The 288358-nt window shown below is 45.0% G+C and overlaps 3 protein-coding genes and 1 long non-coding RNA gene across 13 annotated transcripts; all 4 read right to left on the bottom strand.

Moving 5' to 3' along the window:
* Window positions 1–94009: 94009 nt before the first annotated feature.
* ANKRD46 (ankyrin repeat domain 46) lies at window positions 94010–118911 on the bottom strand. 5 transcript variants are annotated; one of them, XM_075920274.2, is made up of 4 exons: window positions 118759–118911; window positions 101144–101486; window positions 99062–99220; window positions 94010–95578 (listed from the first exon to the last, which is right to left on the bottom strand). In XM_075920274.2, exons 2-4 carry the CDS (start codon window positions 101452–101454, stop codon window positions 95362–95364), a joined length of 687 nt encoding a protein of 228 aa, XP_075776389.1. In that variant the 5' UTR covers window positions 101455–101486; window positions 118759–118911; the 3' UTR covers window positions 94010–95361. The 5 variants fall into 5 exon arrangements, with proteins under 5 accessions (XP_075776389.1, XP_075776388.1, XP_006122478.1 ...); XM_075920273.2 differs by having other exon boundaries at window positions 118730–118873; XM_006122416.5 differs by lacking the exon at window positions 118759–118911 and adding an exon at window positions 118427–118723.
* Window positions 118912–125624: 6713 nt separating this feature from the next.
* Window positions 125625–204572, bottom strand: SNX31 (sorting nexin 31). Of its 5 annotated transcripts, none has more exons than XM_089776194.1 (14): window positions 204256–204569; window positions 203821–203895; window positions 194447–194561; window positions 190243–190307; window positions 167806–167916; window positions 163154–163244; window positions 151773–151980; window positions 149386–149455; window positions 143313–143405; window positions 141838–142041; window positions 140590–140697; window positions 137075–137152; window positions 133520–133576; window positions 125625–125793 (listed from the first exon to the last, which is right to left on the bottom strand). In XM_089776194.1, the coding sequence occupies exons 1-14, from the start codon at window positions 204319–204321 to the stop codon at window positions 125698–125700; spliced, it is 1437 nt and encodes a 478-aa protein (XP_089632320.1). In that variant the 5' UTR covers window positions 204322–204569; the 3' UTR covers window positions 125625–125697. The 5 variants fall into 5 exon arrangements, with proteins under 5 accessions (XP_089632320.1, XP_089632321.1, XP_014428780.3 ...); XM_089776195.1 differs by having other exon boundaries at window positions 133520–133573; XM_014573294.4 differs by lacking the exon at window positions 151773–151980 and adding an exon at window positions 160339–160426 and having other exon boundaries at window positions 204256–204563.
* On the bottom strand, window positions 191777–194437 carry LOC142826978 (uncharacterized). Its single transcript, XR_012901290.2, has 2 exons — window positions 193133–194437; window positions 191777–192283 (listed from the first exon to the last, which is right to left on the bottom strand). It is a non-coding gene; the product is annotated as an uncharacterized LOC142826978 (long non-coding RNA).
* Window positions 204573–231621: 27049 nt separating the features above from the next.
* Window positions 231622–261014, bottom strand: PABPC1 (poly(A) binding protein cytoplasmic 1). 2 transcript variants are annotated; one of them, XM_006122414.3, is made up of 15 exons: window positions 260370–261014; window positions 253650–253843; window positions 253436–253551; window positions 251690–251820; window positions 249174–249268; window positions 244741–244878; window positions 244553–244648; window positions 243337–243609; window positions 242950–243040; window positions 242392–242502; window positions 240855–241009; window positions 240052–240136; window positions 239678–239808; window positions 239464–239559; window positions 231622–232059 (listed from the first exon to the last, which is right to left on the bottom strand). In XM_006122414.3, exons 1-14 carry the CDS (start codon window positions 260560–260562, stop codon window positions 239467–239469), a joined length of 1902 nt encoding a protein of 633 aa, XP_006122476.1. In that variant the 5' UTR covers window positions 260563–261014; the 3' UTR covers window positions 231622–232059; window positions 239464–239466. The 2 variants fall into 2 exon arrangements, with proteins under 2 accessions (XP_006122476.1, XP_006122475.1); XM_006122413.3 differs by having other exon boundaries at window positions 251681–251820; window positions 260370–261013.
* Window positions 261015–288358: the final 27344 nt, after the last annotated feature.

Genomic DNA, 288358 nt, shown 5'->3' with positions numbered 1-288358 from the left:
GAAACTGCCCCCTTTTGCCCCCCCCTTCACTAGACTCTGCAGCGCTCTTAACTTCCCCGCCCCCACTAGATGCAGCAGGGGAAAATTGACCGGACTGTCTGGAGATGCCGGGGAGACACAAATGCAAGACAAAAAACAGATCCAGCTGCAACCCCCCTGTAAGTTGCTTGTGACACCCCTGGGGCTCGTGACCCACAGTTTGAGAAATGCTGGAGTAGGACGTTGTCTTAACGTCCATGAGAACGTCACTTTGGATTTGGGATAATACTGCATAAAGCCGCTGTCCTCAGGTACAATCTCCCACCACCTGGCCACTCCTCTCTATGCTATTGTACTCTACATAGGTTTTTTTTACCATGCTCATCAAAGTAGTATCTGGGTGCCTATCTTAGTATGTGTGGGAGGGGAAGTTTTTGTGGATTCAAGGAGATGATGAGTGAGAAAAAAATGCTACCAAGTTGAGGGTTTGTTTTTTTCCCCTTTCTCCTCTATTGAACAGTTTTACAGTCATAGGAGTGAAACTTCCATGCTTGTCCTGTACCTATAGCGGGAAGGCTGATGTGGCCCCTATATTTTCCACAATGAGCCATGCTATTTTCCCTTGTCACTATTATAAAAAAAGGTAATTTTAATATATGGCCTGTTCTTTAAGCCACAGTTGTTAAATTCTAGAACTGGCACGTGATCTTTGGGGGTTAGCGTCTATTTTCTTTTATATTGGAATTTGCATTTTATCCCAAAATAATCAGTAGAGGAGCCAGTGGATTTGGCATCACTAAGTACTGTTTATGTCTCTTTGAACAATTCTGGAGGAGGTGCTTTATGAGCGTGTGTGTGTGTGTATGTGTGTGGTGGTTTGGTTTTGCACTGCATCACCCCCATGCTGCATACTGAGAACATTCATGTCTCTTTTTTTCCTCAAGCCGGACTAAGACACATGGATAGCGAATTCCTTTCACTCTAAGATAATGACTCACAAAATCTGGAATGACACAAGGAAGGTACTCAGCTTTCAGTGATCTCTTAAGCCAGAGATTTTCAAACTTTTTTTCTCATGACCCAGTTGAAGAAAATTGTTGATTCCCGTAACCCAACATAATTTGACTAATAATTTGACCCAGAGTGTGGGCTCTGGGGTAAGGCTGAGGATAAGAGCTTTGGGCTGCAGAAGGGAGGGTCTGGCTTTGCGGGGGAAACTCAGGGCTGGGGCAGGCGGGGCTTACTTTGAGCAGCTCCTGGTCAGTTGTTCAGTGGGGGTGCTAAGGCAGACTTCCTGCCTCGCCTGGCACTGCAGACCAAGCTGCACCCCAAAAGCAACCGGCAGCACATTCCCAGCCAATGGGAATGCTGAGCTGACACTCAGGGCAGGGGCAGTGCATGGAACCTCTGTGTGTTCTCCTCCCCACCTAGGAGCCAGGCCTGCTGCTTGCTGCTTCTGGGGCACAGCACAGTCTTTGGTGCCAGAACAGTAAGGTAGCTGCCTCAGCACCCCCACTGGTCACCTGATCCCCCTGCAGCAACGAGATGCCGTACCTGACATTTCATAACCCAGTACTGGGTTGTGACCCATAGTTTGAAAACCACTGTCTTAGGCTCTTATATTTTTCCTCAATTCCCATTCTTACTGCTTTTTACTTCACTTCCTAGGAGATGCTTATACTCACCTTCTCCGTAACACATATTTTGCCCACAAGCCTGAACATAGGCTTAAATCTGGATCTTACCTGGCTCTTTTTTGTTTGTTTGAATACAAGTTTAACTATGGGGCAGCCCTAGTTTATGGCTTAATAAACACAAGGGCTAGCACGGCTCAGCAGGCAAATATCCACTGATGTCACTGTAAGTAAGTGTGAAGAAGGACTTGGTAAAAATGGAGGGCCAAATTCTGCCCTGCTTTCCTCTCTTTGCCATATCTTTAGCTGTGATGGGTGCCAGGGATGTACATCAGGACAGAATCTGGGCCTAGCCCTTCTAGTGTTGATGTGTCTATAGTCATGTCATAACTATTTCACCTTACTTGTTATGTGTGGATATTTCTTACTTACAGTTAGGATCAATTTCTGAGATCCTTCTTCAACTTCGACTTATTCTTTTCCTTCAATGGGAGTGTTGGCTGAGTAAAAACTAAGTGTAAGCGGGGGAATGATCCCGCTATTGTGGGGAACTTTCCTGGCTTCTATACACCCCGGTGAAATGAACCAGCGAAAGGATCTGAGTCCCCGCTCCCACTTCCTTTACCCCACGGCTCCCTGATCCTGAGGGCTCCCCCTCCACTCTCCGGAGTAGCAGAGCTCTTGAAACCCCAACAAGGCTGGGCCCAGGTTTCCTGGGGCTTAATCCCTGACCTTGTAGTCACTAGGGGCAGGAGTTATGGTGTCCCCACTCCAAGGTGCTCTCTTTACACTGCAGGCCTTCTTGGCCCAGTGATCATTTCATAAGGTTCAAAGCAAATACAATTTATTAAACAACAACGGATTAAAGAGAAAAGAATAAGACAAAATGAGAATGGTTAAATGAGAACACCCAGCCCTGCTCTGTAGCACAGGGACATCAAAACAGCAGTCTGCAGAGTGTAAGGACAGTCCACAGTCTCTTTCTTAGAGGCCTTGGATATGCTGCAGGGGGGGCTACAGGCTGGACACGCTAGCTCTGGTAGTGACCACACAGTCTCAAGCTCGAAGTGGCCAGACCCCTCTCCCAGTCCAGAGCCTTTCCCCACACTTTGCTGGTCCCAGGTGCTCACCACATCCAGCTGCAGGCTGTGCTGCTTGGCCAGTTCCAGCTCCTTGTGTTGCTTCTCTGTTCCTTTTGGCTCTCTGAGCACTGCCAGTCTGCTGCTCAACACAGGGTCTGCTCTCCTTGAGTTGTGTATGCCTGGCTCTGCTGCTGCAAAAACTGCCCCTCAGCACAGCTTGCTCCTCTTAGCAGTCTCTCAGCTCTCTGTTTTTGCAGGACTTCTTCACACAGCTTGTACTCCTATTTCAGCTCTCTGTCTTTGCAGGACCTCTTCTGCACACAGCTTGTTTGTTCAGAGAGAGAGCCAGAACAATCCCAGCTCACAGGGAGGACGGGGCCTGGCCTCTCCCCTTCCTCACTGGCCTGTCCAACCTGTCAATCAGGCTGAGCTGGAGTGTTGGCTGCTTTCCATTGTCTCTGGGGTCAATCAGTCTCATGAACTCTTCCCCTTCAGATACTGCAAGCTGGCAAACCAAAAACTTCCACAGAGTTTTAGTAAGGGGTAACAGTCCCCTTACATAAGCAAGGCCCTCAGGATTTGTCCTAGAGTTATTAGTTGCTATAATAACTAGTACCACATGCCAATGTGTTTCTTTCTGTATGTGCGGACAAAGCTTTTTCTGTAAGGAGATACTGCCAAAACCTTGTCTCTCGAGCCCCAATTTATCCTAATTGTACACATATATGGCACTGTGATGGGAACCACAAGCTTAGATTTTAAAGGTTATTTTATAAACTAGTATAATCAGCCACAGGGATTCATTGCCATGGGGCATACAGTCACATACTTTGCTGGAATTTACAAAAGCCTGGATAAGTTTACAATTGATAGTAGCTACTCGCATAACTACAGTTGTTAGGGTAAGGATAATCAAATTGCATGCTTCACAGCATAAGCTGGTCACTACTGGCCAGAGAAGACTTTTCCCCTTGCACATGCAACATTACACAATTGGCTCCATTTGTCCATATTTGAGTGGGGAGGATTGTCTGCCAGGGACAGGGCTCAATGGACTGTGATCTGACTCGCAGTGTCAAAAAGCATTGATGCCATTGATTTCAAACCTTGTCATGCAGTATTGGGATTTACTTCTTAAAGACAAGAGTTTTTGTGACATACCACTTTACTCTTCAGTTTGGATTCCACACCTTCCCTGCAACATTTTTATTCCTTGTGTATATGAAAAACGTATTATTAAGACATAAGTAGGGGGATGTGCCCTCTGCTTGCTATGCTCACCTACCCGCCTCTCTCTGGCCACTTTCGCTTCGCTGAGAGAGCCTGATTATTCTGATGACGTCATTCTGTCGTCTGGCAGGAACATTCTTTTTATATAGAGAAATAAGGAGATAGGATTAAAATTAACTTACTTTGATGCCATAGGCACTTGACTATGAACTCCCCTTTGGTATTTGTGCTGTTTTTGTTCTCCTGTTCTGGTCTACAAGGCTTTACATTTATTAGGACTAAATCCTCTGATTGCCTGCAACCACCACTGCTTCATGCCATTTTGTAGTTTGTTACTGTCCTCCTCTGTGTTATTGTGCATTTAATTTGATTTCACCTGTAAATTTTGATCAAGTTTGAGCTTACACCAAAGAAATACCCAGCACAGAAAGAGACATAAGGCACCTGTGAAAAGTGCTGGGAGATGCTTGTTAATTTTTAGTTGACCAAGAGGAAAAAAAGAGAAGTATCCAGGATGCCTGTGTGTCCTAGACTGAGCTACTTAAAAAAAGTGTAGCCCCCTGACTTTTTCTGGGAGGATCCTTTTGTGCTGCAATCTAGCCCTAGAGACTACAACTCCCATCAGCCCTTGGGAAAAAGGGGGAACAGTGTCTCTTTCAGGTTATGCAAACAGAGAGTTAGGAGTCTCCATTTTGGGAGAGAGGAGACAGGCTGCTTTGGAGGATCCTTATCCAGTCCAGGAGCTGTTGTGTTGCAGCTAGAGCCTGGGACTTAAAGCCTGCGGGGCTTGGATCTAGCAGGCTGCTTCAGAGGCTGCTGATTGTCCCTAGAGGGGAGAGACTGGCTGTGCCTGTGGCTGAGAGGAGCCTACATAAACTTGCAGGAGGTAACTGTGAGTAATTGGACTATTTGGGAAAGTGCTGCTTGGGACAGAGCACAGAAGCCAAACTGACTCTAGGTCGATTGAGCAGGGCTCAACAAATAATGCAGTCTACTCACCCGTGGTGAGTAGATTGCATCCCGGAAGAGCCGGGTTCGGGCGATCTGTGCATGCGCAGAACAATCTGCGCATGTGCAGATCGCCGGACAGCGCGGCTGGCGAGTGGGGCTCGCCGTGGTTCGGCAAGCCCTGCCAATGAGAGCCAGAGTGATCTGCCCAGTGAACCAGAGCTGCTGGCATTTGGTGGGGCCCTGCTCCAGTGGCAGAGAGATTTTGCAGCTGGCTTCCTGCCTGGACTGACACACACAGAACCTGCACAGTGCTGTCTCCACTCCAGCTGCAGACTTTCAAGCGTGCCCATGCAAGCAGGTGTCTGGGACTCTGAATCCAGAGGACTACATGCTCTGGGTGGGATAAATGGTGGCAGTATAAATGCCAAATAGATGTGTTTCCTTTCTTTCTGTGTACTTTTTTAATTGATTTTGTTCACTTTTAATCTGTTCAACCCTGTTTCTTTAAGTTGTTAAGTAAAGGTGTGTTAATTCTAACATAATCAATTAGATACATCTTACTTATAATTGTTGTCTTCAAGTTAGTTCCAGGATATTACTGGAATAATTTTATTCCCGAAGGCTCCCACGGCACACCATAAGGCTTTATCTGCACTGCAGGGTTTTTGTGCAAGAAGCCTTTTGCAGAAGAGTTCTTGCACAAAAACCTTGTAGTGTAAACATAGCCTAAGTGTGTACAGGGCCCTCCAGGTGGAGGCACTGCCATTGTATATTCTTTAGGAGCAAGGGACTGTAGCAGGGGGTGGATAGGGAATCCCCAACTAAACACCACCACCACTGGGGTACTCAGGATCTCCTTTTATGTTTGAAACATCAGGTGCTCAGGCACACCTGTGAGTGTGACCTGCTCCCAAGTAACCCAGGGAGGAAAAGGAGGGTTACAAAAGAAAAAAGAGAAACAAACTGCAGTCTCCGGTAGCTAACCGCCCAGTCTTAGGCAGGCAAATACACACACAGACCCCCCTGTTACTTTCCAGGACACAAGAATCAAATCATCACCTTAAAAAAGTAATTTCAGGATACAGGTTGGACCTCCAGGGTCAGGCATTCTCAGGACTTGACTGGTCCCAGATGAGGGATTTTTCTATACTAGGGAGGTCATTTCTGGCCTTCCTGCAGCTGGCCCCCCTCTGCCCTGCCCCTCCCACAAGCTTCCTGGATCCCTCTGCAGCCTAGCTGAGCCACACGCCAGCTCCCAGACTCCAGAGCCCAAATGAGCTGCATGCTGGCTCCTGTCCCCCCTCAGCCCAGCTGAGCCACATGCTGAGCTTCCCAGCTCCTGCCCCCCTGCAGTCCAGCTGGGCCGTGCATCACCTCCCCCTGACATGTAGAGCCCGGCTCCTGACTCCCCACAATGTGCTGGGAATGTCTGATCCTGGAATATCCATGGTCCGTCTGGACCACTGAGCAGAGAGTTCCGGTTTATACAGGTGCAACCTGTACTACCATCGAGCAATATCAATGCATGAAGCCTAAGACTTTTCATCGCTGTGAATGAAACAGCTCTGTGGACTAACTGCATGAGGCACAGGGAGCATGATTTGAGAACTAATCTAAAGAATAGGCATATTGCATATAACTTAAATTGTGATGCCTACATCACGGGTTAAATCATATGCTTTATTGCAAAGCCAGGGAAGATTGTTTTTCCTATGGCATCACATGACTTTTTGTCAACTCTTAGTAATCTAAAAAGAGGTTGCATAGAAGCTTTCATATATATGTTCACAACATTTACATTTTGCATTAGTTTTCAAATCCTAGCTTCTTTCCTTTCCCCCACATGCAGCTAAAAATCAAGATGATGATTTTGATAGACTTGCTGAGTACTTGCTTGTGATCTACAGAGAACTGGCTGATCATCGGTTCCTGGTTTGTCCTCATTTCTAGTTGCTAAACTGCAATAAATGCTGGGGGGGAGGGGATACTTTTCCATACAGGCCCACTGACAGCAATTCTGGGCACTAGGACAGAACACTCAGTCTGCCCCTGCTCCACTCCCTCAGTTAGAACCACCAGTCCCCACTCACCCAGAGAAAACCTGATTACCCACCCTTGACCAGAGGACCCCCTGGCTGGTTGCATTCCAGTCCCCACCTGGCCAGAGGACCCCAGGGCTGGCTTCAGCCCTGTCCCCCAGTTGCCTGGGACAACAACAGCGACAGCTACGCCTCCCCTCCCTTCCCCGAGCAGTATTTGCTATTCAGCTGCCCCAGAACCTGCATAGAGCATATCAAAAGCATCTTTGAAGAGGTGCTTTTCCCCAGACCAGGATGGGTCTGCTTTGAACTCCGGGGGGGGGGGGGGGGGGGGGGAGAGGGGAGGCTCAGTGCTTCTCTGGACAGATGTTTGTGGCTTTGGTCAAGGGAGAGAGGCAGAGAAGAGTCTCATGGCTCTGGCCAGGTGGGGTGGTGCTGGTGGAAGGAGTGGCGTGCTGGGAGCTAGCTGTTCCAGGTGATTTCAAGTGGGCCTAGCAGGTGATTTCCAGGTGATTTCAAAGGGCCTAGCAAAGTTCTCAGCTGCTGCTACCATGGCCCCTGGATCCTTTTAAATAATCCATGCCCCTTGGCAATTGCCCCCTCTGCTTTCCCCCCTCCCCTTCCCTGTCAACAGGGCTGTTTCCTTATAAATAAATTATAAGCTGGGAAGGGGCATTATGTGAGCATGATGATGAGTAAGAGAAGAGATGGTCTGCAGAACCCTGAAGGGGGGGGGGGCATGTTGGCAAGTCAATCCATTAAAACATGCTTCTCCATAGGAAAAAGTTGGACAACTGAACTGGGCCCTTTCACTCCATGCTAGATTAGCAGCTAACCTTCCTCCTCTTCTTCCCTAAGGAAGTTACAATATACTGCCAAACATAATCCTGCACAGTATATGAACACTACCTTTAAATTGTAGAATAATAGAAGCCAGAAATGGAAAACGTCTATTTAGATTCTCTAGTCCATTTGCCAGCTAGTGCAGGACTTTTCGGTGTATTCTAACTTCAAGTGCTTTGTTCAGTGCAGAATTAAATTTCTTAATGTGTGGCAGAAGCTATAGAAAAATCAACGGATTCTAACAGATCTCTAAGTTATCTAAATAATTTAGGCCAAATAGGAGTTTTCCCTAAGAGCCGCAGGATTTAGCCATAATGAACATTCAGTTTGGATGTCTGGCCCATATGAATTAGAAGTTTTTAATGACTGAAGAAACATATTATATATATTTTTGCCTTGAGTGTTTAAAATCCCCTCACTAAGGTATTTTATAATGCAACTATTCCAGATGATTTCAATGTAGCCTCTTTAAAGAACATCTTTAGTTAAAGGAAACATGCCAAATGAAAAATCTTCAGCTAAAAGACAAATTCATTCTAACTATAAAGAACCAGGAACACTAATTTTAATACAGGAGTTGGCCAAACTCTTGCAAGTTTTATAGCTTATCTTAGTGCTGAAGCCTGGGATAATGTTAATCCACATTGTTCACAACTACAGCTGTTTGAGAGGCTAGTCATCACTGTCCATACTCAAAGCCCCCTGTATTCTGCCAACATTTTCCACAAAATGTATTGTCTCTCTGCCACTGAATTAGGGCCCCGATTTGCTGTTAAATCCAATGTTGTTGTTTTGCTCGCTTCTTTTGTGCAATTCTCTCTAGACTAGATTCTCTTTTTATGTGGGGCTTTGCTGTAGCATTTCTTGAAAACTAAAAAGGATTTGTTATCAATTAATGAAACTGATCCAGCAGATAAGGTAGATTGTACTACTACTGGATCAGAAAATAGCTTTTTAATACAAAAGCTAGTCTCACTGTGCAACAAACCAATGATGTTGTAAAAATCTGAATGAGTTCACACTCAACAGTGCACTTAATACTATCACTTAATCAACTAATACTTGTTACTGTAGCCCAGCACTTCTATGCTGATTCATTACTATCCAGCTTTCAAATAGGTTCTTGCAAGGTCAGGGGTAGCCTTAAGATTAAAATAGGCAGCTATTTACAGCACTATATTTCTAAAGAGGCACTTGAATAATATCATGGTTGTTGTGGTCACTCCCAGGCAAATCCCAAGCTGCTCCCACGAGCGGTGGTGTTTCCGCACACATACCTCTCATTTTCCAAAAAGGTGCCCCTATTTCTCTTTTCATCGTGGGAAACATAAGCCTTTGAATGTTACATGCGATCCGGAATACTTCATATCAGTTGTTCTGGGAATCTCTTTGAAGCAACACCATAGCAAATGCAAAGGATTCCAAGGCATGTTTGGCAACTAAATGTTCCCATTGCAGATTCCTGATCAGAAACAGGAGCACCCTACTGGAAAGAGAAATGAAGCCAACAAAGTGCACTGCTGGCAGATGCTCAGATACTACAGTGATAGTTGTGATACAAAAACGTATGCAGAACCCAATCCAAAACTGTGGAAGAGAGGAAACAGCACAAGGAGTAAGATTTTGAGACGGCCGTCTCTTTCCCCAACTGTACATACAAAATTGTATCAGTAGCAGAACAGTTATTTCAGGCTCTTTGCAGCCACGGGGGATACATCACCGCATCAGGTTGCTTTCAGTTCACCTTTACAGTTTTTCCACAAACATAAGAGTTCAAGATTTAATTGTGTTAAAAATGAAAGAGAATTGTTCAGCAATTTATGGGTCCACATAACAGCATTATACCAGAGACCCTGAGTGCAATCCGTGTTTCACTACATCTAAATTTGAATTATTACTAAAGGAAAAAAGAGGAGATGAGACACAAAAAAAACCTTCATTTACTTTAAATCAGGGGCAACTGGTGAGGGGGAATGGGAGGGCCCACCGGACATATGACCCCACCCCAGTTTGGGGAAGAGCCAGGATATACCGCACTCCAGGACCTGCTCCACTCCTGCCCTGCCTCCTCCCCACCTTTGCTCCATCCAGCTCTTCCCCCTCTCCCAAATGATGAGGGCCAGGGGACTAGGAGGACTGGGGGCTGGCACTGGCAGCAGAGGTCTGCTCCCACCCCCAGCTGCATTGCTCCACTTCCCACTGGTGATCCCACCCTCCCCTCAAGCCACACAGCCAAAGGAGCTCAGTGAGCTGGGACTGATGCTCTGCTTGTTCTGTCAGTGAGTGTGGGGTGGGGGGACCCCTGTTACAGGCACCAGACCTTCCTCGTTAGTATCCCTGCCAGCCCCTCTCACCCACAGTGTTTGGGCACACATGACCCTCCCATGTATTGCCTGTGCTTTTAATGACTGCTGTCCAATAGTATCAACCCACAATTTAGCTTTTGAAAGGAGCATATTTTACAAGGCAAAAGCAAACCAGGTTGACTTTTAAACATCTTACCACAATAACATTGATAATAAGAGCAATTTGGATAATTACATAGGGATGTGACCAGGATTCACCAGAAATGTGCAAGAACCTTGCAAATGTTCACAGATGCAAGATTTCTGACATCTTACTATGCCATGTATACCGAGTACAAACTCCTCACTATATGTCAGTAAAAACATGGAGTTATGTTAATGAGTCTGTAAAAAGTTTATAATGAACTTGCAGTGTAACCATCCAAGTAATTAAGAAACCCCCCTGTTTGAGCACAATCTGGGTTATTAAACTTAACAGTCAGGATCTCATTACTGAATCTGTGTCAATATTAATAATAAAGGTGCTAGAGGACATGCAAAACCAAATTTCAATATGTGAGAGTGGGGAGGAGAAGGAATCCGTATATGTTATATTACCATTCTGTTTAGTATTGCGTCACAATAGTCATTTCAATGTGGTGAGAAGAACAAGAGAAAAGCTCATCAGAGATTTTAGAAAATGATTTATATTGTATTCCTACTGAGATTAGATTCCAGAGAAAGGGGAAGAATATTAATTGATCCGTAGGAGGAGACAGACAGTCTCACCAATAAAAAGTGTTATCACAAGCAGTTGGATTTTCTTTTTAAAACTCTGTGATGCAAGGCCAAAGAGAAGCTGAAACAAGCCGTCCAAACAGCACAAAATCAAATGCCAATACCAAAAACTCAAATTCCATTGATCCCAGATATGATTGCGAGAGACATTCACTGAACAGTTTTCAGTGGTCAGAACAGATTGTTTTTTCATCAATATGAACATTTTTTGTTTGTGTTTAGTGCTCTACAAAGGGAGGGAAAGAAATGACAGAGGGACTATTGGCAAATGTTGAGGTGAAATGGAGGCGCTACTGAGATTCTCCCCACCCTTTCATGAGCTGTATAAATATTCTTTGTTTAAACAAACACTCCCTGTGATAGGTTCCCAGTGGAATGCTCAGAATAACGGCTGCATGTGATCTCACTACTCTTATAAGCCACAACAAACAGACAGGAGAGTTTCGGTATAGGAAAAATCCACCTCCTGTTAATTACCACTGTGAACTTCCTCTGCAAAAATCTCCCATGTTCCAGCTGCTCTTAAAATAAATATGATGAACTTTATTAATGTTAATGTTTTAAGTAAAAAGTAGCAATACCAAGGAAAGTCTGCTATAACCATGCTGGTCAGCCCTCAGAGAGAGGACGCTCTCATTAATTAAAATCACTTTTCTAATATTCAGTGTTTTAGTTGGATATAGTATTCTTCCTGCCAATATTGTTCCAATCTGTGTTTTACTTTATTTTTTAGTCTCTCCATTATTTTTTTCCATTGAATTTTACTGCTCCATTGTAGCTGCTCTTAGAAGTGGAAACAGAGGGTCTAGTTCTGGAAAGTCTTAAGTGTTCTCATCTACCATTGACTTCAACAGGAGTTAAAAAAGGCTCTATTCTATTCTATTCTATTCTATTCTATTCTATTCTATTCTATTCAGGTTCTTATACCATGCTTGTCAGTGTAGTAGCTGAATGCCTTCCAGCAGTGCATTAAACATCTGCCATCTGTTTATTCTCCCAGTCTCTCTGCAGAGAGAGAAGTGTGTGCAGTGAAGTACTTTGCTCTGGATTATTTAAAATATATAAATATATACTCACTGCTATGTGTTTATTTTAGAGACAGCAGATTAAAAAATGCATCTTACACTTGGATCAGACAGTGATGATGGTCCCTGGTTTTGGGGGCATTTATTCTGCAGCATTTGAATTTTCTTGGGGGCTGATCCATCTCCCACTCAGATGAGTTTTATCCTTACTGTGGAGAATTCCATTGTGCCAGAGGAGCAAAGGGGTTGATCATGGTCATTCTGGACCTAGAGCTTTGGGGTGGGCAATGTTTTTTGATGGGGCGGGATTAGTCCAAGAATTTGGTAAGTGGTCAAGGACCACATTCTTCCATGCTATTAATGGAGGAGATGTGGGGTCTGGAATGGAGGTTGGGTGCAGAGGAGAGCCTGGGGTAAAAGACTGGGCTGTAGGAGGGGCTATGGGATCTGGGAGGGAGTTTGGGTGAAGGAGGAGGTTGTAACCTGGAGCAGGGTGCTGGAATGCAGGAGGGGGTGCAGGGTCTAGGAGGGAGTATGGGTGCAAGAGAGGATTCTGACCTGGAGGAGAGGTATAGAAGGAGGTGTGGGGTCTGGGAGAGGATTCTGACCTGGGGCAGGGATGGAGGAGAAGCTGCAGGTGTTTGGGTTGGCACCTGGGGAAAGGGATTGTGGTGCAGGATCTGGGAGGGGTTATGGGTGCAGGAGAGGATTCTGACCAGGAGGAAGAGTGCAGGGTCTGGGAGGGGGTTGTGACCTAGGGCAGGGTGCAGAAGAGAGGGCAGAGGGTTGGAGGGAAGAGGGGCTGGGGTGCCAGAAACAGGATCTAGCTGGGAGGTGCTTACTTGGGTGGTTGCTGGCCTGCAGCACAGCAGGTCCCTCATCCAGGCCCCGTCTTCCACACACTGCTCAGAGCAGCTTGCTGTAGGGGCCATGTGCTTATCTTTGTATCTCTGAACCCTGCTAGCCCTGGGGAAGGGGAGGAGGTACTCTGCATGCTGCTTGACATACAAATAGGCAGCTCCCATTGGCTGGTTTCCCCCATTGGGGGAAGGGCAGGCAGAAAACCTGTTTCATGCTCCCACTGGGCCATGGGCCAGATCCAGCAGTTCCCAGGCCATATTTTGCCCATGCCTGAGATAAGGTCATGGAGTGTTTGCAGATAAGGATCAAGGCTGAACTTGCTGCGATATGCCATGGAAAGCCAATGTTCATCATGTGACATTTTTCTCAGGAAGTCCAGAAATGTTAGCACCGTGTTACCTCTGCTGCAAGAGAAAGCTTTGCTGGAGCTCAAACTGGGCAAGAATTCCTAGCCACACGTTCTCTCTGCTAACCAGAAAATTGCTCTTGATACTGACAATCTAAACCAGGGCTACTCAAGGTTGGAAGCCTGGCGGCCACAATGATACTCTCAATACATGCCAAGGGCCGCAACTTAAATGTGGTTGCACGTCCATGCAAATAGCTTCTTTCACACTGACGGGCATGAATACAAAGACTAAGGCAAGACTACACAACACACAGGCTCCATTTAAGTCAGTTCTGCTGATATTAATAAAATGCAATATTTACCCAATTTCTACCCATATGACAGCACTTTTATCGAGCAATGCCAGTCCAGGAATTTAACTACTAAGACGCATATCAACAGAAGACCATTATATTGACTCACCGTTGTGGAGCATGTTTCCAGTGGAGGCCTTGTTCAAGGATCCCACCCGCAGGCAGCGTACAGGCAATCCCCGACTTGTAACATGATTGGTTCCTGGAGAAGCATCACAAGTTGGGGGTGTCGTAACTCGAACCCTCATTTATGATAGGCCTTGTAAATGTGGGCCGAGGATGTAAATCGAGGGTTTTCAGCCCCTTCCACACTTAAAAAATGGCTATAAGTGCGGGGGGTTGCAACTCGGGGGTTTCCTGTATTGAGTCCCGCGTAAACCCGGACCACACCGTGGGCTACAACAAACAGGCCGCATGTTGAGTAACCCTGGTCTAAACCTTGCCTTGCAGGGAAAATTCAGTGAACTCCAGTTCCCACGTTTCCCAAGAGACATCTTCTGTATTATTCAATCCCTCAGAAATTAAGTCTGCTGTCTCCAAAGAGACAATGTGCACACATGCTACCCTATAAGCCCAGCTGAGGACACATTCTTTACCTTAAAACAAAAACAGACTGAACAAAATTAATCTATTTACAGTTATAAGCTATGCCTGAGTAGCTTGCTCATATCGAATTATCACTATCTCCAAAACCTGAGGCAGGAGACGTCACCATTTACCCAAGAAGTTGTTATCTTTGTCCCTTAAGTGATGGATAATGAAGGGATCCTCTCCCCTTCTTTATTATAGTCCAGGAAACCTTTGAAATGTATGCCCCCAATAGGGTACTTCTCTGCTGGTGTGGATATGCCATGCTGTCTGCCTCATCCTCTGGTCAGTCTGCTTTTTTGATTGGCTTAATCACTTTGTTTACCTTAGATGGAATTGTACTTTTGTTGTCCTGACTTGTAATCCAGTCATGCAGACAGGTAAATCCATATCCTTCGTCTAGGGCAGACTTGTTTATTAACTGCCTCCAAAACATAATTTAAGACCATAGTTCAACAACACCTACAAAACTCTTTACACATAATCCATCCATATATTCCTTACCAACCCATCACCATTTGTTAGGATACCTTACAAGACACTGTGTGGCTAAATATTCTGGCAACAGTGTGTTGGATATTCCCTTTGGCGGTTGGCAAAAAAGGGCTCTTAGCTCACAGAATAGAGGCTGAGACCATGGTAGATTGTGATACTGAGGAGATGCCCTGCAGGAATCTGTGTCAAATGGATTTTCCTTCATGCCCACGTGTATCACACTTCTGTGTTTCTGCTGAAAGGTAATAACGGCATGAATAACCAAGGCCAGGCCATGGGCTGCCAGGATGAAACTGAGCCTGCCATACAACTGGAGATGGTAGGAAGCATTACAAGCAGATGCTGCTAAGTGAGAGTTTGGCATCAGAATTTGAGATTTAGGAAATCCAGGAGAATTCAACAGAGTGAAGTGCTGCAGAGATGTCATGAGGATGAGAATGGATGTCTGCCCTCTACCATCAGTACCACTGAGGCGGTTTAAGCTCTGTGTCCTGGACTGAGCCCAGACTGTGCTGGGTCTAGACATTAGCTTCAGTTAGATGAGCTTGGCTAATTTTTCTGAGGACTTCAGGGTGTATGCAGCTGCTACTAAAGTCCACGGTCTGCAGTAGTGGCAGTGGAGTGGCTGCAACAAACTGCTGGATCGGTGGGGAAGAATCCTCGGCTACGTCTAGACTGGCATGATTTTCTGCAAATGCTTTGAACGGAAAAGTTTTCCGTTCAAAGCATTTGCGGAAAAGAGCGTCTAGATTGGCACGGACGCTTTTCCGCAAAAGCACTTTTGAGCAAAAGCATCCGTGGCCAATCTAGACGCGCTTTTGCGCAAAAAAGCCCCGATTGCCATTTTCGCGATTGGGGCTTTTTTGCGCAAAACAAAACTGAACTGTCTACACTGGCCCTTTTGCCCGAACGGGAGCAGCATAGTATTTCCGCAAGAAGCACTGATTTCTTACATGAGATTGTCAGTGTTCATGCGGAAATTCAAGCAGCCAGTGTAGACAGCTGGCAAGTTTTTCCGCAAAAGCAGTTACTTTTGCAGAAAAACTTGCCAGTCTAGACTCAGCCCTCCTGTTTACTCTTGCTATGTGTAAGAGAAGGGAGGTCCAATGGGAGAGAGAAAACAGGTAAAAATTCTTTGGAGTAAATGGATTTTTAGCAGAATCCCTTAAATATCTTAAAATAGGACCTCTCCATCCTAACAAGGTATAATTGGCTTCAATGGGCAAGTCTTGCTATCAGCTACCTCCACTGGAAGACAACAAATGCAGCCCAGAACTCTCAGGAAAACAGTACTAGAGTCATGTGAGAAAACACTGTCTCAGATATGGGAGTTGCTAGCATGTCAATGGATCCTCAGAAGAAGTAATAAATTAAATTTACCTGACCCGGAAAAAGTGGGTGTTTCAATTGGTAGATCAAAACAACAATAGCAGCAGCAACAACAAAAAATGCTCTTAACTTCAATTTTTAAGGAAGAGGCTCAAGAACCAACTCCAAACCAATCTCTTTCCCCAATGCCATTAGGATTCTACAGATTATCTAAAAGGCTGTGCAAGTAGAAACAAACATGCAAACTGAGAACTAGGCAGTTTCCATAAATTGCAAGATTGATTAACAACAGTGTTTGCTTCAGCCTATCTCCAGACTTACTCAATCTAAAAGCTAATAGATGCAAAATAAGATTTTAAAAGGGTTTTCCTACTCTCTATAGCATGGGTAGAGGAGGTACCACATTGAGAGAGGAGGTAGTCAAACTTTCGATCGAGGTCATATTCACAATCTCAGAGGTTCCCCCTTTTTTTTCTGTACATATAGAAGAACTTATCTCCTCAATTCATCACCCAATCAGTTTCCTTACATTCAAAAGTAATTCTCCTTTTACATACTCATTCAGAATGGGTCCCCAGTAACAGTCTAGGTCTTTAATCATCACTATAATACAAATAAACTATATATAAGAGCAGTATTTCTCTCTGTGCTCACGATGAGACTGGGGATTCCATAGTTTTAAACCTACAGATAATAAATGTACAAAACATGTCTGCAAAGTTCTATAGTCTTTATGAAAGTTCAGAAACTATGTTGTGGAATGTATTTTTAAGCTAGTCTATCTCTGTGGACCTAATTCTGATTTTGCTGCACACCAGCGTGACGTGGGTCTATGTGCTGAATTCAGTCAAGTTATTCCTTATTTACACTGGTGTACATGAATACAGAATCAGGGTCAGAGTGTGCAAAGGACTACATGAAAGCAGAATAGTCTTCTCTTTGAAGACACTATAAACAAATGAGCTTTTGTCTTGAATTGAGGCTGCAACATAAGTCAACATTTAGACAGTTTGAATTGTAAATTTGTACAGTAAAATCAGGCATTTGATAAAGCAGAAAAATGTTCCTGTTGGTTTCTTTGTTTCCTTCACAATTCATCTTACTTGTAAATCTTGAGAATGATTTTATTGCAGATCAATTAAAATAGGTGATTGTACAGTGCAATAAACAAAATAAAATTAAATACCAGGTGCAAACCACAATAAAAATTATGAATACTGGCATTCAAAACTCTATGGACAATTACCAGCAATAGTGACACAAGGAAACGTGGGTATCACAGGAACAGCTCACAGCCCTTCACAGAAAATGCCCATTAAAATATGAATAAAGGACCCAGTGTCATTTGTATCTAAATATTCATATATAATAACTAATGACAAGCATTTGTATAGGTCCTTTCATCCATAGATCTAAAAAATCATATAAAAATCAAATAAATAATAGTCATAACTACTAGCTTTTATACCAGTGAAAGGCAACCTAGGCTAGTGAGTGGGCCACGAGTGTCCCTCCTTCATCTCAGTGGGCTGGAAGATTGCCGTAACCAAGATGGTCTCCCAGGATAGGATAGTTTTGCTAACCATGCTTGTTTACCTAGAACGTGTGGGGTGTGTCGAATGAACCATAGCAGCCCTTTGATTGGATGCAGAGGGAGCACATGGCTGTCACAATGTTGTATGCAATCAGCATGCACCTCACTTCATATGCCCTTGCTTTAAGTGAGTGTCACTTTTGTAATAATTGTAAAAAAACTATGCGGATGAAAACCAACAGAATCTGGCAGCCCTGTGACTGGGCAACGGTAAACAAAATGCCTTTTGAACCATACATAGAATCTCAATGGGCCACATGCAGCTCTCAGGTTGCCCACCACTATTTGTACAATGCTTTTCTCCAAGATCAGAAAGCCATTCGCCCAACTGGGTAAATACTATTATCTTCATTTTATAGATGGGAAAACTTAGGCACACATATGTTAAGTCAAATGCTTGCTCAAAATGTAGCAACTCAGTGACAGAACCAGGGATAGAACATAGAGCTTCTTATTCCCAATCTGGTGTCCCATCATTGGACCACACTATGTGCATATGGATATACATGTATGCGATAGTGTTCACAAACTTTTATACATGCACACCTGTATGTACATGATAACTAAAGGTACCGTATATTCCGGCGTATAAGACGACTTTTGATGTTAAAAAACATCCCCCCAAAATCGGGGGTCGTCTTATACGCTGGGTATACAGCTTTGCGGCTTTGCAAAGCCTTGGGGGAAGCCGGTGGCGGGGCAGCCCAGGCGCACCTGGGATGCCCCGCCACTGGGACGTCCTCAGAGGCTTTGCTCCCGGTGTTCCTGGTCTGCTGGAAACGGTCCCCAGCAGACCAGAGGCACCGGGAGCAAAGCCAAAGCGGCGGCGGGGTGCCGCGCTTCTGAGGCTTTGCTCTGGCAAAGCCTCAGAGGCGCGGGACCCCGCCGCTGCTGCAGCTTTGCTCCCGGTGCCTCTGGTCTGCTGGGGACCGTCTCCAGCAGACCAGGGACACCGGGAGCAAAGCCGGGAGGCGGAGGGGCGCTGGGGTATAAGACGAAACCCTATCTTTTAACTAAAAAATTAGGGGGTCGTCTTATACGCCCAGTCGCCTTATACGCCGGAAAATACGGTAGTCAGAAAATCAGAAGGGTTTTGGTCAGAAAGTTTTGATTATTTTTGTTAAAAAAAAATGTTTTCCAGTTCTGGCAACCAAATACCCAGAAAATTTCACCCAAACACTGCTGCAGACTGAACATTTTCACCTGAAAAAGAGAAACCAGTTTTTGGCCTGCAAGGTTGGGATTTGGACTTCTGATGAAAAATCAAAAGTGTTCTAAGAAATCAGACATGTCCCGTTTAAAAATTTTTTGTCAGAAACCCAATTTCCCACTACAAGTCCCAGTAGGAAATTTTTGAGCACCCTTAATTACAACTCTAATTTCTTCACATTTCAGAATGGTTTCTGCTCAGTTGTGTCACTTCTTTTTCCAGACTTCACTTATACACAGGGGCAGCCTAGAGGCAGGGGAGCTGATCGCGCATTCCGCCTGGGGTGCCAGCTGCCAACAGTCCGCCTCAGGCAACCCCTGCTTACGCAGGTAACACCTTCCATGACCAGACATGCAAAGGTGCCTTCTACTATTTCAGAACCCTTCCCATGGCCCTCTTGTGCTGCAACAATTACATGAAAGCCTGCCAATGTATGACAGCAAGACTGAAGAGCAGTTGGGAAACGTCAACTCATAATTCCAAATAGTTATATAAAAGTTGTACATGTCTAATGGTATCTCTTTCCCCCAGCCTTTGTATATCTCTTGTCTTTTAAGACTGTATGCTTTTCAGAGCAGGATCTGTTTTCCACTATGTTTATTCTTCATCTGCCACAATGGAAGCTGATTGGGACTTCTTGAATGTCACTGTACTAAAAATATCAAATCAGACACAAAAAGCTGATTTAGAAGCGCACTGCTGATGTTGCAAAGTCAAGCACTCGGAAGCTAGGCAAAGCCAGAATTAAGGTTGCCTGTACATTCAGTGCCCTTGTGCATATGTGCTGTCATACAGTCTTTAATCACATGACCACATCCTATTTTTCCACAGAACCCCTGCATCAGTCAGGGCACAGAATGGACAGTGCTCACTGACTCAGCAGGCATTTAACACTTTGTTTTATCCTCTTTGTTCAGTGTGTGGCCCTACATCTTATTTACAGCACACTAGTCAAACAGTGCTCACAAGACACAATTATTCATTTCCTCATGGGCTTTTCTAAGGTGTCATTACTATTACACCTGAGGCCCAGATTCTCAAAGCTATGTAAATGAGAGTGAGGCACCTAAATATCTTTAAAGATCTGGGCATGAGAGCTTCACAAACATCAATTAATTTTCACAATGCCCCTCTGAGGCAGGTTACCCCATTTTACAGAGAAGTAGCTGAGGCCCAAGTCCTAACTGCTCCTGAAGGCTCCAAACTGCCATTGACATCAATGGAAGTTTGAAGGCTAAATTTTTTTTGGCTCTGTGCCAGAGAGATGAAGATCAAAAGTTTTCACTATGTTGGGGTGCCTAATATGGAATGTCTATGACCTGATTTTTCTGAGCACTTAGTGTTATGCAGCACTTACTACAGCCGTGGCCAACCCGCGACTCACAAGCCACATGTGGCTCTTGCCCTCCAAAAGAGCGGCTCGTGAAGCTGCTCCTGCACCCGCCCCCAAATGCCCCTCCGCTGGCGCTCGGATTCCCTGTGCTTACTGCAGGGCCGGCCTTAGGCCAATTTGCCCGATTCCCATGCCTAAAGGGGCCCCACGCCCTGAACCCGGAAGTGGGCCGGGCGCCATGGGCGGCAAGTTAATATTCAGAGCCAAGGCCCTCCTCCAGCAATACGTGGAGCAGGGTATCTCCCCTGGTTCGGAGCCCGGGGCCCGAGCGCAGACTCTAGCCCCGCAAAGTGGAAGGCAGAAGGTAGGGGAGGGGGAAAACTAGGGGGAAGGGGTTTATGCGGAGGGAGGAGGGGGGAGAGGAAGGGGCTTGTGTGGAGGGGGAGGGAGGAGAGGAAGGGGCTTGTGCGAAGGAGGAGGGGGGAGAGGAAAGAGCTTGTGCGGAGGGGGAGGGGGAGGAGAGGAAGGAGCTTGTGCAGAGGGGGAAGAAAGAGGAAGGCACCAAGAGACAGGGTGGAGGAGAGACAAATGCCCGGGGGCCAAGTACAGACAATGAGGAAAAGGGCAGGAGGGGAGGTGTCAATGGGAGGGGGGACAGGGTGATGCTGGGAGAGGAGAGGAGAGGAGAGGGGAAGAGCATTGGGAGCTAGAGGGAGGAGGTGGAGGTGCTGGGAGAAGGCTTGAAAGAAGGGGTGGGCATGAGAAAGGTGGGGATAAAGCAAGTCATGTGTGAGGGCACAGAGGGGCAGGAGGGGAACTGGACAGAGAGTGGTGAGGGGGTGAGCATCAGGGAAAAAGAGGGCAAAGGGGGCAGGGGCAGTAAGGGAAGGTGCAGGTGCCAGGGGATTCTGGGGTGAAGCAGAAAGGCAGACAACTGCAGGGGAGGGACCAGCACCAGAGGAGAGAGGCAGGGCAGGTGTGTAGAGAGAGGTGTTGGGCGAGGCGATGAGGAGGGGTAGCTCACATGATCAGAGTGGGGCTACTGGAGGAGTGGGCACAGGGAGGAGAGAGGGGCTGGTGGAGGGGGGCAGGTCGCAGCAGGGCTGAGGGCAGTGAGAAGGGCAGGAGTCAGGACAGCAGAGGAGGGTGAGGAGTTGGGGGGCAGCAGGCACCAGGGGAGCTGATGGAGCAAGGGGAGAAGACATGGCAGCAGAGAGAAAAGATAAAGGTTTATAAAATATTTACTAATAACTTGGGTGTCACAGTGGCACATCCAAACAAGCTACATGAACTCAGTACAGATGCACAACACAAAATCCATTTTGCTCATGGGAGGAAACTCTTAGGCTATGTCTACACTGTCGGTTTCTTGTGCAAGAAGTCTCGCGCAAGAACACGTCCACACTGCCATGTGCGAGCTGTGCTTTTGCGCAAGAGCATCCATGGCAGTGTGGACGCTCTCTTGAACAAGAAAGCTCCAATGGCCATTTTAGCCATAGGGGTTTCTTGCGCAAGAAATCCCTGCCAAGCATTCACAGAGCCCTCTTGCGCAAGAGAGCTTACACCTATAAGAAAAGAGCGTAGCTCTTGCGCAAGACACCCTCTCTTACCACGCCGTACTGTAAATTTCCTTGCGCAAGAGCAGGTGGGCAGTGTGGCTGCTCTGTGGGTTCTTGCGCAAGAACGGCTGTACTTGAGTAAGAAGCCGCGAGTGTAGACAGCCTTAGAGGGAACACTTCCCCCAGTCTCTCTGCTCTCGACTTAATGTCACACACATTGGGTTAATGCAATGTCAGGATAGTTGCATAAGGGGGGTTTGGTGGGGGCCAAACTAATCCCTGTTGGTAGGAGGATGGTGGGAAAAGTCCTTCGAGAGGGGTGACATGACACCTTTTACTTCTGGTCATGTGTCCATCTTGCCCCGAGTGTGTTACCTCCAGAGGCCTGGTTAATGGCAGTCAGGGGGTGTGGCTAATGGAGGTCAGGGGGTGGTTAATGGAGATCAGGGGGTGGTTAACGGGGGTCAGGGGGTGTGGCTAATGGGGCACCACCAAAAATTATACACAGGAGGTGTGAGTTTAGCACAGGGTTTTTTTGCTAACCAAAATTGCCGTGGGATCTAATCGAAATTGTTCAAATTGGGCCCCGCACTTCCTAAAGCTGGCCCTGGCTTACCGGGTCGGAGCTGTGGGGTTTTCAAATGGCCCCCAAGATGGCAGCTGTCTTAAAGTGGCAATTTCCTTTTTTTGTTTTTGCTCGACAATTCTGGTCTGGTTTGGTTTTTTTTCTTTTTTTGCTTGACAGTTTTAGTGCATCTCTTTGAATTTTTTCTGCCGCTGTTTTGGCTCTCTTTGTTAAATGGGTTGGCCACCCCTGACTTCTTATGTTCAAGATACAGATCTCACTGACCTCTTTTCCCACTAGGAGCACTCAGCACTTCTACAGACCAGACCACAGAGTATCAAGCTAGGCACCTAGAAAAAAAGGAACACACAATTAGTAACCAGCTGTGAGAAATCTGGCTTAGGTGATTTGCCAACGTCACATGAATTCAATGGCAGAGGCAAGGATAAAATCCAGTTTCCCAGAACAACATTCAAATACCTTAACCAAGAGATCCATCCTCTCTTTCTGCAGTACCTTGTTTCTCTTACTCCTACAATAAATGAAGCAGGCTTCTTGCACCTCGCTTCACTCCGAAAACCTGCTCCTCTCCCAGTGCATATCCACTTAATACACTGAATTAGGCAGGGTCCTGTGGCAAAAAGAACTAGCGCAACATTGTGCCAAAGCTGCGCCAAAGCACCACCCTGCAGATTGTAGGGGAGTAAATCAGATAAAAAACAATTCTGAGAAATGTTTTCCAAGCAAAATGTTTGTATCAAAAATGAAAAGCTCTAATGAGAGATAAATGCAGACTGATGCTGGCTGGTAATGAGAGTGTTTGTCAGTTGTATGTCAAGGGATTTGGAACTCACTGCCTTAGAGCATTAGGCCAGCCAATTATACCAATGGCTAAGAGCAGACTAAGAGAGAAATAGAGCAACACCAAAATCCTATATACAAATATCCCTGACCTTAGAACAAGTTCAGATTCAGAATAAAAACCCATGTACTGTATACAGCATGACCACTTTTAATTGAGCAGTGAGAGTCACTGCCTGAGGACAGGGCTTTTTGTGGTGCATATAATGGGCAGGATTGTACACGCAACCCTCCGAGTAATGAGAGCGGGAATGCTGGATGTGCAAAGAATACAGCACTTGTACGCCTGTATATTTTCAACCTATCAATAAATGCAGTAAAATTTTAAACAACTCATCAAGACTGCTGTACTCTTATGATGTGATTCACCTACATTCTGCAACAAGGAAGCTGGATTCTGTGGTATTCCAGGGCAGCAGACTGGAAATCCGGTGGCAGCTTTAGATAAATTTACCGAATGGAGGAAGCTTTAATTAATTAAATCTGAAAATAAGTAACACTCATAGTACAGCATTCCTGGTGCTTGAGAGTATATTTAATTTTACACTTCTCCTAAATATTTAAATTGATTATGCCCTGGAATTTTAGGGAAAACACATGACTACCTCATGGAAATTGTCCAGGGAGAAGAATAAGGTTCTAGCAGCCAGGAAGGGGGACAGCTGGAGCTTTTGGCATTTGGGAAGATATGGGAGGCTTTTTAGGACTGTGGAAGAAACATATCGATTGGATATTTCTGCTACAGCTATCAGCAGTGAAATGGTAATCAATGTTGACACTGATATCATTTTAGGATTAGCCAACATTCCATGGAGATGTATGAAACAGTCCACACCTCGCTCAGAACTATTGCTTGGAGAAGTCTGTGTGACTTGCAGCTGTTTACATAACCATGTCTCTTTGTACTTGGTTCATGTCTGGAAAAGTTTCTTCACAACTATAAGGTCTAGAAACAGGTAGGCTTTTTGTTTTGTTTTTGAAGCTAGACATTCTATGGCCCAGGGCTTCATAGTACGTGTTATTTTTTTAAGGAATTTGTGCCCCTGCTACATATATGCTTTATCTTTTCAAGCCCATGGAATGACTTTTTCTCCACTCATTCCTTGTTTCTACTGTTGTCTTCTCAAGACATAGTTAGATCTTTTCCCTTGATCAACTGGCAAAGCTGGTGTTTTGGCATGATTCCAAATATTCCTTGTGCTCTTTCCCTTCCTTAAATGCATAAACACATGTTATTTTACTAGGATACTGTGTGGGCTGCCTGCTCTGATCAATAGTGCTTCATGCTGCAACAAAATGCATTTGATCTATCCTACCATCAGCTGAAGAAGACCATTAAAACAGTTTTAATTCTTTTACCGTACACTGTTTGCCTCTCTCCTGGGAAGAGCACAAATAACTCAATCTATTTCTACAAATTTCCCTTGTAGGGAACATTTGGTCTTATATCACAGTATGTAAGGAGGCAAAGAGAATCATACTCAGCTGCCATAGTGATCATTTGCTTTTATATTTCATTGTGCACTTGTCAGAACCGAAAGCAAAACATTCTCTTAATGTGCCCTGAAGCTTAAGATCTCAAAAACACAAATGTTATGACATTCAGAGTTATCTATCTTAGAGTTTTGTACTGCCACCCGTCCCCATAGTATCTAGGCACATTATGGTTAGCACCAAGGGGGCCATTTGTGGGGATTTAGGGAGGACTGTAGCCCCCCTTCCTTAGTTTGAACCACCTGGTTTTCATCCTTGCGGTCTGATTAAAGCTGCATGCCCTGACTCCAGAGACAGTTCATAAATGTACCAGAGTTTGAGCTGCTTGCAGCTGTGCCTTTGGGACAAGGAGTTTGTTATAAAAAGATGAAGTCAGGACGATTAAGAATAACAAAAGACTGGGAATTCCAGTAATTGAAGGATCATTAGAGCATCATGAAAACATTGCTAGGTACACCACTTAAAAGATAAGAGGGGAAAAGTAGGAATGAGTGTTGTGCTGCTGGGATTTGCATATTCCAAATGCAAATCCCAGCAGCACAATACTTCATTAAACTTACAAATGTTCTTGAAAAAAGGAGGAACAGGGGCTAATCCAAAGCTGAATGCAAAGAGCTACAAAAGGATTTCACAAAACTGGGTGACTGGGCAACACAAAGGCAGATGGAATTCACTGTTGGTAAATGCAAAGCAATGGAAAAATATAATCCTAATTATAGATTAAAAAATAGCTGTTACTACTCAAGAAAGAGATCTTGGAATCATTGTGGATAGTTTCCTGAAAACATCTGCTCAATGTGCAGAGGCAGTCTGAAAACTAAAGAGCTAACAGAATATTGGGAATCATTAGGAAAGGAATATATAATAAGACCAAATACTATATTGCCTCTACATAAAGTCATTGTATGCCCAAATCTTGAATATTGTATGCAGCTCTGGTCAACCCATCTAAAAAAAAGATATATTGTATTTGAAAAAGGTACAGAAAAGGCAACAGAAATGATTGGGGTAAGGAGCAGCTTCCATACCAGGAGAGATTAACAAGACTGGGACTTTTCTGCTTGGAAAAGAAATGATTAAATGGTGAGGGAATATGTTAGATGCCTAGAAAATCATGAAAGGTGTGGGAAAATAGAATAAGGAAATGTTATTTATTCCTTCACTAACACAACACAAGAAGCTGAGCCAATTACATTTATAGGCAGCAGATTTAAAACAAACCAAATAATGTGTGGCACTCTTTGCCAGGAGATAGTGGAAAGGCCCAAACTGTAACAGGGTACCAATAAGAACAAAATAAGTTCAAGGAGGATAGGTCCATCAATGGCTATTACTTTAGCCAGGATGGGTAGGAATGGTGTTCCTACCTTCTGTTTGCCAAAAGCTGGGAATGGATCATGAAGATTGCCTCCTCTATTTATTCCTTCTGAAGCACCTGGCATTGGCCACTGTTGGAAGACAGAATATTGCTAGAAGGACCTTTGGTCTGACCCAGTATGGCCATTCTGATGTTCATATATACAGCTGAAATGTATCTGCCCCCTTGATGTGACCCACTAGACCCCACTCCTCTTCCAGAGCTGAGTTAGAGCCCAGGAGTCCTGATGGGGCCTCTCTCTCTCCATGGAGCTTGTAACAAAGAAAGAATATACATTACAATTTTAAGGCTAACCAGTGTCCCTTAAGTGACTTGCCACAAGATGTGAGAATGTTAGTGTTAGAGATGAGTGGGTCTAATATTTATTTAATTTTCTTTCTTTTGTATAGGAATTGGATACAGTGCTCATGTCAGCTAACTGCTAAGTTGACTGCCAAAAAAAGTAGAGTTTTCCAGTGCCTTGGTAGCCCCTGGATAGAGATGAAGATGGAAGGGATTGATTCTCCCCCTCCCCACTTGGTTGTGCTGAGCATGCTCAGTAACACTGCTGAAGCTTCTGTCTTCAGTCCACCCCCCCCCCCATGCTTTCATTCTCTACCTGCCCTGCCATCATGGCAAGGGTTGCCTCACTACCACCTGAAATGGTGCCCTTGGTTATCACAGCAGCCATTAGAATCACTTTGAGACTAGGGTTCTGAAATAGATGGCACATATGTTCTCCACCAGCTCTGTATTCTTGGGAACCAGGGCATAGTCTGATTCATGAAAGACCTCTCCCTCCCCAGCCTCTGCTTGAAACAAAGCTGATCAGAAGAAAAACTTATGAAAAGCAATGAAAAGGCAGGGGAACACCTCATACCCCCTCTGGAAACTCCTCCCTCCATTTACATAAAAAAAGATGAGACAGGAAAGCATTGCTATCAGCATGCAAAATGGAGAACAGCAGTTCCAAGGCAAGAACCACACTAAACTCTGGGACACAGAAAATAGGAAAGCATTGCCTGATGGGAAACCTCTGTTCCAGATACTAATGAACCCAGGCCTGCCCACACCCAGATCAGTAATTATCAGACCAATTCTAGTAATAAATCCTCTACTGGGAGCCAAAATACTGAAACTGCCTAATTGCATTATCAGCTTCATGGAAGGAACAGCTAGGAAAGAACTCCACCTATATGAGCTCTGCCCATGGCCAGGAATAAGCATTTCCTATTGTCTAGCCTAAACAAAACAACTTTGGAATACTCCTTGGAACAATCTATTTACCAACAAACAAATCTAGTGTTTTCCCCTACCCATGCTCAGGTAAAGGGCTCTGATGCCTGGATCTAAATTCTGCATCAGTTCCATTGGGAATTCATCTTCTACTGACTGATCATGCTGGGGGCTCTGCTCTGCCTACCTACCATCATCACCTGGGAACCCCGATCAGTGTGAGCTTCACCAAGCAGTGACCTCTCTCACTCTAGGAATAGCCTCCTAACCCTGCCTTATGTGATCAGTTATGGTTTGCTAGCCCTAACTTTTGTAATAAAATTTAAGTTAGATTTAATATTGTAAACGTTTTGTTTGGCTCTCCTTGTATGATTACTATTTGGCAGGGCTGGCTCTAGGCACCAGCAAATCAAGCACATGCTTGGGGTGGCACATTTCCAGGGGTGGCATTTCCAGGTAAGCAGCTGCCCCCAGCAATGCCCGGCCCCGCCAATTTTAAAGGGCTCCGGGAGCTCAGCTCTGGCTGCAGAGTGCAGCTCCCCAGGAGCTGGCTGCAGAGTGCAATGCGGCCAGGCTTTGCCCCGCCCTACCAGCTCCAGTCCTGCCACTGCTCCAGCCCCCTTCACTGGCAAGAGACCGCTCCCTGCCAGTCACTCAGCTCGCTGTGTCCACCCCGCCCCGCCCCCTCCTCCCCTGCACCCTGCTCTTCCTATTCCCTGCGACTCTCTGGCTCTGCGCCACCCTTGACCCCGCACCCTGCTCCCTGCGCCTCTCTGGTTCTGCACCTCCCGTTCCCTGTGCCACCCCTGTACACCCCCCACTGTTCCCTGCACCCTATGGTTCTGCGCACCCCAGTCCCCCGCTTCCCCTTGTCCCCATGCCCCTCTGGCTCTGCACCTCCCATTCCCCATGGTGAACCCTGCTCCCCCTGTTCCCCATGCCTCTCTAGCTCTGCACTGTCCTGCACCTTGCTCCCCCTGTGGGTCGGGAATGAGGGGTGCTTGTCCATAGGGAGGGGCTGGACAGGGCAGGGAAAAGGCTGTTGTGACCCAGAAGCGAGTGAAAGGGGAGGGGGAGTTTATTTGAAGCACCTTTGCCTTTATGGAAAAAAAAATTAAAATTATATTTGCTATTTATAGGGCAAAAATGCTGGAACAAAAACGAAAATGAAAACAAAAAAAATTGCAAAGTGCAAACATGTGTAAAAGCCAACAAAAAAAGAGGGGGGCGGTCAAACATTTTTTTGATCGGGGTGGCAAAAAACTAAGAGCCGGCCCTGCTACTTGGACATGAATAACTTTCATGGTTAAACTTAAAAAAAGCAACAAATAGTCTTGCAGCACCTTAAAGACTAACAAAACATGTATTTGGTATCATGAGCTTTCGTGGGCACAATAACTCCGCTTATCTGAAGAAATGGGCTGTGCCCACGAAAGGTCATGATACCAAATACGTGTTTTGTTAGTCTTTAAGGTGCAAGACTATTTGGTGTTTAAGTTTTTCCAGTTACAGATTAACTCGGCTACCCCCTGAAGCTTTCATGGTTAAGTTAAGCTGATTGTCTCTTTTACTCCCTTTCTCTCCATATGAGAATATAAGTGGCACAAGCAGCACATTGATAGAATTATTGATACCCACCCCCTCCCAGAAGAGTAACCCTAATAACTGAGCAGACCCCAAAGTCACGGGGATGCAAACCTGGCAATACAGGGTATATCATGATCAGCGAGTTGGAGGATGGGCGGCACATGAACCACAGGCTGGGGGATGCTAGCCCCCGGCCTCACCTCTTCCACACACTCCCAGCCTCTGGAGCCCAGAGCCCCCCTCCTGCAGCCCCACGTTTTTTCTTGCCCAACACTGGAGCACCAGGACGGCAAACAACCCCACCCCATCCTGAGCCGCTGCACTGCTGTACACAGTGCAGGTGGGAAGCAGGAGCGGGGTTCTGTGGGAGTGCATGACTGGTTGTTTGGGGAGGCATTGCCTCCCCCAGTCTATGCTATCCACTGCCCACAAACTGGAGTCAGAGGGCCAGTGTTTCCAGGAGCGACTATTCTTGACAAGCTGCCAGGGGAATGGGAAACATGAGGAATTAGGCTGGAAGCAATGTCATCCCATGGACACAGCAGTGCTCTGGGGTTAATAAAGTTTCACTTGTTCTGTTTAACCTGCATTTAGCTTCACTCTTTGCTAATGAAACATGATAGCAGCATCCGAGCTGAGTTCTCTGCAATGCAGCTGCTGGCAGCATGAGTCATGGACTTGATGTGAAACCCACCAGGGGCCTGGGTTTTGTGAATACTAACCCAGCTTGGCAATGGACCTGGGCAAAGGAGGAGTGGGAGCTGTGCACAGACCTGGCCATGCAGAGGACGACAATAAGTGGAAAGTAAAACTGCTATTCTATCTCACTGGGGGGCACAGCAGAGAGATCTGCACCACTTCAAAGCTCACCATTGCCTCTAGCCTCACAGCAGTCCTGGGAGCCCTGGGACCTATTGCTCACCAAAGCAGAATGATACTCTGTGGAGCAAGCAATGCAGGATCTCACTAGCAATCAGTCCAAAGGGGACTGTAGACCTGTGTTACTGTCTGATGCACTCTGTCTGCTTTGTGCAATTTTAGGGACTTGATGGGCTCCTGGAATCAGGGCAGGATATTCCTATGGCATTTGGAATCACCATCTGCAAGAGCAGACACTCCAGGAAGGTGATCTCACATTAGGCAAAACTTAAAAAACAACAAATACTTCTGAATCACCTACACAGCACTGTCACTCAAAATAAGATACGCAATTTGAGCTATGCAAATTGCGAATCTTATTGCGATGCTATTTTGAAATAGCGTATTTCGTTACACAGTGCCAAATTTCAGAATGAAGAGCTATTCTGAAACGTCCCTTACTCCTCATAAAATGAGGTTTACAGGGACGTCGGAATAGTGGGCCCAAAATAACGGGCTTGCTGTGAAGACATGGGATAGCTATTTTGGGATACTCCGGTATCCCGAAATAGCGAGCAGTGTAGACCAACAAAACATGTAGATAGTATCATAAGCTTGAGCTTTCGTGGGCACAAGCCACTTCTTCAAATGAATGGAGTAAGGGGCCTAGACATGGGATGTGCAGCAGAAGCCTTCAGAGATAAAACCGAAGCCCTAGGAGGCACAATACCCCCAGAAGTATATGCAGTGGGACAACAGTATAGGAGAGCTGGTGGCCATGGTTCCATGCTCCTAGAGAGATGCATTTACGGGGGGGGGGGGGGGGGGAAGCAGGAGCAGGCAAAAGAAAAGTACAAAGTCCAGGGAGTGAGCTGGAGCTGAGAGCCAGGAATCAGGAGCTGAGAATCAGAGCTGGAGTATCAGCCGAAGAGAGGCAGGAGCCAGGGGAGGAATCCAGGGTCGGGAAGCTGTGCCAGAAACACAGCTGCCGGTGTGGAACCCTATTGTGCATGCAGACCTAGCACTGCTGCAGGATTTAAGAATGTGCCTGCTGGAAGCCACACTCATTAGCTCAATCAGTTGAGGGCAATGAATGGGGGCTGGGTTCAGTTGTGGGTCTCTGACACACCCCTGGTTGAAGTAACAACCATATGTCATCTCACAAGGCAGGATGTTGAGAGGGACTGGGCAGGTCACCAACAGTGAGCATTTGACATGCTGAAACATGTGACACAGGAAGTCCTTGTCCTGTAATACACCTCAAGCCACCCAACCCATGCAGACAATCATAACAAAGCCCCGCCCTAGTGCTACAGATTGCAGCTCACATTGATGCACCTTCACCACTATCAGGAGCAGATCAAATATTGGCCTGGATGGCTACTGATGCTGGCTGATACCATGAGCAGGGCATCTATATTCAGCATCAGCAAGGCAGGAGAATGGTGTTGCATATTCGTTCCTAGCCAATAAGCACACTCCTGAGTCCGTCTAAGACAGCTGCCAATGCTTAGGTGTGTGTTTACTGGTCAATGGGATCTGTGATGGTTGTGCTGGGGCTCGGGCAGTGCACAAAGTCCTCTCCCCGCCCACGGGATGCATTGTGCAAAGTGGCACATGGCCCCAGCAGCTGGATACTTTGAGTGGCCTGGGGCTGCAGCAGGCAGGGAGCTCCCAGAGGGTCCCGCTGGGCTGCTGGCTGGGAGCACCTATATAAGTGTCTCCTGGCCAGAGCCTGCACCTGACACTCCACCCCCTCCCGCAACTCAGCTCCCTGCTCCAGGTCACCACCAAATCCTCTGCACGTCGGGAAAAAAACCCCTCTTTTGCAAGACCCTGTAAACCTCGATTTATGACGAATAAGGGGTCTTGCAAAAGAGGGGGGTTTCTGACATGTGGCCCCATCTACATGGGGCCAAATATCGGAAAAACCTCTTCCGCAAAAAAGAATCAGAAGAAGATATGCAAATGCAAGTGCAATTTGCATATCTTCTAAAAAAAACCCAGCAGTGTAGCCATAGCCTCAGACCCTGCAACCATTCTACTCTTTTCTCCCAGGGTAAAATTGTCTCCTGCACCCCTATCTCCTCCTGGACTCCATGCTACCCCATTTCCCTGCCCCAGGCCACAACCCCTCCTTCACTCAAACTCCCTCTCAGACCCCTCACCTTCTCCTGCACCCCAGTTCCTCATCCCAAACTCCCTCCTGCACCCAACCTCCATCCCAGACCCCACATTCCCTCCATAGAAAAGTGCAGTCCTTGGCCACTTATCAAAACCTTGTAGTGGCCCACCCATCGAAAATTATTTCCCACCCCTGCTGTAGCACACGACAGCTCCGCCAAGGATCTGTTGTTTCAGAAAACAGGTACACCTGGGAAGCTCCAGCTATTAAAGCAGGGGTGGGGAACCTTTTTTGGGTCAGGGGCTGCTGACCCACGGGAAAAAACCCCAGTTAGGGGCTGCACACATGTGAGAAGCCAACCCCCCCCCAAACCCTCACTGATGTGGCTCCTGACTGAGGAGAAAGACACTCCCCACATTCCCCTTACACACCAGAGCCCAGCGGGGCTCAGGCTAGTAGATTTTATGTGCTCCAGTCCTTCAGTATGCATGGACTCCCCAATGCTAGGACGGGAGCCCTGAGCCTGGATTCAGGCATGCTGGGGGCTGCATTGGGTACCTGGCCCTGAGGTTCCCCACCCCTGTATTAAAGTGATAACACAAGGAGTGGATGTGAGGAGTGCAGTGATACCCAGGTCTATGCTGAAGGAACAGGAGGAGACACATGCAAGCCAGCAGAAACAAGATTCAGAAGTAGTCTACAGACATCACTGCAGTGCAGAGAGACAGCGAACCCCCAGGGAGGGAGGCGACTTTGCAGAGAGACAGTTTGTTAGACTTGGTGATTGGGAGAGACCTCTTTCTCTGTCTCCTGTCAGGTTGCCTGTTGAGAAGACCAAACTATGTCACAAGGTGAGTCTGTGGTAAAAACAGGACTCCAGCTCGGCTATGTGCTAACCACCAGTTGGGAGACTGGGTAAGAACCATACCTACTAGGCATGTGGGTTGCATAATGTGGTTCACATGGGCACTGATTATTTGGTTTTAACGTTCACTAAGCGGCTGAGCCCCATGCTCATTATATTCACCAACTCCCTCTGTCTGGCAACTTTCCTGAGAGCCTGATGACATCATTCTGTCACACAGGCAGGAAAAACTTTTATATATGTATAGAGAAAGAGAAAGAGAGATTTAAATGTTTGTAAAACAGGGAAGACATATCATGGTCAGTGGCGCTGGAGTCAGTGGGCCCATGCTCCCTGGTAGATTGTTATTGAAAATAGGGATGTAAGAGTTAACTGTTTAAATGGGTAACCAGTAACCATGAGCTCATCAGTTACCCAAACAGTTACTCACCGCTTCTAGTCTGGGTCTGGGGGAGTTGGCTGCCACCCTGTACTGCTGACACTGTACCAGAGGCAGCAGCGTTGGGTGGTAGGTGGGAACTGATACATGCAGGAAGCTGGCTTAAAAGCCTCTGTATGAGAGTTTGCTATGTGGAGTGGGAGCTGGCTCCCTGGGAGTGGGACTAGCTGCTGGGAGTGCATTGGCTGCTGGCCCCGCCCCCAGGGAACCAGCTGTGTAACTGCTAAAATTTTAGCAGCTACATGGTTACAATAATAAACATTTTGTAACATCCCTAACTGAAAGGGAGCCAGTGGAACAGGGAAGGTGGGAAATTAGGTTGGAAGCAACTCAGCCACATGGACAGGGCATTCCATGAGGTTTAATAAAGTTTCACTTGTTCGACCGAACCTGCATTCACTGACTGTCACTTTATTCTTTGCAAATGGAACACAGGAGACCACAGAAGCAGGCCAGAAGAGCTTCTATGCCCTTCCCCATGTGTGTTTGGGGGAGGAAGCATCTGTTTTCTCCTTTATCATGTGCCTTTCTGTTACTGACTCCTTTTTATTGTTAGTTGCAGACTCAGCACTGCCAATAAGACACCAAGTCCTGCTCTGACTGAAAATAGCAAAACTCCCATTGGTTTTAATAGGAGCAGGAAATGACCCAGGAATTTGGTGAAATTCCAATGCTATGTAATATGGATTTATGTAGGATGGCCATATTTCTCTATGTTGCATATGAGACACCTGGTAAAATTACTTATATTCAATGGCAATCAATCAGAACTGTGCAGTATAAACATTCAAATTATCAAGTTGACTAAATACCTATTACAAAGAAATAGTGTGTGGCTGGAAGCTTCAGAGGGTAGCCGAGTTAGTCTGTACAGAAAAAAACAACAAATGGTCTGGTAGCACTTCATAGACTAAAAAAAAACCATGTAGATGGTATCATGAGCTTTCGTGGGCACAGCCCACTTCAGAAGTGGGCTGTGCCCACGAAAGCTCATGATACCATCTACATGATTTGTGTAGCTGAAATCTGTATTTTCCTTAGGGTATGTCTAGACTACATAGTTCTGTCGACAGAGCCATGTAAACTAGTTTACCCGACATAGTCAATGAAGCGGGGATTTAAGTAATCCCCGCTTCATTAAAATAAAAATGGCCGCTGCACTGTGCCAACAATCAGCTGATCCAGCACAGCGCAGGAGTCTGGATGTGGATCGGTCAACAACGAGGTTTACAGGAGTGGTCGACAAAGGCTTCCCTTCTCAACCAATCCGTATCTAGACTTCCACGTTGTGCCGGCTCAGCTGATTGTCAGCACAGCACGGCGGCCATTTTTATTTTAATGAAGCGGGGATTATTTAAATTCCTGCTTCATTGACTTTGTCAGGTAAACTAGTTTACATGGCTCTGTCGACAGAGCCATGTAGTCTAGAAATACGCTTAGGCTACGTCTACACTGGCATGATTTTCCGGAAATGCTTTTAACGGAAAAGGTTTCCGTTAAAAGTATTTTCAGAAGAGTGCGTCTAGATTGGCAGGACGCTTTTCCGGAAAAGCACTTTTTCCAGAAAAGCGTTTGTGGCCAATCTAGACGCGCTTTTCCGCAAAAAAGCCCCGATCGCCATTTTCGCGATCGGGGCTTTTTTGCGGAAAACAGAACTATGCTGTCTACACTGGCCCTTTTGGGCAAAAATCTTTTGGAAAAAGACTTTTGCCCGAATGGGAGCAGCATAGTTTTTCCGGAAAAGCACTTATGATTTTACATTAGATCGTCAGTGCTTTTCCGGAAATTCAAGCGGCCAGTGTAGACAGCTGGCAAGTTTTTCCGGAAAATCATCTGTGTAGACACAGCCTTAAGGTTTGCCTAGGGAGAAGTGACACACACACACTCCCATTCACCTCTTTCACACTGGGTAAGGGGAACTGATCAACCTTTCCTGCCTAGTGCTCACCACCGTCCATGCCTGGCTGGGCCATTGGGACGGACCTGCCTCTCCTGCTACCTGGTGATGCATGTTCTCAAGGCAACGTGTGGTGGGCACAGCCCCCCTCCACAGATTTCTGTCAGGGTTCACACCAGAGCATGGCCAGCAGCCGCCTTTCAGCAAGGTGTGAGAGGGAAGGGATGGGAACTACTTCCAGCTGCAGGGAGGTAGGCAGTAGGGTTGACCTGGCCTGTGTACTGGAGAAGTCATTTCTTCCCTCCCACCCCTTGTCGTGCTTGCCAGTGGCTGGAAGCAGCTCGTCCCTTCCTGCCTGCACAGTGCTGAAAGACAGCTAACATCTCCAAGGTGCTGCTGGCCAGTGACATAACCGCGCTACCTCCTGATGCCTGGCTAAAGTGGAGTCAGGAAGGGGTTAAGCCCTAAGGATGCATTGAGCTCCAGGACCCAGAGAATCTGTCTGCTTGGGCTTCAGTGAACCAGGCCATCGAGGTGGCTCAGCAGGGGAGGGTGCCTAGTGGACAGGGACAGAGCAGCCCCAACTCACCCAGAGGGCAGGGCCTAGGCTGGGGGTAGTATGTGAAGAGGTTGCTATGCCCTTGCCTAGTGGGGGCTGCTGTGGAGCCTGCAGGGTTGGGGCGCAAACAAGCTGGAAGTGGCTTCCTCCCTGCCACTGCAGAGCTTAGCTGAGGGGTGGCGAAGCTTCCTTGTGCCAGCGCCGTGTGGGGCTTTGGCACATGCAGGGCTTGGCTCCTCCTGGCCAGTGTCCAGACTATAAGCTCTTGAGCTTTCGCTGGGTGCCAGCCCATACAGAGGCAGTGGAGGAAGGAGGGAAGAAGCCTGTCAGCCAGGGTGTTAGTGAGCTTATTGAGCCAATCAGAGTCTGGTTCTCTGCATAGCACTGGGACCAGGACACATGCTCCTGGTGGGATATGGAGGAGCAGCAGGGCTGGGGGAGTGTGTGTGTGGGGGGGGGGGGGGGTGAATGGGCACAGCAGGGAGAGGACAGTGAGAGGGGAAGCATGTCAAGGACTGTTGGGTGGGCAGCACAGCTGACATGTCACCAGCCACCACCAGCCCACACTCACCAGCCATCAGAGCAGCAGCCAGTGCTGGCTGGAAACGGGACAGGGAGAGAAGAAGGCCTGCTGGCCAAGAGGAGGCACCACAGCATGGACTTCATTGATGGACCAGCAGGGGGCGTGGCTGGCCCTGCACATTGCAGCTTTGCCCAACCACCAGCCTTGCACTCCCAACCCCATCAGCCTCCACTAGACCCCCCTTCACTCACCATTAGCGGCTGGGCAGCTGGAGAAATTCAGCCAGCAGCAGAACCTACCAGTACTGATGGGAGAGGAGAGACAAAAAAAATGGACCAATTGTCCCATATTTTCTAAAAAAATGTAGGGACACCTGCAGAAAGGGTTAAATCCAGGACCGTCCCTTTAAAACAGGATAGCTGGTCACCCTAGATTTATGTAACACATTAAAGATGAAAAATAAATCAAACTAAATGATCAAATTAAAACACACAACAAAAAGTTAGGACCAACATTTAGAAATCAGGAACTGGTTTAGAATTAATTGATTTGTTTTTACTTAAATGAAAGTGTGGGCTCTGAGAGGTGAGAGGAAATAGCCTTTTAAATGAGTAAAATCTTCCCTTTTCTCCTTCCCTAGTTGCAGTAAACATCACACAAACTCTTCCTCATACACTAAGAAGGGAACTAGAAATCTGTTCAATTGGCGTTAAACAAAATAGTAAAGAAGTGTGACATTTAGGTGCCTGGTCGCTTCAATCTGTGTGCATTAAATCAATGGTGCAAGCAGTGAATTAATTGCTTTTCCCTTTTATGCACTTTAGCTGGCAACAGCTGTTCTAGATACTTTGCAATATCCAAACAACTACAGTACTGTTTGCTAACATTTTCGAAATGCTCTGGTAGGCATCTGGTTGCCTTACTAGTGCCAGCTGTTTTGAGTCACTGGAAACAGCAAGTGGCTCTGCTTTAGGCCCATACAGGTGTTTTGGAAATAGTCAGAAGCAATCTTGGTGCCTCATAAAAGCTGCTGTGTTTATTTAATTGTCTTTACATAGGAGCTTCTAGTCAGAACGGTGTGGAAATTTTCACACATGGAGCAGTCTCAGACAAAAATGTGGCATTGTGCGTAATGCAAGGAAAAATGTCTTTTCACCTGATTTGACAGCATGAAATCTGTTGTAAGTGAAAGTGCATCTGAAAGATTAAATTGGGGAGGAGATGCTAAAATCAAAATGTAGACTTGCCTGCATGAGGGATTAGCCCTAATTTCAGCCACTGATGCCCAGCAACCAACATAGTGGCATTGGCCCAAATCCCTAGCACAGACAAGGAAACAGGTGATTTGTGCTGGTTTCAAACAGAGATGAGTTCAACTAATGCAATTTGCAGCTTACATGCCTACATGGGTGGTAAGTGAAGCAGTAGCCTGTGGCCCCACCCATACTCCACCCCTGCTCTGCCGCTCCCCCACTGCCTCCTTCTTCTCGTCCATTCCCCTCTCATACTCACCCTTTCTAGCCAAATCCCTGAACCCAAATGTAGCAGGGGGAGGGAGTCGCGGTGTGGGAGGAGGCTCCAATGTGGGGCAAGGGGCTGGGGTGCAGGCTTCAGCCAGGTGATGCTTACCTGAAACAGCACCCAGTCAGCAGTGCAGGGGAACTAAGGCAGGCTCTCTGCCTGCCCTGACTCTGAATTTCTCTGGGAAGTGGCTGCCATGTCCAGCCCTTAGGCAGAGTGGCCAGGCAGCTCTGCATGGTGTGCATTGCCCACCTCACAGGCACTGCCCCTGCAGCTCCCATTGGCTGCAGTTCCTAGGCAACGAAAGCTGCAGAGCTGGCCCTGGGAGTGGGGGTCATACATAGAGCTTCCCTGACTTCTCTTTGCCTAGGGGCCCTAAGGACATGCAGGGGCTTCCAACCTGCAGCATGGCAAATTGCCACAGGAAGATCCACCCCTGTCTGAAATAAACAGAAAAGCACTGCTCCATGTCACAAACAGGAAATGCAGGTAGGTGTCAAAGCTGCAAACAAATATACAGGAAAATTCCTGTGGAGTGCAACAGGAACGTATGACACTGGCAGGCCAGATGCCAGCTCTTGTTGTCAAGATTGTCAGTTCTTAGCTAAAGCCTGCAATATCATAGCTGGAGACCAGACCAGTACACTTGTATGTTAGTTTTGCTCAAAACAGGTATTAGTCATAAGAATGCATTTAATGTTTAGACTATGAAATGCTTGTAAATTGCTGCACTAATCTCCCTTGTGTTCTTGTGTGTTGTGTGTTTGTGTTTCATGAAAATATGTAAATTTTGCTTTATAACTTTGAAAATGTTTGTTTTAGACTTGTGAACCCAGACACAAGAATCATCCAAAAGGACTAACAAAATCAGATGGACCATCAAGGAATATCACAATACAAAGGATTGGTTAGTGGTCCTATCGCATTTTCCTGTGAGTTTATTTCTTTCTTTCATCCTGTGGGCTTGGAAGCTGAAAGGAAATAAACTCTCAGGAAAATTTCCCATCACTTTCTTTGCTGTTTGAACTCCAAGGCCAAGATCTCTAAGTGTTGCCCCTTCGTCCATGCTGAAAGACACTTTGAATTGACAGATCACTCCAACGGCGTCACTCTTAGGATTTAGATAACTTATTTGGACCTGTATGTGCACTTACTTTAGCCTGTAAAACACTCGTGTCTTTGTCCTTCTTAATATACTTCTATACTAGTTTATTACAGGAACAGCTAGAGGCATCTGAGACTCCATGGTAAGACTATTATAGTGATCCAGGAGTTTACATTTGTTACTGACATTGTGAAATCTAATTATAGCATTTTCCTCAGTTTGGAGCGTCTGTCCTGATTTTGACAGTCTGGCCTGAGGTAGCAGGAATTCATGGCCATGAGCCGCTGCAGACAGTGTGAAGCCTCTGGTTTCTCTACAAATTACTCTAGAAACCTATTGAATGTAATAGAGTGATGGCTATTCTACAGGGAATTTTAAGCCATGCTATAGAGTACAGTATGCAGCTAACAAATCTACTTCCATACTCCCTTATTTCTCTGTGTGATGAGAGCCTTCTCCCCTGCGCTAAGTTTAGAGAGAGAGAGAGACATACACCCTGGGTTAGGTTTAGAGAGAGAGAGACCATTTTTACAACTGGATTTGCAAGAGGGTCCTCTTCCTCATTAATCATCTCTGATATGCCAATCTCATCAGAGACATTTGTGCTCTGTAGCGCTGTTTAGCCTCAGTCTGTGGGAGAAAAGGAGTCCTTGAACCAGGCTGGGCTGTAATGAGAAACATGTAATAAAAGAGACATCTTCCTTTCTGATCTGTCCCCAGATTCATTAAGAAACTAAGGGACTGTCTCTTACTCCAGGTCTATGGCACAGTGGGGCCCCAATCTCAATAGGGTGCTATTGGAATAGAAATAGCTAATAAAATTTACTTTCATATTTAGTATGAAAAAACAACATTTTCCCTCTTTTCCTGCTTCATCAGCTTGAATCTAAAAATCTATCAAGAATCAGCTCCTTTGATCTGTAGGCACTAACGCCATAGGAAAAAAATTCGTAGGTGCTCAGCACCTACCAGCCAGAGCTGTTTGTTTTGTTGGAGCTGCTGATCAGTTGTTTGGCAGCTGGGGTGGCACTTACATGGGGTGGGGAGGGCAGAGAGCTCGGTAAGAGGGGCTGAGGCAGGAGTGAGGACAGGACTTGAGGAGAGAGGGCAGGAAGAGGCAGAACAAGGTGGAGTGTCAGGGGAGGGAGCAGAGCAGAGATGGAAAGAGATAGAGTGAGGATGGGGTTTCAGGGAAGGGATAGAGAGGGGCTTATTGTACCCTATAGAGCACTGATCTCTTTCATGATTAAAATGCCATCCTCCCGCCCTGCAAAACACACCCATATATGCATAATGTCCCTTGAACATTTATTACATATAGCAAGCAAATGACAGAGATGATGTGGCCCATAGGAACATTTATACAGAGCCCCATACATGTGGCTTCATGTAAGGGACAGAAAAATTGAGGATAGTCAAGGAAGACATGTCAGTGAGATACACAGAGCCAGACCATTGCTTTCTACATCTCTTAGACCAGTGGTTCCCAACCTTTTTCATACCAGATCAGGAAACCCATTCGCAATCTTTTGGCAGACCGGTAACATTATTTGCACATTCATTGTGTTAATTTTAAGAGGTCAAGTGTTATTTTACATTGCATCTGTATGCACACAATACTTGTTGTCATGGATCAGTTTGCAGATATCTACAACGCTAAAAAAAATCTGTTAAAAGAATCCTTTCCTTCCTTATCTTAAGCCTATATATAGTTAACACCTATATAAACTTCATTTGAAATGTAATGCAAATGTCATGAGCTAGGCCTTTTGTTCCAGTATTCAAAAGCAGCCTAAAAGCTTTTAACCTGCCTGACATTTTGGCACTACCCTATACAGCCTGCCCCTCCCATCCCCCCAGCCCAGGAGAGGGTCCTATGTCTGCAGTCCAACCAGGCCAGCTGTGCTAAGACAGACAGTCTGCAGTCCAGGTGGGAGCAAGTTAAGACACCCAAATAAATGCTCCTCTGTCCCCATCTCACGGCATAGATGCCAGCACCCACCATCCCCATGCAATCTGCTCCCCCCCGAACGCAGCCAAGGAGAGAGTCCTAGGGCAGGGGTTCCCAAACTTTTTGACACGGGGACCAGTAAATCCATTCACGAGCTTTTGGAGGACCAGTAACATTCATTTGCATATTCATTAAGCAAATGATGAATATTCAAATAAGTTGTTTCTGGTCCTCCCAAAGCCCCCAGTGCCAGCATTAGCAAAGCTTTTGCTACAGTCACCCATAATATTCTTGCCAGCAAGTTAAGGGAATATGGATTGGATACATGAACTGTAAGATGGATAGAAAGCTGGCTAGACCAGGGGTTCCCAAACTTTTTACTTTAGTTGGAACCGGTTTTTTTTAGTACTGTTTTTTGCAGCTAAAAAATATAAATGCATAAAAAAAAGAATGAAAAATGAATAAATTGTCAGTGTTTCACCCGGCTGCATCCTCCACCCAGCCTGGGCCAGGGCTTAGGGGACCCGGTGCCGCATGAGCACTCCAGGAGGAGATTGGGGGTAGAGTATCTGTCTAGGAGGGAGGGTGCAAGGAAGGGTAGGGCTGCCAGGTGGCCGGTTTTGTACCGGACAGTCTGGTATTTGAAAGTTTTGTCCGGGAAAGAAATTGAGAAATTATCAGACATATAAAATGTCCGGTATTTTCTAATTGGGTAAGTTTAATTATAATTAGGTGGATCAGTCCTTAGCTGCGAACTGCTTGGCTGGTAGATGTGCTCATGCTGCGTAAGTGTGTCTACCTGCCAGGCAGTTCGCAACTACTGGAGGGAGAGTATGGGGGGGGGCAAAATGGAATCCCCGGCCATACTCACTCGTCTGCCAGGGTCTACAGCAGTGGTCCCCAACCTTTTGAGGTTGTCGGGCGCCAGGGGGCGTGGCCGTTTGCCCACCGGGTGCCAGGGGGCGGGGACACTAGCGCGCCCGGGGGCGGGGCCCCCCCATAGCCGAGCGCCCGGGGCAGGGCCCCCTCCAAGAGCCGCGCGCCCGGGGCCAGCACTCCCCCCCTCCTGCCGAGTGCCGCGCGCACGGGGCCGGGACTCCCCCCCCCCCCCGCCGAGTGCCGCGCGCACGGGGCCGGGACTCCCCCCCTCCCGCCGAGTGCCGCGCGCCCGGCGCTCCCCCCCCTCCCGCCGAGTGCCGCGCGCCCGGGGCCGGGACTCCCCCCCTCCCGCCGAGTGCCGCGCGCCCGGCGCTCCTCCCCTCCCGCTGAGTGCCGCGCGCCCGGCGCTCCCCCCGCCAAGCGCACTCCCCCTGCAAGCGCCCGTGCGCCATGTGCCCAGGGCCAGGCCAGCCCCGAGCACCTGGCGGGCGCATTGAAATGCCCCCGCGGGCGCCATGGCACCTGCGGGCACCGTGTTGGGGACCACGGGTCTACAGGGTCTGCATGTGCCCAGGTCAGTCCTGCTCCCCTCCTGATCTCCCCAGTCCAGCCCTGCTGCCCCCGTCCAGCCCTGCTTCCAGTGGCTGGTTCCCTCTGTCCCCCACCAATCTCCCCCGGTCAGCCCCGCTCCCCCGACAACCCCCCCGACCAGCCCCGCTATCCCCATCCAGCCCTGCTTCTGGCAGCTGGTTCTCCTGTCCTTCTCCTTCTGATCTCCTCCAGCCAGCCCCCCCGGCTCCTGTCCAGCCCTGGTTCTGCTACCTCCAACTCTGCTTCCATCAGCTGCCTGCCCAGATCTCCGCGGGACAGCCCCACTGCCCCCAACCCTGTTTTCGCCGGCTGCCCACCCGCCTGCCTGGATCTCCGCGGGACAGCCCCGCTGTCCCCAACCCTGCTTCCTGGTGGCTGGTTCCCCCCCTCCCCCCTTTCCTCCCAGCCTGCCCCACTGTGCTCCCCTCCCGGCAGCCATGCTGAGGACTGGTATTTTTTTCCTGCGGCCCAGTACCAGGCTGCAGCCCATAGTTTGGGAAACTCTGTCCTAGGGCTTCTGTGCTGAGACATACAGGGTTTGACTCTTGCTGCCTGCAGCACAGAGGGAAACAAGTTAAGACACCCCAAACTCCCCTCTCTCCCCACCTCACTGCACAGACACCAGCACTGCCCCCCGCATTTCCCCACCTACCCCATGCAGTCTGCTGCCTCTCTCCCAGACCAGGAAGCTAGGGGAGCATACTGGGTTTCCTCATAGGAAGCTGCAGGCAAACATAGCTGCTGTAATCAAACCTCTCCTCTCCCATACTTACTGCATGTTCCAAACTCCCCTCCCCTCTGGCCCCCTCTGTCCAAGACACATAGGCTATGTCTACACTGGCAGCTTCTTGTGCAAGAACAGCTGTTCTTGTGCAAAAACTTGCCGGCTGTCTACACTGCACGCACGTTCTTGCTCAAGTAAATTTACAGTATAGTCTTGTAAAACAGGGCTTCTTCCAGAAGTGTTATTCCTCTCCCCACGAGGAATAAGCCCTCTTGCGTAAGAGCTCTTCCAGAAGAAGGCAGTGTAGACAGGCAACATGAATTTCTTGTGCAAGAAGCCCCTATGGCTAAAATGGCCATCAGGGCATTCTTGCTCAAGAGAGCATCCACACTGCCATGGATGCACTTGCACAAAAGCACATCTCTTGCGCAAAAGCACATGGCAGCGTGGACACTCTCTTGTGGAAGATTTTTTGCACAAGAACTCTTCCGTAAAAGAGTTCTTGCACAAGAAGCTGCCAGTGTAGACGTAGCCATATAGTACTTCCTCCTTATGTCCCCTTCCTTACCAGCACGCCCAGCTCATTGTCTGGAGCAAGGAGCTTCTGCTGCTGCGTCAGTACCCCTCCCCAGCCAAGAAGCTCTCAACTAGCTGCTGTACAGCTTACAGGGGACTTAGATTCCTGCAGAGCCAATCATCAAGGCATGGGTGTGGCTTGGCAGTGTGCTGGCAGTTGGGAACCGCTGTTCTGACTGTAAACTCTTTGGGGACAAAGAATATGACTTGTTCTGTGTCTTGTAAAAAGCAATGAACATTTATCTGCAATGCTCTTCAAATGGTTAGCTTGACTGGACCATGTCTGAATGCAATTACTCAGGCAAAACCCCGCTGGATTCCATACAGTGTCCAATTCAGAATAAGGACTGGAAAAGGCCTTCAGGATGTAATGCATTAATAGTCATCTTGTAAAATGTAATGGGTCAGAGATTGATTAAAGCATCCACACTCCCTGGCTGGTAAGGTACTCGCATAGCTGTAGTTTGACTGCTATATTTGGGACAGGCCAACCACACTCATTCACATGCATGCTGAAGCCAGTGCCTTTAGCTCTTTCCCCCCCTTCAGTGGTACCAGGCTGGGAAGGGTAATGGGAGCACCCCACCTGCTTCTGGGGACCACTCCAGCACTGACTGCTGCAGCGATGTTCCTGTTCTGGTGCTGCTGCGGTTGCCTCTCTGTGGGGGCTGCTGTTGTCCAGGGAATGCCACATGCTGGGTGTGACATTTTCTGATTATAATAGGACTATACAAAATTACTGATGATATTGTTATAGCTGCAACAAATCCTGTGTCAAGCAGGACACAGGCAGAAAGGGTTAAACCATCCTAGGCCAAATGACCCGAGTCAACCTGTAGAGGTATGTGAGAATGGTAATTAAGGTAATTCAGTGCTAGCTACACTAGAGCTTTGAAATGTAATACTAGTTATATGTATTTACTTATATCATAGATGCTAACCATGTAAAAAGGCATTTCCTGTCTCTCTCTATAGCTGTTGATTCAGAGATCAAAAAGAGAATATTAACATTTAGGTGAATCTTGGGTGAGCTAAAGTCACTCTCAAGATATCTCTTTAAAGTGTGTGATAAACTGCTAAATGGATACATTACCTTATGTTAATTACCTTATGTTTAATGACCATGAGGTAGTATCAAAAGACTATTGTTTTTCCCCAGGCTAAGAGGCTGCTGCAAATGTATGAAGAACCTTGAGTCCTGACCCTTTTTGTCTCCTATCTGCTTGGATGCTCCTGGGGAAAGCTGCAAGCCATAAGAAATGAGATCCCAGGATACGCTAATGCCCCTTTAATGAACATTGACTTAGGTTCTCAGATCTGATGGAGGTTTCATATTAGGGGAAACCTCGGTCATAAGGACTGAGGTCCCAGTTACTAGCAGGAGTCACCCTGGATATGGATTTTGGACCATAACCCTGGATTAAATTCTAAAAGAACTTTTTGAATCTACAAGATCACCATCTCTGTTATGTAACTGAATCTCAAGAACTGAACTTAGGTCTGTATGCACACTGATCTCTCAACCAATGCTCTCTCTTTTTTCATTATTAATACATTTTAGTTTAGGTGCAGGCCCATATGTAGGAATTTCTGGGTGTCTGTGTCCTTTTTTGTAAATGTGGACTGGAAGGGTGTGAACACACCGTCCATGGTCCTGCAAGTAAGCATGCCCCAGATGGCTGGGGAAAGGCAGGGGCTGATGCCCCCACAGCAGGAGCAAGGCCCAGCCCTGTCCCCAGCTTCGCTCCTGGGGGAAAGGAGAGGGGAATCAGCCCCAGACTTCCGCCCACCAGCCAGAGCACACTTACTTGGAGGACCCCATGAGGGGTGCATTTGCACTCTTCGCACCCCTCCCCCCACATATACAGGCCTAGGGAGATCCCCAAACCGCATTCATACTAACACTAGTGTGACCCAAAGAGGTAAATTGTGGAGCTAGGTTCTGCCCAAGGAGCACTGCAGCCAGCTCTGACTCCCTGCAAGGCAAGAGGGGGCTGAAGCACACGCTGGCTGTGTCTAGACTGGCCAGTTTTTCCAGAAAAATCAGCCGCTTTTCCGGAAAAACTTGCCAGCTGTCTACACTGGCTGCTTGAATTTCCACAAAAGCACTGACTTCCTACTGTAAGAAATCAGTGCTTCTTGCGGAAATACTATTCTGCTCCCCTTCAGACAAAAGTCCCTTTTGCGCAAAGCTTTTGCGCAAAAGGGCCAGTGTAGACAGCTCAGATTTATTTTCCTCAAAAAAGCCCCGATCGTGAAAATGGCAATCGGGGCTTTTTTGCGGAAAAGCGCGTCTAGATTGGCACGGACGCTTTTCCGCAAGAAGTGCTTTTGCGGAAAAGCGTCCATGCCAATCTAGATGCTCTGTTCCAAAAATGCTTTTAACGGAAAAGTTTTCTGTTAAAAGCATTTCTGGAAAATCATGCCAATCGAGACGCAGTCGTTGTGTTTGTGTGATTGTTGGCTTCCCAGGTAGCTTGGCAGAGACCCGGAGCACTCATTACACAGGTGGGACTCACTCATTAGAATGCCACACTATCAACAGACAAAGTCCCCTTCCAGGAAGCATGTGAGGTTTAACTGGCTCCCACCTCTCACCTCTTTGGTGAGGGGAACCTGGGATCTCTGGCTGCCCATCAATCTTGGGCTGGTGCCTTGGGGAGAAAGCAGCCCACACAGGCCAGAAATTAGCTTCTGCCAGGCTGGGGACTGTTATAAGCTTGGCTTTTAGTTCAGGCCAGTTTCTAGGAGCTAGCTCAGGCCTTGGGTTGCAGGGTAGGACCATTGTCCTCATTTCAGAGCTGGGACAGCTGAGCCACTGGGGCTGTGGGCCTTGCCCAAGGCCACCAAGGAAGTCAGTGGCAGAGCTGGAAAGAGCCTTTGGGAATCCAGATGTTTCTGTTCTGACTATCAAATCCCATTTCCCTGCCAGAGCTAGGACTAGGACCCAGGAATCCGGCTCCCATCCCCCCTTGCTCTATTTAAACTCCACTCCCCTGGCAGTGCTAGGAATAGGCTCTGGCCATCCTAGCACCTCCTCCTTCCAGCTCTAACCAAAGATACCCTTAAGGTTGGGTAGTGAAGGACGTGGTCCCCTCCTGTTTCAGCATTAGCCAGGGATAGCTGCAGCCCCAGAAGGCCCAGGTAAAAACAGTCCATTAATGTCCCTGCTGGAGGCAGCCCCTCTACCCCAAGGGAGAGAGGGAGGCTTCAGGTACAGAAATTCTGTTGTCCAGCTTCTGAGAATTTGACATGAAAACAGGGTGCTGGAACCAGCAGCAGGCAGCCAGGCTGTGCTGTGTAATGGCGCCTGTGTTGGCGGAGCAAAGCCATGGCCTTTGATTGCATTTCCCTTGTGGGGAGTGACTGGGACCCTGGCCCTTATCCCCTCTGTCAGGCAGCAAGTGTCTAGCGGTCAGAGTAGCGGAGTAGGAGTTGGGCCTCCTTGGCCTACGCGTAACACCAGCACTGTCTTGTTGTCATGGTCTTTAGCAGCTCTCTGCGGACCCAGTTGGCAGACTTCAGCACTCCCATTGGGAGCATTTGAAAAATCAGGCTGTTAGCCTCTGTGTGGCTCAATTTCCCCCTCTTTATAGCGGGGGTTGTGACGGTTCTCTCCCTTGTACAGTGCTTTGTAATCCTTAGGTGGGCACAATTGCTCTTTCCTCTGGTAAGGGATGGGTCCCTGAAATCCCCACAGGTGACAGGGTGCCCTTTTGAAAAAGCAGCGCCCCATGTGCATGGAATTCCCCCACAAGGCACAGACAGGGAATGTCCACATGGGCCACCCTGCCATTTTGGGCACACTAGCATAAGCAGGGGCTGCCGGTGTTTGTCCACCCACATGCAGCAGCTGGAGCCCAGTGGCAGGGAGCCCTACCCAAATCTCCATCCACCCTGCTGTGAGCTTCCTATGGGCCAGGCCTGGACCCCTGGACAATTGCCCTCTTTGCCTCCCCCCACCATTGGCAAGCCTGCCCCCAATCTATACCTACGAAGCTACTCCCTCTGGTTTGAGATAGCGTCGGACCAGTCCATTTGGCATCTGCAGCTCTCGTGCGGTTACAATGAGCTGTACAAGGACAGCCGAAGTAATTATAGACTTGGCAGGAGATGGCCAGCATCAACGCTGCAGTCTCATGTCTCCATAAACCATCCTGGGCAATGGGACCGATGGAATGTGCACGGGAACACATTTGCCATAGGGATGAGACATTTTCTAAAGCAGCAGCATATGGCGAAGCTCCTGCTCTTTTGATCTAGAAAGCAAAGTGTCCTCCTGTCATGTGCTCTTTCTTTTGAAGTTATTTGGCACTGGTGCATGAGTTGGCATCTTGCCTCCAGCAAGGCTTTGAGGAGCTCTCTCTTGGCCACTTTCTCTCTCTCCTCACTTTTTGGTTCCCTTTTCTTTCTATGACCTTTAATTCATAAAAGTTTCACTTGCCTCTGAGTCTTTGCTATCTCATGTGTCTGTGGTGTGCTGGAAAGATCCCCTCTGTGTTTACAACAAGGCCTTAGCAACACAGAGTCCATTCCAGTCTGTACACAGAACAGTGCATGCAGGGATTGTAATGGAAAAAAGAAAGCTTTGAACGGCTTCATCAATGGATCAAATCTAGATCAAGTTGGTACTGAAAGTTGTCACCCTCTCTCAGCTGTCTGGGGAGCACGCCAGCTATCTTTGCTGGTCTCAGTCCAAGTCCCAATAGATAGGCATTGCAGCACACACAAAAAACACCACGACTGCTCAACATTTGGCTGTCACAGCAGAGAAGTTCATGGGAATTGACCCACACTCGCCTTCACAATCAATAGATCATCTCTCCGGACATCGGGGTCCAAGCAGTGTGGGCTGGCTTGCTATTCTTGGATAGGCAGATGACTCTAGCCTCCCTTGCTCTCAGTCTGGTTCCTTTCACTAAGAACCAGTACACACTGGGGCTGTGTCTACATTGGCACCCTTTTCCGGAAAAGGGATGCTAATGAGACAAGTCGGAATTGCAAATGCCGCGGGGGATTTAAATATTTGCGATATTTGCATGAACATGGCTGCCGCTTTTTTCCGGCTCAGGGCTTTGCCGGAGAAAAGCGCCAGTCTAGACGGGATCTTTCGGAAAATAAAGCCTTTTCCGGAAGATCCCTTATTCCTCTTAAAATCAGGAATAAGGGATCTTCCGGAAAAGGCTTTATTTTCAGAAAGATCCCATCTACACTGGCGCTTTTCTCTGGCAAAGCCCCGAGCCGGAAAAAAGCGGCAGCCATGTTCATGCAAATATCGCGGGGGATATTTAAATCCCCCGCGGCATTTGCAATTCTGACTTGTCTCATTAGCATCCCTTTTCCGGAAAAGGGTGCCAATGTAGACACAGCTTGGGAGTGGGACAGAATCCATGAGGTGTCTTAGCTACCGGTGGAAGCAGCTTAGCCTGGCTAGGGAGCCAGTCAGCCTGCTGGCCTTTTATCTTTATCTCAAGCTTTCATGTGTTAATTAAAGGATACCACTCATAAGTTCCATGAGTAACACTCAGGATAGAGGCTGTTTTACGGGCTACTAATCCTGGTGGCCTTTTCACCTCTTTGTTTCCATCCTTCCACCTGTTTCTTTACTGTCTGTTTCCTTGCTGTGCTACTCAGTGACAAACAGTTCAGGCTGACAAACAGTTCAGAGCCATGTTCCTTGTGTGCTGAATATCCCTTCCGCTCCTTCATCAAAAAAGACAGGCCCGGCTTTTGCACCTTGTTTCCTTGGGATGCCAGTTTGTCAGAGCTCTGCAGTCTGCACTCACCACTGGAACAGGGCTGCAACTGGCACCAAGCACTAGTAAAGGGCTGGGCAAGTTACTTAGGACATGGCTACTCTAGATAGTCTACAGCAGCACAGCTGCAGTCATGCAGGTGCACTGCTCTAAGACTATGGGAGAGAGCTCTCTGATCCAGCCCTCTCTTCTATCAGCAACACTGTGCTGTCCAGGCCAGCGCTTATGTTGGTGTAACATCTTATGAATAACTCAACTCCCCACCCCCCAAGTGACACACGTTGTACTGACATTAACTGTAGTGTAGCCATTGCCTTAGTTCCCTTTCAGATAGCACATAACGGAAAATTGCTATTTCTGCCCCCACGCCACAGCTAGTGACAAGAGTGTATATAACATGAGTCCATGCAGGACTAAGCTATAGTATATGGTATTGTCTCTGGAGCATTGCAAAAACAGCCACTTTGCAGCACTTAGGAGTTTTGTAACCCACTTTGCAGCACTTAGGAGTTTTGTAACCATTCATCTCAAGCTGCTCACAAGACAACACTCTAATTCGGCACAGTTTTCCTGTTCTGTCTCTGCCTTACCAGATTCTGTAGCTTAAACCTCTGAAACTATCCCAGACTTCTTCGGGTAGTCTCACTGTGATAGCCGCAGACCACTGGTGAGAATGGCTCAGGAGATTTCTCACCAGAAGCAACCAAAAGAGCAAACTACAAGTTTTTAGGGGTAAGGGCAGGATTTTCCCATTCCCTTTGCTTTCCCAATGGCTCTGGAGTACTCAAAGCAGTACACCCCACAAACTCCTCACATGAGGCCTCTAAGCATCCTTGTGCTTTCTACTGCAAGTTGAAGTGAGAGTTCATCAGCTTCAAGTTTTTTTAGTGCTGTTGATCTCAAGCAGCCATTTGTCTACAAAGGAAGGTGCGAGCAAAAGGACAGGTATGCCTTCATTTGTGATTTTTCTAATTATGCTAATATATATGCAAATTAGATGCAACACTCAAGCATGTAGCAAACAGCAAGACCCTTTGGGTTGCAAAGTTTGTGCAATTCTGCATTAAACTGTGCCAGGCCTCTTTTCCTTCTCTTTCTTTCTTGTGCCACTATCACAACTCCTTCCTTGGGAATGAATCAAACAGCTTTCAATGCTCATTGTCTCTCCTCTGATAAAGGCACTTCAGTACCTACACCTCGCCTCCCATCTGTCAGCACTAGCTTGACCCCTTTCTAGTGCACTTGACACCCATATCACAAAAGCTCTTCTTGTTGGTTATAAGCTTGAATAAAATTATGAGTGCAAGTGCTCGAGTCACAGCCCACAGGGTCCAGACAACAAGGCCCAGCATTATTACTGAAAGACATGACGCTCACATTAAAAATGACTTGCTTTTCAAATCAGCTAACTGGCGATGAGTCAGTCTGAATGCAAGCATGTATAACAGAAGCTTAGGAGTGAATGCTCTGGCTTGAAATGTTCCTCTTTCATAAACTAAGGTGATCAAAGGGTGAAAGTATCAGAGGGGTAGCCGTGTTAGTCTGAATCTGCAAAAGTGACGAGGAGTCCTGTGGCATCTTATAGACTAACCGAAGTGTTGGAACATAAGCTTTTGTGGGCAAAGACCCACTTTGTCAGATGCATGTGACGAAGTGGGTCTTTGCCCACGAAAGCTTATGCTCCAACACTTTGGTTAGTCTACAAGGTGCCACAGGACTCCTTGCCGCTTTTTCAAAGAGTGAAAGTATCGCAGACCTGACAACTGATCAAAGAAAGTGTATGTGTCAAGTTCCTAGAACTGTTCATAAGGAACAGGAAAAGACCATCAGCCCTGAGAGGCCTGCCCATCCTCTGGCTCATTCCTCAATTTTCTCAGAAATTTTGGAAGGTGTGTCGTGATCTGGCCCACAGACTGCATCTGGCTGCCTGTGCTACTGAATTTCCAGGTGGTGGCTCAGGCAGCAGGATCCTATTTAAATGGTTCACGGCTCCCAGTCAAGGTGCTATCCTGGCAGGAGCCAGAGCTGTGGACCTTTTAAATAGCCTCAGCAACCCCAGGAGGCTGCCAGCCAACATGGTAGCAGTGGGGCCAGGAGCCCACGAGCCCTTTGCTGTGTTTTTAATTTGAAGCCTCCAGCCCCACACAATACTAGGGGGCGGCTAGCCCAGCCCCTTTAATCCCAGGCCTTGCTCCTTCCAGGAGTGGAACCAGCCTGCAACCATGTACCAAAATTCAGTAAGTGCCCCCCTGCAAAAATTATTGCCCACCCCTGCTCTAGACCATGTCTCAGTCAGTGCAAGGGCTTATGGCACACAGTGAATGAGGCAGCACAGAGCGTACCAGACACTGAACAAGGCAGATACATTTTGAACGGCCTCATTCACATCCCATTCACTGGACACTGAAGGAAGCCAGCACCATAGGGCTCGTCTAGATTATGGGGAAGATTCGAAAGAGGATATGCAAATTCAGCAGGAATTTGCATATCTCCTTCTGATCTCACTTTTGAAAGCAGAGCTTTTTTGAGGAAAAATGGCTTTTCGGAAAAGGGAGGGCGGTGCTGAAAAAAACCACATCTAGATTACTTTCACTTTTGAAAGCTTTCGAAAGTGAGATAGGAAGAAGATTTGCAAATTTCCACTGAATTTGCATATCCTCTTTCAAATCTTCCCCATAGTCTAGACATAGCCTTACAGTAGTAAGACATGATTGAAGGCTGTGGTTGGCCCAGCCATGAGGGCTTAGGGGACTGGACCTGATGGTCTTTGGAGGTCCCTTCCAGTTTTAGGATTCTACAACTCTGTGGTACAACTACAGTGCAAATAGTGACTGGAGACACATGGCACAGCTACAGTGGAAGTTGGAGATGGAGCTTTTAGTTCAAGGAGGCATCCGCATGCTGGTTTTAACCCAGCTAGGACATTGCACATCGAGTGTAGCTGCAAGCAAGGCTACCACTCAGAAGTTCCGCGAGTAACACTCAAGAAAGAGGCATTTTATGTGCTACTAATCCTGGTGGCCTTTTCATCTCTTTCCCCCCATCCTTCTACCTGGATGGATATATATCAGGGTGGCTAGTCCCTCACCCTTATTTCTGCACGCTAGCTCGATCAAAGCTTGTGAGGCAGGTATGTTTCCTTGAGCTGGAATTCACATCTCCAGCTCAAAGTGCTGACATGTCCAGAGTGCAGGCAATATAACCCAGGTCTGGTTGGGAGTGAGAAGGAAGCAGCTTACCAGTGACTTGTCCAGCCAGTTAAGGAGCATTGAGTTTCCCAGTCCTTTGCAGCTGGGCTGTGCATTCCCTGAAGTGTGTGTGCGTGTGGGTGGGGGGGAAGATAAGAAGTGGATCCTCAAGGATTCTCAGTGGGTGCAGAAGATGCACCCCATAAGGCAGTACACGTTTTATATAATCTTTGCCAGAGTGAGAGCATGCAACTCACAGCACTCACCAGACCCAAGCTGCTTATCACACTCTTTTCTCAATGGGCTGCTTGAAAGAAGACATTAATCTTAAAAAACCCAAAACAACCAGAGAAATTATAACCTAGAAAGGGCAGGGTGCACACTCTAGGAGGAGCATACAGTAATGCTGGGCAGTCACCTGGAATTCACTTGGGAAAATAACATTTAAAGTCATGCCAGTTGGTGTAGTAATCTGAGTAGTGTAGGGTTGATGTGCTCTGTTAGGGCTTGTCTCTACTACAGGGTGGATCAACCTTGCAGTAATTGATTAATCGGTGGTCAATTTAGCAATTACAGTAAAGATCCACTAAACTGATTGCCACTCTTCTGTCGACTCTGGTACTCCAGCAGAACAAGATGAGTAAGGGGAGCCAACAGGAGAGATTTTTCTTTTGACCTCCCACCCACAGTGTGGACCTTGTGGTAAATCAATCTAAAACACATTGATTTGAGTTACATTATTCATTACTTTGATTGACTTTTCCTTGTAGCGTAGACCTGTCTTCAGAGTTTGTGTAGCCACAGAGATGGCCACGTTTCACTGGTGGGTGACATTATCCCCTCATTCCTGACCTACACCACAGCAGGATTGTGATATTTGATTATGGAATGTTTGGAAAGAGCTTTGAGATTTTGGGACAAAAACATCCATAGAGAAAGATACACTAGGAATAAACAAATATTGAAAACTATTGATTTAGCTATTAGTAGGCCAATTTCAAGTGAAACAATCATTTCAGCTGTTAACAGATGGGAGGAAATCTATAATTCAACTAGCTCATTTATAATGATATGGACCCAATAACTTTACTGATGTTTCTATGTAAAGAGCAAGCATCACAATATTATGTATTTTCATGCATAAAATTCAGATGCAAATTCATCTTTATCCTGCAGATCCTAGACTTACTGTTATACAATTATTGCCATAACAAATGTGAAATAATTCAAATTAAGTTATGGAAACTGTTAAATATAGCACTATCTCATCCTCCTCTGATATTTTCATCTATGATAGGTCTTTCTTTTTGGATTTTCATTTTGCACTGTAGTCCACCTTGGGCCTGATCACTTGAGCTGTTACGTATTAGGATGACTTGGCAGAGCTTAGGAAAAAATGTAGTACCAAGATTAGGGTGGCAGGTTTTGAAACTAGTTATTTGAAACTGATAGCTAATTTCATGCCCTTTTACAATCTATTAATAATAGGTTATAGATAATAATTTAAATTTCTGCTGTCAAATATAAAATGCCCATGAGGTGACAAATATTTTTCATCATACTTGGAAAATATGATTCTTAATTGTAACACTATCATGGCTGCCAATTATTTCAACGTTATCCTGACTAGCAATAGCTGATGTATTTTTTCAAGGCTCGGCTCCTGGAGTCTAGTGATTATGAGAATCTGGTTGTGGAGAAAAGCTTTCAAACTTGGCCACCGTGACAGGGAAAGCGTTCCCCGCACTCGCAGCCGCGGCCCAGCAGAGGCACGCAGTGGTGAAGCCAGGGAGGGGCGCCCGGCCGGGGGCAGAGCTGCGGCTGCAAGCCCGCCGTCCAAGGCGGGCATTAGGACCCAGGGAGGTCCAGGTGGCACGCACGCCGCGTGGGGGCGGGGCCGCAACCAGCCTGTTCAAGAGGGTGGCGGCAAGGGCAGAACAGGGGAGAGCCAGGGGAGAGCAGGGGCTGGCTGTGTTCTTCCCCCTTTTGCAGGCAGCCCAGGGGGAGCGGCAGCTGGAGGACACCCGGGGGTGTGGCGGTTCACTCTGGACCCAAACAGGAGCTGGAGGACGAGCCCCGCCGGCAGAGGAACACCTGCAGGAAGCAGAGACACGCCGTCTCGACCAGGGATGCGAGCGGGCAGAGCCTGAACCAGGACATTGAGGCTGCAACAACCCGTGGGGACAATCCGGTAATGGACACTCGCAAGGCCTATAAGCCGGTGGCCCGGGGGTCCGCAGCCGGGTTAGAAGGACGGGAGAGGCGAGGGGTGGTAGTTAACCACCTCGCCACAGCCACTGTGCACCCTGAAAGTTTAAAAACTATAAGTCACTGAAAAACAGCTGAACATTCATTATATTTTTTAAAATCACACAATTTTAAGCCAGTTTCGTGATTTGGGGGCCTGATTCATGATCTTGGAATACTGTACTGTGGATCAGAAAGGCAGTTAGTTAGCTATTTAGCTTTAATACATTACATACTTGCTGTTTGATCTGTTGCTGAAACCCCTTCCTGCTAAGTACACCCTTTGCACTTGCATTCACCATATTTGCATGTGAAAATCTCATATTTGCACATATATACTGGGCCACTGCATGTACAAAAAAGTGTGTATGTGCTCAGATATCCTTTTTGCAAATGCCATTGCACAAAAGTTACAGGTTCAGTTTAGGTGCCTGTCTCTGACAATGTGGATCATAACCTCCTAGGTGAGTCATTTCATACCCTAAGATCAGAGACATCATGAATATGCTTAAGTAGCTCTATCTAGTAATGTTAACAAAAAATCAGAAGAAGAATTAAAAAGGGGGGGAGTGTTTTCCCCCCACAGCTGTCTCAGAAACTAACATTTCACACTAGATGCTGGAGAACTAAGAGATGAGATATGTTTCCTGGAAATATTTTGCCATTATTGAAGATAAGTGGAAATGTCCAGTTAAACCAGTGGTAAGATGTGGGCAGTTGCTGGATTTTATTTTGGTGCGTGCGTTTTCATGGAGAGAGAACTCCACAGGCAACATTCCATCAGAACCCCAACACCTGGACACCACCTCACCCCCACACTTACTCATCTTCCATGGTGGTAACCTTCCATTAGGTGCTCAGCCAGCCAGATGCTGCCTCTTCCGCACATCAAATTTCAGAAGCCCTGGGATGAGGTGTGAATAGGAATGTGCCTTTACGTCACCCCAGTGGGCCCATCCAGCTTTGTCTCGTTAACTCTCTGCAGTAGAAGGTAGAATTGTTGCTAGGATACAATATCTGTGTGACTGTGCTTTTCTGCCTCAAAACAAGACGTAGCTCCAGCTCAAATCAACATCATTAGTGCTCAACCATGCAAAGGAGATGCCACCACTAAAAAAACAGCTAACATTTATACCTTCCAAGTCAAATTCATCTCATAGAAATCGGGAACCTTGCCCAGGTTGAATTTAGCATTTATGATAAAACTGTTTGTATAAATATAAAAAAAGGATTAAAAACTAGCAAAACAACAAAAGTGGCATATTTTAGAACTTATATGGCATTTTGCATTTGAAGGTGTCCAGCGATTTACAAAGGAGGTCAGCATCACTTTCTCCATCTTACATAGGGGAAACTGAGGCACGGGAGGCTAAGAGACTTGCCCCAAGTCACACACCAGAAGCAGAGCATGGCATTGATTCCAGGTCTCCCAAGTCCTTTATTAAGTGGCCTCCCTGCTAGATAATCCTGCCTCTTAGTAAAGGGTAGAATACAGCACAATGGACAGGAAGGACAGGTTTCTGCAGGAAGAGCAGGCATGAGAGTCAGAGACAATGGTGTCTATTCCTGGCCAGGCCAGAGATTCCCTTTGTAACACTGAACTCAGTCCTGCAGAGCCCGCAATGCCATTAGCTTTGTTTGAATTCAGCAGCAATTGAAGGTCATACACTTTGTGGGAGGTGTTCTGCAGCCTGCAGATTGGAGCTCACAACATCTGGGTCTCCATTCTCCCATTTATAAGATGAGGCTAATAAGACTTATCTCTTTTATGGAGCTATTATGAGACTTAATTCATCTATGTTTATAACGAATAGTGAGGCCTTGTAGGGAGAGTGCTGTAAAAGTGGGACATCCTATTACTAATGTGCTAACCACCATCCAGCAGACGGATAAAGGAAAGGTTCAGGGGTCTTTGAGGAAGAGTCAATGCAGCCATCAGGAAAAAAGAGAGCACCTGTCGAACCCAAGCGCATCCCACCCCTGCTAGGGCTGAGGCAGCAGCTCCTACGCACAGAGATCCGGGAGCGGCTCTGCTGGGTTTTGCCATGGATCTGCCCATACTCCCAGTAGCGGCAGCCACTGTAACAAAGAACAAGCGGCCTGGAAGAGGAGAAGGCGGTGTAGGTGGACTGGGGCTCTGTGAGGCAGTCGCAGTCCCATGGAGGGAGGGAAGGAGGTGTGTGAAGTGGGTGTGTGGTGATGGGACACCATGTGGCATGGTGGCTGGAAACTGCACACCACCAGAAGCCAGCCCAGCTGCCCACTGGGAAAGCTCCAATGGAGCTTCCTGCATGCTCTGCTGGGCAGGGGCAAGGAGGCTGCTGTGCTGTGCAAGGAGCAATGGCACGGAGCCATTTCTTGGTCACTTCTTCCCTGCAAGCCAGTGTCCCCATCAAGTAGTGAAATATCCAGTGGGGCTTTCTGGGACTTTTCTTTACTGTAGGGGGCACTGGGACAGAATTTTAAAATTTGGGACTGTCCTGGAAAATTGAGGGTGTATGGTCAGCGTATTTATACCCCAAGCCACATGGTGGGTTCCGGGCTGGAGCACCCATGGGAAAAAATTAGCAGGTACTCAGCATTCACCCTTCTCCTTCCCCCAGTGCCCTGCTGATGTACTTCCCTCCCAGCACCTCCTGCCATTGTAAAAGAGCTGTATTGTAGTGCTCAGAGGTTCTGGGAAGGAGGGTTTGGAGTGCAGATGCAGTGTTCTCGGAAGAGGAGGCAGAAAGAAGCAGAGTGGGGGCAGTGGCTTGGGTGAAGGAGTGTACTGGGAATGGGTGGGGCAGAGCAGAGATGGGAAGAGGTGGGGTGGGTGTTTGGGGAAGGAAGGTGTGGAGTGGGAACAGGGCCTGGGGTGGAGTGGGAGAAGTCAACCCTCCCCTGGCTAGAGCAGAAGTCAGCACCTTTGCCTTGAGCCACCTTGTCATTCAGGCCATGTGCAGGAATTTCTGTGGGGGGCAGGGGATGCTTTTTTTAGTAAATGTGGACCCAAGCCTTACTCTTTGCAGGGGAGGGGAAAATCAGTCCCAGCCTTCTCACAGCCAGCTGGAGCATGGGGGAGGGAAGTTCGGACAACATACTGCTTTTGCCTTCCCCTGACCGTCCAGAGCATGCTTATTTGGGGAAAGATGGGGGCGGGTGTTTGAACCCTTTGCTCCCCTCTGCCACACATGGGCCTGATTTTCCATCTGGGGTGATACCCAGGGGACTTTTCTTGACCCTTCCTCATAGCTTGCATCTACATTAGAGCCAGGGCCAGTTTGGTGCACTACTAACAGAATTATTAGAACTTGGGTCCAATCTAATTCTCAGTTAAATTTATTTTAATCCAGAGCAACTTCATGGAAATTGGTGAACTTACTGATGATTTATACAAGTGGTAATACAGCAAAGTCTGACCTCTTGATGAGAAAATCTGACTCCCAGAAGAGCTGTGTATGTTAATACAAAGTGTATCCACCCTTTTCTCTGGCTTCTTCCTTTTAAATTAACTCAGTTACACAAATTCCTGCTTGCAGTTACCCTTTGTTTTCTGGAGTGAGTTTGCTGTGAGTCACACTTTCTCATTTTGAATTCCCTCAGCACAGTCAGTGAATCCAGAATTATGAAAATCAGAAACAAATGCAATTACTATGACTTGATTGCCAGAGATGTCCGGTATTAATTCACCCTGCTCTGCAGAACCTCTGCGCTGGCATTCAAAAGCAGATTCTCCATGGGAATATTGTTAGCTCTCTCCAATGGTACCAGAACATATGGGTGGGGTTACTTCTTCTGCGGCTTGCTATGGATTCACATTCTGTTCACATGTACTTTCACACACAAATCCTGAAGAAATCATGACACAGATGTAAGCAGGGTCTGAATGAGCTCTTCCTTCGCAGCTAATGGGTGACGGGAAAGGCTTCAAGACCAGACTGCCTTGACATAAACTCACCCACTCTGTCTAGTTACCCAGCAGACAGAGAAGTGTTGCCAAAGGATCAACTTTGGCTGGTGTTGGGTTACAAATCACACCGAATGTTGGGGTAGTTAAATGTTATTACCAAGGGGCTGCGTCTAGACTGGCATGATTTTGCGGAAATACTTTTAATTGAAAAGTTTTTTGATTAAAACTATTTGCGCAAAAGTGCGTCTAGATTGGTGCCGGAGTTATTGTTATAACGATGCGCTTTTGCGCAAAAGCATGTCTACATTGGCGGGACGCTTTTGCACAAAAGCAGAAGCCCGGAACCATTTTGAAGAAGGCAAAAGGGCACCAGCCCTTTCTGGGGGTGGGGGCTGGAGCTCCTCTGAGACACGTGCTTAAAGGGATCTCAGTCGTTTCTCTCCTGCTGCGTGCTATAGGACCTCTTGCAGGGACTGACAGCCGGAGCAGTTTTGGTGGTTGCCCTCTGCCTTTTTGGACACCACTGCCTTTTGACACTTAGTGCCTTTGCTTGGTTTTTTTTCATCTCCCTTGTTTTTTCTGCCATGTGGCCATGTGCCTGCTCTGGCCCCTGCCGGCCATTTTGGAGTGCCTGCAGCTGGTGCTCTAGGCTGCTGCCCTCCTGTTCCAGGACCTGGAGGCACAGATTGCTTCGGACTCACTCACCAGGGAGGCGAGGCCACAGTGGAGATTGGACACCAGTACGGCCTGGTGGGACCGGCTGGTCCTGGGGCAATGGGACGACCAGAATGGCTCCGGAAATTTCACATGTGAAAGCAGACGTTCCTGGAGCTCTGTGCCTGGCTCGCCCCTGTGCTCCAGAGAGCCACCACCCGGCTACGGGCACCCATCTCCGTCGACAAGAGGATTGCCATCGCACTATGGCCACCCCAGACAGCTACCGATTGGTGGCACACCAGTTCAGGGTGGGCAGATCCACCATCGGTGTCATCGTGATGGAGGTAAGTCCCAGGGGGAGTGGGGAATGGGGTGGGGGGAGGATGTTGCACTCCATGCCCAGGGGCAGCCAAGACTCCAGGCTGGGTCACCCAGGGGTTTGGGCCGTCCCTCCCTTGCACAGGCCTGCTGGTGGGAGGGAGGGCGTGGGGCGAGGGGGCCTTGGTGTGTGTGTGTGTGTGTGTGAGAGAGAGAGCACAGAGGGCATCACGGGGTGGGGGGCCAAGGGAGCGCACACTCACCCTGCCTTATGTGATGTGTTCCCCTGTGTTTCTCTGCACCCTTCTGTAGGTCGTCCACACCATCAATGATGTCCTGCTCCCAAGAGTCATCCGCCTGCACGACGTGGACGCTACCATGGCTGACTTCACTGTTCTCGGGTTCCCCAACTGCATGCATGCAACCCGCATCCCCGTCCAGGCCACGGAGCATCGAGCGGCCCATTCTGTGTGCTGCACCCTTGCGGAGGTGGGGGCTCTACCCTGAGTCCCTGGGGTCCTGGCTGGTTCCAGCTGGCATCCACCCTTCCTCCCTGGTCCTGCTGAATGTGTGTGAGCAGCACAGTCCCAGGCGTGCCCTGCAGTTGCCTGCTGCGGCCACATCCCGCTCGGTCACCAGGCTGCATGTGGTTGCACATGCTGCTTCCTGCCTAATGCTACACAGCGTGCAGCTCACGTGGCCTGAGTGATGTGCTCTCCCTCTCCCCCGCCCTTGTGAGTGCAAAGTGCAACACTCACCGGTGGATCCTTCCCCGGTCTCTGAGGATGCACGGGAGACATCGGGGCTGCCAGAGGGGGCCTGCAGGGTGGCAGTGCTGGCCTCATCCTCCGACGCACTGCTGATGTCTCCTTCCCCTGCCTCGGTGGTCCTGGTGACAGGGGGGTGCATGCTGCTGTCCATGGGGACGTCCGGACCCTGTGGTGCTGGCTGGCCCAGGATGGCATGGACCTGTTGGTAATGGGGGCAGGTGTCGGCTCCTGCCCCCTGGCCCTCGCTGGCCCAGACGTAGCCCAGGTGCAGCTCCTTTACTTTAGCCCGGACTTGCTCCAGGGTCTGGGCTGGATGGCTCTGCTGGGTGAGCACCTGGGCCATGCGGGCAAAGATCTCCATGTTCTGGTGCCGGGAACGGGTCTCATTCAGGGCTTCCTCCTCCTGCCACAGGTCCAGCAGGGCCTCCAGTTCCCCTGAGAACCAGGATGGAGCCCTTCTTTTTCTGGCCCTGGAGGCCTCCTGCACTGGAGGTGCGGGTGGCTGATCCCCACCTGGAGCTGCCATCGTGCTTGAGGGTGTCTGCTGGACAGCAGGGGCCACGTGGCAGACCTCTGGCCAGAGGTCAGAGAAGGGCTCCTGCCTTGTGACCTCAGCAGCCTGCGTCTGCTTTAAGGGAACTCGGGTTACCAGGAAGTCCGGGAGCTGATTGCGGCTACGGAGCCTCCAAGTGTCCACTAGGGCTTTTTTCCGTGTAGCCTGCTTTTGTGCAAAACATCTTAGCTTCCAGGCTACACTGGCCCTTTTGCGCAAAAGCATTTGTGCAAGAGGGCTTTTTCCCGAGCGGGAGCGTGAAAGTATTTGCGCAAGAAGCACTGAATTCTTACATTAGAATGTCAGTGCTCTTGTGCAAATTCAAGTGGCCAGAGTAGACAGCTGGCAAGTTTTTGCGGGCAAAATCTTGCCAGTCTAGACGCACCCATGCTGTTTTCATTACTGTGTAAATAAAGGGCACCATCTCAGTGGAGAAGCAAGTGGCCAGCAAGGGTGGCCAGTGGAGAAGCAAGCAGCTGGTGGGGCAGCCAGAAGAGCAGAGTAGTAGCTGGTAGATAGAGCAGTGGTGTCAGAGCAGGTGCTCAGATGACAAAGCAAGCAGGGTAACTTCTCCTCCACCCCTGGGGTGGGAGATGAACTCACTGACCAAGGACAACCCTTGTGAGTGGGATGTGGTTGGGGAGCAGAGAGGGAATGATAAATGAACTTTTGCTTGTAGAACTCAAGAACCTGAGGCAGAAGACTCCCCCTAAGGTGCTCTGGGGTAGGTGTTTTGCTCTCAATTTTATGTCAATGAGTCCTGGTTGTGGGATTTCCCCTAATTAATGTTGGGTGACTTCCTTCCTTTCATTAAAAGTTTCTTTTCCACACTCAGACTCTATGCTTGCAAGCGGGGAAGTATTGTTTCTCAGAGGTACCCAGGAGTGGTGTGTAATTTTCCTCAGTTACTGGGAGGGAGCTCAAGCCGGTTCTGTGTTGTACTGTTGAAAAGGAACCCCTAGATATTGAACCACACCCTGGTTAGAGAGTATCCAAACTGGGAATCCATACTATGAAAAATGTATTTCCTAGCTCACTCAAGCGAAGGGATATGCCTGCATATACCATGTAAAATGGTCAGAAACTACTAAAATGTTCCCAACCCTCTTTAACTTCGAAAGACAAGAAATCATTGCATGCCAGCTCCAAAAACTACTGTTGGTAATATTCTTTAGGTATACTACTCTAGTGGGCAGAGATTTTCTTTGAACACACAGAGCATGTGTCTCACATTTCTTGTGAACGTCCTGAGTCAGCAGGGGCCAATAAAACCTACTGAGAATAAGTTTCAGGGTTCTCTCCATTCCTCATCATCCAAAGTCATTGTGCAAGGCTATTATGGCCAGGGATCTCTGTTCTTCTGTATTTGTTGATTTTGTGAAGCAGGAGTAGGGAACCTTTTTTCTATCAGGGACTATTGACACACAGAAAGAAATCAGTCAGGGGCCACACAGAAGTAAAAAACAAGGCTAGGAAAACGAAGTGGATTCCAGCTTTTGGGTGGGCAAGCAATGACAAGGGAGCCATCTCCCGCAACAGAGAGTACAGTTTCAGGAACCTCCCTATCCTTTCCATCTGTACTTGCCTCTACTTGCTAGGCACTAACTCCTCTCTGCCCGCCCGGTGAGCCTGATGGAAAGCAGGGTCAAGGCAAGGGGGTTTGCTCCATTCTGCCCACCTGGTGATCCTGCCAGCGTACAGCTGGTGATTTTAAGAAAGGGACTAGATCCAACCCATGGGCTGTAGGTTCCTCAACCCTATTGTACTTTGGTGCAGCATTCCCCATATCAGTTTTAGTTTTTTCCATTCCCTCAATAGCAGTTTACTCTCATGGGTAGATGGAATAATTGCAGCAGGGAAGCTAGAGAGGGTACCTGAGACAGGGAAGTGCTGGGGAAGAGTAGGCAGAGCTGGGGAGCTTTGACCAGGCAAACCTCCAGGCTGAGGCCTTGCTCTCAAGCCCCGAGAGGTATTAGGGCTTCAGGAAGGCAGCCAGGATGGAAGAAGGGAGCAGGTCCACACCCTCTTGCCAATGATGAGTGGCCATTTCAGACTGCAGTTTGCCCCTGAGGCAGGCACTAGATGATGACTAGCAGTGGGTCACGGAGACAAGGTGGGTATAGGGGGTTAGAGTTCCCTGGGAGGGGAGGACCTCAGAGTGTGGGGGCACTGCTGCAGGGCAGTACCATGAGGTAAGGGGCACTGTGGGCTGGGAGGGACATTGAGCCTGACAAGTGGTGGAGACACTAACAGGAGGCAGGCAACAGACTGGAAAAGGCAAGCAGAGGGTGTGCCACAGCAGGAGAAGAGCTAATTCCCAGACTGGCCAGCAGGAGGCACTATGGTGGTGAGTCATGACTTGTTACACGTATAAAAAGTAGAAACATGGACAAACTACTTAGGAGATGTACAAAAGAACAGCACAAGCATGTAGGGACAAAATCAACTGGGGTAAGGCATAAAATGAGACATATCTAAGCAGGGACATCAAAAGCAATAAGAGGAGGTTCTTTAACTACAATGATGAAAGAAAGTGTGGGTCCTCTAGTTAGTGGTGAAGGAACGATAACAGCAGATAACATCAAGAAAACTGAGGTGATTATTGACGATTTTGCTTTTGTCCTCACTACAAAGATTAGGGAAAGAACAGGTTATACACTATGTAGATAAATTTAGGGCCTGATAAAAATCTATCCTAGAATACTTTAGGAGCTAACTGAAGCAATCACAGAGCCATTAGCCTTTGAGAAGTTCTGGAGGATGTGTGAGGTCTTGGAGGACCAGGGAAGGGCAACCGTAGTACCTGTCTTTAAAAGGGGGTACAAAGAGAATTGGGGAATTACACACCAGTCAGCCTAATTTTGATACCTGGAAAGAAACGGAAACAAATTATTTAAGAATCCATTTGTAAGCATAATAGGGTTAGCAGGAATGGCCAACATGGATTTGTCAAGAACAAATCATGCCAAATCAAACTAATTTCCTTCTCTGAAATAGCCTAGTGGATGGGGAAAGCAGGAGATGTGATATACTTTGATTTTAGAAAGGTTTTGACATGATCTCATATGGTATTCTCATAAGAAAACTGGTGAAATGCATCTAGATTAAATTACAATAAGGTGGCTGAATAACTGATACAAAGACCTCATTTTAAGAATAGTTATCAATGGTTTACTTCAAACAGGACAGGCACGTTGAATGGGTCCTGTAGGGATCAAGTCCTGGGTCTGGTACTATTTAGTATTTTTTAGTAAAGACTTAGATAATGGAGTGGAGAATATGTGTATAAATTCTGTGGTTAACATCAAGCTGGGAGAGGTTGCAAGCAAGTCAGAGGATAGGGTTAGAATTAAAAAATATTTTGACAAGTGGGAGAATTGGTTTGAATTCAACAAGATGAAATTTATTAAAGACAAGTGCAAATTATTTCATTTAGCAAGGAAAATATAAAAGGCAAAACTGCAAAATGTAGGTTAGATATTAGGTGAAACTTTTGAATTATAAGGATAGTTTAGCCCGAGAGTAGGATTCCAAGGGAATCCTTATAGAATCCATATCATGGAATCCGTGTCATTGGAGACCTTTTAAAAATAGGCTGGCCAAACATACATCAGGGATGGTCTAGGAGGTTTACATGGTCCATCCAGCACAAGGGACTGGACTTGGTGACTTCTTGAGGTCCCTTCCCACTATATTTTTCTGTGAGTCTATGAAAAAAAAGTTAGTTTCTTTAATGTAAACTTTCAATATTCTACCTCTTAATGTAGAAAGTTTTCAGAGTTGTCCAGAAAGTCCTACAGTGAAATCCAAGAAAATAGGTCATGAAAGCAACCTGAAATGAATCTGTGTTCCTTATACATCATGAAGCACAAAATAAGTGCACAAATGCCATTTCTTTTTTTTCCATCAGCAGAACTCTTAACACCACAGCACTACCAAGGCAATTTAGGTTGGCAGATCTTTATACCTCAAGTGAAATTTGGCCATGAAACAGGAACTAGCTAATTGGAACTAACATCTTCCTCTTATGGGAAGTGCCTTGGTATCTTTGCTGACCATATGTGACCAGGACCTTATCTTATATCTCATCTGAAAGCCTCCAGCAGAATAGTAACATTCAAAGCTATACTAGACTTTGTCCCAGTAATGTTGCAGAGGGCAAATAACACTCCCTGCAAAATGCAGGTGTCCTCTGGAGGTCACTCACCCTGGCACTGATCCTCTTTGCCCTGTGAGCTGTGACAGGATCATAGCAGCAATCAGATGCCTGAGGCAGCAAATTCCTCACATTGACTATACAGGATGTAAAAAAGATATTTGGTTGCTCTTTAGTGAGTTTTCATTTCCATCAATCTGCCAGCGGTGGCACCAGGATACGAGTTGAGCAACCCCAAATATATTGGTTGGTGATACTTTCCAATGCTCACTGTGCTCCCTTTGGATTTGCAAACACTTGCTCCTGCTCAGAAGGGGCACAATAGCTCCTAGGTCTGATATCTGTGATATATGACCCCTTATGCTGTACCACCAACAGATTTTGGCACTAAAGCCAGTATAGCTGATCTTAGATGGCTCACTACGGTATACAGAGAGCTGCACTAGCATATCCTATGCCATCCATGTTGTTGCCAGCCTAAGGGGGGTGGCTAAGGAAAGGCAGCATGGCAGGGGCCTCCTCATGCCCCTTAATTTCTGACTACTGCATTGGTCCTTGTAGGCTGCTCTAAGCTACACTAGGAGCCTAGCGTGGCACATAGCTAGCAGGGGATCAGGGGGATGTAAAGGTTACCTCTTCAACCCCTATCCTGAGCTCTGCTGCATATTTCTCCACTATTGCTAAGGATCTGGGTCAGTATTTGTTTTCAGCTGAATTACAGCTAGGTCTGAAATGTAGGTCAGAAGCTCAAGAATTACTATTTAGTATGTAGTTATCTACTACCTATTTGAGAGATCCTGTCTGTTTGTCTGTTTGTTCAAGAACTCCTCCTAAATGGTAAGAGCTAGGACCATCACATTCAGTATACAGCTTCCTCTTACCATAACTTAAAGCGAGATGTGGGTTTGGTTGTGCCAGAAAAATGGGATGTGCCTGGAATGGGATTGCTTCTCAAAAAACCATATGGAAAAGAGACAGAATCACCAGGCAGGTGAAAGGTGCTGTCTGGGGATGCACCTCCATCTCTGTTCAGGACTGCCTCAGCCCCGAGCCTACCATCCCCCAACGTTGTAATGTTTCTCCAAATTAATGTCAAGTGATTTCCCTCTTTTCTTAAAAAATTATTTGCTATACTGAGACTCTCTGTTTCTGAAAGGGATGATATAAAGTTGTCCCAGGGTAATGGGTGGGGGATTGGGCCAATTTTGTACTATATTGTTGAAAAGGAACTCTTAAGTATTGAACCTAGTTCTTTGCTGCCAACTCTGACTGGGAGATGGGTTACAAACAGGTAGAAAAATGCATATGGAGAACATTTAAAAGAAACATAAAAAGTAAAAGTGATGACATTACATTTAGATCCCTCTAGTATTTTAAAAGCTAAAACTGAACATTTCAACCAATATACTTCCTCCAGAGCATACTTAGAAAGCAGGCAGAATCTGTGCAGTAAGCATGCTAATAGCATTAATAGACTCTCTTAACAGCTGTGCAAAAGCTGGTCAGCTTTTTGAAATCATGGCTATGCACTGACAAGACAGGATGATCTGTGCATTTCTTCTCTTTCCATATGTAATATCTCACAGTTCCACATACAAGAGGTGGCAAAATAACAGCCCCTCTCAGCTGTGTGCATTCAAAATCCTGCAATGGCTAAGTTAATGCAGTCTATTGATCATCACTTTGTCAGTACTCAGAATATCATTAATTGCACATCTCCCTCCTGGCTGCAGAATATGGTTGGTGTCATGTGGTGACTCAGCTTTTTGTTTTAAAATATAAATGTGAGTACATGTCCCCAATAGCATACCTCAGCACCTCATATGGTGCCCACCATGGCTCTCCTTGAAATCAGTTGGGCTAAGATTTGGCCACCAATTACTAGGTCCCCAAACCCTGCTCACCCCACAGTAAGAGACCCACATGAGGACTTAATCATATTGATCATTGTTTTATAGAGCTCAGAGTCATGCTCACCTTGTTGTTCTCTGCAAGCTAAACAGCCCTGGATTTTAGATTCTTTCATTCCATATAAAACCATCCCACTACACAACATGGCTAACCAGGGGTGGAATGTGTGACTCATAGGATGGGTGCAACGTAGAGAATGGCTGTTTTGGGAATACGTTTTTATTTCCTAAATCTCATAACAGTTATAGATTAGTGAGAAAATGCTAAACATGTTTATAGCCTTTTAGAGATGTGTAAGAGTTTTGTTTTTAATGTAGAATTTTTCATTGATTTCAGCTTAGCCAGATTTTTATTTGTGAACATTTTAGTCTGCCAATTAAGTATTGCTGAGATTCATTTAGTATAGCTCTTGGAGAGCAAGCACATAGGTCAACAATATTATGATCACATTCTGTTCTACTTAACATGTTAATACTCACTACAGTTACCGAGCAACATTAGAATAATTTTCAAATGATCTTTACAATATAGTCAAGGTTCAACTTGCTATGACATCAAAGTAAGTAGAAGAACAAAGAACACAAACATATACATTAGTCAAAATCAAACCCTATGTACATCAACAGAGAGGGCCACCTGGCATAACCAAATCACCTATCATCAGTGTTTGTCATGACCCAGAATGGGGAAAAAGGACAGAATAATTAACATTAAGATAATGTGTGAGGGGTGGCTGAGTGGATCATGTGGTACTAGGGATGCAGAGCCTTTTTCTTCTACCTCAAAAGCAAATACATTGTTGCTTCTGCTTGCACAGCTGGCTTATTAGTGCTGTCAAGAACAAGTGAAGCAGCGTGAAACTGACCAATACTGGCCAGTTTCATTCTGCTGCTCCTGCTGAGTCGTAGGGGAAAACGTTCTGTGAAGTTGTTCAAGCACAGGAATAATTTTCTAATTGCTGCTGGAGGGGGTACTCTAGTAAGATCATTTACCCTATTTATTTTAATTTTAGGAAAATTACAGACAAAAGACCCTCTGTTACACTCATGAAAACCCATTGACTTAGGTTAGGTGGGGTGTGATGAATGGGAGGAGTACTACACTTTTCTGGACATTCCAGCCATTCAGTTAACTAAATTGCCTGTAAGAGTAAAAACCATAGACAGTGGGTCCTAGAGATTCTCCAGGATTGCTAGGGAAACAGGAAATGAGTTGGTAGGAAGCCAGGACAGCCAATGAAAGCTAGAGTGTAGGTTCTTGAATTAGAAGCAGTGACTTTCCTGTTCCAGTCTTTGTGTGACCAGATGAGACCTAAGAGACATGACATGAGTTAGGGAGCCAGGCCTAGAATATCCAGAGACGTCCATTTCAAGGGAAGGACTAAACTTTGGAACAACAGATATGTAAGTAGAACAGGGAATGTTTAGTCAAACACGATCTGGTTATTTTCTTAATTTTTGGGTTTGTTGGACTTCTCTGTCCTGTATGCCCTTACATTGTAACTCTCCAAACTTGAATACCAGGGAAGCAATTCTCTGTAGTCTAACCTTTCTTTTTTCATGTACTTTGCAACATCTAGCGACCAAGTAATGTTTTAGCAAGTATGTTTTCTTTGTTTTGTTAATAAAAATCACCTTTTAAGTCCATGATCTGATTCCTGTGTCCTAGAAGGCAGGAGATTCTGTGCGCCTAAGATTGCAAAGCCAGCTATTAAGAAAAATTAGTTTTTCAAGCTCTCTTCAGAGAAAGGGTTAAAGAGCTTGAGGGCATCCCACAGGATCAAAAACCCCTAACATCTCTGCCTGAGTTCTCAAGGTTTTTTGTTTGTTTGTTTTGTTTTGTTGCATTTGGGTGGTGGCAGAAATAACAATCCAAGCCCAGAGAATCCGTGACTTTGGGGAGTTTTTAAACAGAAGTGGCAGGGTATTTCAAAGTCCCTTGTGGCCCCCCATCTTCTGCACTCAAAGTGCTAGAATGGAGAACAGCCTTAGGAGAAGGTATAACTAGACTAAAGTACTCATGACTCTATGGGTTAATGGCAAAATCTAAATGTCTTCCGTATGCTTCTCTCTAAGGGTACGTCTAGACTACCGCGTTTTGTCGACGGAAGTTTTGTCGACAGATACTGTCGACAAAACTTCCGTCGACAAAGAGCGTCCAGACACATTGAGTTCTGTCGACAAAGCAAGCTGCTTTGTCGACAGAACTCCGTAGTCTGGACGCAATGTTACAGGCAATAACACCTTCTGTCGACAGTTCTGTCGATAGAAGGTGTTATGCCTTGTAAAATGAGGTATACCAGCGTCGACAAAACTGCTGAGTTCTGTCGACCTTATGTCGACAGAAGTCAGCGGTAGTGTAGACGCTGGTATAGTTTTGTCGACAAAAGTCCACTTTTGTCGACAAAACTAGGTAGTTTAGACACACCCTAAGTCATGGGAGTCAATCAGGGAAGGCAGCTATCCTTGAAGAACACTGAAGTCATGAAAAAGAGTAATTATAGCAGATCATCTCCAGCCATATAGGATGTTCTTGATTAATTTACAGTCAGGAGGAGGATGGTGATAGTTGGTATTAAATATATTCCCATACTTTGGATACACATAAAGGTAGCATTGCATAGCCCCCAGTGGCACAACTTGCTGGAGATCAACGGGAAGGACTTACTCAAGAAGTGCCAATGCAGGTGCAGCCTCTGTGTCTCAGCCCATGTCTGTACTGCCCTTACTCAGTGTACCTTATCCTCTTTCAAAGGAGCAAACACTCCCCCACACACAGTCCCAACTGCCACAGTAACTGAAACTGAAATCACCTGAAATCAGAATCAAAATTCAAACAGTTGAGCAAACTCACTCACACCAAAAGCAAATACCTGGTAGCCTGTTCAGCGGTGGTATTTCTCTCTCTTCCTCTTAAGCTAATGTCTGCAGCCCACTGTCCACTGCTTTACATGGTCTTTTATAAGAACAAGGTCCAGCTGCATCCTCACCCAGCCTTTCTGCTCATGGTTGTCTCCCAGTTCCTTACTGGTCAAGACACTTACTTCCCAGTCCTTTGTCCAAAGACTCATGCAATGGGAAAGGAATGCAGGTTGCATACTCTGGCCATCAGATGGACCCTGGCTTTCTACATAGATTGAACAAAGCCATTCCATAAGTCAACATAGTTGTTCATTGTTGTCGTGGACAGGAGAAAAGGCGACCCAGTGTCTAGCCAAATAATATCATTGTGGATCATAGCCTGCATCTGCTACTGTTCTGACCTAGCAAAGGTGCCCCCAGTAGCATTAGTGACAGCTCACTGAACTAGCACACCATGTTCTCAACAGTCTTCCTCGCTCAGGTGCCGATCCAAGAAATTTGTCAGGCCATTACCTGATCATCTGTACAAACATTCATTTCACATTATAAGCTGACCCAGGAAGCTTGAGATGACACTGGTTGCAGCAGAGCAGTGCTCCAATCTGCAAGTCTATGAACTCCAGGCCCGCCTCCGAGTATTTTGCTTATGTGTCACCCACAATGGAATTGACAGGAGCAAGCACTCGAAGAAGAAAAAACAGTTCCCTACCTTTTTGTCTCTGTCATTCTTCAAGCTGTGTTGCTCATTTCTATTCCGTTACCCACCCTCTTGCCCCTCTGTCAGTTGTTGGCAAGAAGGACCTGTGAGGACATATGGCTGGCAGTGCCTAACACACTGTTGCATGAGTGCAGCACTCCAGAGGGCACCACAGATGGCCCTGAGGATGCTGCCAAGACAAAAATCTCCAACAACCATACACGTGGGCGTATAATGGAATGGACCTGAGCTACACATCTCGAAGAACCACAGTTATGATAGGTAGCTAACCGTTTCTTTTACCAGGAGAGGAAAGAATGGGCCCTTTGTTATTTATTATTAATGTTCTTCATTGACTGGTTGGACTCTGACCTTTCTCCACCACTCATTGTGTCTCTGCCCGTATTCCTCACTCTCAGCTCTGTTCTTGACATTTTCTACTTTTTCCCAGCAACAACATGAACTTTTCAGTCAAAGTAAATACAAGTAATAAACTAATACTTGCACTGCAGTGACTTCAACCCAGGTTAAATGAGAATTTAGATAGCTCTCTACTTGCATGAACTGTTTCCATTTACTTCTGTTTCTCATATATGTGCAATGTGGTCCTTACCTGTGTGTTTATTTTCTCCTAGTTTGTAACATGAGCCCAATTAAACCGGCCATTCCTTTGTGTGGGAAGGACAGCTGCATTCCATTCCCTAGTTTCAGACCCATCAGAGCTGTGAGCAAGAATAACCTGTGACATATTCCAACTGGAATGTCTTTTTTTAAAAGGAGTTTTTGGCAACATTCCCAACACAGCAAGTGCAGGATCAGGATCCAATTTCACTTCTAGTGCTGGAAATATCCACTCTAAAATGTTTCAATGGTTTTTATGGAGCAATGGCAGCAAGAGTTAAGGTTTAACTAATTTTCTGTTATAATTTGATTTTTTCCCTCTCTTGTGAACACACATACACACCCCTATTTGCTAAAGATAAATGAACCAGCCTGAAATTTCTAATCTGTTTTTCTTTACAAGAGGAGAATTTTTTAAGGCTTGAGGGTAGCTAGAGAATGTGCTTATCAGATATGAAAGTTCATGAAAATTCTATGCTTATATTTTAGATTTTTTTTCCTACCACTTTTCTGCCAGTTTCATCACTCCATTATCTCCAGGTTTGTATTGTCCTGCCTGCCTGGGGAATGGAGTTAGTGCAGCAATGGTATTTTGTGCAAGTATGGTAGGAAAATGTTAGATTTGCTTGATTTGATCCAATCTAATGAGAAGCCCAGGCAGTTTGTAAAAGTCTGAAATAGTACTGGAGGCACTTCAGACAGGCAGCCACAGACTGCCTATATCAGAGCTCTAGCAGAACTGGCCAGGTATTTTGGAATCTGACATGTCTGTACATGAAAGCATCACAAAACTGCTGTGGGAATCCTGCTACTGTTGTGGAGCTTGCTACTTGGAATCCCTGGGGAAGTTATAAACCCAGGATGGGCTCCTGAAGAGATTATTTACCTGCTAGGATCCAGTAGGAGGCTTGCACTACATTAATAGTTTGCCAATGTAAAGAGGAATATATTCCAATCCCTTCTTTCTGTGTGCCTAACACAGAAAAGAGTTAGAGGACCATTCATAAAATGGATTTTAAAGAGCCCAAGGAGATTTCCAGATCAAAAAAATCTGAGAAATTGGAATTACATTTGTAAATATGTCTCAACAACTTAGGAGGAAAACTTAAAAGAGTATCATTAAGAAATCAGAAAGGCAGGAAATTCACAGTTAAAGATACACTTAAAATCTCTTGACCCGAAAAGCAAACATTTGGGAATGCAGAAACACACAATCGCTTTAAGCCTGTCCCTTGCCTCACCATGTTCTGAGAACAGTTTGTCTCCCACTAACCCCAGTGTAATACAGGAGGAAGTCCATTGAAGTCAATAGGGTTATACTGGCAAACAACTCATGCAAATGAGAGAAGAATCTGCCCCCACCCCCAGAGCTGTGCAGAGCATGGGGTGTCACACTATGGAAATGATTTAAAGTCTGGGAGCTCCAGCCACAGCCACGGTAGCAGTGACCAGGAGAGTTGGATGCCTTTGAATCACCCAGCCCTGGGGCATTTGCTCCTTTCCTACCTCTTCCCCCAATGGCAAGCTTGATCACAGCGACCAATGGCTGACATCAGACCTGCTGGCAGCAATTCTGGGCCTCGGGGCAGCATAGACAATGGCCTCCCTACATGATATTTGGGTGGTTACTCCTGCACTGCTGGCATGCTCCTACTCAGTTTTTTCATCCATGAGCATTATGTGTTGTTTTGTGCACCAAGGTATGTGCAGATGCACACCACCTAAACAGAAAAACCTAAATATAGTTTATATTTGAATAAGTTCCCATTGGGCTCATTACCCCAGCCTGGCAGTTCAGAACTCACTGCTCAGAGAATTAAATGTAGGTGTAAGAGACATAAATATTACAAATCGCATAGACCAAAACACTAAACTAGCCCAGTGTGAAAGAACACAATTACAGAGAATATCTGTGCTTTGCAGGAAGTGCAAGTAGTAACACCAACAAGAATATCAGTATGTGCTGGGAGTTGGTCTTACGCAGGATGCTGTGTGCGAGTGTGTGTGCGCACGTGTGTGTGAGAGAGACACAGACGGACAGGGGATTCTGTGTGTGTGAGAGAGACATAAAGACAGTGTGTGTGCTGGCTGTTGGGGAAACTTGAGATGCTTGAACTGTATCTGTAAAACACTCACTTAAAGTTCTCCTTCATTCCTGTCTCCTCTCCCCAGCTCTGCAGAGATGGGGTACGTGGCAGGGAAGGGAAGAGGGGGGGGAGAGAGAGAGATTATATGTATTAGCTGCTGGGGAAATCTTAGAAGCAGTGCACTGTCTCTTTAAGAGCCAGGGCATTCACACACTCACCATCCCAAGTAGAATCAAATAGAGGGACCAGAGTTCTCCTAAAGCAGAGCCCCTGCATCCCCTCCCCCCTGCTCTGCACAGCGGGGGGCACAGAAGCAGAGAGACACCCTGACTGTAGTCACATCCCTTGCCCCTGCTCTGCACAGCTAGCAGGAGGATCTCAGGAGCACTGAACTGCAGCAGGACTGAGCAATCTTGTGGTGAGGGGCACCTGCTGCCTCTCAACTGAGAGGCACGTGAATCTCTCCTGTGTGGCAGGGCCGCTTTGGGCCCTTTGAAATCACCTAGGCCCTGGACAATTGTCCCCTTTGCCCTGCCGCACCTCCAGCAGCAAGCCTAGCTGACATCTCAAACATAATAGAGCTCCAGAGGAGTAGCTGCCTTAGTCTGTGACTGAAAAAACAGCAAATGGTCCTATTGCTAGTCTCGAAAGTGCTGCAGGACTATTCGCTGTTTTATAATAGAGCAGCGTTTCCCAAACTATGGGCCGCGGCCCGGTACCGGACTGCAGGAAAAAACTACTGGGCCTCAGCGTGGTTGCTGGGCTGTTCTGCACTCCTGGAGTGCCCGTGTAGCGCTGGGTCCCCCAAGCCCTCTGCCGGCCTGGGCAGAGTCTGCAGCTGGATGTTCCAGCTCCTGGCAGAGTCCTAGCTAGGGAGAGCCGGTCACCGGAAGCAGCACTGGACAGGGGAATCGGGGTGGGATGGGGAGATTGTGGGGCTGGTGGAAGCAAGGATGCTGGGGGGCACGAGGTCAGGGGTAGGGAGCTGGCCGGGGAAGATGGGCGGGGAAGAGGGGGAGAGAAGCGGCCACCGGAAGGAGGGCTGGACCTGAGCAGCGGGGCTGGCCAAGGGAGATTGGAGGAGAAGCAGGGGAGAACTGGCTGTTTGGGAGGGGGTTGGGGGAAGTGGGGAGCGGGGTGAGGGAGTGAATCGGCTGGCAGAGAGCAGGACTGATCTGGCCATATGCAGATCTTGGGGCGCTGCCCCCCTTTCCTCCTCCCCCCCTGCAAAGCATGAGTTAGTCTGGCCCGGGATTCTATTGTTCCCCGCCACACACACACACCCTCAAGTAGTTGCGAACTGTCTGGCTGGTAGACACACTCATGGAGCCTGAGCACATTTGTCAGCCAGGCAGTTCGAAACTACAAACTGATACATCTAGTAATAGTAAAACTTACCTAATGAGAAAATACCAGACATGTTATATGTCTGGTATTTTCTGTTTGTTTTGTATGTGTTTATATTTTTGGGCTGCAAAAAACAGTACAGAAAAAAAAGGGTTCCAACTAAAGTAAAAAGTTTGGGAAACCCTGGTCTAATCAGCTTTCTGTTTGTCTTACAGTCCATTTTATCCAATTCATATTCCTTAACTTGCTGGCAAGAATATTGTGGGTGACCATATCAAAAGCTTTGCTAAAGCTGGCACTGGGGATTTTGGGAGGACCAGAAACAACTTATTTGAATATTCATCATTTGATTAATAAATATGCAAACATGCAAATGAACGTTACCAGTCCTCCAAAAGTTCGTGAATGGATTTACTGGTCCCCGTGTCAAAAAGTTTAGGAACCCCTGTAATAGAGCATAGCAATTTGGAGATTCACCTGACACTTTGGCCATGGACAGTAAGAAGTCCTTGTCCTATAGCTGCAGAAATCTTACTTGGATCATAAACTGGTTTAAGTTGGGATACACAGCTGAATCATGAGAGCATATGGGCTTTTCTATATTCACAAACAGCCCAGTAGGACTTATGCCCAGTGGGCTAAACACTATTTATTAAGATTGAGATCTTAATGAGCAATCACCCTTTTTTACATACCTTGCCATGACCAGTCACAAATCATTCCTTTCTAAATATAAAGATTTATTATAAGTGAAAGAAGCAGCAGCAAAATAGTCAGGAAGGAAAAATGATTATTAAACAAATAAGTGACTGAGTCCAAGAGTTTTATCCAAGGGTACGGCTAGACTGCGGGGGGTTTTCGGGATACCTCCGAGATCCCCAAAAAAACTCCACCACGTCCAGGAACACATTTGCTCTTCTGCTTTATTTTTTTGTGGAAGAGCAAACGCACTCTTTCAGAAGCCCCTGTAGTCCTTGTTTTACAAGGAAGAAGGGGGTTTCTGAAAGAGGTTTTTTTTCCAACATTTGGCCCAGTGTAGATGGGCCAAATGTCGGAAAAGCCTCTTCTGACAAAATAATCGGAAAAAGGTACGCAAAATGCATAGCGCATTTGCATACCTTTTTTCCAACAAAAACTTGTAAAGTCTAGCCGTACCCTGACTATTTGGGGCATTTTAGCACTGACAAAGCATCAAAAGCAAGAACATAAGAATGGCCATACTGGATCAGACCAAAGGTCCATCTTGCCCAATATCCTGTCTGCCAACAGTGGCCAATACCAGAAGGCAAGTAGAACTGGAACAGTTTTCTTTGAGATTATTAACTCTACTATTTGCATATAAACATTAGATAAGCTCTACTCCATTGCAAGACGATTATTTTACTCTGTTCTGCCAGAATCCTTCTGTCTAAACAAATGCATGTAAAGTGCAAATTCAGATGGCATACAATGAAAGCCTGCTTGCCATCGTAACTACACAGTCATGAATCTGGTCCTGTAATAAGGAGCTTGTCATGATTACAAAACTTCATTTTAAATAAGACCTCTTTAAAGGTCCCGGTTGTTGCCCTCAAGCTCAGAGACTTAACAAGCAGGCTTGGCTGACAATGTTAATCAAGATTAGAAGAAAACTGTTTTATGTTGATAGCACACACACCGAAGTTAACTTAAATACTCATGCAAGAAGGCTGCAAAGTAACGCTACTTTTTTTCTTAAAATTCAGAACAATAATGCACAAACACACAAAACAGGTTGCTTCCTAAAACACAGATGCACAACTCAGCTCACTTTACTCTGACTCTCTCTCTCTTTCTCTCGCTCTCTGATTTCAAACTAACTGCTGCTATGCCCAGATTCCTTAGAAAACACCTCGCCTGAAGCAGGACGAGGAAACACCCTGAAATTTAAAGTCATAGATTATAATTTTAGCACAGTTTCTAGTACACCACAATCTACTTCTCCATAGTCTGGATTGAATGATGAGATTCCAGGAACTTCTATATTTTTAGAGATGTAGCTGTGTTAGTCTAGTCTAGCTGAAACAAAAAACAGGACTATGTAGCACTTTAAAGACTAACAAGATGGTTTATTAGGTGATGTTCTTTCGTGGGCCAGTCCCATGATCTGAGGAAGTGGGTCTGGCCCACGAAAGCTCATCACCTAATAAACCATCTTGTTAGTCTTTAAAGTGCTACATAGTCCTGTTTTTTGTTTCTTCTATATTTTTGTTTGTGTGAACTTAGTTCTGGTAAAAGGTGCTGGTCTATGTGAAGTCCACGAAAGCAGTGGAACTCCAAAGGCACCTCCCTCACAACATGGGGAAAGGACCACAAAAACAGGGGGCTCCACTACCTGATAGGGGACAAATATTGAGAAAATAGCTAGCGGAGTGGGGTTGGAGGGTCAAAACACAGGATCCAGAAGGGAGCATCCATGAAAGACCCTAGGACAGTGGCCTATGGCTCCAAGCAAGAATTAAGGCAGGTAAAGTTAAATTGATTCCTCTGCCTCTAGTTTGGATACTGACCAGTTCATGTTCTTGATTAATATCAGCGCACCCTAATGCACTAGAGACCTGAAGTGGTTGGACAGTATCAATAGTGCAATAACCATGCTGCTTACGTTGCAGTTTTGCACCATGTCCTCTCTTCTGCTACACTACACCGTGGAGGTTGCACAGGGCAGCTTTCCCACAGTTTCCAGAACAACTGCAAGGTGGGATGCAGTGGCTTGTGGGAGATTTCAAAAAGCTTTCTGGGAACTCAGCAGAAATGTGGGAGATCAAATTCCCCTGGGCTCCTTGGAAACGTTTCTAAGTCCTCGTGACCAGGACAGAGGCTTTACACAAATTTTGTGCTCCCACAAACCTGGGCCAGCTACTTACCAGTCCAATTGTCCTGTCAATGCCCCTTTCACTCCAGCCCTACACTGTTATGGAAAGGACAGGTGTCACAGGAGCTCTATGCCACTCTAGGACTCTACTTTGGTGGCGAGATCCTCTTATAGTTGGCCATACCAGCTTTAAGCTGCTTTACAAAACAGTGCAATAATTGCTTTAACCACTATGACTAAGGATACAAATTTGTAACAGACGTCATGGGTTCCGTGGCTTTAACAGACCTCCCTGACTTCCTTGGCTTCAGCTGCAGGGATCACTCCCTGGGAATGAGGGCACTGCAGGGAGTCAGTGATGTAGGAGAGCTAGAGCAGGCATGATTTAAACACCACCAGCTTCTTAATGCAGCAGCTGCTTGCTCCAGCCTCAGGCTGCAAGCAAATGAGCAGGTAGAGGGCACATGGCTGGCTGTGCTGCTGGTGCTCAGGACCCAACTTGTATGGGAGAAGGCACATAGCTGAACAGGTGGCTATTAACAGGGGAGACCCAGGTCCCTTTGTTCTCTTTTAAGACAAGCAATCAGGTATTTGAATGATCATGCTGCTTCTTTCCAATTATTGTCTCTGTGCAGTTCCACCTTCTCTTTAATGTGCCATTTCTTCTCAAAAACTTGCTGAATAATGATTATGAGCAACTGTTGGTCTGTCCTCCACCGAAGATACTCCACGCACTGTTGGGAGCCCTGCTAGTCTGTGGAGCCAGAGATGTAACCCAATGGGAATGGAAGGAAACAGCCACCAAAACCAGAGAAATCTGACAATGAGATGCTTCTAATGAACAGCTGTCATAGGGAGATGGAAAGGCTCCAATCTCCATTCCCTCTAACATGGAGAGGCGGGTCCTGGCACTGGAGGTCACTAAAGAGGAAATTAAGTCTATTTCTGGGTGCCATTTGTTCTCCCCGATTTTTGGGGCCTCCAAGGCTCTGAAACATCCTTCTTCTCCTGAGACAGGAGGACATCACAGTGTTGCACCAGCTTCACTCCATCTGACCCTGTCACCAGGTGCCCGAGGCTCTGTAGGAGACATGTCTTTTATGGTGCCTCTGATGGGATGTGGAACCCCACACTGGGCCAAGAGGGGCTAGAAAGGAGGCCTGGGCTGCTGAGTTCCTGCCCCACCACCCCTGCAGAACCTGCTCCAGTTGGAGGAAGAGTTTCAAAGGGAACCTGTCATGGGGTGTACGAGCCCCCACACAAGCTCAGAAACTAAAAGGTTAATCCAGGTACTGCCAGCCACTGCTGACTGGCAGATAAACAGCAGCTGGGAGGATTAAAGGGCAGGGCAGCAGACAGAGTCTGCTAAGGAGGAGGGAGCAGGTAGGAGAAAGAAGCCAGGGACAGCCCCCCAGCAAGGGGCAAAGAGGCCAAACCTCCTGACAAGCCTGAGTACGGAGTGGATTTCCATCCTGTGTATGTAGAGTGGATTGCCAGCCCCACTGAGCTGGGATAGCTGAAGCCACAATCTCTCCCATTTGGCCACATAGGATCCTAGATTTCCTCCACTAGGGCATGAGAGGAGCCTGACTCAGGAACAACCAGCACAATGTGGTATAATACATGTTCTGTCAGGGGGGAAGCCTAGAGCCCCTGCAGATTTCTTATGGGAGAATGTGCTGTAATCTCAGAGCCAGGAGCAGGCTGAGAACAATGGGCCTAAATGTGAGAATTTCAACCCAATGAGAGCATGTGGTGTTGTTGCCAACCTTGAAGTCAAAATTGCTGGCCAAGTGGCAAGGATCATTCAAGGTTATAAACAAGGCAAGGGCAGTAGATGATGAAAACCGCCATCCAGGGCAGAGAAATGAAAAAGAGGCTATACCACACGCACCTGAAGACTTGAAAAGACCAAGGGGGACTCCTCATCGTGCCTTTTTCACCAGAACTTGAACACAGGTTGCCAGAGCCCTTAATTCCTGATGCTGGAAAGAAATGAAACAGCAAATACAATGAATTGCAGACCTCCCCTTGGTGTCCATAGCATTGCCAGAACATTCCAATGGAAACTATCATCGAGTGCAGACCATTATGGGGAAGAAGGTCACTGAGACTCTGACTAAGGCCCTATCAATTTCACAGCTATGAACAATGTGTCACAGACTACGAATTCTGCCCTGAACGGTGAAATCTGATCTCCCCATGGGGCTAAGTCACCCAGCTGCTATTCTGGCCAGGCTGGGGGGAGACAAAAGTTGTCCTTCCCCTACATGGCCACTCTTGGTGGGGAGATCAGAGCCGACTTGAGAGGCAGTGAAGAAATGAGGGTGAAACCTACTCTAGCTCTGCCCTGAAAGCAGAAGATGAAGGTGGCATTCTTGTGACCCCCGCCCCACAACAACTTTGCAAATACCTTCCCCCCCACATACACACACAATATTATTTTGGGTCAGAACCCACACAGTTAGAACATCATGAAATTTCAGACAAACATCTGAAATTGACAAATTTGGAATCGCCTCCGTTCCTTCTGCACTGCACTGTTATGCTGCTGCTGTTGTGGGGATAGGGGTGGTGCAGAGCTGATGCCATTAGTCAGGTGCCTACCTCAGCAGGCAGTGCCACTACCAGCAGCAGAACAAAAGGAAAGTGGCATTGTATTGTATTGCCACTCTTCCCTCTGTACCATTGCTCATGGCAGCTCTACCTTTCAAACTGGTGGAGAAGAAGGGTAGCATGGTGTGGTATTGCCTCACTTTCTTGTGTGCTACTGATGGCAGTGGCACTGCCTTCTAACGGGGTAGCCAGGAAGTGCTGGCAATTGGTGAGGTGCCCAGACTAGATGGCAACCGATCCACCAGCAATAGCGCAGAAAGAAGGCCGCATGGTCTGCTTTGGCCACCCTTGCTTTTGTGCCACTGCTGGGTACAGCACTTGCTTTCCCAGCTGCATAGCTAGAGAGTGACAGCTGCTGGCAGGACACCCAGCTCAGTACTCAATGCAGTTGCCAGCAGCAGTGCAGAATCATTAAATCATAGAATACTAGGACTGGAAGGAACCTTAAGAGGTCATTCAGTCCAGTCCCCTGCCCTCATGGCAGGACCCAGTCCTGTCTAGATCATCCCTGATAGACATTTATCTAAACTACTCTTAAAATATCTCTAGAGATGGAGATTCCACAACCTCCCTATGCAACTTTTTCCAGTGATTAAGCATCCTGACAGTTAGGAACTTTTTCCTAATGTCCAACCTAAACCTCCCTTGCTGCAGTTTAAGCCCATTATTTCTTGTTCTACCCTCAGAGGCCAGGAAGAACAATTTTTTTCCCCTCCTCCTTGAGGCACCCTCCTTGAGACACCTTTTAGATACCCGAAAGCCGCTATCACGTCCCCTCTCAATCTTCCTTTTCCAAACTAAACAAGCCTAATTCTTTCAGTTTTCCTTCATAGGTCATGTTTTCTAGACCTTTAATCATTCTTGTTGCTCTTCTCTGGACCTTCTCCAATTTATCCACATCTTTCTTGGAATGGTGGCGTGGCGTGGTATTGTCACTCTTCCTTTTGTGCCACTACTGGTGGCATCTCTATCTTCCAAGCTGGGGGCTGGAAAGAGCAGGAGCCCAGCTTTACCTCAGTGCCACCACCAGCAGCAGCACAGGAGGAAGTGTAGCAAACTATGGTATTGCCCCCTTCCTGCTGTGTCAGTGAAGTTCTCAACTGCTGCATGGTTCTGCTATGGAACATTAAACACCAGCTGAGTTCCATGGCAGAGGTGGATCAATTTTATTTGCAGTTGAACTGATCCATTTTTATCCCTTAGCCTTCTCCACAGATATGTGAGTCCAGTAGGCAAAGATTATATATCACATTTTTTCAGCAAATGGAGATAATTACTGACATAGACAGCATAGGCTGTTGTTAGGAGAGGAGATGCCAATACACCTGTTTGAGAACTATTTTGAGCCAGCAATGGACAGAGTACCTACACTCTCAGCATCACTCAGTATACTGAAAAGCAGCTTTGGATACCTGGAGAAGGAAGGGTGTTACATACAGATAAAAGCTAGTCTAAAATAGAAGACAGTACAGACTGGGCACAACTCAAACAGAAGACACACTATATTGCAGTGAGGACAGGATAAGAGAGAGAACGAACCATGAATGAAACATGTTAGCACTAGCAGATTGTCGTGAGAGCCACAGGTCCGATGATGCATACTCAAGGGGAGAAGGACAGAACCAGGTGGACCGTTTTAGCAAATAAAAGATATTTATTTACGACAGTGATGAATTTATAGTAGTTAGTCTAAGATTTTTATTTGACCATGTCAGAATGAATTTACAGTATTTATTATATTTATTCTATGGTTTCTAGTTAAATGTGTCAGAAATATAAGGATGGGAATGGTAAGGGGAATAGTCTCTATTCTAAAGATATCCAGCTGCACTAATTAAATAACAGTGATAACTACAAACTCTATGTACTACCAAAACCAACTACAACACTAAGCTTATACAACAAAGAAAATCAAATCATACATACCAACTTACATAGCACACGGAACATTTCAAAGATATCGGTTCAGTTGCGAAGGCCTTGGTTACGCCCGAGAGTCGGGGAGGTGATTGGTTGGTTGATCAGGCTGGCAGTGCTTTGATGTATATGGGAAGGCACATGCACGGTGGTATGTGTGTTACGAAGACCTTCTTGAGCGAACTGTGCGATGGGTATTTATCCCCAAGTCTGCACATCGCTTTCCCACGCTTGCATATTACCATATACGGCCCAACGGTCACCAAGTGGGGGTCTGTGTCCCAGGGGTTGGGCCAAAACTGTGCAGGTTTCATGCGACCAGGTAAGCCCCGCAGTTCTCATGCCAAGGTGATGGGTGGGAGAGTCTGAAGCTATTTTCCCCTTTTCACACCTTCCCTTTTTCTAAAGGCAATGGTATTCAGGAAGGGTGCGGCTGGTTTCTCTCAAGGAGTACTGCAGCCCACTATAGCAAGAGCGGCCTGGCCAAACTTTTTACTGGGGGGGGGGGGGAGTTTTTTTTTCCTAACACAGATGATGTTGCAAGGAGGCTAATTTAATCATCTACGCAGGACAGAATACTTTTAAAAATTCATCAAAACTTTACATTTTGATTCCGGTCCTGCAATGCACCAACTCTTACTCTAGTTCAGCTTTACTACATGCTTCGGCTGAGGCATGTTGTTAAGGTATGTCATGGAGAAGTTTTCCCTTTAAATTAATAGCATTATCATAAGAAAATATATTTTAAAGCCATAAAATATGAGGTAGCATTAAGATCATTTGGGTGAGGCCAAAGGTCCATCTAGTGCAGTACCCTGTCTTCTGACAGTGGCCAATGCCAGATGCCCCAGAATACTCTTAAAATTTTTTAAAAAATTATTATTTAACACATATAATTGCTCATATAGGGTGTTAAAAATGAAAAATAACAGTATTAATAAGCAGCCTTATTGAGAACAAATTCCAAAGGTGCACTACAAATCAGTTTCTGGGACAGAAATCACTTTGCTTGTCAATAAAACATAGCTGCCTTTGGAATGGCAAGTGACAGCTGTCCAAGTGTGTAGAGCAGCACTTCATGGCAGTTTGAGACAGGAAGTGAAGAATACCAACGCCATCCTAAACACAATATGCTTTTTTCCCATTGTATATTTTCTTTAAAAAGCTCCATGATCTATTAGATCCTGATCTAAAACCCTCTAAATCATTCCCCTGGACGACTCCCCTGGACTCCAATGAGCTAAGGACCTCTTCCAGTACATCATTCAGATGTCAGTCAGCAGATCTTTAGCAAAAGTGCCTCTGTTTCCTGTAAAAATAACAGCAACAAAATGGTCTGGTAGCACTTTATAGACTTACAAAACATGTAAATGGTATCATGAGCTTTCATGGGCACAGCCCACTTCTTCAGATTACCGGAGTTATGATTAGGGGATAAGGAAACTCAAAATAAATAGGAGAAGGGGGGGGAGGGGAAGAAAGATGTTCTTTCCCCCCCTACCTCTATGCAAAAAGTATCAGGAGAAAGGGTGCTAAACCTGAGTAGATAAAGATGAAAGTCAGTGGATGGATAAGGCAGGAAGGATACCATTCACAAAGTAGTTAGCACCTTCAATGATAAAGGTTCCATCACTCCAAATCTTGATTGAGTCCATAATTAATTCAATTGAATTTGCATATGAATTGTAATTCCAAGCTTTCCCTGTGGATTTGACTTGAGGAACTGGCCTGTGACAAGACCGCCACCTTCAGATCTGTGAGATTATGGTTAGGTAAACAGAAATGTTTTGCCGCTGGCGTCTGAGTATTTTCTTTACATATATCCGATTTCTATCCATTGATTCTTTCATGAAGAGAATATCCAGTTTGACCAATATATATAGTAGAGGGGCACTGTTGGCATTTGATGGCGTAGATCAAATTACTAGATGAGCAGTCAAATGACCCTTTGATTTTGTGTCTAGTGTTCTTTGCTCCAGTGATGAATTCATTAGTGTAGATATATGGGCAGAGTTGGCATCTTTTCTGGTTGCAGGGTCAGGTTCCTGGACGCTTATGATGTGGTTGTGTGGCATGGTTATCAGAAAGAATACTTTTCAGCTTAGGGGGTTGTCTGTAAGCAAGAATAGGTTTTTCTCTCAAGGCCTCTGAGAGTGGCCTTTCCTGTGTTATACTTCACTTCACACAGATAAAATTATCTGTATTGTTACTGATTCTTGCCATCATCAAGTCCAAGTTGTAGACTACTGTAGTGACTAATGCTGGCAGTAATGTCAATTTTCTACTGAATTTACCAAGAGCATTACCAATATTTCAGAGATCTTGAGGAGCAGTATGTCTCCTTTACCACCAGCATGTGGGATGTCTAGCACAGTGTAAGGCTGATCTCAATCAGAGACTATTTCAATACACATATTAAGGAACAACAACTATAATGCAGCAGAAGTTGGTGTATGAAATACTGTAGGGATAAAAGGACAGGTTGTAGCAGGAAAACAGCTGACAGGAGGATATAAAAAGTGTAAGATAATAGTCTTAAGGCCAAATTCCTCTCCTGGTTACACATGTGTAAGAAATCTGGTGTATCTCCACTGAATTTTTAGTGGTGGTACCCCAGATTTAGCTCTGAGTAAAATGGACTGCTTAGCTGTTCCTGTCATACCCTCTCCTTCCACCCTCTCTGAATATAAATTACCTCAGTTTACACTGATTTACCATTGTGTAATTTAGATGTTGTGGCAGGATCAGGCCAGAGGGCTGCTGCAGAGGGGGAGAAAAGCAGCCCCTAAAAGGTAAAAGACCAGCTAAATAGAAGCAGAGGGCTGCAGGACAATTAGAAGCAACTGGGAAGGAGCTGGCTTGGGCAGATTGGGGACAACTGACTTCACTGCTGGCTTGCTGAAGGCCTTTAAAAGCCTCCACAGTTGAAAATTGTGGGGGAGAGTGAGAGGACAGGTAAAGAAGAGACAGAGAGCAAAAAGTTTGAAAATGAGTCATGCCAGCATTGGAGCAGAAACAGCAGGGGAGGGAGTCCCAGAAGGAGTGGCTGGGCTCCCTCCCACAGACAGCCACTGCGAACCCCAACCCCTGAGGTTTGGAGCGAGAGGCTGGCCCCAGCAGTGGCCTGGGTAAGAGGGGCCCTTGCCACAATGTCTTTTTATATTATCTCTGTATTTGGCCTAGTACTTCTCTTGTAATTATCACAGTTATGCAAAATAAACATGTTTGCATAAATGTTCATGAAAACTCTCTCAAACTCCAGTCTGTATTTCACACATGGCATGCTTTTCAACTTAAACCAGCTTCCTTATGCAAATGTCAGTATCAGTACAAAAGCTCCACACACATTAGCCACACCACCGTCTCCATAGTAACTACTATACTTCAAAAAGGAAAAACCAGAGGGAGATTTTAAAAGGTCAGACCTCAAGGCACAAACAAACTGTGAGCTGGTGTGAGAGGTGCTATAAAGTGGGGGAAAACTTTGGGGCCAGATCCAATGTCCTCTGAAGCCAATGGGGATTTTTCTGTTGATTCTAATGGACACTGGATCACGCTTCTTCTGATCATGGCAACCAAATGGTGGCAACATTGAATTGCATCTCTATACTCATTTGGGTAGAGAAACTTCAAGTGAAAAATGTTCAGTTTCATTATGGATCCAATTAAGTTTTCGGACCATGCAGCAGATCTACTGGTCTTTGGAGTTACTCACTGAAACTAGCATTGCCCAGGAAAAACCAGCAGAGACCAGCTGAAGGATTCTAAAAGAGCTTAGTGGAATTTCCACTAGAATATTCATAGTCATGAATGTCACATATAAATATTTTAACGTCCCCATTTCTTGTGATACAGTATCTATTGTGTTGCATTAACCAGTGACTGCTGGCTTTATGGAATATTGGGTAAACAGTAAAAGACACACAAAGCTCTATTGCCTTCAAATAAAGACATCACTACCTCCTCTCAGTGGTAAAGCATTTGTCTTGTATCTGGAAGACCCGCGTAATAATAGTTCTCAATTATTCTCTGGATATTTGTTAATGGCATAAGATACAGTGGATTACTTTGAGGAGTTTGAGATGGACCTACCTTTCATTTTTACCATAGGCAGGAAGGCATCGGATATAATGTATTTTCCCTTTTAGCATCCATGAAGTTATCAAGGCAGGGTAATATTTCTGTCCCACAAAAAGGCTTTCAGCTTTACTGTTTGTAGTATAAATTGCTATTAAACATAGAAAAAATGAAGCCACTGGAAACATTTATTGGGATGACATTAAAATAGGGTTAAGATGCTGTTAAAATATCAGAATTCTAATTGTGTTTTAAAAATGAATTTGACTTCCTTATTCCTATAATCAGGTTTCCTTACCCGAATCCTATGGCTAGTCAGTCATGCATTCAGTTTTATGTAAAGTATTCCTCATGTACAAGCAGAGCTGGTTATTGGCTAGAAAGAAGTAAAAGTGTAACTGGGGATTTTATTTAGGTCCCTTGGCTTCCATCCAGCTGAGATACTAATTTCCAGTTACAGAGTTTTTTACTATTAATTTCACAATTAAAATTTCATGATACTTTTAAAACAGCATAAATACAAATATCAATATGTATACAGGCTTTAATCACAGGCTGCTGCAATCAACTCCTGGCCAAGCATTTTAATATCTATGACTTTTGTCTCCATGCTGAGCAACTAAATGTTGTGTATTAAGGAAAATGAGCTTGCATCTCTTACTCATGCACATAAGCAATACCGCTGAATTCGGTCAGGAGCAGACACTCAAGTAAAGACTATATGCAGAGTAAGCTGCAAGAGCAGGCTCTGGATCTACAATTTCCATCTACCATAGAAGCTTTTCTAAAAATTGCTTGGGAAATAATGAAAGCTCACTCGACTGTTAAATCTCCCTTTCAAAAAAATACCATTTAGTGCAATTCTCAGTGACATCAAAATAAACAAGGCAGACCTAACAGAAAGGAGCTATTAAGATGTTTCCTTCTTGGAAATGAGCATTGTTCAACCACAGCTCATAAAAGCTGTCATCTAGAGCAGCTAAAACAGGCCCACCAGCTGATCTTAAAAGACTGGTTATAAAACACAGTTCTGAGAAACTAAGAAGTGTGTCTCCACATTGTGCTTTGAAGGCAGGTGATGGGGAACCAAACTGATTGAAAAGCTGCCAGGCTGATGATTTGCAGCTGATAAAAAGTTTGTCAATTTACAAATTGTTGAAAGACTAGGAATTGTTTCTAGTGATTAAGAACAGCAAACCTGGCCTTTAAAGACGGATAAAGATGGATCACAAAAACTTGTAAGATTTTCAAAATGCTCTTGGCCATTATATTGTATTCACAGCATTAAAAACAAAAAACAAAACAAAACCTACAAAACAAAAACCATCTAAAACCCCCCAAGAATTCACCAGATTCAGGAGATGTCTGGCCATTCATATATTCTTCATATATTGCAACTCTATATTTATAATGAAGTAACTACCAAGACAAAAAACTCACTCATAAGCTATCGACTCTGTCAATGCTCACAAATGCTTAATAGGTCAACAGGGAACTCATCTTGGTGACTGCTGTAAAAATATTGCCTTAGTCTGTGAAGCAGTATCCTGCACATTTCACAGCTGGCAAAAGTGCAAGGGACTTTAGCATAGTTTTGCTACATATTTACTAGATATTGGTCTATACAACGATGTGGGAGCATTGTGGGTTCTAATCTCAGTCACATCAGTTAATTTGGGGTAACTGAGGTTAGAACCTGGCATACTGGTGATCACTTATTTTTCATTTTCTCTCAAAGCCAAAACAAAACTGAGCGGATTCTTACTCTCAGTTAACATCACACATTCTGTTCTTGTAAAGAACAAGGAATTTCCAACTTGGAAATCTCCTTGCACTGGCACCATATCCACCTTCATGGAAAGTGTGTGTGCAGCTGCATGGGTCACATTCTGACAGGCCCATCAGCTAGGAACGTCGGGGAAGTTATTCCTTTAAACAGTTAATTTAGCTGAAAGTGCAAAAATATTTTCTGGAGTAATTTTTTTTTAAACTTACTATATATTTTAGAAATGTGTCAATCTGTCTGTCTATGAGCCAAGAACTCCTCCTAAATAGTAAGAGATAGGACACCAACTTTGGTATGTTCCTTTCTATTATCATAACATAAGGTCTCCTGGACAAGGAGCTTGTCTCCATTTTTGGCCCCAGTCCTGTATCAGGACCCATTAGTGTGGACCTGGCACCTGTGCCAAGTCCCATTGAAGACAAGGCAACTCCACATAGGTGCATAGGAATCTAACAGAGGATCAGGGCTTGTCTGCAAACGTCCATACACGTGTGGTGCTGTGATATAGGGGAGCAGCCCTTTCTACTCACCTCCACCATTAAGTCCTGTTTGAAGGAGCATACTCACTCCTCTGTTCCATGAGACACAGGGTTACAGGAGCCTTCCCGCAGGGTCGGCTGCTCCAGCAAATGCACGTGTCCTAAAGGTCACCGCAATAGCAATGGCTGGGGAGATGAAGGGCCTCACTTGACCAGAAGCAGCCGGGTCAGGCTGTCCTCCCTTGAAGACTGGGCTTAGCAGAAGCCAGGGCTACCTTCCGCTCTGCCCAAAGATCATCAGCAGTAGGGCACCTGGCTGCAGGTACTTACTTGAGCGCCTGTATCTGAAGGAGCCTTTTGTGGAGCAGAGCCTTGTGTTGCCAGCAATCTGCACCACATGCTCTCTTCTCCAGCTAATGTCCAGAGCTGGGCATCCCTGGCACAGCTCTGCTGTGTCTTGGGGTTAATCCATCCCTGCTGATGGTTCTGAAGAACAACATAGACGCTTGCCTTGAAGGCAGCCTCTCATCTGCCCTCCCAGCTGGAAATAAACACTGAGAAGGGACAAAGTTCAAGAACTGTACAAGGAAGAAAACAAAAAGCAAGTGGAGAATGAAGAGTTGAATGGCCCCATTTAAATTTGGCTTAAGCAGCTGAAAGCGAGCTTTTGATCCATTTTTTAACAATATACTGGAAGTGGAAATTAAACATCAGGGTACTTATTTATAGAACCTGACTTCTTAAACTCATTCTGTATGTAGCAGTTCAGACCAGAAGATTTTCTACCCTGATTTTCCATCTCAGTAGTTTCATGTTCGGTTTCAGTCAATTCTGTTTAAATGCTGTTACAAGGAAAGTACGCAATAGACTCCTATAAATACTAGCCAAGAACAAATATGATTGTTTAGGTTTCCTGTTACAAAACTGAGCATATTTTGGTTGTCGCAGCTGTACTAGCTCCAGTAAACTGACACTTAAAGGCCTCCATCTGGAAGAATGAAAATGGAAAGATTTCTCAAGAAATTTACTCTTTCCTGCCAGCAACAGGTCTGAGCCTGTCCAGCTTGCTTCTTTGGAATGTCTGTAGTTTTTATGGATGTTGGCTAATCTCTCTTCAGCTCTTTGTTCACCACTTTTTGATCCTGCTCTTGCAAGCATTCTTCTTTTATGTGCCAGAGACACACACTGGAACTCAGATTCTATTATTGCTTTTATCACTGGAAACCACAGGAAATTAATGTATATATAGCACTTTTCAGGCAGAAAATATGCTCTATTTTGTGCATCTATGATACTCAAGCAGTAGTCAGTGATTCACAGACCCCTTGTTGAGGGGTCCCTCAGGGATAATGCAGATTCTGCCTCCTTTCTTACCAGTATTTTCTACATAGGTCAACACTCATCATTACAAGGAAGAACCTGGCTGCCTGTAGAAGATGCCACAGGAATGTTGTATGACTGCAACTGAGAGGGGAAGTGGCTTATAGCAGTGAGAAGAGACCGGTAGGGCTTCCATCAGCAAACCCCCACCTTTGGGAGAGGGGTGTCAAAGCAAAGCCATTTGAGGGGCCTTTTAAAATTATGTAAAAGAGATCAGTGCTTCGGCTTTCTGTTCCAGGTATAATCTTTTCACTGCTAGAGAACCCCACCCTATGTATACAGTATGCTGCTGCTTATACAAGACATGGGAACCCCGGCTGTGATTCACAGTTGTAAATCAGGGCTACTCAACTTTGGAAGCCCTGGGGGCCACAATGATACTCACAGCACATGCCAAGGGCCACCACTTAAGTGCGGTTGCATATACATGCAAATATATATACAAATGTATGCAAATAGCTTCTTTCACACTGACGGGCATGAATACAAAGATTAAGGCAAGACTACACAACACGCAGGCCCCGTTTAAGTCAGTTCTGCTGATATTAATAAAATGCAATATTTACCAGATTTCCACCCATATGACAGCACTTTTAATCATCAATGACAGTCCAGGAATTTAACTACTAAAACACATCTCAACAGAAGACCATTATTGTGACTACTTTTTTGTTTTGGCTCCTTCCCGCGAGCCATGTGGTTAGCCCCGCATAAATCCAAACCACATCATGGGCCACAAACAAATGGGCTGAGGACCGCATTGAGTAAAGAGTTCCAGAGAAGCATTTCAGCAGATGGTACAGATGTATGTTCAAAAACTAAAATAAGGCCAGACAGGTTTTACTGGTTCATTGCTCAGGGCATTTAAAACTACACTGGACAATACACTAGTAAACACACTAGCCCCAAATCTGGCCTCTGCTGTCTGCACCTCTCCAAATTTCTATCTTCATAATATTATCTCTTATGAGGATGCATCTCTAAATTGTAACCTACAAATAGCTTTCTATAGGCGGGGCTTCAGAGGCCCAGCTCTCTGGCCAAGTCACACATAATCAATATGCATGAAAAAACTCCTTCTGGATTAAAAGGCCCAAGGGGGCCTGTTCCTGTGCCCTTGTTAAAGCCTTTAACCCTGATCAGTCCTCAGGCTTTGGAGCTAGCTTTAAGTCCATGCTTGCCCTGGTATACAGCAGTGGTTCAGGACTTCCTCCCTGGAATTTCTTTGCCTTCTCAGTTCTTATTGTTCCAGCTGTCCAACAAGGCCACTCCTTGAAGTTCAGCTTGTCCCTTTCTTGGGGCTTTGACCACTCTGCCATTGGCTGGTGGGAACTTAGGCCCATACATTACTCCAAAACCAAACCCAACAAATAGCAGCCACACACTTCTTCTTTTAACAGTTGCTGCTGCTATTCTAAGTTGCTTCCCATGTAACTGTCTCTTAGTCACTCTTACCTCATGGCTGAAGTTCTTCCTCAATGACAGTGCCAGCAAACCCTGTCTTCTGGTTCTCCCTTGAGCTCCAGCTACAGGCACCTTCAGCGCTTATTCCAGGCTTTCAACTTCTTTTATCTGAGCCTCCTGTGCATTGATTGGCTGTTTCCCTGCAGCCTTTCTAGGTGGGCCTGAAGGACCCACTTTCATTGCTCCTTTTCTGGAGAGTAGTGTGGTAGGCCTCTAGTAGGGGGCCTCAAAGGGCCTGATAAACCCCATCACATACCTCTCCCAACAGAAAGAATTAGGCTGGGGGTACTGTGGAAGGTAATGTCCCCTTCTATCCCGTCTGACCCTGACTTCACAGGGTCTACATTTTGACTTAAAAAAAGTCTGGGAGTGCCCCATTTCCTAGCTACAGATAATGTACAATTGCATTTCTTACAATTGCATTTCTTCCCTTTCATCATAGACCTTTTTGCCTGGAAAGTTTTTCTATCTTTGCCTGTCTTGTCTCTGGGATCTTCACTCTGTTTGCAATCTCTGCCCTGGTTAGCCTACCAGGAGATTTTATAATCTTTGCCCCCTTTAGTCAGGGCTCTTTCCAAGACCTCTGGCTGAAGAGATTTTCCAGTTTCTGTCCTGCTTTGCTCAGGATCTTCTCCTTCAGGCCTCTCAGCCTAGTCAGCACTTCTGCTGACTCGAGTGGCTCTCACTGCTCATCAGCCCTTAGGAATGGGGCTGATAAAACAGGCCCTGCTACCTCTTTCCCCGTCCTGGGGCCCTGTTGTCCTACCCAGACCTCTTATTGGGGGTCTCTCTGTTAGAGCAGTCTTGTCTGAATCCCTACACTAACTTCTTCAATGGGTAGTTTACTCTGGGGGCCCACAGTATCCTGCTGTACCCACGACTCTATCTGGGTCTCCAATCAGTATTCCCTCTCTGACCTTGGGCTGGTTCTTTCTGCAGGGCCCAGCATTGTTTCCTCTGCCTCAGACTTCCACCCAAACCCTGGCTGACTCTTGTTCTACTCTGACAAGCTGGCTGAGGTTCCCCTGTGAGGTGCTTACTTCATACAACTCCTGTTGACACTTCCTAAGATGGTCCCTTGAGCCTTGGGAAAAAACCATGTTCTTCTTCAGCCTCTTTTTGCTGTCTTTACTCTGGTTCTGAGCCTTTTTACTTCCTTTCCCAGTTGGTCCCGTATCCTCACCCCCGATCCTGGGCTGATGATCTAGTCCCTCCTGCATCGGGGCTGAGAAACCCACCTAGTCTCTCCCCAAAAGCATAGGTACTGGAACTAGGGGTTCTGCTACAGCTCCTGGCATAGTGTCCATTATTTAGAGGGTTTACATTTTGATTTAATAGCTCTCAGCACCCCCGTGTGCATAGGAAATATGTACAGGGAGGTATCAGTCCAAGCTATTTAAGCTCACCTAGTTTTCCTGGGCCATGGTGCACCCACAACCTAAATCTACAACACCATTAATTATGGTCCCTCCCACACTATCTGCTACTACCCAGGGTGGGGCCATCCTGATTTTTGGAGTAGATCTGTGGATTTTTTACAGTGCACCTCATTTTCCTATTTCTAGTACAGTGTATTTTTAAATTTCAGATCTTCCTGAGAAATTCCTTTTGCAGACACATTGGCCACTACACTCTCATTTTAACAGGAATTATAGCTTGTTGCCCCTAAATCATGGCACATCAGAGATTCTCAATCTTCTTTGGACACTAAAGGATTATAATACAGCCATCTCATCATACTTATTTGGGGGACTGCTGTCTTTATAGGGAAGGCAGAAGTGTCTTTTTGCCTCATGATTCTTTCTGAGGAACCAAAAACCCAACGTTGCTAGTACTGGGTCTTCCTAAAATTCCTTAGTTGCTTAATTCTTAGTTACTATGGTGATAGACACTCTATTAATATCTAAGATAGCCATTTAAAAAATGTGTGTCTACTGCAAATTTAAAAATTATTTTGATAAGAACATCAGCAGTGGTTCAGTACCTCTGATATCACAGAATATCATTGTCAAGACTATGGGAACTCCTACTTTCTCTCAGATGTCTGCTACATTTTGACTTAAAAAAAGTCTGGGAGTGCCCCATTTCCTAGCTACAGATAACGTACAATTGCATTTCTTACAATTGCATTTCTTCCCTTTCATCATACATTTCTAAGTATCTTTTCATACAGCATCTCTGAGCACTGTACAAAGACAGACACAAAAAACAAATTCCTTTCAAGCACCGGAAAGGTTAAAGACAAGATTTCTTGGACTTAACTATAAGCAGAGATACTGAATTAGCTGCAATGTCATTAGGCAGGGAGTTTCATAACATTTGGGCTCAACCAGCAAATGCTCTTTGCACCATCCATCTCAAATCTGCTAGCTTACTAATAGTGCATCATCCAGGAAACGTACTATACTGGACTATTCTATACTGCCCAGAAACTGTACAGATTCTAAGGAAGTGAGACAATTGATTCTTTCCCATAAAAATGTCCAAAACCCTGGAACCACAGGTTTGAATACAGCAGGTTAAACTTAGCTCTCTATCCTTGCAAAAGTGAAGGTTGAATTCCAAGCAGTTTGCTGTGTGGGAGAATCTGGGGTCTGCTGTTTTGAATGGACCCCAGAAATTGAAGTCCAGCCTGGGATGTGGATACTTAAAAGATATAAATAGCCTCTTTAGTGAAGGGGATTGCTGTTATGTATTTATGCAAAACTTATCCTCCCTGCTCTCTTTGCACAGTGCTGTCCTGATTTCCTCTACTCCACAGATGTCTAAATTTCAGTGGTCATCGGTATATACTGATGCACAAGGAGTGCTTTGTATTCTTTTAGGATGAAACAGGCTAAATTAATCTATAACCTTAGACATTAGAGAAACAAACAACTGACCAAAATAATTCCAATAAGGCCAAAAAACAAGCAAGCCAAAAAATAACCATTCTTCAAAACAACGTATATTAAAGCTAGGTTTGACTAAAGCCCTGCATCATCACAAACCGTCATGTCTCAACCCGTGGGAATGGAGAAATAGACTCTTTTTTTAATACTCAGTGTTTCAATGTGGTCAGTGCAAAATGGAAAGAAATTAGTGCCAATCACTAAAATGAAATAACATCTTTAGTTCTATTCTAAATTAGTAATAAAATCAACATGTTTACTCATACACCTTTATTTCTGGCATTTATCCACATTTAAAATACATTTGCAAATGATACTGAGTGCGCATAATGGAAAACATAATTATTTAATATAGCATATGACACAGTATTCTTAACAGAAATGAACTTACCTATATGAGTGAAAGCAGTTTATATATAATAGCTTATGTTCCTCTATTCAAAAACAGATTAACAACAAACTAAACTTTAGAAGAGAAACTCATTTGGGAGGTTTCCTTCTTTGCTGCATTTGTACCATTTTGAGACAATAGCTTCTAAATGAAAAATAAAACTCAATTCTTCAGAAGCAATTTAGAACAGATATTTAGGGAAGCCTACTATAAACAGAAGAAGTCTCCTCAGTCAATGCCCACAAAATAAAGACAACAGAAACTTATTAACACAATAATAAGATATATTTATATCCACTCGCATTTACTGTAATTTCTGACTTTAAAATGATCCTAAATTATTGCAAAATAATCTGAACGCTTTCAATTAAAAATCATTTTGCTATTATATTAAAGTTTACTGAATTTACTTAGACTGGAATTGTCCAAGCCACCTAAGGAAGCTAGGTACCTAACTGCAACTAAACTGAATGGAAGGTGGGCACCTTTGACAATCCCAACATTACTGCATGCATATTTACCCTCTCTCGATAAAAGAGTATGAAATCAACATATATAATAACCTTAGATTAACTACTACAAAGACCTTGTATTGGGCCAGATTTAAATTTCCATAAGTCCCAAATATTAAGACACTCACTGTAGCACTGAATTATCTTAACTCAAGTGCCCCATCAGTTTTTAGTGACATTTGAAAATAGCTGAAATTGACAGCAATATTACCAAAATTACATTCTAATTAAATCCTCCCACAAAACTACAAATACTGTTTAATGTAGTTTCTAAGAAAGCACAGTTATTCTGCATGAGACAATGTTCCACAACAATACAGGACAAAATGTTTAAATTGCTGAAACATAGGAAAAGAACGTTCACTTTTTTATATGGAAAAGAAGCTGATTTGGTTCTGTACAATGTCACATTTTTCATGCTCAAGAAATTGTTATTTATTTATGAAGGATCTTTTTATAACCATCACATTTGATCAATATAGACTACTATCTATACGTTTTTATTAGAAATCAAGATATGTCAGCGGTAGCCTAGGAATGCTTTAGAATTTAGTGTTGCTGGCAGAAATAATGCAGCTCTCTTCCAAAAGGGTAAGCAGTACATATAAAAGGCAAACAGTATACACAGCTGCATTAAGAATTATAAAAGCTCAAAATACAAATTAGAACTCAGGAAAAGACTGTTGTGCCTCTTTTAATTTGCTTTAATGCACCAATTCAGGCTGATTTTCCACAAAAGGAAGCACCCCACTAACATAGTATGCGATTCCGAGAGAGAGAAGGGCAATGACAATGATCAGGAGTAGCACCCTCCAGAATCCAAGGTCCTCCACAAACTCTTGCCATGTTGTGCGGAAGCTGGAAAGCACCCCTTCACCTTGCTGCAGATTTGGATTAAGGAGGGAATGGCTTTCCATTGCACTGTGAAGGATTAAAGTTATAATTATATCAAGTCAAAGAATGCATCCTTAAAATATAACAGTAATCCTGCTAATACAACTAAAAATACTCCAAATAAAAAATTAAACATTTTTCAAGTTTTCAGTATTTACTCATAATCTCAAAATAGCATATAAGAAAAGAACCCTTCCCTAAATACATCAAATCAACATACAGTAATTGACAAGCAACCCTTCAAGGCAGATGATTCCATAATCTATTTTTTCAAAGTATCTTTGCTTTGGGTACAGAGTAGTATTTAGGAAAGAACAATCAGTTTCACACATACAGAATAGGAAGCGACTGTCTAGAAAGGAGTATGGCAGAAAGGGATCTAGGGGTTATAGTGGACCACAAGCTGAATATGAGTCAGCAGTGTGATGCTGTTGCAAAAAAAGCAAACATGATTCTGGGATACATTAACAGGTATGTTGTGAGCAAGACACGAGAAGTCATTCTTCTGCTCTACTCTGTGCTAGTTAGGCCTCAGTTGGAGTATTGTGTCCAGTTCTGGGTACCACATTTCAAGAAAGATATGGAGAAATTGGAGAGGGTCCAGAGAAGAGCAACGAGAATGATTAAAGGTCTAGAGAACATGACCTGTGAGGGAAGGCTGAAGGAACTGGGTTTGTTTAGTTTAGAAAAGAGAAGATTGAGAGGGGACATGATAGCAGTTTTCAGGTATCTAAAAGGGCATCAAAAGGAGGAGGGAGAAAACTTGTTCATCTTGGCCTCTGAGGATAGAACAAGCAGCAATGGGCTTAAACTGCAGCAAGGGAGGTTGAGGTTGGACATTAGGAAAAAGTTCCTAACCGTCAGGGTGGTCAAACACTGGAATAAATTGCCCAGGGAGGTTGTGGAATCCCTATCTCTGGAGATATTTAAGAACAGGTTAGATAAATGTCTATCAGGGATGGTCTAGACAGTATTTGGTCCTGCCATGAGGCAGGGGACTGGACTCTATGACCTCTAGTCCCTTCCAGTCCTAGTAGTCTATGATTTAAAAAAATCAGCAAAGTTATTTCCTTTACTGATGTATGAAGGAACTACAAAATCAGCAGAACTGGCTAAAGTCTTGCTCACACACTTATGTGTGTCTAACATTACTCCTTTAAGTAGCCCCACGACTTCCCACATGAGCAATGTATGAGCATAAGTGTCTGCGGAATCAGGCTCTTACTGGATACAGTGAAAATAGCTACTTGGGTATAGTGAAAATATACCATGATGTTAAGGCACAAAATAAACAGAGTAAAACCAGATTTCCCCTTTCACCAATACCTCTTCAATTACGGTCATATCCCGTACCAATAATAGGAACAAAATATTTCAGATAAAAGCAAGTTAGCAATATCTGTTTAAATGCTCTTGCTTCTGATACGATTAAGATGACAGAAATACATGCCTAGAAGGAAGAATCATTTGTAAACCTTTTTTCTAAAAATACACTTCTGGTTAACAGTGTTATTCATATGACATTTTTCCTCATTGTGGAGTACAAGCACTGAATAATAATTAGACAAAGCTCCAGTAATTTACTGAAATATTACAGTGCTGTATGCAGAAATTTGCAGGCATTTCCTGTAAAGTAGCTTGTCTTTTTTGTTTTTTAAATATTTACTTGGCTGTAAAGCTATGATGGTTTGCCCACAATTACAGGAGTTAGTCATCTTCCCTGCTTATTATGATTTCTTAACAAAACAACAGGGTTATTTAAAAAATATCTGTTGGCATAATATAGGTCTACTTATTAATTAAGTACCAACTAGATAATACATAATCTCTCCAGGGGTTAAATAAACTTAAAATGCAATCTTTTTTTTTTTTAAAGGTGTTCATTTAAAAAAAAAAACCTACCACATCAAATCATTAAAAAAAAACACCTACCACAACAAAACCAAAGACCTCACTCATCTTAAAGAAGACTCCTGTGGCATTTTTCTATTGCAACCAAATTAAAAGCTACATTAAAAATTCCTGAATAAAACTCTTCTGGGAAAACTGAGAGAAATTCTTCTAACAAAAGCATTCAATGTTGCTTCCTTTTATTGTTACAGGTCACTAAAGCTATGCATACAAGCAAATTTTCTATTTTAAAATAGAGAGGGAGGGTTCTGCCCAGGTGTAGCACAACATGGCATCACACAGGGCACAAAGGAAAAAAGAAGAAATGTGATTTGGGAATCTAGATATGTTCTATGCTTGTGAGTCAGAAGCAACTGAAGGGAATGAGGAGGTGGTGGGATTAAACTCAGCCACGAAGGGAATGAACACTTTTGCACTGATCTCTAGAAACTTCTCCAGTCAGTTCAAGAGTGAACTTCAGTGTTTCCAGAGGGAATAGCAATTATCCTCCTTTGGCTTCATGCATAGATGGGAATGAGGGAGGAGAGAGACAGATGGGGATTGTATTCTGAGAGTCTCTAGAATCAGGAAATATTACCAAGAGCTAGGAGTGAAACTAGAAGTCTGAAAAGCCAACCCTGAATTGTAAATCTATAATTCCAAAATGCAAGTTCCATGTTTCCCTGCTAAATCAAACAAGAGACTATTAATGAAGGTCAGACAAAGGAAAGGAAGTTACAGGTTTTAAAGGGACATTATCAGTTCAAAAATCATAGCTAAAGCCAAGCCCCATTTAAGTCAATGGTAAAACTCCCACATGTAAAACTCCTTTAGGAAACAGGAATTGCCACACTGGATCAGATACATGGCCTGTCTAGTCCAGTGTCCTGTCTCCAACTGTTGCCAGCACTAGACACTTTGGAGGAAGATGCAAGAAATCCCAGAGCAGGTAGATATGAGGATAATATTTCCTCCACATTAGATCTCTCTCCAGTTGTTAGAGATTGGTTTAGCCCCCAAAGCATGAGATAACATTTCTTCCAAAATTGTTAGCAGTAACTATTCTAACTCTGGATAGTCATCTTATCCATATCATTGCCCAAACCCTTTTAAGACTGTAAAATTTTAATGATATTAAATGTAAAGAAAATAGGCTTGTTTTTTAATGGGGTGACTTACGTTTGGGCTCAGGCTGGAGCCCAATATCTGAGACCCTATGAGGGGAAAAGAGTCCTAGAGCTTGGGCTCCAACCTCAATGTCTAGACCACGGTCAACAGCTCCCTAGCACAACAAGCACCATGAACCTGAGTGAGCTGCCATGGGCCAGTTGTGTGTAATTTCAATGTAGACATACCCTTAATTTCTAGTGTATAATGCTGCAGGATATTGAAGGGCCAGCTTATAATCAGTTTCTAGTGAATTTCATTTTCAGATTGTCTTGCACCAACAAAATGGCACTATATTTGGGTGGTAAGGTATTTTTTATATTTTTTTTATTCCGTTTTGAGGAACAAACATGTCAACACACGTATCTAGCAGAAAACAATATGGATCCACCAATAAAGATATACTTTTAATACATGTTTTTATTTTTATAGAAAACATCTGTCTTTTAATACCTTTCACTTTCCGCAGTTTGCATGGTTTCCATCTTAGAGTGAGCTCCTCTGTTAAACCCTTTCACCTCCTGCTCCTCCAAAGACTCCAGCAATCGAATCACATCTTTATTTACTCCTCTTCGTTTTGCCAGAACAAGTGGTGTTGCACCTTGGTGATTGCTAAAATAGCCCCCGCCCCAAAAAAAGGAGGAAATGGGGAAGACAACACATAAAATGAGAATTCTAAGATAGGATGAATCTGCATAAGCATAAGATCAATAAATATCTAGGACTAGTCTCTAGTTTCAGACTAGTAAACTACTCTTAGTTATAAAAAAATCAAAGAAAAACCACACTTGTATGAAAAAATTCAGTACAATTTATTTTTAAAATACACAGCTGTATAATACTCTTGGTACAAAGTCAAAAAACCTAGTGCAATGGAATCTTATCTTGATTGCAGCCTTTGGATGCTATCGTGACAAAAATAAACTAACAACATATTTATACCAGTGTATAAGACTTCATACAATTACCCTTGAAATCTAAGTTGCTTCATGGCTCATTATTGTATATGAGTCACAGAATATTAAGTATTAAATGAAATACAAGATGGATAAATCCTCCTACTGCAAGCTTTGAAAAGAAAAAAAAAAAAAAGCAGGAGTGCATTTGTTGCCTTCAGATTAGAAGCTGCCAGCAAACATGCGCTTGGGATAAAGAAAGAAGGGGAGAAAAAACATAATGACCCCAGGCTGGCCAATTAATACTTCCAGGACCAAAGACCTAACCCACCAATAATTGCTGACTGCCATTTTTTCCTATGCTAGGATGCATGTGCAGAATGTTCTAAGAACAATGTGACCCTGATTAACCTAACTGTACTCAAAATAATAGTTTTTAGGTATTTTGAGTGCCTGTGTCTGGACACTAGCATCTGACAGCTGCTGGGAGGTAGGAAGAAAGAATATACAATATTTAAAAACAATGAAAGGGGGAGCACTGAAAGTCACCACTGTCACCCAAAGAGTACAGAAGAACTGTTACACATTTACAGTTTTCTTTTCAGACAGCTGTCAATTAAAGCATTAGAACTGTGGTACAGAATTTTAAAAAACCCCACAAAACCCTGTTATGCTAAATTATTCTGTGATACCATCCACCCCCTTCTGGTTGTCTGGCCAAACCAGGGTGGCAGAGCCTTAGCTAACTCAGGGGCTAGGCTAGCCCAACATCCCCTCCTTCTATCTGCTTTTCTTATATATATAATTTTTAAAAATTGAACTTTACTGAAAATCATTTGTGTCAGGCAACATATCTGTACAAAATACTTTTGAAAGAATAATTTACTATATACTTGAGAGTTGGTCTATGAGCGTGTCTGCCTGTCTGTTCAAGAACTCCTCCTAAATGGTATGAGCTAGGACCACCAAATTTGGTATGTAGCTTCCTCTTCTCCTAACTTAAACCAAGGTCAGAGTTTGGTTGTGTCAGGACAATGGGATGTGCCTAAAATGTGGCTCTCTCATATCAATGGAAATGGAGGGCTCTGCTAGCAGCAGAGACAGTTATATTTTTTAATGAGAACAGGGGGGCAATAAGGGGCCAGAGATGGGGACCGGGACAGCTATAACCCCATTTGGGCAGCAAGGAGCAGGAGCGGGGAAAGGGACAGCTATCTACTATATATTTCAGAGTTTATCTGTTTGTGTGTCTGTCTGTCCCCCAGTCAGAGGACAAATATCTCTCAGCCATCTATGCTTGCTGCGGAGGCCACGGACAGGCCTCTCTCACCTGGCTCTAAGCTGCTATGGTGAGAGAGAGCTGGGGTTGTCCTCTCTCCCCGGGGCAGCCTGCATCCTGAACCCCTCAGCCCCACCCCAGAGCAATGACTTAAAAGAAGAAAAACAAAAACTGAGTTAAGGACCTGAACAACATTGGATAAATCTTATAGTATGTTCTGGGGGTTTTTTTGTTTTGTTTTTAATTTTAGCAGGCAGTTTCTATTGACTGCAGAAGACACTTATATAACTCAGTTTCCCTTTCTTTTAGAGGATTTTTGGTGATTCTGTAAAGTGGCAAAAAAAGAAAAAACAAACTTACCAAATATCAATCTTGAGTCCATTAGAGACTAGGAACTGGATAGTATCCACGTGCCCACATAGGTGAAGGGCTGTGTTACCTTGGTAATCAGTGGCCAGTAGATCGGCACCAAATTTGTGCAACAGCTGACATATGTCTACATTTCCTCTGGCTGCTGCAAGATGGAGACCAGTTCGGCCACGACTGTCCCGAATATTAGGGTCAAAGCCACTCTCCAGCAGCCGCTTAGAATAGTTAAAATCTCCATCAATGCAAGCCTGTAAGAGGGGTACATTTGTCTGGGAAGAATCATTTACAAAAACATAGGACATTGCTCCACTTCTGTCTGGAATACGTGGCAAACCTGCAGTTAAAAATGACATGAAATGATGGTGAAGCAAAGTAAATAAATACAACACAAATACTTTGCAAATGCTTTCACCAATAAAAATGCAAAGTAGTTTATGAATATAAACTCTGAAATCATCGTGTATTGCTTATTTTAATATGCTGCAGTCTTTTATGATACATAGAGAATGCTCCTTTTATTGCTGTTCACATCTGCTGGAACAGAAATGCATAGCCTTGTTCTTTCAGAGGATTGCAAAAACATTGCCATGACTTGCAAGATACTAGGTAAACCCCTCAGAGAAAGAGAACATATTAGTATATTTTTATATTAAAAAGGAAAAGCTGATGAGTCCAGCCTGTGAGCTAATTCTGTTTGCGGGGAGGCGCAATCACCTTTTATAATTCAGATTACAGGATTGAACAAACACACTTTCAAAGTAACAGATATAGTAACATCAATCGGGGATATTTGCTTACTATAAATAAAATCACTAATGGGATTTCCTCTCATTTATCTGTTCCTTATTTACATCTGAACTTCAATACACAATAGTGACAGCCGCTAAAAATTCATTGTTACTGTGTGCATTAACTCCTTCACTCTCTGCAGGAAATCACATTCTTCTGCCACCTCTGAAGAACATTTTTATACAGTATCATGAGGTGGGGGGGGGGCGCATGGGTTTCACAACAAATTATAAAGATGAGGTCTCTGCCTAGAAGAGCTTTTAGACAAAGAACAAAATGATAAAACAGACAATGTGAAGATAACAAAGGTAAATTAAAGGAAGTTCTAGAAGTGCCGTGGGTGCAATTTTTACATTAGCGCCCCATATCCATCAGAGCAAGAGGTTTTAAAGATAAACATGTGCTTTGCTGTTAGGAGCCTAAAAGTGTGAGGTAGAAATGGTTGCTCCATAGATTTTTTGCTAATTATTATTTGATGAAATATGATTCAACTAGCAGGTGAGTCCTATTGTTGACCGAGCAAAGTCATTTTGCGTAGATTACACTTATAGGAAAGTTCAAGAAATTAAGTACGTGTAATAGATATTTTTAGTAATGTGCTTGCAAAAGAGAAGTAAAAGAACAGTTTTAAATTTGCAGCATTTCAACTTCAAACATTATTCATTTTATTGAATAATTACCATACATAGTAAATTTGAGAAACTCGTAAAGCTTCCATTACTCTTTCTGTAACTAATTGGAATTATTTTGTGATTTGTAACAGTAACATTTTCTTTGCAGTAAAATGATAGTTGAATGAGTGACTTCATTTTAATTTTGTTAGCAAATATTTTTATGAATTCTAATAATAATAGTCGTTCTTTTTTTCAGATGAAAAATAAAAATAATTATTTAAACTTTTCAGTCAGCATATTCCAGTGTAAAAAGTAGTGTGTTTAAGTGACATGATTGTTTATGCAAAATTTGATATCTGTAGGTAATCACGAAGTATGATTTTATTTTGCACAAACAAATCCACTAACAAACTCTTCAAAATATACTAGTGGACTACACCCCAAGCTAGCTACGCCCGCCTTCCACCTCTCTTTGGCAGCTTTTGCTTTAGTGGCCAGAGAGCATGAGAGTGTGATGACGTTATTCTGTTGCCCAGCAGAAAAAACTTTTTTATATATAGACAGAGATAATAGATTGATTGACTAGAGATAATCAGTATTGTGGAAGGAGTGAGTTTTGAGCACAGATCTGAATGAGGGGAGAGTGAATATGTGGCTCACAAGACCATATTCCATACATGATGGAGAATAGGCATGAAGGCAAATATGAGAGAAGAGGAAAAGAATGGTTACACAGGAGGATTCACTCTTGCAAGAATGCATGAGAAAGATAAAAAGTTATGAGGGCTGGAAGGAAGGTAGGAACAGAACTGTTCAGGACCTTACAGAAGAGGACCAAGTACAGTAAAACTCCATTGGTCCGGCATCCAATGCTCCGGCACTTTTGATGGTCCGGCACCATCAGGAACCAGTGCTCTGGCTGCCGGACAATTGGAGCTGCTCTGCGCCCGGCTTCCCTGATTCAGCCGCTGCTGAAACTGACCAGCAGCTGAATCGGGGAAGCCGGGGGCAGAGCAGCTGGGGTGCTGCCGGGTTGGTCCTGTAGTGCTGCCCCTTGGGGCTGCGGGACCAACCCGGCAGCACCCCAGCTGCTCTTGGGGATGCCTGAGGAAGAGCAGCTGGAGTGCTGCCGGGTTGGTCCTGCAGAGCCGAGGGGCGGCGCTGGGACCAATCCAGCAGCACCCCAGCTGCTCTTCCCCAGGCGTCCCCAAGTCAGCCGCTGCTGAAATTGATCAGTGGCTGACTCCAGGAAGCCCGGGGCAAGAGTAGCTCTGCCCCGGGCTTCCTGGAGTCAGCCACTGATCAGTTTCAGCAGCGGCTGACTTGGGGACGCCTGGGGAAGAGCAGCTGGGGTGCTGCTGGATTGGTCCCAGCACCGCCCCTCGGCTCTGCAGGACCAACCCGGCAGCACTCCAGCTGCTCTTCCTCAGGTGTCCCGGATTCAGCCGCTGCTGTAACTGACCAGCAGCGGCTGAATCAGGATGCCTGGAGCAGAGTCCCCACCCCACCCCAGACCCATCATAGCCCCCCCTTCCGATAGTCTGGCATATCTGATAATCCGGCACCCCCTGGGTCCTAAAGATGCTGGATTATCGGAAGTTTACTGTAGTTGAACTTGAAGTGGAAAACAAATAGTAACCAGTGGAGAGCTTTGAACACAGGAGTAATGTAGTCAGGGTAGTGGGCAGGCAAAATGATTTTACCAGACAAATTCTGAATAGACTGGAGTAAGTAGAGAATCACAAAGTCAGAGAGGGGACATTTAAATAAATAAAATGAAAGAGGATTGAGATTGGAATTTTTCTAGTGAGCATGAAGAAGAAATGAAGGATCTTGGACACTCAGTACTCCATGGTCATGACAAATCTCTAGCATATTATAACAGGATTCTGATTAGCTATCTGGACCTTTTTTAATAGCATACTTAAGTACTTACATTCTCTTGCCTATATAAGGCATCCTCCCATCCAAGCACACTCATTTGGCTGGAAGAATGGAAATATGGCCATCAGCCAAAGAATTAGATTTAAGACTTCTGCTTTTGGGGAGTTTACACCATTCATGCTTTATAGCTCTTTTCTAATGCTCCAGATTAATCATTTTACAATACCTATACTACATAAACCTTGATTTTAAATGCTCTTTTGATTATGAGACAATAATATTTTAGTCTAATCAAATTAACAGGTATTATTTACCCCTCACAAATTGGTATTTCTCATCTGGACTAATTCTGCTACAAAAATATAGTTTAATTTGTCTAGGTCAAGAGACAAAACTGACTTATCTCAGGCTTGGAAGAGGGAGAGATGGGAATAAGCTCCTAGCTATTAACAGCTACAAAAATAATGACTTAATTATTCAGCCCCCATGCAGAATACATTCTGAGTCCATAAGTATTATTTTTGTAGGGGATAATTTAGTGCCTACTTGAAAGCACTCTCTTCCACAATCACCTCTAACAACAGAAAGCCATAAGATAGTTCAAACAATATTTTGCTCCTTGAGGGCATTAACTGCTTCCATTTTATCCAAATATGGACAGAGCAATTGAAAGAACACAGAACCTATCTGGTACTTCCAACTGAAATATTACAAGAACTGTGGTGAGTTGCAAGACAAGGACTCTACAGCAATCTAAATTTTCTTGCCTGTTTCCCTTTCAAAATTAAAGTAGCACAACTGTATCTTCTTCAACGCTAACTGTCCCTGAAAGCTGACATGTCCAACCTCCAAAAGATGCAATTTGCAGATTAGAGAGCTGTACATTAGAGATACCTTAAATCACTTTCAAATCTTCAAGTAGCACAAACATATCAACAGTATAAAAAAAACTCACTTGTTCTAAAAAAATAAGATTTTGCTTTCAAAGGTTGGAGGACAGTGCTGGGATCATTAAACTTAGATGGCTGTAAATGTCATTTACATGTATTTATTAGAAGCCTGATATCTGTAATTTTGCTTGTAACACTACTACTATGTCAACACTACTACTACTTTTAATTTTTTGTGCCCCTTTAGGCAAGATACTGCAGAAGCAGCAGGGAGGAATTATCGTTAGCAAGTCAAATCACACTACTAGCACAATTTGTGAAATCTTATACTGCTTGTAAGTTTGGAATTTAACAACTCTGTGTGTAATTTTATTTTGCAGCAAGTGGATATTTTCCTCTTTGTATTTTTCAATATGTAGAAATCAGAACAGCTAAGTAAAGCAGCTCCCAGTCAGTGCCACGGAGACACAAAGAAATGGCTAGATCGTAAATGAGACAGGACCACTCATGGGGACAGGTTCTCCCTTTTTCTCATACTCATCACAAAAATATTAGTTATGATTAGGGATCCACAGAAAAATGCAGAATTTATGTTTTTAGAGAATCTTTAGTATTGTAGAGAAATCATATATTAACTAACTACTATATTCTGAAAGTGTCACTTGTTCAATGTGCAGAATCTTCCCCTTGTTGATTTTTGAATGTGCTTTAAATTTACATACAGTAGAACCCCATTTACCCATCATTCAGCTCTATATGTCATCATTCAGCCTCTATCATTCAACTCTATATGTTAATCAAACAACCAACAGCCTGGGGTTGAAAGTAGCAGGGTTCAGCGACTCCCAGGTAGCTGGTGACTTGGTTAACACAAATATCAAAGGGGTAGCCATGTTAGTCTGGATCTGCAAATGCAACAAGGAGTCTTGTAGCACCTGACAGACTAACAGATGTACTGGAGCATAAGCTTTCGTGGGCAAAGACCCACTTCATCAGATTCATCTGAATAAGTTGGTCTTTGCCCACGAAAGCTTATGCTCCAATACATCTGTTAGTCTATAAGGTGCTACAAGACTCCTTGTCGCTTTTGGTTACAGAGAGAGCTAGATATTGGAGACTCAGAAAAATGGGGTTCTACTGTTTATCAGTAAAAGACTGTGTTCAACTCATACCTACCCACACTGTGGTTAGAGAAAGTAAAGTTTAGTGTTGCAATCTAATCACAGATTTTTATCAGAGATTTTTTAATCACAGAAAAACTAGGATCTCTGGTTAGGATGGGCTAAAATGTACAAATCACCCAATCAGCACCACCTGTAATGTAACAGTTCTGAGAGCTTGTGGGGGGGAACACTCACGCCATCTCTCAGAAAATGAACAAGAGTAACTGATATTACCTTTGCCCTTTTAAAATAGATCAATATTCTGCAACCATATGGTAACCGTCAATGAGACTTTCCAACATTAATGACTACTTCTGACTCCCAGAGTCAAAGTGCCAGTGATTACTGCTGGCAATATTCTGACTAGCAGCAATAGGATATTAATGGTGTGTCCACAAGTCAGTGTACTCTGATGGAAAACATGGGGAGGTTAATGCAAGTGGTACACAGTTTACACATGAGCTATTCATTCATCAATTTCTTAATTGCATATAATCTTCCACTCTTTTGTCATGCACTTCTGCAATATTTAATTGACACTGGCTTATGTAGCCTCTCTTTTTTTAAAAAGTAACTAAGCATCCATCATAAATAGTTTGCTATAGCAGTGTGCCCACATCCTCTGAAAGTGAGGTTTCCTGTTCAACTGGGATCACATATAAAAATACAGTGAGACAAAAACAAGCCCTATTTATATGTGCATGCAAGATAAAAATAAAATTAAAATTATGTAATTTTATCCACGAGACAAAAGCACACGAACACTCTCTCAGTACTTATATGACCTCTCCTTCATCACTGCTGTATATAGTACCTCTTAAATATTTAAAAATAGAAACAAATGGCCCTATCCCCCTTCCTGGTAAACAGGAGAAATTTGGTGAGTTTACAGGATGTGTTTGCATGTGAATTCTATGGTATATAGAAATTAAGGGAAAGTTAAGTTGAACAAATACGTTTTGTATTTAGTTCTGAAAATGGTAAGATCTATTATCATTTTTGTTTAGGGAGAGAATTCCATAGTTTACATTCAGCTCCTCTGAAAATAAGGTCTCCTGCTCTCTCACACCCTCTTCTTTTCTGGATTAGTTTCACTATTCCAGTGAAATAAGAATTGTTGTGGGAAGTAACTTACCAGATAGCCAGAACCAATCCCACAGAGGGCTCCGAATACCTTTCAAAATATACAGATCGCTTCGCTAACCTACAGCACTTGGCATTTTCCCTTCCTTCTGCCTTCACCTATTTTCCCAAGAGTTCCTCTTTCCATGTTGCGGGCATGTCGTACCAAGGGGCAACAGAGATGATCATTTTTAGTGGCCTGCTATCATTTTGTGTTTTTTCAGATGGAATGTATGAGTTGTTGGCAGTGCAAAAGCAGCACTACCTATGTTATTTGCTGCACACTGAAGAGACTCAAGTGTTAAATCCTTTCCACTAACTGGGACTGAAAATCCAGGTTAGAACTGGAATATTCTAGATACCAAACTTAGACATAATCATTCCCATTTTCCAATATTAAACATGGGGGTGTGGGATTTATAATTATACTATCCTAATTTTAATATCAACTGTACCCTAGAGAGATGACTGTATAGCCATTTACATGATCAACCGATGACCCTGGGCTCATCGGTTAATCCTAATGGTTACACACACTCCCCTACTGTTGCCTCTGGGGGGGGGGGGCGGAGACATGCAGGAGCCAGTGTTTCTCCCTGAGCACTGGCTACCACGGAGCCCACTTGCCCCCTCTCCCCCCGCACACACACACTGCTGCCTCTGATACAGCGGGGAGGTGGGGGAGGGAGATGTGCTGGAGCCAGTGCTTGCGGAGAGCCAGTTTAAAAGCAGCTCCCCCAGAACACTGACTCCTGCAGATCTGCCTCCTCCCCCCTGCGTTGTCTCTCACAGAGGCAGCAACTTGGGGGGGCATGCAGGAACTGGTGCTCAGGCCTGCTCTTCTGTGTGTAAACATGTAACCGCTGCAATGTACAGCAGTTACACATTTACAAAATTAAACATTTTAACATCCATACCATGGACTGAGAAAAACTTTTCATCAATTGAGTGGAAAGTACTTTACAAAGGAGGTAAATATAGTTATCCTCATTTTACATGTTGCTAAACAGAAAAACAGCAAGTGGAAGTGTCTTTGTATAGACACTCAGTAAGTCAGTGGCAACAGAACCAAGAACGGAACCCAGATTTCTTATTTCTATCCAGTGCTCTCTCCACTATGCCACACTGCCTCCCAGTACAGTATAATGAATGTGCTGTAAAAAAAAAAAAATCAGATCTTGCTCTGTTGCAGAAAAGAATGTTACTTTGTATCAGAGCTTTACTCACGAGGGAATTCACAAATATTTTCCCTACCAACCACATGCATGAAAATCAGTTGCACCAAAGTCTTTTTACAGACAGAATTTGTTTCAGAATATTTTGCTGTTTAACAGAGGTCTTTAAAAAACATTTCTGAACCTTTCCCATTTTTATCCTTTAGATAGGGAGTGTTCGGTGAGGAGCATAATTTACAGTCATGTTGATTGAATGTGCCTGTTCAAATTATTTACAGTCTTAATTCACTGCTTTTGTCTCACAGAAATTGGATACAATAACTGAGGAAAATGAATATAAACATATATTTCTATATTTAACCTCCATATAAAGGCTGAAATCACTTAAGCCATAAATTCGAATACTTCAGTTTTTACGAGATGTTACTGAATTACACTCTTCATAAGTATAAATATCTTCCTACTTAGAAACCTTTATGCAAATTCTCTTTTCACTAGTATACTGCAGGAATGCTAAACAAGTACTTCCAGCAATTAGTTCAAGGTCATTGCAACATTTTTTTAATAGCTACTGGTAATTATTTTTAGCTCTTGATGATGCATTTCAGCTTGAACTTGCTGCAGCTTCTTATGCAATAGGAGACAAGTGCCAGTGAGCAACTGTCCATCAGAAATCAATTCTTTAATAAGTAAATTATTCTCCAATTGCCTAAATGCTGTTTGTATGTGGATGAATGGCGCCACCATGTGACCTGTTGAGTTCACATGCAGCTGAAGCAAACAGCATGCAACTCCCTTACTATTTCTTATTGCTTGTGTTTGTTGTTTTCTTGAAAGCAAATATATTAGTAAAAGTTTAAATTACTAGGTGGATTAAAGGGGATCCTGAAATCCAAAATCACTCATGGAACAGCTAGAGAGTAACTTTTTGCAGAACAGTTACAAGACTCTTTGATCTGTTTACTTCTAAAACCAGAGTGCGTTGTCCAGTCATACCAAAGCTTTGTACTAAAACATCTCTAATCAAATATGCTAAAAGCGGTTATCCTTCCTGGTCTTTGATCCCATTCTATTGATATTAGAGGCTTGGATTTGGGCCATGGGTTCTCAAGATAAGATTAGTTTCCTTCAAACCAGGGATGTAAACAATTGTGTAAAAATGTAACCGTGTAACCACTAAAAACCGTAACAGTTACATATGCTGCAGGCTCTGCAGTATAACTTTTAGGCTGCAGAGCCCGCAGCACAGGATGACAGCTGGGCCCCACATGTAACTGTAATGGAAACCCATAAGCTGATGCTTATCCATTATCCATTTGAACTGTTACGCTTTTACAACCTTACTTCAAACCACTCAAGATTACTTTTCTCTGTTTACAGAAGAACAGTTTACATATGTCAACAGCTTTAATACCTTGAGATTACTAAAACAGAGCGACATACAGTATTATTGCCTTTCAGCGACAGACCTGAGTGTCATGGGTACCTCTGGCAAAATGTTGCATATTGTGAATTATAAACCAGTCAGACACACAAACTTAGTATTATTATATTGCCCTTTTCTTCTCTTTTTTGTCTATCACTTGCCATACTCTAACTAGGAGGATTCCAATTTGGCATGCACCTCCATTTGAACATTTCTGCTTAAATTTTTCTACCTAAAATCTCTTACCCATACATTTAGTCTCTCTGAGCCACTTCATAAGCTTTAGTGGCCTCACTGGCAATTACAACACTCAGCCCCATTTAATGGCTAAAACAAAATAAACAAAATCAGGTCAGTTTGGAGAAACTCGTAGGTTAGTGAAGCCATCTTAAAAGTGTGCATTATACATCCATAGTTTTTTATACTCTCTAGTAACAACTTTAAAAATATAAGAAATGCACTGCTGTGCTTGTTCACAATAGGTCTTTATTACTAATATGCTTATTTACCAATACTGAAGACCATGAAATTGACACCATCTGATTTATGGCTCTAACTATACAACCGACACACAAATGATAGTTTTGGCAATGTATATTATAGCTAAATATGTGATGGATTGAAATAGAACATCTGTTAAGAAGTGGGTATGTTTCTATAAGTAAAATGTTTTTTTAAATTATTACACAATATCACATTATGCAAGGGCATGCCACATCATGTGGCATAAAATTATATAACGGCAAAACATTTTTAGGCTACATTTCTAATGAGTACATACTGATGCTAAGCACGGACACTTTCCTGTGCCAAAATTTAAAAAACAGAAGCTAAACATACAAATCAATAGCCTAGTGTTTAAATTTCTTTCCCCTCATGTCAATAATTATTGCTGAGGAAATTTAAATGTCTTCTTCATTCAGTAATACTTTTGGTGGTTTTGAATTTTTCTAGAAAAAATATCAGTAAAGAAAAAAAATAAAAGTTAAAAATAATTCCTGTTCTCCAGGCTAAAGGAATTCATCCATAACTTGTTCAACAGGATTATAAGAGACAGCTATTTGCCCAAGTTTCACATCTTAATTGCTTCCAAAAGAATCACCCATCTAGGAAGTTGCTATGGAACACAAAACAAAAAGTTTCCAGTCATCAGGTTACAGCAAGAAGCAGTCTGTAGACACAGACTCAACTAAATTGTTCACTTTAATTTCTGCTATCTAAATTGCATCCTCAAAACCCTTGCAAACCAAAGATCCCAAAATTTATGAAAACTGTTTCAATTACTTTTGTTTTTATTAGAGATTGCCTGTTGCCCTCAGTTCTCCTACCACCACAACAGTATTAATCCTGGCTCTTCTGGTTAACATAGTGCTTATATGTATGTATGGAGAAAATGACCAACTATAACTCCCCCATATGGACATTATTCTAGAATAACTAGCCAATTAGCCCATCATAAGATGGGATTTTCAGGTCTCTCCTCCATGTCGGTCTTCTCTCCTGAGCTTCCGGTCTCTCGCTCCATCTCTCTCGTCCTCCTACTGCATCCCCCTCTCTCTCTCAGCTCTCCTCCACCATCTGCCTCTCTCCGTCTCTCTCTTTCTCTTCTCCCCCTCCTGCCTCTCACTCTCTCTCCGTTCTCCTATGTCTCTGTCAGGGATGCACGCTCGTCCAGGCCCCACCCCCTGGGCATGCACGTCGCTGCTCCGCCCCCCTTCGCCTCCTGCCATGGCACTTGGCTGATTTCTGCGCCACTCAGCCAGGCTGCCGGACGGGAGCAAGTGGCGCAAACGGCCTCTCTCTCTCTTCTCCTCCTCTGTCTGCCTCGCCCTCCCTCCCTCTCAGCTCTCGTCCGCCTCCTGCCTCTCTCTCCGTCTCTATCTCTTTCTCTTCTCCCCCTCCCACCTCTCACTCTGTTTCTCTTTTCTCCTTCTCCTGCTGCGTCTCTCTCTCTCTTGCTGTCGTCTGCCTCCTCCGTGTCCTCTGTGTCTGCTCCGCTTTCCTCCTTTTGAATCCAGCGCCCTTTCCTGATGTCAGAGACGCACGCTCATCCAGGCCCTGCCCCCTGACTGTTCCCTCTGGGCGGCGCTGTTGCCTCCCGCCATGGTGCTCGGCTGACTTCTGAGCTGCTCAGCCAGGCCACCACGCGGGAGTATCCCTGTGCTGCAAAGAGAGCGCGGACCCCAAACGGCCGTTTATGCTGCTTGCTCCTGAGTGCGCAGAAGTCAGCCGAGCACCACTGTGGGAGGCAATAGCGCCGCCCAGAGGGAACAGCCAGCATTTCAGCGTTATAGAGTCACAGACATTGGGCTACTATATATATGATTACTTGCTACAGCTAGGCTAGATTTTTTCCTGAATTTCTAACAAAGTATTCCATCTTTTATAATCATCTGCTGAAGAGGAATGTTCAAATGTGATTAATTATGTAAACGTGTACCCACTCCCTGGGAGCCAAGGTGCATGGGAAGTCTACTTTTAAGCCTGCTCCTCATGCATACCAGAAGCCTGCATGTAACTATGATGGTTAACCAATGAGCCCAGGCTCATGGTTAACCATTACACCTTTACACTTTCACATCCCTCCTGCTGATTAGGGAAGTACCTGAAAAATCTGAAGCTCAACCCTCTATGCTGGAAGTTTGAAGAAATGTCTCCTCCCTTAAATAATCTTTGGGGCTATCAGAAGGTGTCTCTGCTACTCAACCCTTCCCCTACTCGGTCAGTTAGTGTTGGATTTTTTTCCCCTCTCTTCCTCCCTCTCTCTCTTTCATATGACAATATAGCTTTTCCAGGCAGAAGAAATATGCATTTGACACGATGCTTGAGAGTTACACTGCTATTTACAGGATTTTGAATATTAACAACGAAAGTGACCAGTGTCTTAATTCTACTCCACTTCTAGGCAAATTTGTGAAAACTCAGGAAAATACTACAACTATGATTTTACATTCAGTTCACAACTGCAAGAGGTACAAAACTATTTTTTTTATATAAAAAATGAAACAAATTCTAGAAAAATTGGTACCTTTGCACCCCACACTCATCAGCAAAAGTTGTCCCAGTTGCCAGTGGACTGTGAATGCCCAGACTTTCAAATGTTTGTAGTCAATGATGTGTTTTTAAAACACAAATGATACGACTGCATCCTAAGTCGCATCTATTAAAAAGCTAAATAAAAATGTAGACAATTATTTTAAAGGCAGAGCCTTTCTGGAATGGCCTCACCTTTCTTGATTAAACTGAAATCATACTTTCTTCCCTGGGTGTAAGAATATTCAATAAAATAATAGGCATATGAGAAGTAAAATAAAATTATACTTATTTAATTAAGCTGCAACTTATTTAATTAAAATTAACTCAATCCTTAATTAAACAAATGGCCACAAAATAGGGCAGGGGTGGCCAACCTGTGGTTCCAGAGCCACATGCAGCTCTTCAGAAGTTAACATGCGGCTCTTTATATAGGAATCAAATCCGAGGCTGGAGCTACAGTTGCCAACTTTCCACTGGGCCAGAGGGTGCTCACTGTTCAACCCCCAGCTCTGCCCTAAGACCTTTCCCCTAGGATCCTGCCACTTCCTACCCTCTTCACTGAGCCTGTCACACCCATGCTTTCCCCTCAAGTATCTCCCACTGAGAAAGAGCTGATCTCAGTGGGCAGGAGGAAAAGGAGAAGGAGGCACCAACCGGCGGGACTGCCAGTAGGTAGGATGTGCTGAGAGTGGTGGTGGTGGGGAGATCATCAGGGCTGGTGACATAGAACTGTTGCTCTTTGGCAATGTGCATTAGTAAATTCTGGCTCCTTCTCAGGTTTAGGCTTAAATTGGGGCATTTATCCTATTATTTTAAAGTTAGCATTTTTCCCCCTAAAAAGAAAGTTATCCTGTGCATTCATTTGGCTAGCAGTTCTCGTAATTAGTTTTAAATTTAACATTTTGGAGTTTTTTTTTCTGTTAAGTTACTCAACATATTCAGTAAATTACATAAAACCAAAGGTTCAGAAAGCACAGCAAGTCCAGGCAAAACAAAAACACCATTCAACCTGCAATATCTGCTGATGTGCAGTGTTTGCTGCTATCAAAGCACTTCTGTCACAATACCAAAAAGGTTAGGCAAATAATGAGACAGTTAATAAATGGGGGTGTGACGTAGTGGGGGTGCTGTCTGCTCTGTAACCCGGGGTTCCCCTGTGCTGATGTGTGATTCCCACTGACTCACCCACATGTGTACTGGCCCAGATACCTAGTCCCAGATGATAAATCTCTTCCCAAAGGGAGAGACAAAAGAAGGGAGGCGGAGACAGCCACTTGGCTGGGGGGCAGCGTCTGGGAACAAGGCAGTTTCTGGCTGGGAAACATGAAGGGAACAGACTAAGCTGTGTACTGAGGGGGCAATGGACCCCCTAACCCAAGGGGTCTCAGGGATTCTGGCCCTGACTCCTGTAACCACATCACGTTTATGCTGTGCTGTATCCTGGAGAAGCAATAAACCCTCTCTATTCTACTGGCTGGCAGAGTCTGTTCTGGCTGCTACGAGGATGCAGGATCAGGGGGAACCCTGATGTACCATCACAGGGTAACTGATATTTTACCTGATCTTAAATAAATAACTTTAAAAGTGATCAATTGTTTATTATATATTAGAGGTGTAAAATCTAGGGATGTAAGCAAGTAGTCGACTATCTGATAAGCTTAGGCAGAGGCAGCAAGGGGTGGGGGAGGAAGAGCAGGTCCTGGGGGCAGCTGGGTTAAAATCTGCTTGCTCCTGGTCCCAGACCACTGCAGCTCTGCTTTTTAAATATAGTAAGAGCCACCAGGCTCTTACTACTTTTAAAAAACAGACCTGCAGCAAATCATCTTATTGACTACTTGAGTAGTTGATGGAATTTCCATCGATTACTCAATTAGCTTCCTAACTGCTATTTAACTTCCCTAGTAAAATCCCATTTAATCAGTTAACTAGTTATGTTTAACCAATTAATTGCTTAAACAGAAGCAGGGGGAGGGCCGTTCCAGCCTTTCTGGGTTGGAGTGGTCCCCACCCATAGCACACTGCTCCAGCCAGCCCAGACCCATCACAGGCAAGGGCTGCTCCAGTAAGGCTGAAACATACCTCACCCCTCCCACTGCTGGGCTAGAACAGCATCATGCCTGCATCAGGCAAGGGGTCCTTCAGCCTTTGCTGGTTAACTATTCACATCCCACATATAATGAGTGTGTGTGTGTTGTCCTTCTCCCACCACATTTCACATGCAATTTGCCTTTTTAGGCTCAATATGTTTAATTGTACACCAGAGTAGTCCTACTGACAAAGGCATAAAGTTAAGCACCACATAAATGTATGCAGGATTGGTGTATTGGATTATAAAATTTTCAGGATAGGAACGGATATAAATGACAGTTGCTTTAGAAAAATTAAACTTTAAACTAACTAGAACACCCTAAAATTGCTAGTATCCAAAAGAATGAATAACAAACAGATCTCCTAAAAATGCCTTGAGAGGCAATTCATACCAACATGAGAAAGAGTGGTTAGAAAATGTACACAAAATAAAGAATCACAGCACTTACAGCTACTGTGATCACAAAGTCACATTGCATCGGAAGCAGCTTAGTTCTATTTTGGCAGTTCTATACCATTGAAGGAAAAAGCCTTACAGCAGGAGTATTCATTGGTGGGTGGGGCTGCCCTTTATGTTGCTCTGTCAATGTGAAAGGATTGCTGAATACAGCAGAATTTAGCTCACCAAATTTAGAAGTGAAAGTCTCATTCAGTCATCTGGTCATTCCTCTGCCACTGCAGGACCATTCCGTACTTATGTATGAGATTATCAGATTAATAACATTTACAATAACTAGCTTGTAGAGCTAATACAATTTAGACTAGTACAAATATTAAAAATCTAACATTAGTATTGTTAGTTTTCTCCCCCCGACATGCCATTCTCTTGAAGTCACAAAACTTGCATCCAGTCAATTTCACCTTTTGATGCTTACACATTAGCATGATTCCATATTAGTGTTGCAAACACTGCATTACTTTCATAGCATATTAAAAATACAGAACATACGGCCTGATAATAAAACTTATTGGTTTGTATTTAAAAACGAAACAAATCTGAACATGGAACTAAAATTGTCTTAGGTTTGGTCTACATCACAGACTTGTGTCAGTATAACTACATCACTGGAGGATGTGCAAAATCCACACTCTTAGAGCCCTGCAAATTTGCAGATATCCGCTTTGTATCAGCAGATACCTGCAGATACAGATATCTGTGTACCATGTTGATGGATAACGGATAGATGTGGATTCCATTTTTATATCTAGAGCCCTGCAAATCTATGGACAGCCACTTCATATCTGCATCCGTGAATGCGGATATCAACAGACCGGCTACGTCTACACTGGTCCCTTTTCCGAAAGGGGCATGCTAATTTTCAACTTCAGAATAGGGAAATCCGCGGGGGATTTAAATATCCCCCGCGGGATTTAAATAAAGATGTCCGCCGCTTTTTTCCGGCTTGGGGAAAAGCCGGAAAAAAGCGTCTAGACTGGCCCGATCCTCCGGAATAAAGCCCTATTCCGAAGGATCTCTTATTCCTACTTCAAAGGGCTTATCAGTTAATTCTAATGACTACATGCACATACACACCCTTGCTGCCTCTGTGTCGGGAAGAGGGGGAATACAGGTGTTGGTGCCCATAGGGAGCTGGCTCCTTATGCACTCTGGTTCCCATGGAGCTGCCTACCCTCTCCCACAGAGGCAGTAGCATGGGGAGCAGGTGGGAATTCCCCATGAGTACCAGATCCCATGGCGCTACCTGTCCCACCACTGACGCCTCTGATAGAGAGGCAGCAGCATGGAGGGTGAGAAGGCAGGTGGAAGCTGGTACACATGGGAGCTGTTTTCTCCCTATTGCTGCCTCCCACAGAGGCAGGGGGGAGAAGCAGGAGCTGATACGCATGAGGAGCCAGCTTTTCAGCCAGCTCTCCATACGTGACCCCCCACGGATCTGTCTGCTTCTGCTTTGCTACCTGCCAGCGGCAGCAAGGAGAGGAAGGGAGGGAGAGAGAGAGAGAGCGCGTGCGTACGCACAGGTTGGCAGGCAAGAGCTGGTGCTCAGGGAAGTATCTTTTAAAATGAGATCTACCATTTCTCTTCAAAAACTATTTCAGTCTAACAGATCACCTCACTGTTGTTAGTAAGTTGTTCCTGATGAACCACATTTTCTTAATTCTACCCTAATGTCATTAGTTATATTTTTGGTGGAACAAAAAGAAAATTCATCTGTCTCCTTACAATTTACACACTTAATTTTCTTGTACATGTTTACATCTTTCACACTCATTTGGGTATTTAAATTGAGCTGTGCATATTTATAGATTTGCTCATTTTGCTTTGTAAGTCAAAGGTTAACCGTCAGAGAATTTTTTTCTTCACTCATTTTCCTTCTACAGATTGAACCTCTCTAGTCCTTTATACTCTGGTCTGGCAACATCTGTGGTCCAGCATGATTTTAGTTACCCATGATAAGTGAACATCTGGCTGTGGCCAAGTTTCCCACAGTCCCCAAAAGTTTGTTTACAGTCACGAGTCCTGGCTCTTAGTGTTCTGTGCTGTTATTTACCTCTAAATGTATTCTAAGAGCCCAGTAAGCAGTAGAAGGGTTGGTAATGCTGCTAGACAATACTGACCTCCTGTGGGTCAGCAAATTCTCTGGTTCAGCACTGGTCAGGTCCTGAGGTTGCTGGACAAAAGAGGTTCAACCTGTATTACTTCTAGTTTTTTCCCCCTTCATTTTAAAGGTCTCTCTACTCCTGCCACTTTCATAGTGACACTTCAAATATTTGTAGACAGTTACATCACCCAAGCTATGCAAAGTTTGTATTTTAGTCTTCTCACATCCTGACAGTTTTGTGGCTAGGCTCAAATTTGTCAGGGATGTTCCTGACGCGAAGGTACTAAAATTCAGTCAGTTATGCCCCAGTGTAGGCATCAACTCTGCTACCACATCACAGTGGGAACCTACCTAGCCGCCTAGGCAGCATCACAGCTGTTTTTCAACACGTGCATCTGCATAACGCCTTGGGCTCTTCCCCTGTACCTGTAGCGAGGCCTACGCCGTGTACAGGTCTTGGCCCAGGGTGGGTCCGGGGACACACACAAGCCATTACTTGGTCAGGCTTGAGCCCCAAGGCGATTACCTGCGAAAGGGGCAGGCACGTTTCTGGCCGGCATCGCCCGTAACTGCCCCGGCCTGGATGGGAATGGCCGGCTCAGAACACCGCTCGGCGGGCCCGTGCGGCGCCCCGGGCTGGGCAGGGGGTGGCAGCTCCGCAGCAGCGAGCGGCGCCGGGGTCCCCGCCCGGACGGTGGGTGGCGACCGGCTGCCCCCAGATAAGTGCGGGCTCCTAGGCTGCCCCCGCCCCGGCAGCCCCGCGTCCCCAAGCGGCCGGGCGCTCAGAAAGGAGCAGGCCCCGCGCCGGGTCCCCTCCCGCAGGCCTTGCCTGGCTCCCGCCGCCGTCCCGGTACCTGCCTCAGCGCCGCGCGGCCTGTTTCTTGGGGCGCTCGCAGCGGGGCCGGGCCTGAGGCCGCGCCACCTGCTGGCGGGAGGCCGCCTGCTCAGCTCCCTGGGCCGCAGTGCGAGGGGCCTCGGCCCGGCGCTGGCCCTGGGGGGAGGCTGCTGGGCCCCGTGCACAGGGGCGGGTGCTGCCCCCCTGCCTCGACGGGGTTTCCGCGAGAGACGGGCTCACGGGTTGGGCCAGTGGCTCTCAGCGTTCCTGCCCCGGCCCACCAACCCCAGCGCAGCAAAGCCGGGCAGCAGGGGTGGGGTTGGTAGGTGCCAGGCTCTGGGCCAGAATAACCCGTGGAAAAGGGATCCCGGTGCCTCTGGTCAGCATCACTGACTGGGCGGGTAAAAGTCTGCTCCGCGCTGCGGCCGGGCTAGGGCAGGCAGCTCCCACAAGCCACTGGCACGTCCCTCTGCCTCACAGGCGGACACCCCACAAGTACTCTGCTGCCAGGAGCCACCTGAGGCAAGCACTGCCTGGACCCTGCACCCCCAATCCCCTCCTCGACCCCACTCACTTGCCCCAAGCCCCTGCCCCACCCCAGAGCCCCTCCAAACCCGTATCCCAGAGCCTGCACCCTCTCCTGCACCTCAAGCCCTTACCTCAGCCCTGAGTCCCTCCACACCTAACCTCTCTGCCAAACTAGTGATATGAATGACTAGTCAACCATCTGATAAGCAAATGCTTATTACTCCCTCCACTTTGCTGCCCCTCCCCTTTGCTGCCTCTATCAGAAAGAGGCATCAAGGGAGGATGAAAGAACAGGGTACAGTACTTGAAAGTGGCAGTTCCGCATGGAGCTTTGGGTCAGGCTCTTCCCAGTGTTTCAAAGAGGCAGCTGAGTCCCCGGCTCTATTCACTGCTGCCATCTTGAAACACTGGGAGAAGCCTGATATCAGGCTCTCTCAGCAGCATCTCAAAGCTGCAGCGCTGCATGGAGCCTGGGGCCAGCGGGGGAGTTCTCAGCTGATCCTGGGCTCCACACTGCGTTGCCACTTTGAAACGCCATGTGAGCCTGACACTGGGCTCCTGCAGCGTTTCAAAGTGGTAGCACTTCACAGAGCCCAGGGTCAGCACTTCACGGAGCCCTAGGGCTGTTGCTACACTTCAAGGGCAGAGATGCCCTATTGACTAGTAAGCAAAATGCATTGACTATTCGATGAGTTTGTTGCCTGCAATTTAACATCCCTACTCAGAACCCACACCCCTCAGTCCCAGCCCACACCCTGCATAGCTCATCTCTATCCTTATCCCTATCTATCCCAGAGACTGCATCTTTAGGAAGAGCCCACAACCCCCTCCACAACACAACAGCCTGTCCCAGCCTGGAGCCCATCCACAGCCTGAACCCCTCCTTTCTGACCACACCCCAGAACCCACACCCACAGCCCAGAGACTTGATCCCCTCCCATATTCTCTCTCTTTGCCCCAGTCCAGAGTACCTGCCATATTCTGAACCCCTCATTTCTGGCCCACACCTCCAGCCCAGAGCCCATATTTCCCGGATCTCCCTATACCCCTGCCCTAGTCTGCAGCCTCCTCTCACTCTCCAAACCTTCATTTCTGCCCCCAGCCTGGAACCCATGCACATCCCGCTTCCTCTTCCCCCCACTAGGGGCACAGGCAGCTTCTGTGGGCCCCTGGGCAAAGTGTGTGTAGGGAAGGGCTCTGCACTCCCAGAAGGGGTGGAAATTCGGGCAGTTAGGAAGGAGCCAGGGCAGCCACCCCTGCATGCCACCCAGAGAGCACTGCACCCCTCCCAGCCCTCAAAGCTACGTGGAGCACACGGTGCAGCACTCTAATGCAATTTAAAGGATCCAGGGCTCCAGATGCCACCACTGCTGAAGTAGCAGTGGTGGTGGCTGGGAGCCCTGAGGCCTAGCGATTCAGAGGCCTGAGGCAACTTCCCCCTTTGCCCTCCTTCCTATGCCCACTGGCAGGCCTAACCCCTGCCCAGCCTAGTGAAAATTATCATGTGAACAAGGGTAGGGGACACTGAATGATGGGGGGGGGGGGGGAAAAGAGTGATTGTTGGGGGAGGCCTCAAAGAAAGGGTGGGGTAGAAACAGGGCTGCAAGAAGGGGCAGGTAAAGGCAGGGCAATGGTATTCAGTTTTCTGCATTTGGAAAGCTGGCAACCATAGGTGGGGAGTAGGCACCACTCAGGGCTGGGATCAGGGTTGGGGAGGGGGCTAACATGCCTCTTCATTCGCCTTACTCCAATTCACAGCTAGCTCAGGTAGTGTTCTCTGGGCTGCTGCAATCACACTTCCTGTCTGCCTTGTCCATGTACAACTACAGAGCTTCTTGCGCCAGAAATATGTAAATGAAGCTAAGCGTGAAAGATCGCTGAGCCTCATTTGCATAGCTGAGCTGCCATTTTTACAGAAGAGGCTCTTGTGCCAGAAGGAGCTGTCTACACTGCCCCTTCTTGCACAAGAAAAACCCTCTTGCGCAATGCTGTTATTCCTAAAAATAATTGGTGTAAAAGCATTGCACAAGAGGGGTTTTCTTGTGCAAGGGGCAGTGTAGACCACTCCTGTGCAAGAGCCTCTTCTGCAAAAATGGAAGCTCATTAAGCATGCAAATGAGGCTCACCATATTCCACACTTAGCCTCATTTGCATATTTCTGGTGCAAGAAGCCACGAGTGTAGACATAGCCCAGAGGTCCAGGTACCAAAAGGAGTCCTGCCTTAAAATACAGGTTCGACCTCCCTAGTCTGGCTCACTCAGGCCCAGAGTGGTTTCAAACCAGGGAGTTTGCCTAACCAGATACAGAGGCAGCAGGGAAATACAAGTAGCTGACAGATTAATGGATAAACCTAGGCTTATCAGTTAATAATTTGGGGTACTGTAGCCAGACACAAACCCCATCTTGTTTTTCCACAAACCCCATCTTGTTTCCCTCCCCCCCCCCCCCCCAGAGAGCAAGAGAAAGGCAGTCAGCCTTTGATGCCCTGGGAACACAGGTTTGCTGCCTGTCCCTGACTCTACCATAAACAGAAACCAGACAGTAAATGGGCTAGCTGACGACCCGGGGCCTCCCGTCGCCCTGATGGCTAGTACCAGTAATTGACACGCCTGCACTGTCCCAGGAGAGGAATCTTCGCCCATCACATACCAGAGGTGCCCATTGTCTGCATTTTCCCAGGTGTAAATTATGCTTTGCACCCTTCGTGGGAAACTTGGCATTCAAAGCCATTTTTCCTAATTGGCCACTTGAGCCCAGGAAGAAGCCTACATGACCCAAGGGGTATAAAAGAGGTTCAGCAGCCCACCCCATTTGAGCTCCAATCATCTATACCTGCTGGCAGGTATTGATTGTCTCCCGAGGTCTGTGGGACGCCCAACCTCGCCCTACTTCTTCCCGAGGGATTGAGAGAAAGACGCTGGCCACGCCAAGTCTGGAACGCAGGGGTGAGAATATATACCTGCTATGTGTCTATTTTGCATGCATTTAATAAGAGCTCAGAGAACCAAAGGGTTTCATGGTACCTGTAAGTGACTTATTAGTGTAATTTCTGTCCTGTCCTTTGTAGTGGCTGTGTTATCTGTAACACAGCAGTAGCATTTAACAACTAAGTTTACCCTGTAACAATAAAATAGTAACTGTTTAAGCTTTAACCTGACTCCTTCAGTTGCTGTAACAGAACCAAGCACAATTTAAAGAACTTCAGCCGGTAATAAGGGACTCACTGCCCTGACCGTCGGCTGACAGGTACGTCTAGACTACATGCCTCTGGCAACAGAGGCATGTAGATTAGACTACCCGGCATAGGAAAATTAAGCGGCGATTTAAATAATCCCAGGAGGCATACCTGGGAGGTCGACAAATGCCTTTGATGTCGACCACGGAATGTCCAGACTACCGCGCTGAGCCGACAAACAGCTGATCGGCTCAGCGCGGCAGCCATTTAAATTTAAATGAAGTGGTGATTATTTAAATCGCCACTTCATTTTCCTATGCCGGGTAGTCTAATCTACATGACTCTGTCGCCAGAGGTATGTAGTCTAGACGTACCCCTAGTTTATTACTCGTTGACATCACTAATTAACACAAGGTGAAACATGTTTCACCAATATGCTAAAGAGTGACATTGGGACTGTTTAGGGCTGCTGCCAAAGCTACAAACTAGTTTTATAAAAATGTCCATAGTGGATCAGACCAAAGTTCTATCTAGCCCCCTGTCTTCCAACAGTAGCCAGTTCCAGGTGTTTCAGAGGGAATAAACAGAACAGGCAATCATTAAGTGATCCCAGCATTATGCCTGCTTTAATAGTGCCTTATAATTCTTTGTTTTGGGGCCTTAATATACCATAAGATAGTGAGAAATTTGTTGTGTTCTGGTAATTCTCACTTTCCACTCATATTTTTAACAAGACTTTGTATACTTTTATTTTTAAAATAACGATTTTAAGAATGTAATTTTCAGTCATTTAAAAAGTTACTCAGGCCACTTGAAAAAAAAAATGGTGCTGGCAAAGGTGCTACACAGACTGCCCCAGAACTGCAAGTCTTCACTATGTACAGAACAAAGAGGCAGCACAAGGTTCTCACACTCTAAGGCAGTGGTTCCCAAACTTTTCTGCATCACGCCTCCTTTTTGATTTGAGAAACCCTCATGCTCCCCCCCCAAAAAAGCAGCAAAACTTGGGGTGAGATTGACGGAGGGGGCTGGGTCACCTCATGCCCCCCCTGGAATTTCTTCATGCCCCCCCTAGGGGGCACACTCCCCAGTTTGGGAACCCAGGCTCTAAGGCACACACAGTCTATCACTGATACGTTTCATGCATAAGAATAATTGACAGTGACCTTACTGTTTGATTAACCTCCCCCCCTCATCCCCGCTCTGTTCTGAAATTTGATTTGTCCTTTTTATGTGTTCATTTTTTTGACTGTATCCTTTTGGCATATATGGGCATGCCAATTTTCTTCCACAATTTGATCTGAGGAAGTGAGTCTGGCCCACGAAAGCTCATCATCTAATACATGTATTTAGTCTGATCTTCATTTTGTTTTGTATTATTTTTTTCACATTACGTTTTTATTCTCTTCACAAAACTCTGACCATACAATGGAGTAACAATTTGTTCACACCATTTCTGTCACAGACCTAGTGGAGTCTTTTGCATTCTTTTTATAGTCAGCTTTCGCTCAATAAAAGTATGCACCTACAGGTTAGGCTGGTCTCCAAATGCTTTGGGTGGGTAGTAAGAGCAAGTTGTGACTCTTTTGAAATGCTTTCCTCTACAAAGTATACTGGTTAAAGCATATCCAGTCCTAACACACTTCTAAATGTTTACTGTCAGACTACCATGGCTGGTCTTATTTGACAGATACCAGATAGGCATCAGCCATAAGTGAAATACTTGAATCATTTTGAGAATGGCCTAAAATGTGTATTTTTATTCATAATGGAAGGTTGGTGCCAGTGGAAAGCAGTGCTCAGTGGGTCCATGAATGGGGCAATAAAGACTCTTATCCCAGCTAATGGTTATAATATTTAAGGCTGCCCCAGAAGGAACCTGAACATGAAGATAAGAGACTTATAGCAAACAACAGCAGAGTTACTATGCTGATTCTTGATGGTTGTTAAAGCCTATTCCAACAATTTTTCATATTCATTGTTAATATTTTTGGCATTCAAGTGATTTCCCATTGTATACTACTAAAATATGTTTACATTTTTAAAAGTAGCAGCTGTTACTATTAAGACAGTAATGGACTTCAGGCATTTTAAATTATGTTAGCACAGTAATTATTTTTTCCCTCAGAATTACAATATAATGGGTATTATTAATGAAGATAAGTGCTACTGCCGCTAAGAAAACAGTGGCTCTTTTAGTTGTTAGGATTGTTCTACTGTTTATTATAGGCCCGTGTCTTTAGTTTAGTACTAGATACTCCTGAAAACTTTAAATGTTGAAAAAAACATTTCAAGTAGTTAATAGATATTTAGTAATCATTATGCCTCGTTTATATCATGAATAAATCTTTCCCTATTGAAATTTGTCAGCCAATTTTTTATCATGTGAATCGTAACTTTCAACTGTCCAATTATTTACATGTTGAGGTATGTCTATCACAAAGTAGCTTCACACCATACTACAAAGTGTGCACAAGCACAATATATGGTCAGAAAAAATCAATCACCCAGCCTCGCACACTGATTCAGCCCATGACAAGACCTGGAGCTTCCGTGTGCAGCAAGGGGAGCTGGCGCTCATGCTCCAGGCCTCATGCTGGTGGCATTGGCTGAGGGGGCTGGAGTGTAAGTTATTGATTGATTGATTCTTTGCTTTTCACTTGGTGCATGGACCCTGGCTGATTTTTTCAGTCTGTTAGTGGCCCCCATAGGAAGTCCATTTACAGTTGCATTCAGGATCTGTTGCAGTCTCCAGATCAGCATCAAGTGAAGCTCAGATAGAAGCACGGAGGCTCGGTAGTAGGCTGGCTGCTCTTGATAAGGAAGTGCATAAATGATCATAAGGAATGTTTTCAAGGGAAACGAGTGGACCTCCCACATTATCCCAAGATGGCAACACTGTAGCTGCACTCAACCATTGTCACAATATTTAAACCAACACTCTTTAGAATTAATTAATACCTTGCATTTTAATGCAAAATAAAATTTTTCAATTCTTTAACATTTCAATAGACTGTTTTCTATTTTAAAAATGTATGCTTTAAGTTATTAAAAAATACACCTATATAAGAAACAAGATGTTTTTATTTTGCTAATTCTAACTCCAGGGAGTGGTTAACTGAATCTTTAAAAACTACAAAATCAAGAATGTCATAATTATCAAGGAATTAGAAACATTTATAAGGTATTGTTAAATTGAAGACTATTTTATTATAATTGAGACTTTGCAACATATTTTATAGGCAGTTCTAAAGAATCTCACAAATCTTCCTCTCTTATCTTCTCAAACACATTATCCTCTTCATCTGATCTAACCAAAATCCTTTTTCTTGGTATAAAACCAGAGTGAGCTATCTGCAGAGAAACAAATACACAATTAAATACAGTAAGAGCACACAAAGCACAGTAATCAAGAAAGCCAATAGACATTCAGAGATAAATATGAACAGTGCAACTAAAAAAAGTTTAACAAGTATCCTGTTTTATTGATGCAGTGGGTAGCTCTTTAGGTCAGCATTTAGGAGACAGAATTGCTTACTAGAGCAGGAAACTGCTCTAATAATTAAGACATTTACAGCAATGTTTATTTCAAATGTTCTAAATATGACACACATTGGGACATTTGGGGCTGCTTTTTATTGGTGTTATGCCTAAATAACAATGTCTCAATCCAGCAAAGACCTACATAGATGTGCTTAACCTTAGTATGTGACCAGTCCGATTGAAGTCACTGGGAATTTTCACATGCTTAAAAGTCTCAGAGGGGTAGTCATGTTAGTCTGTAACTTTAAAAAAAAAAAGTAGTCCTGTGGCACCTTAGAGACTAACACTAATATATACATAGTATCATGAGCTTTTGTGGGCAAAACCCATTTCTTCAGATGAGATGATCTTAACACTGAGCAAGTGTTTGCAGGCCTGAGGCCCATGTAAAGTGATTATGTCCAAACATTAGAAATGGCCAAACTGGAGTGTGTCTATACAAAAGACTAAATGGATACAAGTCAAACATCAACAACAGTAACATTCAAAAACCAGTAGGAAAGCACTTCAGTCTCCCTGCATACTTAGTAACAGAGTTGAAAGTTGCAATTAAGCAAAAAACAAAACACATTTCAAAAACTTCAGTGTGAAACTGCAGGGCTAGAACTTGTATGCAAACTTGACACGATCAAACTGGGTCTGAATAGAGATTGAGGATGGCTCTCTCATTGCAAAATAATAAATAATAATTTTCTTTCTTGGTATTCATGCCCTCTCATCAACTGTTAGGAAAGGGCCACATCCACCCTGACTGAACTGATCTCGTTAGCACTGGCGCTCGGTATAGTAATGTAACACTCGCATCATTACATGACATGAGTATATCTACCTTCAATACTGAAGTTTCCATTTCATGCATCTGATGAAGTGGGTCTTTTCCCATGAAAGCTTATGCCCAAATAAATGTGTAAGTCTTTAAAGTGACACAGGACTCTGTTGTTTTTGCTTGCATGACTAGGCAAGAAATACATGGCATAATTCTTTAGAGATAGATACTTGGAGAGTAGTTTATTAAGCATCCTCCTGGGCTCAGTGCTTACATTCAACCAGAGATGTCCAGAACAGAGCTCTGGAAAACACTTTCAAACCCCTGGGGCAAAAGCCTGGGGCTCTGGGAAATACGCTGAGGATATAAGCCTGGCCTTGGTAGAAGGAAGATGAGCAAGATCTTTGATCAAGCTGATAGTTGTGAAAGTGAACACAGGCAGTCCAAGCAAATGTCTCTCTCTCCTTCTGAAGTGTTAAAGACTAAATGTTACGTATAGTTTTTCAAGCATCTTAGCAAGTGATAGAAAAGCTTCAAGGAGGGGGATGGAGTAGGGAAGGTTCAAGAACCATAAAATTGAGACATATAGGAGATTTTAAGATGTTCAACTCAATAAGACACAATCAAGTGAAATCTTCACATTTTTGATAATGTAAAAGTGCATTCCAGAGATGTAATGTCCACAATCAACTTCTTTCGCCCTGAGATTATTAAAATTAATTTGAAGATTGAATTTTCTACACAGCAGGTTTGGGGAACCTTTTTTGGGCTGGGGGCCACTGACCCACAGAAAAATCAGTTGAGGGCCACATACAAATGAGAAGCATACAAAATCCCTTCACTGATATGGCTGCCAACCGAGAAGGAAAAAGTCATTTCTTACATTCCCAAGATCCTAGGGAGGCCCAGGGTACTAGATTGTGTGTGCTTCAGCCCTGTGGTAGGGCGGTGGAGGGGCTGGAGCACCAGCACGGGCTCCCAAATGCTGGGGGAGAGTCCTGAGGACTGGATTCAAGCAAGCTGGGGGCCACATCCAGCCCCTTGGACTGAGGTTCCCCACACCTGCTATACAGTCTGGTTTCTTAAAACTAGGTATAATGAAAATTGAAGACCTACCCACTGTTGGTTTTATAGCTTAGGAAAAAGGATTTTGAAGTCTAGACTAGCATTTCATGTAAAGATTCAATAAAAGTGCTAATAGTGTAGAAAAATAGTACTTGCACATAGTATCAGTGAACACATTACTTTTTTAGAATTTGCTATGGATGTCATTCACTGCGGTACAGAATAGGGATGTGAAGGACTAGTCGACTATCCAATAGCAAATGCTTACCAGATAGTCAACAGGATAGTCAACTAGTCACCTAGAGGCAGCAAAAGGGGAGGAAAAAGGGGGTACTTCAAAGCGGGTGTTTCAAAGGGGCAGAACTGTACCATGCTGACCCCGGGCTTGTGCACTGCCCCTTTGAAACACCGCCCCGGCTGCTGAGCTCCGACTGAGCTGGGAGCTTCCCTTCTTATACCTCCAGCCCTAGCTTCCTGTGTCTGGCACCACCCACCAAGGGGTTTTGAGGGGAGTTTTCTTCTCTGGGTCAGCGGGAGGCCATGCTGACTCACTACAGGGCTTCTACACTGTAGTGAATGTCACTGTAAAATGTCAACAAGGCTAATAAAGTGGGATGTTTGAGAAGTAAGTTGGAATCAGAAGAGCGGTCCCTAAAATTGACCATTCCTCACAACTGAAGAAAAAGAAAGAGGTTTTACTTTATTTTAATGATGCACCAGACGCTATTAGGACCATAGGATATGAGCCTTCTCAATCATAAGAAACATTAGGTGAACTATAGACAGTGAACAATCGATTCAGCAAGTTTAATATTCTTTTTCCACTTAAAGTATCTGCAAATGTAGAAATTACATTACAGGCAGTCCCCGGGTTACGTGGATCCGACTTATGTTGGATCCGTACTTACGAACGGGGCTTTTCTCGCCCCGGAGGACGCGGGCAGCGGGACCGCCCAGACGCGCCGCGGTCCCGCCGCCCGCGTCCTCCAGGGCGAGAAAAGCTGCTCCGCGTCTCCCTGGTCTGCTGGGGGCCCCACTAGCTGCGCCCCCCCCAGCAGACCAGGGAGACGCGGGCGTGGGACCCAGGAGACCAGGCTTTTCTCGGGATGCTTGTGGTACAGCAGCTTGGGTGCTGCTGGGATGGTCCAGTAGTGCTGAGGAGCGGTGCTACTGGAGCAACCCAGCAGCACCCCAGCTGCTCTGCCCCAGGCGTCCCCAAGTCAGCCGCTGCTGAAACTGACCAGCGGCTGATTCCAGGAAGCCCGGGGCAGAGCAACTCTGCCCCGGGCTTCCTGTAGTCAGCCGCTGGTCAGTTTCAGCAGCGGCTGACTTGGGGACACCTGGGGCAGAGCAGCTGGGGTGCTGTCGGGTTGGTCCCCGCAGCGCCCCAGCTGCTCTGTCCCAAGCGTCCAGATTCAGCTGCTGTTGAAACTGATCAGCGGCTGATTCCAGGAAGCCCGGGGCAGAGCAACTCTGCCTCGGGCTTCCTGTAGTCAGCCACTGGTCAGTTTCAGCAGCGGCTGAATCTGGACGCCATTTCCGACTTACATACAGATTCAACTTAAGAACAAACCTACAGTCCCTATCTTGTATGTAAGCCGGGGACTGCCTGTACTAGAGCAAACTAGTGGTCCACTTAGTTCAGTAGCCAGCCTCCAGTAGTGCCCAGTACCAGACACCTCAGAGGAAAGGGACAAGAACTCGATAACAGAAAAGTATTGGATAATTTCCTGATGAAGGAAAACTTCTTCCTAATTTCAGCATATTTAGTGGTTGTTTTATACCCTGATGCCTGAGGATTTTTAGCCCTTATATATTTTTTTCTGAATTCTGATAAGCTGTTGGTTTTATTTACTTATGCCACATGATAACTTTGCCTTGTGTAAAAAGTTCTTTATTAGATTTAGATTTGTTTACCTTTCAATTTATACATTTGGATCTTATTCATCTATTGGTTTAAGTAACATATTTTAGCCAGTAGGTGCTCATGAAGTATTAACTAGCAATTGCTACTTGTGATTGGTTATATTCTCTGTGTGACTGTTAAACATATTATCATTTCTATTCACTGATGGAATAACTTGCAATCAAGTAAAGAGATTAAGAAAATTTCACAACTAATGCTAGCGAAAATACTGGTATGAGCTCTGGCAGCATGACGGGGCCGTCAGGAATTCCAGTGGGGCTACTGTAGCTTGCAGGGTCGAGACGCTGGAGGAGAAGAGCCCTCATGGCTGGAGAGAGGAGCCTAATGGAGAGACTGATTCTCCCTCTCCCAGACTTCCCCTGGTCTGGAAAACTCTCTTTTCCGGGACCCATCAGGTTCGGGGGGAGGGGGGGGGGGAGGGCGGGGAGAGAGGCGGACCAGGAAGGTCCAACCTGTATGACCTTTGCTTTCTGCAAACAAAATTTTCAGTAATGCAAATATCTACAACATGCAATGAAAACAGGAGCTGGGGGTCATCAAATCCATCAAAGCAAGCTAGCATTTTTATATAAACCAAATTCAATTCCCCCCCCCCCCCAAATATTTGTCCAACATTGAACTCAATGGGAATCTGCTCAGGTAAGGAAGCCCAATGTCTATTTGAACAGCATTAACAGGCAAAGCTGTTTGCAATTTTGTTTTCGTTACACCATTTCTCACTTTGACATCTTATACCCATGTTCAGGGTTTGTAGAACCGCGGCAAGCCCTGCTCGCCAGCCACGCTGTCCGGCGATCTGCATATGCACAGATCGCCCAAACCCGGCTCTTCCGGGTTACAATCTGCTTGCCACGGGTGAGTAGATTGTATTATTTGTTGAGCCCTGCCCATGTTTATATCCTACATTCTATTGTAATAATGTTTGTACAAGATACATAAGAACATAAGAATGGCCGTACTGGGTCAGACCAAAGGTCCATCTAGCCCAGTATCCTGTCTACCGACAGTGGCCAGCACCAGGTGCCCCAGAGAGGGTGGACCGAAGACAATGATCAAGCGATTTGTCTCCTGCCATCCCTCTCCAGCCTCTGACAGACAGAGGCCAAGGACACCATTTTATCCCCTGGCTAGTAGCCTTTTATGGACCTAACCTCCATGAAATTATCTAGCTTCTCTTTAAACTCTACTATAGTCCTAGCCTTCACAGCCTCCTCTGGCAAGGAGTTCCACAGGTTGACTACACGCTGTGTGAAGAACTTTCTATTATTAGTTTTAAACCTGCTCCCCATTAATTTCATTTGGTGTCCTCTAGTTCTTCTATTTAGGGAACTAATAAATAACTTTTCTTTATCGACCCACTCCACACCACTCATGATTTTATAGACCTCTATCATATCCCCCCTCAGTCTCCTCTTTTCTAAACTGAAAAGTCCCAGTCTCTTTAACCTGTCCTCATATGGGACCCGTTCCAAACCCCTAATCATTTTAGTTGCCCTTTTCTGAACCCTTTCCAAGGCCAAAATATCTTTTTTGAGGTGAGGAGCCCACATCTGTACACAGTATTCAAGATGTGGGCCTACCATAGTTTTATACAGGGGCAGTAAGATATTCTGGGTCCTATTTTCTAAGATATGCCTTATGAATGATCATTTAAAAGCTCAATTTGCTGCTCAATAATATTATGGCAAAATGGACACAGCAGCATTATATGTGATGTTATAAACATAAGCTGAGATCATAACTAGAAGTATGTTTTCTAAGTAAGTCTGGGCAGTGGCCAAATCAGTTCCTCAGAGACAAAAGACAAATTGGTGCTCACCACAGTGTAAACAAAGCTGATGGATCATTACCTACTCAGTGGTCATTCTCTGACTGGAAAGGAGGCAGGGTCAGAAATCTACATCTTAGCAACAACAACAAAAAAACAAAACAAAACAAAAATTCCACAGCATTCCCTTCCACACAGCTGCCTGTTGCCTCGCTCTCAGCTGTAAGCACTTTTCTGAGCAGGGGACAGGACTATAAAAAGAAGAGGCCCCTTCTCTCTTCCTCAGTGTCTCTGGCTGCACCTCAGGTGACAAAGGAAAACAGCCACTGGGACTTGAATGGGAAAGGAACAGTCCTGACCTGAAAGTTTAGCCAGTAATCTATTGGGGCACATGGTGATGAACTTTGCTTGAACTAATATCATGTGTTAAGTTAGGCAGCAATAAGCAATTTTTCATTGTTTTTCTTATAACCATTTCTGATTAAGCCTTATTACATACACTTTCAATGTCTTTGTAGTTAATAAGCTTGTTTGTTTTATCTAATACAGCAGTGGTCTCCAAACTTTTTAAGCACAAGATCACTTTTTGAATTTAAGTACAATCCAGGATCTCTCTCAAACTCAAATACCCTTGTCCCGCCTCCTTCCCACCCCTTCTCCAAGGCCTCACCCACTCCGTCCTCTCTTCCTCCCCCATCCTCCCTCCCTTTCACCAGGCTAGGGCAGAGGGTCGGGGCACAGGCTCTGGTTTTGGGGATTTGGAGTGTGAGGGGCTCTGAGCTAAGCCTGGGGCAGGAGCTGGGGTATGGGGGGGGGGGGGGGTCATGACTGGGACAGGGGATTGGAGCTGGCTCCAGCTGGACACTGCTTATCTCAGGTGGCTCCTGGGTGGTGGGGCAGTGAGGCTAAGGCAGGCTCACCCTGCCCTGGCCCTGCACCACACTCCAAAGCAGCCAACATACTCCCTCCATCCCAAGCCCTGTTGTGCCCCCGCCCTCCGTTCTGTGGAGATAGAATACAGGATGGGAGAGGGGGAACCCTGACATCAGCACCCCTCCTCTTCCCTCCCTGCTCTGCAAAGCAAGCAGGGGGCTCCCAGGGCAGGGCAGCTCCAAGGTTAAGGATAGGAGATACATAGTAGTATGGGGAGGGGCAACTGAAGTGCTGTGCTTGATAGCCTCTTGACCAAACCAGTCAAGATCACCTGTTAAAGGCTCCAAGATAATAAATAAATAAATAATAATAATAATAATATATGGAGATATACCATCTCAGAGCTGGAAGGGACCTTGAGAGATCATCAAGTCCAGTCCAGTCCTCTTGCCCTCACAGCAGGACCAAGTACCATCCCTGACAGATTTGCCCCACATCCCTAAATGGCCCCCTAAAGGATTAAACTCATAATGCCGGGTTTAGCAGGCCAATGCTCAAACCACTGAGCTATCCCTCCTTCCCGATCCTGATCTACTGGTTGGTGACCACTGTAATACAGTGTGTTTAAGTTGAAGAGTTTGGATAACAATTTTAAATAATAAACTGGTGTATTAGACCCTTAATGAGATAATGGATTTATTATACCTGTTCTGTTTCTGGGCAGTGCAAGACGCACAGTTTCGGGGATCAAGGAATGGCTGGCTGCAGCACACACAGACAGAGCTGGGAGTGACTTACATGCTGGAAGCTGTTTGTCAGCAGTCCAGGTTGGAGGTTATAACAGCAAAGCACTATAAAGGGAACCCCAAGGCAGGGATAACACAGCTACTCAGAGCTTGTATTCACATACAGCACTACAGCTGCACCACCCCTCTCAGAGGTGGGAGCTATGTTGATGGGAGAAGGTCACCTGTCACTGTAACACGGTCTACACAGGTGGTTAGGTCAGAGTAACTATATCACTGACAGGTGTGAATTTTTCACACCCAGAGCAACACTGTTACACTGATATAAGTGTGTAGTATAGACTGGGCCTCAGTCCAGATTGTACCCTGGCGTGTCACACTCACTCACTGACCTGGCTTTGTTGGATGCTATATTTCTTACTCTTCAAGGATTCAGGCATCTCAATCTGCTAAACAAAGTAATGAAATTTAAAATGCAGTAAACTCAAAGAAAGCAATTATGCAGACAAACTGGACTGACCCGGTTTCCATTGAATCCAAGGGGAGGAACAGAAGCAGAGCGTTAGTTAATTTATTTATATTTTCTTAATCCAGTTCAAAGTCACCATAGCTACCAAGTAGGAGCAGTAGCAGCAGCTGAAAATTAGTCATTGTTACATCTAAAATGTTAACATATTGTGATATGCTATACTTTGGGGGAGCTCCTGTATCCCCCATAATCCTCATCTGGATTTGTGATAGTATAAAATATATGCGGCCTGCAATTATGATTGGCTGAAAGTCACTGTCCTAGCTAAATAAGTTTATCTTAGTGACTAAGAATTTATGAGATTATGTTGCATGGCTGTCTCTAAAACATGCTGTCAGTTAGAGAATCAGCCAGATAATAGTTCATCAGAGACAACTAGGAAGGAAGGTAACTAATTCTGCGCTGATTAGGCCTTGATTGGAGTACTGTGTCGAGTTCTGGGCACCATATTTAAAAAAAGATGGAGAAATTAGAGAAGGTCCAGAGGAGAGCAACAAGAATTATTAAAGGTCTAGAGAACATGACCTATGAAGGAAGACTGAAAGATTTGGGCTTGTTTAGTTTGGAAAGGAGAAGATTGAAAGCGGTTTTCAGGTATCTAAAAGGGTGTTACAAGGAGGAGGGAGAAAAATTGTTCTCCTTGGCCTCTGAGGATAGGACAAAAAGCAATGGGTTTAAACTGCAGCAAGGGAGGTTTAGGCTGGACATTAGGAAAAAGTTTCTAACTGTCAGGGTGGTTAAACACTGGAATAAGTTGCTTAAGGAGGTTGTAGAATTTCCATCTCTGGAGATATTTAAGGACAGGTTAGATAGACATCTATCAGGGATGGTCTAGACAGTACTGGGTCTGGTTGTGAGGGCAGGGGACTGGAATCGATGACCTCTCGAGGTTCCTTCCAGTTCTAGTGTTCTACGATAATTCCCCGGGCAGGTGTCAAACAACCATCAATAGCCACTGTCCAGCAAGAGAGCTACAAGTCAATGACTCATCTGCGTAAGACCACACCAAGGGAATTCTCAACCTTTCTGGGGGACTCAGCAATGCCCACCAGACATGCCTATACTTGTGTTCATAGGCCCAATGGTATAAAGCAGAACAGAGGGGCCCTTAGCCTTTCTCCTGTCCCCACCTATGCTACAAGCCAGTGGTTCCCAACCAATTTTATACTGCAGATCGGCAAACCCATTTGCAATCTTTTGGAGGACTACTAACATTTTATCTGCATATTTATTAGACAAATAATGAATATGCAAATACAATGTTAACTATCCACCTAGCCCAAACCCAGCCCCTTGCTCCTCAGTGCAATACCCTTTGACCCTCACCCCTAAACCCCAAGTCCTTTGACCCTTTAACTTCTGGCCCCTACAGCCCATGCCAATGCTCTCTTGCCCGATGATCCTACCACACCCACACCCAATACCCCTTTGACCTCACCCAAGCCCTGCACTCCCCAGAGCAAGGCTGCCCCCTCCAGGGAGCAGGCATAGCTATTACTGCTGCGCAGGCAGGGGGAGCGGCTGTTGGCAGTGCGCACGCTTCCTCCTCCTTTGCTTCCCCTTCCTCCCCAAGTGCGTTGCATGTCTCCATGAGTTGAGGCAAAGTGGAGGAGGGGGGGGAAGTGCAGAGCCCCAGCTAGGCTGCCATCTTACTTGGGGGGGGAGGGAGGTGCCTCCTGCCATGGCCTCAGCCCCAGTGCCACCACCAAGCAAAATCAGCCACACGGCTGCCGGAGCTAAGCTGCTGCGAACAGCCAACTTCAGCTCTGGCAGCTGCCTCAGCCCCAGCAATTGGGACACACTGCTATAAGCAACAAGGACTCTGAGAAGACAACCAAAGACTCCAACAGAGAAGACTGGGTCAGGGTTAATCAGTTTCAAAATTCGAACTGGTCTCCATCTCCATTTACTCAATGTCAATTTTAAAATTGTTTAAAATGGAACACATAAGTCATGTGTTGCCTTCCTAGTCACTTTAATGAGCAAGAGGATATCAAAATCCTAGTACTAAACCTGCAGTCCACATGTAGTGTCTTTTTTTCAGTTCTTAAAAAGAACTGAACATAGCAGCTGTTCTACACTACCATCAAATGTCAGGACATCAGCAAAGGTATTGACATTTAGCACTCAGTACAGCTAAGAACACCACAGAAACTCTTATTATGAAGATAAGTATAAAATTAAAGGTTAATTTGGTTAAGGAGATATAAATATATATTTATAAAGAAAGCCAGAATCGGCAAGTAAATAAATCCATGAGAATAAGTAGTATTAACTGTAGTGCGAGAAGAATGTATGTTTCCAAAAGTAGCTAATAAAATAAAGAGCTGCAGTAACAAGACAAAGAAAAATGGTCTTTAAAGAAACAAGCCCAAAACTTCCCACTGTTCTGTTGGTAAGCAAAGAGTAAGTGACAAGATAAGAAAGGACAGGTGTTAGGAAGAAGGAAGGGTAAGCTGTCTCAAATTGGGTTTTAGCAGAAGTCAGTAATTGGTGATGACATCACTTGGTTGTTTAAAGGTACAAAAAGTAAACTCTTAAAGAGACTATTGCTAATACTTGCCTGACCACTTGGAGCCATCCAATATGGGTCTAAGTATGCCTGGGTTTACCCCATTTGAAAAAGTCTTGACTACATTCTTATAAATGTTTTGCTACTGTCTGGATACAGTAAATTGCTTATTAGTTAGGTTTTTATGCATCTTTACAGCAATTGCATGAAGTACCAAATGGCCTTTGGATTTCATAAAAGAATTTATGGTTAAAATAGTGTTTAGTGATTTCCCATATTAATAATGTCAATTAATAATTCTAATACCTATAAAAGATGTTCTAGTTTAAATTTAAAAAATACATTCATGGACAACAGGGAATTTTCTGACTCTCCACTTTTTAAAATTTACTAAATTTCTCTTGAAGTCTCTCAGTATGAATTTTTCAAAATTTCAGACTGATCACAGTAAACATGGTGAACAAAATGTTTTAGTAGAAAACAAAAATTCAGACAGGACATGAATAAAGCAAGTCAAAGACACAGATAAGAGTTATAAAGTAAGTGTGCGACAAAAGGTCAGCTTTAAAATCCAGATTGCACAGTATTTCTTGACATTTCCACCACCTTGTCAATTCATCCTGCATTAACAATGCTGGAAACTACAAGCCACTTTGGGGGAACAGATAGCTCAGTGGTTCGAGCACTGGCCTGCTTAAACCCCAGGTTGTGAGCTTAATCCTTGAGAGGGCCATTTAGGGATCTGGGGTAAATCTGTCAGGGATGGTACTTGCTCAAGGTCCCTTCCAGCTCTATGAGATATAATATATGGATATATATACCTATTACACAACTGATGGTAGTGGCAATGGGAATTTCATTCCCATAAAATTCCCTAGCATAGATAAGAGAGATAGCTTTGCTCACCATTTCTTTGTCTTCTTTCATTGTCTTCATCAGCTGTTCTGATATTATCTTTTTTAAGCAGCTACTTAGTAGAAATGCCTAAAATAGATCAAGAGAATATATTTTAATTTCTTTTGTTAAAGATTGACTCAACCCTATTTCCCTCCTCCCTTCCCCATTTTCTCAGTAACTACTGAACTATATTACTTGCCTTATTTGGCTAATTTTACCATGTACTTAAAACGTGTGCTTACTGAATTAGTTGCAAGTAGTTGTTAAAACCCAATATCATTGTGACTAAACCATGACACCACCTCTTAGAAAATTTAGGGTAGGAGTTTTTATTGTGGGTTCTGTACTGCAACTAATTATTTTATAATTGCCCATGTTTAGTGGCTGTAAGGCAGCTGAACATTCAAGACCAGCTTAGACAAGCCAATTTGGTATTGTCAATGCCAATACAAGTACCTACCATATTTCTAACACACCTTAGTTTCAGAAGTGCTGAAAATGCAAATGGCAGGAGTTCAGAACCTCTTAAATTCAGATCCAGCTGTGTCTACGTGGATCTGAATTTTTTGTCTACGTGCAAAAGTTGTTGCAACAATGCAAATGTTGACAGTATACTGCTATTGCTTGGAGCCAGTCTCTCCACCGTTTTATACTGCATGGTTATAGTGCTAGTGTGAATTGAAAGGATTGGGCATGGCAGCATCACTAGTTCTACAGAGGCCTGACGCAAAGACCCTCAAAGCCTATGGGAGTCTTTCCATTGACTTCAGTGGATCAAGTCTTGGGGTCCTCTCAGCAGCTTTTCAGGTTTTAATTTCTTCACCTTATCTTTGAAGAAAGGAATGCAGTTTTTCTACTCATTAGCACCTAGGGCAGGCATGTCCAAAGTCTGGCCCGCGGGCCAATTGCGGCCCGTGTTCCGGTTTAATACGGCCCCACAGGTAATTTGGCAATATCTATCTTTTATGGCCCCCAACGAATCCATATGTATTGAGATGAATACATTGTAAAATCTCAGTTAATGTCAGTTGGTCTAAATCAGTTATAAATATATTTGGACACAACATGTATACTTGGTGTTATGTTCCTGTTCATATTTTTTGAACTTAAAAGTTGACAGACAACCTTTATTACCAATAATATGTAATGTACTTTACAATGTTCCTGACATATATTTCAGCTTCTTGGATTTTTTTTCATCTGGCCTTCAGATATGAAAGGCAGAGTGATTTAATACCTGTTTAGATTTGTCATCCATGTGACGAAATGAAAAGTATGCTGTTTGCAATAAACTTTGCATAAAATAGTTAATTTGCATTTAATTTTAATGGTTCAAAGAATGTCAGGCAAAATGGTCGGCCCTCACGCATGTTCACTTAATCAAATCTGGCCCTCTTTGAAAAAAGTTTGGACACCCCTGACCTAGGGGCAGCTTTAGTAAACAGGTTCACCTGGAAAGTTAACAATAAGGGAATGCTGATTTGGCTGCTCTCTTCCTAGAACAGTGACCAAAGTGAAAAGCCTCATAGCTTATGAATATGGGGGTGACTGATGTTCTTGTAAAACTCTTGAGTGGCAGCAAGTTAATGAGCTTTTACATAAGTGGGTGAACGAGAGAGAGTCATGCTGAAATAAAGAAATAATGCATGAAAAATTAAGCATTTTGATTTCCCTTGGAAAATGATCTGCTACTAATTTTGGCTGGCTTGGGAAGGGGTGACTTTATTTAACTGAAATATTAGTCATCTGATTAAAATGTGGCACATGGCCAGAAAAAGTTAGCCAGCTCACAGTCTGACTGAACCAGCATCAACCTTTAAAGACGTGTTGGGAAGACCTAGAAATGGTAGTTGGATTATTACCTTATGTTAGAATTGACTTTGAAATGTGAACCTGCATTGTTAGAGTGGTAGAATGGTAGGTGTTTGCTCAGGTCTTGTAATGTAAACAAACAATCCTTGTCTGTTACTATACTATAGCTTTGATTCAAGATCAGAAGGAAATATTAACATTTATGATGAAACTGGATTGAAGTGGATTATTGTTTATATATCCCTTTGAAAGTTGTGGTAAACAGCATGTGAACTGTTTAAAAAGGACAAATTACCTTATACTAATTGGCAAGATGTTTGGGAGACAGGATGTTATGTCAAAACCCTATTGTGCTCTCCCAGGCCAAGAGGCGGTAACAAAAAATATAAAGGCCCTTTGAACAGGATCCTTTTTTGTCTCATATGCTTGGATGCTCCTGGGGAAAGCTGCAAGCCATAAGAAATGAGATCCCCGGACATCCTGGTGCTCCTTGCCTTAGATTCTCAGATCTGCTGGAGGTTTCATACCAGAGAAACCTGAGCCACAAGAACTGAGGTCCCAGGCATGGGCTAGAATCACCCTGGATATAGATTTTGAATTATGGCCATGAACTAAATTCTAAAAACCTTTGCAACTACAAAATCACCATCTCTGTTATGTAACTGAATCTCGAATTGAACTCATGTCTGTATGTACACTGATCTTTTAACCAATGCTCTTTTTTCTTTAGTAATACATTTTAGTTGAGTTGATAAGAATTGGCTATAAGTGTGTGTTTGGAACAAGGTCTGAAATATGCATTGACCTGGAAGGCAATGTGTCTGATCCTTTGGGATTGTTAGAAATTTGTTTAACTGGGGTGTGTGGGTGTTGGCCTGGGGCTGGGTATATTAAGGGCATGGTTTGGACTGAGAGTGACTAATAAGATAATACAGAAGCTGGTTTGTGCTGGTTTGGTGACTATAAATATTGGAATAATCACCAGGGCTGGAGATTGGCCATCCCATTTTTTGCTGTGTACCCTAATTGAGTGACCTCAGCGGACTTCCCTGGATCCTGCATATAACAGGGAGTGTAAGGTAGGTGAGAAAAGGGGAAGAAAGAGAAACAGCTTATCTGAAGAACACCCCACATATCCCATGTTTGCTTGTTTTAAAAAAGCCAAGTACTAGGGATGGATCTGTACCAAGATTCAACCCCTCCACTAAAATCTGGGTTCTTTCATATCTAGCTCGGAGTGCTACAGTACATAACTGTAAAATGGCTACTTTTTAAACAGTAACCAGAAACCTGATGGTGTGGTGGTGGAACACTATTGAGGTACTGTGGAAACAGGGATTATTATTATTTACAGTAGGCTATACAGATTTATATCAACCATGTTCTTGTTTTTTTGTTTAATATATACTTGCATGTAAATATTCATGTGCGTCATCTACCAGACGGAGATAGGGTCTAGTCATTAATCATTTCCACCACATTAAATTTTGTGAATTTCAGGGGCTTAGTAAATATCAGACTTGCAGCCCAGTTCAGGGCAATCTCTCTTGCCAAAAATCAATCCCCTCTTTGAGGTCCCATGTAAGTCTGGTCTTAGACTGAACTGGCACCGGCACAGCTGTTGTCCAGTTACAGAAGAGTAAATTCCAGTTCCTTTGGCTAGCAGCCCACATTTCTCCACAGGCCTTCTCCTTTCCTGCCTGGAAGCTAACCTGTTTTGTGTAAAAGACGATCCATCTCCATGAGTCTGAATCTTTGTACTCAAACCGGAGTTCTAGGGTCTGCTCATATCCCTGGTCTTTTGGCCGTGTAATCGCACCCTGAAAAGCAAGAGAGAAAAGAAACAGCCATGAAAGGGTATCAACTCAGAATCAGGGCTGGACTCTCCATTCAGACAGGTTCAGTTTATGTGGCTTATTGGACAAAAGTGCAATTGAAGCAGATGGCGATTTGTACTGGAAGAGGCCCCCTGTGAAGGGTGAAATCTCCACTAAGCAGGGGCAGTAGATTTATATAATATTTGGCAATGCCAAGAATGGGTCCATGCCTCCCCCCCCCCAAATGCCTTGTAAGCCCATGTGGAATTGAGAGCTGCAGGCTGGGATCTGGGATGAGAGGCTCCGGGTGCAGGAGAGGACTCAGGGCTGGGGCACAGCATTGGGATGCAGGGGGGTGAGGGCTCTGGCTGGGGGATGGGTGGGTAGGCTCTGGGATGGGGATGAAGTTTTTGGGGTGCAGACAGGCTACCTTGTGGCTGTGGCCAGAGGAGGCTTCCCCCCAGCCCTCTCTCATCGGTAGCAACAAGCTCCAGGGAAGAGGCCTCCCTTTCCCTGCCCACCTGGCCCACCAATGTGTGGGTGTCGGGGGGGGGGGGGGGGGGGGAGAAATAAAGAGTGTAGTTGCCCAGGGGCCCAGGTGATTTAAAAAGGCACCGGAGTCCTGGCCACTGTAGCTTTGCTGAAAAACGTCTCTTGATTCAAAGACACTTCTGATATGCCCAATGCAGGTTCCAGGGTAGATGAGGCAGTGGAGTAGCAAATAAGCTATGGGGCATATCAAAAGCGTCTTTGAATCAAGAGATGCTGAAGCTGTTCCCCAGAGCAGGTTGGGTCAGCATGGCTCAGCTATGGCTACCTGGGGGCACCTCCTGGCAAGCAGTGAGGAGGGAGGTTCAGGGCTTTTCCATGCAGAGGGCTTGTGGTCCTGGCTGAGGGAGGGGGGCAGGGAGCAGCAGCCAGCCAATGCACAGGGCACAGGGACAGGCCAGGGGCAGCATGTGGGGCTGGAGGACAGGACTGACCCTGAACATTGGTGGAGGTAGGCCCCCATGCTCCCATAGGCCCCACAGGCCCATAGAACTTACAGCCTAGAAACAAAAGGTTGACTATTAGACCCAAAAAGACCCCATTTTGAATTATACTGAAATATTTTGAGACATGCAATGTCAACAAGGTACTTACTAGAAAAGTAACCTGCCAGCATCTCACCCTGCTGATCTTGAAACTGGCCTGTTTGGTCTGGTTACTAGGCAGCTTTATGCAGCAGCTAATCTCATTATTTCCTATATGAACAGCAGCAGAACAACCTACTTCTGGGTAGTCACAGGTGCAGGGATCAAGCTGTATATAGCCATAGTGCTGCACTTCTTGAACCAGCTCTAGAAACTGCATCAGAAACACAGAATTGGACAGTGATATAAAGTAGTGTCCCACGTGATCTTCTGTACCATGTAGGGTTAGCTTGCCATGACTCAAGGCTATGCCCTGCACTGACTTTCTCTGAGGCCCCACACCCTGCTCACCCAATCCCCAATCCTTTGGCGCTTGCTCTCCCCCCCACTCACTTTCACTGGGTTGGGGCATGGGACTGAGGGGTCTGGAGGGTGAGAGGGTGCTCCAGGCTGATGCTGGTGCAGAGGGTTCAGGTACAGGATGGGATGTGAGGTGCAGGTTCTGAGAGGCAGTTTGGGTGCCCTGGGGGTTCAGGGTTAGGACAGGAGATTGGAATGCAGGAGAGGGTGAGGTGTGCTGGCACTGTCCCCACAGCTTCCAGTGGCTGCGGTTCCCAGCCAATCAATGGGGGCTGCAAAGTTGGCACCTGGAGTGGTGGCAGCACGCAAAGACCCCCTGTGCCTAGGAGCTGGACATGCTGGCTGCTCCCAGAAGCTGTATGAAGCCAGGGCAGGTAGGGAGACTACCTTTTTCCCCACTGTGCTGGAGACTGGACTTTGGTCTATCAAAATTTCCCAAATGGCTTTTAATAGCTACCAGGTGTAAAATTCACCAGATTGTTTCAGTCAAACCCCTCTGCCCCTCTCCCAAAATCTGAAACAATGTTTTATTCTGACTTTTTAAAAATTAAACTGATTTGTTTTGCTTCAGGACTTCATGTTTAGAAATTTCCTTCACTTTTATTAAACATTAAAAGCGTTTAATCATAGAATACTAGAACTGGAAGGGACCTCAAGAGGTCATCGAGTCCAGTCCCCTGCCCTCATGGCAGGACCCAGTACCATCTAAACCATCCCAAATAGATGTCTAACCAACCTGATCTTAAATATCTCCAGAAATGGAGATTCTACAACCTCCCTAGGCAACTTATTCCAGTGTTTAATAATGCTCATAAGTGAAACATTTTATTTTGAAGACATATGTGTAACCCAGAATTTTCTCTTCATTTTTTGGCACTACAGTGAATAAAAAAAATCCATTATTCATCTCTAATCATCTGGTATCTTCTCACTCACTTTCCCTATCTGTAAAATGGGTCTGAAAGTCAAAGCAAGAGAGTGTGTATATGGAACTTTATGATTCTATTTTTACAGTCACTTTTCAGAGGAATCCCCCATTTAACATATGAGGCTGCAGCCTGGAGAGCCTCCATCCGGAAATATACTCTCTCAGTAGGTTTATATCACTTTAAAAGAGCAAATTACCTTCATTTTGTTTGCTGCTTTTTGTAGCAATTTCAGTTTCTGCATCTGTCCATCTGTGGGTTTGACCCAATTCTTTTCAATTTCCTGCAGAGCCTTATTTAGAAAAGTTAGACAATTTTAACTAAAAAATAGCATATCCATCTGCTCTTTAGGGAGGGACAGGGATGAAGATGAACAATGGAACACAAAATGTTTAGTCTACTCAACCCTCAGTCCCTGCACCAAAGAAGTTTCCAATGCTCAGTGTTGCTCAACATATCTGCAAGCCCCAACCTCTGACTATGAAAAGCGGCATCCTATTCTTATTCTGTCACAACATTATTCCAGTGCACAGAGAAAACATAACACTATATGGAATGATGGGGTCACAACTACCCATTGTAAAAATCAAATGAGCAAGCAGAAGCACTAATTAACCATGGGAAGGAAAGATCTCACAGCATGATCTAGTGGTAAGGTCATTGGATCCATGTCTACACTACAGCTTCCATCAATGCTATCGCAGATGGTGTGCTCTGAGGATGAATTACAATCATGAAATTTGCCAACAGAGACTATGCACAGGTTTAAAGCCTTTTGAATCAAGTTCTCCGTAGCGAAAGGAGGAGCGTTACAGTTATTATGGATATTTTTATACCTTTAGATCAGGGGTGGGCAATAATTTTTAATGGGGGGGCCACTCCAAGAATTTGGAAAGTGGTCAAGGGCCACACTCTTCCATATTAATGGAGGAGGTGTGGGGTCTAGGACGGAGGTTGTGTGCAGAAGTGATCTTGCAGTAAGGGGTTGGGGTACAGGAGAGGGTGTAGGATCTGGGAGGTAGTTTAGGTGAAGGAGGCAGTTGTGACCTAGGTTAGGGGACCAGAGTGAAGGGGGTTGGGTTGTGATCTTGGGCACAAGGGGATTGTGACTTGGGGCAGGGGGCTGTGGTGCAGGAGAGGGTGCAGAAGTTTGGGTTGTGACCCGGGGCAGAGGATTGGGGTGCAGGATCTGGGAGGGGATATTGATGCAGGAGGGGGGCAGAGGATTTGAGTTGTGACATTGGGCAGGAGGTTGAGGTGCAGGATCTGGGAGGGAATATGAGGGCAGAGAGTTTGGGTTGTGACCTGGGACAGAGGATTGAGGTACAGGATCTAGAAGGGGGTATGGGTGCAGGAGGGGGAAACAGAGGGTTTGGGTTATGTGGATTAAGGGGGCAAAGTGTTGGGATGCCAAAGGCATCCCCTGGCTGGGAGATTCAACTGCTTGATTCCCAGCCAGCAGCCTTCTCAAGCAGACTCCCTGCCTGTCCTGTCCTCACACAGGCTGCAGGGGCCATGTGGTTTTTGAACAGCTACAAGCCCGAGGGGAGGGAGGAAGGTGCTTTGCAAGCTGCCTGTTGCTAACAGGCAGCTCCCATGGGCCGGAAGCCAGCCAATGGGAATGTGCTAGGTGCAGGGGCAGCACATGAAGCCTCTCCTCCCTCCCTCGGACTCTCAACTGTTCCAACAGAGCCCTGCAACGGCCGCTTTTCCTCAGCAGCATTGGGGGCAGGGAAAGCAGGGAGTCTGCCTGAGACTCCCTGCTGTATCCCTGGGCCAGATCTGATAGCTTGGTAGCTGGATCCAGCCACAGAGGGCATTTTGCCCAGCCCTGCTTTCTCTCCTGGTGGGGAGAAGCAAGGGGCACAAAAAGGCTTCTTATGCAAGATACCACAAGGGACTCTCTATAGCAGGGCTGGGCAAAAAGATGATCTGTGGGCTGGATCCAGCCTGCCAAGCTGCCGGATCTGGCCCGCAAGAGCCTCAGCTGGGTCCCTGACTGTCTCACTCCCGCGCTTGGCACTCCAGAAAGCCGGGTGCAGGGCCACATGTGTGTTTGTGAAAGCTGAGAGCCTGGAGAGGGGGTGAGAGGCTTCTCATGCTGCCCCTGCCCCCCAGTAGCTCCCGTTGGCCAATTTTGGCTAATAGCAGCTCCCTATTTGCAGGACAGGCAGCATGTGAAGTGCCCCTCTTCCCTTATCTTTTGGGCTTACAACATTCAATTCAGAGCAGTAAACATGGCTCCTGCAGCTCCCCTGAGCACATACAGGGGCTGAAAGGCAGGAACCTTGGCTAAAAAACCTGCTAGGCTACTGACTAGGAGCCAGGTAAGGTCTCCCAGCCTGAGCCTACCCATGGCACCCCAGCCTTGTAGGGATAACATATTAATGTATTGAAAATGATTCCTCCAAATGGAAGTGACTCCCCATAATTTGTTCCCCACAACTTAGTGTTTAGATTTATTATTAATTCTTCTTCTTATTATTATTATTATTTGTTAAGATTGTTAAATGTTTAGATTTATGATTATTATTGCCCCTTTAGAATATAATATATTAGGTCATGTAACTTAGAACTGTTAAAAATATAATCCTAACTGTTAAGAATATAATCCTATGTAGCCAGAAACAGCTCCCCCCCCTGTGCTCCAGGGCATGCGCAAGCTTGTGCAAGGGGCTGCTTGAAATTGACATTGCAGAGATACATTGTAACAATGCATTGTCAAGCCACTAACTCTGCTATGGGAGCCAAGCCCTGTAATTGTCTAAGGGCATTGTTAACTTTACTTAGCAGTCAGAGAATGTTTTAAGCAATACCACCCAGAAACTTTCTGTAACTACAACTTTTATTATTATACAAAATACTGTATGAATGTATGAGAGAGTGCTTGGATGATGAATGAATGGCTCTGAGAGGTGCCAGCCTGAGAATACAGCAACAAAGGGCTGAAGAAGGCGTCAGGTGCCAGTGCAACCAAAAGGTGTCAAGTGGAGAAACTGGAGGTCCACCCGATGAGATCACTGATGAGCACCTGGCAGCCACCCTGGAGACATCAGCATGATACAGCAATTTCCATAGACTGGCATAGGAAAAAATTCCTATAAGAACTGGACTAAAAAACTATGGAATCAGAGTCCAAGGTTCTGCTGCCAGCCTACCAGGAGCTTCAGATGCGCATCTGATCAGGACTTCGCTCCCCACTACCATCACTTGTGTACAGAGTACCTGGCCAGTATCCTGTCACAAGCAACTTCCAGGCTGGTAACTATACACAGAACTTGAATGAATGGATGTATGAATGAATGGTTTATATATATATATATATATATATATATATATATATATATATATATATATATACACACACAAGTGTATAAGGGTTAAGTAGTGTTAGGAATAAGTAGTTAAACAACGTTGTTTGCTTCTATCTTTTCTTTATTTTTTATTATTATCTTTACAATAAATGTGGCTTTTTGCCTTATCCCCCTCATAAGATCCTGCTTGCTTTTATTTGGTACAACAGCCTCTCCTTTCCCCAATCTCTGCCCCCCTCAGACACTCCTACCCCATATACCCCAAACCTTCTGCAACCCTGCTCCAGCCCCCATACATCTTTCCAGGCACTGCACCCCCCCATACTCTTCCTCCAGTCACAACCCCCTCTCAGACCTTGCACCTCCATCTGCTGCCCCTGGCAACCCAAATACCTGCACCCTCTCCTCACTCCTGCCCCACGTCACAACCCCTTCCCAGACCCTGCACTCCCTTCTCCTACACCCCTCTTCCAGGCTAGAATCGTCTCCAGTACCCATATCCCTCCCTGACTCTGCAACCCCATATCCTGTCCCAGGTCACAATCCAAACCCCTGCACCATACCTCAGGTCACACTTCCCTCCCAGACTCTGCACCCCCACCTTACCCCTCTCCATTGTCCCAGGTCACAATCCCCTCCTTCACCCAAATTTCCTCCCAAATCCCACACCCCAATCCCTGATGCACCCAACCTCCATCCAAGACCCCTGCACCTCCTCCATTGATATAATGAAAGAGTGCAGCCTTCAGCCACAAACCAAATTCTTGGAGTGGCCTCCCCATCAAAAATAATTGCTCACCCCGGCTCTATAGCAGTGGTTTTCAAGCTTTTTTTTTTTAATGACCCAGTTGAAGAAAATTGTTAACGCCTGCAACCCAACATAATTTGACTAGAGGAGTGGGCTCTGGGGTAGGGCTGAGGATAAGAGCTTTGGGGTATGGGCGGGGGCTCGGGCTTTGGGGGCCCAGGCAGAAGGTGTTTACCTTGAGCGGCTCCTGGTCAGCGGTGCAACGGGGGTGCGCAGGCAGACTTCCTGCCTCTCCTGGCCCCGCAGACCATGCTGCAGCACAGAAGCAGCCAGCAGCAGGTTCCCATCCAATAGAAGTGCAGAGCTAGTGCTCAGGGCAGGGGCAGTGCACAGAGACCTGTGCACTCACCCCCCTCCCCCCCCCGTCTCCCACCCCAGAAGCCAGGCTTGCTGTTGGCTGCTTCTGTGGTGCAGCACAATCTGCAGTGCCAGGACAGGCAGGAAGCTGCCTTAGCACCTCCACTGATCACCCTACAGCAATGAGACCCAGGGCCTGACATTCCACGACTCAGGACTGGGTCATGACCCATAGTTTGAAAGCCACTGCTCTATAGGCAGCTTTATTCCTTCCCCAGTCCCACCTATGGATTTCGCCACAATTAGCCTAAGTATCATGGCTGGCTTCGGGACTTCTATGTGCCCCTCATGGGTCACTGCACCTGGAAAGCACCATTATGGGCTGGGAGCCCAGTGCCAGCATGGGACTGGCTGGCAGCTGGGGGACACATGAAGTAACAAAAGTGGAGTTTGCCGATTTCTACTCTGTTGCCATGGGGGTTCCCAGGCTTCACGCTGGAGGCCAGAGAGACTTCATGGAGCATGTGCTCATGTGTCCAGCTCCATCCCCCAGCCCAGTTGTGCTATTTTCAGGTGTGACTCCCTGCCGCAGCACGCTTCTCCCTGGGGGGCGCTGGCCGGGGGAGATGGAGTCACTGCTTGGTGGGTGGAGTCCCCTCTGCTGCACCTGGTGAACTGCACAGAATGGGGGAAGGTGGGGAACATGGCAAGCTGGGCCAGGCCATGCTTTCCCTCCGCTGAGGAGGCCAGCCCTGGCTCTCTCTCCCCCCAGGAAGCTGGCATGAAGAGGCGTGGCTGAGGGACCCACCTCACTGTTCTTCCTTCCCTTGAAGTAGCTGTGTTTGAAGGACTGTCTGTTTGGAGGGACCGCCCTCACACTCAACAAACTCTGTCGGCTGGTCAAGCCATTCAAGTGTGTGAGATACAAGAGGCCACACCTAGGAGGAGAGATGCTGACACCTCCTCCTCCTCCTCTTCCTCTCTGCATCCTTCGGGGCAAAGGAAGGCACAACCTTGCTTCTGCTTGCTCCAGTTCCTCTGAAACTATGGGGTTGGAAGGAGCTATAGGCCTTCAGTCAGTAGCAACCCCAGACCACAGAATACAGGGGCGTGGGTAAAGAGAGGGAGTTCAGCCAGTAAACTGAAGGAGACTTCCCTTTAACCTGGGATAGCAAACAGCTTCTGCTCCAGGGTTTCCTGGGGAACCTGTTATTGGAAGGCAGCCATAGTGAGTTCCCAGCAGGAGGAATGGGAGAGCAACAGGGGGCACCATGGTCAAGAGGCAAGGCACAGGATAGGGTGCAAGGCCATGGAAGGGAGTTGGAAGCAATGAAGGGAGAGGCTGCAGAACCTGTGGGTAATGGGAGGGGAAGCAGTGGAGGGGCAGAATTGCCACAATGCACGTTTGCCCAGGCAAGTTTCCCTAAAGCCAGCCCCGAATCACCAAAAGACAATTCTTTTTTTGAGAAAATGGTAAGTAGTGAAAGTGTTTAGTATGCAAATGCAATCTCAGCCCTACCACCACCAGCAGAATAGCACAGACATATATTGTCATGAGAAGCAGACAGACCAGGGCCTAGATACATTCTCTTTATGCATGGAATAATTACTTACACTAAACAGAAAAGGGAAATTAGATAGTGTTATTTGTACACGAAAAATTGTCAAGAACAAGTTCATCCATAGTTATATCTTTTCCATTAAACAAAAATACACCATGACAGAAGTTCTTGCTCATACTTAATCTTCAGATAACCTGCACCATGTAAAACATAGTTTGTACATTATTAAAATAGGAGACTCATTTTGGGAATTAACTTTTAAAAGTATCAGGAATTTTCTTCTTTCGTTACCTGCATATAGAGTAAGTTCACTGAAGAGCTACAGTTCATTAGCATTTTATCATGAGAGGGATCCATATACCTGACAAATGCAAAAATATTCCACTTTACTTTTCTAGGCACAACAATCAGCATTTCCATTTCCATGCAGTTGGGAATACAACCAAAAAGTATCAGAAACAGAAAGATACCGCTACTCACAAAGCAGTACAAGACAGCTATGTTACACCATTGAAATTACACATCTGTGAATTATGCAAAAAAAATTACTCTTATACAGCATTGTAGCAAATAGTCTGCGGCATGGAATAACTTCTATTGCTCACCTGCTTTTATCGCAGTACCCTGGAAAACGATGAATGTAGAATCCAAGTGTTAAAAAAAACCATCAAATGTTTCTCTTGCATGTGATTAAAACTTAGGGCCTATCTACATGGAGAAATTGAATGGCGGAACTATACCAGTGCTGTTACATACTATAACTTCCAGTGTGGAAACACTTATTCCAGTCTGGGTGCCTTTTTGTGGTTTAGCTTTCACTAATTCCAAGCACACACAAGCCAGAGGTTCTCAAATTGCATCATATTGCAATATCCTTCTGATAAAAATTATTACATGACCCCATGACTGAAGCCTGAGACAACCTGTAGGGGTCAATTGTGGAAGAACTCTGTACACATGAAGTATAGGGGTGGTGAGGCCTGCATTCCCCCTTCCCCTCCCCCTTCACCTACTACTGACAAGGCAGAAGCAAGCCTCTAGGAACATACGCCACTGTAGCAAGAATGAATTGTAGATAAGGGCAGGAACATAATCTTGTTTACCTAAATGTACTGATCATGTAAACAAAGTCAAAGGACAAGCAGTGCAGATGAGCCATACTGTAACAAGTGATGAGTAACCCCTGGAAATTTACAAACTGCCGAACAAGGTAGACACACAGTATTTAAAGCTGCACCAGAGCACAGCAATTTGGACCTCACCGATAGGCTTTGGGTATCGGAAGCTGAGACAGTCTCTCACTTCATCTGCAGCCGAAACAGAGTTCCCTGTCTAGCAGAAGGGATGTAAGAAATGCCACTCTTCCTATCATTTTCTTTTAGTTAAGGGGCACAGCTGATAGCGGTCAGAAAATAAACTGCTTGTGTTTGACAGATAGATACCTCTGTAGCATGTCTTTGTACTTTGAGAACCCAGTGTTGGACCTGAGATTTACTCTTGCCGGCAACATTTGGCACAGCAAGCAGGGTTCTCTTGGTACAAATCGCTTGGCATGTGGAAGAAGGGGAAGCAGATGGGCGAGGGAGAGAGTAGGGTAGAGAGCTAAATTCCAGGCTGGCCTTGCACATCAGCCTGGGGTGTGGTTGCTCAAATCTGGTATGATGTAATGCCTGCCATGCGGTTTGAGGGGGAGCTAGCTGATGGGGTCAGTCCCGCTGGTATCCAAAAGGTGCTGGAGGCGTTGGAAGTGCATAAGGAGGATGAGGGGGTGCAACAGGCTGGATGGCTATTCCTAAGCACATTCCGCAGTGTATGTGAAGAGGAGAAGGAATAAACTATGTTTTTAAAGCAAGTATTGCCAAAGTTTAGGCATGGCCCATGGTCTGGCAATATTTTAACTTGTTTATATTATGCAGACCTTGAAAGCAAATTGGCAAACGTTTACAAACCCTTAATCTCACTCAAAAAATACTGCTGCAGTCTGGCTGCTATGAAAAACCCTGTACTGAGGAGTTTAAAAAACAATTAGCTGACTGCAAAACTGAACATTTGGATTTACCCATGTAAAGGAATCAGAAGGTATGATGCCTAATCAAGGAGCTTACCCTTCTTACTAAATTAGTAAAGGACAAAACCTATGTCCCTGGAAAGGAGCCATCTAGCAGAAAAGCAGGTTCAGGTTCAGACCATAAGAAAGAAATAAGCATGTGAAAGGGGGTAAGAAGTTTGGGGCCCTGTGTGGGCATAGTAGAAAGAATAAGAAAAACAGTAGTACAGGCATTGGAAAGTTTTCATTTGAGGGACCACGCAAGTGATTAAGGGTATGAGAAGGTGAGAAGTTGACTCCCTGGGAGTGTGGAAGGAATTAAGCAATTGTTGTAATGTGTGAGAAGAAAACCTGCTATAAAAGGACTCCTTGTTTTTGTGCAGCCTCTTTCCTAAGCAATGTGTAAATAATCCAGGCAAAGAAACAAGCTAATTAAAACAGTTGGCTATGGACACTTTTGTTAAATTTGCTAAAAGGGAAATTGAGGCATACCACCTTTAACTTAATAATTGAGCAGTGAAGTAATTTACCCAAACCCTCCAAAGCTGGTTTACAAAATAAAAGCATAAGTAATTATTGGGTAACAGCAGGCTGATCAAGAAGTCAGCAAAAGTAAAGTGAAGTTACTCACCTTTGGTGCAGTAACTGTTGTTCTTCGAGGTGGTGTCCCCGTGGGTGCTCCACTATGGGTGCTGGGCTTGCCCCGGTGCAGCAGACGGAAGCTTGTGATGAGCAGTGTTCGGCCGGACTGCGCATGTGCCGCGGGCTTGTGGCTTTCGCACTCTTTTCTGTCTTGCACGGTCTGGCCCACCACCAGATCCTCGAGACCACCTCAGAGTCTGTAAGAGACAAGAACAGAGAGAGAGAGGGACTCTGAAGCGTGGAGGAGGGTGGGTAGTGGAGCACCCGCGAGGACACCACCTCGAAGAATAACAGTGGCTGCACTGAAGGTGAGTAACTTCGCTTTCTTCTTCGGGGATGTCCCCGCAGGTGCTCCACCATGGGTGACTGCGTAGCAGAAGTCGCCAGAATGGAAGGAGGGCAAGGAGTCCCTATTTATCTGCTGTGGAGAGCACCGCAGTTGCCACTGCTCCATCTGAACGAGTGATAAGAAAAATGGAATAGTGTTTGGTGAAGGTCTCATGTGAGGGCCAGGTCACCGTCCTGCAGATGTCCTTCAGAGATACCCCTCTATGAAATGCTGTAGATGTGGCCATGGCTCTAGTGGAGTGGGCGTGTGGTTGGGATGGAAGGGGTAAGCCTTTCACTGCGTACGATTGCATTATGCATGAGGTTATGAGATTGGAAATCCTCTGGGAAGATAGGCATTGACCCTTTGACCTCTGTGCCAAGGAGACAAATAAGTGGTCCGTACGCCTGAAAGGTTTAGTGCGATCTATGCAGAATGCTAAGGCCCTGCAGGTGTCCAAGCAGTAGTGTAGGGCCACTTCTCGTGGTGAGGCATGGGGCTTCAGGAAAAAGGTTGGCATGATCACTGGTTCATTGACATGGAAACGTGAGACGATTTTCGGTATGAATCTTGGGTGTAGTCTCAAGACTACTCCATCCTTACAGAAAATTGTATATGGTGGCATGGCCATCATGGCGGAAAGCTCGCTCACTCTGTGTGCCGACGTTATGGCAAGCAGGAAAACGGTTTTCAAAGTGAGGAAATGCAAGGATACAGTCTCAGGAGGCTCAAATGGTGGCCTCATTAGGGCGTCGAGGACTACATCCAGGCTCCACACCGGTAGGACTGGGTCGTGTGGTGGGGCCATGTTGGTAAGGCCCTTGAGAAATCTCTTAGTAGTAGGATGGGCGAAGACAGAAATGCCATCTATCAGTGATATGAATGCTGATATTGCTGCAAGGTGCACCCCGATGGAGGCTAACACGAGGCCTTTGTCCTTTAGGTGCAATGCGTAGTCCAGGACAGAGGTGATCAACGGACGTGTCGGAGCGTGGTCGTTCGAGATACACCAGGTGGAGAATCTGTGCCACTTGTGAAGGTAAGTTTTTCTCATGGTTTGTCGTCTACTGTGTACTAGGACGTGCTGGACTGGAACGGAGCAGAGGGATTCGAATGGAGTCAGCCTGTTAAGAACCATGCTGTTAGGTTCATCATTTGTATCTGGGGGCCTTTCAGGCGTCCTCGGTGTTGCGTGAGGAGATTGTGGAGAAGCGGAAGGCAGATCGGTGTCTGCGCAGAGAGACAGTGGAGGAAGGGAAACCAGTGCTGGTGAGGCCAGCCCGGGGCTATGAGGATTAGTGTTGCCCTGTCCGCCTTCAGCTTCTGAAGGACTTTGGGAATCAGAGGTATGGGGGAGAATGCATAGAGGAGGGGTCCGCGCCAAGTCGTAGGGAAGGCGTCTCCCAGGGATGCGCAGCCTAAGCTCGCCCTGGTGCAGTACTTGCGGCATTCTGTATTTGCGGGAGTTGCAAAGAGGTCCACTTGGGGAGTACCCCAATGTTGGAAGATCTCGCGTAGGACGCCATCGTGCATTTCCCATTCGTGCTTCACATGGAAGTGTCTGCTCAGGAAATCTGCCATTACGTTTGTGGTGCCAGGTAAGTAGGATGCCGTAGGTGTTATTCCATGGCAAATGCACCAGTTCCAAAAGCGGATGGCTTCCGTGCATAGGGAACGGGAGCAAGTGCCGCCTTGGCGATTCACGTAATACATGGCTGTGATGTTGTCCGTGAGTATTCTCACCATGGTGTTTTGAATGTAGATGAGGAAGGATTTGCATGCGTTGAAAATGGCACGTAGCTCTAGAAGGTTTATGTGGAGCCGTGCTTCTTCTGGGGACCATTGGCCTTGGACTGAGAGGGAGCCCATGTGAGCCCCCCAGCCTAGTAGGGAGACATCCGTTGTGATTTGGTGGAGTGGCTCCTGCCAATGGAAAGGTATACCTGACAGCAAGTTTGCATGGCAGGAGTGATTGGAGAATGCCAGGTGGCGGCGTTACTGGCCTGTGGAGATCGTATCTGGTGTGGTCGTATACGAGAGTCAGCCAGTACTGAAGGGCGCGCAGATGTAGTCTGGCGTATTTCACCACGTACGTTGTGGGGGCCATATGACCCATCAGTCTGAGGCATGTGACTGAGGCTCTCGGAGCCATCTCAGCGCTCTGCGCCAGAGTGAAGGGAAGCAGCTGAGCGGGTGCTGTCTGGGAAGCCGGCGTTTGGGAAGCCTCCCGTGGACGCTTAGGCTTCGGAGCCGCTGAGGCAGGGGGACGTGGCTTTACATTGCCAGACGTCCCGGTTGTGTCTGCCTGGTTTTCCCTGCCATTAAAGGCAGCTGGCAGGGATCTCACTGGGGACAGCCTTGCCTTCTTTTGGAGTCCCGAAGCGGGGGAGGAAGCCCGGCATTTGTGTGGCTGCTAAACAGAGTCAGCTTGTTGTGGTTGCAGGGCTTTGTCAAAGAGGAGCATGCGAAGGCGCCTCTCTATCTTTTTTAGCCCTGAAGGTGAGTCTTGTACAATGGGTACACTTCTGGGGGATGTGAGATTCCCCCAGGCAACGGATGCACTCCGAATGGCCCTCAGAGGCTGGCATTGCCTCCCAGCAGGAGCCGCATTTTTTAAAGCCGGCCACAGACATTTTGCCAGCAGCCTGAGGCAGTTTTTTTTTTTTTTTAAAGTAGCAGAGAGACAGCTAGTTGTTCAAATGTTGCTAACTTGGCGATAATGTCTCTGTTCTGTTGTCTTTGTTCCTTTTCTCTTTTCTCTTTTTACTTTTTTTTTTTTTTTTTAAAGGTGAACGCAATTATGTACAACGGAGTTGACGGGAGAACAGCTGAGAGGCGGGAGCTAAGAGCATTATGCAGTTTCTGTTCTTAGTTCTGTCTCTTTTTAAAAAAAAAAAATGAGAAAAAACAGAGGAAAAGTAGGAAATAGGATTGTATGTACAAGGGGGAACCAGAAGGAGTCTAATTCAATGAGTGAGGTAAGGAGCATGGTTCCAAGCATCTGCAGTCTGAGGCGGTGAAGAGGAACTGGCGGGGGACCGGACTGCGTGAGACAGAAAAGAGAGTGAAAGCTGCGAGCCCACGGCACATGCGTGGTCCGGCTGAACACTGCTCATCACCAGCTTCCGTCTGCGGCACTGGAGCAAGCCCAGCACCCATAGCGGAGCACCCACGGGGACATCCCCGAAGAAGAAAGGCGTATTACAAGATATAATGTGCCACCCCCATGAGGGTAGGAAAATGTTCTTTTGTCTTTCAGAATATCAGAAAGAGCTGGTACCAGCTGAAGAGCAACTGGAGAAAAAAAAAAAAAAAAAAAAAACCATGGCTCTACTGTCATGACATAATAAATTGTGTTTTGTGTTCTAAGTTTGTCTTGTGGCACATGTAATGCAAACGTTGTTGTGTATTGTTTTTTAAATGAAAGAACATTCTAAGTAAAGCAAAAGCGTGAGCTAGGGGAAAAAGAACTGTTCAGCAAGAGAAAAGGAAAGAAAAGGATTGGGCCCAATCAAATGGCAACTCTAAAAACTTAGTGGAAGGATAATAGTTAGTTAATTGTTTAAGCTAGGTGAATGCTAACAATGTATCTACAGGTGAACAAGAAAAAGAACTAAAAAGGTAACCATGAGGCCGTTCTTGCTGCAGCTCCTGCTACTCCTACAGAGCCTGACGAGGGAGCAAGGAGTGTGCGATGTAAAAAGGAGGACTAGGAGTGGGATACCAACCCCCTTCCACTGGGTTTGCTTTGCTTTAATTGCCACACTAATGGAGCATTTAGCTTTTGCAGAACTTGCACACTAACTGTGAAAGGGGCTTGGCCAGAGGTAACAATACATCTGCAAGTGGAACATCAGAAAACGTGGATAAAAATCATACATCAATACTTACAACAATAGGGAAACTAGTAACCTCACCATTGTAATAACAGCCGATCATCCAGTTACTCTGGTGCCAGGTGCTGGACACCTTAAAAGGCCTCAAAAATACCTAGAGAATCACAGAATTGCATGGGTTCCCTATTAATAATGAAAGACATTTTTAAACCATGCTGTGGTCTTCTCGGGGGATGGTATTTGCAATTAATGCAACCAGCATCCAGATCACCTTTAAGGACAGCTGAGTACTGACAGCCAAGGAAAATACAAGGCACTGGGCTACCCCTTGTTTAAACACAACTACTTTGCATACTGTAACAACACTGGCATTGAAAGAACCACACAATCCTCTGTACTATAACTTTTGTGGGATCTTGTAGGTAAGAAACCAAACACTGAAATCAATTAATGCATTAATTACACCAGCATAGTGCCTGTGGAAGTCAGGCCTGCCGACTCTGGATGGGGCCTCCCACTTAAAGCAGACTGAGGTCACCCCGGAAGCATGGCAAATCTTTGTGAAGCAATGGCCCATGCTGAAGTGCACTCAGCTGAGAACGATTAACCGAGTTCTCAGGAACAAGGTAAGAATGGGGCAAGCTCTAGCTATCAGCACACAAGGAATTGTAACAGACCTTTTAGATGGCTGAGTCCACCCAGTCCTTATGGAAGTGGTGAGACCCCCATCTCCCCAATACCCTTCTATGGGAATGGGGAAACAGAGGATACATGAGAATACAAAGGCCGATATGGATGGACCATAGCATGATCTTTACCCTTCTAGCATCTGGTGCACAACGTGGGCAAGCACCCATAGGCATCCCTAACACTCAGCTAGCAAGAATGGTGACCTCCCTGCTAATGTTAAGGCAAGGTCATGTTACTAAAATAGAAGGCGTGGCATACTCTGAAGTCACTGGAAAGGCACTGTACCCCAGTGAATGTTGCACCCACTCTAACAGAAAGATTCTATGTACATGTCCACTTAACGCTTTAACGAATCTGTCTAGGTTCGAGGTGGCTGTTACCAAGAAACTAATGCACGCAAAGTTGGTCCAAATAAATGGTACCTACTGGTATTACACTGCCCAGAAGCACTCCATCAAGTTAAATGAAAAGCCCTGCCCCGCAACACACCTATCCTTGTGCATGACGGTCTCTCGACGAGCAACCCTGACCATTGATGAGGTGCGGCTCTACCGAATGCTGCCAATGATGGGTAACCCAACATGGGATCCAGAATGACACTATGGCAGTAAGTACTTGGAGGAGGACATACTGGCCTTGCAGGCGAAGATTAAGGAGTTGGTGGCTAAGGCCCAGAGACACATTCAGAAGGGCCGACTGAGGTACACTCAGATAGGGGAAACCGTGGACCAGGCCAATACCAAGTATTCCAAAGCCATAAACCAGGCAGTGGAAGTTAAAGCTATAGTCATGGGCAGTGCTATCTCAGGGGATGGAATATCCTGGGAATGAATTTGGGTGTTGTTCTGCCAAATTATGTGGGTGTATCAATTATAACATTCCTACTGGTACTAGTGCTCTATCAATGGTTCTTAAGTAAGCTAAAAACATTAAAATTGCTGTATTTAACCTGGTGGATTAGAGAACCCTACGTTAAGAGAAGGAAATGTAGGAACCAGTTTTTAACCCACTGTAGCCAGTAGCCCTTTGATATATAGGTAAAACCTTAAACTATGATCTGTGGCTAAGCTGTCCCCCCCAGAAACCTGCTGTTCAGTTGGAGCAAAGAGACAAGGCCTAGCTGAAGTCAAAACAGACAACAGGAAGCTTGGAGAAAACAGGACGGACACAGAAAAGCAGCCCTGTCTGTTCATAAGGTAGGCAGCACAACACTAAACGGACAGCCATAATTGAATACCATTATCGTGAATTTCACATATACACTCGAGGTTATGGCACTGCAAGGTGCCCCACAGTCTGCATGGGAAAGAAACACCCAGCTGCCCTCTTAAGGCCAACCACGAATTGTTGCTAAGGAACTAGAAATAGCGCCCCCCCTTCACGAGCCCAGCTTGCTAATTTACCAAAGACATATCAAACAATTGCTTCTGCGTATCTTTGTTTTGTTTTTGCTTTATACCCCTTGGCAAGCACCTATGGACCACACCTATCATGTGTCGGGAAGACACCATTACCACTCCTATGCATTCTAATGAGAATATGGGGGCTCGTCCCGGGATCCAAGCTTGTGAGCTAATCAGGAGCTGGAGACTGACATCCAAAAAGAAACATGCTTGCGTAAACACCCCAGAATGAATGAATGTGTCCCTTTAAACACCACATTCTGGATCCTTATAGAATACGAATTGATACAGTGGGGGAGTATGTTATGGATGATCTAGTTAATCAGACCATTGTGGTGCTCACTAATAATGTGCGGTGCTTGTGTGTGGTATCTACTACGCTTGTTATCTGGAGTGACCAGACACCCAGTTTACCCCCAGTCCGTGAATGCAGGTGCAATGCCTCTGCCCTAAGAAGCTGGCAGTCACATTTATGCCAAGCCAGTGTATCAGCAATCTAAGGTTTTGGCTAAAATGTTTCCCCCAAATTGGACTCCTTTCCTCAGCCCAAAATGGCAAACAGTGTACGATCAGATCCACATCCTTAACAAAATGTAATAAAACAAAACACCAGGTCATCCTCGAATAGCTGACACCCTAATTAAGGGGCATACCAGGGTGAGGTGCAGTGCCCCACCACCCAGGGGTAGAATGTAGGGGTCAACTGCGGAAGAACTCTGTACATGTGAAGTATAGGGGTGGTGAGGCCTGCATTCCCCCCTTCCCTACTACTGATGAGCCAGAAGCAAGCCTCTAGGGACATACGCCATTGTAGCAAGAACGAATTGTAGATAAGGGCGGGAACATAATCTTGTTCACCTAAATGTACTGATCATGTAAACAAAGTCAAAGGACAAGCAGTGCAGATGAGCCATACTGTAACAAGCAATGAGTAACCCCCAGAAATTTCCAAACTGACACAAACAAGGTAGAAGCACAATATTTAAAGCTGCACCAGAGCACAGCAATTTGGACCTCACTGATGGGCTTTGGGTACTGGCGCCTCGGAAGCTGAGACAGTCTCCCACTTCATCCGCAGCCGAAACAGGGTTCCCCGGCTAGCAGAACGGAAGTAAGAAATGCCGCTTTTCCTATCATGTTGTTCTTTTAATTAAGGGGCACAGCTGATAGCTGTCAGAAAATAAACTGCTTCTGTTTGACAGATACCTGCGTAGCATGTCTTTGTACTTTGAGAACTCAGTGTCGGACTTGAGACTTACTCTTGCTGGCAACACCACCCAATCTCTGACACTCTAGGTGGAGAGGCCATAGCCCGAGCCCCACTGCTCCAACCAGGGAAGTCCAAATCCAAGGACTTCAGCCCGAGGTAGGGGGCATGAAGCCCCAAAGTCAATAGATGAAGCCCTTGGGCCATGGTGAAGTGGGGTGGGGGAGCTAGTCTTCAGACCTAGACCCCAGCAGGTCTAAGCCAGGCCTGGTTGGGTCACAACCCATAGTTTTAGAACCAATATAGAAGCTAAACCACAAAAGAAGGCACCCAGACTGGAACTAGAGTATCCACACAGGATGTTATAGTACTATGACTGCACTGGTATAGTTCCGCCATTCAATTTCCCCATGTAGACAAGCCCTTATAAACTGGAGAACTTACAGAAGAGCTTACACATGCCAAGATTCAGTACAAGGAAATTTAAAATGACAAGTTACAAGTGCCCAAAAATGCTTTTATATAGCTTAGTGACCAACACTTCCTAATAGTGACAATGCTATAATTCAGGCTTTTTGTGAGTAAATATTATTTCTCCCTCCTCCCTACACACACACATACAGAAACATGCAACTCAGAATGATCAACCTTCTTGTTTTTCTTTTGGGAGATCCTATACAGCGTATAATTTAAGCAATTTAACAAAAGAAAATAAATATAAAAGGTTTTCTTTATTGTTGGCTTTGGCAAAATAAACAACCACAGAACATATTTGTATCTATAGATTTTGAAAGTGTTCAAGACTAACCAATGGATTGCAGTAATGGACATTCAATCACCACCACAATGACTAGATATAAAACTTACAGGATCATATAAACTGGTCACTTCCAACATTACACTGAGAGGTCCAAAGACTAGCAGTTAGGAACCATTACATACTTTAAAATAAATAAATAAATAAATAAAATAAAGCTGTGTGTGTAGGCTCTCAGATCAAACACACAGAATTTAAGTTGCGAGGATTCTCTTCCCTAACACATGTATAATTTTAATTCATTATCCAAATTTATTTTCAGCTTCCAGCTCACCATTTTCTGATTCCAATCTTACAGTTTGATTCTTTCATACTTTGAAGACTCACATAGGGAAGTTCAAATTCTGCCACTTTTTTCACCACTGGGGACAGGTCGGGGGGGAAGGGCGGGGGGAGGGAAGAAAAAAAAAAGAGACAAGTAAACCTGATTGTTTGAAACCCCACTGAAGTAGAATAGCTATTTAAGTATGTAAATAAGTGCTTTGTGACAATATATCTTATGTAGAAGAAAAAAGGACATTACAGTACATTACAAAAACAAGTTATAAAAAAAATGTTTGGTGACATTTGTTAGATGCTTCCCATTTCCCATCCCCCCAACTTTAAGAAACAGTATAGAATTTTGTGCCTTATTCTGCTTCATGCTAATGCAAGGGGTAGAGACAAGGGGTACTAAACTGACACATCCAGGAAAGAAGATCTAATTTAGTATAGATCTCAAACAATGCTGAGCAGTTATGGACAGCTGTAAATATGGGAGACTAAACATGTTTTGTGATTTGCATATACGCTAACACTTGTTGCACTTTGTTTCATTCAAGCAATGAATAACTTACGGCAAACACACTGTCACTAAGGCGCAATAAGGAATACAAGTCACACTAGAGATGAATGCTTTCATTAATAATTTTTTCATATATAAAATTAAGGGCCTGCTCCTGTATGTGATTACTACTGTGCTTAGGCCCCAATTTAGGAACATACTTAAACATGCATAACTTTAAGCATGTGAGTATTTAGGTGGTTCCTTAAAGTGGTTTGATTCTGGAGGTTATGCTACAGGTTGGCACTATGTGGAAAATCTATTCCAATATGCTGTGCATTTTTATACTACCACACAATTCAGAGGCAAATTCATTTGTGTAAAATGTATTTTATTGAGATATTATATAATGAAGTGCAAGTCCAGGATAGCACCTGACTGTCTATCACACTGAAACCTAGAACTTCTGCTGAGGCAATGTGAAGCAATGGAAATAGCTACAAGCCTGGCTGAGAGCAATTAGTTCTCAGCCACTTGGACTTTATGAGTTACACTTGAGAGACACGGGAGAGGGGGAGAAGTATGGGGCAGGAAGAGGCAGAGCAAGGATGGGGTGCTCATGGAAGGGAGTGGAACAGGGCAGGAAGAGGCGGGATGGGGTGAAGCGGGAGCAAGAAGATGTGGAGCAGGCAACTGGGGAAATCAGAAAGTCGTGTCTGTGATATGTAGGGAGGTTTAGCAGCAAGTGATAATTGCACTTCAAACCCATCAAGGGACTGAATACCTGTCATGACCCCAATGCCCAAAATTCTTTCAGCATTAATCGAATATACATTTTAAAAAAAAATCTAGATCACTGTAAAAAGGTACTTCTATAGCACTTTGCTCTTTATGGACCTGAAAATACTGTCAGGAGAGTATCACTACCACCTTTTGGAGACTGGAAAACTGAGACAGAGAAGGATTAAGTGACTTGCCCAAAGCCACACAGAATCAGAAACTGAGCCAAATTCAAGGGTGAAATCCAGTCTCCACTGAAATCAATGAGAGTTTCACAATTTACTTCAGCCGAGCCAGGCTGTCACCCCAGATCAGGGTTGCAGCCCTGGCTTCTGTCCATTAGACTACAACTGCTCAAATGGAGGAAGCACAGATTTATCAACAGTCCATACTAGACAGAAACGCACAGGACTCTAAAAGATTATACATTTGTGAGCACAGACACCTTAGATTTAGAACACATCCAGCTCCATCACTGTTACGATCTTTCTACCCTTAACTAAAACGTGGAAGAGTGGAATATGAGCATGGGTGGCAGGTACAGCAGGCCAGGGAGGTCTAGCACGGTCTCCAGACTGCTAGCTGTGAGGTTTTGGGGGGAAGTTAATGATTTATTATGCCCCATGCAGGTCCGGGGTGGCAGAGGAGACGGTATGTGCTAGGCTCTCTCGGACACCCAAGAACCTGCATGTGACATAGCAAAAGCTTCTGCCAGAAGAGAGGCTGTAGTCAGAGACATGCATTTTTGGCTGCTGGGAGTCTGGGGAGTGGAGGCGTGGCTGAAGCTGGCTCAGGACTACTCTGACCAGTGCAGGGGCGCTCGGAGCTTCGGTCGACTTGGGGCACTTCTGGACAGGTAGGGGAAGATGGTTCAGGGCTTCAGCTGACTCAGGGCTCATCCAGGGAGGTGGGGGCTGGAGTTCAGGGCTTTTGCTGACTTGAGGCTCCTCTGAGTAAGTGGGGAGGTTGCAGATCTGGTCATAGGAGGAAGGGGGCGAGGGAGTCTCTCGACTTCAGCTACAGGGCCCCTTTCCCCGCATGGGCAGAAGGGGTGGAGCCAGCTCCACCAGTCACCCATGAATATGAGGGCACAAATGAAAGCAAGTTGTGAGGGGATGGAGGCAAAAGTCTTTTGAGTGTTCACATATGAGCTTGAGATTATATAAACAATCTTTACTGCAAAGCAAAACCAGGAAGAGGAGCCTGAAATAAAGCTAACCTAGCTCAATGTTCACCAAACAAGCTGTACAGTAGTTACTGAGTTACCATGTGCCTTGTAAATTAAATGCAATGCAAACTGCTTATAGCTGAAGTCCAACCGCTATACATAACCCAAACCCACCTGTGATCCTTTGTCCCCCACTAGTGGTTGGCTGGGCTGCATAAAGGGATTTATGAGCTTCCAGCCTTTGAGCTAACAAAGATGGGTCTTTTAGCTCAAGCAGCACAGATTCATGCTTTTGGATCCAGGGGTCAGAGGTTCCATCCTCACTGGCAACGATTCACCCTGGGGTGCATTACGTTACAGATACTGCACATGACTTACCAGAAAGAACTCCACTGCTGTGATCTTGAATAAAAAATAAGCTAAAATATCGTATTAATTCTCTTGACAGACCCATCTTGCATGAGACAACCTTAAAAACAAATGAGAAAGGAGGTCACCTATGCAGCCAAATATGAATTTATACAAGGCCTAGTCACCATCCACTAAAGCCACTTCAAATAGGGTTTTTAACTGTTCCTTTATCCTTTTAGGCAGAAGGAGCTGTTAAAAACGTACATTTCAACTTTGCGCAGCCTTGCTACTGGCAACCATGAGAAGGAAAGACTGAACTCTCAGAAGCAGATCCTATTTTGCTATAGCCCATTTACATCATTCAGGTGTCAAAGGAGCCCTAAAAGGGGGAATGGCCCCCATCCCCACTGGCAAAGAGTGCAAGAACAGCCCTGTGCCAGCTCTGCCCCCCAGGCCTCAGTGCAGGAGATGTGAGATGTTAACTGATCAGAGTATGACCACACAAAATCATTGTTGCTACCACTGTTATATAACTGCAATGAATATTATACACTGAGGTGGGGAATCTAAGGCCCTGGGGCTGGATTTGGCCCCTGAGACTCGAGGCTGCAGCCTCCCCACCCTCTCCTCATGGGGCTACAGCACACAAAATCTTCCCCCGTTTTCCCCAAAGCTCTGGTGTGCAAGGAGAATGTGGGGAGTGTCTTTCCTCTTCTCAGTCAGGGGCCATGTCAGAGGGGTTTTTGGTTTTGTTTCTTTGCTTCTCACTTGGGTGCAGCCCCGGACTGATTTTTCTGTGGGTCAGCAACAGTGTTCTCTCTACCTGCACATAGCTTCACATGTGACTCGTCAGCTCCATGCAGGGAGCCCTGAGCCTCTGATTGGGCAGGGCTGATTAATCACCTCTGAAGCTGAGCTGTCATGCAGCTTAAAGGGAATAGGGTTGCCAGGTGTCCAGTTTTGAACGGGACAGTCCAGTATTTGAACTCTCTCTTCAGGAAAAACTGAGAACATATAAATATCCGGTATTTTCTAAATAAGATGTAATGTAGATTGTGCTGTAATGTCAACTGTGTCAGGTATTTTTGTTGAAACCATCTGGCAACCTTAAGAGGGAACACTGGTCAGCAGACCCAGATGCAAAAGAGGTTCCCCATCCCTGCTATATACACTATGACCAGAAGGGGTTATACAGCTTGCAGGATAAATGATTCAGAGCCAATCAGGGCCTGGGGGACGGGGGAGCGCGAGACGTCTCCTCCCGCCCTGCAAAGAGCTTGTAGCTCTTTGAAGTTCTGTGTGCTCCTCACAAGGCAGAGGAAGTTTCATGCGTTCCCCTACTCCCAGGCCTCAATTGGCCTGGGGGCGGGGAAGCGGCAGGACCTCCATGGGCCAGATCAACCCACTTGGCAGGCCAGATCCAGCCTGCAGAGGCCCTTTTGCCCACCCCTGCTTTAGACGGTATCAATTCCTCAAATACTTCCACTGGAGAGAGAGTTGGAGCATCAAATCACTTCACTCAACTCTAACTTAGATCCCTAGACACTTCTCAGATACAGCAGGAAGAAAAGTTCACAGGCCCAGGCAAAGACAATCCTGACCAGCACTTTCACCTTATATGTTCTTGAACCAAAGTCCCCATAACCTGCTACCTGTAATGGATTAGGGATTTGAAACAGCTGCCATATGATGAGAGATTAATAGAACTGGGACTCTTCAGCTTAGAAAACAGACTAAGAAGGGATAGGACAGACGTCTATAAAATCATGACTGATGTGGAGAAAGTGAATAAGGAAAAGTTACGTGTTCCCATAACATAAGAACTAGGGGTCACGAAATGAAAATAGGTAGCAAGTTTAAAACAAACTAAAGGAAGTATTTCTTCATGCAATGCACAGTCAACCTGTGGGATGCCTTTCCAGAAGATGTTATGAAGGTCAAGACTTTCACAGGGTTCAAAAAAGAGCTAGAGAAATTCATGGAGGATAGGTCCATCAGTGACTATTAGCCAAGATGTGTAAGAATTGTGTCCCTAGCCTCTGTTTGCAGAAGCTGGGAATGGGGGGCATGAGGTGGTTCATTTGATGATTTCCTGTTTGTTCATTCCCTCTGGGGCATCTGGCATTGGCCACTGTCAGAAGACAGGATGCTGGGCTAGATGAACCTTTGGTCTAACTGAGCATGGCCATTCTTAATAATGAGGAACGCTTACACATGCCCCAAAGCCTGTCCCACATTAAAACCAAAGAACAGGCAGCAATTACAGTGCCAATGAATTATCAGCATCATTGCAGTTTACATATAGTGCCATTGTAAAGTGTATCCAAAGTACTGTTACAGAAAAAGTGGCACTGGCTCTCGAACAGGACAAACAAAGGCACCAGAACAATGTGCACAAGTGCTTATGTAAGCAGGGTCTGAATCAATGCTTCCAGTGCAGCCAGCTGAAAGAGGAAAGGAATCCTGGGTGTGGTTCTGCTCGCTCAGTTGTTTAGATCTGCAAGGTATTCAACTGTTATGTAAATACAGGTCATGCTGGAACGGGAAAGACATCCCGGGTGTGCTTATGTAAATCCAGCTCAGTCAGTGCTTTAGGCCCAATGGATGGTCAATTGTTAGAATGGTATTTTGCCTGTTGTAACTCATTTGGCTGTTATGGGATCACAAGCCATGTTAACCCTCAATATAGGAATTGTAAAATATGGCCAATGCTTGCAAGAGAGACAGTCATTATAAAGACTCTCAGATGGACACCGATGGGGGGGGGGGGGGGTGAGGGAGCGCAGAGCAGAGCTCTGAACCAGCAGGCTTCATGCCTTCCAGGCATATTCTGTAAGACTGGTTCAACCTCTTTCTCTCCACCTCCTCCCCACCCATTCTAAACCAGACACCATAAGAGATCTCTATATTCTGCTGGCATGCACTGTGGGTCAAGAACCGAAATCACTGAGAAGCTGGAATCACAGAGAGCTGAAACCATGAGGTTTGGGATAGATTCAAACCCATCATCAGCCGGCAGACAGCAGGGTGGCTGGCAGGAGCAAATGGCCGGCAGGCAGATGGTGGGAGCAGCTGGCAGGATCAGTGGCGAGTGGCCAACGGAGTGGGTGCGACACCTCCTATCCCCACCCCTCCAAGGGTGTGAGGTCAGCTCTGAAAATCACCTCAGAGCTCTGGTCTGCCCTGACCAAGGGCAGCAACTGTGAGTGGGATAGAAAGAAAGGTTGGGCATGTGAATGGGACACTTACATTGCTGGACTTGTGAGCCTGAGAGGCAAAGGACATTGCTCAATCCACTTGAGTGGGATGGTTATGAACTCTGACTGTGGGGTTTTCCCAAGTTAATGCCACATTACTTCTCGCCCTCCATTAACAGTTTATTTTCTACACACAGACTCTGTGCTTGCGGGTGGGGAAGCATTGCCTCTCAGAGGAGCCCAGGGGTTTATGTGAATTTCCCAGGCTACTGGGTGGGGGCTTGAGCCAGTTCTGTGGGAGATGGATTAAAAGGAACCCCTAGATATTGAACCCAGCCCTGGATGCTTCCAGCACTACCTGGCAGAAGGGTTACACTTAGATAGCAAGATATTATATGGAGTGATGGGATTGAAGATGCCAGTGATAAAGAAGAAAGCTACGCTCCTGCAGATACAAATTAAAAAGGTGCGTCAGTTCTGGATTAATAGATTTCCTTGTTCTGTAATTCCTTTGTTGGCAACTAAGCAGTGAAGAGCTCCAAAGGTAAAAAGAGTCTCAACAAACTTGAGCATGATGCTGTTCAAAGAGTGAGGGAAAGGAAGGTGGGTGGAATTCCTTTCACTCGCATGATACAGATCTGCTAGAAGAACATTGTGTGGCCACGCTGTACCACTGAGCTAAACCAGCTCTAGTGAAAAGAAGCCAACGTGAGAGAAATCTTTATACCCAGCAAAGCAGCTGCTCAGTCGCAGTGTGCTTTACTTAAACACAATCTGGCCAGTATTCTGGCAGAGAGGCTAGCAAGTCTCTGTGCTTTATCAGGGACTTTGCTTGGAGAACAGATTTAGTGCTCTCAATTCTTGGACCCATGATGACCAGCTATATTAGAGGCACTGATAATATAGGTGGAAAAGATGGAGACTTATGGATCGGTCGGCAAAGGCTTCCCCAGCCGACTGATCTGTGTCTAGACTACCACGCTGTGCCAGATCAGCTGATTGTCGGCACAGCGCAGCGGCCATGTTTATTTTAATGAAGCGGGGATTATTTAAATCCCTGCTTCTTTGCTTATGCTGGGTAAACTAGTTTACATGGCTCTGCCAACGGAGCCATGTAGTCTAGACATACCCACAACATTTATACTGATTTGGCTCGAGCTAGATTAAAACAATCTCTTTTAAAATTAAAACACCAGTTTGCTAATCAGCTTAGATGGCCTCCTGTCCACAGGACCAAAACAACCACCTTTGGAGATGAAAAGAGCTGCAGGGATGTTGAGTGGGTGAAGTGAAAAAAAAAAAATCTAAAACTTATCTATAGTATTTGTAAACAATGCCAAGTGTAGGTTTTCCTCGGGTATGCGCTCAAATAGGCATTTTTGACAATGTCCTCTTAAAATATGAAGGAAAGTATCTCAACATTTCACACACTTTTCCTTACATTTAGCAGTTTCAGCAGTGTCACATTTAGAAACCCATTACCTCTAGTACTCTTTCAGCAGTGTCTGATGTCTGGATATCAAGCCTAACATTCCTTCCATCTGCCAGGTAAATATCCAAAGAGGCTCTCTGTGTCTGGATCTTAAATGTATCCTGTTAAAGTGAAATAGGGACATGGTTTATTACTTATTAAAGTCTTGCTTAAGATATTGGTGTTCTGCTTTCCTGTTTACCTTAGAGAAATTAGCTGGGTTACAGGGAGAGACACTAGTACAGGATGGAGGCCTGGTCTACATTTTAAATTTCAACTGACCCAGATACATCACTCAGGGAGGTGAAAAATTCAGACCTTCAGCACTATAGTTAAGCCAACCAAGCCCCCAGGCTAGACACTGCTAGGTGGACAGAAGAATTCTATTAACCTAGCCACTGCTGCTCAGCAAGTTGGATTTCTTACAGAGACAGCAAATCCCCTTCCCATCAAAACAGGGAGTGTCTACACTGCAACGCTACAGCAACATGCATGCAACACTGTAGTTGTGCCACTGTGGCATCCATAGTGTTGACATGGCCTACAACATGAGAGTCTACAGGAGGGAAAGCGAAGTTACTCACCTCGGTTCATTGTTGTTCTCACTGTTGTTCTTCGAGATGTGTGGTCCTGGGGCGACCCAGACCGCACATGCACAATGGTGTTTCGCAGCGTTCACGCTCTTTTGTGTAGTCGTACGGTCCGGCCCCCACCAGTTCCTTGAGGCCGCCTCAGAATCCGGAAGACAGAAACAAAGAAAGACTCCGAAGCAGGGAGGTAGTGGAGCACCCACCGGGGGGGGGGGGGGGGGGGGAGAGAATGACTCATCTCGAAGAACGACAGTTACTGCTCCGAGGTGAGTAACTTCGCTTTCTTCTTTGAGCGATGTCCCTGTGGGTGCTTCCACATAGGTGACTAAACAGCAGTACCCCAATGAGTAGGAAGGTGGGACTCGAAGTCCTTATTTGTCTGCTGATGAGAGCACTGCTGATGCCAATGCAGTATCTGAGAGCCCCCTCTGTTGGATTGTGTAATGTTTTACAAACGTGTCATGTGATGACCAGGTGGCTGCTCTGCAAATGTCCTTGAGGGAAACACCCTTGAGGGCCTATTGATGCTGCCATCGCTCTTGTAGAATGTGCTCAGGGTTGCATTGGGAGTGGTACTCGTCTGGTCATGTAGGCTTCAGTTATGCGCATGGTTATGAGTTTTGAGATGCACTGAGATGATATTGGCTGTCCCTTAGATCTCTCAACTAGAGACACGATAAGCTGGTCCATTTTTCTGAAGGGTCTCGTACGGTCAATATAAAAAGCAAGGGCTCTACGAATGTCGAGTGTATGGAGAGATGCCTCACGTAACGAAGAGTGAGGTTTGGGGTAAAAGGATGGAAAGATAATTGGTTCATTGACATGAAAGGTCAAACACATTTTGGGAATATACGTAGGGTGAAGCCTTAGGACTACCCCATTCTTATTGAAGATACTGTATGGGAGTGTTGCCATGAGTGCTGATAGCTCGCCGACTCTGCGTGCTCATGTAATGGCGAGAAGGAAGACCACCTTCATAGTTAAGGTCTGCAATGGTATGGTAGCCAGTGGTTCAAATGGTGGCATAGTTAGAGCCCCAAGTACAACATCTAGATTCCATACTGGGGGAACGGGTTTGTGAGGGGGGCTTAGGTTCATAAGGCCTTTCATGAATCTCTTGGTAATTGGATGAGCAAAGAGGGAAGAGTCTTCGACAGGTTGTCTGAAAGTGGAAATTGCCACTAGATGGACTCTGAGAGAAGCTAAGGTTAAGCCTGTGTGTTTTAGGTGCAACAAATAGTCGAGGATAAGGTGGAGTGTAGGTGAATGCAGAAGCAGCTGTTGTGTGGCACACCAGGAGACGAATCTATGCCATTTTGAAAGGTAAGTGGTTCTGGTCATTTGTCTTCTACTGTGGATTAATACATCTCTAACCTGTGTAGAGCAGAGGGATTCGGAAGGATTCAGTGAACTAGGAGCCATGCGGTGAGCTGTATGGTATGTATTTGGGGGTGTCATAATGACTCGATTCTGGAGGAGAAGGTTCGGGAGGGCTGAAAGTGGATACGGTCTGCATGGTGACATGCGTCGAAGGAAGAGGAACCAGTTGGCATACCCATGCTGGTGTTATCAATATGATTGTGGCGCTGTCCATTTTGACCTTCTGCAGAACTTTGGGAATGAGAACTGTAGGTTCCAATTGAGGAGGAACTCATCACCTAGAGAGCCGGGGCCAAGTCCGGTTCTGAAGCAGTAGTTTTGGCATTTCTTGTTGTGACACATGGCAAAAAGATCTATTGGGGGATGCCCCAGCATCAGAAGAGTATGTGGAGGACTCCATCGTGCAACTCCCACTTGTGAGCTGGAGCGAAGTGCCTGCTGAGGAAGTCTGTGGCGACGTTCATGGCACCAGGTAAGTAAAATGCCACAGGTGTGATACCATGGCAAACGCACCAGTTCCAAAAACGGACTGCCTCCACACAGAGGGTGCGGGAGCAGGCTTCGCCTTGACGGTTCACATGATACATTGCTGTGACGTTGTCTGTGAAGATTCTCACCATGGTATTGTGGAGGTGGCTGTGGAAGTGTCTGCAGGCGTTGAAGATTGCCTGGAGTTCCAGAAGGTTTATGTGGAGTCGTGTCTCGGAGGGTGACCACCGGCCCTGAGCGGAAATGGTGCCCATCTGCGCTCCCCACCCAAGAAGGGAGGCGTCAGTGGTGGTGTGATGCAAGGGTTGCTGTTGGTGGAAAGGCACGCTGCCAAGAAGATTCGTGAGGGTCATCCACCAGTCAGGCGACCGGAGGACAGATTGCGGAGGGGTCACTGACCTATATAGGTCACGCTTCGTGTGGTTGTATACCAATGATGACCAATACTGAAGGGTGAGAAAGTGTAGTCTGGCGTAGCGTACCATGTAAGTTGTAGCCGCCATATGACTCATGAGTTTTAAACAAGTGATTATTTGTACGGTAGGGCTGCCTCAAGTGACTTCTATCAATTCCTGAATGGCGTGGAATCTCTGGATGGGTAAGTATGCTCTTGCGGCAGTTGCATCTAGGCGGGCACCAATGAATTCCAGGTCCTGAGTAGGATGAAAAGTGGACTTTTGCTCGCTGGTAGGTAGTCCGAGGGTATGGAAGGTTCTCATGGTGGTTTGGACCATATCAAGAATCTTGGTACGGGAGCGGCCCTTCAATAGGCAGTCGTCGAGGTAAGGGAATATGATCACCCCTTCTCGGCAGAGGTGTGCTGCTACTACTGCCGCCAAGATTTTTGAGAATACTCTGGGGGCGGTGGAAAGGCCAAAGGGTAGGACCTTGTATTGGAAGTGGTCTGTACTGACTGTAAACTGTAAGAATCTTCTGTGTGCTGGACATATTGTGACGTGAAAATACGCGTCCTGGAGGTCAAGGGCAGCAAACCAGTCATCGCGATCCAACGCGGGTATTATCGAAGCAAGGGTCACCATTTTGAATCGTTGCTTTTGTAGGAACTTGTTCAAATTCCGGAGATCTAATATAGGTCGCCAACTGCTCGACTTCTTTTGAGTGAGAAAAGAATGGGAATAGAAGCCCCTGCCTTGTCTGGGACTGGCTCTATTGCACCTATGGAGAGTAGGTGGTTGACTTTGGTGCATACCAGGGTCTCATGAGATGAGTACCTGAAGAGGGACAGGGGAGAAGAGTGGGAGGTATTGCGAAGGGTATGGAGTATCTGGATTGAACCATCTCCAACATCCACTTGTCTGCAGTGATTGTGGCCCATTGGTAGTAAAAGGGCCTCAAGCAATGGTGGAACAGGTGAGCGTGGTGACTCTTGTAGATGTAGGAGACGGTCTGCGTACCCTCAACGGGGGCGTCAAACTTGCTGTTTATTATTCAGTGGGGTCTGAGTATGGTTTCAATGCCTCTGAGGTCTTTGCCATGCCTGTTGCTGCTCAAGGGTCCATTGTTGGTGTTGCCATTGCTGTCTGACATATGGGAGGGAGGATAACGACATCATCTGTAACGTTCGGAGGGTCGTGCACGAATCTTTAGATGAGTGCAGCACGTTGCCTGTCTTTTCAGAGAATAGTTTGTCCCTGTCGAATAGTAAGTCTTCAACTTTGTTTTGGAGGTCTTTGGGCACCCCTACCAAATAAACGTAGGATGGTCGTCTCATCAGTACCGCTGTAGCTGTGTCTGGAGTGCTGCTCTTGCTGAGGTATAGCCCTCCTGGACTACAGACTTCAGTATGGGTCGTTTTGATTCTGGTAGATGGTCAATCAGCGGTGTGAGTTTTGTAAAACTATCAAAGATGTGTTTAGAGAGATGTGCTATGTAATTGGCTATTCTGAACATGAGTATTGCAGATGTATATACCTTCCTGCCCATTAAGTCGAGTCTTTTTATGTCCTTAGCAGCAGCAGCATGTTTATACTGCTGTGTTTTTTTACCTCGGCTGGGCCGCGTTCACCACTAAAGACTTGGGTTGGGGATGGGTAAAGAGGAACTCCATTCCTTTAGGGGGTACAAAAATATCAGTTTTGTGCAGTGCAGGCACTTTTGAGGGACATGGGTTTCTCCGAGGCAACGGATGCAGGAGGAATGACCATCAGCGGCAGGCATTGCCTTGCAGCAAGTGTCACACTTTTTAAAAACAGGGGAGGACGGCATTTTCTATTAAAGTTTTAAGGCTTTTGGGGGGGGGGGGGGTTGAAATACGAACAGAGTCCAACAGAGAGACAGAGACAGAGACAGAGACAGAGACAGAGTGTGTGTGTGTGTGTGTGTGTGTGTGTGTGTGTGTGTGTGTGTGTGTGTGTGTGTATATAAATGATAACTATGAAAACTTGAGGAAGAGAGCATAAAAACAGGAGGAAAAAGCTTGGCTATTAATTTTTTTTTTTAAACAAAACTGCTTGCAAAGGCCAGACGGGACAGAGAAATGAGGCTCCGAATTATCTTGTTTGACAAAGCTCTTCAGCCGGAGACCTCTGACAGTGCAGCCTCCTCAAACCAGCCTCCGAAGTGTAGAGCCTCATCCCCTACGACAGCGCCGTCCTAAAGACGTAGGGTGTCACCCACTAGGTCTCTACCTGCCATGTTGCAGAGCAGAGTCAGGAAGAATGCAGGAAAGAAGTGAACCAAAGAACAATAACTATTAACAGAACACTCACGATTGAACGATGAAGGAGGGAAGTTGAGGAGACCAGTTCACTCTGTCTGCAGCCTGAGGCAGTTGAGAGGAACTGGCGGGGGCCAGACCGCGCGACCACACAAAAGAGCATGAACACCACCATGCATGCACGGTCTGGCCAAATACTGCTAGGGGAAAGTCTCCATTCTGCGGCACCTGGGTGAGCCCAGCACCTACAGTGGAGCACCCACGGGGACATCACTCGAAGAAGAAGGGATAAGTACGGTATTGACTGGATTCCCATTCTTGCACTACAAAGTTGAAACTCACTACAGGCCTTGTGTGTTTAGAAGAGTCATCCTTTCCCTGGATTGTCTAAGGATTTAGTTACAATTCATTTTCCTTCTGAGGTGACACTATTTCCACTGTGATTTTGCCAAGAAAAGGAAGGTTCTGCAACTCCTCTGCAGTTCGTGTCCTTCAGATCATGGAATTTGGCTATTGTTGCACTACAGCTTAAGAAGAATTTGACATAAAATATGTTGTTCAGGGTGTGAATTAGCCACCCCCTTTAGCGAGAGCTTCTCCTGCAGATGTGGATACCACCACTTGATGGCGGAGGAATAATTAAGTCAACAGAAGAGCTCTCTGCATCAGTGCAACTATGCTGCTGTGAGCTCTCTAGTGTAGCCACATCCTTTCAGCCTTTCGTCTTCCTGCATCCAGGCCTTCTTTCCAGGGCATCGACATATCCCACACCAAAGCCGGCACACTCTGCATGGAGGCCAGTGCACTGCGCACTGAAGATGACAGCACTGGGGGTCAAACTGCTGACTCCATAAGCAAGAGTATCAAGCACTGATCTCACCGTCTTAGTGCTTGCCCTGAAACTCCTGCAAATACTGCACTTATCTCCTACATGTCCTTCACCTAAGCACTTGAGGCAAGCTGTATGTGGATTCCCCTCTGGGCACAGGCTTGCTACAAGCGACACCGTTCTCAAACTCCATTGCATGCCCGGGGGGAACTCGAACGAGAAATTAAAAAAAAAAAAATCGGAAAGGTGGGAGGAACCTTCCCCAGCTACAACTATCAACTAACTAACCCACCCTAGCTACATTTTCGTATTTATAGTTGACTTGCCCAACAAGAGAGCAAGCGCTCCAACGACTGTCACTGGCAGTAAGAAGGAACTGAGGCGGAGGGGAGGGGGGGGGGCGGGAGGAGGATCAGCTGAGCCCTATGTGCTGCGCCATGCAGGAACCACTCCAGGAGGTTCCACAGCCAACCCAGCGGGGATGCTAGGGGGAAAACCTTCCGAGGACTGTGCATGCGGCATGCACACACTCATTGGAAAGCATGTGAGCGATCACTCAAAAGAGGATATACTATAGATTCTGGATCTATATAATTTTTCTTCTTCTGAAGCACATTTTTCCATCTTAAAATGCTGCCAATACGTGTCATACTAAAATATTTTTATAACAGGAAGAACAACATAAACTAAAAGCCCATAATGCTCTCAGCATGCTTAGGGCATAGAGCTAAAACAAGGAGTTTTGGCCATTGATTTGGACACCCATGGAGTTCATTGGAGAGCAGAAAATCTACATGATCAAAACACCAGGTATACTCATGCTAGTGGAAAGCAAAGGAGGCTCTAGAAGTGAACGGCAGAGGTGAACAAACAGAGTGACATAACAGGGAGATTATCCAGCAGGGTTTCCCTCTTCGGGAAATATCCAGGCACAAACTACTCCTATGTTCCTGTGCCCAATTTCAATCCCTGTACTCAAGTGTATTATAACCAGAATCCTGAACCTATCACGAGTCCTCAGCCAGAGAATAAATCCAAATCTGCAGCACTCAGAAGCAAAAACAAACATTAATTTAAAGCTTCTAGCCACACAATAGGGAAGAAAACCTTCACATTGTAAAACAAACGCAGTCCCTGGCAGTGTTGTCTTTCAGAAGCCAAACCTACACTAGCACATTACTGTGCAGTAAGTCAGCCTCCAGTGCTGTAACTTTCACAGTGTCCACAATGGCAAGGCACTTAGTGTAAGAAGCAGAGAGCTTGCTGTGCTCAGCATAGTGCACTGGGGTACCACTCTGGACACCCTGGTGTAGTACTGCATCCTGGCTGGCCTCTGGCACCCTTCCCACAATGCCTGTTCTTGCCTCTCTGGCCATTTGTTTGAACTCTACAGCCCTGCTCAGGTGATCAATCCTCAGCCCGGTGAGGTTTTTTTGAAATTTGAAAGTCTCCTTCCGGTTTGCTCAGTGACACGTTGTGTGTTCTCAGCTTCTTTCTCCAGCTGGCCATGCCCGCTCCATGCACCAGGAGATCCCCTACTTCGAGCAATGTCAAGGTACTAGTCCTCATCAGCGTTTGGGGAGAGGAGGCTGTCCAGTCCCAGCTGTGCTCATGATACCTGTGAACACATCTATCAAGACTATCAGTACATAACCAAAAGAGGCCATGACCAGGACACACTGCAGTATAGGGTCAAAAAGAAGAGCTGCTAAATGCCTACCCTCAGGCATGGGAAGCAAACGTCCACTCTGGTGCTGCACCCACGCGCTGCAGGTGCTACAAAGAGATGGATGATATACTTGGAGGTGACCCCACCTCCACTCCAAAGACCCCATGGATACCTCAGAGGCTCAGGGGGCAACCGGCAGTGGACCAAGTCAGGAGGAGGAACCTGTGGCTGAGTGCACTCGGGGGAGAGGGACCCAGAACCAGAAGAAAACTTGGCCTCCATAAAGGCTTGCAGTCACAAGCTGTTCTGTTTTGTACCCTTGAAGAGACGAGCTACTCGCAGACTTCAGAGGCTGTGGATGATATGACTGGTAAGTTGTTTGGGAAGCACACAGGCAACTTGCTGTGATGGAAAAGGTAACAGAAAGGAGGCATTTTTGTTCTGTGAGATGTTGCTACCAACAAAGGGTCGATCAGACAATGAACAGACCAAGCAGACCATTGACGTAATCTCTTACATCTTGGTAAAATGCCTCACAAACCTCATCAAAAGCTGCTCAGATTAGCTGGATAAGCAAATGTGGTATTGGACTCGTGAAGGCTGACGTTTCCTTGCCATTAAGTCAGTGGGGGGATGGGGGAGGAAGGATCATCATTGCACAAAGACAAGCTGAGTACGGTCCCAGAGGCAATCTGCAGTCAAATAAGAGACCCTCCCCTTTGCTTCCCTGCTGACCCTAAGCAGTGAAGCGTATGCCAAGGCGAACACAGCCTGTGGAAATGAGTGGCCATTACTAAAACTTTTGCTTCTCACTCAGTGTGTTTTTTTTATTCACACCTGCTCAGAATACAGTACAGCCATGTGCAAATGAAAACTCCTGCTCCCCAGCAAGAGTGAGAATCCAAGATGCACAAAGGGATACCTTGTCCACGCTGCCATGGCAAGGGTTTTCCTAGTCTGTTCCCCTGCCTCGCTGCACCTAGGTTTTCCCTTGAATGCCCTTAGTGAGGACTCACCATTGTGGGGTTCCTGTATGTTATGTACACTCGCTCCAGGACAGCCAGGTAGTGCTAGGGTATGTAGACCGTGCAAGCGTTTCAAAGGGGTCGGAGGCAGTGCTGTTTCTACCGTTAACGAAGGACCTCTGGCATGTTGCAGTATTGGCCTTGATAGAACCTGCCTTGGAATGCCAGTCTCAGGAAGTTCTAACTCCTGCAGAGCATCTGACACATACACGGAAGCACCCAAGAAAGACCGTGAGGAGCTTTTGAGACATGTCCTGAGCCATGCAAATACCGAACACGAAAATTGAGGAGTGGAGGGATAGCGACAGGAGAGACAGCAGTAGAATATGCAGCAGCTGCTAAGCATTAAGGAGCGGCAAGCAAACACACTGGAGGCACTGCTGGAGCAGCTGCGTGACCATCCCCATTCCCATAGCTGGTGTCTGAAAACTTTCCCGTACACACCAATAAAGTCTGGCCATCACTCAGTCCACAGGCGTCACCTGCCGCACTCCCACACCTGCCTGCCCAACCTCAACCAATGCAGGCTGCCAATGCACTCTATGCCAATCCACATGCAGCTTAGCCCCGATGAACTGCAGCCCTCCTTCCAAGGCACATCAGATGACAAGGCTGCATATGAACCGTGGATATACACAAACCTGTGAAATTCCTGGGGCTTTCCTCACCTCCTGACCCCTGTCTCCCACAGTACCGGTGTTTGTTTCATGCTTCATGGGTGTCCTACATTTACTGTGTTTAACAGATGAAATTTGTGTTTCAAAGAAATCTTTATTCCATTACATGAAAGCAAGCCAGCAAGTGTACCCCAGCAACGCTATGGTCACTGTAGCACTAAGTACTGTGCACACTAATGACAGTAACCCCCTAGCAACACAGCTACTGCACTCCCATGCATATCAACTAGTTTTACTGACTTTCAGCATCTAATTGCTGCCTCAAGGCATCCTTGATCCTTATAGCACCATACTTTGCTCCTTCAAAATCTCTAGTTTCTGGCTGTTCAAACTTGGCCTCCAGGCATAGCTTCAGGAGTAACTCGACTGCCATTTATGACTTGTTAGTGAGACCTATTAGCATTTCTGCCTGCAGGTGAGGATCTACTCCTGAAGACCCAGGAGCAGAGTGCACAGCACAGAAGCTGTTGAAAAATGGTGCTAAATGCAGCCAGAAGCATAGGGTTTGCTGGGATGTGAAGCGATAAACCATGAGGCATTGGGACAGGATCCAGGATACCCTGTGCCTCCTCACAAACCTGTGTGGCAGAAAAGGAAGAGATGCACCATGTGATACCTGCCCAGAATGCACTGCTCCAAAAGGTGCTGCAAGTGGTTATGCTAATGCACTGGTGGCTGACAACATGGACACCCAACAGCATTTTTCCTGCTGCGCTCCGTGAGTGAGGCTGTAACTGCCAGCGCTTTACATCTGCCAGTGTAGATATGGCAGAGTCTGCTAACTATGAGCCTTAAACGGCTCAGACAATGAACTGTCCCTTTCATCTCAATGGGAAGTTAAGTTGTTGCCATGATTGAAAGAGAAGCACTGGCATTGTTAAATATTTCGCTATCAGTCATGAGTGGAATCACTCAGCACTAAGCCCATCTATTGCTGATGAAAAGTGGATGTTTTGGATGCCACCAGCTGCATCCAGTGTGGCTGAGCACTGACGCCTGGCGTACATTAGGGAACGTATCATTCCATCTTGAACCAGTGGGACTGCACCCGAGCAAGTTACAATGTGTCAAACTTTCATAATGGGCACCCTGTGCGTACGGCATCCCTGCACAAAGTACTCCCTGCAGGTGCATGTCGAGCGGCACCCATACGTTACTTTGTGCTGCCATCTCCTGTCTAGACTGCCTCTGAAGTGCATGAGCAGTGCTCACATAGCGAGGCAGCCAGGAATAGGCTGACACTGACTGTGAAGAGCTTTCTAAATGCCATGAGTGGCCCATTCCAGCCTCTGCAGTGTCCCAGGATCAGGTGGGTAGGAAAGGCCTAAAGCTACCATAGCCTGGCTCTACCTGGGAAAAGAGGTGGCGCTGTGCCTCGCAGAGGCGGAGCACAGGTTTCTCACCCCCTGCCCCCCCAGTCACCTGCCTATGCTGGTGAGGGAAAGAGGAGAGGCATCTCCTCGTGTCAGATGTTTCAGCTACCTCCAAACAACTGCCCAACCCACAAACTATTGCCTAGCTTCCAGACAGACAGAAATACCAGCAGTTGATCCTCTGCCCAGCTGTTGATCTCCAGCTTTGCCTCCATCCATAGTTCAATGATTATATCTTCAATACAAAAATTAGCCAAACACTGAAAGCTTAAAGGTACCATAAACTAAGATGTATTTGGTATAAAAATCCCTCTGACACCACATTATCTGTTTTAACAGCAGACTGGGGGAGGGGGGGGGGCAAGAGGAGTGCAGTGGATTAAATCAAGAGCCTTCAGGTTTGCTCCCTGTTTGCAGGGTGGCCTTGCACAAGTTGTGTCATTCCAGGCCTTAATTTTCCCCAGCTGTAAAATGGAGACAAATGCCATCTTTTGTAGGGTCCTTTCTTCTGTACATCTTAAAGAGCAAGCTGTCATTAGAGCAAGCTGCTGATTGAAGCAGTACTGAAGCTGCTGCGGAAACTACAGGCCTTGCCTGAATTTTTCTTGCAAACCAAATAACGCACTAGTGGACTGGTCAATTTGGATATCTGCTGAAAGGTGGGAGGTAAGTGTGAAGAGAGAAAAATATGGAGAAAACCTTCTCCAAACAGGAATGGCCACATGGAGTCATTCTGGAACTGCATATTACTTAGTTCCCTTGTTTGCTATCTTATGTCCACACCTCTGTCTCCACTAAATTACAGCAATACAATAAAATGAACCAATTGCCTGTCACAAGATCTCCATTTCCTTATCTCCAATATTTGTCATAGCAACACTACGAATACTTGCAACCAATGGCTGCTTCCCTCCCCTCCCCCTCGAAAGTTCATCAGTATCTTAAATGCTTTCAGGTGAAAACAACTCAGATCACATTTACTCCAAAAAAAAAAAAAAAAAAAAAAAAAAAAAAAAGTTAAAAACCAAAACCTCCATACATCAGCCAACATCTTCTGTGTATGTCATAGCCACATCCAGCTAACTACAGTGTAGACAAAAACACTTATGTAAAAGTGAAAAATAGGAATTTGGGGTTAATTTGTTCCCAACGTATTGTGAACAGTTTTGTCATGGCTGGAAAGGGAATACAAGATTACACTACTATGCATAACAGAAAAATAAACGTGTTTATTATTTAAAAGTCCACAACTTTAAGTGTGGCCTGGCTACCGCAGTGCTGCAATCACCTGCACGATTAGTCATCTATTTCTTATTCTATGTTGATGTTTTAATTTTATTTGAGGAGAGGAGCAATGCCTTTGTCTTATTTACTCAAAGCTCAGAAACTTTCCTCACACTCCAACTTCATGTTTTTCTTTGGTTAAATAAATAAAAAAGCAAGCTTATACCTTGGCACCCCTACCCTTCAGTATTTATGCCATTACCACTCACTATATTCCCTAGATCTCCGTGCCTCCGAAATACATTCATATATAGATTCCCAAGATATCATGAAACAGCTCACATTAAAAAAAAAGTATTTCTCTCTCCTAGAGTTGCTATTACTACCACCAGTAGTAAAATCTTTTGAACTGCAAATAGCATCTGCTGTCCCCTCATAAATATACAGCCCTCAATAGTTTAATACAAGAATCCAGAGCAATAGCCACACTTCTGAGTAGAACTGGCCAGGAATTCTCCCCCAAATATGGTGTTGATGGACAAAGCCATTTCTGCACAGTTTTCCCTGGAGAAGTTTTGAGTTTACTGAAATTTTTTTCTTTTGGATTTTCCATTGTTAAGTCAAACATGAAATATTTCATTTTGGATAGCATCAGTATTAATGCGCCTTGCTGGAGCTGCAGCAGTGCCTCACTGGAATTATAGTTCTGGTACCTCATGCCCCCATTCCACTCTACAGGCCAGGCTCTCTATCTGAGCTACCTCTGATGCACACAGCAGCCTTCCCTCTGGCTGAGCTGCTGCAGTGCTTTATGGGGGTCCCAGACCATGAGCTGAGCCCATATGGGAGGGAAGGGCCATCCAAACTGCAGTTCCCATGAGGCATTGTACATAAGAACATGAGAATGGCCATGCTGGGTCAGACCAAAGGTCCATCCAGCCCAGCATCCTGTCTGCCAACAGTGGCCAATACGAGATGCCCCAGAGGGAGTGAACCTTACATGATTCCCTCCCCGTCACCCATTTCAAGACAGACATTGTAGCAGCTCAGGGGGACACAGATGAAAGTCAAACTAAGCCAAAACTATTTTGACATCTCCAGATCAAAATTTTTCAGAACACCGCATCTGGGTATTTTAACTTTTCATTCTTTGAGTCACTGCTTTTCAAAGAGAGAGACCATTCTGTGGGCATACTGTGCATTCCTTGTGTTCAGATGTATTGCCCTGCATTTGGCTGTATTCAATATCATGTTGATGGCTTGTGACAATTTAACTAGGATTTAGATCACTGACTGTAACCTGTCCTCCTTATTACTTATTTTTACATTACTGACACCGACTTTACCAATAGATTTTTCTATTATTGTTTAGATCAGGGCTACTCAACATGCAAACCACAGCCCATTTGTTTGCAGCCTGCAGTGCACCTTGGGTTTACATGCGGCTCAACATGCAGCCTGTGGGTGGGATCCTTTGAACATGGCCTCCACTGGGTACACGCTCCACAACAGCGAGTCAATGAACTTCTGTTGATATGCATTTTAGTAGTCAACCTCTTGGACTGTCGTTGCTCAATAAAAGTTCTGTCATATGGGTAGAAATTAGATAAATATTGCATTTTATTAATATGAGCAGAACTGACTTAAATGGGGCCTGTGTGTTGTGTAGTCCTGCCTTAATCTTTGTATTCATGCCCGTCAGTGTGAAAGAAGCTATTTGCATATATATTTGCATGCATATGCAATCACACTTAAGTTGCGGCCCTCGGCATGTGCTGAGAGTATCACTGTGGCCCCCGGGGCTTCCAAAGTTGAGTAACTCTGGTTTAAATCATTGATAAAAATATTGAAATGGAAAGCAGTAAATATGAATCCCCATTAGGGTTTCCAGGTGTCTGGTACTGGCCTGGACAGACTGGTATTTGTGGCTTCTGTCCGTTTAAGAAAAAAAAAAAACCCAAAAAAACAAAACACAACACAGAAAATACCAGAGATGTAAAATGCCCAGTATTTTCTGTTTTTCCTCAAATGGAAGGCCACTTGGGACATTCTTCTCCTGCCACGTCTGGTGGGGGAGGGGAGAGCATGGGGATTTAAAGGCACTGTGACTTTTTTTTTTTTGCTCAACGAATTTTTTTCCGCCATGTTCAGTATTTTTTGTGGATCTATTTGGTAACCCTAATCCCAATTCTGTTTGGCTTGGGAAAGTAGCATTTTAGCCAAGGGAGACTCAATCTGGTCTCTGTTAGCATGCATGAATATGCAAGCACATAGATAAACTTTTGCTATGCGCACAAGTGACTGTGTTTGCATCGGACAGTTCTGCTTTTTGTTTCCAAGTGATAAAGATAAAAAAAATAAGGATGCAAGTATTTGTGAAAGCAAAGTATTTACATGCTCAAAGACTGGGGCATATGCTGAGAACATGGGCAAATACTGCCCTGGTCAGAATAGTCAAGATAATTCTTGATATCGTTTGGAGACACTTCAGCTTTGCAACATTGCCTATCGTCCTATACTCCTGATGGACCCAGACTACAGTTCCTTTTTGACATGCTCTCCTTGGCTTTCAATTTAATCCTAAAAGGAAAACAAATGCTCCATAAAAATCCTCTGATAAAGCACAAGGCAGGAATGCTGCTTCAACTTTGAGTATTTGATGCAATCAATAGATCAAGGAACTCTTAATCTCTTCTTTAGAGAGGCACCTTAATCCATTTACTCACATCAAAGAGCTGTTTATCTGGTACAGTAACAACCCCTAAAACACTCTGCATGTTTTCCCATGGTGTGTACAATATGCTACACTGATTACGTTCTTCATTTACTAAAGGGGCACAGGCCAGCCGCACCAAATTAGATGGGGGGGGGGGGGGGGGGAAGGGATTCACACACACCCTGTCCAGAATAGGGCAAGAGAAGATATCACCACTGTCCTCCCAAGACACTGACGAGGGATGAACACCAAAGTTGACTGAATTTTTCCACTTAAATATTTCTTTTATTAGAAAATGCCAAACTGATTTTTTTAGCGATTTATGTAAATGTACATTTTGACAAAACCTCCAGTGGAAAGGTTTCTCAAGTGCACGATGGAAATTCTGGTCAAAGTGAGACACCCACTCTCTCAGTGCAACCAATGAGTGAATGCCCTAGGTGAATGACCAAGGTGTCTCTCTTGCTTTTCCTTGTGAAAAATTTTCAGAAGGGTTTGCTTTCATTTCAAAGCAGAACAAAGCAAAATGTCAATTTTCTAAAAGAAAAATAAAACGTGTTTTGTTTATTTCATCCTTGTGAGCAACCCTAAACTGTGATTGGGGCCTGTAAACAGGTTCGTCCCTCAGAGTCCACTATGAGCTAATCTTATCACAGAGAGTTAAGCCTGAGCAGTCACCATCAAGGCCGGTGGCCCTTTTATTACGCACGTTCGCGTTTACACCCGAGCCGGATCGGCCTGTCGGCGGAGTAGGGGGGTTCGGGCCCGCCCCCTCTCCGAACCCCGGCCCAGGGCCCTAAAGGCAGGGACCCCGTGGTCCCTCCCTAGCGGATGGGGGAACGCCCCAAAACACACCCGCTCACGGGCTCCACGACCCCGCCCTGGGCCGCTTCCTACTCCACCAGGCCTCCCGGCCCGCTTCCCTTGACCTCTCCTGCCTCACCTCTCCCTCCGTCCCTCCTCGTCTTGCTCCGTCCACCGCGCTCCCTTGCACCGTGCCAGCCCCGGGTTTAAATCCCCCGCCGGCTCCTTTCCCCCTCTGTGTCACTTCCCCTGCGACGCCTCCCGGACACCCTTCCCCCGTGACGTCATCCCTCTGCGCCTCCCCGGCCCCTCCCTCTTGGGCCCTGCTGGTCGGCGCCCGCTGCCTCCCGACGCTCCCTGCGCCGGCTGTAGCCGCGGCGGGCTGGGCCGTGTTCTCCGCCCCCCGGTGTGGCTGCCCGGCGCCTCCTGGCGCGCTCTCCGTGCGGGGCGCGAGTGCCCCGTCACCCCGCCCGGCGCCTCCCGGCACGCTCTCAGTGCGGGGCGCGAGTGCCCCGTCACAGGGCCCACAGAAACTGCCTCCAGCTCCAAGATGCACTGACTAAAATGTATGTCCTCAGCTTGTCTCCAGACTGGGCTGGCTCCAGGACTCAAGCTTTTGTAGCTGAACACGAAGGTACTAGCTGACAATATCTTGGAACCTTTCACAATTATCTTTGAGAATTTCAGGAGGTTGGGTGAAGTCCCAAAAGATTGGAGAAGCCCAAATACCATACCTATCTTTACAAAATGGAAACAAAAAGGACTGAGAATTATAGCCCACTCGGTCTAATTTCAATACCTGAAAAAACACTGGAATAATTTTTTTAACAATTCATAAACAGCTGGCTGATAATAGGGTTACAAAGAATAGCCAGCATGGGTTTGTCAAGAATTAATCATGCCAAGCCAACCTAGTTTCTTTCCCTGACAAGGTTGTGTGTCTTGTGCAGTGATACTGGGCCAAATGTGGCCTGCCAAGCCTTCTTGTGTAGCCTACCAGCCCAAAGTGTTTATAATTAAATCCATGAAGAGTGCTGCACAGCCTATCATTTGCTTTCTTAGTAACCAGCTTACTGGATCTCAAGGTCTCATGATTGCATTGACTAAGCTGAGCTAGGATGCACTCATTTTTTCCACTAGTGATGGAAATGGAGGAAAAAACACTAAATGCAAATGGGAGTAAGCATTGCAAAACCAACAGCAAGCACAGTTTTTGAGCCAATCTAGACAGTGGATTTTCTTTTTATTATGCCACCTCATTTAAATGCAAAATCTTTGTGTTTAACATGGCAACCCACTGTGCCTGTTTGTAAGGCTCTCAACATGAGGCACCACTTTAACTCAAAGCACAGTAACTCAGTCCATAGGAAACATTAGGACTACATCTACATTGGCAAGATTTTGTGCAAAAACATGCTGCCTGTCTACACTGGCCGTGAGTACTTGCACAAGAACACTGACGTTCTAGTGCAAGAAGCCCTGATTTCATACATAAGAACTATGATGCTGCTGCTCAGGAATAAGCCCTTTTGCGCAACTCTTCTTGAGCAAGAGGCCTGTGTATACGAACAAGAAATTGATGTTGCCTAAGAAAGCCCTATGTTTAAAATGACCATCGGAGCTTTCTTGCGCAAGAGAGCGTCTACACTGGCACGGATTCTCTTGCTCAAAAGCACATATTTTGCACAAAGGCACATGCCAGTGTAGACGCTCTCTTACTCAAATACTTTAATGCAAAAACTCTTGCGTTAGAGTATTTGCACAAAATCTTTCCAATATAGACGTAGCCCAAAAGTATGGTAAGAGGTCACCTTGGTTTTACCAGAAGCTCTTCAGTAACCTAAAACCCGAGATTCTTATAAAAAGTGGAAGCTAAGTCAAATTAGGAATGATGAATGAAGAACAAAAACAAAAAACACCACCTCAGGCGAGGGATAGTAAATTTCAATTAATCAACTAGCCGTGCAGTTGATGGAATTTCCATTGACTACTCAATTAGTCGATAAGGGAGACACTCGCTATCCCCACTGTGCCTTACCCTTTAAAAAATGTACGAGACACACCAGAGGCCCTTTGTACATTTCAAAGGGAGAGACAACTGGAACCTGCTAAGTCTCTCCCTTTGAAACGTACAGGGGCCGTGGGCAGCTCTTGCACATTTCAAAAGGAAAGAGGCAGCAGGAACCCATGCCAGCGGGGACCAAAGCAAACCCTGCTGGTGCGGGTTCCTTCTTCCTTTGAAATCACAGAACACCAGAACTGGAAGGGACCTCAAGAGGTCATCAAGTCCAGTCTCTTGCCCTCATTTGCTTCCACCCTGAAGCAAAACCTTTCCAGCAGCCACACATCACTCTTCAGATACACTCACCAGGAACCTATGCCTGCAATAAGCCCTGTCGCCAAATCTGTCCACAAATCTATACAGGACATCCCCGCTATAAGTCGCCCCAGTATACGTTGGTTCCTCATTAATGTTGCTGACACCTGTGGGAACTGCTCCATTTTAAATGGCAGAGATTCTTTCCACTCATTCTTGTTAAAGGATTTAGAACACAATTCATCTTCATTAGTTCACAACATATGCTGCAGAATGCCTAGCAGCTCTGAAAGCTACCAATTACTTGTTACAGTGCAGCATGACAACTCATAGGATCTGTGACAAATGAAAGTACAGCAATCATCACAACATTAATAGGTGTATTGACAGTGTCCTATTCACACATGTACATCAAGCATGGCACAATTCCCAAGAGGCACCAAAAAGCACAGTCTACCACAATGCCTTACTGTTAAAGGGCTTTTTCAAAGCTTTCCTCAGAGCAGAGCTATATAGATGAGATCATTGGATAACCCTTGTGTCTGGATGTTCAACCTCAAACAGCCATTCCACCTCCATTCTGGCAGCAACTTCCCCCCGTGGCTTCACAGGTACCACACAGAACATGATAAATATCCCAGCGAGATCCAATCTTGTCAGTAAACATCCTGAACATCCCTTCTATCTACCAAAGGCACATTCAATGGTCATTCTGCCCCTGCTGGGCCAGTAGCTGTATCTTTCCTTAGGTGCCTACTGTACATTTCATAAGACAAGGAAGTAAAGGTAGACTTGGTCCCCCAAGATCACTACTACAAGACATTTCAGAATTCCCAATGGTAATCTGCTTGTACCTTTCCAAACAGCCCTATGTTCTGAAAGACACAAGCACCATGCACCTTCTCTGACCAGTACTTGCTGATGTCAGTGAAGCATCCCTTGCGACCCACCACTGCTTCCATAACTGTGGAAAAGTAGCTTTTTGCTACTGTACTTTGCAGCAAGATGGTCTGGTGCTAAGAGACAGCTGTGTGCCATCTATTGCAGGCTAGGAATGCCATTTTTGCAAATCCCTCTACTTTGCCCTGCATATCACCCAGAGTCACAGTACTGTGCAGCAGGAGACAATTAATGGCCCTGCAGAAAAGCACAACTGCATGACAAAGCCCCCGGCAATAGACTTTCCAATTCCAAAATGACTTCCCACTGGCCCGGGAGCAATCCAGTGTTGCGAGTTTCCACACTGCAATCACCATTTTCCTTCTCCACTCTCTGTGCAGCTCTCAGTTTGGTGTCCCTGCACTGGGGGCAGGAGAGAGCTTGGCACACAGATCCAGGAACATGGTCTTGTGTCTCCAAAAGTTCTGAAGCCATCAGTCGTCATTCCAAACCCACATTACGATCCAATCTCAACAATCAGCACTCATTTCTTGAGCCCAGAAGCAGTGCTCCAATATCTGCAGCTGCTCCACAAATCCCTTGACACCTTGAATTGGTTCTCACTGTGTCCCACAGCAATCTGTCCTCCAAGAAATGATCCTGTTCCCCACTCATTCAGTTTTTCATGCAGCTCTGCTAATACTGAAGGTTTGCGTGCATTGTGCTTCCACTACTTACGACAATACTGCAGAGCTGTGCAGCATCCATGCTTCCAAAAGATGGTTTGTGGGATTTTGGGGGAAAAAAAAGAGGCACAGAGTTATAGGATGGAGACAATTGCATACCAAGAAGCTGATCCTTTGTTTCCAGTCACTTCTCTGTGACTCGTTTCAGCCCCAGCATCCATTGCCAAAAAGCTTCCCAAAAGACTGTGCATGGGACTGTTACAAATTGGCTGTGGAGTACCTACCCACAGTGCACTGCATGTCAACAATACAAGTACTCCCGGCAAGTACACATTCCACAGACACATGGAGCCAAGTATGTATGTTCACAAGCAATATACATGGATGGTGGGTATGCTAGGCAAAACTGCCAGCCTGGCCCCACCCCCACTCCAGCCCCAGAACACCTACTGTAGGCATACTGGGGGGCGGACTGTTGCTGGCCCCAAAGTGCCCTCCCTCCCTGGTGCTCCAGGGCTGGGGAGACGGGGGCCACAATCCACTTCTCCCTCCCTGCGGTGCTGTGGGGTGGTGGTGGCTTGGCTCCTATTGAGGGGACAGGGTTTGAACAGAAGGGGCAGAGCTGGGGGCAGGGCTGCGGGACTTACCTCCCTCAGCCCTGCCTTCACCCACTGCCCATGGCAATATGCTAACTGGTGGCTTTATGCCAAAGTAAGCACTGTTAATCAAAGTTTGTAGTGTAGATATGGCCTTTAAAAGGCTTAACACTACTATATTTATGTTTTCCATTCAACATGTCATGCAAGACACAATAAATGATGCTTGCGAGTCTTAAAGATGGAGCAATGGAATTGAGGACTCTACAAGGATATATGAAGGATCAAGTTTACTCATTGCTTTCAAAACTACTACACAATTCCTTTGCTATAAACATTTTTACAAGACATTGTTTGTGTTATTAAATATTTGGAGCATCGCCACCGAAGCCATGTTGTTAAGCAAGATTCTTTAATATCTAAGTGGATGTTTGTTAAGTCTTTAGTTTCACCAATGAAAGGCACTTACATATAATGATGGAGAATGGATTTGTGTCAGTCACATAGCGTTCTGGTTTGTCTCAGAATCTAGCTCTTTCCAATAATGAAAGACTATACCCAGCACTATTGCTATGTATATTATGAAGAAACTGTTTTGTACCACGTCTAACAATTATAAGATGAAATTGTAAACAAAAATGCTGTGAAACTAGTACCTTTGCCAGGCAGAAAAAGCACAGAACAAGAAAAAAGTCATTCCAAAGCAGAACAGAAAGTTTTCTTAATTTTGGTGTTGGGAGGATATAGTGACCTTGTATTAAACTTGTAAGACTTATTCCAGACTACCATGAAATGTAGGAATCAATTGACTATGTGGTGTTCAGTATCTTCTCACTGCATATTTTAATAGGATGTATTTTTGTATAATCATAATTAGAAACATTACCCCCATGAGATGTGCCCCAAGCCAAAGTAGACTCTCTCAATGCAGACAGCCAATGTCAAACACCTGAAATACACATGTAGGGGGGACATGCCATTCCAAATTCAGTGCCCAACTTTCCCAGTTAAGACAACATAGCATCAATGTTTTTTTCCCCCAATCAGAATGCTGGCAGAAAAGGCTCACTATCAGAAATGAGTAGTTGAAAGAAGAAATGACAAAAAAAAGGGGATTGGTAAAATTGTTCTAATTGGAATAATTTTATATGCACCAAGGCATGTGCAAATGTGCTCCATCAATAGAAATAAAAAGCCCAGTTTTGGGTGCTCTGCTGATTTAAATCTCTCCAAGCAGCCACAGAAGTGCGCAGCTTACAGGGAACACAGATGGTGATGAGACTTCTCTGTTTAGCGACCTTTATGGAGCTCATTCAGGCCCCCATAGGAATCATCCTGAGTCATTCTGTTGACTTTCAAGGGCTCTGGATCAGAGCCTAAGTCCTTCCCCAAATAAATCTCTAACTCAAATACAGAAAGCTGCTTTGCTCACAGACTCAAGAATATTTCCTGATCTGGAAAAAAGAGGCAGTAAATAAGCCACATTTTTATGATGAAAGAATTTGTCTATGCTTTGTGTAGAATGCTTCTTTGTATAGTTGCTTAGAGTCTTGTTAGCCCTAAAGTTCACAACAAATATGAAACAAGAGCAAAATAAGTTACAAAGTTACACATTAACCATTGCAGTATTAAATTCTTTCAAGCATAACTTCCTCTCAGGAATTTGTAATAGCTATTTGGATTATGGTCACACAATGGGTAGGTGCTTTCCATAAACAAAAGACAAACACTCCTTTCAGAAAGAGCTGCTCACTATGGAATTTAAGAGCCACATTGAACATAAAATTAACATAATGCAAAGTATTGCACTTCCAGAAAGAACATGGCCAGGGAGGAGGGGATTACTTTGGGAGTCATAACAGTTGCCTTGTTGTGCATTTGCTGCAGTGTTTTGGTTGATGTTTCAATGTAGAGGATATTTGAGTTTATTATACTGGATATTCTCCTCTTATGTCCTCCCCTACCCTCACTATGGAGCAAATAAAATGGATTTTGAAAGACAGTCCAGGTTGCAACACTCCATATACATGCCAAACTGCCTGTCACCGGTGTTACAAGATAAGAGAAACTGACATTTTCACAGCAGTCATCAATACCCTTATTGCCCCAAAGTACTGACACAACCAAAAAAATCTCTATGCTTGCAAAACCCAAGAATGTGTATAATCCTTTCACTGAGCTCCCAACAAAAGACTTTTCTGAGTATTATTTTGGGGCAAAAGATTCATCAGATATCCCAGCAGGACATAAATAAAACAAAGCAAACAATTATTTGCATGGTGAGGCTGTACAGAGGAGAACAATTTAGAATGTGGACAAGACGATAACACCTAGCTTTTACACAGCAATTCTCACCTGTAGATCTCAAAGGGCTTTACAAAGGAGGTCAATATTAGGAGCATATGAATACAAGGAAGCCCACACAGAAAACACAGCCTACATGCAGAGAAGATGAAGCATAAGTCAAATGGTTCCAAGCAGATAATTATGTTGCTGAAACATTAAAAACACACTTACCTGCTGTAATTTTCTAAAAAAACTGATGAAGACATCGTTGTTTGTAATACTTGGATCTACAGTTACTGAAAAACAAGGACATAGAAACCAGAATTAGTTGAAAGTGGGGCGGAAAGGATCTCCATCTGAAAGTAAGATTCTTACACCACCCTCCTAAGCATTAACAAACTTCTGGTCAAGCTGTGAATGAGTTATTCATATACACTTTGATTAAAGCAGAGTTTGCTCTCTATTGGATGGTGCTCAGATTACTCCCACCCAGTACCATACAGTGGAAGGCAGGTACTGCATTAGGCACACATCCTAATGGGGAAATCCTGGCTCTGTTGAAGTCAAGAGATGCTTTGCCATGGACATCAACAGGGCTAGGATTTCTTCCCAAGATTTAATATAAAGGCCTAAAGCTGCGGTCATTTATTCAGGAGCCTGAAGTGCTCAGTACCCAACAACTCCCACTGACATCACCAGGAGCTGCTGAGTGCTTGGCAGTTTGGGAAGTGGGATTACTGAAGAGATTAGTTTTACAGTTTTTGGAAAATCTTGGCCATGAAGCAGATGTTGCCTCAGAAGGCCTAAGAGCTTCCTACATCTTGTAGCTGAAAGGGTTACATTTGTTTATTGGCTTGTGACATTCATGCATGGCATATTATACCTGCAGAGCCCTGCATTTCAGATATATAGTTTTTCCTAGGCTATGTCTATACTGGGAAAGTTTGGCAACAAAAGTGCTGCTGACATGCAGTCACCAAAAGCGAAAACCGGTCAAACCTGGTTTTCTGCCACCCATTGCTGACATTTCATGGCCACATTGTCAGTACCCTGTCAACAGACAAAGCAAAGCAATGTGGGTAAGCATCCCACAATGCCTCGCGTCACCTTCTGTTATTAAGAACTGTGGGAATGCGCAACATAGCACTATGCATTTTAGGAACATGGAACCATCCTGTCAGCCACCTCTGCTTCCCACCTTCTCCCTGGGCTTCCAGCTTACTTTTGCACCATTTGAATGACAGTCCTTGCGTCAAACTCCAGCATCTGCTGTGAGAAATCATGGATCCCACAATTCTCTGCAGTAAGGAGCAGTTTGACATCAGGCTAAGCCGATACCACATGGCTGTTGAATGTGCTTTTGGCAGACTGAAAGCTAGACAGGTGTGTCTCTATGGCAGGCTGGATTGATTGGAGGACCATGTCCCCACATGCTGTTCCTTACAGAATTTGTGAAAGAGTAAGGGTGAAGAGTTTGGCTGTGGAAGGAACAATGAGACTCAGCACCTAGATGCAGTTTGAACAGCCAGGTATTCATGTTATCAGAGAAGCCCCTAAGGTAGCCACCAATATTAAGGAGGCTCTGAGGAACCACTTTGATAATGAGGGGTACTGACATTTCTGTGTGTTGGGGTTGCTTCCCTGCCTCCCCCCCCACTACTCATCCTGAGCGAGGCATTCCCATGAAACCCAAAGGATATTACAGGCTGCCATCGGGGCCAGGAAGATTGGTGTGGGTTGTGTCACAAAAAATAAACTCATGGAAACCTGCACCACCTTTGTCTTTATTGATACCTTTCAATCAGGATATTTGGTAGTAAGGGTTATTGGAAACCACTTTGATAATGTCCAGATATCAAATTCACAGCTCATTTCACCGGGACTAGAGTATGCTGGATAAACAAACAAATCATTACTTGATTGTATGTAGAGGGAGGGTTACTGGGTAAAGAAATTTGCCTGTGCAGCCATGGAGGCTGATGTGTGGGTGTGGTGGATGGTTGCTATGAAAAGAGTTCTACAGAGTGGGGCCTCTAGTTGTGTTTCCTCTGCATCTTGATAAGACACTTCAGCATCTCATTTTGGTCTTCCATGAGTTGAGTGGTTCGTGTTCTCACTTCCATCTCCGTAGCTCTTCTTTGTTCTCTTTTCTCTGTTTGAAGTATTGACTGACGCAATACCTCCTTGCGCAGATCCTCCCTTGTTTTCCCTGTTTTTTTCCCCTTAGTTGATGGAGTCTGTCTGAGGGCGAACATGCCTGACTTCTCAAGGTCTGGAAACAATGGAGTGACTATACTATTCCTGATAAAGATGGTAACATTTCACTAACATGCACACCTCTGAACAAAACTTGACACTTTTCTTGTTACCCTAGAGGCAAATACAAATCTCTCCAGACCCCTCGACTATGGCGAGTTTTAAATGCAAGGGAGCGAGTGTTGGGCATGGGTCCCCAAGACAGTCTGGGCTTGTGCAGCAGTTGCACATGGAAACAATTTATAATCATCCTACACTTGTCCACAGGCTGCCATTACTCTGGCTGACACATCCCTGCTGAAAGTTAACAGGCAAGCCTTGGCTCTGCTTCCAGATGTGAATGGGGGGGAGGGAACGGGGGAGGAGGGAGTGCTCTGCTCCTTATGCAGCCAAACTCTGCCACCTTAGCTCCAGCAGCACAGTACGAAGAATGGTTTGGGAGCACGTCATACCACTGAAGTGGGGAAATGGTGCCCGACCATGGAATCCTCGGGAGGAAGATTAGTTAGTACGTCAGGCAAAGCTTCATCACCATCTCCCAGCAAGTTATGCTCCTGTTTGGATATAACAGACCTAGGCCGGGCTTAGTCAGCTCACGGAAACAGCCTCCGTTCGCCCGGCACCTCAACCCCACCATGACTGGAAGAGCAACTTCCCAAGCTGCTGCCCATCCCTCCCTCACCCCACTACAATACACAGGAACTTATTGCCCCACCCTACCCCCACCCCCCTGCAATACACAGCAACTATCAGCCCCACACAGCCTCTGCCCACCCTCTCCTGGCTCCACTAGAGCAACTTTGCACCCCACATAGCTGCCAACCGGACTCTTTCCCCCCTCCCCCCTGCCTGCACAGCAACATACCCTGCAGCTCTTCCTTTGCTTCACGGCTCTGCGTCTCTTCCCTTCCTTCACGCCCCACATACAGTTGCCAAGGGTCCTCCCAAACATTGAAAGTTAAAAAATTCCTCACTGCCTGGTGCGCGGCTTGTCACTAGATTGACTCGTGCCCCTTTGTCCACTTCCACCTCTTCATCAGTAACGTCTGTCTCCAGGAGAAGTGTTTCTGACTCTTTCTTACAGGAAGTATTCACACCCTCCTTGGGCGTGGCCATGAGGTCACCCCAGTCCAGTTCTTTATAAAAATGTCAGGTTGGGGGTGCAGCACCAGACCAGCTGTTTGCTTCCTTTACCTTCTGGTATGCCGGTCGGAGTTTCTTTATCTTGGCTCTGCATTGTAGGGTGTCTCACTCACACCTCTTCTCACACAGGGCTTGAGAAATGTGACCATACATGTCCCAGTTCCTACGGGCCATTCGCAGCTGTGACTGCACCGATTCTTCACCCCACACACTGATAAGATCCAAAAGCTCTGCCTTGCTCCAAGTAGGAGAGTGTTTTGAGCAATACACACACCTGGTTTTCTGAGAAGACCCCATAATGACCCATTTCACAATGATCCAGGAGAACCACTACACAGTCAGACAGACACCATGAAATGGATTTTTAAAGTTCCTGTGGTACGCAGGTGGGAAGAGCACATCTGCTTATGTGGTTGCAGAGCAGCAGAGTTCAAAGTGCTGGTCAGAGTGGCTAATTGAGCATTGTCGAAACAAGCTAGAGGTCAATAAACTCAACAAAAACCCTACGATAGTACACACTACACGATTGTCAACAATAAAGGCAGGGGGAAGACACAAAAGCGTTGTGCAGAGGTGGAAGTTTTATCACCAAAAACTGGGCATTTGTCATGGAGAGTGTCCACATTTTGATGTGACAAAAGTCAAGTTGTGTCACCAAAAAGGGGGGGTTGGCAACAAAACTTGCAAGGCTCTAATAACTCCATGAATCTTGTAACAATTCTCAAGTGTCTGCTTGGAAATCTGGGAAAAACTAATTAATTTTGTTCTGGGGGGGGGGGGGGGGGAAGCTAATTTAAAGAAAAGAGGAGGGATATAAAATGTCGAAGGGACTGCCCAAAGGCTCTGTTTTTCACTCTGAGCTCAGTGGAATTATTTGACATACTAGGACTGCAAGATCAAGTCCAAAGTACTTTAGTCCCAACATTAAAGGTATGCCCCCCCCACAAATCATGACTTGCAGAAGCAATAAACATATCCAACTGTTGAAGCGACAAGTTGAAAACCCAGATATGTAGTTAAAGCAGAGACTCCATACCATTTTGTAGATACTGCTCAAGTTGAGATCTCCTCTCATCAGCCATGGACTCGGTCATTGCAAGGTAAAACTTTGGAGGGAAAGCAGGCACGGTACTCCCAAAGATCCGTCTTAGCTACAATAGCAGTCAAATAACGCTTAACGTTAGTGACGATCTGCTCAGGGCTTCAGTGAACATCACCATATTCCCCAGGTCAGTTGTGATCTGCTATGGTGAAGGGGGTGTCCGTTCACTTTGGCCCCAAGGCTACTGACAGCTCTCCCAACCTCTAAAATGTATTCAAGATTGTATAAAACTAAAAACACCATGCTTTGCACTATCTGAGTAGCAGCTTGGAAGCAGCTTTTCAGGCCCCAGTCAGAAGGATCACAGCATGTCTACTTAACGAAGTCTTGTGCATTTTATAGACAATGCTATGGGTTATAGCTATCTTAGTCCACAGTACTTACTTTCCACACTATCTATGCCAGTGTTTCCCAAATGGTGTTCCGTGGAACCCCAGGGTTCCATGAAGTGAAAATAAGAGTTCTGCAAGAAAATTCCATTACAATAACATTTTATTATTTTTTTAAAAATTAATATTTAAGCATTTATGAATTTTATTGAAAAGAATTTTCATTTGTTTGCGCCACAATAAGTGTGCCTGTGTAATGCCAGCTTAGCTGGAGAGTGGGGATGATGATGTTACTAATCAGCGCTGCATGCGCAGTCACTCAATGGTGCAATCGTCTATTATATACCACTGTAAATCCTCGTATTCACTCTCAGGAAGTGTGGATCACATGGGTGACTGAATACGAATATACCGGTACTAGCGCTGCATCAGACAAAGTCGAAACTTTAGCTGTTAAACCAGTTGCTGTTATTAGGAAGTCCGCAAAATTCTTTCGAGTTTAAAAGGGTTCTGTGGCCAAATAAAATTGGGAAACACTGATCTATGCTAACACAATAGGATCACGTAAAACCTCTCTTTTGGAAACCACTGATCACTATCTTTGGTTTTCATTCACAACATGCAAATATCCTCCTCACAGGTCTCCTATGCATCACTGTATTTCTTTAACATGTTACACACACTGTATATAGCTGAGAAGTATTCAGAGACATTTTACACTTCCAGAGCTGTTACCATATTGTACAGTCACCTGTGGTTGAATGTTAAAACAGTAAGTTTTACAGAGAGCATGTTGCTTCTTGAGCACTTAATTCAGATTGCAACCAAGCTTAGCAGAAAACAGAACTTTGTTCTCACACAGAGCATTCAAGTTGGCTTAGCTTTTATTTTTTTTAAAATGTATTATTCCAGCATAGTTACTTCTGTTTCCTACATTCGCCACCTAGCACAATACCTGTTTCCTCATTGTTTAGATTAAGAGCAGTGACAGACACAGGAAATATGATCCTCTTAGTTCAGTTGAATTAAATGCAGAATTTCCAACTTGGCATCTGGACAATGCAATAAGAATCTTCCAGTACACGAGAGGGAGGAATCTCAAACAAAAGGAACAAATGTTTTTAATGCTGCCAACTCCATCACAAGTCCCATGATGCTTCAAGAAAAAATGCCAAGCCTCAGCTTCTAGAGTCATGTGAATTCAAAGTGCTCAGCTTCCACTTAAAAATAAAATATTGGTTTGGGGGATGGGAGACAGACTCCAGATTTTTGAGATGGTAGGATTAGCACTACTGAAGTTTAAAAAACAAAACCAAAAAAAGCACCAAAACCCTGAAATGAAAAGTTTCCATTCTCTCCTACTCATCCTATTTGATCATACGATCCCAAAGTTTGAAGTGCTCCTGTTTTCAGGACCTCATCTGATCAGTTAAACACATACACACATTAAGACCCAGCTTTTGTAAACCCTTAAGGGGCCACCAGACTGCAGGCTGGCAAAAGTGACAGCAAGTCAACTGAAAGCATATGCACCTCACAGATCTTCCTTGACTATACTAGAGACTGTTGTAGTAAGTAAATAATAATTAGCTTTAAAAAAAAAAAACCCTCACACATTATCCTACACAAAAGGTGCACATTAATACTATTTGTTGGCTTTCCCACCCAATGGCTCAAGGCCAGACCATTCAAACTTTAGTTAGAAAGCTATTTTATTTACTAGAAACGTAGACTAATTTCTACAGCCAAATACTGTGTGGCCACTACTGAGATTATTATTATTATAAAACATTTAGTGCCACTTTCTGGAAGCAGGGGGAAAGAAGATAGAGAACATCTTATGCCTCTTTCTGAAAATGCCTAACTGACAAGCCTGGACAAAAATCCCTCTCAGTAAAGCATTTTCTGAATGTATTAAAAGATTCATGGGAGCTTTGCTTGTGTCACATGTTGCAGATGCTAGTGTAGAAGTAATGGAGTAACACATTAACAAATGGGACACTGGCAATTATTTACATATTACAAGCAGTCCCCGACTTACGCGGATCCGACTTATGTCGGATCCGAAGTTACGAACGGGGCTGCCCCGGAGGACACGGACTGCGGGACCACGCGGTCCTGCCACCCATGTACTCCGGGGCTTTCTCCGCATCTCCCTGGTCTGTGGAGCAAAGCCGCGGAGGGGCTCGGGCAGTGGGGCAGCCCAGGCGCGCCTGAGCTACCCCGCTGCCTGAGCCCCCCGCGGCTTTGCAAAGCCTGGGGAAGCCGGCAGCGGAGCAGCCCAGGCGCGCCTGGGCTGCCCGAGCCCCCCCGAGGCTTTGCAAAGCCGCGGGGGGGCTCGGGCAGCGAGGCAGCCCAGGCATGCCTGGGCTGCTCCGCTGCCGGCTTCCCCGAGGTTTTGCTCCCTGTCTCCCTAATCTGCTGGTCTCCAGCAGACCAGGGAGACTGGGAGCAAAGATGCGGAGGACCCAGGCAGCGGGACCGCGGTGCGTCTCGGTCCGCTGCCCGCGTCTTCCTGGTCTGCTGGGGTGGGGGGAGGGGGGCGCAGCTAGTACGCCCCCACCCCCCAGCAGACTAGGCTTTTCTCCAGAAGCCTGTGGCAGGGCAGCTGGGGCGCTGCCGGTTGGTCCCGCAGCGCCGCTCTGGGCGCTACTGGACCAACCCGGCAGTACCCCAGCTGCTCTGCCCCAGGCGTCCCCAAGTCAGCTGCTGCTGAAACTGACCAGCGCTGACTACAGGAAGCCCGAGGCAGAGTTGCTCTGCCCCGGGCTTCCTGGAATCAGCCGCTGATCAGTTTCAGCAGCAGCTGACTTGGGGACGCTTGGGGTTCTTAAGTTGATTCTGTATGTAAGTCAGAACTGGCGGTCAGTTTCAGCAGCGGCTGAATCTGGACGCCAGTTCCGACTTACATACAGATTAAACTTAAGAACAAACCTACAGTCCCTATCTTGTACGTAACCCAGGGACTGCCTGTATTAGATACTTGTAAATTGCTTGGAAATACACAGAGTATAAAACGAGATATATAAAACCAGTACCTAAATATAACAGCAACAGATTTTACATAGTGCTTTTCATCTTGACAGTTCTTCACATACACTGATCCAGTGCTTTTTTTGTGACGGTACTGCCCGGTACGCAGTACCGGCACCTCCAGATGCAGTCAGACCTCCACAACTTTTCCCCTGGAGAACTGGCACTTTTTTACACACACACACACACACACACACACACACACACACACACACACACACACACACACACACACACACACACACACACACACACACACACACACACACACACACACACACACACACACACACACACACACACACACACACACACACACACACACAGCATTGATCCCTCCAAAACCTTCAAGATAGAGAAGCACTCAGTTTTAAAGACAGGGAAATTGAGGCAAAACTAGGAAGTGATTTGCCAGAGTTCAGAGATGGTGTCAGAGCTCAAGTTTTTCCTCAACCTGAGTATCCCTTTTTTTGTACTTCTAAGAACTATAGAAAATTTCCATAATAGATTATACACACACTCTGGAGCATGGAGTTAATTAGGCTGAGCTGTGAGTCTGCAAGCATTAAGTTTCAGTCCAACATGACTGGAATCTTGCTTGTTTCCAATATTCTCCAGCCCAGAAGACAGACTTTAAAATTTAAACACAGACAATTATTAAGATTGTACCTGGCAGAGCTATGTTCAGATCCAGCACAACATAGGTTGCAGATTTCCAGAGGGTAGTAAATTCACCTAGAGAAGGCTCCAGAAGCAAAAGCTTCCTGCAACCCTTGCTCTGTTGAAGACCTCACAGCCTGGTAACATCCTAAATTGGGCAAGGTCAGCCTGAATAGGAGACGTGCTGAATCAATGTCTCTCCATGGTTGCTTTCACACGTAGAGCTCCTATGGATGCCCAGCCAGGTTTAAAGCTGTCCTATCTTGTGAAGAGACAAGGTGGGTGAGACACTATTTCAACCCCTGAAGTTTGTCCAATAAAACATGTTACCTCACCCACCTTGTCTCACTGAGCTTTTCTTCAGGTCTGGGGAAAGTATTTGGTGTCACAAGCAAACACAAGATCAAACTGATTATTTAGCACAGTTACCCTCAGTAGGGATTTGAACAACTAGTTGACTAGTCACTCCCCTCCCCCCTCTTGCTGCCTCTATCAGAAAGAGGCAACCGGGGAGGGGGAGGGAGGGGACAGAAAAGGGGCAGTGCCGCATGGAGCTTGGCATCAACTGGGCTCCATGCAGCGCTGACACTTTGAAATGCCACGGGGAGCATGGAGCCAGCGGGGGACTGCTTAAGTCCCCCGCTAGCCCCATGCTCCTCGCAGCGCTTTTGTCTTTGAAGTGTAGCAACAGCCCTGGAACTGTTGCTACACTTAAAAGGCAGAAGCACCCTTATTGACTAATTGAACAGTCGATGCAAATTGCATCAACTATTTGATTAGCCAAATAATCAAAATTTTACAACCCTAATACTTAGGCCTCAGTGGTTCAGAAGCCAAACCAGTAATCAACATTATCCAAAAGACACGGTACCAGGAACTCATTGTTTCTTTTTATATACACACACACACATATAAATGCACCACTGCACTTGCTGCGATAAGCAGGTGTAAGACCCCTGGATCTCAAATCACGTGTTGTTGAGGGTATTGATCATCATAGCAGTAATATGGCAGGGTCTGTTACTGATTTGAGTTGAAACAAGACACCCACATACCTGGAGAGAACTTACTTCAATACAGGAAAAAAAACCTCATCTGGTCATACACCCCTAAGCTATCACATGCTACCTCCTGCTGGAACAATACAGGGTATCGCTATACAATTAAAACCCATGCTTGAGGACCACATCTAGAAATAAATATTTTCTGAAACTCTCTTCGGACCTTTAAACAACCCCTCAAACTTGTCATCAGAAAAAAAACAAAAAAAGAAGTTCCCCACAGACTAGGATACATCAGATCAAAGCAGCATCAGACCTTGATATGATGCTAACCTTTAAAATCCATCAGACCTACCCATGCCCAGCACAACATGATGTGTACCTCATCCAGTGCATGCATACCCCAACAACTAAGTGGGTGAAATGAGACAATCATTACACTCCTGACAAAGCTCACACAGAAAAATGAGACAAACATACCATATCAACCATAGCTGAATACTTTTCCCAGCATGAAGCTCCATATCTCACCTCTCAGTCCTCACTCAAAGGAAAACTGCACAACACCTTTGAAAGATGAGCCTGTGAGCTTAAATTCATAACTTCCCATGATATTTAGTTTCTAGCATTCATTCAATGAAGAGAGTGGACATAGGGGGTTACAGATTGTTATAATGGGCCATAACACACCTTCATCCCACTTCACCTTGAAAGCTCTCTAACATCATGTGACGTCCTTATGCTAAACAATCTGTTCCCCCTTGCATTTAGCTGCAACACCCTGGGTATGTGTACATGGCAATCCAAAACCTGCAACAGAGTCTTTGAGCCCAGATTAGTTGACCTGAGCTAGTAGGGCTTGGCTTCAGGGATAACTAAAAACTGCAGCGTAGACAGGGGTGATGCATGATGGGGGGGGGGGGAGGGAAGACAGAAGCATCACATCACCCCCAAAATTCTGGGAGGAGGGGAGAGGCAAGGGGCCAGCAGCCAGTGGGGTCAGAGCCTCCCCTCTTCCAGGCATGCTGTCTGGCTGCTGCTTTCTCAGGAAGCTTTTGGCCAAGCTACCTGGGACGATGCTTGCTGCTTGGCGCAGAGTAGTGGGACAGACACCATAAGTAACATGGGATGGAAAAAGGGACAGGACAGGGAGAGCATGTGGGCCCTGAGCTAGAGGTAACACAGGGAGGAGTCATGTGGCCCCTTTTGGCTGGTGCCACCTTTGTGTCTCTCCCACTAGTCGCCTCTGAATGTAGCTGTTTGGGCTCAGGCTGGAGCCCGGTTCGGAGATCCCGCAAAATGAACCGAAATGCATACAACACAATTGTACAGCTCTGCAGACAAGCTCCACTAGCCCAGGGGGTACTTCAAAGTGACAGTGCCACGCAGTTGAGCTGGGGGATCAGTTGTCCAGCACTGCCACATATGGACCCTGGGGTCAGCTGGGGCTCCATGCTGCGCTGCCGCTTTGAAATGTACAAGAGCCCCCGCTGGAGCCCAGAGTCAGAGGGACTTCCCGCGTGCCCCTGGCTGCACTCGGAGTTCCACATTCCTCCTTTGAAATGTACAAGAGCCCCAGCGCCTCTTGTCGAGTAGTCAATGGAAATTCCATCGACTACACACCTAGTCAATTAACCATTACTTAACATCCTTAGGCTGGATGACTCCAAAGATTGGTTGTGGGCTATAGAAACTTTTATCTAGGTCACCAGTTCAAATCCAGCTCTAGTGATAATGTCCAAAAGTTGTTACTGTCTGTCTAGTTATCTCAGTCTTAGTCCCAGAGGATGCTTGTGCACCTGACAAACACAATAACCACAGTTAGTATCTTTGTTGTCTACTTTGGAAGAGAGACCAAGAGAGACCAAATGAGCCTGGAGAATGAATTATATCTTAGCATCCCTCTAACAGAGTTTGGAGCTATACTAACAGCAAAGGGTGGAGAAGGTTGAAGAGCTGAGAACCAGTAAATGTTCAGATACTAAACAGGAAACTTTATTTCTAGGGCAGACACTCGTTGCCTGTCAGTAGCAGAAAACATACAGACTTACACAGACTCGAGAAGAGTGGGTTGTGGATTCATCCTTAGTATGTCATGCTCCTTAAATAAACAAATGAACTGTGATCATGATAAACAGCATAACCAAAACAAATTGATTATTTCTCTCTTTTTCCTCTCTCTCTTTTGTCAAAAAGTTTCCTATAGTTCTATAAGCAGGAGCACGTTTCTATCCTTTGCCATCATCACTCAGGATGTGAATGGTTAACTGGTAAGCCTTATCCTTAAGGGCAGACCTATGCTTCTGCACTGATGTGGTAAGTAGAGGGGGGCTGCTCCAGCCCAGCTCACCTCCATTTAGTTAGTTAACTAGTTAAACAAAGTTGAACTGGTTAACTTACTAAATGGAATTTTATAACCCTAATCATCACTGGGCAAACTGCATCATTTGCTCTTCTGGGTCTCTGAGATCAGAGGATATCTAGCAGTTACCTGTATCAGAGGAAGCAACACAGGTAGGGGGAGGCCGTTATTCTTGAAGACATTAACTGGTTGCCACATTACAAAGTCAATTTCTCCTGCCTTTTCACATCTGCATTTTCATAACAAAGGCTATGTATGGGACACATCCAGCCCACTTCATTAGCTTCATTAACACAGGTCCTACAATTGACAGGTACTTTTTTGTTATATATATTTTGGTTTCTGTTATTTCCACTTCTACTCTATGACAGCTCATGATTCTATAAATCTGGTCATCTGAAGACATGGACTGTGCCCATGAAAGCTCATGATACCATCTACACATTGTTAGTCTTTAAAGTGCTACCAGACCATTTATTGTTGTTTAAGTTTTTCCTGTTACAGACTAACTGTTATCCCTCTGAAACTATATATTTTTGTTAATCTCTATTGTGCCATGTAAGGATGTTAAAATGCAATTATCTGGCTAATTGTATAGTTGATACAATTTGTATCGACTATACGATTAGTTGATAAGCGCCACTCTGCAGAGTCACAGCGGGGGTAGCTCCAGTAGCCGACTCAAGCCGGGACTGAGCAGTCCTGGTTCCTAGGCTAGCTGTACAGACAGCACCAAGTTATGAAACAAGCTATTTCAAAATAAGATCTGCAATTTGCATAGCTCAAATTGCAAATCTTATTTCAAGTTATGGTGCAATGTAGATACACCCTCACAGTTCAGAAGTGCGTTAACAGCAGGACCTTGACTCTGACACACATAGTTAGAGCCTAGATACCTGAACTCAAAACAACGTCAGCACCTTCCAAGCAAGAATACTCTGGGGGAAAAAAAACCCTCTGATTAGCCCAGACAGGGCCTAAAAGAGGCCCCAGTGTAATTTATGACTCAGAAAGGAATGCTGCAATAGTTTCAGATGTCCTAAAATCAGAGAAAACTTCTTGCAGTCAATGATACTAAAAATAACTGTGTGAAACCTGTTCCCCTGAATATTGGGTACATGACCATTACTCAATTCTCCTTTCAAGTTTTCAGATGTTACTAAGTGTCAATAAGGAAACACCTTAACACACCTCCATTGGGGAGTCATACGGGGAAAAAGTTGAAAATATTTTGCAAATAAAAGAAAAAAAAAAAAGATAGCTCATCTCTTGCATATGGTTCAGACCAGCATGCCTGGGGAAATGCACAAGAGCCAAAGAACTACCATGAAAATAATTTGAAAAGAAGCAGAAAATAAGTCAGTGTTTACAAATGGTGGAGAATTGACCAAGAAACAGTTAGACTTGTAATCACCTTCATTCGCACTTCACATCACCTCTATGTAAGCATAAGTGCGATAGGGAATAGCCAAAATATGCCACCTCTACTGCCCAAAATTTAAAAATAGCTCTTTCTTGACACTAATACAAATCCCTGGAATTTTGTATCTCAATATGTCTCTGTGATTTGATTCAGAGTGTGCCACATCCTGTGGACAAGGGGGTCTTAAAATGTGTGTAATAAACACAACAAACACTCAACTCCACAGTATCCAGAATTTTACGAAACTCCCTCCCACTAGAAAAGCTCACTACCATCCACAAGTAACGTTACGGGATTTTAACCTACAGTCATTTCAATGAGGTCAAGAAGAGCTCTGAGCAGCTCTAAAGCTTGTCTCTATCAGGAACAGAAGTTGGTTCAGCAAAAGATATGACCTCACCTACCTTGCCTCTCCTCATTCAACAGACCGTTCAATGGAAGCTGCCCTAGCTGAAGCTGGCAGGACAAGAGTGAGAAGGGCTTGGGCTGGAATCTCTTACCTGATCATTCCAGTGGTGTAGCTGGCTGTAGCGCACCTTGCAGAGGAGGAAGCCTTCCAGGTACACAGAGTACAGCTGAAAATATACCCAAGACACATCAGCTCCCCTCCCTGGAGAGCAGCCCCTCTCATTCTCCCGCCTCCCCACATAGCTCCCCTCCCTGCATAAACACCTCTCATTTCCCCTCCCTGCACAGCACCCCCACCCTCCTCCTACCTGGCTCCTCTCCCTGCCAACCCCCCACTTCCACCATTCCCCCAAACAACTCCCAGCGCCCCTTCCTACCCAGCGCCCGCACCCTCCTATCTGGCTCCCCGCCCATGTCTTCCTTCCCCTGCCCCCCGGCTCCACTCCCTCCCCAGCTCCCCGCCAGTGCTGCCCGGGAGGCGGGCCCCGCGGCGGCCTGGCCCCTCAGCCCGAGCCGAGTTACTCAACCACGTAGCGGCCCCCGAACTTCTCCAGCAGCTGCTCCGACACGGGGATGCTGAAATGCATCTTCATGGCGCGGCGCGCCCGCTCTCCGCAGGGGCCGGGCAGCGGCAGCAATAGCGTTTGTTTCCCGCACGTGATAGAGCAGAGGGCGGGGATGTCTCCTCCCTCCTGGCAGGTGATGGGGAGCGGGTAGTGCCTTGTTCCCACCCCGGCGGGGAACTCCTTCTCGCACACCCCAGGGAGGGCTGCCTGTCCCAGTCAGCTGTTCCCCCCGCCCCCACACACAGAGCAGAGAGCTGAAAGGAGCAGCCAGCCGCTTTGAGCTGTTCCATGCTGCAAGAGCAGGCTGGATTAAAAGGCTTGGTGGGCCAGATGTGGCCTGCCCACCCCTGTGCTGAGTGTTGAGCAGCTCTTAACCCCAGCCTTCTTGTTTTTCTGTAGCATCTGGGACTAGGCTCATGTAACAGGTACTTACAACCCAACCACCAAGCTTTCAGACTCCTCAGCCACCAGTATGCACCTGGCATGAAGGGGTTTATCTTTGACTATGTAATTTGGATAATAGCCATGACTCTCAGTGAATCTCTATCTAGGCAACACTTCTGATGGGACTGAACGAGCATGGGGAGGCTGGGGTGTGAATCCTGCAGCTTTCACACTGATTTGCATTACCCAATACCCAAGCTTCACTACAGGATCTTCATAAACGTCTCATTTAGGGGCGTGTTAAAGGGAGGTGGTGAGAAAACATGTTACTAAAGCAATTGAGATTTATAAAGCTTTTGCAGAAGCTGAATTTTTGGGAACTCAAGTAAAAGGAATAAAGTAAAATTTTTGTAATATCTTTTATTCATCTGATTTGTTTAGCTTCTTCATTGTCAGACAAGTGACTGACAATTTCTGAAATACCTAAGCAGTTACAGTGTTATGGAAGCAGTCACTCTCCAGCAGTGATAGAGTTATTCCATGGTTGCTCTCGCACTGCATCAAACTCTTTAGGTTGACCATGGATCCATGCTATTTGGGGGTGGTTTTACTGCATCACTGTAATGGAGCACTTACTTCATCAGGAGAAAAAAATTGAGTGTAATAACATGCATAAATAGGTTGCTGCAGGCTGACTTACATCACCCTAGCTTTGTAACATGGACCAGGACTTAGAGTCTCCCTATGGTGCTGCAGAGTTGAAGCAGCAGTACTACATAAGAAGCCCTTTAAGAGCATTCTTGAAAGACACTGGGTGCCCCACCCCATGCTTAGTTTGTGCCAAGTCTTCCTAGGGCTGAGCACTGGGTCTAAACACCCCTGAGTTTAGCCTGTTTGTAAGTGTCTTGATCAGATGCTTATAAATGTTTTGTTACTGTTTGGACATAGGAAATTGCTTGTTATTTAGGCTTTTTAGGGACGTTTAGACCAATTATATAAATATCATCTAGCCTTTGGATTTAATAAAGGTAATACCCTGCACAAACAACAATAAACTTCAACAGCTGGTCTGACAGGCCATTGCTCTTTTCTGGCAAACCATAGAAACTCTGCTAGAGGGAGAAGCTGTGGCACTAAGCTACAAAGTCTCTCCCTCCCTTTCCTGGTAGCCTCTTGTGCAAGGTACCGTATATACTCGAGTATAAGCCGACCCGAATATAAGCCGAGGCACCTAATTTTACCCCAAAGAACTGGGAAAAAATATTGACTCGAGTATAAGCCTAGGGTAGGAAATGAGGCAGCTACTGGTAAATGTAAAAAATGAAGATAGATACCAATAAAATTACATGAATATTTATTTCAAAGAAAAACAATAACCTAGCTCTGTAAGGGGAAAAGGGGGTCAACAAAAACAATATGGTTCTGCAGGCACGGCCACAGCTCAGCCCCCGCCGCCCCCGCCCCGCAGCCCCCACGTTCCGGCCCCCTCGCCTGCCAACGAGCCCCCTCTAAACGAGCCAGCGGGGGGGGGGGGGACTGTGCGAGACCCGGGCTGGGAGTCGATGGGCCAGTGAGCCAGCGGGGGGAGCGGGTGCCGGTGCTGGCTGGATTTTACCACGGGAGGAGAGGGGAGCGGAGGGGGAGCAGGGAGCAGCGGCTGGTCCTTGTGCACCTGCCCCAGAATCGGGCCCAAGCTCGTGATCAGGGCTCCCGGGCGCTTCCAGAACAGATGCCCACGGTGCCGAGTCGGCTCCTGGCCCAGCTGTTCCCGAGCTCAGCGCTGCACCCGAGCGTCATGGCGAACGGCCCCAAACGCCCTTCCTCCCACGTGGCAAGGGCCCATGGTGCCGGGCAGGCAGGGGCTGGGGGGCCAGGAGAGCCAGGAGGGCAGGGGCTGGGGGGCCGAGGGGGCAGGGACTGGGTGGGCCAGGAGGGCAGGGGCTCGGGGGGACAAGGGGACAGGGGGGCTGGGAGGGACGAGGAGACAGGGGCTGGGGGGGACAAGGGGGCTGAGAGGGTCAGGAGGGCAGGGGCCGGAAGGGCCAGGAGAGCAGGGGCTGGGGGGCCGGAGCTCTGGGCTCACGCGTCTAGACCCGGCCGGCGGCAGAGACGCGCTGAGCCCGCCCGTGAGCAGGAGGCTGACTCGAGTATAAGCCGAGGGGGGCATTTTTCAGCACAAAAACTGTGCTGAAAAACTCGGCTTATACTCGAGTATATACGGTAACTGCAATTGGCTAAGGGAGAAGAAAAGCAGCTTACCTGTACCTGTTCCTGAGATCCCTTGGCTACGTCTAGACTGGCATGATTTTCTGCAAATGCTTTTAACAGAAAAGTTTTCCATTAAAAGCATTTGCGGAAAAGTGCGTCTAGATTGGCATGGATGCTTTTCCACAAAAGCACTTTTTGCGGAAAAGTGTCCGTGCCAAACTAGACATGCTTTTCCGCAAAAAAAAAAAAAAAAAAACCCCGATCACCATTTTTGCGATTGGGGCTTTTTTTGCGCAAAACAAATCTGAGCTGTCTACACTGGCCCTTTTGCGCAAAAGTTTTGCGCAAAAGGACTTTTGCCCGAACGGGAGCAGCATAGTATTTCCGCAAGAAGCACTGATTTCAGACAGTAGGAAGTCAGTGTTCTTGCGGAAATTCAAGTGGCCAGTGTAGACAGCTGGCAAGTTTTTCTGCAAAAGCACTTGCTTTTGCGGAAAAACTTGCCAGTCTAGACACAGCCCTTGAGTCCTGTAATCATGGTTCTTTTCTCCTGTTCCTTGTGGCGTCCATTGGTACTTTGGTTCTTGTAATTCCTGTCCTGGTACCTTGTGTCAATAAGAATGGGAATATATGTACCCTTTTAATTTCTATTAACCCCTCACCCCATATTGTTGTGGTTTTGGGGTTGGAGCTTAAAGACTATTAGATCGGTTAACATGTGAGTAGGGTTTGTCTGTTAATTGGGAATAGTTGTTGGGGCAGAGATTCTTAAATAAACTGTTATCTGTTTTCATCTATTCCTGCCTCCTTGGTTCTTTAATCAATAAATCACTAGCCAGTGATAGATGTAGGTGGGGGTTGAGCTAGATTGATTGGTGTTTGATTTGGTTCCCAGCTCCCTTGCAGTTTGGTTCCTTGTTATGGTGGAAGGAGACAGGGTTGGGTGAGACTTACAGATGAAGGTGTGACAGCAGGGATACATTTGGGCCAAATAGTGAGATCCATTTTATATTGTAACTTCCATTTTGGATTGGGACATCCATTTGTGTCATGTGCTGAACTTGTGTCTGAGGCCTTGTCTACACAACAGAGTTTTGTCACTAAAAGTAATCTTTCATTGACAAAAAGCTGGAGATGTGCATACAAAAGCATTACTTCTGCCAACAAAATAAATCCACCTTGGTGAGGGGCATAGAACTTTTTGTGGCAAAGTTAGCTTGACAAAGTGTCATTGTAGATCCTGTGCTTTATGTCATGTCTCTGTAAATGGCCTTCAGGTAAGAGGTGTTAAAAGTGTGTATTTTTGTAAATGTGTAACTGCTGACATTTTCAGCAGTTACACATTTACGTGGGAGGAGGGATAGGAACTGCTGCTTGCAGGATGCTTGCCTGCTCACCCCCCAACTGGTGGGGCAGGAGGCAGTGCCGATGAGAAGGTGGCTAATTGTGCTACAGGAAGAATGTGTGTGTTTTCCCTTCCTTCATTCTGAAGCCAATACGGAACTGCTTGCCATGGCCCCCACTCCTCCTAGACATTCCTTGCATCTTCCCAACCTAAGTATCATGTTCACTCCATCCCTTCAGGCAGCTTTCAATTTGATAGCCGGTGTTATACACAATGAAAACCTATGTCAGGACACTGTGCTTCACTGTTATCATCCTTTCCAACCCTTGTTTCTTGGTTGATGAAATCTAATTCCAGAACTCACCACTTTTGGGGTTTGTGCCTTGTTTCTGGTCAGCCATGAGGCTGGTATTCTAGCTTGTAAACCATTCCAGATAGGTAGCAGCTCCATTCCCATTTCATTTATCACCCTATCATCTCTCATTTGCAGTGGAGCAGTCAATGCTACCCTTTGATCACCTCATGAAGCCAGCCTTCATTGCCCACTTGACTGTGGTCACTGAAGAAGCTAGATTGAGAATGGTCAATGAAAGCAAACTGCGAAGAGTAGGGCAAATGAACCCCAAAACTGGTGGTTTATTTTTATAATTAGATTTGCCAAGCCAGTAATAAAACAGCTTCTGGACTACCTTATTGATCATCAAGAAGCCAAAATACAGTTTCCTTCAAGCAATCGAATTTTTGGCTCCCACCCAGACAGCCAAATTTATAAAGTGAGGAAGCTTAGTCGCTAAGATTGGACACATTACTCACCAGGTCAATGGATATTTCAGATCTTACCAAATAGACATTTATAGTTAATTAACTAAATCTAAGATTTGTTTTAAAAGAATAAGGACTATGTGTGTAGATAGTAGTAAAGTTCTTAGGTCAGTTTCATAGTAGAGACAGTGAAACTGCTGATTTTTAGAAGTCCTTCCAGAATTAGTTCAGTAGTCCAGCAGGCCATCCCTGTACAGAGTTTGTTCAAATTCTTCCATAAGAAATTGCAGGGCTAATCCAGAGTGGATATGGAGCCCTTTGTCCTGCAGCTCAACCTTCCCCTGAAAAAATTTAAGAAGATCTGAGATCATAAGGATCAGGCCCCAAAGTCCCTTTATACCTGAAGCTCAGCTGATTAGCCTCTTGTCAGCAAATGAACACAGCAGGCAATCCTGAGATGAAGACTAGGGAATGTACACAGTTGCTTTGATGTAAGTTTCTATTTCCTGGGCATAAACTGATAACTAGTTGTACTGATTAACATAAGGCAATTTACCTATGAATTGTTTGAATGGTTGTTTACCACAAACTTCAAAGAGAAATAAAGACAGTGATATTATTACACCACACATTTTGTCAAATGTTAATATCCTCATTATATCTCTGAATCCATAGAGTATGGTATTGAAACACAACAAACAGAAATAGAAGTTTAGCATCTAAATACTAAATGGTTGTTAAATTTCTAACAAGATATAAGTAAACACAGTCAAAAACAATTAATATCTACTTTCTGATTCTCTAGCAATAGAGACTTACATTTCAAGAACTCTAGTCTATTTAACATGGCTTTCCTAATGATCTTCAAAAAATGGCCCTGTTTACCACTTCAGTACTTTTCTAATATGTCCTTGAAAGGTTACTTTTCATTTAACCAGCCTACTAGTTGCTTAACTCTTGATGACTCAGTGTCTCAGAGGCATTCTCCCTAAATATCCACAAAGCTACCTCCTTATCCTATAAATACCTCCTCTTTCCCTTAATGCCTACAGAAAAACTTCGGGCTGTTGGTGTACAGATACCACTACATATCTATGATGACCAATATTCTCATAATTTCCTGTGCTCCACCCTCTGTCGCTCTTGTCTTGCACTTAAATTGTAAGTTCTGTGGAACTGGGACTTTTTGTTCTATGTTTGTACAGCACCTAGCACACTGGGCCCTGCTAGCATGAAATAAGTGAATCTATGCAATACCGAATTTCTCTCTTAACTGCTAGCATGGACCTGCAATTAAAGTAGCAGAGTCAGGATTCCTGGATCTATTCTTTGTTCTTCCATACAGTGTGTAAGTTGGACAAGTCATTTAATATCTCTGTGCTTCATTTCCCCCATCTGTACAATGGAAAAAGTATGTTATCCCACACTTGTAAAGTGTTTTGAGATCCATAAACAAGTGCTGTATAAATGCTCAGAATTGTAATATATGTGCCATCACTAAACAAAGAGATAAATGTGTGTGGGGATGAGGGAATTCTGCTGTTAGCTGGAGTTCTCCCATTCATTAAGACTTCAATGAGAGAAGGATCAAGCTCTATTTTTCCCACTTTTCTGTTAGAAAATAACCACCCAGGCTAGAAAACAGACACCTCATTGGTATCATTTTTTTAACCTTCCAAAGCATTGTTTCTGTCCTTTAAATTATTTTAGAGCTAACAGGATTATTTATTTTGCTTCTTAATGCAATATTATCTTTTTAAAGTGTTAAGCAGTAGCCCCTCCCCCCACTCAGGAATGTCAGTTTATTCAGCAGGCAAGGCATTGTTACCTCAGGCTATTAGCTAGTTTAATCAGCAATCACTTCCTTCTATCTCACATTCCCTCAGGGCATTCTGTTTATCACAGGCTTACATAGTTCAACCCATCCAGAGCCAAAACCAGGAAACATTGATCCTTTACAGTACCACTGACCACTAAGCTGATTTTGCTGAATCCTCTAGCATTTCATTTCCTCAGCTCCCATCTTCCATTTAACCAGAGAAAACATTTCAAGTGAGATGATGGGATGAGAGAGTCAAAAGCTGCTGGTTGTATCCATGAAATGTGGGGACACTAGAAATATTTGATGGAAACATTTAAATCTCCAAATGTTCATAAGCAGAGAATACTTTTAGTCACATACAAAGGATTACACAGAAACTATTTGGGTTGACAAGCATTCTCTTTGGGATTCTGCAGTGGGCCTGGTGATTAGATTTTGGAGGGGGATATCTAATCAGTATCTCTGGTTCAGGCAGCATAATCACAGGTGCTCTCTCAGGTCAGATAGGCTCTGTGACCGTCACATCAACACACAATCTGCATTTCAATAAGTAAACAATGTCCTTCAGGCTAATTATATTCTCTTCCAAGAAATCAGCAACATTCTCAGTGACTGTCATGAAGAACTGGATTTTGGAAGAAAGCCACTACCGTTTTTCTACACTAAGAACCTTAGCAAATAGGCTTTTTTCCTTCTACTTCTAGTAATCAAGATTTTGCATGGCATATCAAGACAATCTTGAAACATAAGATTTTTTTCTTATCTTTAGAGATAATCCAAGTGATGGTCCATAATTCTGAAATATTTCCAGAGTCTCATGTCCCACTGTTCCAGGTGATTAGGACTTACAAGGTGGGCTAAGAAACACTTCTTCTGCCAGGACCTTCCATGTCCAGCAGTGCTGACAAACCTGCCTCTGCAACCCAGTATACTTCAGATGAGGTTGGAAATTCTCCCATTTCTATGATCCTTCACTTAGTGTTGTTCCCATGACACCTGGAGGAATTCTCCTACTATGCATACAGACCTGTAAAAATTGATTTGCCAGCCATGGGAGAACTCCTTCAGCACAGGCATGTAGAAATGCAAGCACCCGCCTTCCGGAACACAGCTGGGGCCATCTCTGAGGTTGTAAGGGGTGAAGTCAGAACACAGACAGCTTGAAATTTTGAGACAGCTCTGGATTATGTGGAGTACAACCTGTAAATCTTGCTGTAACAGAGCAGGTCCTTGGCTAGCAAACTGATATCTAGGACTAGTTTGGCCTCTCTTGGTTCAGACATGGGAGACTGCAAAGCTGGCTTTTAACCACTTTTGCCCTCCAGGAGACATAGCACTTTCTTTCTCTGCTCTCTTAGAATCTAAACTATAGCTTTTGTTGAAGTGAAAATTCAGGCTAATCTTAAAATTTACTAAACTTGAAAAGTGCCAAGTCAGCAGAGTATTTAGGCAGAAGATATTTAGGCTGCCCTGACCCAACCTCCTCCTCCCCCCGCTCCCTTAAAAAAAAATCTTGTATCTTTACAACCAATAGCTGCAACTAGTTTGTTCCAGATAAGCATAAATCTTTTTTATAAGTTCCTTTGCTAAGGCAGCACTAGCCAGGCCTTCCCAGCTGAGGATGCATCTAGTCCACTTCAAAACTATATAAAAGGGTTGTGGAGATACTGGAATTGGGGTCTATTCTGGAGAATGACCGTGTGGTCTCTCATAAAACTTTTTGGCTACGTCTACCCTTGCATGATTTTCCGAAAATGCTTTTAACGGAAAACTTTTCTGTTAAAAGCATTTTCGGAAAAGCGCGTCTAGATTTGCGGAAAAGCATCCTGCCAAAGCACTTTTTACGGAAAAGTGTCCGTGGCCAATCTAGACGCGATTTTCTGCAAAAAAGCCCCGATCGCCATTTTTGCGATCGGGGCTTTTTTGCGGAAAACAGTACTGTGCAGTCTACACTGGCCCCTTTGCGCAAAAGTTTTTCGGAAAAAGACTTTTGCCCGAACGGGAGCAGCATAGTATTTCCGGAAAAGCACTGACAATCTTACATGAGATCATCAGTGCTTTTCCGGAAATTCAAGCGGCCAATGTAGACAGCTGGCAAATTTTTCTGCAAAAGCAGATGATTTTGCGGAAAAACTTGTCAGTCTAGACACAGCCTTTATGTTTGTGTGTAAGCCTCAGTGGACTCATCAGAATTAAGCCTGAAGACATTGTGGGTGCAATACAGACCAGTGAGGGGGACGTGTCAACCCTGCCCTGCAGCCTTGAATGCCTTGCAGCAGTAGTTCCCACCTGAGTCGCTCACAAACAGCCTGTCAGCATACAAGTCACATCCGGAGTGTCAGTGTATGGTCACAGCGCTGGTTCAGCAACTCTGATTTCAGCTGCTTGTCAGCAAATACAAGCCACACTCTGGCTTCAATCAGCCTTAGTCATTATTTGAAAGGTGACTCCATCACACTTCCAATCCTGAATCGCCCCTCCCTCAGAATGCGTGTTCTCTACTGTGCAGCCCTTTCCTGGACCGTTCAGAAACTTCAGGTTCATTGTCGTCATAGGCGAACAATATACAGCAAATTGCCACCTTAAATAGATGTACTCTCACAGTTCACAACAAAAGAGTAAAAAGTTTATTTAACTACAAAAACAGATTATAAGTGAGTACAAGCATCGAGGTATAAAAGTCAGAAATGAAAATAAAGATAGAACACTTTCTAAGCAAAATAGAGTTGATTCAAAGGAAATTTTTACCACAGGTTTTTAGTGTCCTTGCTGACCAAGTGTTAGATCAAGGACTGCTCGGTAGGTCCAAGGTCTCTCTGTTTATCTTTTTAGGTGGAGAGAGAGAGAGAGCAGGTCAAGGAGAGAGAACATAGGGGTTTTGTCTACACTGGTGTGATCTTGCACCAAAAATATGCAAATGAGGCTAAGTGTAGACTATCGCTGAGCCTCGTTTGCATATCTAATGAGCCACCATTTTTGCAGAAAAGGCTCTTGTGCAAGGAGCATCTACACTGCCCCTTCTTGTGCAAGAAAAACCCTCCTGCACAATGCCATTATTCCTGAAAATAATGGCATTGCACAAGAAGGTTTTTCTTGCGCAAGAAGGGGCAGTGTAGACACTCCTTGTGCAAGAGCCTCTTCTGCAAAAATGGCTGCTCATTATATATGCAAATGAGGCTCAGCAATATTCCATGCTTAGCCTCATTTGCATATTTCTGGCACAAGATCGCGCCAGTGTAGACATAGCTAGGGTGTTTCATTCCTGACACTTATAGTTCAGTCCCCCTTTGAATTGCTTTTTCCTGAGAGTGACCCCTAGATAATAATCTCTCTGGGTGAGAGAAAGGAGATATGGAGTCTGGTGGGAAGTGATGCCAGGCTATTCCTTCTCCCCATGTTTGCAGAAACACATTGTCACGGCTGAATTCCCCCACCTAGCACTTACAGTGTAGGTAGCAGGGGCTGGCTAGCGAAATAAAACCTCTGTAAGATCCTGTCTCTGCAACTCCCGGAGACAAAACAAACAAAACAAAAAAACCCCTACAACTTTTCCGGTTTCAGTTCCCTGAAATCCAGCGATCGCTGCCACCCCCAAGTGTCCAAATCTTTTTCCATAGAAGAAATCACTTGGAATCTCTTTCCTGAGGGCTAAATTACCCAACCTCCTTTCCCCAAGAAGTGGGAAAACAAACAGAGCACACTTTAGCAGAGAACAATGAACTTGTGCTCTCTCCCTGATAACATGTCTGCAGCCAGGCACTTAAGCTTAAGGACACACAAGATAAACCAATACCAGTCAACAGAACTAAAAAAAGAAAACACTTTTATTATTAAAACAAGACTATCCTTGCAAGCATAGTAAATGACTTGGTGTTAAAAGCCATGAATTGGAATAATCTCAGGGATTTTCCCTGGGCTGTAATCAATGTTCCCACTGAACTGTGAAGCAGCACAGTTTCACAGGTGATTAATGAGCCCCGCCCAGTCAGTCAGTCAGGGTTCCATGCAGGGAGCTGACTCATTGGCTGGGCTGATTAATCACCTGTGAAGCTGTGCTGCCTCACAGTTTAATGGGAACACTGGCTATGATCCTTGGTTACTAGAAGAAACAATTAACCAGCTCAGACATAATTCCCAAACAAGAAAAACAGTAAACCTTGGAATACCTACATTTTCCCCTATTCTCCCATTCTAAAGAAACCAGGGGATCTGCTTTTGGGAGAGTTCATCTCTCCTCTCTGTGCCTGGAGAAGATTCTGTTTGAACCAAACAAAAGAGATTGCTCTGTTCAGTTTGAAATTCTTTAGCTGCATTTCATTGGCCAACGACCAAAGCCCCCCTGCCTCAGGTGCAGTGCTTTAAGGTTAACAAACCCTTTCATCACTCTCCAGGTAAGTTAGCTTCCCCAATTATCACCTCTAATATCATTAGCTCACAGACATTTACCTTTCCTCCCCCCATCCTCCTTCTGTTCTGATATTTGATTTGTCCTTTTCATATGTGTTCATTTTTTTAAATTGTATCCTTTGGTATATATGGTTGTGACTATTTTCTTCCACTATTTGATCTGAGGAAGTGGGTCTGGCCCACGAAAGCTCATCATCTAATAAACCATCTTGTTAGTCTTTAAAGTGCTACATAGTCCTGTATTTTGCTTCAGCTACACCAGACTAACACGGCTACATTTCTATCAGGTAAGTTAGAGTCTTCTTTGCAGCTCCCATTCATGACACACCTATTTTGTCTTCTCTTTTTCCTGTCTCACTGTCAAAGGCAGTGTTTCCCAAATGGTGTTCCACAGAACCCCGGGGTTCCATGAAGTGAAAATAAGGGTTCAGTGAGAAAATTCCATTACAATAACATTTTATGATTTTTAAAAAATTATTTATATTTAAGCATTTATGAATTTTATTGAAAACTATTTTGTGTTTGCCACGATAAATGTCCCTGTGTAATGCCAGCTTAGCCAGAGAGTTGGGATGATAAAGCTACTAATCAGCAATGATAGCTATATATTAGACTTTTATTAGGGGTTCTGCAAAATTCTTTCCAGTTTGAAAGGGTTCTGTGGCCAAATAAAATTGGGAAACACTGGTTTAAGGCCGCTGTTTAATGGTTATATGCAAATGGAGGTAAACATACATCCTTTTGTTAAGACAAACCTGCTCAGCCAGATTTACCCAATCAGGACTATGTGAGTTTGAATATGTGCCTTTAACATCATACAGGGGGATATCATAACTTTACACATGACATTGCTACATGCCAATCCCAACGATATCAGTGACCAGTAATGTCACTTTCAAATGATATCTTACAAGGCATATTTTATACAAAGATTATTACAGTGGAGTATCAATACAGCCCCCTGCCTGCACCTGAACCAGCACAATCCCTTTCACTGTGCAGGAAGATAAAAGCCTTAGGCTGTTGTTATTGTTGTGTGCTTTACCTGAGCCTTGCCATGTGTGGTTCTAGGAGCTGAGAACAAAGGAGATTTAATGCTGACAGGAAAATCAAGGTAGCTATGGAATACTGGGGTTAGCACCACAAAATTTGGCACCATTGTGCCATGAAGTATAAGGAAACCTTATAACGAGTGTGGTATGCTATTCCATATGCTTTATGAAAATGTACTTAGGATATGAATTCCATAACTGATACTTTAAGCAAGATGGCACATGTAAAGGTATAATTGGAAAAGTCATGATTTACTGAATATAATTATCCCATGCATATGTACATACCATTTTTGTAGCTAAAGTTAGGAATATTGACCTGTGTATCTGTATTTCATATTTGCTGCTTTGGGTCACTCTCACTACTGACACTTGAAGAACTACAATGAAAAAGCCAAATGATGTCCCATCAGCTTGAACAATGGTCTGTGGATAGGTTTGGCCTTCCTGTGGATGCTCTACACTGCTACAGACAACAGTCAGGTGACCTGGTCACCTGATACTAACCAGCATTTTGGACTGCTGAATAGTTCCATGGGGCTGGGGAGAATCAAACAAAGGTTTCCTGCTTTATGGAAATTCTATATAAGGTGGGGGGTGGAGAAGAGAAGATAAATGATTTTTTTCAGCTTGCTTTATTTCTGCTTCTGCACTTCAAAGAGATACTTGAAAACACCTGTAAACAAAGGGATTGTTAGGGGAGCCGGGGAAGATCTGTGGGTTAAGTTACCTAGCCTGTGAAGTGCTGTACCTGAAACAATAACTAGCGTGAGTAATTATTGTTTGTAATCACATTTTTTTAAATGAATCTAGCTTATATTACACACTTCGTATTATTTTCTTAGACCAAGTCTATACTGGCAAGTTACTGCATACAAAATTGAGGTGACTACATTGTCAAGGCACTTAGTGCGCACTAGCTCTGCATTTGCTGCATTCTAGGTAAACCACTTCATTAAGAACCACAGAGCTTTCTGCACTCTGGATACAGCACTGGGCTACCAGTGTGGGCACAACTGTGCAGTGCTCTGTCTTGACTGGTGTCCGGCAACCATCCCATAATGTCTGTTCTTACCTCTCTGGTCATCTGCTTGAGCTCTAGTGCCTTGTTTTCAGGTAGCCAAACTTCAGACACGCCCTTTGCATTCTTTTTGAAATTTGAAAGTCCTCTTCCTGTTTTCTCAATGATGCGTGTTGTGTTTTCAGCACATCTTTACAGCTGGCCATACCTGCTACATGCACCAGGAGATCACCTGCTTGAAGCCACATCAAGGTGCTGGACCTCATCAGCTTCTGGGGAAAGGATGCAGTCCAGTCCCAGTTGCTCTCCAGCCATAGGAATTATACCTATAAGCATATCTCAAGGTGCATGACTGAAAGGGACCATGACCAGGACACACTGCAGTGCATGGTCAAAGTAAAGGAACCATGAAATGCCTACCACAATGTGTGAGAAGCAAACTGCCGTTCCTGTGCTGCACCCATGACCTGCAGGTTCTTCAAAGGAGCTGAGTGATATACTTGGACGCAACCCCACCTCTGCTCTAAAGACTAAGCATAGCTGCCAATCCATAAAAGTTAAGGACCAGCCTAGATAGCTTATCAGTTATTGTTACAACTAGAAAAGGGAGACTTTTTGGATGTCGCAAGCTCAGGAGGGGGCTTAGTTCTGGAATTCAATTCCTGTTTGCCAGAGCACAAATATGGCTCTCTTCAGGGGAGAATGTGAAGAGATAGAAGGCCAGGACATGCCCAGCTAATCTTTTGGGCCCATTAGTCAGCATGTTGAGTAGCTTGGTTTAAAATCAAATAAATACAACTAGAGAAAGTTTAAGGAACTATGAAAAAAAGCTTTCAAAACCTGTTGTAAATAAATCAGAGATCCATATTCCTGTGGTTTTGAAGAATACTATATATTCTTGTATTCTGTTGTTTTAGAGGGGGGGGTCGGGCATTTGCTCAAAGTCTATTTCCAGGCAGTACGGTTTAGATCTTCAGAAACTTCCACAGTTAAGGGAACTTTAAATTATTTCAGCATATCTGCTATTGTAGGATGGGATGAATTTAAAACATTCACTCTGAAAGAAAGGTCACATCTAGCATGTCTTTAACTAAATATATTTTACAATTGATCTCTTCAATGCTTACAAAGGGAAGTTTTTTGTAAATTCATTGTCTATAAACTCAGTCTAGCCAAGTCATGGTTCCACTATTGCTATCAGTAATCTAGCTACGCTAGTACAATCTGTACTCTTGCTAGCGCAGTGAGAGCAAGTGGATATTGCTAGGCATCAACTTCTGCATTGAGCACCAGGCAGTCTCAAGTCACTCAGATTGCTCTCTGGTCTTGTAAATAGGCAGAGTGGAAAAGGAGTAGAATGCATTCATGTAGACTACGGATGAAGAACCTTTTTTGGGGTTGGGGGTCACTAATGCATGGTAAAATCAGTCAGGGGAGAAGCAAAAAACAAACCCTGAACTGAGAAGCATGTAGACACAGGTGCACATGCAAACCAAAAACAACCCCCACAATGCCCCCTAGAGGTGACATCCTTTTTTATTTAGTATTTTAGTGTGATGTCTGAGAATGCTTTTCCTTGCTGAGCTTCATTATGTCTTCTGGACTGAAGATGTTGCTATTTTACCTAGCAGTGATACTTTGCAATTCTGTAAATTCATGTTAAAAGGCTTCTATATTGAACCGTCTGAAAAAAATGTTTAATTCCAGTTCTTTTGATCTTAGGTGTTGAAATAGGACACAATTTGTGAAATAAATGTGCATAATCCCTGGCATAATCTACTAGAGACACAAGTTTTTGTTCCTGAAATGTTGGGAAATGCACCATATTGCCCTTTCCAAGTTGCATTTGCCACATCTTTAATTTAGCTTTGAATGATTTGACGTTTGAAAGAAGGGAAGCAAGAAGCTAGTTATGCCCTTGCAATTTGACATTGACCTCTGACAAATGCTGAGTAATGTCAACCATGAATGCAAGGTCATATAGCCAGTTGAGGTCACTCAGCCCACCCACGAATTTTCTCTTAATCTCCATGAAAAGTTTCACTTCATTCCTCAATTCATAAAACCGCATCAGCATCCTCCCCCAGCTCAGCCATTGCATTTCACAATAATAAACTAAATCACCATACTCTGCTTTGAGATCTTTCAACAGCTCTTTAAACTGGTGGCTGTTCAGTATTTTACTTTTGATAAAGTTAATGCTTGATATTGCTACTGATATTTTGTTGTTCAATTGCATGGATTGTGTGCACAGATGATGCAATGACACAATCTTGAATGATGCAATGACACAATCAACTTACTTGGATCAAAACCAACACAATCCATTCTTTCTTGACTAAGGCAACTAATCCCTTCTGAGATCCAACCGTAGTTAGAGCACCACTGGTAGTAAGTATCAGAGGGGTAGCCGTGTTAGTCTGAATCTGCAAAAGCGGCAAGGAGTCCTGTGGCACCTTATAGACCAACTGAAGTGTTGGAGCATAAGCTTTTGCGGGCAAAGACCCACTTCGTCAGATTCTATGCAGGAAAATAGCCAGCTAGAGTCTATTTGTTATATCTGTTGCCTATCAACACCAGAGGGTGTGTCTAGACTGGCAAAAGCCTGCCGCCTGTCTACACTGGCTGCGAGAATTTGCGCAAGAAAACTGACTTTGTAATGTACAAAATCAGTGCTTCTTGTGCAAATGCTTTGATGCTCCTGTTCAGGCATAAGCCCTCTTGTGCAAGAAGGCCAGTGTAGACAGGAACGTTAATTTCTTGCGCAAGAAATCCCGATGGCTAAAATGGCCATTTTAATAACAAATAGTTTTGAAAAAAAACAAAACGATCACAGCTGCCCCAGCCAGAGCCCAGGCTAACCCAGGGGAGAGTTGTAAAACAGCAGCGGCCCATCAGGGTTAGTCCCTGGCAGGCTGCTGCTGCTGCTTTACCTGCACCTCCAGAGTTATTGGGTGATCACATCTTGTTGGCTGTGGATCATCATTTGCTGCTAATGGGAGCAGCAGGAAACGGCACAGACTAGAATGCGGCTTCCTGCACTCCGACACTTCTATTGGCCACGAGCAGCAATCCGCAGCCACCAAGAGCAGAAAGACAAATACCTGGTGGGAGGGATAGCTCAGTGGTTGGGCCTTGGCCTGCTAAACTCAGGGTTGTGAGCTCAGTCCTTGAGCTGACCATTTAGGGATCTGGGACAAAATCTGTTAGGGATGGTACTTGGTCCTACTGTGAAGGCAGGGGCCTGGACTTCATGACCTTTCAAGGTCTCTTCCAGCTTTAGGAGATAGGCAGTCTCCATTCATTTCAGCCCAATACCCATGGAGGCACAAGTAAACATAGCAGTGATGGCCTGGATCTGGCCTGCAGGCTGGTATTTGCCCTTCTCTGGGCTATCCTGACTGGCTGCTCCTTCCTCCCTTTTCTGGATACCCCATGCAGGGAAATAGCTCAGGGGCTTCCCTTCCCCTCCTATTCCTACACTCCACCTTACTCGATTTCTTGCAGGTGGTGTCTGGGTAGAGCTGGACACTGCAGGAAGTCACTGCCCGACAGCTCCCTGTTGCAGCTGCCCTATGTGGGGAAGGGACTCCGTCCATTTCCCCGATGCAACCTGGAGCAGCTCTGGGCAGTAAGTGCTGAAGTGGAGAAGGAGCTCTGGTGCTTTCTGTGATGCTGCCTGGAGCAGCTGCCCCCTCCAGCCACCTCACCTGCATGCCGCCTCACCTGTATTCAAGGAGCCAGAAGTGTCCAGGTAGGTGCTGCAGGTGAGTTTAGCTTGAGATTGGCAGCCACTGGACTGCCTACAGCAGTACTGCATGACTGTTGGACCCCCCTGTGAGCCCAACTTAGTTATCCCGAGGACCAAATGTAATCCTTGGGCTATAGGGTCCCCACCCGAGGAGACCCTCAGAGGAGACATCCTCACAGAGTTGTTTCACTGCATTCCAGTGTAGTCTGCTGCTAAGCAGGAGTCACTTGTCACTGGCAGTGCACAGTAGAGCTCTCATTAATGCAGGATAGGGTTCCTCTCCACCAGGGGTCAGCAACCATTCTGAAGTGGTGTGCCAAGTTTTAACCCTCCTGCCCTGGGCCGTGCTACTCTCTGGGGGGGAAGAGGGGGAGAGGCAGAGAGGAGGGAGAAGGGGCTTTCTCCCTTGTACACCCCTTCCAAAAACAAACAGTTGCTAATGGAAAGAGAACGATTACTTACCTGTATCTGTTGTTCTTCGAGATGTGTTGCTCATGTCCATTCGAATGAGGTGTGTGCACGCCACGTGCACGGTTCTCCGGAGCGTTTTTCCCCTGGTGGTACCCATAGCGCTGGCAGGTCACCCCCTGGAGTGGCGCCGCTATAGCGGAGCATAAGTACCCCTGCCAGTGCTCCGCCTCCTCAGTTCCTTCTTGCCGGACACTCCAACGAAGGGGAAATAGGGGGGAATTGAATGGACATGAGCAACACATCGCAAAGAACAACAGTTACAGGTAAGTAACCGTTCTCCTCTTCGAGTTGTTGCTCATGTCCATTCGAATGAGGTGACTCCCAAGCAAAAACCTGGGGATGGGGTCAGAGTAAGTCTCTAAGATCACGAACACCGAGTTGTATCCAACAACCAGAAAGTTTATTAAACAAACATGGAACAGAACAGTAACAAATAACCTGTGGTTTAAATTTACAGTACAGAGCTGAGAACAGCAGCACCCAATGCAGCATCATCCATGACCTGCTGGGAGAGTGCGTAGAGTGCCATGAACGTGTGAACGGAGGACCACGTGGCCACTCTACAGATTTCGATAATGGGAACCTGTGCCCCAAAAGCTGTGGAGGACACATCACCCTAACCTGGGATGGTTCTCTGTGGGCCAACCTATAGCAATCTCTGTTACACGAAGAGACCCAGGTAGACAATCTTTGGGTCGAAACTAGTAGACCCTTCATTCTTTCTGCAAACGCAATAAACAGCTGAGGTGATTTACGAAAGTGTCTTGTTCTATCTATGTAAAAAGCCAAGGGATGCTTGGCATCTAAGGAATGCAACACTTGCTCCTTAGGGGAGCGGTGTGGCTTCAGGAAGAACACAGGTAAGAATATTTCCTGTGACATATGGAAGGGTGAGAATACCTTGGGGAGGAAGGTCGGGTGTGGGTGGAGCCTAACATTATCTGCCGAGAACACTACGTAAGGTGGCTCTACTGTCAAAGCATGAAGTTTGAAGACTTGGCTTGCCGAAGTTATGGCCACTATAAACACTACCTTGAGAGACACGTGCCTTAGGGAGCAGGTAGCAAAGGGCTCGAAAGGGGGCGACATCAGCTTTGTGAACACCAGATTGAGATTCCACTGGGGAATGGGTGGTCTCACACAAGGGAACAATTTGTTCAGTCCTTTCATGAACCTCTTGACCACATGGTCAGTGAACAGGGAAGTACTCCCGCACCCAAGGTGGAAAGCTGAAAGGGAAGCTAAGTGCACTTTGATAGACAAGGTAGATAGGCCATCCTGCCACAACCCGAAAAGGTGGTCCAGGACAGGGGCTCGGCATGGGTCCAGTCCTTTTTGGGATGCCCATATGGTAAAGAGTTTCCACTTAGCTGCATACGACCTTCTAGTGGATGGCATTCTGCTACCTAATCGGACCATCCGTACTGCGTCCGAGCATGCCCGCTCATCCCACGTCAACCATGGATAAACCATGCAGTGAGGTGGAGTGACCTGAGGTTTGGATGGACTAGTAGTCTGCCCTGCCAAGGTTGTGTAATGAAATCTGAAACCATGGGCAGGGGCTGTGGCTCTGCACGCAGCATTTCCAGCAGTATGGGGAACCAAAATTGTCTGGGCCTATTAGGATGATCAGTGCCCTGAACACCTTGAGCCTGGTTAGGACCTTGGGGACCAGCGGAAACACATACAGGAGTGCATCTCCCCTGAATTGCTTGCCCAGCCCCAGAAACAAGCAATAATGGGGGCATTTCTTGGCAAAAAAGAGCCACCTGGCGATTACCCCACCTGTGGAAAACCTGACCCAGGACCTCCCCCTTCAGGGACCACTCACAGGCTCCGAAGGACCTGCTTAGTGCATCTGCCAACAAGTTCTTGCAACCCTGCAGGTACTCTGCTTGAATGTGGATGCCATGCCTTATGCACAGGTCCCATAGGAGCAATGCCTCTCGGCATAGAGGGGATAATCAACCTCCCCCACTCCCATTTGTTTATATAAAACACAGCTGACGTGTTGTCCAAGCGCACCAGAATTGAGTGTTGCGAGATCATGGTCAGGAACACCTCACATGCTCTCCTGACCGCCCTCAATTCCCTTAAATTGATATGCAGGGCCCTCTCCGGCGGAGTCCACATCCCCTGCATCCTGTGGCAGCCCAGGTGAGTGCCCCAGCCGACATCGGAGGCATCTGTAACCAATGTCACTGAGGGCAGCTCGATCTGAAGCGGCACCCCCTTGCATACAACCTTTAAGTCAACCATTGGAGGGAGGCAATCACTTCTGGAGGGACAGTGAGGATAACATCCCAGTGGGCTGTGGACTGGTTGAAACACTTGCCAGCCAAGCCTGGAGAGGCTGTAGCCTTAGCCTGGCACGGCGAACAATATAGGTACACACCACCATGTGGCTGAGCAACCTCATACAGGTGCGGGCTGTGGAAGGGGAGGGGGAACGCTTGAGGTCATTCACTATGCTTAGTATGGTATTGAATCGGACTGCAGGAAGAAAAGGTCGCTTTCTCCCTGGAGATGTTCCCACAAACTCTATGTCCTGACCGGGGGGGGGGGGCCCGAGGGACGTCAACATAGACTTTTTGTTGTTCAGCATTGTTCAGGAGATCCTCGTGAGATGGGTCCCTGAGCAGGGATGGGGAGGAAGAGAGAGAAAGGGGGGGGACCCAGAAAGGGAATGGAGGACCCCATCTTTACCAGGCCGAGCACCCATCTGTCCGACGTTGCCACAGGTTGGTCCGAGGTCAAGTGGGATAATCTGTCCCCAAACAGGGGGGGAAAGAAGGAGGGTTGGCACACGGTCCTCAAAGGTGATTTCACAACGGTGGCTTGGTCTGCTGGGAAGAAGGCTGACCCGCTTCCCTAACATTATCCGGCCGAGGACGGCAACGCCTTGCGCAATTGGAGGCTGAAGCAGATGTCGCCGCTGCGCCCCCACTGGGAGCCTGAGGCCAAAGCCTCCAGTAATCGCCACAGGAAGGCTGGAATCGCGCTCTGCCCGACTGACTATAGTGGAGTTGCCGCCTCTGAGCAGCCGGTGTGTGGATCCCCAACAACCGGAGCATGGACCTAGTGTCCTTCAAAGTGTGCAGCCTGGAGTCTGTGTGCTCTGAGAAGAGGGCCTTTTCCTCGAAAGAGAGGTCCTGAATCGTAGACTGCACATCTGGAGGTATGCCAGATACCTGCAGCCAGGCACTGCGGTGCATAACCACGCCAGAGGCCATGGTCCTGGGAGGCCTGCAGGACAGTACGAGCAATTGTCCTGCCCTCCGTGGCCATGGCAGCGAACTCCTGCCACATATCGGGGGGGGGGAGGGGGGAGGAGTTTGTCTCTAAATTTGTCCATTGCCTGCCAGGTGTTATAGGCATAGCGGCTAAGCATTGCCTGTTGATTGGCAATGTGAAGCTGAACCCCCCTATCCTCCCCCGTAGCATATACCTTATGCTCCAACAGGTCTAGGCGCTTGGGCTCTCTGGCCTTTGGTTGCAGCAGCTTTTCTTTTTGTGCCGTGGCCTGGACTACCAGGGAGCCCGGGACAGGGTGGGAGTACAAATGCTTATGCCCTGATCACGGGACATAATTTCTCTCAACACCTTTAAGGGTAGGGGGGTCAGTGAAGCCGGGGTCTGCCAAAGCGTGTTCGTAATTTTGCCTACCATCTTGTTGAGCGGCAAAACCAATTTGATAGGAGTATCTTCCGAGAGGATGTCCGCCATTGGATCTGACTCCTCTGGTACTGGTTCCACCGGCACACCCAAATTGGAAGCCAGGGGACGCAAGAGCTCCTGATGGGACTTGAAATCCATTGCTGGCATGGACGGAGCAGAGTCAGCAAGAGCCTCATTTGGGGATGAGGATGATAAGGTCTCTAACAGGCTCTGGAGCTGGGAGCACCTCTGGGGGAATAGGCACCTGGGGAAGCTGTAGACACGGCTGAGGGCACAACCTCAAGACAGATGACCCGAGTCCTCCATATGAGAAGTTTCCTCCGCTGATGGTGGAGGGGGTCTGGAGAGCGATGCTGATGTGGGGATTGGGAGGGGTGCATCGCCGAGAGGAGCTGGATGCCTGTGAGGGCAGCATGGGCCCCTGCCACTGGTGATATGCCCAGGACGTCCAGAAGGGCCAGGGAGGCTGTGACTCTGGAGGCCAGGTCTGCTGGAAACGGTGCTGTTCCGTCCGGTGCCGGGAATGGTACCTGGATGAGGCCCTGGACAAAGCCACCGTGTGAAGCAACTCAACATCGGACTCCAACGAATAGTCGATGGCGGACCACGGCAGTGCTGGGCCAGGCTGTCCTGGAGCCACGGTGGGTTTAAACCTGGCCATGGACTGCAGCTTACCCACATGGGCTAGTGGAGGAAGCCGCAATGGTGCCGGTGCTGAAACCCCAGCACTGGGAGTCTGTTGTGATGCCGTAACCATAGGAGTGCCTGCCCCGGAACCAGTGGCAATGTTGTCATAGACCAAGCTGATGTATATGCCGGTGCTGGCTGATGGTACGGTACTCTCGTTGGTGCCAGTGTCGGTACCATTCCCGGTGGCGGTGCCAGGCATGGTGTGGCTATCGGTGCTGGTGTCTGCACTGGTGCCGCAGTCAGCAGCAATGCCGTTGAGGATGGCAGGGCTAATGCCCCTGCACAGCGCAGTACTGGTCGGTACACCTTTGGATGTTGAGGTAGTTTGGTGGTACCGGGCCAGCTGCATGTCGCTGGACGTAGATAGGATAAGTCCAGGAAGCGACAGCAATGACCTCGACGAGGTCACTCTGCTTCTACCGTCAGTGCCTGTAGAGGTGGTGGTGACACGGGCGGCAATACTGGTGTTGCCTGTGGAGTGGCCGAAGGCCCCAGTGCCAACCAGGGCTCCTGCTCCAGGGGGCAACCGGTGCCAACGTGGCCCCCAGTGTCAGTGGGCGCGATCCCTCCAAGCCCAATGAAGACTGTGGAAAGGCCATGAGGTGGATCAACTCATGGGCAGCCTCAAAGGTCTCTGACATGAATAGTTTGTGCAGCGGCATCATGCCTGAGCTACTGGGGTGGTCAGTGGCCTTTTTCTGGGTCTCTGAGGCAGCAGCGCTGGTAGGGCTCCGGTTGGATGGCCGATGCTGGTGGTGCTGACCCATACAGGACTTACGGCTCGGTGATCTGCCCCTCGAAGCTTTAGCCTTCTTTAGGGCCGGGGAATGCAAGTGGTGCCTCGGTGCCAGTGGCTTCGGCACCGATGCCTTATCCCATGCCAGAGCGCTACGCGTTGACCCCAGTGCACTGCGTATCGTGGCCTGAGGAACCAGTGCTGGTTGAAGCACCGCTTTCATTAATAAAAGTTTTAAACGAGAATCTTTTTCGGTGCGCGGCTTGAATGCCCTACAGATCTTACAGGCGTCTGCCAGGTGGGCCTCCCCAAGACACTTTAAGCAGCAGTCATGGGGGTCACCCTTGGGCATAAATTTTGCACAGGACGCACAAGGCTTAAAACCCTGCAGCCCTGGCATTCTCCACCCCCATAGGGGGGAGAGAACAAAACGAACCTTAACACTAAGTACCTAACTAATGCGAACTATTTACACAAGAAAGCCAACTGGCGAACAACGCTGCTAACTAAGCTATCTATCATGGGCGGTAAGAAGGAACTGAGGAGAGGGAGTGCTGGGAGGGGTACTTATGCTCTGCTATAGCAGCGCCACTCCAGGGAGTGACCTGCCGGCGCTATGGGTACCACTAGGGGAAAAACACTCCAGAGAACTGTGCACGCAGCGCGCACACACCTCATTCAAATGGACATGAGCAACCACTCGAAGAACTATTACATCATTACGCCCCAGCCATTTTGCTAGTGCTGCAGCTGGGAAGAACAGTTTAATTTAAATTATTAGACTGATCAGGTGTTTTAACTTTCTCAAGCTAGTTTATCAAACTTCATTTTAAATAAAGTAAAATATTATGTCCAAAACAAAAGGTTTCAATGTTTTCTTTATTTAGGGCAGGGATGGGGAACCTCTTTTGGGGTGGGGCGGGGGGTCAATGACCCACAGAAAAATCAGTTGGGAACCACACAAGTGGTAAGCAAATAAAAAAAATCTTCCCAACCCCCCCAACCCTCACTGATGTGCCTCCCCCTCCCCCCCCATACTGAGACACTTCACTCTTCTGGCACTCCAGTCCCCACAGGATGAGGAGAAGCGACAAGGAGGACTTAGGTTCAGGGCTTCCAATAGGCCAGATTTACTTTTCTGGGGTTCAAGTTAGTGGATTTTGTGTACCTCCTTAGGTTCTGGAATAGGAACAAAAATAAGGGGTTCAATGTGTGGGACAGGGCTGCTAGCGGGTGGGATAGGGATGCAGGACAGGATGAGGAGGCAGGGTCTGGAAGTTTGGTGGCAGGAGAGTGTGCTGGTTAGAGGGAGTTTGGGGGAGTAATGCAGAAAAGGTGAGAGGGTGAGAAGGCAGCCAAATAGCTAGTTGGGGAGGGAGGCAAAAAAGGGGGGAATAAAGGAAAGTGTAGCTTCTGCAAAGTAAAATTATAACCCCCTCATCTTCCTCTGCTCCAGTCGCACTCTCCTCAGCCCCATGATCCTCCCCCAGCCTGATCTCCTGCATCACCCCATAACCCCTCCCATCCTGCTCCCACAGCCTGATCCCCTGCATTGCCCCCTCCCCTCTTACCCCCACTTCCCTGTGCCCCAAGCACATTAATCAGCAGGGCAACAGCTTTGGGGCAAGGAGATATGGGGGAAGGGGACAGTCTCATCCCTGCCTGGACCAGCCCTTTGCTTGCTGCTCAGGGGCTGGTGCAGGCAGAGCCTGGGGCTGCCCAGGGCTGGCTCTAGCCCAGCTGGGCAGAGAGGGGCACTGGGGAATGAGCTTCCCCAACCCTGAACACAGCCTGCAGGGTGCAGCCCAGTAGGACCTGTGCCAGTTGCCCAGCCCCACCCCCTCCCAAAGCAAGAAGCCGGTAGCCAGGAAGGGGAGAAGGGTTAACCTCTTAGCTCCTGGGAGCTGCACACACAAGCTAGGCAGGGGCAGCCCTAAGGACATGTATACACCTCCCCTGACTCTCCCCTCCCAGCAGGGAGTCAGAGCTAATGCTCTAGCCAGGTTGCTGAGACGAACTCCTGGCTGCAGAAGGGGAGGGCTGAGCGCTCACCTCACATGCCACGGGAAATTGGCTTGCCTGACCCTTGGTCTAGACTCAAGTTCTGCCCTGTCATTTTTGACTTTTTACTCATGCAACATTCCCATCAACACTGTGCAGGACCAAACCCTCTCTCTTGCCCATTGGAGAGAGAAGTACTGCCTATGGGGCACTGTTGACAACAGAGCTGGGTGACTTCTGCATGTGTCTGGTTCAAAAGCATTTTTCCAAATGAAAAAACAAGTTCACTCCTGTACTGAAAATAATCGTTTTCTGTGACCATTCACAGGAGTGATGCTCTTGCACATAGTAATGTCCTAGAAAGTGTCTTGCCTCTAGAGCAGGGGACTGGACAAGATGACTTTTCAAGGTCCTTTGAATCACAGAATACTAGAACTGGAAGGGACCTTGAGAGATCATTGAGTCCCTCAGGGCAGGACCAAGCATCATCTAGACCAGAGCTATTCTATTTTGGAAGCCAGGGGACCACAATGATAGTCACAGCACATGCCGAGGACCACAACTTAAGTGTGGTTGCATATACATGCAAATATATATGCAAATAGCTTTTTTCACACTGACGGGCATGAATACAAAGATTAAGGCAAGATTACACAGCATGCAGGCTACATTTAGGTCAGTTCTGCTGATAATAATAAAATGCAATATTTACCCGATTTACACCCACATGACAGCACTTTTAATGAGCAATGACAGTCCAGGATTTTAACTACTAAAATGTGAATCAACAGAAGATCATTATATTGACTTGCCATTGTGGAGCGTGTTCCCAGTGGAGGCCATGTTCAAATATCACGTTGAGCCCTGCGTGAACCCAAACTGCACCGCGGGCCACAAAGGACCACGCACCACCTATTGAGTAGCCCTGACCTAGACCATCCCTGATAGATGTCTATTTAACCTGCTCTTAAATATCTCCAGAGATGGAGATTCCACAATCTCCCTAGGCAATTTATTCCAGGCTATGTCTAGATTACAGAGTTTTTCCGGAAACCTTGCTGCATCCGGGGAATGTGTCTGCTCTTCCAACATTTTTTGTGGAAAAGCAGACAGACTCTTTCGGCCCTATCTTCCTCGTTTCACCAGGAAGGGCGGCTCTCCCGAAAGGAGGTTTTTCTGAAATTTGGCCCAGTGTTTAACCACCCTGACAGGAAATTTTTCTTAATGTCCAACCTAAACTTCCCTTTCTGTAGGTTAAGCCCATTGCTTCTTGTCCTAATCTTCTTGAGATCTTATAAGCAAGTGAAAAGCATCTTAAGCAGGGCCTTTGTGAGTGTTCTTCAAAGGAAAGTGCAAGAAACCCTCTAATAGGCAGCTCTAGGATAAGAAATTCCCTAGGGACAGGTTAATGCCAGCAGTTAGAGAATGGCTTATATCCTGAGGGCTGCACCCTTCTGAAGCTCCTGTTTTAATGAGTGCCAGGAGCTGATTGCACATTGTTTTTAAATATCTCCTTTCACTTTTGAATTTGCCACCTTTTAATTTCATTCATCATCCCTCTCTCTCATTAGAAAGATTAATAGAGAGCTGGTTCCTGTTCTCAGTGAATACTTGTAGACTGATTTTTGTGCCGTTGCACATTTGCACTATGTCAATTTTATATCAAGGAAACACTCATTTTCAAATAGAGGGAATAGGGAACTGCAAAGTGCTTAATTTTGTCATCTTCTATCTAAACAGTGGAAAGGAATCAATAAGCCAACTTTATATGAACAGGTTTAGACCTGCTGGAGAATATTTACAGTCAGTGTTTGTACACAAGCTTTTCAAATGTGTCACTGTATTAGGGAAGTATGCTTTTGTTACTTTACTGCAGATTACTATTGCTCCTGCATATAAAGCATTAATGATGCGCCTACACTGTGTTCTGCTCTAGAAATATCTAAGTGAATAAACTGTTCAGTAGTTGCGGACAATGATTAGGCTTAAACCAGTTCCGATTCTTAAGTCATCTGGTCCATTTATGAATTAAATGCATAAAATATCTGCATTACTTTCAGATGATCCAAGTGTGAGTTACATAGCATTTTTTATTGGTGGAGGAAAGTTGCAGGTGTTAATTACAGAATCCCCATTAATTCTTCCACATCCTTTAGGATATATTTTGAGAATCTCTCTTGTTTAGACTGGTCCACACACTCAAGTACTTGCTTCAGCTATGGTGGATGAAACGCCTTTAGAGTTAAAAACAACAAATGGTCTGGTAGCACTTTATAGACTAATGAAACATGTAGATGGTATCATGAACTTTCACGGGCACAGCTCACTTTTTCACATGTGGGCTGTGCCCACAAAAGCTTCCCCTGAAGCTTCAGAGTTAATCAACTTTCTTAAAGCCAGTCAAAAGGGTGCATGCAGATCATGTTTCCTTCCACAAAATGGGAAAGGGTGGAACATTTCGCCTCGCTGAAGGGGGTAAGACCCAATTCCAGTAGCCCTATATACTAAATTACTTCCTATAGCTCACTCCAAAACAAAATCCTGTCTATAAATAGTCAAATAAGACAAGACAAATGCAGGATACTAAGAACTGAAAACTACAATGGGGGATCCAACTATTAAGTTCCTTTTTTTAGTACTTGAGTTTATAATACTAGCAACAGGTGGGTGGCTAAATGGAGGTTAATCTGATATGGAAACTGCATAAGGGTATTATACTAACTAGGATTCCATCTCAGATTCTAGAGACTGGGTACCCAAACTGGGGGGAGTGAAAAAATTCCAGGGGGGGCACAAGGCAACCCAGCCACATGCACCCCCGTCAATCCCACCTCAAGTTTTGCTGCTATTTTTTGGGAGGGGGGGCATGAGGGTTTCTCAAAAAAACAGAAAGGGGGCGTGATGCTGAAAAGTTCGGGAACCATTGTTCTAGAGTGACATCAGCATAGCCTGAGACATACCAACATGACAAGAAAAAGGAAAGAGTATTTAAAAAAATCCATGTTTAAGGAATTTTTATTAAAGCAAGAATTTTATAATCCAAATTACGTTTCTTCGCTCAGCTATCAATTCTCACTGTTAACTAAAACAGTGGTGATATTCTGAGCTTTTCCACAGTAAAGAATTACAAAATTAAAGAAAGGAATGCTTTAAATTTCTGTACTGTGCTGAAAATTCTTTTCCCCCGGGTTTATAAAACATTAATTTGTATTTTTTATTTTGCTATTTTTTTTGTTTTAAATCAATAGGTAAATCTAGGACCAGCATTAGTTTTGCTAGCCCTGGCATTTGCTCTGTACATAAGCTTCAAAGTTTCCTTTCCTTTTTTTATTTATTTTATATTTTGCAATGTTTTTTCTCAATATTTAATAATTTTTCCATGTTTAGCTTTTTTTCCTTCGGTGAAGCGAAGTTCTAGTTTGAAGTCCCGGATATTTCTGTAAACAAGAATAATATCAGCTTTTAATGTGAACACAATTAGTAACTTATAGTAATATTTTGTACTTTCATAGTATCTTCTATACAATGATCTAAAAGACCTTCATACACATTACAACCTCACAATGTATAGATGTAGAAACAGGTACAGAGAAGTTGCGCCTTTTTTAAAGGTCCTTGCTAGGCAGAGTTAAGATTAGAATTCCTATCTTTGTACAGAGTTTAGCACAATTGGGCCATGGTCCATAGGGTTATTGAAATTCAAATAAATATAGTTTGAATGCAAGTCCTCCCTACTCATGCCAGACTATATTGTCTCATTCTGGGACAACTATTACTAGGCACTAAATTACAGCAATGGAGAACCCCTAATAGCTATTTCCAATAGCATATAGTAATTCACGAAGGAGCTTAAAAAACAGTATTACAGTATGGGCAAAAAACTGAGAGACAAGAATCAGCACAAATGTTGATAAATAGTATTGTGATAGTAGTAGTGAAGGATCTTTCCAAGAAATGCTAATTCTTAATTATAGTAATTTGCTGGATATCAAATCTGATTCTCCTTTAACAGCAGAAGAGAGACATTTGGTACCCGGTAAAGCTCTAAGACTATCTAAATTAAGGAAGAGCAAATTTACTGGAGAGCACTCACAAATTATCCTTTTGCTTCAGGTGTTTTATGTTGAGTGGGGGTCAAAATTAGAACTTCAAGAATATTTTCTTTTCAAGTAGCATGCACACATTTTCTCCGTTCATCTAGGCACAAACTAATAAAGGCAATAATTGGCTGCTTAGATAGGCTATACTGAAATCTAGCATACAACTGTTGTATTTGCACCCAAAAAATAACAGATCATGATGAAACTGGATGTTTTGCAATCTGTCTCTGCTTCCCCCAACCCATTTTAGGGACCTATATCACAATTCAGACTTTCATTTTTAAAAAGCATGTCCCTAAGACATTTTTAGTGAAGGCAGTTATAAGATGTTAACTTATATAGGGGTACTTTATTTTGGCCAAAGTGTAAATTTTTTGGTCAAGGTGCAGTCAGGGTCTAACACCACAAAGTAATAAAAAGTCAATAACAATGGTATGTAAATAAAAATATTTCAGGGTCCATTCAAAAGTGTCTGGATTTGGCCAATAGTACACCTATTCACTACCCCAATATCAGTTAATGTGGTTTTACTAGACAAAACACTGGACCACCTGCATTGTAATTATCAGTTGGCATGACTGGCACTAGGACCCAAGAGGCAGAGATTGCCTGTAGAGTCAGTGGAGCCCAGACTGGGAGCTCCTTCAGCTGGGAGTGCTGCACTTGCAGGAATGGAGGGTGGGGTGGAAGGGAAATGGTGGGTAATCCTCCCCCCCCATGCCTTGCCTTTGTTTTTGGGTGGGGGTGAGGGGGTGACAATCTCCCCGCCCTCAAAATGGTGTCCCATGCTCCTGCAGAATTTCCCCAAGAGTAAACTATTCCCAATTTTAAAAAAATGTTGGCTACTATGCATAAAGAGGCAGACACTCACCCTATGCAGTTTCTGATGTTCTTTGAAATGGTTGTTCCTGTGGGTGCTCCATTTAGGTGTTTTAGCACCCTGTGCCTATACTCTGATATTGTTACTAGTACTGCTTTGGCTGCTGACATGCATATTGTGGTGCCACTCTCACACATGTCATTAACTGTCCCTCTGTTTCTTCTCTACCATAGAGAAATATTAAGACCCCAAAGCAGAAGGGAGGTGAGAGGGTCATGGAACACCCACAAGGACAACCATCTCTAAGAACATCAGTTACTGCATAGGGCGAGTAACCAAATGCCTCTTTCAAAGAGTGTCCCTGTGGGCACTCCACTGTAGGCCACTAAGGAGCTGGAAGGTGGTGCTGAGGATGTTTAGTATGGGCTGTAGAAAGCAATGGTAGGCCAAGTTGAGTGCCCCAAGTGGCATATTTATCTAATATGTAATGTTTGGTAAATGTGCATTGAAACCCATAGGGCTGCTTTGCCTATTTCTGCAACTGGGACAATGAGAAATGTAGCTTGATGCATGTGGCAATCCATTTAGAAAGTCTGATTGGAGATACTTGCAGAATGTTCTAAAGGCCAACAGAGAGAAAATCTAGTAGATTGTCTCAACTGTTTTGTTTGTTCTAGGTAAAACGCAAGTGCTCCGCGAACGTCCAAAGTATGAAGAGAGGTTCCTTCCTGAAGGGACGTTCCAAAGAGGATGGAGATAAGAACATAAGAATGGCCATACTGGGTCAGACCATAGGTCCATCTAGCCCAGTAGCCTGTCTGCCAACAGTGGCCAGCACCAGGTGCCCCAGAAAGGGTGGATCGAAGACAATGATCAAGCGATTTGTCTCCTGCCATCCCTCTCCAGCCTCTGACAAACAGAGGCCAGGGACACCATTTCTATCCCCTGGCTAATAGCCTTTTATGGACCTAACCTCCATGAAATTATCTAGCTTCTCTTTAAACTCTGTTATCGTTTTAGCCTTCACAGCCTCCTCTGGCAAGGAGTTCCACAGGTTGACTACATGCTGTGTGAAGAACTTTCTTTTATTAGTTTTAAACCTGCTACCCATCAACTTCATTTGGTGTCCTCTAGTTCTTCTATTATAGAAATTAATAAATAACTTTTCTTTATTTGCCCTCTCCACATCACTCATGATTTTATATACCTCTATCATATTCCCTTCCACCCGCCCCCCCCGGTCTCCTCTTTTCTAAACTGAAAAGTCCCAGTCGCTTTAACCTCTCTTCCTATGGGACCCGTTCCAAACCCCTAATAATTTTAGTTGCCCTTTTCTGAATCCTTTCCAAGGCCAAAATATCTTTTTTGAGGTGAGGAGACCACATCTGTACACAGTATTCACGATGTGGGCGTACCATAGTTTTATATAGGGGCAGTAAGGTATTCTATCCCTTTCTTAATAATTCCTAGCATCCTATTTGCCTTTTTGACGCCACTGCACACTGTGTGGAAGTTTTTAGAGAACTATCCACGATAACTCCAAGATCTCTTTCCTGATTTGTCATAGCCAAATTAGCCCCTCATCATACTTAGCCACCATCATACTGTACATATAGTTGGGGTTATTTTTCCCAGTGTGCATTACTTTACACTTATCCACATTAAATTTCATGTGTCATTTTGTTGCCCACTCAACTCAGTTTGGAGAGATCTGTCTGGAGTCCCTCACAGTCTGCTTCTGTCTTGACTATCCTAAACAGTTTGGTATCATCCGCAAACTTTACCACCTCACTGCTTACCCCTTTCTCCAGATCATTTATGAGTAAGTTGAACAGGACTGGTCCCAGGACTGACCCTTGGGGGACACCACTAGTTGCCCCTCTCCATTCTGAAAATTAACCATTTATTCTTACCCTGTGTTTCCTGTCTTTTAACCAGTTCTCAATCCTCTTATCCTATGGCAATGTAATTTACACAAGAGCCTTTGGTGAGGGACCTTGTCAAAAGTTTTCTGAAAATCTAAGTATATTATATCTACTGGATCCCCCTCGTCTGCATGTTTGTTAATCCCTTCAAAGAACTCTAAGGCTACGTCTACACTGGCCCCTTTTTCGGAAGGGGCATGCTAATTTTGAAAGTGGGAATAGGGAAATCCGCGGGGGATTTAAATAAACATGTCCGCTTTTTTCCGGCTTTTCCCCAAGCCGGAAAAAAGCGTCTAGACTGGCCCGATCCTCCGGAATAAAGCCTTATTCCGGAGGATTGGGCCAGTCTAGACGCTTTTTTCCGGCTTGGGGAAAAGCCGGAAAAAAGCGGCGGACATGTTTATTTAAATCCGCGGGGGATATTTAAATCCCCCGTGGATTTCCCTATTCCCACTTTCAAAATTAGCATGCCCCTTCCGAAAAAGGGGCCAGTGTACACGTAGCCCAATAGATTAGTAAAACATGATTTCCCTTTACAGAAACCATGTTGACTTTTGCCCAACAAATTATGTTCTTCTACGCGCCTCACAATTTTATTCTTTACTATTGTTTTGACTAATTTGCCTGGTACTGAAGTTAGACTTAACTCACTCAGCCTACTGAGATAGGCTGGGATTAGTCCTGCTTTGGGCAGGGGGCTCGATTTGATTATCTCCTGAGGTCTCTTCCAGCTCTTATGATTCTATGAAGATGAGCAGCATTGGCACCTTCGTGCAGTTTGGGATAAAAGACAGGGAAGTATAGTGGTTGATTAATATGATGGCAACCAGGAAGGCAACTTTCATTGACAAATGTAACAATGAACATATGGCTATAGGTTCAAAAGATTTCCCTGTCAGAGTTATGAGAAAAAGATTCTGGTCTCATCAATGAAGGGGTTGTATCAAAGGAGGAAAGACATTGTTCAGTCCTTTAAAAAAATTGTTTGTAGTTCAGAGTGCAAAGACTGCATGGCCATTCATGAAAGAATGCTCACTAGAAATTGCAGTAGAAATTACTCTGACATAAGCATTCAGAAGTTTCTTCTTTTTAAAAGGAAGTAAATAGTTTAGAACTTTGGGCAGAGGCACCTAATTAAGGAGCATAGTGTTCTGTAGCCTGTACTTGAAAACACTGCCATTTTTGTATGCATGTGCATCTACTGTTTAGTTTTCATCATGATCACTTGCTTAACCTCTTCTGCATAAGTTAAATCTGATGCCCTTCAGTAACCAGGCTTTGAGATGCAGGCACTGGATATTCAGATGGAATATCAGGCCTGAGTCCTGTGAGAGACGATGTGGAATGTCTGGAGGTCATAGAGAAGCAGCTATGGCCAGCTGAGCTAGGTAAGGAAACCATGTATGTTGTGGCCACAAAGGTGCGATAAGAATTATTTGAGCCTTTTAGGAGGATTTTGTTGAGAAATGGAATGGGAGGGAATGCGTACATGAGGGAGTATGTCCACTTAATTAGGACATTGAAATTTTGTCCCAAGCCAGCTCTGGAGCAGTATTTGAGGCATTTTGAGACGTGATATGTCAGAATCATAGAATACTAGGACTGGAAGGGACCTCGAGAGATCATGGAGTCCAGTCCCCTGCCCTCAAGGCAGGACCCAGTACTGTCTAGACCATCCTTGATAGACATTTATCTAACCTACTCTTAAATAGCTCCAGAGATGGAGATTCCACAACCACCTAGGCAACATATTCCAGTGTTTAACCACCCTGACAGTTAGGAACTTTTTCCTAACATCCAACCTAAACACCTCCCTTGCTGCAGTTTAAGCCCATTACTTCTTGTTCTATCCTTACGAATAAATATTTCTAGAAAGCCCCATGCCATGTGAGCTATGAGTGAATCTCCCACTGCTTAGGGGATCTGCAATAGTGTTCTGATACTCTGGTAGGTAGGCTGTAGAAATGTCCACTTGGTTTATGCATGAAACCAAAAGGGTCATGGCCTCTCTGCATAGGTGATATGATCTTGCTCCTCGATGATTTATATAAAACATACATGCTATGCTGTCCATAAGAATTTATCGATTTGTTGCAGATCAGCAAGAGGAAGTGTTCACACACTTGCCTGACCTCCCAGAGCTTGAGCACTTTGATATGGGATGTTTCCTGGGGGTGGGGTGGGGGGAGAATCATTCCTGGATGACATGGTTGTCAATGTATGCACTCCATCCCTCCAGGGATGCACCTGCAGTGATTATGACTGAAGGGCTACGTCTACATTGGCCCCTTTTCCGGAAGGGGCATGGTAATTTTTGAAATCGCAATAGGGAAATGCGCGGGGGATTTAAATATCCCCCACGGCATTTAAATAAAAATGTCCGCCGCTTTTTTCCGGCTTTTAGAAAAGCCGGAAAAAAGCGGCGGACATTTTTATTTAAATGCCGCGGGGGATATTTAAATCCCCCGCGCATTTCCCTATTGCGATTTCAAAAACTACCATGCCCCTTCCGGAAAAGGGGCCAATGTAGACGAGCCCAAGGAGCGTTCTTGTAGGGCACTCCTGCACATAGGTTTTGTGGTTATAACCACCACTCTAGGGAGCCTTTTTGGAAGGCTGAGGGATTTCTCTAAATGGTGTCTATGCAGATGAAAGCATATGCATAGCCATCCTTGAAGACAATACATATGTAGCCTAGCCAGCTTCCCTACATAAGCTGTTGCTGATGTATGCTCTGGAAACTGAAGGCATTATCTGGCTGAAACTGTGGGGCTGTTCATGATGGACAGCGAAGTGACTGGTTGGAACTGGTGGTGCAGGAGCCTGGCTTGACCCTGAATGCAGTCCAGAGTTGTTCCTAGGCATTCTAATTGATGAGTTGGGGGGGATAAGATTTTTCCCTTGTTTATTTGAAACCCCAGAGCAGTGAATAAACTGATTGTGCAATTTGTATTAAGTGTTGCTAGCTATATTGATCGGCCCACTATTAGTCATCTAGAAAAAATCATTACTCCTGATCGAGGTGTGTGACTGCCACTGACAGTATCTTTGAAAATACTCTTGGGGATGTTACCAGTACTAGGCCAAAAAGTAGTATGCAACATTGGTAGTGTTGATCTCGTAAATTGAAAACTGAGAAATTTCCTGTGTCAAGGGTGACTTGTGATGGAGGTTGTGTATCTCCTGCTGCAAGAGCATCTTGTGGAAAGGATCTCTGAAGAGGAACAGGGAAAGGGGCAGTGTGGGAGGGAAAGATAGGAAGGGAATAACACAGATTATTTCCAGAATCCATCTGTCCATTGTAATATGGGTCCAGGCTGAATAGAATGGAAGCAGGCTGTGATAATTGTAATCCCATCAAGTAAGAGGTGTCAAACCCGGGACCAATGCTTTATAATGACTGATGTGATGTGGATTAAGGATGTTAAAAGGTGGGTAATACAGAGCCACAGTGGAAGAAGCTCACAGATTGCTGTGGCTCTGCATTTTATATGTAGTAAGAGCTGGATGGCTCTTGCTACATTTACAATGCAGAGCTGCAGCAGTCCTGGCTGGCGCTGGTCCAGGAGCTACTCCCACTGCAACTCTGCAGTTCAAGTTTCTGAAGTATTTACAAAGTATATGAATAATTTATGATAGAACTGTAACTTACACAGGAGCTATCTCCAAGTAGTCTCACATTTATATATAAGGAGGCAACGGATTAGGGACAATGTCTAGTGAAGTCCTGCATCTAAAATAGTTCTAGTAATAGGTAAATTTTATTTTATAATGTAGTTTAGTTGTTTCTCTCCCCCCCGCAAATTATTATTGCCTGAACTCTCTCATGATAGGCTAACAACAACTTGTTAGGAACTTATTTCTAGGAGTACAGCAACTTTAGCCACTGTAGGTCACATTGAAAGATTCCTGACTAAATAAACACACAATAAAATTCCAGCACAACACCTTGATTAGTTGAGAAAAATTGAGATTGTATTCTGTAGGAAAACTTACATATTAAACACTTGGAACCCCAGTGGGGTTGTTAACAGCTTTCTGAGCAGCCTCTTTAGCTTGGTGGGCTTGTAGTACAGCTACAGCTTCATCAACCTAATAGGATAAAATAATTTGTTACCACATGCTTTACTTAATTTCAATAAATAAGATAGTGAAGCTGCTGACAGAATACACATATAAAATCAAAAGGAGGTTTTAGGAGTCTACCTACCTTCGAACGAAGAGACTCAGGAGACTCAAGCATATGAAGGAGTTCAGAGTTGTCAATCTCCAACAACATACCGGTGATTTTACCCGCCAGAGTAGGATGCATCGCTTGAATTAGAGGAAACAGCCGTTCACCTAGGAAAAACCCATCAGAATTCTACAGTTATAGCGATTAATTACAAGCTAATTTAGCCTCTCAATGCCAAACATAGGCAGTAAAATCTGCCAGGTAATCTGAATTTATATCTCAATTCATCAACATTATTAAAAGGAGCATCATATCCTACCCATTCGACTCTTAAAAGTAACTCATGAATGACCATAAAAATCTAGTGTTATCAGTCAAAAAATAAGATTAAAGGAACCTAATGTACATACCTAACATCTGCTTTTGTTCTTGTGGAGGGGCAGAAGCCAACATGGAAGCAGTCAAGGGTTCTTGACCTTGCACATGGACAGCTGGCTAAAATTTAATAAAACATTGTACTTCAAGGTTAAATTCTGGAACATTCAAACATTTTATACTTCCACGACTTATAACATTAAAAAGGCCATACTGGATCAGACCCCCAGTATCCTGTATTCAAACAGTGGCAAATGGCACATGCTTCAGAGGGAATGAACAGACTAGAGAATCATCAACATAATTATGCCTGCATACTTGACAAATTAGAAATAATGATAGTAATTTTCATCCAGAGGCTAGTAAAAGTTGAGTGATATTGCAAGGCACACTACTGTTGACTCAACCCCTTGCTGAGCATAATTAATATATTAAACAAAGCTCAAGCCCACAGTGTTCATCAGATACTTGAGTAGTACAAAACAAGTAGAACAAGGTATGTCCCTCCTTAATAATGCTTGACATTTATTTTAAAGTCCAGGCTTGCAAACTTTATGACAATTTGGTACTTACATTTTGGTTCAGTGGTGGGAAAACTTATGTAGAAGCTCAAGAAAAATCTGAACCACATAAGTAACCTCGAAAATACATCATATAATCACAATGGAAAAAAGTGTAATATGTTTTACATTTGTGAAAATAAAGCCTCAGACTGTGGCTTTAATGGCCTCAGTGGTGAAGGCAAACCGTTTACAATTATGATACAGATTAGGGGGGGGAGGGGGAAGTGTTTCCTCAGCAAAAACATCACTTGGCTACCAAAAGCAAGACTACATACCTGCTGCATAGCAACCTGTGGTTGTGTGTTAAGATGTTGTTGAGGATTACGAACACCTGCAGCATATTTATACTGTGGAACTGCACGTACAGCAGGAGTGGCTGCAGCAGCAGCTGCAGCAGGACGTGGACCCATTGTCTGTGTTGATGTATTAGCTGGAAAGATTAATATTTATACATCAGCAATTCAACTTTCATTAAGCTTATATTTTGTATAAGTAAATGAATGGGCACAGCATTAGGACTATATTGAATATCTATTTTAGTATTGTATTATATTTGATTATCGCAAGGTTAGTAAATAACGCCAATGGTTAACTTGTGAGTGCAAAACCAAAAGCATGATTTTTTTCCCCCCTCATTTTACTAATTACTTTTTCTTTAAACACTATAAAAAGCATCATGGAGGGAACATCTACCTTGGATTAAACATGCTGACTTGAATTTCATCTTACCCCAATCATAGTTAAAAGTAACTTTTTTCCAATTAAAACACTTTGCCAGTTAAATTATTCTGAAAATCACTATGTTACTAATATACAGCAGACTAAAACATTTGAATGTTCTTCTCCTTATGTAACAGTTGTCCCCGGAACTTGGCCTGTACTACATGCTGCTGATCTCCAGACAGTAATGACATGTGATACTGGCACTCCTTGTTCTCAACTGCAACAATGTGTTAAGAGCTAAAAATAAATGCTCTTTCAATGGTATTCTTCCACATAATCCACTGCTGTAGTTACCACGGGAACGGTACAGATTCAAATGGGAGGAAGAGGCCACTTATGTAATATCAATGAGATGTGGGCCACAGCAACTCCTAGTCAATGTTAATCTAATGCCATGATGTCCAATCAATTATGAAGCAGTAGCCACTATAGTGGCTACTACTATAGCAAACTAGCCACACTTAACTGGCCAAATAGCCACATGTTGATAGCATGCTGGACACCACAGATCTAGTGAGTTAAATTGATGTTGCATTGAGCAACATTTTCTCATAGTTGTAAGCAAAAGAATTGAAAAACATAGGCTACGTGAGAAGGATTAAACAGATAGCCCTCCCTTAGAGACATTGGGTCATCCTCAAATGAGCAGCCTTGGCAGGGCATATTCCTAAGCAGGAAGCGGGTCCAAGGGAGAGGAGTAGGTGATAGAGAAATCACAGTAAAGGAGTAGGAGGACAATAATCTGACATGGGAGGGAAATACTGGGAAGAATGAAATCACCACAAACTGAAGAGAAAAGTCTGGTGTGGGGCGGGGGGGAGGGGGGAGGGAGCGGGGGCAGAGCCCTTATACTCAAATTCCCTTATACACACTGGGCTAACACGTTAGCTACCCATTAAGAGGTACGAAACTTCAAAGCTAGCTAGGGCAGGGTGTCGCCTCTGCTCTACTCAGCTTCAAAAAGGTATCTGAAATATCATTCAACATTAGCAGAGTATATGAATTGTGTCCAAAAATAAGTTACATAGTTAAAGGTGGACAGTGGTGCACTCTGATGAAGGACGATGCATTTCTTAACCTGAAACTCACCAACTCGTTGTGTTGACATGACTCGTGGAACCTGGGAAGAAGCTGGTCTCATGGTACTAAATGGTGGTCTGGGAGCTGCTGGGCGGATAGCACCAGGCATATTCTGGAATGCTGCATTTAAAACAATGAGAGTTTAAGTTTTATTATTATTATAAGATGTGTGCAAAGAGACAGTCTTTCCCCTCTGCCATCCTCACATGGCATTTACAACTAATATTACAGATAAGGGTAGAAAAGGAAAATTCCGCAATCTAAGGGTTTTTTGGGGGAGGAAGGGAAGGAAATCGCACGTGCATGCGCTGGAATTCAACCCAATGACAATTTGTAATGGCTGCTAAAAAAATCTAGGTCATTATAAAAAGTCTCATGAGTTACATTTAAAAAGAAAAGGACCTTAAATTAGGTTTCCTGGCAAACATCTGCAACAGGAGACAGAACTAGTGTATTACTTTTCTACCAATTACATGTAATGACCACCAAACTTTGAGAGCTACATAATTAGCCTTTGCTAGACAATAAATGTTCCATGTTTATTTATAAAGTTAAGAGGAATCTTACGATGAGGTCGGGCACCCTGAGCAGTCCAGCGAGGACTTGGTCTGAGTTGAGCAATTTGGCTAGTTGGATAATATGCAGCACGGTTCTGAGTCTGTCAAAAAAATAAAGTGACAGCTATTTATTAATCTTGATGTATCTGCTCCCCCCAGCATTTCTAAGTACTTCTGTAAGTGTTCTTAATTCATACATCTCCGGAAATCCTGATTTACGAAATATAAAGTATTGTTCCATCCAGAAATTTAGGCATTTTCATACTCTTCAGTATGTAACAGCAAAACCATCATTTTTATAAATGTAACATACTAATGTTAGAATAAATCAATTTACTGCTAAATATAAACAGATTCTATCCATGGTATAGAATATGCAATTATTTTCTACACATACCGGTGGGAGAGCTGCCATGAAGTAACCTGAAGGCGGTGCTGGTTGGTAAGGGTTGATTACAGGATTAGGTACTGCTCTCACACTTGCCATTCTCTGCATATACTGGTTGGTGAGGTGAGCCTGGCGCTCTTCTTTACGTTGGGCTAGAGCTACATATAGGGGTTTGGTAGCCACAATTCTACCATTCATTTCTGTGACAGCTTTGGTTGCTTCTTCTGGTGACGAAAAGCATACAAACCCAAACCCTTTACTGCGGCCACCTTCCATCATGACCTGCCAATAAATACAAGACAGTTTTTTAAAGGATACAGAATTAGGTACAAATAAGAATTGAATTCTGCAAGTGGAAGGTATAATATAAAGTATACTGCTTAGATTTGAGACAATACACCCTGTCACTGCTGACTTCTGCTAGCAAGAAAAAAAATCTAAATCAATTTGACTAACAGGCAACATCTCAAAATCCTGAGCTAACCTTACACATTTTCTACAAGTTAAAATCATCTACTCCAGCTCTGAACTGAGGAAAACAATTTAAAAAAGCACTTTTGATCAGTTGCTCTGCATACAATGCACCTGCCAGCTCCTGTGTCAGGGCTGTGAATGGCACAGAAAGAATTTTATTTTTTTCTTCCGTAGCTAGTTTATTGGATACAAGACTGTCCTCTAGCAACAGTTGTCACTTCTCGTCTATTAGTGAGGAGCAGTATGAATGAGCCATTACATTGAAAAAGATTTCTTTATTAATAGTAAGGTTGGCATCCATCCATCCCAGATATGGATTGAGATGTCTGGAGTTTTTCCATAGTTGATTGGTCTGAGTTTCTATGGTTAAAGATATATGGAAAAATAAAGAAGTACTTATGCAAGTGGTTCTTACCAAGAACATGATGCCCAGGAAAATGATTGTTTTAAGGTTTAAAAAGGTACTGTAGAGTGAAATTCTTAAAGTGCATGTGTTATAAGCTATTACATATCCCTACATACAAAAATACAAGATGAATATGTTTTAAAAAAGTTCTGTAAGAATCAGTACTCAAAATTTAATGACGACTGGATTTATAGGTAGTTAAAATCATCTCTCCAACTTCCTCAATTCTTTTCAGCTGGCAATAATATAAGAATGCAACTCGTGTCTTGGGTGACAAACCACCATTGTCCTCCTTTCACACAACACATTGTAAAACGCAATTTAAGTCTAAAATGTTAACTTTACCTTTGCACTAGTGATTGTACCAAAGGGGGAGAATTCTTTTCGCAGACGCTCATCATCAATTCCATCATCAAGATTTTTCACATAAAGGTTTACACCCTAAAAAAAAAAACTACCTTTAGAAAAAACAATTGCTTAATTGAAAAAGATTAATCATAAAATAAAACTTTCATTCAATTTTAAAATATAACCTGGTATCTGGTGATCCTATCCTGCTTCATTTGTTCAAATTTGCGCTTGAGCTCTGTTTGTCGTTCCACTTTTTTCTGAGCACGGCCAACATAAATTTGCTTTCCATTGAGCTCCTTTCCATTCATCTCATCCACAGCCTTCATAAATAAATAAAAGGTCACCAATGCTCATAGTACATTAACTTTTTCAGCCACCAACTAATGCAGTTTAAGTTTACAAGTTCAATGAAAACTAAATATTTCCCCCACCTACTGCCCCAAGAAACAGATGCAGAATGATTAATTCAAACAAAACCATCTCTAAAACATCTTGGGTCATACTGCATTTAAGAACTATAAGATGATATGTACAAGTTTATTTCCTGGATAATATATGGCCTACAGAAAAATCAAAAGGGGACAGAAGTAAACACTCCCTGTTTGTACAGTTAAATACACTGAAAAGATCATTAAAGATATCCTCTCAATTCTTCTGAGAACCAACTCTTGCAGAGAATACATATCAAGAACCCATGCCACATTCATGGCTCTAACTCAGGGCTGATCTACTTTTTAAATTGTCAATCTAGTAGCATCATTTAGAGTTGTGAAAAAATTCATGCCCTGTGACATAGTTAAGCTGACCCTACACTCAGGTGTAGACAATACCAGGTTGATAGAAGAATTCTTCATTCAGCCTAGCCCATCTCTTAGAAATGGGTCAAATGTTTAGAACTACAGCAACATCTGCCACAATAGCATTTACACACACACAAAATTACTGTTATTTAAACTTCCCCCAAAATGTGTTCACTTTGTGCTTTTGACATCATCCATATACTTAATTTACCTTTCCTCCTCCTGCATCTTTTAAACACTTCAAAAATAGGATAATTTGAATTTAAGACTACAAGCATTGCTAAGAGCACTCTAGTAGACAATCCTCAACTCTAAGGCTTTGAATTTACAGTGTATCCCCAACAGTGTGAAAGCTTTAGCTCTGACCTTTGCTTAATTAAAATACAGAAACAGATGTAACAGTTTGTGTACCTCCAACAATTAAAGCTGTTTTTAACGGGTATTTACCCAATATACTAGGATTACTTAGCTACATTTGTGCAAATGCATTATATGTACTAAAGTACACATTCTCATTTTCCACAAGAATGCAATACATATATAACAAACACCACACTGGGTCAGACCAATGACAGTGGCCAATGTTAAGTGCCCCAGAGTGTACAGATGTTAAATGTAGATTAATTGGCTAATCGAATAGCCGATGCAATTTGCATCAACTATTTGATTAGTTGATAAGGGTGCCTCTGCCTTTGCAGTGTAGCATCAGCCCCAGCAGGGGACTCAAACAGTCCCCAGCTGTCCCCCGTACTCCCCATGGCATTTCAAAGCAGTATTGCCACATGGAGCCCAGGGTCAGCAAGAAGGGGGGGGGGAAGCGACTAGTCCTTCACATCCCTCCCTACAAGACGGAATAAACAGAACAGGTAATTAGGGAAGTTAGATAGTGTGTAACTGAATAGTTGTGTAACCACATCAAATTTTAGCCATTACATGACTATTTGATAGTCTCCAGAGGCGGGGCCCGGCATCCAGTGCACTCCCATAGTCCCCTGCCACCCTGCACTGCAGCCTCTGTATCAGAGGCAGCGGGGGGAGGGAAGCCAGGAGCTGGTGCACCAGATCCACGGGTACTGGATCCACCACACCCCTGAGCTGCTGCCTCAGAGGCAGAGGGTAAAGGGGGCAGATGGGAGCCAATACTAGCATGGAGATGGCTTTTAAGCCAGCTCTATGGCCCTACCATTGCCCCCCCCCTTCTTGCTGCCTCCTACAGGGGCAGTAAGGGGAAGGGGGGAATGCATATAGTTGAAGGGATTAATCGATAAACCAAGGCTTACTGGATAATCGTGTAGCTGTCTATACACTGACATCCTGAAAAGGGAAAATCGTGCCTGACCAAACTGATTAGCTTCTATGATTAGGTTAACTGGCTCTGTGGACGTGGGAAAGTCAGTGGATGTGATATACCTTGACTTTAGCAAGGCTTTTGATACGGTCTCCCACAATATTCTTGCCATCAAGTTAAGGGAATGTGGATTGGATAAATGGACAGTAAGATGGCTAGAAGGCCAGGCCCAGTGGGTAGTGATTAATGGCTCGATGTCAGGATGGTGGTCGGTTTCTAGCGGAGTGCCCCAAGGATTGGTTCTAGGACCGGTTTTGTTCAATATCTTTATTAATGACCTGGATGAGGTGATGGATTGCACCCTCAGCAAGTTTGCGGATGACACTAAGCTAGGGGGAGAGGTAGATAGCTTGAGGGCAGAGATAGGGTCCAGAGTGACAGACAAATTGGAGGATTGGACCACAAGAAATCTGATGAGGTTCAAGAAGGACAAGTGCAGAGTCCTGCACTTGGGATGGAAGAATCCCAAGCACTGTTACAGACCGGGGACCAACTGGTTAAGTAGTAGTTCTGCAGAAAAGGACCTGGGGGTTACGGTGGATGAGAAGCTGGATATGAGTCAACACAGTGTGCCCTTGTAGCCAAGAAGGCTAATGGCATATTAGGTTGCATTAAGAGGAGCATTGCCAGCAGATCGAGAGATGTCATTATTCCCCTTTATTCAGCTCTGGTGAGGCCACATCTGGAGTAGTGTGTCCAGTTCTGAGCCCCCCACTACAAAAAGGACGTGGATGCATTGAGAGGGTCCAGCGGAGGGCAACCAAAATGATTAGGGGGCTGGAGCATATGACCTACGAGGAGAGGCTGAGGGAGCTGGGTCTGTTTAGTCTGCAGAAGCAAAGAGCAAGGGGGGATTTGATAGCAGCCTTCAACTTCCTGAAGGGAGGTTCCAAAGAGGATGGAGAAAGGCTGTTCTCAGTAGCGACAGATGGCAGAACAAGGAGCAGTGGTCTCAAGTTGTGGTGGGAAAGGTCCAGGTTGGATATTAGGAAAAACTATTTCACCAGGAGGGTAGTGAAGCACTGGAATAGGTTACCTAGGGAAGTAGTGGAGTCTCCATCCATAGAGGTATTTAAGTCTCAGCTTGACAAAGCCCTGGCTGGGTTGATTTATTTGGGATTGGTCCTGCCTAGAGCAGGGGGCTGGACTTGATGACCTTCTCAGGTCTCTTCCAGCTCTATGGTTCTATGATCCCTAAAGGTAAATCAAGTGATTCCATCCCATATCGCGTATTCCCAGCTTCTGACAAACAGAGACAATGGACACCATTGTTACTTATTCTGGATAATAAGCATTGATGGACTTATCCTCCATGAATTAATTTAGTTGGTTTTTGAAACCTGTCAAGGTCCTGGCCTTCACTACATTCTGTGGCAAAGAATCCCACAGGTTGACTGTGTTGAGTGAAGAAATACTTCCTTTTGTTTTAAACCTGCTACCTATTAATTTAATTAGACGACCCCTAGTTCTTATGTTATGGGAACAAGTAAATAACTTTCTTATTCACTTTCTCCACACCAGTCATGCTTTTATAGACCTTTACCATATCCCCTCACCCCTTAGTCTCTTTTCTAAGATGAGAAATCCCAGTCTTCTAAAATTTCTCTTCTTATGGCAGCCATTCCAAACTCCTAATCATTTTGTTGCCCTTTTCTGAACTTTCCAATGCCCAGATATCTTTGAGATGAGGCAACCACATCTGTATGCAGTATTCAAAATGTGAGCGTACCATGGATTTATACAGAGGCAATAAGATAGTTTTATTCACTATGATTGCTTATTTGTTTGCTTTTTTGACTGCTACTGCATACTGAGTGGATGTTTTCAAAACCATCCACAATAACTCCAAGATCTCTTGAGTGATAATAGCTAATATAGTCCCCATCACTTTGTAGGTATAGTTGAGATCATGTTTTCCAATATGCATTACACCTTGCATTTATCAACATTAAAATGCATTTGTCCTTTAGAACAAAGAAGTTTAAGTACACTTAGACTAGAAAAATATGCAAACCTAAACGTCACTTCTATATTTACAAGGTGAAATTTATTCTAATATATTGTGTGCACAGTTATGCTGGTGACAACTGGGGGAACTGGCTTGTGAAAATGAAAACTCCATTAAATTGTTCTGATTTGGCTTGTGTGTGCTGAATTTGTTCCTGATGCAAAATGTCCACTGCCATTTTATTATTTCTACACCAGGACCATTTCTGGGAGAAGCAGAAAACTTAGCAATATTCTTCAAACGTCCATTTTCAAAGTGTGCTCAAAGTAAATCAAATAAAAAACACTAGCATCCAATTAAACTGGCAGATTTCTCTCCTGTTTCTTCACATCTTATAAAAATAAAATCAATAAAAATTTGAAAGGCTCCATAGAATGCAAAAAAGTTTATATTCAGACTTAAACTTAACAGTTTCCCTGAATGGTGTATATAAGAAAAAAATTCCTGTATCAAGCTTACTTTCTGGGCATCTTCATGTCTTTCAAAGCTAACAAAGCCAAAGCCTTTGGATTTTCCACTCTCATCAGTCATAACTTTCACACTTAAGGCAGGCCCTGAAAAAAAGTATACAATATATTTTACAAGTATGTTCTATTATACCCTTCTGTTTGGTGGTAACTCAGTAATACTTGCAAGAAGCTATACCCTAAAAAACTACAGAATTAGTAATGTGTTCTATTCACACCACCATTATGTTAAAGTATCTTAGGGTACGTCTAGACTACCGCGTTTTGTCGACGGAAGTTTTGTCGACAGATACTGTCGACAAAACTTCCGTCGACAATTTGCGTCCAGACACATGGAGTTCTGTCGACAAAGCAAGCCGCTTTGTCGACAGAACTCCGTAGTCTGGACGCAACGTTACAGGCAATAACACCTTCTGTCGACAGAAGTCTGTCGACAGAAGGTGTTTTGCCTCGTAAAATGAGGTATACCAGCATCGACAAAACCACGGAGTTCTGTCGACATTATGTCGACAGAACTCCGCGGTAGTGTAGACGCTGGTATTGTTTTGTCGACAAAAGTCCACTTTTGTCGACAAAACTAGGTAGTCTAGACACACCCTTACATACCACTTCAAAAATATAGGTTTTCCATAAACATCCAGCTTCCAACCCACCTTCTCGTAAGTTTTACAGTGTCCACAAAGTTGCTCAGTGCTTTGTAAACGAAAGGACAGATTTAAACTCTTCAGGACTGGAACTAATTTATATTACTCTGTGTCTAACTAAAGCTTGGTTATCACTGATGCTATGGTATCACAATCCCATTCTGAAGAATGCCCCAAGTGTGCTGCTATCTGCCATCCTCAGTCCCTAGAAATGCCTTTATATAAGAACCATGTTAAAAAGACTCTTGGCTAAAACTGTCAGTTGCCTCAAGTTAAGCCTGATTTTCACAAGTATGAGCATCCACAAATCCTACAGATGCCAACTGAAGTTCAGAGCCTCTGAGAAATAAGTAACTTGTATTCAGAAGCTTAACAGTTGGGACTTGGTCCTCTTCACTGAAGTTGACCGGATGAACAAATGAAGCTTCCCCCTTGATGAGTTTAAGTGACATAACCCTATATTTTATTTGCTTCTATACAAATGCATGAGCGGGGCTGATAGCCCCATCTAAAGATTGCCTAATACTTCTAAGATGTTCTTATTTTGCAAAATCAATTTGGGCTGAAAGGTTCTACACATTGTGTCAGGCTCAATTTTTCCAGAAAATTCCAGACAAACTGTCCAGCCACTTCAGAGAACATGGTTAGGGGAAAATACAGTTTGTCCACATTAAAAAATCCTGGTGACTTTTCCTTTGAAAGTGTTAGTGTCCTGTGCTTTGAAGGACTTAAATTTAGCATAGGAATGGCGTTTCTATCAAGGACACGCCTTTTTTGCTAGCCTCACGAAAATCCAGCTAAATTCATAAGCCTTGCAAATCTGCTTGCAGGAATGGGCAGATGGGTCTATGCCCACTAGAGCACTTTTAGAGCCTGGAATTTACTTCACTCCACCCTTTTATAAATGAGACAGCTGGCATCATATACTAACTAAAAGGCCATTAGTCATCAAGCATGCATATGAATTATGAAATACTTCTTCAAACATAACACTAGCAAATTACCTCAGGTAACATCTGGAATTAAAAGTTCCCAATGATCCATATGAATCAGAACTAGAATTTCAAGTTTTGTACACTAGACTCTTTCCTCCATATAATTTGCTGAATTACCAGTATTCACCACAAATCTAAATAGAGGATGGCTTGGCAGGCATAGTAACATGTTTGGGAAAAAAACACTTACCAAAGTTTTAACAGCACTAACATCAATAGTGATGTCATGCAATATGAATTACTAGGTCATGAATGACAACACCAGTACAGATTTTAGGCATTAACAAAATTATTATGCAAGATTAAATTTAATATTTGATACTGATATTGCCGATAGCTTAAGTTTTCTATATTTCCATCCTTCATTCAGAAGCAAAGCAAACAATTGTGTGGAATAGGAGAAGACCCTCTAACAGAGGGAAGACTGCAATGACTGTACCCTGTCCAGCAATGGAGAAGTAACAAATACATCATTCATTTACAAATGTCTTTTCAAAGACCCGCTATTCAATGGCCATAGCAAACCTAAGAGGCTCAATTCCTCATTTCATTTTTAACTCCAAGATCCTCAAAAAAAAGTATATGTACTATTCAAATGTAATGTCCTGTTTTTAATTAGAGGGGGACCTTTCTGATATCCTGGTTCTCGTATGTACTTCCTTGGACAATTGAAATTATTTAGTAGATATTAATTTTTCATTTCTCTGGAGCTGAATACTGAACTGACAACTAACTGTTCAGCATACACGCATTTTAGTTGTCTATACAAAGGCCTGAACACTATATTTAAAAGGTTGTTACGTGCCAGCCAAAGATTATCTTCTAGTTACATAAACAATGTGGAAAAATTAATACATTACCAAACTTGCCAAAGAGTTCCTTAAGTCTTTCATCATCCATGTCTTCTCCAAAATTCTTGATGTAAACATTGGTGAACTCCTTTGCTCTTGCTCCAAGTTCTGCTTCTCGTTCTTTACGGGATTTAAACCTTCCAACAAATCTGGTTACAGGAAACCAAGGTGACTCTTGGGGTTAAAATAAACCTATTCATGTCTAAAGTTTTCCCTAAACTGCCTATATCAGCACATGGCCAAAGATTCAAGCCACAGGTTATTTCTTGAACATGGTGTTGATAAATATAACCATAGACATTAAAATCCCAGATAAAATGTTTAAGTTACAACTACACAAGAGAAGCAATTACACTGTTCTTTACTATTTAAATCCCCCTTTTCATGGAAATCTTATCAAGACTTGATGTGATTACTCACTAAAATCCCAACTTTCCTCTTGACAGAAGCCTCATATAGCGTTCATCCTTCTGAGTAAAGTAGTATCGATTTGGCTTGCTCTTGCATTGGCCAATGCCAAAAGCTAATGAGAAACTGACCTCACTGTTCCCAACACCAGAGAAGGAATGTGCTTTCAGCACAGACTTTGTCTCTTAGAACAATTCAGTACAATCACAAATGCTACGAGTTTCAATTTTTGTACCAGTCTTCTAGTCTCTTCAATTCTATTTTAAAATTACTCATCTTGCAAACCCACATCTCAATCAACACGTCTCTGTAATCTAAAGTGACTCAACATTGCCTTGTCTTGATTTGTAATTGCACTTGGACTTTAATGTTGATGATGCCTGGTATGTTGCTCATTTTGATAGCCAGATTCTATGATTCTTTAAATAGAAGTTTAAAGCAAATGTAACTTGTATGATACAATAAACTGTGTTTAAAGTACAGGTTTTTAAAGTGGTTAACCTGCTAGAACTATGTTGTCAGTTAAAAAAAATATGTACAGATGACGCTATAGCTAAAAAGCACCAACTATTAAGTGCCTCCATTCAGCTAAAATCATGGTATAAAACTACTGGGAAGAACCTCCCATTGTAACCTTTTATAGAGCACAGACCACTAAGATATAGACTCTTTTACAGACCACTAAGTTATAGACTCTTCCTCGCTGCTGCCACACTCCTACTTCTTGATGTATAAATGAAGATAGAACAAAAAATAGAATGTTGATTTTCTATGATCACAATTTACCAAACCATTACCAACTTTAGCTTGTTGCAGAAAAGACTGTTATACAACAGCCATGCTTGGTTTTACAAGTACAAAGGTTTGGAAGAGGGCTCATTACAATGTCTTAAGAAATCATTTGTTTAACACATTCAAACTTCCAGTAGACTAAGAAACAGGAATCTAGGAGTCAAACAAAAGTTGTTGTGTCAGTTTTTGATAATACCTGCAGTGGGAATCAAGTATTATTGTTCTGAAAACTTTATTGATTCAATTTTATTCTAATGTGATTAGAAGGCTAAGGAATAGTAACAGATCCTAGTTTCCAACTCCACTACATTCAGCTATAAACCGGGTGCAACATTATTTTAACTCCATAAATTGGACTTTAAAGACTTCAAGATCAGTTTGTCTTCATATTAATTACATATTCTGAAGAATGTATTTACAGTACAACTGCATTAGATTTTAAAATCATTTTAAAAATAGCAATGTATTTACAAAAATCTGCCTTTTGTAGATAACTTCAAGAAGTAATCTACTTTAGGCTGAATCTCAGTCTTGAGAGCCCCGAGTATGTAATTATGTACTTACACTTTGCGATCATTAAGCAGCATACCGTTCATTTTTTCAATAGCTCTTTCTGCTGCTTCCTGTGTCTCAAAATGTACAAATCCATAGCCTTTGGACCCATTTTCATCACATACCACCTATGAAAGAAAAAAATGACAACTTGTAGAAACAGCTTCAGTATATTTTGTGGCTTCTAATATCAAATCACTGGGCACATTTGTTACTTTCTGCTCACCTTACAGGAGAGGATATTTCCAAAAGCAGAAAATGTATCATACAAAGCTTTATTATCAATTGATTTGTCCAAATTCTTGATGAAGATGTTTCCAACACCACTTTTGCGTAGAGATGGATCACGCTGAGACCACATGATGCGCACTGGCTTGCCTTTAATGACATCAAAGTTCATAGTATCCAAAGCTCGTTCAGCTGGAAGAGACACAAAAGTTAGTAGGAAATACTAAACTATTTATGTTTAGCAACACACTAGCTCCCACTTGAAGTTCATTAATTCTTTGCAAAATTTTAGCCATTACATTTTTGTTCAAAGATTTAAGTTAAGTATGGATAGTAAATAAACATTAGATGTTCATAAAATGAACATTTTTATCGAAGAGAAAAAAAAAAGATTGGATTGCAAAGTGGTATGATTTTCTTTATTTCTGGGCTAGCAAGAGTAGTAAGCACTGTAGACATTCTGTGCTCAAGATATAGTATGGAAGAGCAAGGATCACAATGTATCAATTGCTGGCATACCTACAACAGCAAACCCTCATATGCAGATATATATTATACCAGCAAAAAAAGCACTTTTGCCAATATAACTGATGCCAGCTCTGCATGAAGCAAGTTACAACAGCAAAAGCTCTTTTACGCTGATAAAACTAATAGTATCAGGGCTTTTACTGGTATAAAAAGTTGTTTAAAAAAACCCACCTCTAACATTACTATGCCAGCAGTTTCTTGGGTAGACTTGTCCTACATCAAGTTCAGGGGTTCTCAAACTTCATTATACCCAATCCCCTGCTGATAACAAAAATTACTATATAACCTAAGGATGGGCCTGAAGCCTGAGCCCTGTCACCCCAGGTGGGACAGGCAGAACCAAAGACTGAGCCCTGCTGCCCTGGGCTGGAAACTCAGGGCTTCAGCCCCAGGATGGGGAGGGGGAGGGCTATGAACCCCTCCACCCACCCAGAACCGAAGCCTTTGAGCTTCAGCTTCAGTCCCAGATGCCAGCAAATCTAATGCCAGCCCTGGCAACCCTTTTAAAAATGGGTTCCAACCCACAAGTTTGGGAACTACTACTCTAGTTCCTGTGCAAGTCCAATACAACCCTCAGAGCAATATGGTTATTAAGATGGTGTGAAGCATGGAAGGGGGATCCAAGAGGGATGGGGATGAAAAAGCAAGACTAGGACATACTGGTTTTGCTGAGCTTATATTCTATTCAAATATTAAAAGTGAACACAGTGAATGAATGTGGCAAGTATTTAATTAGCAAAGAAATATTATTTGTACTTCAAAATGGATATAAGGAAACATTTTGCCACACTTTTCCAGACAACAGTTTCTATATATAAAAGCAAGAATGTTTTAGAAAATGTACAAGATGCATAAAGTATCAAGTATTAAAACAGAAATATAAAATAATGGAGAGAAGGTGGGTACATAATGTCTTTCACAGGCCCAACTTCTGCTTGGAGAGACAGGCTTTCAAGCTTTTACATTTACACAAGTGTACTATATCTCCCAGACCTGAGGAGCAGTAGCTCTGTGTAAAGGCAAGAACTCACCTTACATACCAACGGAAGATCCAATAAAAGATATTACTTACCCACCTGGTCTAATATATTGGGACCAACATGGCTACAACACTACATATTATATAAAATAATGTTAGTTTTTAACGACTCCTGCGGAGCAACTTATCCAGTAAAGGCCCAGGTCCAACTTTTTTGGAGGATTGGGATTCCTTATGTCATTTTATTTGACATTTGCACCTTTTAAAAGTATTTTTACATGGCCATGGGATGGCAATTCCTAGCAAAAACATGACTACAAATCAATCATATATGAAAAAGTGAAGTTATTTAATCAAGTAGTAAAGGCACTAAATTATAGTGAATGTTATTTATGGTCCCCTGGACCAGCTTCTTTCAGTTTTAATCGCTTTATGTAAGCCTGGAGGGTGAGTTTAAGAATCAAAGCCCCAGTATATTCCTTGAAGTCTCAGTCAATGGTTGAACTGCTATCTGCCTTCAGAACAAAGCAATGCCAAAAATCAGAAAAACCTTGAATACAAGTAAAAAGCTTTAAAAATTACTAGGGGGCTATGCTTCCTGCTCACTATGCTTGCCAAGGAAGGGAGCAGGAGTGGGCTGTGGGCAGGGTGTCTGGTCCGGGGGAGAGTGCAGGAACAACTGGGGGTAGGTGTCTGGCCAGGAGGAGGGGGAAAAGGAAGGGACTGGGGGGTTCAGGGTCTCGGTGAAAGGAGAAGGCTGGGGGGGTTGGGGTTGGGTTTGGATGGGGTAGGGGGATGTAGGCCAACCCGGGGGAGGAGTTGAGCTCGGATGGCGGAGGGGACCCAGTCCCAGGAGCTCCTCCCTGGCAGTGCAGACCCCTGGGAGTGAAGCAGGAGCCAGAGCTGGATCAGCTCATGCCTGGAGGGTAGGCGCCAATGCCAGCCACAGCAGTGGCTGACAACAGAGGCGGGTGGCTGCATGAAGATGCAAATGACATGTCACTGTCATCATACAGAAAAAATGTGTGTGTGTGTGTGTGTGTGTGTGTGTGTGTGTGTGTGTGTGTGAGATTTATTAGAACTAAAATGTTTACTTTAAAAAAAAATCAACTGTTATGAATGATCCCTTCTAACCTAGGAATCCTTAACCACTGTAATACTTTTTACAGGGCATTATTTACTGCCATAATCATCTATGAAGATAACATGACTCTTCTATAAAAACAGAACTGACAAATTATAAGAAAAATGGCTAGCCTTTCCTTTCACAACAAAAGGAGACTTTCAATCATTTAGTGATATAGTAGGAAATTGTTAATGAAAAAATCAAAATGCATGGTATTAGTAAACTTTTATTTTAAAAATACACCCGGTCCCCAACTTACAGCCACCTTGACTTACGACCATCTGCACTTACGACCAAAGCGGTCATAAATGTGGGCTCCGAGTTACGAACACGATTTGTGCTTACGAACAGCGCGGTCACAATTTAATTCAATGGGTTCTGAGTTACGACCATTCCGAATTACGGTCAAGCGTTTGGTCCATAACGCGTTCATAACTTGGGGACCGGCTGTAGTAATTGTGCCAATTAACCATTTTTTCTAAGTGGAAGAATGGACAAATGAGTTGTAGAATTCATTCTCAATTTCCATTTCAAAATCTACTGTTACTTCTCTGCAGAAAGTAAGCAGGTACATACTACTGACAGAGACTTACTACTGGAAAGAAACTGATGGAAAATTAGTTCCATTTAAACTCTCATCCAGACATTATCACATAGCATCATTTACAAACTATGAGAATAAAATAATAGGATCTGCTCTGATGAAAATGTCAACAGATTATAAAGAACCACATTAAAAAAGTTAAACTGGACAAAAATCAAAACGGTATAAAATGAAAGTTTATTCCTCCACTGAATATGCTATTACAAAATTAGCTTAATGCAAATTTAATTATGAACCTAAATTATCTATGCTCCCTGCACTCCATGTTAGTAGTGAGAAATGGAGCATCATCTGAGGCTAATAAAAATCAGAAGTTGCTATCATCACCCCACACTAGTGGCCAAGTGAAATGATTTGGAGGATTCAGTAAAATTCTCACTGGACAGACATCTACATCCTGGTACGACAACTGGAGATAATTAGAATCACTGTTAGTAGCCTTCGAATACAGGCCAAAAACAGAGTTCATTATTTTGTTTCCTGCACTTAAGAACTTGTGCATACACATTGTCTATAAAGGATAGTGTAGAACACATTCCTTAAGTATTTGTTTGAGGGTGAGTCCAGACTACCCTTATAGAAATATATAAAGGCCAGTACAGACAATACAAACTACTGTTGCCCATGATATACCTGGTCTAGATAAACATATCTTCTACAGTTGCCAGTTTGCCACCTTTCCTGAGCATTGAATTCATAACAGTTCTTAAACAATAACCTCTGTATGGGAAAAATATTAATTCTTTTTCCATTTGTAAAGCTTGTCATGTGGCATAAAACGAGGATTGAATACACTTTAAAACAAGGTACCCCACTCAGTTGCTGGCCTTTTTCCACACCTATTAAATGGTAACTAGTAAAACTGACTGCATCTACTGTATTTTAGCTTCTTCTCCAAAAAGGACTGCACAGCTTGACACACACAAATAGATTCAACTTATTACAAAATGACCACACCTACTGAGTTTACCCATGTTATACTTTTGCTGATTCTGCTTAAGCGTCTATTGAATGAGTCAGTAGTTCCTATTTTAGATGTGAGCTGGGCAGTAACTGCACTTTGTCACTTTACATAAACTCTGCATGGAATATATCCCATAAAACAGGAATAGTACCACTAAACAAATACAGAAATGTATTTAGTACACGAAATAAAATGCTGAAAACATTTAATCTAGAAATTTTTCTGAAAAAAGCTACTGTTTGAGACCTTTGCCCATTATAATTTCTAATGTAGAGGGATTAGACAAAAATACCTATTTTCCTGTCCTGATTGACACTGACTCACTCTCACATCAGATACATCATAACATGAAGTGGAGAAACTTGCATACCTCATAAGGGTATCATCAAACATAATTAGTGTCTGAAAAAAAGCTTTGAGCTTCCTGGATTATTAGTACTCTATATGAAACAAGATTTTCAAATACCTCTTAACTAGATATTAATAGCTGTAAATAAAATGAATATAAAAGAGGTGTTACAGCACATATAAGAATTAAACCTAGATTGAGTAAAGGCAGATAATTAAAGGTAGTTATGAAGTAGAAGTCAATTCGTTTTCAGGCCTTTATAGGATTATCTGCAAAATTCTTCCACAAATACAACTTTTGATGGTACAGTATTTGCAAAGCTTGTTAAAATGTAAAAAAATACTGCATGGTTTAATTAACTAGTATTTTTCAGCCAAAGGAGTTGTACTTCCTTTCACCTTGATCAGATCTCTAAGTAACTGACAATCTTAAATGACACAATATAAGGAAGGATCATTATCCATCACTAAAATGCAACTGCCTCTGGGTGGAACAAGCAGGTGTTGAACCAGAACTATCAACTCTGTATTAAGAAAATATTTTATCCAACTAAAACTGCAAATAGAATTTAGGATAAACCACAATGAAATTACCTATTCAATCAAGTGACTGAAATGACAGTATCAACGCTTGTCATACACAAGGTTATGTTTCAATGCTGAATCAGAAAGAAAAGTGGCATATGCTGAATCACCTACAACTTCCTACAGCATTTACACATACCATGCAGTTATATCAAAGTACTGATTGTCTCAGTCCCAACCCCCCTTTTTTCCTCTATCATCACGCAGAGGAATGGCTGTAGGCCTTTGCCAATGTAAAACCAAGACAAATGTATGCTAAATAAGCATTTAAATCCTGTCATTCTGAAGTATTAGTCAAAATTAAAAGCTCTATACAATGTGAGAAAATTGTTATATCAGTTTCATAAATCAGTTAATCCTCATGCCTGAACAGCTGGGAAATCGAGTAGTGCAGATCCTTTACCATTTGTAAAAAATATATATTTTGGTATTTGACAAATTGTTCTTTAAACAAAGCCATATGAGATAATGGCATTTCATAATCAAATACAATTCCAAAGGAAGGCCTTGTATGCCAAGGTTCACCTTGAAGCTCTGTTTACAGATCATTTGTGAACTGCATAAAAATAGCTTGTGCCTTGCTTTCTATTAACTTATAAACTGCACCGACACTAGTAATGCAAGCTTTGAGAAATGTATTGCAGACAAATTAAGTACTGAAAGCAAGCCTGCTAGATGAGAAACAGACTGTAGATGCTGAACATTATATTACTTTAAAAGTAAAATACATTTTGCTCCACAAACCGTCTATAATTCTTTAACGATTTTTATGTATGTTCATCTATTTGCAAGCATTTTATGTGATTTCATTTCTCACTACTAGGGTATTTCACAATGGCCTAAACACTTCCTCCTTTTACTTCTTAACCACACCGTGGCTATATGCCCAACTCCTAGGGCCACAGTCAAGGTGTTAATTATTGTGTCATTTCCTTCAAGCCGGTTTTCATTCCAGTTCCCCCCATGTACTCAGGGTATCCATTTCGAAATACCTGGACACACCCTTCCTGGCGACCACAAATACTGTCACGAGGTCCAGGTTCTGGAAATTAGGGCTGAAACTAGTGAGCAGAGCCGGTCGGGCCGCCGGTCACAACTCGACGAGGCAGCGACCCACTCTTCCCGGAGGCAGGAGGCCTTTGGGAGGCGAGGCCCTTCTCTCGAGTTTTATGGGTTCGCATTTGCTTTCGGTTCCCAAGCAAGCGAAGCACCTCCCCCACGCCACGAGGCGCAGACACAGCCCCAGGCCGCATGTCACCGAGCAGCGGCGGCGGCTCCAGCGCACAAACTTCCCCAAACACGGCGCCAAGTTTTGCTCGGGTCCCACCCCTCATCCCCAACATCCAGCTGGGAAAACACCGGGAGAGGAGCCCCTGCCCCCTCCCAGCGTTGCGGCTGGAGAGGGGCTCCAGGGCTATCTAAGGGGGAAGCACAGCAAGAGCCACCCGAAGGGGTGGGGTAGGCAGCGTGAGCCTCGTGGGGACGAGGGGCCACGGCTGTTGCTGGGTGGAGAGAGCACTCGCCCCGGTTCCGGCCCTCACGTCTCAGAGGGTGGGTCTGCCCCTCTCCCCGGTGGGTGCTCACCGTCGGCGGGCTGCTGGAAGTTGACATAGGCGTAGCCCAGAGACCGGCGGGTGATCATGTCCCGGCAGACGCGGATGGAGAGGATGGGCCCGGCAGGGCTGAACTTCTCGTACAGCATGGCCTCGGTGACGTCGGGGTGCAGGTCCCCCACGTACAGGGAGGCCATGGGGTAACTGGGGGCGCTGGGGTTCATCCTGCCGCCGTCTCCAGAAGGGGAAGGGGTCACACTGAGGCGAGGAGGCCGCGGCGGCCCCGGGGTCCGTGAGGGGCGAGTGGAGGATTCGAAACTTAACGGCTCCGGGAGGCGGATTCTCGGCGGGTAGGGCCCGGCTCGCTCGGGGCCGCCTCTGGCTGAGGTCTCGGCTGCTTCTGGTCTCGGCGGGAGTCGGGCTGGCTCGGTGTCTCCTCTCGGCTGTGCCGGGTCCGGGGCTTCGCTTCACCAGGTTATTTTATATCAAACCGGCCGGTTTCGGGGGGATTTTTATGGGTTTTTCAGGATTTTTGGATTTTTTTGGATTTTTTTTTAAATATTTTTAGTAGTAAATGGTGCGGCGGGGCCGGGCCGGCGTGTCCGGGGGGCCGGAGCACACGCACTGCGCACACAGCACCGACAGCGGCCGGGGGACAAGGGGGAGGCCGCCGCCCCGGCCGCGCACTATATATACCCGCCCCGCCCCCGCCCGCCCCCACCGTACTGCACGCCACGCACCGACCGTACGCAGCGCGCAGGCGCCAGCTGCGAGGCATGAAGGGCTGCGCACAGCTCTTGAGCGCAACATGGAGACTTAAGAAAAGGCGCATGCGCTGAAGAGGGAGCAGACGAGCGATGGAACGCCGAAGGGAAAAGAAGGGAAGAGATAGACAAGCGCGCATGTGCTCCGTGACAGCGGGTTGGATTGCCGTACACGTGCAAAGCAAGAGAACGAATTAGACGGTGCATGCGCAATACGGATTTGTGATGACTAATGGGACATAAAGAGGTCCATAGTAAGTCAAGGTGCCCAAGAATCTGACGAGCGCGTGCATAATACTAAAGACAGAAGACAGCGCATGCGTTAGAGAACCATTCCTCTCTCTCTGCCCCCGTCAGCAGGGGAGGCTATGACAATGGTGATAGCGCACGCGCCATGACAGAGTGAGCGTTCCTGCGGCATCACGTCTGAGAGGCGGAAGGCTCTGGGGCGCGTGCGCGAGCAGCTGTACGCGCGCTGGGTGGGGAGGCTTCTGCTGAGCTATGCTGACCCTTGCCCTTACCCAGCGCTGCGTGCCGCGCGGTCTTGTTTCCTGGGGGGGAGGGGTCGGAGTACCGCCTAGGCGGGAGGGGGAGTTTTGCGCAGGCCTGCCCCCCGGCCCGGCCCTGCCTCAGCGTGCTCTTGACGGGGTGGCCCGCGCTACAAAGGGTTGGCCTGTTGCCTTGGGCGTGGGGCTCCCGACGGCCCTTCGCAGACACAAATCCCCCACGCCCTGTCCCCCACCTTTCCGCCTGCAACCTGCCCCTGCCGGGCCATGCGCAGTTGCCACCCGCATTACACTCCCAAGGCAGCAGCTCTGACTCCGGCCCTAGAGCGGGCTCCCCAGTCGACTGGACAGCGGCCCTGCCAGGAGTGGGTCATTGTGACGCTGGCCTGTGGTAACTACTGCAGTTGATAACACCGGAAATGAAGACTAGGAAAATAAACTGCATTCAAAAGCGGCTAAAAACACTGTAATAGCTGGAACAGTGAAGAGGTTAGAGCTATGTGAAGGGCCAGCTCTCTCCTGATGCTCCTTTGGAAACTGCTGCTTTAATATGACGAGGAGTCCTGGGTCTTTTCCCACGAAAGCTTATGCTCCTACAGTTCAGTTAGTCTATAAGGTGCCACAGGACTCCTCGCCGCCGCTTTTGCTTTAATATGAGATTTTCGTGCAGTATGAACACTGGCAGAGGCCTTGTCTACACTTAAACCCCACTGCAGTAATGCTTGTGTGAAATGTTACCTGTGCCATTGGGAAGTCTTCTCCATAGGATCCTGTCTACCTACTGCTGTCTAAAGTGGGGACTAGTTTAGTTTAACTGCATTGCTTTGGGAAGGGCATGGATATTTTTTTTCACATCCCTAAGCAACATAGTTATACTGATGGGCTATGTCTAGACTGGCATGATTTTCTGCAAATGCTTTTAATGGAAAAGTTTTTCCGTTAAAAGCATTTGCGGAAAATAGTGGCTAGATTGGCATGGACGCTTTTCCGCAAAAGCACTTTTTGCGAAAAAGCGTCCGTGCCAATCTAGACGCGGTTTTGCGCAAGAAAGCCCCGATCGCCATTTTCGCCATCGGGGCTTTTTTGCGAAAAACAGTTTTCAGCTGTCTACACTGGCCCTTTTGCGCAAAAGCATTTCCGGAAAAGGAGCTTTGCCCAAACGGGAGCAGCATGGCATTTCCGCAAGAACGCTGACAATCTTACATGAGATCATCAGTGTTCTTGCGGAAATTCAAGTGGCCAGTGTAGACGCAGCCTTACTGTTTAGGAGGAGTTCTTGAGCAAACAGACTCATGGATGGATGGATGGATGGATACACAAACATGCAAAAACTCTCTCAAATACATACATACATACACTATACTTTTATCATTAGATCTTTATAGTTAGAAATTAAAAACAGAAAAAAACACTTATAATGTAAATTAGCATGTAAACATAATTGAATGTTGTTGTAATGCATCTGATTATCTTGTTTCTTCCTAATACATTTGCTTGTATGTTGTACTTAAGATGTCTGCTCTGCTGTAAAATAAAACCAGAAATTTTCATTTATTCTTAATTCTGGATTAAAACAATTTCATTGACAAATCAGTGCTACTGGCATGCAATAATTGATAATCACATCTACACTCAGTACATGAATACCCAGTTGCTTGGACTATAATTTCTGTTACAACTTTCAGTGTGTTCACAAGAGGACTAACTCCCTCCTCCCCAACTATAGATACAATTCTTGTGATGGGTTAAGGATTCTCACCCTAGCAAAATCACACACCAGTAAATTGAAGTGATATTGTTACCCCCATTTTATAAGTGAGAATCTTTAGCAAAGATATATGAAAGCAAAAAATTCAGGTGCCCAATTTGAGAAGCCATGGCCTGACTTTTCAGAGTACTTAGCATTTAATAGCACTTTGAAGCATAGCTCCTACTAACACCAGTTGTAACTATAAGGTGACGTCGTCACTGCGAGTTCTTCTGGTGGAAAATATGCTAATGAGGGACTCATTAGCATAAATCAATCTCATTAGCAAATTTTCTGCCATTTCTTTTTGTGCAAGGGGTTTTTGCTCAAAAAGAAGCAGTGTGGACGGGACAGGAATAAGGATCTTTTTCAAAAGAACCCGGTCTAGACTGTAGTTTCTTTTTCGAAAAACCTTTTTTTGAAAAAGCGCTCGCATGCGATTATGCAAATAAAGTGTGAGATTTGTAAATCTGCGCTTCATTTGAATTTTTGATCGGGTTCATTAACATTCCTCTTTCAGAAGAGGAATGTAGTTTAGACGTGCCTCTAAAGAATTAGATTTTATTCCTGCCTCTCCCTGAGTCCCCAGGTGATGCTGGGTAAGTCACACAAACCAAAAAAACCCTTTTTTGAAAGAACTCGTACTCCTGAAAAAATGAGGATTATGCAAATGAAGCATGAGATTTGTAATACCGCGCTTCATTTGAATTTTTGATCGAGCTCATTTACAATCCTCTTATGTAAGAGGAATGTAGTTTAGACATAGCCTAGGATAGCATTCATTGCCTTAACCACAAGACCACCTTGCTTCATTCACTGCATACCTTTCAACTTCTGCAACAAATGAGGCAAGGTCTCACAGGAAACAGACTTCTTTTACTACACAAACTGACTGCCCAAGTACTATTCATCCTGGCTACGTCTACACTGGCCCCTTTTCCGGAAGGGGCATGTTAATTTCAGCGATCGTAATAGGGAAATCCGCGGGGGATTTAAATATCCCCCGCGGCATTTAAATAAAAATGTCCGCCGCTTTTTTCCGGCTTTTAGAAAAGCCGGAAAAGAGCGTCTACACTGGCCCCGATCCTCCGGAAAAAGCGCCCTTTTCCGGAGGATCTTATTCCTACTTTGAAGTAGGAATAAGATCCTCCGGAAAAGGGCGCTTTTTCCGGAGGATCGGGGCCAGTGTAGACGCTCTTTTCCGGCTTTTCTAAAAGCCGGAAAAAAGCGGCGGACATTTTTATTTAAATGCCGCGGGGGATATTTAAATCCCCCGCGGATTTCCCTATTACGATCGCTGAAATTAACATGCCCCTTCCGGAAAAGGGGCCAGTGTAGACGTAGCCCCTGTGTGTAAGGCAAGGATCCTGTGGAAAAAGTGTGGTTGTAAGCTGTAATTACAGGCTATCCTAAGGAATACAAATTAATAATACATGGACAACCATATTTCTGACTGCCAGTGGTTTTCAGAGATATTTGCTGAGAGTAGAGAAATAATGTAACTCAGGAATCTTGGGTTTCACTCCAGGTTTTGAGGATGTGTATGCTTTAGTGTGTCTTCCAGACACATCCGTTTCTGTTTCTGTTAGCCTCTCATAGTTTAGGAGGAGTTTGTGAACAGACTCACGGATGGACCGATAGATAGTCACGCACATTTCTACAATATATAGATAGGTATGTTTAGTAATGCTTTCAGATGAAAAGGGTGGTGTACCTTTGGTGATCAACATAAAATAATTGTTCTTTGTGTGCTGTTTGATTCCTGTAGTAGTTATCTGTGTTTACTTTTTTACTGAATTTCCCACATAATATTAGCTAATGTTATGGATTTTATTAAAACATTATTTTTTGGAAGTAGAGAAAGTCATATCAAAACAATACAATGAATGTCTGTGTAGCTTTGGTAAGGTTAATCAAAGCAGGGTCTGATGTGTAGATTAAAGAAAATAAATTTGTAAATTACCTGCTTGCAACTTTATGGTGCTGTGTCAGTTCCTTGTGTGCCCCTCCCCCTTGTTTTAGGCGTATGTCTCCTATAGATAGAACTCTGAAATGAGACTGCATTATCATATTGAGGTGGAGTTCACAGGAGCACTTATCTTAGAGGGGAAAAATTCCTTTTAACCTAAGCAAAATAATGTTTGTACTTTCCAGCTGAAAGTAATTAAAAATACTCAAGCAACACCCTCAATCAAGTCAATGGAAGCCTAATTAATATCCAGAAGGTGTAAGGAGTGGGAGGTGAAAATGGTGTTTTATTCTCTCACACCCTTAAAGATATAGTACTTCTATTTTCCAATAATTTTCTCTGAATTATTTCTTATTTTATATCAAATATAAATTCTTGACAGATGATGTTTGATCTGACACAGAAACTAGGAGCAATGTTAATTAGTCATGAAAACAGATGTAATGCTTTTCCACTAGATCAGAGGTGGGCAATAATTTTTCATGGGGGACCACTCCAAGATTTTGAAAAGTGTTCGAGGACCGCACTCTTCCATGATATTAATGGAGGAGATGTGGGATCTGGAATGTAGGTTGGGTGCAGAAGGGAGCTTGGGGTAAGGGCAAGGGGTGCAGGAGGGTTACTGGAGTCTGGGAGGGAGTTGGGATGAAGCAGGGGACTGGAGTGTAGGGGTTTGGGATTTGACCTAGGGTAGGACGGGATTGTGATCTGGGGCAGGAGATTAGGATGCCAGATCTGGGAGGCGGGTAGGGGTGTAAGAACGGGGACAGAGGGTTTGGGTATGTTGTGTGCGGGGGTGGCGGGAGCAGAGAGTTGGGGCAGGAAAGGGCAAGAGTACCAGAAGCAGGCTGTGGCCAACAGACTTATTTGTCAGCTGCCAAACTAGCCTGCCTGCCTGCAGAGCTTAAAATATTTCTCTCCCAGCCAGCCAGCCAGCCATGTGCTTCATGAATAACTGAGCCCAGGAGAGGGGGCATGATTCTTCTTAGCCGCCTGTTATTCTAACAAGCAGCTCCCATTGGCTGATTTCTGTCAGAAACCGGCCAATGGGAATGTGCTGGGAGTGGGGCAGCTCCTAAAACTTCCCTCCTTCCCCCCAGTTTTAAAACAGAAACAGAGCCCTGCAGCTGTGTTTCTGCACTGTGCATGGGGCAAGCTGGGGAACCTGCCTGGGGCTCCCCGCTGCCTCTGTGGGCCAGATCCAGTGGCTTGGAAGGCTGGATTCGGCCTGGGGGCCATATTTTGCCCAGGCCAGATCTAGATGGTCATATTCATTCACTTATAGGATTAGGAATAAGAGAGCCTACTAAACTTTGCTAGTCACTGATAAAGTGACCCCATGTTTGATTTTGTGGCTCCTGTAATATGTTGTTTCTTCTGCATGGACGGCAAGTATCCTAGGTAGAGGAAGGCAATGCCTTCCCAAACTGCCTCACCTGGCCTTGCCCATGCTCCACTGGAGTCCCCCAGACTAGGGATGTAAGTGACTAGTCAACGATTACTCAATAAGCCTAGGCTTATCAGTTAGTCGAGTCACCACTCAACTAGTCACTCCCCCCCCCCCCCCCCACTGCCTTTATCAGAGGCAGCAAGGGTGGGAACAGGAGCTGGTGCAGGAAGGAGCTGGCTTAAAAGCTGTTTCCCTCCAAGGGAGGCTGAGGTGCAATGGGGGACCTACTCGCACCTGATCCCAGATGCTGTGCCTCTTCTTTTTAAATGTAGTTAACATCCTTACCCCAGACTCCCTCCCCCAGCCTGATTTTGGGATGCCACAGACGCTAGGGGCTATACTGCTTCTCCTCCCAGTGCTGGGGCTGGTGGCTCATTTTTGGGGGCAGAAGGGGCTTGTTGGTCAGGGGTCTGGCTGGCAGGCAGGGTCCAGGGAGGCTGGGGTCACTCTGTCAATTCCCCAGGACTGGGGGAGGCGGGGACTGTGCTATCCCAGGCTCAGGGTGCTACCCGTGGCAGCCACATGGAGGGGGCTAGGCAGGGGAAGGGCAAGCCCCCAGCCCCACTCCTTCCATGCCCCACTGTGGCCATTATAGGTGGATGTGGACAAGGATCCTTTCTGTCCCTCTCTCCTTCAAATCATGACCCCTGCGTATTTTGAAAATGACAGCTGCTGTACCTTGCAATCAGCCTCTGCGACATGCTAGTTCCACAGCTATTAACTGTTTACATGTCTGTGGCATGGAGGGCACTTTTCCCCATCTGCCTGTTCTTCTTCAAGTGATGTCCCTGTGGGTGCTCCACTGTAGGTGTCAGGCTCGTCCCAGAGCCGCAGATCAGAAGTTTTGATAGCAGTAGTCAGCCAGACCATGCATGCACAGTTAGTGCCTCGTGACGTTCGCGCCTTTCTCTCGTGTGTGGTCCGGCTCCCACCATTTCTATCATTATGCCCTCAGGTCGCAGACGGAGCGAGCTCTTCTCCTTAACCACTAAACAAAAAATTCAAAATTACTACTTTCTTTCTTCATAGTTGTACATAGTTATAGTTCTCGTTCTACTGTTAGTTAGTTAGAGTTAACTGTTCAAAAAAAATCTTCCTGCTTTTACTTTCCCTCACAAAAAAACCCCCCTACACCACCACCATTCATTTGGGAAAAAGTCAATGCTTTACTGAGACAGTGGTTATGGGAGAAGAAGTTTGGTTAGTCTTCATAGTTCCATGAGAGAGAAATTCAAATTGCATACCTGGGTAAAGATGTAAATACATCTACCTGCTATAATATACATGGCCTGTCACATGTATTCAAGCTGCAGTCATTACAGGACCCTATCTGTGTTTCTTTTCATTTTATCCATATTTTCGGGGGAGATACAGCAGAACAGAAGATTTGAGGAATTGCTTCATTTTGTTTTGTTTTGCACGTGATAGTAGACAGCCATGCATCCCATCCTCAAATCTAGCTTGTACGGACTTCTCACTCTTGTACTAGGGTTGCTGGATGGTTTCTGAAAATATACAAAAAAAAAGACCCAGAGAGTTGTTAAGCAAAAAAAAAAAAACAAAAAACAATCCAGCATGACCCCTTTAAGAAACGCTTTTGAGGCTTTTTGGCCCTAACAGGCTGCCGGCGACCACTCGCCATCTTGCCTTCCTGTGCCGGGCTGGACAGCTCCTCTGTGGAACCCGGTAAGCACCCAGGATTTTCGCCTCCTGACCGGGAAAAAAATCATTTTAGGTGTCCAGTATTTTCTGAAATTTTTACTGTACAGGAGGCAAAAATTAAAAGGATAATTAAATCTCATCACAAACATGCTGCACCTACACTTATCGTCCCATAAAATTGATTAATTATTCTAATCTGTCCAGCCTAACAACCATCTCTTGCTTCCTGAAAGTTCTGAGCTTTAAGATTTGTTTCTCAGCAGACTAACATGCAAAGACAGACACAGGTTAGATAGGATTGTTTTTGTTCTGTGCCTATCCGGTGGTGGACCTGAATAAGCACTGCAGAGTTAGTTAAAACACTGTCTAAAGACAGAGACACAATTGAGGGTATGTCTACAGTACAGCGCTATTTCAAATTAACTTAATTTGAAATAGTTAATTCAAATTAAGCTAATGCGAAATAACGCATCTATACACAAAAACTATTTTGAAACAGCAAGTCCACACTGAGTGGACCCGAACCGAAGTTAAGGCTGGCTGGAACCAGTGCCGGCAGGGCATCAGGTTAGGACTTAGTGTGTGGGGCTGCTGCCTGAGGCTAACTGAGCTCCGTGCTTAAAGGGACCCCCACCCCGGACAGACAGTTCTCAGGGTTCCCCGTTTGCTTGTCTACCTCGATGAGGGACAGCAAAGCAGTCCTGTCTTGGAGTGCCTGAGTGCCTGTACTTGGGACACCACAGTACTCAGCCACATGGAGCCAGAGCTGCCCCTGGGCACATCGGAGCGTCTCGTGGGGTCATTGCCATCAGCCCAGCTGCACTTGCTGCAGGCTGCCGTCCATGGGGTCCATCGGGGGGCTGTCAGGATCCAGGAGGCTCTGAGGGAGAGCATCCACTCCGAGGAGACCTCAGAGCCTCCTCAGTCCCCCCACCGGGGGCTCGTACCCCATACCTCACTCATGTCCTTACACTTACCCCTCCCTAGTCCCCCTTCCTGATGTCAAATAAAAGACACGTATGTTCAAAAATAGAAACTGGGTTTATTGAACAAAACTGGCGGGGAGGGGAGGGGGATGAACTTCTGGGGAGACTGGGAAAAGGAGGTGGGAGAGGGTAAGAGAGAGGGTGGGAGAGGCGAGGGGGAAACCTGGGAGGAGGGAGCTGGAAGGGGGAAGCAAGGGGAAGAAGGGGAAGGGGAAGCTCAGGGCTCAGGGTTGGGGGTCTTGCCGGACCAACTTGACTTTCATGAAACCTGCTCCTGGGTTCGCATGTGGCCTTTGGCAGCCAGGCTGGCAGCTATCCTGCCATAGACAGCCATGTTACGAAAGCATTTTCGTAAAATCATGCCAGCGTAGACGTAGCCATAGGGTGCGTCTAGACTGGCAAGATTACTTGCCAGCTGTCTACACTGGCCGCTTGAATTTGCGCAAGAGCACTGACTTTGTAATGTACAAAATCAGTGCTTCTTGCACAAATACTTTCACACTCCTGCTCAGGGATAAGCCTTCTTACGTAAGAATAATTGCGCAAGTGGGCCAGTGTAGACAGGCACCTTAATTTTTTGCACAAGAAAGCCCGATGGCTAAAATGTCCATCAGAGCTGTCTTGCGCAAAATTGCGTTTATACTGGCCACGGATGCTTTTGCGCAAAAGCATTCGTGCCAATCTAGACGCTCTTTTGCGGAAATACTTTTACCAGAAAAACTTTTCCGTTAAAAGTATTTCCGCAAAATCATGCCAGTCTAGATGCAGCCTTAGTGTTCTGCAGACTTGTCTGCTAGAATTAATAAAATTTGAAAAATTAAAAAAAAAAAGTTTAAGGACAGCTGTCAACTGGCAACTAAGGAGACTGCTCAAATTGCAAATGTGAAACTTTTATATAACATTTAATATTTAGTTTAATAAAATATAAGTGTTATTGTGTTTGTGTATGTGATTTAGTTCTTATAATTCCTAATGTACTGCTACTGCATCTGCACTTGACACAGGTAATGAGTAGTTTGTACTATGTCCTTAATTAATAAAAATCAAGTTATCTAAAGAAATACAAACAGTATATACACTTAGATGTTGTAAAACGGTGTACAGAGCTGTAAAATTACATCATTTAGTGATCATATTTGCAGCATTGTTTGAAGAAATATGTAAAGTAGTATCAATAGGCAACTTGATTTAAATCAATTTTTTGAGTGATTTAAATTGTAATTTAAAATCAGACATCTAAATCACCTTGATTTAAAATCAGTCCACCCTGCTACCCACTCCCAAATAGCATATGCAGAAATCCCATTGCACCCAGCACCGTCCTCCATCATATAGTTCATTAACCCTCTCAGCGTACGGCTACCCTGTGTTTTATTTTTCAGAAGAGGTATGCAAATAGTGCTTGCATTTGCATACCTTCTTCTGTTTTTTCCCCCGGAAGAGGCTTTCCTGCCATTTGGCCCCATTTACATGGGGCCAAATGTCGGAAAAAAACCACTCTTTCGAAAGCCCCGAAAACCTCGTATGATGAGGAAAAAGGGGGCTTGCAAAAGAGGGGTGGTTTCTGACATTTGGCCCCGTGTAGACTGGGCCAAATGGTGGAAAAACCTTTTCCAGGGAAAAAAACGGAAGAAGGTATGCAAATAAGAACAGAACATAAGAACATAAGAACAGCCGTACTGGGTCAGACCAAAGGTCCATCTAGCCCAGTATCCTGTCTACCGACAGTGGCCAGCACCAGCTGCCCCAGAGAGGGTGGACCGAAGACAATGATCAAGCGATTTGTCTCCTGCCATCCCTCTCCAGCCTCTGACAAACAGAGGCCAAGGACACCATTTTATCCCCTGGCTAATAGCCTTTTATGGACCTAACCTCCATGAATTTATCCAGCTTCTCTTTAAACTCTATTATAGTCCTAGCCTTCACAGCCTCCTCTGGCAAGGAGTTCCACAGGTTGACAACACGCTGTGTGAAGAAGAACTTCCTTTTATTAGTTTTAAACCTGCTACCCATTAATTTCATTTGGTGTCCTCTAGTTCTTCTATTTAGGGAACTAATAAATAACTTTTCTTTATCAGCCCTCTCCACACCACGCATGATTTTATAGACCTCTATCATATCCCCCCTCAGTCTCCTCTTTTCTAAACTGAAAAGTCCCAGTCTCTTTAGCCTCTCCTCATATGGGACCTGTTCCAAACCCCTAATCATTTTAGTTGCCCTTCTCTGAATCCTTTCCAAGGCCAAAATATCTTTTTTGAGGTGAGGAGACCACATCTGTACACAGTATTCAAGATGTGGGCGTACCATAGTTTTATACAGGGGCAGTAAGATGTTCTGGGTCTTATTTTCTATCCCTTTCCTAATAATTCCTAGCATCCTATTTGCCTTTTTGACCGCCGCTGCACTCTGTGTGGAAGTTTTCAGAGAACTGTCCACGATAACTCCAAGATCTCTTTCCTGATTTGTCGTAGCCAAATTAGCCCCCATCATACTGTACGTATAGTTGGGGTTATTTTTCCCGATGTGCATTACTTTACACTTATCCACATTAAATTTCATTTGCCATTAAATTTCAAAATGTGAACACAATTTGCATACCTCTTCTGAAAAATAAGACAGTGTAGCAGTACCCTCTGAGATTCACCTAAGGCTGGGAAGAGCTTCAGGGAGCTAGTCACATGTAGCTACATGAAAAAGTGCTACCATGGCCAGTTTGGAAAATGAACAGTCATGGAATATGAACAACTGTTTTCCAGATGCCTGCAATAGCCAGACTGTCAAGGACAGGATCTCTGTGTGCTGCTGAGAGGCTGGCTAGCCAGAGGAGGAAGACTTAGGATGAGAAGATTTCAGAACGCATGGCAGTCATATTCTCATATTGGTTATCTGAGAAGTAAAAGTTTTATATATGGATCCCGAAGGATAAAGAAATAAATTTATCCCAAGAGATTGTAGCAGTGGGCAACGATAGCATTACCATGGCTAAGGACACCATGGGAAAAGACAGAAAGCTATAGTGGTAGCTTGTGGATGCCATTTTGAGACAGAATATACTATGCTCCAAAACATGCTCTTCCTTGGCCAGCAAGTTTTGTAATCCAGGATCCAGCAGAGTCCATCAGCCAATGGGCAGTACTGGATAATCGGATCAGCAGCAACTCCTTCCCACCGAATGACCCCCATTGGTGTTCCTAATGTCATTTTCCTCTCAGAATCAACCTCTGGGCACCAAGAACTCTTACACATAAAAGCCCAGTCCTTTTGAGCCCTGCAATATCCCTGAAGCCTTAGTCACAACACTCCACTGAAGAACATTTGTGGAGAAGAGCAAGATACAAGTTTAATTCTTTCCTCCCCATTTTTTTTCTATTAGCAATGTTCTTATTGTTGCACTTTCAGTTCTGTTTGCACCATTGCTTTGATTAAAGGTTGGCTTATAGTTGGTTAATTAATAGCTTGTTTAGATTTTATTAGCAAAATATATATTTTTCCATTGGTTTCATAAAACCTTTACTTTCGGTTTATTGTTCTTTCATAATAAAAATAGCATCCAAAACATCTGTTATGTGTCACCCTTGCATTTGATTGAAATTCATTTAAATAAAGCTGAAATAATTCATAGGGTTTTACAAAACTACCTAGGGCATGTTTCACTTTCTTTACCCATGTACAGTAGCCATGCTTGTGCTTGCAATGTGTCTATACAAGCATACCAACCATGGGGTGGGGGAAGCAAAGGGAGCAACTGCCCTGGGACCCGGCAATTCAAAGGGGCTGAGGGATCCTGGCTGCTGCTACTGTGGAGCCCTGGGTGCTTTAAATCACTACCAAATCCCTTATAACATGTTGCAGAGCCCTGGGCAGTGCGCACCAGTTGACACTAGGTGGGTTGGGGCAGTCTGGGTGGTGCTTAGGGTCAGTTGCCTTGTTCCCGTTATTTCCGCTTGAGGCTCCTCCCCTTCAGGAAGCACTGAGCTGGCTCCTCCCATCTTGCAGAGGGGCACAGTGATGCTGTCGGATTGCCTGTGTGTATACTAGCTGTCCTTGCCACATGCTAACATGCTCAGGCTTGCCTGAAATACAAATGATAGTCATTACCATCAATATTAATAAGAATGGCCATACTAGGTCAGACCAAAGGTCCATCCAGCTCAGTATCCTGTCTGCTGACAGTGGCCAATGCCAAATGCCCCATAGGGAGTGAACACAACAGGTAATCATCATGTGATTCCCTCTCCTGTCATCCATTTCCAGACAAACAGAGGCTAATTCCTACCTGTCCTAGCTAATAGCCAGGACCCAACCACCATGAACTTATCTAGCCCCTTTTTGAACCCTCTTAAAGTTCTAGTCTTCACAACATCCTCTGGCAAGGAGTTCCATAGCTGGACTGTGCACTGGGTAAAGAAAATTTTCCTTTTGTTCATTTTAAACCTGCTACCTATTAAATTCATTTGGTGATGCCTAGTTCTTATATTATGGGAACAAGTAATTAACTTTTTCTTATTCACTTTTTCCCCACCAGTCATGATTTTATAGACCTTTATCATATCCCTCCTTAGTCTCCTCTTTTCTAAGATGAAAAGTACAAGTCTTTATATGGGACCCATTCCAAACCCCCAATAATTTTTGTTGCCCTTTTCTGAATCTTTTTCAATGCCAATATATCTTTTTTGAGATAAGGCGACCACATCTGTACTCAGTATTCAAGATGTGGGCGTACCATGGTTTTATATACAGGCAATAAGATATTCTTTGTCTTAGTCTCTATCCTTTTTTTAATGATTCCTAACATTCTATTTGCTTTTTTTGACTGCCGCTGCACACTGAGTGGAGGTTTTCAGAGAACTATCCACAATGACACCAAGATCTCTCTCTCTAATAGTTGTAGCCAAATTAGTCCCCATCATATAGTATGTATAGTTGGGATTATTTTTTCCAACGTGCATTACTTCACATTTGTCAATATTAAATTTCATTTGCTATTTTGTTGCCCAATCACTTAGTTTGGTGAGATCTTTTTGATGTTCTTCATAATCTGGTTTGGTCTTAAGCAGTTTATTTCCCGTGGGCGTTAGCATTTTCTGGGAGATGCCTAGCTGGCTGCTTGAACCTCCAAGCAAGTCTCCACACCCTTGTCTCCCACTCACCGAGAGTAGTTGCTTCCTTGCTCTCACAAGTATCCTATAGTACACAACATGTAGTCATAAAGGTCAGAAGTTTTTTCCTGCCACTTCCAACCTTTTCAATGAACAATGCCGTCTGCCTTTCCCACGGCCAAATGCATATTTAACCATCATTCTGCAACTGCTCAGGCAATTATTAGTGTTTCTTCCTTCTGTTCACCCTGAGGATCAATAGGTGTTTACTCCTTTCACTCTCTCATACTCCCCATTAACACATTTTTTTCTACTTTAGCTTCCCATCCCCAGAATTGCTCAGTGACTGGAGCCTACTTGTATTATACTAATTGGACTGGGAGAGAACAATGAGAGTGAAGTAGATTGGGGAAGAGAATGTACTCATAATAGATCCAGTTCAGCAAGCTAGCTATGGATGTGCCTAACCTAAGTCCCATTTGACTCCACTTGGACTATTAATATGCTTAGTTAAATATGTGTTTAAGTACCTTGCTGATTCAAGGCTGCATAATGAGAAGATCCCTGCTATGTAATTTAAATATAAAGTGCCACACAGGATGTAAGTCTTAGCTTTCAATAGCACATTCCTAGGAAATAATCTCAGTGGGAAAATTCTTATTGATATTTACTGATGCCATATATGATGTCTTTGGGGTCTATTTTGGCCTGGTTCTGTTCAGCCTCTATATGATGGTTGCTTACCTTCCTGTTGGAGATTGTGTCGGTGCACCATGACCTACTTTCCACTAGGAAGACAATGGGGGCATGTCTACACTAGGAAATAATTTTGAAATAAGTAAAATTGAAATAACTCCCTGTGACGCAGCGGCCCTGCTCCACACTCAAGCCCAGGGAAACCATCTGGTGCAGGGGGCGGAGAGGGCCCCACCCACGCAGTCCTACTGGGCATGCTCCCAGGGGAGCCAAGGTATAAAAGGCTGCAGGCCTGCTCAGAAGGGGCAGACCGCTCTCAGAGCTGGAGCTAGCGCCCAACCTCCCGAGTCGCAGACTGGAGCGCCAGAGAGGGAGTCACCAGGCCCAAGCTGGGCTCGACCCCGACGACGGAGCTGCCGGCCAACCCCCCGTGACCCCGGCACCGGACCAGCCACCGCAAACCCCGACATTGGCTTTGGAAGTGCCACTCCCGTCACCCGACTCAGGCCAGCAGGTGAGACGCTACGGGCCGGGGCCAGGGGTAGGAAGCGACCCAGGGCAGGGAGCTGGAGAAGCCCCTGAGGGCTCGGCGCGTTGCGGGGAGGAGCCCCCGCCGAGCCAGTGGTGGGAGCCGCCTGCTGCTCCCTGAACTCCGGCGAGGCAGGGCTCGGCTGAAGGACTAGGCCTCAGAGCCTGCATACTTTAAGACTAGGCCAGTGGGCTGTAATTCCCCGAATACAGGGGCAGCATACTGTGGGACTAGGCCAGTGGGCCGTATTTTACCTAATACAGGGACAGCGTACGGGGAGACTAGACCCGAGCGGTCTAAACTATGCCCCGGACTTGGGTGGCACCCTCCAAAGGGGGGCAGCCCCCCGACACTCCCGAAATAACAAAATCAATATAGCCTGTCCATATTATGGGGGAGCATTGAAATTATTCAGAATTATTTTGAAATAGCACGTCCACACTAACTGGAGCGTGCCTTAGATTTAGATCCCAGGAAATACTCTGGGGAGAGCACCAGGAGGGTGGATACTTCCTGTGGCTGCTGGGTCAGGCAAGCTGCAACGCGTGCTTTCAGGGGCTCTTCTCTATTGCTGTGTCTTACACGCCACTCCTCACTGCCTACCCCCTCATGGGTCACCAAAAAGATGTAATGTGCTCTGGTTGCCCTTGAGGATGCCACATCACTGAAACATGGAGCTGGAGCTGCTACAAAGCACTGCCAGGCTCATGGGCCGCATGCTGTGCCTCATGGCACAGTTCATTCAAACTGCCCACATGCTGCTCTAGCAGGACGACAACCAGCCCAAATTGGAGGACCCCTTCACCCAGGTCCTGGTGCTCCTGCTCCTGCAAATGCCACTAAATCCTCTGGACACCTTTGAATACCACTTCTGGTGGAGGGAGGCCAGTGCCGACTGGTGGGATCACTTCATCTTGCAGGGATGGGATGACCAGCAGTGGCTCCAGATCTTGCGCATGTGGAAGGCCACCTTCCTAGAGATCTACAAGTGGCTCCCCCTGCCCTCAGGTGACAGGAAACCCAAATGAGACCAGCCATCCCCCTGCAGAAGCTCGTCACCATCACACTGTGGAATCTATGAGCTCACACCAAAGGTCTTGGTTCAGAGGATAGCAATATGCTTCGAGCAAGGCCATCTGTTGCCTAGACAGCAGGCACTTTCCTTCAGGTGCGCAGATGTCCCAGGGGAGCATCACTATACTCAGGTCTGGGGGCAAGCGGGCATGGGAAGGTGCTGGTCAGGCCAGAAGCCTGCAGGCAGGACAACGGAACAGGGTGGCTTGGCTTCCTTCTGTCTCCCTCACACACTGGGTCTGGCACTGGCAGCATCCCGCAAAGAAAGAACTTCTTCTGTCCCCGCCTGCTGGGGGAGGGCTGTTGGGGGAGGTGTCTGTGAGCAGCAGAGGCTGCTTGCCAGGGAGAGTGCTCCTGGGATCCCCTCCTTTCCCTTCCCCCAGCAGGTTCCCATGCATGGGATTAGTCTCCTCCACATTGTCACGCTTGACCAGAAGCAGATGTTTCCCAAGTGTGGGCATGACCCTGTGCCATGTACAACACTGCTGTGTGATTCCATGATCCCAGCCTTCTTAGTGGTGGCTTGTCACGGGAAGGTGTCCCAGCAGAGAAGCTGGAATAAGAAAGGCCTCTCCAGGAACCTTGTGAGAAGGACCAAGGGGTTCCTGAGTGAGAGCATCATGGGGCTGAGTGCTCTGGACTGGTACTCCATGTGCACCCACATGCACAGCTGTTGTGCAACCCCCAGGCCGAGTAGGCCAAGAGAGGAGCATGAAGCCCGCCTCCTGCCCCCACATGTATATATAGGGAAAGTTATGGAACTCATCTGAAGTGCCTTCCTGGGTTCGTCCAATGCCTGGAGACATCCTGGGAGAGGGAGCCAGCTCCAGGGTGAGGAGCAGCACCTGGCTTGCAGGCATGGTTGCCTTACTAGCCTGCTCCTCCTCCTCCTCCTCATCTTCCACAACCCTGCCCTTGTGGAGGCTGACACTGGGAATGTCCTGGCCAGACATGACGATGATGCATGGGAGGTGACCAGTCCCCCTCCCAACATGACATTGAGCTAGTTGTAGTAGCAGCAGGTGTCAGGTGCTGCCCCAGAGTGTTCACTCTGCTCCCTGGCCTTATTGTAGGCTTACTGGAGCTCCTTTATTTTCATGTGGACCTGGTTGAGGGTCCACATGTGTCCTTTTTTGGCCAGGCTAGTGGCCATCTGGCCATAGACCATTCCTTTTTCTGGTGGGTGTAGATTGTGGAGGCTGGTCTCCTTACCCCCAGGAGCAGCCCTAGATGAGCTGCCAGTAACTGGCACCCTAGGCGAAATGCGCGATTGGCACGCGATCAGCGCCCCCGCTTCCAAAGCCCTCAAGGCCATTTTTCTTGGTGCCCTAGGCAACCACCTAGGTCGCTTGTATTGACAGGCCGCCACTGCTTGCCCCAGACCTCGATGATATCCCAGCTGGTGCTCTCGTGTCCCTGGCCAGTGGCAGTTGAGGGTGCTGTGGGAGTGCTGGCAGCAATGGGGGGGGAGGGGGGAATCAGAGGGAGCATTGGGGGTCTGCCATGGCCCCTTGGATGGTGCGGTGTGGCACGGGGCTGGCAAGGCTGTCCTCATGCCACAAGTCCTTTTCCTGCAGCCTGCTGCTTTAAAAGCTCCACAGAAGAGGAGCAGTAGATCTGTCAGGTGTGGCCAGCACTGCCACAAGTGCAGCTGTGAGAGGCCTCTGGAGACTAATTTCAAAATAGCTGTAGCAGAACATCCACACTCATGCTATTTCAGAATAAGCATTATTTCTTGGGAAAAGCAGGAGTATAGATTTTGAAATAACCAGTCCATTATTTCAAAATACAGTAAATCCTCATTTAACACGGTAGATGCGTTTCAGAAAATGATTGTGTTAAGTGAAAATGTGATATGCAGGGTCAATTTTCCCATTGAAAATAATGGAAAAGGTGGGGGTTGCATTTCAAGCAGTGGTGTCTGTTGGGACCGGGACACAAGGTTGGGGGAGAAAGGGGACTGGATTACAACAGTTGTTTGGCTCTGGGGAAGGAAAGGGGAGGAGAAAGGATGGGGACTGGGTTGGGAGTATGCCCCTGTGACGGGTCTGCTGGGACCTACACTGCATCTGGCGAGGGGGGGAGGTCGCCGGGGAACGGCATGGCGAACCCTCTGCTGCTTTGCAGGGAGGCAGGGCAAGCCCCGCGCAGTCGCTGGCGATGGGCCAGCTGGGGAAACCCAGCCGCTGGCCTGCAAGTGGGGGCAGAGGAGAGGGAGCAAGGTGTCCAGCGAGGGGGAGTCAACGGGGAACGGTGTGGTGAGCGGTGAACCCTCTGCCACTTTGCAGGGAGGCGGGGGAAGCCCCACGCAGCTGCTGGCAACGGGCCGGCTGGGGAAATTGTATTATTCCGGGGATGGTCGTGTAATTCAAAAAATGTTCCCTTAAAAAAAAAAATCATGCTATCGTGAAAACGTGTTAAGCGGGCACATGTTAAATGAGGAATTACTGTAACAGGCTTTGGTATTGTGACTGCTCCACTTGTTATTTCAAAATAAGAGGGCGAGGGTTATTCCGAAATACCTCCCTAGTATAGACAAGGGCTGGAAGACCAGTGCAGCCTTTGCAGAGAAAGGGTGGAATCATCTTGTCCATATTCAGTGCATCTGCTGTTACCATATATGTTAAGGACACCTGAGTAAAATTGAAAGCTCTTCCTGCATGTAGAAGCACGGCCACTCTCCAAGTGAAATCTTCCTTTAAAACAAGGGGTCCAGCAGGCATAGGGAAATAATTTACAGCTTCTTTTTACAGTGTGGATGAATCTAAGCCTGATAGGGTAAGGAGTGATAATTCTCTTGTTATGGTTCCTTGGATCATTCCACAATCCAGATAAAATTCTGAGGACTTACCAGTACTGAAAGACAAATTGTCTACTGTCAGCTAAATAAGAATGAAATCACTGAACAAGAGAACCAAAGCCAAGTTTATTTGGTATATTTCACTAATAGTGTTTGGCTAGCCATATCAGAATCTTTACTCTGTGCAGAGATCTAACATAAAATGTAATAAAGATAATGTAATTTGAAGCAAAGCTGCATTGGTGGAATGGTTCTCCAAACAAGTAAGATTTTCTTCGTATCAAAAAATGTTATGATTTGTGAATTTTCTTATTTCTCAATCATTTTAGGCTCCAACAGAAATAATGAAATTGGTTAATACTTTATTAATGTAGATTTCCCTCTTTGCCCTGTAGTAAGTAGGACTGTGAGTGTTTATATGGTGTTTACTGTTTAATCCTTGAAAATGATAAATACAGATTAGACCTTATAATTTGGTTTGGAAAATATTAGTTTTAACTTTGTGCCCAAAATGTGCTAATTCTGGATTTCTGTTTCAGGTTTTTTGCTCTTTGTTTGTTATTCTAGTCATTTGAAAACACAGGTAATACCTGATTTATAAAATAGTCGTGGCATTCAAATATGTCGCATAGTTGAAATCAGGTACTGCAAGATCTTTCTTGCCCTCTTCTAGTTTTTCCACTCTTAAGTAGTTGGGATGCAATACCATATGCTAACAATACTATTATGAAAGCTAAAAGGCTGAGGAACTGTGTCAGAGAGATAAGGAAGGAACTGGGGCTTTCACAAGGGTGTGTCAGTTACCTTAAACCAGCTGAGTATATGACTGATAATGCTTTGTACTTTTGGTTGCCTGCTTAGTTGTTCAGACATGCTTTTCAATGGCAGATCATCTCTTGGGCAGTGCAGTTCCAAATTTTCAGTAATACATATTTAAAGATAAGAATCCAGGAGAAAAATAACGAAAAACCACAAAGCTATGTATCTGTGGAAATTCTTGTGACTAATGGCCAAAGCAGTTGCTTCACTTACAAAACAGACCTTAAAACAGGGAACTCCTCAAGCACTAAAAACATTGTACTTCTGTTTCCCAATTGTCACTATGGGTATGTCTACATTGCACGGCTATTTCGGGATACCCTGCGTCTAGACTACCCGCCCTGTGTAGACGCACCAAATTTTAAAATAAGCTATTTCAAAATAGATTCGAAGTAAGATGAGCAAATTGCGTATCTTATTTCGAGTTTAGGATGCTGTATAGATGCACCCTATCGGTCATATTGTGGTTACTCAAATCTTCCTGGGAACACCAGGCATAGTATTCTGCTCCAAAACACTTACTCTTACAGCCTGAGCTCAAGGACAAAAACCCCTTAGCTGTTAGAAGTACAGGGCATATGACACACAAATCAACAGTTCTAATTCTAGTTAATAGAGGGCTTTGGCAGACAGACACACTAGTAAGTACTTAACAGTAATCTAAAATTCACCAGCATATGTACATATATACACCCGTGACATAATTTAGTGACATTGTTCTTTGGGGAAACAATGTTGCCAACTATGTTTTGAGACCCATGAAATAACATCACCATTATCTTTCTCCTATGCATCATGACTACTTGGAGAACAGAGAGAGGATTTCTCCTCTGGCTATTTCCAAAATTACTTCTTTGTGTCCCCAGAATCTGATTTCTCTTGCATATCACCAAGTTTCACCTCATTTAAAAACTACTTGATTACAAAATCTTAGAAATGTGCATCTGTCTGAGTCCATTTGTTCAAGAACTCCTAAACGGATAAGAGTGAGGACCATGAAATTTGGTATGCAGCTTCCTCTTATAACTTAAAGCAAGACAAGGGTTTGGCTGTGCCAAGACAAAAGGGTATGTGTCTGAAATTTGATTGTTTCTCATAAAATGGAAAGGGAGGGGTCTGAAAGGAGAGAGTTATACTCCCGAATGACTTATGGGGTGGAGGGGGGGAGCAAGAGGCCACAGATGGGGACTGGGACAGTTATAACCCCTTTGGGGGCAGCAAGGGGCAGGGATGGAGAAAGGAACAGCTATCTATTATATATTTCAGAGAGTTTGTCTATTTGTGTTTCTGTCTGTCCCCCAGCCAGGGGACTTGTACCCCTACTCCAGCTGCGCCTGGTTGAGCTGGAGCAGCCAAGGAGAGGCACTTCTCACCTCACTCCAAGCTGTTGCAGTGAGAGAGGGCTGGGGTTGTCCTTTTACCCCTGGGGCAGCCTGCATCCTGAACCACTCATCCCCAGCTCCACTGCAGAACAATAATTTAAATGGAGAAAAACAAAACTTATTTGAGTTAAGAACCTGAGCAATGCTCGGTAAATGTTCTGGTCAGACATAAAAATACAAAAGTGTCACATCACACTGTTACTAAAAAATCGCTCCTTTCTCATTTTACCTTTAATTATAAAATAAATCAGTTGGAATATAAATAGTGTATTGACATTTCAATATATAGTATTTAGAGCAGTACAAACAAGTCATTTTAAAACATGAAGTTTTAGTTTGTACTGAGTTCACTAGTGCTTTTTATTTAGTATGTTGTAAAATAAGGCAAATATCTAAATTAGTTGATGTACCTCCTGGAAGACCTGTGTGTACCCTCCAGGGTATACGTAGCCCTGTTTAAGAGCCACTGATATAGATGATATCCTGAGCTTTTCAAAGGAAAATCTATTACATTCGGAACCTCTCTGCAATGTAAAACAGACTTTACCTAAGTAGAATCCATCTTTATGAATGACAGATTTCTGAGCCTGAGCAGGAAGCTTGTTGTCAGCCATTTTGTAAGTGGCAAAAACAATGCAAACAAGCCATATCCAGTGTGCCTAAAGGAAATAAAACATTAAAGGGATAGTAATGTTTAACTTCTGTATGATGGAATAGTTGAACCTGAATAGAAAGAAGAAAATGTGAGAGAAAGAAGGATAAACTGAAATTCAGTGATCCTGAAAAGAACATAAATCAGACAATAAAAAGAAACTAAAGGAGAAACAGAGAGCAGGAGGGCTCCCATCATTCCTCAGATATGAACAAAAGCTTCAATATACTGAAGAACTGGACATCACAGGAAAAAAATGGGTACACGTTGTGGGTAGCTCAGATTTGTTGTTTAACATTTACTTTGCAGTAGTGCCTAGAGTTCAACAAGGTAATTAAAAGTAATTGAATCACCTACATTTTCAGTAAATACTTTAACCATCAGGCTAGAGAGCCTTTCTATCTCTCATGCTGAGTCATTTTGGCATGCAGGCCTTACTGTCTAGAAGAGTAAATGCAAAACCCAAGAAACTCAACATGTGTGGATGTGAGTCTCCCTAAAACTTCAGTTCTCTAGTAGCGGTACACCTCATCCATAGTTAAATGATATTAACAGAATTACACTTCTCTTTAATCTTGAGCACAATTCTGGCTATCAGCATCAATATATTTATTGGCCTTCAGCTATGCACAGGGCTTACCATCAGCACCTGCTCTTCTGGTTTGTCCCAGAACATGGTGCATCCTGTGGCGCAAGGCAGCCCTGCAGTAAAAACAATTCAGTGATGACAATATACAGGGATATGTTGTAAGGCAAATGACAAATAATTTAAAACAGAGTTGAAGAGACTTCAGCAGAAGAACCTCACTCTAAATCAAGATACATATGAGTTCTATAAAACCTCATTACAGTTTTTTGGCTGTATCTTTTTCTGCAGCTGGCATAGCACCAGATCTTAACAAGTCAGAAGCAATCAAAAGCTGGTCAACAGCTCCACAGAATTCCAATGACGTATGCAGCCTCCTGTATTGTACAACTATTTTCCATGCTTCATTTTTGACTGTGCAACACTAGTTCACACTAGTTCACACAGTGGCTGAGCCATATCCTGGTTATCCTCTATGAATGCTCATGCAGCTCATGGTTGAATTTGCCTCACCTACTTCTTTACAAAAGGTTATCCCATTACTTGGCAAAACCTTCTCTCAATCTTTGAAGTAATCTCTGTTTATGAACCACCATTCCTCTGCCAAGATTTTTACAAACTTTGCCTAGGATTTCGATTTCCATAAGAGGAATGTGATTTCTGATTGGAGGAATGTGATTCCAGTAAATGGAAGCTGAGAACTTCACAAACATTTTACAAAAAAGCCACCAGTTTCTATATTAGAAGGAAATCCTTGAAAGGTTCTCCGAAACATGGCTTCTAATTGGACAGTCATTATATATTAGTGTCAAACTATATCTCAGTCAAAAGCTACACTACTTGGACATTATAAGCACAATATAAGAATCTGATTAGAATCGAATCACCATCACAATGGCATTTTTTATTCTGGAAAGATGAATTGTATTAGAAAACATGTTAATTAGCACAAATTGGCTCTTAGGGCTGCCTGGGGAGGTGGTGTAGCCATACAGTGTGCTCCAAGCAGCGCTGAGGGCTGGGGGGAGGGGAGGTGTCACACCACAGTCCCCATGGTGATAAAGGCCAGCTGTCGCTGGCTCCGCCCCTTCCACTTGAGGCCCTGCCCCTTCCAGAAGCATGGAGCTACCTTCCCTGGGGCCCAATGAGGCTGTCTGCTCCCCTCGTATAAACAAATAACACAAGTATGTAGGGACAATATTAGAATAAACTAGCTAGAGACATAAAGGGTAACAAGAAAACATTTTAAAAGCAAGAGGAAGACAAAGGACAGTGTAGTCAATGCAGGGTACAATAACAGAAAATGTGGAAGTGGCAGAAGTGCTAAATTATTTTTTTGTTTCAGTTTTCACCAAAAAGGTTAGTAGTGATTGAACACCAGTGAAAATGAGTAAGATCAAAGGCTAATGTAGGGAAATAAATTAAAAATTGTTTAGACAAGTTAGGTATCTTCAAGCCACCGAGTCCAGATGAACTACTACATCCTAGAATATTCAAGGAGCTGACTGAGTAGATATCTGACTTCTTAGTAATTATCTTTTAAAAATCATGAAAGACAAGAGAGATTCCAGAGGATTGTAAAATGACAAACATAGTGTCAATCTATAAAAAAAGAAATAAGGACGACCCAGGGAATTTTAGATCAGTCAGCTTAATTTCAGTACCCAGAAAGATCATGGAGAAAATAATTAAGCAATCAATTTGCAAACACTTAGAAGATAATTAGGTGATACATAATAATCAGCATGGATTTGTAAAGAGCAAATCATGTCAAACCAACTTAACAGCTTTCTTTGACAGGGTAACAAGCCTCAGAGATAGGGCATAAGTGGTAGATCTGGTATAGCTTGAATTTAGTAAGGCTTTTGATATTGTTTAACATGCCCTTCTCCTAAACAAATTAGGGAGAAATTCCTCATTAGGGAAATACAACCTAGAGGGAGCTACTACAAGGTCGGTGCATGACTGGTCAGAGAGTAGTTATGCACCATTCCCAGAGAGTAGTTGTCAATGGTTTGCGGTTAAGCGGGAAGGACATATGAGTGGCGTTCCGCAAGGATCAATTTTGGGATAGGTTTGTTACAATATCTTCATCAATTTAGATAATAACATGTAGTGCACTTATAAAGTTTATAGATGATACCAAGCTTAGCGGGGTTGCAAGTGCTTTGGAGGATGGGATTAAAATTCAAAATGATCTGGAAAAACTGGAGAAATGGTCTAAAGTAAATGGGATGCAATCAGATGCACCCATGCAAAATGGGAAATGACAGCCTAGGGAGGACTACTGCAGAAAGGGATCTAAGCTTCATAGTGCTAAATTTGAGTGAACAGTGTAACACTATTGCCAGGGCCGGCCTTAGAGAAAATGGCGCCCTGGGTGAACTTTTATGTGGGTGCTCCTACCCCTCCTATCCTGGGCATGGTGCCCCCATTTCCCTTGGCTGCCATGGGCTCCCCCACCCTGGTTCCCCATCTTGTACTCCCTTTGCCATTAACTCCTGCCTTTCCTACACCCTAACTACTACACTGTGCCCCTAACCTCAGCATTATGTCATCTTCACCCCAACCTCTGCACAATATCACCTTTACCCCAACCCCTGCACTTCCCTCATACCCACACCCCCAGCTCCAGCGCTGTGTTGCCAGTGGCCTACCCCATTGCCTCCCTGCCCAGTATCACCCAATAGCTTGTGTCAGTGGTCCTCAAACTTTTTGGCCCATGGCACACCTGTCTCAATGCAAACCTTTTCCTTGATCACCAGTTTCTAATGGAAACTCACCGTTAATTACATAATTAAGCCCAAGCCATTTTGCTAGTGTTGCAGCTAGAGAGAATGGTTTAATTTAACCAATAAGAAAGGAAATATGAAATTAAATTATTAAACAGACTAAACGCTTTAACTTTCTCACGTTAGTTTATCAAACTTCATTTTAAACAAAGTAAAATATGAATTTATGTCCAACACAAAAGGCAGGGTTGCGGAACCCACAGAAAAATCAGTTGGGAACCACACAAGTGAGAAGCAAAAAAACCCACAAACCCTCCAAAATCCCCCAACTCTCACTGATGTGGCCCTCAACTGAGACACTTCACTCTTCTGGTGCTCCAGCTCCACCGTGGAAGGAGGTGGGACAGGGAGGACTGAGGTTCAGGGCTTCCCATAGGCCAGATTTACTTTTCTGGGGTTCCAGGGTTAGTGGATTTTGTGGATCCCACGAGGCTCCGGGGTTGGGACAGAAATGGAGGGTTCAATGTGTGGGACAGGACTGCCAGTGAGAGGAATGGGGGTGCAAGATCTGGGCAGGAGATGGGGTGCAGGAGGATGTGAGGTCTGGATGGGAGGAAGTGTGCAGGAGTAGGCTGGGGGAACAGCAGTGTGCCTGCCGGGAGAGAGGAAGGGGAAGTGCTTCTTCCCCATGTGCCAGATCATGCAGCAAAGCTCAGGGCTTTTTCTCTCCCCCCCCCTCCCCCAGAAACTGGCACTAACACTGCAGCCTTGTCATTCCTCCTCTCCCCTCCCCCCCTCCCTCCCGCATGGTTGGAGCACCAGCATTGGCATCCCACTCTGGGCGAGGGGAGAAAGAAAGCCCCGAGCCTCACTTCGCAATCCAGCTCATGGGGAAGAAGTGCTTCCCATGTGCTACTGTTCCCCCAGTCAGGAGAGGAAGAAGGGGAGTGGAAACGCTTCTTCCCTGTGAGCCAGATCATGGAGCAAAGCTCAGGGCTTTCCCTGCCCCCTAGCGGGAAGCCAGTGCTGGCATTCCAACCGCGTTGGGGGGAAGGAAGGGGAGGCTGCAGTGCCAATGCCAGCTCCCTGCTGTGGGGGGAAGGAAGGGAGCTCAGCTTGAGCCATGGACCACATGGAAGGTGGCAGCAAAGACCCCTCACACTGACTCAGGAGACCATGGGGGGGTGTTCACACCCTTCACTCCCCGCCCCCCACCTATGGGCCTGCAGGAAGAGAAAAGCTGGCCAGCAGCAAAAAGGAGCCAAAGGACGGGGAGTGGGGGTGTGTGTCAGAGCCCTTTGTGGCACCTCAAGCACATTTTTGTACAAAAAAAAATCAAAAAAACAGAGGAGGTTTTCCAGCGTAGGTATTCCTCATTCTACAAGGAAGAATGCCTTTTTGCAAAAGAGCTCTTTCTCAAAAAAGTGTGTGTGGACAGGTAAGAGGGTTTTTTTGCGCAAAAAGAGGAAAGAGGAAAAAGCACAGGTGCCCTGATGGCCATTCTGTGCATAGCAATCAGAGCTTACTTTTGAGAGAGCGGCCATGCAGTCTGGACTCTCTTTTGCAAAAGCGCATCACTTTTTCAATGCGCTTTTGCAGTGTGAATGCGCAAGAAGTTTTTGCAGAAGATCTCTTCTGATAAAAACTTCTTGTGCAAGAAGCCTGCAGTCTAGACGTAGACATAGAAGCAGCAAGGGGAGGGAAGCAACTAGTTGAGGGACTAGTCGACTATCCAAAAAGCTTTTGCTTATTGGATAGTCAACTAGTCACTAACATCCCTACCCTGCATCCTTTCATATCCTCTGACATGTTTTCTCTACTATTTTGGGTTTTTTTTTTACACATGTGCTGGATAGTTGTATATTCCCACCATGCATGGTTGCTCTGCATATATCCTGCCTTCAGCAAAAAACAAAAAGATATGTAGGCGGGGAAATCAGAAGCATGACAGGGAAATCAGAAGAGATGGGTGACAGGCAAAGGAGATAGAAATCTGATACATGACTTAAAGAAACCACTTCAGGTGATACACAAAAACAGATTAGCAAATGCTTCATCAGTAAAAGTTGCTCTGGTTACTGGTCAGTACTGTCTGGATTACAATGACAGAATACAAAGAGCAGGTGATGATAACACACATAACTGACACCTCTGAAGACAGACATTTTTGGTAGATGAGTGATGTGTTAGGACAACAGTATTTCTGTTAGTATGGCTTCTTTTGGACTGATACCCTGGATTATTTTGTATTCGTTTGTCTCATTTTCTCCTTTGATCTTTGCACCACTTAAATTAAGTAGGACATTAGAATCAATAGCTTTTGGGACCCATTTAGCTCTTATTCTATCCCTTGCTCTGCTTACTGCTGGCTGGAGGCAGGGAAAGGTGCAGTTTGCAAGAATTCTACTCAAGTTTTGTGGTGACTTGTAAGGATTCCCCCCACATCTAAAGAACTCTATTTTATACTTTTGCAAGATGTCACTCTTGCCCCATGGCGAGAAAATGCCTTGCATTTGGCCTTGTCTGCATTTAAAAGTTTACGATATAACTATGTAGAGTAAGGATGT

The sequence above is a fragment of the Pelodiscus sinensis genome, chromosome 2 (assembly GCF_052426305.1).
Source record: "Pelodiscus sinensis isolate ZL-2025 chromosome 2, ASM5242630v1, whole genome shotgun sequence".
Lineage (NCBI taxonomy): Eukaryota > Metazoa > Chordata > Testudines > Trionychidae > Pelodiscus > Pelodiscus sinensis.
The sequence above is the reverse complement of the archived record's forward strand: the minus strand, read 5'-3'. Positions and strand labels throughout refer to the sequence as shown.

What these genes read in the sequence shown, in the direction of transcription:
- ANKRD46 (XM_006122416.5), bottom strand. Translation starts at nt 118,460, where the DNA reads ATGCCGGCCAGAAACGTGCCTGCCCCTTTCGCAG. An exon ending in CGTGCCTGCCCCTTTCGCAG is followed by an intron (nt 101,487 to 118,426) that starts GTAATCGCCTTG and finishes TTTTAACTGCAG; the next exon opens with GTTTGCCACGTATTCCAGAC. An exon ending in CAAACTGCGGAAAGTGAAAG is followed by an intron (nt 95,579 to 99,061) that starts GTATTAAAAGAC and finishes AATCCTTCACAG; the next exon opens with TGCAATGGAAAGCCATTCCC.
- PABPC1 (XM_006122413.3), bottom strand. Translation starts at nt 260,562, where the DNA reads ATGAACCCCAGCGCCCCCAGTTACCCCATGGCCTCCCTGTACGTGGGG. An exon ending in GACATGAAGATGCCCAGAAA is followed by an intron (nt 244,879 to 249,173) that starts GTAAGCTTGATA and finishes TTATTTATGAAG; the next exon opens with GCTGTGGATGAGATGAATGG. An exon ending in ATAGGATCACCAGATACCAG is followed by an intron (nt 244,649 to 244,740) that starts GTTATATTTTAA and finishes TTTTTTTTTTAG; the next exon opens with GGTGTAAACCTTTATGTGAA.
- SNX31 (XM_089776194.1), bottom strand. Translation starts at nt 204,321, where the DNA reads ATGAAGATGCATTTCAGCATCCCCGTGTCGGAGCAGCTGCTGGAGAAG. An exon ending in TCGTCTTTTACACAAAACAG is followed by an intron (nt 137,153 to 140,589) that starts GTTAGCTTCCAG and finishes GATCTATTTTAG; the next exon opens with GCATTTCTACTAAGTAGCTG. An exon ending in ATAGCATCCAACAAAGCCAG is followed by an intron (nt 125,794 to 133,519) that starts GTCAGTGAGTGA and finishes GTTTCTCTGCAG; the next exon opens with ATAGCTCACTCTGGTTTTAT.